This window comes from Rhinolophus ferrumequinum, chromosome 7 (assembly GCF_004115265.2).
Source record: "Rhinolophus ferrumequinum isolate MPI-CBG mRhiFer1 chromosome 7, mRhiFer1_v1.p, whole genome shotgun sequence".
Lineage (NCBI taxonomy): Eukaryota > Metazoa > Chordata > Mammalia > Chiroptera > Rhinolophidae > Rhinolophus > Rhinolophus ferrumequinum.
The window spans coordinates 16,073,392-16,361,749 of NC_046290.1; the positions used below are offsets into that span (position 1 = coordinate 16,073,392).

Here is a 288,358-nt window from a genome sequence, read left to right on the forward strand (position 1 = left end):
AAAAGGAAGGAAGGAAGGAAGGAAGGAAGGAAGGAAGGAAGGAAGGAAGGAAGGAAGAAAGAAAGAAAGAAAGAAAGAAAGAAAGAAAGAAAGAAAGAAAGAAAGAAAGAAAGAAAGAAAGAAAAAAGAAAGAGAAAAAAATGTAAAGAACAGTGTGTCCTTATCTGCAATATAAATCCGTGTGTCCCTGGGTATACCCTGGGATGGCCTCATTGTTGGATGGGAGAATGGGGGTTGTTCATATGACATTGCTGGCCTTTGCCTTCTAAGTTTCCACAATAATCCCCATTCATTTAATATGTGCCTTTTTAAAACATAATTTTATCTATTTACCCTTCATTTAGCCTTTTACCCTAGAAAGCTATTTCTTTCATTTCTGGGAATTTTTCTTCTTTTACTTGAACATTTTCATCAAAAATTTCCTCTTTATATATCACATTGTGTGTTCACCACCCATAGTCAGTTCTCTTTCCATTAGAGAATTGTACATCTGAAATCTATGTAATTTTACTAACAATCGTCACCCCAATAAACTTTAATTAAAAAAAAAAGATAAAAGAAAAAAATTCTTCTTTGCACCATTTTCAGTTTTATTTTTGAAATATCAATTTCCTGAATGTTAAAATTTTGGAGCAGGACTTCTAATTTCCTTAAAGATTATTTCCTATTTTCTATCTTCTTTTATTTCTGCTTTTCTTTCCTCAGTTTTATTTTTATTTCCCATGCTACTGTTTCATTAAAAAATTCCATTGAATGTTTGTTTTGGTAACTTTTCATTTTCAATTTTCTGAAACCTTTCTGTTCTCTAGATTATCAAAATCTATAACATATCAATTTTTGCTTTATTATTACAAACGCTTTTATAACAATATCATTGCTTTTAATTTTCTTCTTTCTGTATTAATTTTGTTTCATCTCAGAGTTCTCTAAATCTGTCTGCCTTCATCTCTAACTTTTAGGTTAGAGTCTTTCCTAAAATTTCAGCTCATCCTTGTTTTATTTTATTTAATTTAGAAACTTTCAGTCCATCTATATAGCTTGTTGACTTTGAGTTTCATTAAGAAAGAATCTTCATGAGTCTGTTTATTAGAACATGATTAAATTCATGATTTCATGTTTTCCCTCTTCTTTGTTAAAAATTTTAAAGCAGGTGGAAGACGACCACAGTTAGAATTAGCATTCAGGTTGCATAAGTACACTTAATTCCTCTGCTTCCAGTATTTTATTCCTTGTCTCTTTTCCCCCAACAGACAATGTGCCTTCAGTTATTTCCCAGAGTATGCAATAGGCAGTTGCCTCTTCCATGCATAAATGATTTTAAATAATCAAGGTAGCGCTAATAAACATCTTATAGTAATATGTGTTTTATGTGTTTTCTTATCACCATGTTACTTGAAAATAGTTAAAATATAATACTACTAATAAAACACTTTCTTAGAATCATGGCCAGATCATAATACAGAAAACAAAGCTTGTTCAAAGTACCTCAGAATTAAACAAGACTCATTATCTTTTTGATTTTGCATGACAAGGGTAACTTGTGATGGCAATCATTGGAGGATAAAATTAATACAATACACTTGCCTTAAAAGTGTGGGAGTAAGAAATACAAGGAATTACATGCAAATGTTTGCTTTTAAATAGTTGCATGCAAATATAGGCTTATTCAAAAGCTTAATAAAACACTAAGTTTTTATCTCTGTGAAATTCAAGTTTTAGTGCACAGTTTTGAAAATTATGACTGGTAGGCCAAACCTGAAGAGCTGTCAGTTTTAATAAATAAATATATGTTAGAATACAACTCTGCTTATCATTAATAGACGGTCTGTAGTTGCTTTTGTCTCTTCCACAATGGAAGAGTTAAGCTGTTACAGAGACCACATGTGGATCTCAAAGAATAAAATATTAACTGAAGCCTTAAAAAAAAACGTCCGGACCCCCTTTTTAGTAAAGTATCATTGAACGGCACATGCTATAGCTTTAGTTTAATATCACGTTTACCAAAATCTAAGGACTGAAAGGATATGTAGTTTGGCATGAATAAAATTATAGATAAGTTAATTATGATCATTGTGATTTAAAGCAAAAATAAATTCTGCAATTGATAGTCTAGAGTCTAATTATGGTATTCAAGAACTATGATTATAAATTGGATTCCAAAAAGCCAAGTGCCTTTCAGAAACATTCCAGCTAAGGGCCCCATATCAATAATTAAATTGATAATTAGTAGTAATTAGTGTCTTCCCAGAGGCATTTGTCACAGGAGTAGAAGATAGCAAGTCTCCTGTTCAGTAATTGCTGTGGAAGATACAGTGATAGAATTGCATGAGTGTTTCTGTGGCTGCATATGGATATGTGAGATGATGAAGGAGAACGAAGCCACAGACAGTTCTGCAAATGTTAGAACTCTAATTTTTCTTGAAAATCTTCTAGTTTACTCAACTGTCATAGATTGACCTACAACCTGACGTTAAAACATTTGAGCTTAGCTTTATTATCAGAAATTTCAAGACAAAGTAAGTATTTATGGGTATAGAAGTTAGCTATTACTTCCAGCTTCTCATTAAATTTCTCCTTGAACACATACAAACATCTAACTAGCATTAACAGTAGATATTCTTAATATTCAGGATACTCTATGGATAATTAAATTGAATGTTTATTAAAAATAATTAACGTATAATTAGTTTGTCAAAATGTAAACAATTTTTGTAATTATAGTGAAATTATTTCATGTAATCCTTATTAATATATAAGAAAAAATATATGTAACCTCACATTTTAAATTTCTCACTTTCTATGTTTTAATACTAAAACTCTATAAAGCTTCATTCCATTTTAGTCATTTCTACGAATAAAGAAAATATAATAAAAAAAAACAAAACTACAAAACCTAACGGGGACATTGAATTTCTTTTCCTGAGTTGTATCTTCTCTTCTGACGTTGATTGTTCTTTTATTTACAAATTTATTGATAATTGTTTAAAGTATATATTCCATTAAATAAATATGGATTAATAGCCCAGTAGCCAGAGAGCTTTTAAAATATGCCAGGTGTACCAACAGTAAATAAATTTAAGACTCTAAGAAAAGCATCTTTTGCTCAAATTAATTTTTTTATGAATTTTGAGGAACTGATTATTTCTTAGTTTAAAAAACAATGATGCCTCTTCCCCAACTCTCAATAAAGAAAATATTTACTGTTATATTTATATATATATATATATATATATATATATATATATATATATATATATATATTATGATTTTTTAAATCATTACATTTTTATGATTTTTTTAAATCATTACATTTTCACAAATACCTTCAATGGTCATTTATTTTTTTTAAATGCTAAAAAAGGCTATATTCATGAGAAATGTCTGTCTGTACACAAATAGATATTGCAAGGTTATTTACTTTAACTAGAGAGACAGTGATAGAAGCAGTTCTTTGATTAGTATGCCTTTCCTAAAATTAATTATCTAATAACATATTATTTTTCACCTCCTTGAAAGAATATCCAAAATTAATTATTTCCTTTGTGCTGTGGTAATGGTATTTCAATGGCTTCTTAGATACCAGGAAGAATGATTTGTTTAGGGATTACAGGAATCTCCGTTGATCCATCAGAAAAGCGCAGATCCTTCAATTCCACAAGACAAAGAATAAAATCCTCTCAGAGGCGCAACACTGCTTTCCCTGAAGTGGGTATCTTCACTCCTTACCCAGATGGTGTCACTTGGGGACCACAGGTGAGAGCCCGAGACTGTGAAAACTCTGTTGGCAGGTAAAAACCCGCAGAAACCTCCTCCCCATTCATATTTTATGCTTTATGTTCTGACAAGAGTTCTAACATGAAGTATATTCCTGTCACTCCTTCCCTTTCACAAGCTAGTTATTATGCAAGTCATGTTCCAGGGAGTTGAAAACCTCCGGAAAAACTAAAAGATGATATTGGCTGTGCAAAAGAGGACGTTAACATACTAGAGTCTAGGACTAACACTGGTCTTCCCTGAGGGGCAGAAGGTCAACAGGAATTGACTTTACCAAAATATTATCTGTAAATAGCTTACAGGATAAGAAGAAAAGAAGTGAGTTGCATAGAAGGAAGTTATTGATAAATCATGAGGCCCGGTTTTGTGCTTTGGGGCTCTGAAACAAGGTTTAGATGGGGAAACCTCTGAGAATGCAATTTTCTTTGGATTCTCCTTAGGGCTAGATTTGGCTGAAGCTTTCAATTTCTGGACACTTTTATGTATGTAGCTTCAGTCCAGCTAATTTTTAGGGCATGAATAAAATATTTCAAATTTCAACGTTTGTGGATTATCAAAATCAATCTTAGAACTGATTTGCCATTACTTAGGGGTAACATAAAGTTTAATTTTGTGCTATTTAATAAGTTTAATAACTCAGGAGAAGAAGGGAGACACTCAGTCAAGAAAAAGATATTAAAAATTTATAGCACAGAAGAAATTTATAGATTTCCACTAAAGAGTCATTTCATGCTTTAATATGGCCTAAGTACTTTCCTTGTATATTTCTCCTAATGAAGGAAAGTCCATATCTCAAGAAATTAAAATTATCCACATTATGGCTCTTCTTAATTTTTATTATAAAACTTTTCATCCATAAAAGAGAAAGTGTTAAATCCAAATGTAAGTTACATTAGAATTATTTATAACAAAATAAATATTCTGACCTAATAACATGAATTCCAATATAAAACTCTCCTGAAGCTCTTTCTTCTACTGCCTGGTGCCATTGTTCTTCTGTTTCTCACCTAATGTAGTCACTATTCTTATTTTTTATCCTGTCCTTGATTTGTATCATTTTATCACATATTTAGCTATTCCTGAGCAATAGATTATTATTGTTGTTGTTGTCATTGCTGATCTTGTTAAAATGTTGTTGAGATAGATCCATGTATTATGTCCCAAATAACCAGATGTTCACCCACGTTTACTAGTCCCCTTTGACAGTTCCTAGCAATGGTTGGAGGACGTGTCCTGTCAAGACCAGAGTCTAGGAAAGCAGGTAGTAAGCTATCTGTGTTTACTGTCTCTTTTGGTGACAATAACAAAGAGAACATTTTGAGTGGTAAATCCATAATTTGGAAACAGCTGGGATTTCTGAGTCTCTACATGGAGAAGGGATGCTCTACTGCTTTGCTCGACGCACATCGGTCTCTGTACAAAAAGAAACAAACCTCTGTTTTGTTAAGGGAGTTTTATTTCAGGGCAAATTTATTAATTTATTGTCATGACCTCTCCTCACATGTGCAATTATTATGCCAAAGGTATTTTCCCGTGATCTATATATTTTTCTCCTCAACATTAGTTTTTAATAGCCATCCACAGTGACGTGGTAGTTAGAGTCCATCGCCTCTCCCTGCTCAGTATTATCCTCTTGTTATTTGGAACAATGCTGCTGTCAACAGCCTTATGGTGTCTGCCGGTGCTCATGACCACCTGGGAATGGTACCTTGGGCCGTAGGGTAGGAAGATGTTCACCACCACAACATTAGCCTTATGGGTCCTGGCAATTCCTCTCCACACCAGCTGTGCACGTGTCCCTTTTTGTTCTAAATCCTCACCAGTTATGCGATTGCCTGAGGTTTTAATGCAGTGCGTGTAAAATAGTATCTCCTTATGATGTTAGTTTTCATTTTCTTCATCACAGTGAGGTTGAGCATGTTTTTGTATATTCAATTAGTCAAATGTTGAATTGGACCAATATGATATTTCGGTAAAATATTAATTTATATAATTTGCTCTTTTTTTCTATTGAGTTATTTTTTTTTTCTTATTGATGTGTAAGATGCTTCATATATTCTGAAAGCCAATCCTTTCCTGATTACATGTTCAGCAAGTGTCTTCTCCTGTTATGTGGCATGTGTTTGTATTCCATTTATTGTATTGTTTGGTTAAAAAAATTAACTTTAGAATGCTGACTCTATCAATATTTCCCTGTATATTTAGTGCTTACATATCCTAGCTTCTCAAAATAATTGCTTGAATTCATGATCATAAAAATATTCCTTTACATTTTCTTCTAAGTTTTTTTAATGTGTTGTTTTCATATTACATCTTTAATTTTTCTAGTATTAATTTTTGTCCATGACGTATAATAATGAATTTTAATTTGTGTATGTAGCTAATCAATTTTTTTTGTTTCTACTGTAGAATTCACCATTTGTCACTTAATCTAAATGCAACGTCTGCAATATACTCATTAACATTTTCATCAACATAGATATCTTTCTCAGGCCTTTACTCTGCACACTTGTTTTACTTATTTTTTTCCTTTATTATCACCCAAACTTCCTAATTACTATAACTTTATAGTAATTATAATAATTCTGACTCTTGGCAGGGCTAGTTCACTCACCTAGTTCTTCTTATTCAAAAATATTTGAGCAAGTCTTTACTCTTGCTCTTTATATAATTTTTAGAATACCACGTTCCATAAAAAATGCTATTGTATTTTTTTGTTTGTTTGTTTAGGCATTCCATGTAATTTACTACCCAGTTCATGGAGATTTTACTTGCTTTCTAGGTACTCTTTCTTATTGCTATTGTAAATTGTATCTAAAATTATATTTTCTAATTATTTTATGCTGTTTTATATAGATGCAATTTGTTTTCAATATTCATTTATATCTAGCGATTTTGAAAAGCTCTTATTAATTTTTTTGTGGTTTTAGTAATATATTCCTAAACACACAACTAATTTGTAAAATTATCTTTGGCAGAATTGCGATCCCTTAAATTTAAATAAGCATAACTGCATATTCAGATAAGGAATTTTAATTCTAAAAAGGCTAACTAACTGTATCATTGCATGTTTGTTATTAGTCTATCTGGGTCCTGATTCTCAGTCTTCAGATACCCAGATAAGTGTTCTTTCATCTGTAGAGAGGCAAGATGGAAAGCATCAGCCTATCACAAATTCCAGATTCTTGTCAGATGTTGGAGGTATCCTTACATTTCCTAATACTGACATTTTGACCAAACTAGAAATAAGATCATTTTAACCAAATTTTGATATTAGCATAGGAACAAAGAGCAAGTTGAAGAATGATAGATTTAAAAAAATGTATGTGGAATCATCAGTATTCAGTAAAGTGAAAGAGACTCTATTATTTCTAAAACTCTTATTTTGAAATAAATTTAGGTTCATGGAAGAGTTATAAAGAATTTTCAGAGTTCACATGTATCCTTCATCCTGTTTCCCCTACACTTAAAATTTTACTTTATGGCACTTTTGTCAAAACTAAAAAATTAATTTTGCTACAATAGGATTTCTAAACTGCAAACTTAATTCATATTTCACTAGTTTTTACACTAATATTCTTTTCTTCCGTTCCAGGATGTAGTCCAAGATATCATGGTGCATTGACTTGTATCATATCCCTAGAAATCTTGTATCTGTGACATTTCTCTATCTTTCCTTTTTTTTTTCTTTGTCATGCTCTTGAACCTTTTGAAAGTACTGATCAAGTATTTCCCAGAATGTCTTTGATTTTTAGTTTGTCTGTTATTTTCTCCTGATTAGACTAATGTTATGAATTTTAGAGATAATGCCATTTAGGTCAAGTGCCCTTCTCATTGCAGCCTATCAGGAAGTAAATGACATTCACATATTTATTATTGGTGATATTAACCTTGATTATTTGGTTACAATGGTGTCTGCCAGGTTTATCTACTATAAAATTAGATTTTTCTTTTTTTTTTTTTAATTTTGTCTACTCTGTTCATTAGAAGGGATTTACTAAATCCAATCTGCACTAAAAGGGAGGACAATTAAGCCTACCTCCTGGATGGAAGACTAGCAAAGAATTTGTGAACATATGTTAAAATCACCAAAGTTATTAAGAAATATTTTTGTGAGATATTTTAAGAGACTTTTTGTACCTTGTACTCTTCATCTTAAAAATATATTTGTGTGACTGAACCCCTGGTAACCCAAGTTTTCTAAAGGCAAGTGATGACTGTAATTGTTGCACTGACTTTTCTTACTTCAAGTTTCCAATGCTAATAAATAAACAAAAATAACAATAGTAACTAAAACAACAAGATTGAGTGCTCTGATTAGGACAAAAATTACTTCAAGAGTGTGTGAGAAAACACAGAATTTTGTGGATGTATGACAAATTTTTTTTTGTTTTTTAAGTTATATTTCAAAAGGAAATTACAATACAGAAATGGTGAAACTATGAAGTTTAAGGCTGTAGTCATTATGTTTTAGTTATTTCATCTAACATAGGGTCTGGCCCATAATAAGTTATCAAAATGTTGAATGAAAAATAGAATGCAAATAATAAAAATATCTCTGATACAGAAATAACAGATTCAACACATTAAGGTTAAGTAGAGAAAACAGATAATCAAAAATAAAATAAAATTCAGAAAGGATGAACATTAATGACAGACTATTAAAATTTTCCAAAAAAATCGATTTTCTTAATCTAGAAACTATGTATTTATCAAAATCAACTTTTACCAATAGATTAAAATACTCCTGAATAGTTGATACAGATGTGTGAGAGTGAGCGAGTGTGTGTTGGGGGAGAGTTGGTTAAGAATCCTTGAGAGTCAATGAAACAGTAGTTTTCAAATATTTATTCCCTCACCATTTATTTATTGAGCATTTATGATGCAAAATATTCTGTTAAGGAAATAATAGTGAATAAGAAAAGATTGAAACAGTGATTCTCAAAACAGACAGGGATAGAGACGGGATCTATATTCCTAAAATCCTATACTCCTGTGAGAATTTTTGCTATAGGAAGCCACCGGTGTGTGTTAAATACCGAATAAGAGACAAAATAGACAAGTGGGCAATAGCCAGACCGTATGTGATAATGCAACTCTGACCCACAACCTCTGCAGCAAAAAGGCCAGGAAGCCAATCCACCTCTGAAACAATCAACCCAGAATTCAAAACTTGTCTGTACATAGTTAGTGGTTGCCAGCTTCCCTACTCCTTTCTCATGTTTGCCCCACTCTAAACTCATGACCAATAAGATACATTCAAATCTGCCCCAAAACCTATCACAAAAATGCCCTCCTTCTACTCAGTCCTTCTCCAACTTCCCTGTGACCACACAGTTCATTCAGGACATAAGAACTCTTCCTTTTTTTCCCTGTAAAACTTCCCTATTCCACTCCCTGCCTTTGAATTTCTGTCCATCTCAGGTAATGATGGCTGACTGTGCTATAGCAAGCTTTCAGTCAATGGCCTCTGCTCTCATTTGTGTGCTCTTTATGTATTTCAACATTAAGGTGCAATGAGGTAGAAAAAAAAGACAAAAAACAACAACGACAGATTAAGAGAAATCTAACAAAATGCTGTAGTGATGATATTTAAAACTTGTGTTTTTTTAATTATTTTTTTGTTGGGGTGACAATTGTTAGTAAAATTACATAGACTTCAGGTGTACAATTCTGTATTACATCATCTATAAATCCCATTGTGTGTTCACCACCCAAAGTTAGTTCTCCTTCCATCACCACATATTTGATCCCCCTTATAAAACTTGTTTTAAAGTAGTCTGAAGTAAGTAGCTTGAAAAAATTCATCATGAACAATATTACTCAATTGACTCATTTGTTAGTTATTTGTATACACAACACTCAAGCATAGATCGAGGTGATACCTAGAAGAATCATAAATGCCTTTATCTATTTCTAGTAAGAAAAACAATATGCTACACGAGTGTTTCTGCACCTCAGCCTGCTGCATTGCCACCAGAAAAAAAAAATTAGATATTAAGAAGTTATGTTTTAGAGTGAATTCATGAAAAGAAAATATAAAAACATATTTTGTAATGTGAACGAGTCTTTAGAATACACTGCTTTGCGTGTATGTGTACGGAGGGGGTGATGTTACTGGTGGTGATATTAAAGTGTCCGACAGTGTCAAATGCCTGCACAATTGAGATAATAGGACTTCAGAAGCTGTGTGATGCTACCTGTGTCTTCATCTCCATAAAATAGCGATGGCCATTTGGGAAACACAGTAAACACTGGTGTTGCATATTGTTCTCCCTTCTCTGAAGTCCTTCCCTAGGGGCTACATAGATTTGCTAAACCACATGTTGTTTACCTAATTTTTGTGTCAAAGCATTAATGAGACTCCTATGGGTAATGATGCTTTGCCAAAATATTGGTTCTTCATTTCAATATCACCTTTATTCTTGGCAATACCTTTATTTGTTGAATCTGTGTAAAAAAACAAAAAAGAAAAACAGGATATAATTCAGTGTAAGACAAAATCTTTTCAGATGGTCCTGTTGAATTACATTACATAGAATTTAAGTAAAAATCCATTTCAGATACACTATACTAGGAAAAGAAAATAAACACAGTAATCTTTGACAAAGTACATTCAGTGGGAATGAGAAGAATAACCTTTTATCTAGATTCCAATTTTTTTTTAATGTATAAAGTAAAAGTTATAAAGGAATTTAAATTGCCTATATATTTGGATTACAGGGAATGTTTACATTTGAATGATCAAATATCACCTTTAATAATAAGAAAAGAGGGAGTTTAATCAATCTTAAATCTTAATAATACATTTCTCAACACTCCATTAGCAATTCCAAAAGCCTAAAAGCTTTGAAAACCAAAAGATTTTTATTGCTGTTGTTGTTATTGTTGTTGAAACTTGTGTGCAAGTTTATATGACAGCAAAACTATCCCTCCATGGACATGAGATTACTTATATTAATTATTTAGCCCACATGGTGTAACTATTCATGTGTCCTCAGCAACAGAGGAAATTTGATTACAGAGTGCAGCTCTGGATCTGCATGTGTTTGTGATGCATATGCTACTTATCAATGTTAAAATCCAAAAACAATCTGTAGTCTGAGTGGCCCCAAGAGTTTGTGGAGAGATTGTTACAGAATTTTTTAAATTGATTAATGATGTAATTGGAAAAAGAAATTAAACAAAAACAAACAGTCCAAAAATAATGATCTCCAAAGACTTCTTTAGATCTACAGGGAAGTTATTCTATAAGGTTACCTTTCTATGAAGAGATACCAACAAGAATAGCCCTGCCTAAAAATGTCATCTTGTTGACCGTCCTGTAACCTTCTTTAATAATTGCCAAACCCTCTTCATTTGGAAGCTAGCCGTACTGGAAATGACGTGGAAAATACTCTCTATATATCCCCAGGGATATTGGAAGAATATTATTACATCTATATAAAAAAGCAAAGCAGAAAATATTATCTAAATAACATCTCTCCAAATATTGCAAATGTTTCTGTTTTGACATAGAAAAGACATCACTTATGAAGACATTTAGTCGTTTAAAAAGCTGGGGATGGGTGGGGGAGGAGAGGACCTGAAACTCAGAGTAATAAATAAGATTTATCTAATCTTGAGTAATTAAGAGGGCTGTGTGGAGTACCACACTGACAATTCTGATGCCACATGCAGGCTCAACAGGAAGGAAAGGGAGCCTCTATCAGAGCAGGAGTGGAGAGTGACAGCACTTATATACGGAACCCACTGACATAATTTGCTATGATTACATTTTCTGTTTATTTTGTTTTCATTTACTGTATGTTCTTTTCCTCATTGATCCACTTACAAAGTAGGAAGTGAATGCAAAGGACGATCAAAAACATCACCATGAATTTAACTATTTCTATTTCTACAAATAGGCTACCGTGATCTCCTAGTGCATATTTCTAAAGACTACCCAATGTTGACTTACCTCACTGCCTCCATAAAGTAAGCTTTATTTCTTCAGAATTTGAGTTTAAGAATATCCAGAATAATTTCCTTTGTCTGCAAATTCCTCAGAAAGTTTTAAATAGCAAGCCTATTTGGCATCGTTGATATGCACACCCAGAAGGCCAAATATCAATTCTGTTTCTGGGTGATTGCTTACATTCTAAATAAAACTCATTATCTTTTGTTCTCTGTACACCACAAATATGAAAAATTGATATGTGTCCTTAAAAATAATTTTGTACTTTTGTTTCGTCCTAACAGAGAAAAAAAAAAGATTCAGATGAGGAAAAATTGTGGAAAGTTAAAATAATATTGTCTTTCTTTTGAATAGAGGAGCATATTATAGCAATATAGCATTGATTTATATGATACCGAGGGAAAATTAGCTCCAGAATTTTGTTGTTTCTAAATAAATGATTTCAAGTAAAAGTAAAATCTTACAAAATTCCAACTAATAACCTAAATATGTGATTTGGATCAGGTGCACAACAATAGTATGTGATTGACTCTTCAGTTAATTTTAAGATGCATGGCTTTCTAAGGACATTTATTCAAATGACATTTTTTTTAAAAAAATTATGCTGGTCACAAAACAACAAAGAACAACAAAAGGTAACCTTGTGCACTTCTGTATCAGTTTTTTACTGCCACAATCATACAGGATAGAAAACAATCTCATACCTCAGTGGCTTGTGTCTTAAACATTAATTTAACTCATGCATCTGGGGGATTTCATTGATTTCAATTGGGCTACTTCACGTATGTTGAGCCTGCTGATCTTGGTAGGGCTTACTCACATGTCTGTGGATTAGGTGGCTTTCAGATGACCTAAAATAGCTTTGCCCCAGCAGGCAAGTGTCGGCATATCTTTCTGTCTTTCTAAGGGAAACGAGAGAAAATGGAAACAACACACCAGACCTTTTTTCAATCTTCTGCATCCATCACATACCCATTCTATTGGCCTAAGTGAGCTACATGACTAAACTTGGAATGCAGGACAGGGGACAAGGACTCAGCCGCCTTATTGAGAGAAACTGCAAAGTCATGTGGGAAAAGACATGGAGATGAGAAAGAAGAGTGGAGAAAGTTGGTCATGACAGCAATCAATTTATATCTTGTATGCAGTCTCTAATAAATGAGCATCTATCGTGTCCTCTATCTAGTATAGACTATAATTTTTTTTACCTCGATCCTTTATACCTGCAATCAGTGTTCTGTAATTAAGCCCACTTGAAAGTCTGTTAATACCACATGAGCTGTTGCTGATCGAATTATAAAGATTGTGTAGCCATGAGTTACAATGGAATCTGAACTTTTTATTTATAAACCATAGTATATATATAATGGCTCTTATGTTCCTAATTTTTCTTTATCTTTGGCCTTGGTACATGTAGTTTTCATGATATATTTATCTTTAAAAATAATATGTTTTCATTTCAGGGCTGAGAGAAAATGGAAAACTAACCAAATTTCTTTATTTGTCATAGACAAATTAATGATCATGAGTTCCTATCTTGGTCGCTCATAAAAGCAAACAAGCTTAAATAAATAATTTATACTGGGAAGAAAAGGATTAGGAAGGTGGCTACATGCTCTCCACTGTTGAGAGTCTTGACCTGTTACTGTTACTAATAGTGATCAACCATTGCACACTTGACCTTCAACACATTGATACAGTGCTGAAAGTGTTTATACTGAACAACAGGTGAATGCAGGGGTCAATTTATTGAATGATATATTTTCTTATTATACAGACAATGCCAAAAAAATGTATACACATTTTTAAAAAGGAAAAAGAATGATTAAAATTATAATACTCAATATACACCAATAGCAAAAGATGAATACAAGTCACGTTTGACTTCTGCAATCACAAGAGTTGCGCAAAGTGGTTGCTATCAGCGTACAGACACTTCTGATCATGGCGAGCTACTGCTTCAGGAACATTGACCAAAGTGTCCACTTGTATACATATTTTTGGCACCCCCTGTATTTACATTATTGCAGAGCAATAATTGCAGAAAAAAAGAGTTCTATCTTTTTTATGAAAGCAATGTAGAAAAACAAATCACTAACTAGATAATACACTAGCATAACATCACCCAGTAGATATCACAAGTCAAGTTCCTGAGATCCTGAAGGATTTTTTTTTTTTTCCCAGCACACTCACTGGAGAGTCATCAACTATTCTCTTTCCAAACTATGTGACTAAAATTAAAGGCTTTTTCAAGGACCTGTCTGCTTACTTACCCTGACTGTATTTATACTTAAGACTGTTTGCTTTTGTGATGGCCACAAGTAACATTGAAATATTGAGTGAGGATGGTAAAGTTCTTCAAAAGAAAGGTATCTCTGTGGGATCCATTCAAATGCATTGTTTCACAGGGGATGTATTTTGAGAAAGGGCAGATGGTCACATTTCCCAGAACATCTGTTACCCATCATTCTTTCACAGAGCAACCCAGATGCTGTTGACAACTTGTATGTAAATCATGCTGACAATTTGTTCAGTGTCTTTCCTGCTGAGACTGAGGTTGTCCTGGTCATACCATTTATCAGATATAGGAGATAAGGCGATCCCACAAGAACAGCTCCAACTGTGTTTTGGCCAGGGAACAATAACGGCCATTAAATCAACCGAACAATTTATCTACCTTGCAGTTATCTGCATATTACAGCAAGGATTTCCTACATCACCCTTTCTAGTCTTATCTGAAAGTGTACATTAGACATTAAATGCTCAACAGAATAGGAAAATACCAAATTGCTTTCTGATACCTGTCCTTAACTTCTGCTATTATTTGTTAGGGGTAATCATTTCTTTGACTTTGCATTTTAAAATTGCCTTCATCTCAGGGAAATGACATATAAGAGGGAAATTATGCATGCATTTCTATATAAATGTCATATTTTTTTAGTTTGCAAATGCCTTCTATAAAATATTCACAGTACAGAAGTTGATTTACAATCCATTTCAGCCTGAAATCTTTCTTATTCTAATTTTGTACCTTGTATGAGAGTGCATTTTTTCACATTGTTCAAAAGAAAAAATAATAATAATAATAATAATAATAATAATCATTTCTGTAATTAACCAACCTGTGCAAAGGGTAAACTAAAACCACTGGTGTTTATTAAATGATTATAGCTTTTTAAAACAAACTTAATTAGTCTGTAATACAGGTTACAAAGAGGGAAAATACATAATTAAATTTTAAAATACCTAAGCTTATGAAGGCATTACACATAAGCCTTCCTGTTAAAATAATGAAGATAAAAAATTTAAAATGTGGTTAAGTAACTTTAAGAGAAATTTGCACATCAAAATACCCACTTAATTTGCAAAGTAAATAAATGTTACTTTTGAATGTTGATTAATCTGCATTTGATAGTAATTGATCTCATCTCAAGCATTTTTGTTAGACAACTATAAGTTAACTGAGACAACTGAGAAAATATGTTGGGCTATAAAATATTGTAAATGTATTCCATATTTACCTTCTAAAATAATAACATATTATATATAATATAATACATATATATAATTACAAAATAAAAACAGTAAGTGTTAAATTGACCCTCTCTACCTTATTAAAATAGGCTCTTTACAAGAACAGTAATTTTTGCACTATAAAAAGAGATAAAGATAGTTTCATGTGGGTTCTTTTGCAGTTAGCGGCCTATTAAATTATAATTGCTTTAGACTAAAAGCAATGCTAAAGCTTAATTGTACCTAAGATTGAGCCTCCTGGCCCCGTAATTCAGGGATACCTAATCTATGTAAAATGTCACAGAATTTTAGCCTAGTTCTTGGATGGGGCTTATTTTTTTTTTAATTTTTATTAAAGTTTTGGCAATGGGTAGTTGGAGGAAAATATATAATTTATCTATAATTTATGTTTAGTATGTACTAGAATTTGTGCATATGTATAACATCTGGAAAGAATATTCATCATATATTATTTGTCACTTGCTTAAATGTAAATGGTGTAATAGAATCAAGTTTCGCAAATCAGTATTTATTTTCATTTTTATATTGTTTAATAATATATTTGTAACAGAATTAATTTTTTAACAAAACATTCTAAATACTATGGCACCATAACAAAGTATTTATTAAGCAATTTTTATGTATGTTTGCCATATTAGGTCAATTAGTTAAATTAGTTGGATTATAGAATTTAAAAGAGCCAAGTCTGAGGTTTCATTTTCTTACTAGCCAAGTAGCTTCAAAACAAGAAAATCTCGGTGCAATGTTGTATATATACATACATACATACATATATGTCTATATGTATGTATATATATACTAATTAATATTCATGCATGTGAGCACACACACATATTTTTTAAAAAAACTATTGAATTGAACCAAATAGAACCAAGAAGAAACTAAATATAGCATTGGTCATGTATATTCTGAGTAGCAAATTTTGTTCAAGTCAGTCTATATCGAATAGCTCTTACAGTGTACTTGCAGAAGATCATATTGCAAAAAATAACTTTAATCTGAAGCTCTTGATCTGATACATATTTCTTCAAGACCTTATAGCTCTGTCTGTTGAAACACAAAACGTATCAGAGCCATTTTACCATTGGCAGAATTCATGAAGTCACAGATTAGATGAACACACATTTAGCTTTCCCAAGACATTTCCATTATGGTTGTTTTCCTGCACAATTAATAATGTTCCCATTCACTCCAAAATGTACAGGTTTGGGTGATAAGTTATATGGCCACCCTATTTACTAACCACTGAAGTGCATCACGGTGCTGGAAATCTCTGTATCAATTCATATCTGGGAATCTTTTGCAGCAGTTTTGTTTCTGAATTATGAATTACACATCCAGAATGTTTGGGTCAATTTCCCCAAACAGATTTCAGTGTCTCCTTGTTAGATATCTTTAAAAAGAACTACAGTAGAGTTAATATTAACTTTCACACTGTGATTCTAAAAGAAAACTGTAGTCGTGTCCTCACATACTGGCACGCAGGCTTACTACTTTCATGGCCATACAAATTGTTATATAAAGAGAAGTCTGTTTTTATCTGTTTTCATCAACTTGACTAGTCACAAACAGAGAGAAAGATACTATATGTGAAAAGTGTCTAAGTGCAAGGTGGTTCTGTGTCCCAGTTTGTCGGGAGTTTCCACTTATAAAAATTTGAGGTTTCATAACCCAAGGGAACAAGTTACTGTTCAAAGTCGAGCTACAAATGTATTCTGACATGAATAGCAAAATACCTTCTTTAAAGTTCATCAGTTTCACATTCTCTGCTTAGGTATCAATTAGGGCAACTGATCATATTTCATTAGATATAGAAATTATTTTGTCTTGGTTCAAAAATACAAAATATATTTGCTTTAAATTGGTCATAAAAGGTCAAGATCCTCTGAAAAGCATCCATGACAATAAGTAAGTCAAGTAGCTATAAAAAGAGTAAATTCTGCTTAACATCTATCAGTAACGTCTCTCTTTCTGACCAAAGATTAAATCCATGGACATGAAGAGGTATATGAAATTCAAGTATATCACTTTGTACTTCAAAACATACTCTGCTGATTCCACTTGGAGTATGTTTTGAAATACCAAGTGATGGAGCTAGAGACAAGACGCCTCTGAAATAATAGAGTCAGGAGTTTGTAGAGTAAAACTGATTTCAGTACCTGTTAATCCCAATCCAGGCAGTCAGTTTATGGCATTTATCAAATGTTTCCATTAAACTGTTTAGGGATTTTTAGTTTCAAGACGGTGAGCTGAGTACATGTCATCTCTTCTTTGTACATCAAACCCAATACATTCATGAAATTATATTAAGAAATTAAATATATACATATATGCATATATATGTGTGTATATATATACTCAAAAGCAAGACGGAGAACATTTGGTTGATCAAGAACTGTGAAAATTGCCTCAAAGCTTAAATATAAAGAGCAACAGAATAAAGATCAAAGTTATAAAATAGAGACACGCAAGAGTGTGTCATAAAGTATAACACAAAATGGTCTTCATGCCAGTCAATGAGAGCTTTCATCCCTTAGTCACAGCACTCCATGAATGGTGACAGGTTAATTTAACTGAAACGTTTAAAAAATAAAGATCTATATCTTTTCATTTTATTGGGTCCCCTAGACAAAAGGTGTTATGAAAATTAATTATTTCTTGGTAAATTGTTAAAAAGTTTCAATTATTGATACTCTGACTTGTTAACTTTTATTATGGGTAATAATTTATTTACTAAGGGAAAAGCTGAAATATGTATGTATCTATTTATCCTCTGCAACCCATTAGGTTCTTTTCTCATCTATCAGGTCTAAATACATTTTTGACTGAGGTAAAAAGGGAAAATCAGCTCAATATCCTTAAATGCAAAACGGACTCTCTCTGAGATTGTTCATAAAATAATGCAAGCTTATTTCTCAAAAAGTTGGATATATTTCCTAATGAAATAGAGATCAGTATGTTCTAACATTCACGGTTACCTCAAAACTTGCATGAAACAATTTCAGTTGCCTGACTTTAAGTTGGAAACCTTTCAATATCTGCAAAGCCTGTACACTCAACAACTGACACATCAGCAGAAGAACCCTAGATGCACCTGGCTTTTTCACAGTCCCATGCATATTTAATCTAAATTAACAGGATTATTCCACTAGGAGGCACTGCTTTAACATTTCCTGGGGAAGTTATTTTAGGATCAGACGCATGAGCCAAATTTAAAGGTAAATTTCCTTACATTTACAAACTAAGTATGATGCTATTATTGACTTAAAATTTGCTATTTCTTAACCTGAGAGCATTCTTGGCATGAAAATGCTAGAAGGATTCAATGATGAGCACTGTTTCTCTCTCCTAGCATATTTTTTTTATATATATAAATACAACTACATGATAAAATCAGAGGCTAAACAAAAGTACTAGGGTGAGTTCCCCTCTACATCCCAAGCAATATTCTATTACCCGAAAATCAGGTAATGCCTCCCTCTGAATCTTTTCCTTCTGTATTTTATGAGTAAACACATTGAACACAATTTCATTACTTCTTATCATTGTTTTTTGCCTGAATTCATATTTTAATTCAATCATGTATTAAACAAAATTTACTAAGGGACTAATAGGTAGTGGGAAATTTTATTAAAATTATCAACGAATAAACTACATTGAACTACTGAGGTCATTGACTGTTAACAGAAATACTTTACAGGTAGATCATTTCAGATATGATGAATCTATCTGCTCTTTATACCAGTCTAAGAATTAATGTAGGAGAAATGGCTTCTTGACAAAGCATATAACAATCTGAAACATTTTAAAGAGTGTTGTGTTTTGTTTTTGTAACTTCTATTAATGTAAGAACATGAATTTAGGCATTTTTAAATACGATATTAAGATACAGGCACCACAGAAAAAAGAAGACGTATCCTTTATTTTACTTATGTGCTGTTATTTTTATGAAACAGGAACCAATATGAAAAGTAATTTTTCTAGGGATCTCACTCACATAAAATATCACAGCTTAACATTGGTTTTAATTAAGTAGTCATTTTCTTAGCCAGGTATATTCATTTCCTAGGCCTGCCATAACAAAGCACTGCAAACTAAGGGACTTAAAACAATATAAATGCAGTGCCTCGCAGTTTTGGTAGTCGGAAGCCTGAAATTAAGGTGCTGACAGGACCATGCCCCTTTTGAAATCTCTAAAGTCTCTCATTGACGGGACCATACCCCGTTTTGATATCTGTAAAGCCTCTTCTAGCTTCTCGTGCTTTGCTAGAAATCATTGCTGTTGCTTGGCTGGAAGCTGCTTAAGTCCTGTCTCAGCATTTCTCATCACAGGGCATTCTCCTAGTGTTTCTCTGTCTTTACAAGGCCATCTTTTTATAAGACACTAAGTAGTCATATTGAATCAAGGGCCCACCCTACTCTAGTTCGACCTCCTCTTAACCAACTGCATCAGCAACAACCCTGCTTCAAAATAGGACCACATTCTGAGAAGCAGTTGGGGTTAGAACTTCAACATGTCTTATTGGGGAAATACGGTTCAACCCTTAACACCTGTTATTCTTTATTATTTAAAAAGCCAACATAAACAAACTCACTGTATCAAGGAAATTTGGATCTGTTTGCCTACAAACTGTTTCACGGGGGAATCGACCAAGCTTCCCTGCCACCAGAGACGTTACGGAATTGTTAGAAGGGTAAAGAGGATGAATGCTCTGAAAATTTTTCAAATTAAATTGTTTTGCCATGGGCGATGATTTGTAATTATGGCATCTCAATCAAATTGTTTGCCCAAGTTTTAAGATATGTGTAATCTACTTTTTGAAAAAAACCAAGGGTGAGCTCTATTAATGTTGAAGCTTTTCTCTGGGTAGAGGAGAGAACACTCTTCAACTGCCAGAAAGCACAGCTCCCCTGTTCTAAACTTCAAAATACAGTGGTTTGACTCGGGCGTTTTTATAGACACGAGATGCACAGTGGCTTCAATCGCATAAAATTTGGAATGCGTTTTGTGAACATGCTTATTTTGACTTTAGCGTCCATTCATTCCCCTTCTGAGATTAAAAAAAAAAAAAAAATGGTGCCCCTAATTGATCACAGAAAATAGCCTCTCACATTCCCAGTACCTGCTTCGTGCACTAGCAGGAAATAGGACTGAATTCAACACAAAACACAGATCAAAACATTAATCTCTACCACTTTATGGTAACAATAAACCAAATTCAGCAGAGGTATTGAACATATTTAACCACCATCCAAGAAGAGACACAGACCTATCAAATAGACACTTGACATACAGAAACAGTAGATTTTTACCAATGCAGACCCGATAAAGGTCTCTCCTAGACCATAACAACTGTATTTAGCTTGTTATTTCTGTGGTTTTATATGACTTTTTTCTGTATTAAGAGTTTCCTGGATAGATTAAGAGATTAATAAGAAAATCTGTCTAATCTACTAAAATGTTACCTTTGACAAACAATTAGTACTTATTTTTCAAAAAGACTGTGTTTATATTATTAGATACTTTTAATTTATTAGAAGTTTTATAATATCTTAAATAAAACAGAAACTGTAAGACATGTGTAACATTAATATCACGCGAATCTCTATTACCTTCTTAGCTTTTCCAAGATAATAATGCAAGGATGCTACTTCAAGTTAATCATATTCTCATACATACCCAATGAAATGTGTATTATTTTAAATTTGAATATTTAAAGGAATGATTATATATTTTATTTTACAAAGATCAGTTGCACTGTACTTTATCAAATTAGCTTTTTTTCTTTGATTGATCCTTACTGAGTTCATTAAACATCCTATATAAAAGGACTTTGCAATAAATTGTGAAGAATAGGCACTATTTCTTTCTAAATAATAAAGGGAAAAGTTCGTCCTCTTCCTTTGCCCCGTGTTTTTCTTAAATGAGTATTAGTCAAGAATTAAAAGACAATAATTTCATTGTTTTAAAATTAGCATAACGTACATCTAGATAAGAAATGGAGATTTTTGTTCATGTTCTTGTAAAAGTATTTATTTGATCCTTCTAATCCACTCACTTCTCTATGTCCAAATGCACCATGTTTAGTGATATAATATCCAAATAACTGTTAGGCACTTTCATCATGAAGTTATAAACACATTTTGTTATTATTGTTGTTGTTATTCTTAAAAAGTAATCTTACTCGTTGCTTGGAAAGGAGAGTCACAGTTTCAAATAAAAGCAGAAGACTCTAGATTCTTATTTCTAAATAAGAAAATTTCTAAATAAGACTTATTTCTAAATAAGTCTTCTATGTGGAAGACTCTAGATTCTTATTTCTAAAACACAAAAGCACCACCTATTCTCGAAGTCTGTATTTATACATTACTGCTGTGCTGAAGTATTTGGTACTATTCTAGTGGAATTTGGAGCATTACAAAGTTCCTAAACCATACCAGACAATGGTTTATTCTAAAAATTTTAAACATGGTTAGTACATGTAACTCTATTTAATCCACTGCAGCAAGTAAGAAAAAATGTGAGATTTATGTAAGTATTTATAGGATGAATATTTATTGAACAATCCCAACAGGGATTGTTTTGCAATATTTCTGGTCTGGTTGTTACTGGTGCTACTTTTGCTCCAGGAAGCTTTACACACAGTCTAGCACTTAAAAGGGGGCTGTGGCCAGTTCACAGAGGGGACTTTGGTCCTTCCATTCAGGGTTAGGAGGACATCTCAGCCTCTATCCTCCTCTGTTCATCGCTGACCATAGTCATGCCAACAAAGGTGGATTTAAAAGAGATCAGGAAATTTTTTTTGGTACAAATTTTTAAAAATATATTGATATACTATACTGATGTGTTTAAAAACTTCTTGGCTAATACAAATTGATTTCACCAAATAGTTTGTTTTATTTATTTGTTTTTGTTGTACTAGACATAATCATTTAAGTTGTTCCTTCCTAAATAAATTTGTAAAGGCCTTGAGGAATATTGTTTTGTTTACAAAAGACAACTGCATGTACATTTTGCATGCTTTTTCAAGATGGTGATTAACACAGTTGATTGTTTCTCTGAAGGCAATTATTAGGTCTTAAATGGTTTAAGAAGATCAGCACTGGCCCCACCCAGGATCTTGCCCTGAGAATCCCAATGTTATCAAAGTGCTAAGAATGACATTGTTTTATAAAAAAAATTCCCTCAGCCTCTCTGCCACCTGTCTTTGTGTCTTGTTATCCACTTTACCATTCTACCATCTGTCGCACCACTGAAATGACCTGTAATTAAGAACTTTGAAGAAAATCCACTCTAAATTATGATTGGACACAGTTTTTCATGGCCTTCAAAATATAATGTTGTTTCTGCTCTTGCTATTAGTCAAGAATTTCCTTGCATGGGGGCATGGAGAAGACTGAAATGTGCGTGGTCTTAATGACCACGAATTATGCATTTTGGTTCTCAAAAGGCAGAGTTACATGACAATGACACAGTTGCTTCTGCAAGAAAGAAGGAAACAGATTTTGTCTGGAAGAGATAATTTGTTTATCATATTTCCCTCCTGGACATATAATACATTCTTTGGTTGTCCCTAAATATTTTCCATATACCATGAAGTTAATTTTAATTTTCTTTATAAACACATAATATAGTAATTGTCTTTTCAGTATATATTTTTAATGTAATATAAAATGTTTTGGTCATATAAAATATGTGTTTTGGAGAGAAAACAAGAATGGCTAATTTGAAGAAAATCTGCTAAAAAAGATCAATTATACTTTGTGGATAGTATTGTAAAATTTCATGAACTTTATTTTCATATCTGTATTTCAAATGCCAGATGTTCCCTTAATGACTGTGAAAGGAGGAACTTTTCTCACTTTATTTTTAATGATTTTAAAATTTATTCAACTCACAGATTTGTTAAAAACACTGCAGATATCTTCCTGAATTGCCATATTTTCTAATTCTTAAGACAACATATTGCCATTTGGAGTAACTTTTATGGCAGATTAAACTATATCATTTGGAAGTATAATGTCAAGCATCTGAGAAGCAAAAGGGAGATGGACATAAAGTATTCAGGTTCTTAAAAAAATTGAGTGACCTCTCATTCTAATAAAGTCTTCTCATCTGTAGGAATAGCATGCTACCTATTTTTAATAGAAGCCATCTAAACATGTTCAGCTACTTAGGTGTTTCTTAAAGTCCCAGCAGAAAATGCAGCCCTGTCTTTGAATGCCTCTAGAGCCCACATCCCAAGTTCTCCAATCCATTTTTGGGTAGTTATCATTCTTAGAATGATCTTACCTAACAGCGACTCAAAAGCTCTTTCCCCGCTTCTACACTTTATGTTGAAATTTGAAACCCTTGGGAGATGCATCTCAAAGCAAGCCTTCCTTCACTCATACTGTGTTTCCCAGAAAATAAGACCTAGTTGGACCGTCAGCTCTAATGTGTCTTCTAGGGCAAAAATTAATATAAGGCTTATATAATATAATATAAAATAAGATCGGGTCTATATAATGTAATATAAAATTAATATAATATAAATATAATATAATATAATATAATATAATATAATATAATATAAAACACAATACAATACCCGGTCTTATTTTACTATAATATAAGAGTGGGTCTTATATTAATTTTTGCTCCAAATATGCATTAGAGCTTATGGTCCAAAAATAAAGGGAAACACTGTAGTACAACACTGTGAATCCAAGTTCCACTTGCCAACCTAAACATTTCTATCTCTTTTTACAACTCCTGAGATGGTAAGGTTTTTTTAATGCCTTTCACATCCTGGTGGTACTCTAAGACACATAGCTTTTATTTTAATATGTTGACTGTCGATATTATATGAAATAAATGGACCTTTACCCATTATAAGCCATGACTGCTGACCATCTGAGAATATGATGAAGAATCTTATAATGAAGAAGGCATTCAGGGTATGGAGAGATAACCTTAGTGGATGCATTAATTCCTCAATGCCAAAAAAACCCAAAAAACAACAACAACAACATTTAGATATTAACATTGACCGCCAGCACTCATAGTTACATATCAGCATTTGTTGATATAGTTAAGCTGTATAATCTTGGTATATATTCAAGAGGAGTAGTAAATTAAGCATTTAATACAATATCTCTACTTTTCAAATAAATTGTAGCTCCTTATGATGTATGTTTTTATGCATGTACACATGTATGCATATACATACTTATGTACAATCACGTAGTATATGATATAAGCAGCCTGTTGTAGGAGGAAATTTCTGAGATATGGCCCAAAATATTCACTATCATGTTTAAATTTACTGATCCCGGAATGACAAAAACAATTAAATTTGTTGAGTCCAATACAGTGAAAACAACACAGAGACACTTGCGTCCTCCTTTCCTCATTGTTTATTCTTCCTCAATCATTTGAAATAAATCAATGAGCAGAAATGAAATGAGCATGTGAGACTTTTAAAGGCCAGCTGCTGCTGTTGGCATGTATTTGAAGGTAATGGCTAATCTTCAAATGCAGTGCCAGTTTTGCTAAAGCTTGAACCCTCTTTCATCCAGACAGCCTATGCTTCTGAGCCAAAATCAGGGAACATACTTGCATTCCTGAATCTTTTATTTGAGAGCAGTATAGGATAAACAGATGCAGTGTAGGGGAGAAGAAAAAAAAAATGTTGTTTATCCTCATTCAGTTCTGAATGATACTTTACTTTGCATTATTATTTTTTTAAATGTAAAAACATGTCTTGTAAATTATCAAAAATATACTCTACTTTTCAATAATGTATGCATTTTTACTTTGAGTATTGTATACATGTACCAGAAATATTTAATATTAAATATGTTAGCATCACTCAAAGCATTTCCCCTATGTGTCTGTATGTAGTGTTTGTTTGTTGATATGATTTGGCATTCTTGTATTTTGCTTATTGATGTTTGTGTTATTTTTCAGTAATTCCCAAATGGTATAATTCAGAATCTGCAACACGGAAATGTATGTAAGGATAGTGAAAATGGTATTTTACCAGTTACAAAACTAAGATCTCTCATGTTTTCACAATAGCAATTAGACCTCGGTTTCCAATTTTTTCTGAATTTTAGAAATCATCCAACAACATTCAAATGAACAAATTGAAATAAACAAATTGGACAACTTAGTGACAATTTAGTGAAATAACTGCTAAGAATGATGGCTTTTTTAATTGACCAGAGATCGATTTGGTGAATTATCTTATTATGCTAGACGGTTACACAGTCGATCTGTCATTTTACTTGAGGATTGACATCAGTTGCCAAAACAGATTAAGAAATGTCAGTTTTGTATTAATGATATTATGTATGTATATATACATCACATCTATTTATATTTTACACATATATGCATAGGTATGTTTATGTGCACGTAAGTGTTTATATATGCACATGTAACCTTTATATCTATGTAATTGCTCCTCATATAAAAAGAGGTGATAATGTTGCAATGGAGGAGAAGGACATAATGCATAGGTCACACGCATAATGAGTGTCTATATAAAATACATATATAATTTTATGAGGAGCATATGTAAAAACTATTCTCATCCTTTAAATTAAGTCCTTAATCTAGCCTATGATAAATCTTCACTGAATATTTATTTCTCAGACACAATAACACATTATGAAATAATCTGTATAAATAAGTCTCTATAAAATGGTCTGATAAAAAATCATAAAAAGACATAATGAAATGTGATTGGAAATACTCAAATCTCATGAAACATTAGAGTAGAAGTATTTCTATTAAGAACCCCAAGTGAAAGATGGTGATAATGATGATGATAATGATTTTTTTCAGCATTATTATTCCAGAGAAATACAGAAAATGTTATGTCAATGAAAAGAAAGATGCAGAAATATGATATTGTTCACAAGATTTAATTTGATGTCTGCAAAACCTGTGAGAATGATCCAGTAAAATCAACAATGCTGAAGGAAATTGAACTAATGGAACTCTGAAAACAGATTTAATACAATCAAAACTATATTTTATAGAATTCTAGTAGATGGACTAAAGCAGAGAGAGTTTAAAGATAGGGAGACCATTTAAGTATATTTCTCTTTAAGTGTATCATTTTAACTTTACATTTAACAGACATTAAAACTCTCTAGTGAAATTACTTTGTAATCCATAACCATTCAAGCAATGCTACTCTTAGAATATGACTGTTTTCCTCAGCACATTTATTTTTTTTGTAGTCTGTAAACTTCTTTATACATCTTAAAACGGCAATCACCATTAGAAAAAGTCTCTTCATATCTTATTAATATTGCAATAACCATTAAGACTTTGCAACATATATTTCAGTAATATAGCAATAACCATCAGCTTATTTTAATGCTAATAAATATATAAACCTGTCACGGTAATACAAACAGCTAAATTCATATGCATTCGTTGGTTGGTGACTAGTACCATAATGGAAAATGAGATAGGTCCTAAAGTGGCCCCTGGAGTCACACAGTCCTGAGCTTCATTTCTGGATCAACAAGTTTCTAATTGAGAACCTGAGCCAGCTTGTTTTCTTCTCAGATTTAGTTTTGAATGTCTTTACAAACGTGGATGGTAATGCCAACCACTTGAGAATATTATTACATGACATATGTGAGATTCCTAGCTCAATTACTGGCATGTTATAAACCCAAATAAAGTGAGTCCCTTTCAAGTTTTCTTTAACACTTCATAATACAGTAAAAGGAAAAACAAACTATCATAAAAATGGCTCTGTTCCTCTGTGTGTGTATGTGTGTTTATGTGTGTGTGTGTGTGTGTGTGTGTGTGTGTGCGCGCGCGCGGGTGGCCTGGGTGGAGGTGGGGAACTTCTGCAGGCTGAATAATGAAAAATATTAAAATGAGAACTGAAAAATTAATTATTCATGCACCATATTTTCAAATAATTGAAAGCATGCCAATGATTGACTAAAAGTTTTAGCACTTATTATAAGTCATCATTAATATCATGGTGGGTTAAATGAAGTTCCTAAAAATAAAATCTGCAAAATGATACAAATATTGAGAGAAGTTATCATTTTTGAGAGAAATTATACTTTTCCATGCCTGTGTTACTCACATGATAATATATAGTCAAAGTATATACCTAGTTTTGTGTAACATCCGCTTTTTATGGTAAATATTACATTTATCATTAGAATAAACTTTATTTAATTCTCACACAAACATTAAGGGAATATATATTGTGACAGTTTCAAAAGAGTATGTTTGAGTCCATTTGTGCATTTGTGTGTGTGTGTGTGTGTGTATGTGTGTGTGTTTGTATTTCCATTGAGAAAATAAGTAAAATAAAATTGGAAGACAAGACCACTGCAATTGACACAATAAGATAGCAGTGTGGAATAGTGGCAATAGAGATAATAATAGCCAAAACTACTGACTTTTGTTCTACCCAACGGTTCCAGGATAAGGTGACCAGTGGGGACTGGAATCCAGTACCCTGTATTCACCAAGCCCGTGCCTTGAAACAGTAACCATCATTCTAGAGTCTAGAGCAAGTTTTTATTCAAACAAGGTAGTAATGTGCCAACAGGCTCTCTGATACTCTTACGTGGTACATGGCAGGCAGTATTTTAAGTGAGCTACATAGTTTATTCATGAGATAGATGTATGTAATACTGTGTCGTTTTACTTTGGGTCCACTGAGAAAAAGAAACTCCAAGAAGGGATGTCCATGCAAGAGATTTGCTGGTAGGGGGAATGGGGAAGCAAAAGACTGAGAGAAGCGTCCTGGGAGGTGATCAAGATGGCCTTGACATTCCCCTCGGCTGGACTAAACTTTCGACTGTTTGCTGCTGGCCGCTAGGTCCCTGATGTCCCTCTCTACCTGGCCCTTACAGAATCCAAATGACCTAACCACAAAAGACCGTCCCTTTCCTTGTCTTAGAGCTTCATTTTAGAAAACATGTCATTGTAATTTCTTTGCTCTTTTGAGATGGAAAAATTTTAAATAGTCGTTTGCCAGTTTTACAACGCAGCACTCTTTCTCAAGGACCCAGGAGCCATTCTTCTGAAATGTAACTATAAAAGAAGGTAGTGCCCCTATCTCTCAGTCTCTGAGGGAGGGCAGGACCTAACTTCCATGGGCACCTTGCCCCAAGTTGTAAAACGACCTCCTGTCATGAAGATAGCAGAAAGTTTACTTTTCTTTGGGTAAGACCAATGGGCCAACACAGATGGTCCATGATTCCCCACCAAGGTCAAGTTTGCCATTCAGAGGTGTCCCTGCTTCTCTTTGTAACGGGCTGGCCTTATTATCCTTGCCATTCATGGTCATGGCAGTCTATAGGAAGTATGACCATGGCCCAAACATAGTTATGGAAACAGAGGATCAGCAGACATTTAGGATCCCAAAGCAGGAGAGCTGAGCAGTGCATTTTTATGGCCTCTGTTGTCCGTACTGCCTACTTCTCCATGCTGTTTACTTCATGGTTCCTGTGGGCCCTTCTTCTGGAGGGGAATTTAGAAGAATGTGAGGGACTTTCTACTGATATAGGATGTTGCTTAGTGAATGCCAGGATTCGTAGTCTCGTGGAGCTGAAGAATGGATAAACGGACCAGGGAGAGGCAAAAGGTTGCACAGAAGCTAGTTTATAATAGTAAGCAAAGAGTTACAGCTCCCGAGCGGGAGGGGGTACCCGAAGCTGGGATTCCCACTAGCTAAGGCAAAAGCTTGTGTTTATATACCTTTATTTCTATCTGGGAGGGGGATGTTGGGATGCAGGTGCCTATGGATACAGTGTTTCCCAGACTTGCTCTACTGCTCAGCTTGGGGGGAGACCATTGAAACAAACCCATTTGTCCCCGAGTATGATTGATGACATTTTGTCCTGGTACAGTTTTCCTAGTATAGTTGTCCTGGTATGGTTGCCCCGTGTTCTGTTTTTGTTTTGTTTTTTCTCAGTTCACCAAGGAATCTCTAACTAACCTGTCTCACTACAGTTCTGTACCTGATACTTATGGTTACCTTCCTCCACCATTTATTCAACTCTCCCCACATCTGCTGCTAGCAGATCCCCTCTGACCTTAATAAGCCAAGTTTCCACTCCTGAGGAAGGCATATCTGGGCAGTCATACCCTTCTCAGGCCAGGGTTGCTGCATATACCCTTAAAACAGGACAAAAGAGCTACCTGGAGGCCCCAAGTGGATCACCTGGGTTCGAAACATATTGCTTCATGAATCTCCATTTCCTTTAGGGCTGTTGCAGGTACACTAATTGAAGGTTAAGAAGCAGAGGCTTAACAGCACAGGTGACTTAGAATAACGTCTCTGCATTATACTGATGAAAACACTGTGCAGCTGGAAGAAAGAGACAGAGGAGCAAGTTCACCGCGTATCAATGGAAGCTGCCACACCCAACTGTGTGGATGCAAGACAGGAGACGAAGTGCTCCCTTGGAAAGAGAGGTTTCTTGACCTTTGTTGGGAGCACAAGACAGAACTGCTCCTAAGCTTGCACAGCGGCAAAGCTGGGGGGTTCCCCACCTCCCCTCGTCCCACCTCCAGTGTTTCCTGGTCCTGCTACCTTGAGAGTACCCTGGTAAGAACTATTGTTATTTTAGCTAAGACATCAGTACCAAGATATGGCTTGATGACAGTCTGGTATTAGATCATGTTTGGGAATAGCTCAACATGTAACAACAGTAAATGCCATCTTACTTGGAACTGATTTACAGGAAGATTTAGTGGCATGTGTTTATACCTAATCCACTCATAAAAAAATACCTTTAAAGAAGGAAAATTATGAGAGAACTCTCCGAATTTGAAACTAATTAGCATTTGGTTTGTTGTAAGGGATAGTAAGCTAACCCGATTCTCACTAAAACAACAGATAATGATATTTTAAAAGCACAACAATATTTTGTATCGTCTTTTTAGACTACCAGGCAACCTTTTCATAGCAGAGTACTGGAATTTATTGAAAGAAACAGGCAAATATTTTTTTTTAAAATAACTCATTTTACTTATTTCTAGTTTGAATCAGAATCTCGTATAATTATTTCACAGACCACTGAGAGTGTTACATGACAGAATGTCTGTGTATAGGGAGGAATTTGACAAGTTTAAATTTGATATGATTATCTTAGTCCAAAATGCTGCCAGATTGCTGTGACGATATTCATCCATAAATTGTTAAGGTGAAAACTGTTTTTGACATTCATATTTACATTTCGCACATTGAAATTGATTTGTTATTCTAAAATAATTTTGGTCATTACTTATTTTGTTCATTCTCCCTGTCTTATATTTTCATAGAGAAAAATTAAATCTATAAATTATATTGGGTCAGTTGCCCTGAAGAACAGGAAAATGGCTAGTGGACAAGGAAAACCATTTTAATCAAGTCTGCTCAAACCTCATCATTTCTTCAAAAATGCATATGAGCTTTCAATGTGTTTAACAAATACTCAGTATTTCATTATTCTTTTCCCAAGTCTTCCAATTTTGACCCTGCACTGCAATTCCTTTACCCAATCTTGTGAAATAAAGGCAGCAGGGTTAGGTTAATGCAGCGATTCAAGACAAATGTCAAGCGCATGTCTTATGAGACTTACACTCTCCACAGAGAGAATCAGAGCAGCGTGGAGCACAGTGATATGTACAAGTGCGGCACCCAAGTTCTACAGATGGATGGAGATGTACCGAGTTAGGCACTTAAAACAATTACTTTCCGTCATGTCAATGATAAGCAGTCACTGAAAGCATGTGTGCTTTTGAGATGAAAGAACCTGTTGTAAATTTAAATCAAATCCAAATCTGACATTCACCTCATTTCATTTGGAAAGGCAAGGAATATATTTAAGGTAGAGAAACAAATTTAAATACTCAAGACGAGTTAAAGAGAGTTGGAAATTCTATAAGAGAATCTTCACTTAGATTCACTGTAGAAAAATGAGTTGATAAGTACTTCATATATTTGTATTTACATAAATAGAAGACTTCTTTGATTATGTATTGAAGATAAATGTGTGAAAACAAATTAGAGGGCAAATATTTGATTGTTTAATTGTGAAAAAATCAGGAAGGGGGACCATAATTATAAAAAAAATACACACCGTGTTCCAGGTTCCTTCAATATGAATCACATTGCACACAGAGTAGACAGAACACTGATGCATAAAAAAAATCAGTTAGTCCTGCTGAATACAATATAAGAGACATGAGCTGCTGCTTATCATAACGGACTGTGAAGTTAAACTTTGCAAAATAATTTATATTTTTTTAGCTATAAATGTAGCCCTTTCATTATAAAATGTTCCCAGTATCTTTTAATAGTTAAATCAGAAAAGAAAGCAAAGAGTCCAATGAGATAGAAAAAGTAGTCAGAAATACTGATGCAACATTTTAGTTGGCCATTGAGAATAATCTTGCGGATTTCCCCAACCCCCAAAATGTGCATTTTTTTTTTTTAATGTGTAACAGCTAAGAACAAAATTACAGGTGACGTCCAATTAAATGGTCACTAGCTTCTGCAGGGTAGGAGGTTTTCATGGTCTGAACATTCACCTCCATGATGAATGTGACTGGATACAGAGGAGATGGTAACGACCAACACTCAACTGTTATTTTGACCAACACTGGGAACTCTTCCCAGTTGATTGTTGAAAATGTGTAAATAAAAAAGTTTGTATGTTTTTGTTTAGTTTTGTTTTGTTTTGTTTTAAGATGGTATTTAAAATAGCTAGCTCTGCATAATGGTCACTGTTTAATCATAGTTTAGATTTCCTAATACCCTTAACCTTCTTACAAAACTTAATGTCTCTTCATCCTTGGCCATTGGTGAACATTGTTCCAGCAAAAGTAGATATTTTATATTAGATTGTGTATCCAAAATAAATACTTATTTCAAAACAAGGATTTTTTTTTCCTCAAAGAGGAAATTCTTGAAATATTTAAAATAAACATATTGTAATCACATCAAAATGCTATTACTTTTGTGCGGCTGGATGGCTCATCTGGTAAGAGCTAGAGCGCTGAACAACAGGGTTGCCGGTTTGATTCCCACATGGGCCAGTGAGCTGCATCCTCCACAACTAGATTGAAGACAACGAGCTGCCACTGAGTTTCAGGAGGGGCAGCCAGATGGCTCAGTTGGTTAGAGCGCAAGCTCTTAAGAACAAGGTTGCCAGTTCAATTCCCGCATGGGATGGTGGGCTGCGCCTCCTGCAACCTAAAGGTAAAACAGCAACTGAACTTGGAGCTGAGTTGTGCCCTTCACAACTAGATTGAAGGACAACGATGTAGAGCTGATAGGCCCTGGAAAAACACTGTCCCCCAATATTCCCCAATAAAATTTACTAAAAAAAAAAAAAGGCTATCACTTCTGCTTTTTATCATTGTGTTTGCAATTCATAAATATACTCTGTATGTGTTCTTGTGCCATGCTAAAAATAGATAATCACAAAAAAAATTGTGATTATAAATGTAAAGAACTGTAAAGTTAAGCTGCCACAGTTTCACAGATTCTGGCTGAGGACATGAGATTCCTGGGCTACAAATAAAGGGTTTTATTATTCTCTGAACAGTAGGCAGCTTGATTTTATATTTGCATTGGCTTGCACTTGACCCCCCCCCCCAAGCTCCACTGGGGTAATTCTGGAAGTGAGCCCAGTTGTACACGGCACATACAGTGGATCTGTGGAATAGGCAAGGGACTCCACGATCAATATAACCCCCATTTATGAGGGGGTTCACCAGCAAACCTGCCCGAACTTTGCCCCAGATGGAGATATTGTCTTTCTCAGACTCATCATCTGTATTCTGCCCTCAAAAGGGGACATTATTTTTATCCTTCAACGTTCTTTGCTATACAAACATCCTTGAAAATAGAATCAGGAACAAAAGCTATCACAGGACATGAAAAAATACCGTGGAGAATTGCCTTCAAGTGCAAACGTCAATCAGAATATTTGAGAATCAACTAATAAGAGAATTGACATCCCAAATAAAAATCCGACATCAAATAAAGTAGGGAAAATAATTCCTCTTTAGCATTACATGTGCTTATTAGCACATAATGATAATCAATATCTATGCCGTAGCAGGCTTCTTTTTATCACATGCCTTTTTTTTTTTAAGTGCTTTTGATTCTCCTCTATTGGCAGGATATATGAATATATGAGGGAGGTTTCTTCTGCTTTATTGACCTTTATTTAATTAATATTTTTCGACAGACATCATTAAAACCATTGAAACACTTTGCAACTACTTACATGCAAGCTAATGGTATAGATTGTATAAACCAAGGAAATACTAAGCTCAATCATTTTTCAAAGTGCCCTTATTTTACCTAAAAAAAGTAAAACACAGTTACAAGTTGTTAAACATAAACTGTAAGAATATACACAGAATGAAGCTGATTCAGATACAATAAATGTCACAGAAAATAATTTCTCATTAAGTCACAGATTTCATCACTTCTTGAAAAGCTTTTATCTTTTGCAATAATCCTAAACAGGCTTTTTTTTTTTCCCTCTCTTTTCAATTGGAGACATTCCCTGTTTTTATAGGCTTGAGCTTGCTATAGATTTGTAGCCTCAACTAAAATATATGGTCTGTTTAACCTTCATCAGCCTTATTGTAACTTTTTCCCCATGGTGCTCTAGAATAGATTTTCTGAAATTTATAGCCACTCTGCTCTTGGTGTATTGGGATTGGCACAGTGTACAATATCTCAAACAGTAATTCCCATTACCTAACAGTACAGACCTAAAGTGAAACAAATCCATTGTCCCAATCAAGCGAGTCTTTTCAGGCAGCTCACGACTAATTGAGTTCCTCTGGCTTCATGTTTCTCCCCACCATGGGCAACGTTTTGTAAATACCCTTTTTTTTTTCTTTTTTTTAACAGACTATACAATCAGAAAAACATTTGCTTTGTGTTGCTGATGGAGAAGTTATGGTACTTCATTTATCTTAACTTTTGGCACAAGTATTTTTTGTCCTTACATGGCAATCTATCACATTCAATAAATTCCACTTACCACTCTTGTTACTCTAAGTGTGCTTATATGGTGTGTGGTTTTTTTTCTTCTTCTTCTTTTTCTATCAGTAGTTTATTGATCCTACGTTGTCTTGCTCTCTGCTCTCTAGATTCTCATTAGGAGACTTAAATACAGAAGTATTTTGTGTTTCAACTTCTGAAAAGATTGATATAATTTTATAATTTTAGGTGGATTCTATATTTCTAAAATAACTAATTATATTACCTACATGATATACATTCACAAGATATCACATTTTTTACTTTCTGTTCTCTCAATTTGATTTTAAGAGACTGTATTAATAACCCCTGGAAATGTTTTTTACAGATATTTCAAATATCTACATCTACGCATGTATACATATAAATCTCTTATATATGTACACATACATAAACATATAATTTGCCTGTGTCCCTTTTCATCCACTTTACCAATAATACAAATTAATTGTTGTATAGTATTCCATTTGAAGAATATTTTTGTAAAATTAGTAAATAATTATGTTTTCATTATTGCTATTTCTAATTGTTCTCTTTAAAAATATTACCACAATGGATATGTTTTTCCATATCTCCTTCATTTCCTTATGGTATATTCTTCAAATTGCTAAATGAAATAAAGAAAAAAACTTAGACTGTATGATGTGGCCAAAGGTCCATTTTAAACACTTTACTTTTTTCCCCATTTTGCTATGTTTTGCTTTAGATAGCGCGTTATTTACACTCAAACAAAGAATCCTGTTCCTCATGAGTTAGAATTATAGTTGAATAAGCCAGTTAAGAACGATATCTCCATTTCTTATACAATACCCTTAAGAAAAAGAGACCAGTGATGAGATGATCTCCAGTTCTGAGATCTCTGGTTAGAGATCTGAATCCTACATCTGGTCTAAGACTACTTCAGCCCCGTGTCTCATTTTGGGGCTGGTATAACAAAATACTATAGATCAGGTGGCTTAAACAACAGACATTTATTTCTCATGGTTCTGGAGGCTAGATATCCAAGACCACATGTCAGCATGGTTGGGTTCTGGTGAGGGCCCTCTTTCTGCCTTGCAGACAGGCACATTCTGGCTGTGTTCTCACATGGCAGAGATTAAGAACAAGCTTTCTGGTTTCTTCTTACAAGAACAGTAATCCATCATGACGACCCCACCTTCATGACCTCATCTAAACTGAATTACCTCCCAAAGGACCCATCTCCAAATGTCCTCACATTGGGGGTTAGGGCCTCAACGTATGAATTGGGTTGGGTGGGTACACAATTCAGTCCATAGCATCCTGCTTCTTCAGATCACACAGTGGAAAATTTCATCTTCCTCCCCCAGATGCCTGTGGGGCGTAGCACAATGGCAGTGACACCAGAAAATAGGAGGAGCCACTGCTAACACATACCATGAACTGCATGTATGCCAAGGATGTTTGGACTGTGTTTAGAATCTGTTGTCTGATGAACAAGTGTGGGGAAATGGCCAGAAGGTTACCTGAAGGCATTACTTCTTTCATTATTTCCTCACCTTCAATAAATAGTCTCTGCTTTAAGAGTCTGAATGGAAAGATCAGACTGGTTAGAGCATGAGCGCTGAACAACAGGGTTGCTGGTTCGATTCCCTCATGGGCCAGTGAGCTGCATCCTCCACAACTACCTTGAAAGTTGTTTCTCTGGATTCATTCTTCAGTTTCCAGAATCATCTGTGACATCAAACTTAGTCCCATCTCTTGTCTCTGAAGTTGACAGGAAGACTCAGATTGAGACCCTGGCTTTCTCCATCACAAATGCCTTGTACTCTCTCTCTCTCTGAGTCTTGTTAGCTTATCAGGATTCGTTTAAAATATATTGATTCAGCCCCAACTTTATGCAGAGCCATTTAGTGATATTTGAATTAAACCAGTCAATCTAAGAAATTTATGACTTGTTCTCTAAAAAAAAAAAAAAAAAAAAAAAAAAAAAGTCTCTCCTCTAAGCATACATTCCCCAATACTGTTCTCAAAATCTAGCACAGAATACACTTTTAAACCTGCTAAAACAAACACACACACACACACAGACACACACAGACACACACACAAATTTCTGGGAACTTTCATTAAATGTTCTTTTCTCATGATTATTTTCATCCTTTATACTTCACTTTGTACTCTAAGATAATATCCCATTTTTAGCAAAAATCACAAAAATATCAATGCTAATAACATTAGCAATATAAATGTAATATTTTATTATTTACAAAGCTCTTTCATAGGGATTAATATATTTGACATTCGTGTCAGCTCTGTGAGATTTGAAAAGAATTATTTTCATCCTCATGTTACAGATCATAAAATTGAGATATATTAAGGACGTAGTGTGTCCTTAAGCCCAAACATACTAAAAGAGAGGGCAAGAAACTGAACGTGGGATTTTTAGTTAAAACTTCTCTTTTTTTAAAAAAGAATCGCATTCTTGATAATACACTATCGGGCTTTCTTTTATTATTAGTTGTTCCATAGACTTATATTTAAACTAATCAATTGGAGTTAAAAGGTAATTTAGCAGTTTGTCTGTAGATTTCCAAATCATTCTGCACATTCGTACTCAAAAAATCTTGTGTTTTTTCACAGGTAAGAGGGTTTTAATTTGTATCACATGAAGAAACAAACAAAATTGTCAGACTTTACAAGCTGATGTTTTGTTTGATTTTATATTTTCTGTATTTTATATTTTCTTTTATAATCTCTGTGGAGTCCATGCATTTGCACAAATCCATTTCCATTTTTTGGAATAATTAAGCATACATAAAGCAGTTCATTAGTATCAGAATTTTATGCTTATATAATATAAATGACTCATAGCAATTAGTGAGATGCTTAGTTTTGCCTGAAGTTAGAAAGTTTCATTTTTCTTCTTTTTGACTCTTGGGTCAGGGATATAAAACTATGTAGAAATTTGTATAATTATCCTGTGGATTTCAAAAGTTCTAAAATGTCTAATCAATTTAAGTTATGACATAGCATCTTTCTCTTTTTTCCAAAATCTATAAAATTAGGAAAAAATACAAAGCCCTTCAGATGTAATTCAATCAAGAAGAAACCATATTTTATCTCACTTTGCCTGACCTAGTTTTCATTATCAACATTCTTAGCCTATATGCTAAAAATTAATTAATTAATATTTTATTTTACTCACTACATTGCTAGCATTTTAAAAAGCAAGACTTTTTTTTGTTTGTTCTGTTTTAATTTTACACCATTTGTTCCCAAACTCAATGTATCCATGCATTCATTTATCAAATATTCATTCTACGTGTCAGAGTTTCAGCTAGGTAATTGAATAGAAAGAAAAATAGAGCATGTCCTTGTTTTGACTTTATATATTACAGATTCTAAATAAGAAGGCAAAATAGCCAAAGAAGAATATAGTAAATGCTGAAACAGAGGTGTGTGTGTGTGTGTGTGTGTGTGTGTGTGTGTGTGTGTGTGTGTTACTTCAGTAACAGAGAGGAGGATACACTCTGTCTTCAGGTGGACTGGTTGTCAGGGGAGGTTTCTCAGAGAAGGTCGATTTTAAAAAGAATTCTACAGTGTTTGAAACAGTTTACCAGATGTACTAGATAGGAAATAAGGAAGACACAAAAAAATTAAAATCAATTATCTTAAAGTGCATGGATTTTTCAGGCAGAGTGATCAAAATATTATTGAAGAAAAAGAAGGTAAAGGGTATGGACCAGGTAGCTTAGCTGGAGAAAAACATTTAAATGTTGAATTTGAAAGGGGCTTTGAAATGTGATTTGTGGGCAGTGGAGAAAGGAAGTACTTGGCTTGAATCCTGCTTCTACCTTGTAATAACTATTACAGCTTGGACAAATTACTTGTCAGCTATAAGGCTTGGTTTCCATATTTTATATATATATATATATATATATATATATACATATATATATATATACACATATATATGTATATATGTATATATATATATATATATGTATATATGTGTATATATATATATATATCCCTTTTATGGATTGGTCAGGTTTAAATAAAATAATAAAAGTTAGATGATGAACATAGTTTCTAATTCCAGTCAAATTTCAGTTATTGACACTGTTGTCATTCTTATTACTGTTATTGGGGTGTATCCATAGGAATATGATTTCAGTAGGTGTGTAAAGAAGTCAATGGGAGAGGAAGACAGTACAGGCCAGGGGATCTCTTCATAGAATATTATAACCATCCAGTCTACAGAACAAAAGCAACAGAATAATAACATTGATGATAAAAATAAACACATCATATGAATTTATTTATTGCCTCATACCAGAGAGACAAAACCAATAGAGACAAAATACACACACACACACACACACACACACACACACACACACACGATGGACGGAAAATTAAGTTTGTAAACTCATCCTAGAAAAAGTGCTACAAACCTCATTGCTGAATGTCACTATGGTCACTTTCGAAGTACTCCCTTTGGGAAGCTATGCACTGATGCCAGCGCCTCGTCCACCCTTCAAAGCAATTTTGGAACTCTTTTTCTGGAAGGGCCATGAGAGCTGTCGCCTGTATTACCCTTGATGTTCTGAATGTCATCAAAATGTCTTCCTTTCAATATTTCCTTTATCTTCGGGTAAAGAAAGAAGTTATCAGGGCCCAGATCAGGTGAGTAGGGAGGGTGTTCCAATAGTTATTTGTTTACTGGCTCAAAACTCCCTCACAGACAGTGCCGTGTGAGCTGGTGCATTGTCGTGATGCAAGAACCATGAATTGTTGGCGAAAAGTTCAGGTCGCCTTACTTTTTCACGCAGCCTTTTCAGCGCTTCCAAATAGTAAACTTGGTTAACTGTTTGTCCAGTTGGTACAAATTCATAATGAATATCCCTCTGATATCAAAAAAGGTTAGCAACATTGTTGCAGCAAGTTCTCAAACTTAATTGTCAGAACTCTTGTGTGTGTGTGTGTGTGTGTGTGTGTGTGTGTGGAGAGAGAGAGAGAGAAAGAGAAAGAGAGACATAAACAGAGGACAGAGACCGAGAAACAAAGAGGGAAGAAGAGAGAGGTTTATTTTAAGGAACTGGCTTCTGTGATTTTTGGGCCTAGAAAATCTGAAATCAGTAGGATAGGTGACAAGCTAGAAACACAAGCAGAATCTTGTGGCAGAATTCCTTCTCCTTCAAGAAACCTCAGTTTTGACTCTTAAGGTCTTGAACAGATTGGCCTTCAGGTTATGGGGGATAATCTGCTTTACTCAAAATCTACTGATTGTAAATGTTAATCAATCTGAAAAAAAAAAAGAAAAAACAACCAAACATAAAAACTTCAGAGGAACATCTAGACCAGTGTTTGACCAAACCACTGGTCACACTATGGCTTACTGAACTTGACATATAAGATTAACCATCACGATAGGGCCAATGAAGCCTAGAGTTAGTATGCATGAAAATATGTGAAATGTTCGAAAGTAATGGAAGGTGAAGTTGGCATTCTAGCACCTGGATATCAGACTCTATATTCAGATTGTGTCAGCCATATTGTGGGGACAGAGCCCCAAAAAGCAATTTCCAGGCTCTCGGCCTCACATAGAAAGGTGCTGGCTCAGGTAGTAAATGGCCATTGACTGTGATCAAATGGCCAGCAGCTGTGGCTAGTTGGACGTCAGCTGTAACCAGTGAGCCATTAGCCATGAATATAACTGCCGTGGCTAGGCTAGCAGAAGAAAAGGGGGGAGCTAGCAAGAAGATGTTGGCTGAGTCTGCAAGCGGCGTAGTGAGGGTTGCGAATTGTGTTGCTCCTGTTTCCTGTTTCTCCAACCCAGCCGCCAGCGAGAGTGTAGTGGTGTGACTCCCCTACCTATGGCTCCGTGGGTGTTCCTTTTTGGCCTAGCCATATCCTGCGTTCTTGTGTGGGGAGCGGGAGCGGAGACCCCGCCTGACACCCCGCGTGACACATATGCTGTACCACCTCCTAATAGAACTAAATATGGAGAAGAGAGGATCCATGTGAGAGCTATGTCTATTTGTGGGAAATGAGAAACAAGAGCACTAAATTGTTTTCTGTGGTCTATTTTGAATGATTAAGTGGCTGGTATTGGTAGAGAAATTGTGAAAATAGTGATGGTGGAGGATGAATACATCGTCTATTTTGAACCAGGTACATGTATTCCTGCAGAACATTAAGCAAAGATCAACATCTTACTTCCCTGCATAAAAAATATTGATTAAAAAAGTCATTATTTCTTGCCGTCTTCTTTTTCAAATGTTATCCCTGCTGCGTGAAGCCTTTCCACATTTATCCACTCACAACATCCAACTCCTCCTTCTGGTTTTAGATGGTCTAGTGTCTTCCTTGTGAAACCTTCTGTGGGTTTCCTTAGTCATCATTCCCTGTGCTTCTTTGCTGCCGCACTTCTAATACTGTCACACTCTACAGTGACCTCCTTGAGATGACAACTCACGTCTAACCCAGCTTTGTATACTCAGCAGCTAACAAAAAGACGGTTCCCAGCGCTGGGCAATAAGTTATTCCCGAATGAATCAAGAATAGTCTCTTCATTTTATTAATATAAATATGCATATGGTTGGTCAAGAGTGTAAAATAGTATGCCAGATTTATGGATCCTTGTAAATATCCAGCTTAAGCCTGAAATAATAAGTGGACTGTCCTGTAAAATACAATTGACTATGTAAAATGTTGTCTCTGGACTCACATCCTTTTGTGTTCAGTTTGTCTCAATGTTTACTCAGAATTATATATCATTCTTATGCCTAGAAATTCATGTGATTATTAGATGTGCTAGAAAAATTGCTATCGATACATGTCATTACTGATTATTATGTAACTTGAACTAAGTCTAAAAATAAACAGTTAAAATAAAAAAGTAACGAATCAGTATTACATTACTGAATAAATTCAGCTTTTAAAAAACGCTCTATTTTCTCTCATATTGAAATAAGAAAACAAATTAGCCCTTTGTATTTTCTTTATTTTGTCATCTAACCCATGTGTGTCTTCATTGTATTTCTCTAATTCAGGAAAATATGGCAACTCTCTAATATTATGATATAGTTATATAATATTGTGCTGTAACTTAACATTTTATAATCAAATAACTGATTCCAATTCAAATAACTAAAATTATTTGATGATGGCAACTTCTGAAGTACATACTCTGGTCAAACCATAATGTACATGAATTTATTTTGAAGGAAAATCAAGTCCTCGTGAAAGTTGATTGATGCATTCACTTCTGAGCACCTGAAATTCCATCTGCCTTTGCGGCATTGGGCCACATCACAAGTAGGTCAGGTTCTTTCAGAAGCACGTAGGTGTCCAGCAAAATTGTGTTTGGCAGCTTGTATACTCTGTAAACACATCAATGACTGAACACAAGATCTCTCCTCTCAGTTAGAGCCACTTTCTTGTTCGTGTTCGCATCTGTATATGGTTTCATGCCAAAAATGAATGGATGAGCTGTGACTTTGAGTAATAAAGACACAATGGGTATACACGTAGAATTATCTTTTCTAAAGGCCTTACATTTGAATAATGTTGGCATATAAAATCCAAGAAAGAGAAATAGAATACTCACTAGCTTTCATTTAAAAAAAAAAAATCCTTATAAATAGTAAAAATGCACACATACACATTTATTGATCTACTTACATTTGACCTAATCTGTTTTAGGTGAAATGTTTATTTTATTCTTTTGTTATCTGACTGATCCGTTGTGCAACATGAATATTTTTTATTGTAAGCCTCTAAATAAGCATAGAATTGCTAACTTAATAACAGTCTGTGAAATACAAAATAAATACAGTCTTTTCGCATCCAAACCTTACAGTTCTCGATTTTGTTAGACCATTAACTTATGTGGATAAATTACAAGTTATAATAAGGTTATTTTCCCCACTTAATCCTAACATATGTTTATTTTATTAATTTATCCTATTCTTAAAATGCATGTGCATATTTGCATTAGCGTGTCTTATTCTGAATCTCCTGTTAGATTTAAAAATTCAGGAGATTTGCATTAAAATCTAGGAGAAAGATCTGGAAAAGTGCTTCCAGAAGCTTCTAAGATCCAGGCCCTCCTTCCTAAATCAGCTATAGTTTTAAGTATTTTAAAATACTTTATATACTTGTCTGACATTGCCCTCATTTCTTTCTCTCTTGTGTTTTCATAACGTAATTCAGCAAACATTTAGTGAGTGCCCACTAGATGTCAGACAATCTCCTAACAATTTCAAAACAAAATCTTCCCTGGTATCTTCACGTATGTGGAAGACATGGGACAAGAAACAGCACAGCATGAGGAAGAAGTACTTTTCTGCTATTTTCTCTTAGAAAATGTTAAAGTAGCCTACTTACTGAATACTTCTTAATTGAAGGTGATTTCACAGTTAATTTTATTATAGCACTATTTCTTTAAAAATGGTTTTCAGTAACAAATTAGGACAATAAAATAATTTCTCTCTTAAAAACTCATTTATAGATGTTGTTTTGTTCACACAGAATAAAATATTTTAAAGAAGTTTGTAAATAATCTTTTTTATTCATTCATTCATGAAATATTGTTGGATGTCTATACAGTAGATCCATGCACAATTTCTGTGAAGTAAACAGAAATGGAAAATGGTGACTATCCTCAAGGAACTTACATGTAGCAAGAGAGAAATTAATATCAAAATCATATTGAAAAATGCAACTTGGAATTTGAACTCAATAAACAAAAACAGAACGTAGGTGCCAATATAAAATTTAATATTGCTTTCTTAAACCTTTGGAAAATTTTCACATTAAAAAAAATCAATAGAATGAACTAAACAATTTTGTGTGTTTTTTTAATAAGCATATGTAGTCTTTTTAAAATTACTTTTATTTTTTATTAGCTTCAGTCTACAAAACAAAATAGTGATTAGACATTAATATACGTCACAAAGTAATAACCCCAATAAGTTTATTACCCATTTGACACCGTACTTATTTATTAGAATATTATTGACTATATTCCCTATGCTATACTGTATATCCCTGTGACTATTTAAAAAAAAAATTATAGTTGACAAAAAATTGTAGTTGACATTCAACGTTATTTTATATTAGTTTCAGGTATACAACATAGTGGTTAGACATTTAAGTAATTTATGAAGTGATCCCACCTATAAGTCTGGTGCCTATCTGACATTATTTTACAATATGATTGACTGTATTCCCCATACTGTGGTTTACATCCCCATGCCTATTTTGTAACTACCAACTGGTACTTTCTAAATCCCCTCAACTTCCTCACCTAGTCCCCCAAACCCCCTCCCATCTGGTAACCATCAGTTTGTTCTCTGTATCCTTGGGTCTGTTACTGTTTTTTTCCGTTTATTTTGTTCTTTAGATTCCACATATAAGTGAGATTGTATGATATTAGTCTTTCTCAGTCTGACGTATTTCAGTTAGCATAATACCTTTTAAGTCCATCCATGTTGTTGCAAATTGTAAGATGTCATTCTTTTTTATGACTGAGTAATATTCTATTGTATATAAGTACCACCTCTTCTTTATCCAATTGTCTATTGCTGAGAACGTGGGTTGCTTTCATATCTTAGCTATTGTAAATGGAGCTGCAGTGAACATAGGGGTGCATACATCTTTTTAAATTAGTGTTTTGGATTTCTTTAGAAATATACCCAGGAATAGAATTGTTGTGTCATAAGATAGTTCTATTTTTAATTCTTTGAGGAACATCCATACTGTTTTCCATAGTGGATGCACCAAATTGCAATCCCATCAACATTGCACGAGGGTTCCCTTGAGCATCTTTTCAGAGGTCTATTAGCCATTTGTATGTCCTCTTTGGAGAAATGTGTACTCAGGTCCTCTTCCCATTTGTTAATTGGATTGTTTGGTTTTTGGTGTTGAGTTGTATGAGATTTTTATAGATTTTTGGCTCTTAACCCTTTATCAGATTTATCTTTGGCAATATCACATGCTGATCCACCCTTTTATGTGTATTTGATTCAGGTAAGATATTTTCTCTAGCTGAAGTAGCTTTAACACTTTAAAAAAAAATCATAGACTTTATCTTTTAGAGTAGTTGTAAATTCACAGCAAAACTGAGAAGAAAGTGCAGAGTTCCCATATACCTTTTTGAGCCATACAGGACAGCCTCCCCCACTATCAACATCCTCTGACCACAGTGAGACATTTATTAAAATCAATAGTGCTACATTGAAACATCATAGTCACCCAAAGTCCATAGTTTACTTTAGGGTTCACTACTGCTCTTATACCTTCTATTGGTTTTGACAAGTGTATAATGACCTGTGTCCACCATGATAGTATCATACAGAACAGTTTCACTGCCTTAAAAGTCCTCTGTGCTCACCTATTCATACTTCACTTCCTCATCCCAACCCCTGATCTTTCGGTTTTGCTGTTTGCAGAATTTCATGTAGTTGGAATCATATTGCATACAGCCTTTCCAGATTGGCTTCTTTCACTTAGTAGTATGCATTTGAAGCTCATCCATGTCTTTTTATGACTTGATGACTCCTTTTTAGTGCTAAATAATATTTTATTATTTGGCTGTACCACAGTTTATTTATCTATTCACCTACTGAAAAACATCTTGGTTGCTTCCAACTTTTGGCATTTATGTATAAAGCTTCTATAAACATCTATGTGCAGGTTATTTTATGGACACAAGTTATCAACTCACTTGGATAAATACTAAGGCTAGGATTGCTGGATCACGTGGTAAGAATATATTTAGTTTTGTAAGAAAATGGTGAAATATTTTTCAAAGTGGTGGTACTTTTTTGCATTCCCATCAGGCCTTATCATTTTTGATTGCTGGGAGGACTCTTATACGACAGGACTCTTCAGATGGAGTCCACTTATTTTCTTTAGAAAACCCTCACCATGTCCACATAAAACTATGCATTTTGTTCTCCATTCTACTGTACATCTTAATTTTTTTAAGCGTATGTTAAATTGATCCGAAATGAAGCCAAAGTTAAGAAAGGAGGACAGCCCGGCCCGGTGGCTCAGGCGGTTAGAGCTTTTTATAGATTTTTATAATCTATAAAAGGCTGCCGAAGGCTGCCGGTTCGATTCCCACATGGGCCAGTGGGCTCTCAACCACAAGGTTGCCAGTTCAATTCCTCAAGTCCCGCAAAGGATGGTGGGCTCCGCCCCCTGCAACTAAGATTGAACAAGGCACCTTGAACTGAGCTGCCGCTGAGCTCCCGGATGGCTCAGTTGGTTGGAGTGCTTCCTCTCAACCACAAGGTTGCCGGTTCGACTCCCGCAAGGGATGGTGGGCTGTGCCCCCTGCAACTAGCAACGGCAACTGGACCCGGAGCTGAGCTGCGCCCTCCACAACTAAGATTGAAAGGACAACAACTTGACTTAGAAAACAGGCCTGGAAGTACACACTGTTCCCCAATGAAGTCCTGTTCTCCTTCCCCAATAAAATCTTTAAAAAAAAAAGAAAAAGAAAAAAAAGAAAGGAAGACAATGTTCTTCCAAAAGTCAACTCACCTTAGAAAAGGCAATGGTATGGAATGGTGACATATATCAAACACTAGAGTTAAGTAATTGAGGAAGACATGCTTTAGGGCAGAAAACTGTGGGTATTAATGGTATCTTAATGGATTCTGCCACATTAGTCCATGGCTTCATATATATAAATTAAATTGCAGATTGCTTACAGCTTCTTTTGTGGGAATCTTGGTCTACTTTGGCATGATACCACCACACTGGGAAAAGAGACTTTCCTCCCTCAACAATGAAGTAGTATTTGCCAGATGGGGGCAGCAGAGTGCCCCAACACATGGTGCTTCCTGTTGGGGACAGAACCACAGAAATAGCAGAAATCATAAGATGTCAGGATTTTGACTGGAGGAAGAGACTGCCTGGTTTAAGTTTTATCCTGTCTTTAAAACTGTGACCTTTGAACAAAACAAAATTCTTAAGGAAATTGAGACCAGCACTTAGTGATGTCCAGAAATAAGTTGATATGTAAAACATCCTTAAGAGTTAAGGATTTACCAAAATTACACCTGGAAGGGAATCATTAGGGGAAAAAACACCTTAAAATTAGTGGAAAGCAGGTGCCACTGAAATATGGCTAATAAGATAAATAAGAAATAGGATCTACCAGTTATAAGAAATATTAGAAATCAAATGTAATGATTCATATTATTGTACTTTGATATAATATGCTATACAAGTTTTGTTTACTATAAAAATAAGACTCTTTAAACTGATATTTGAAAACAATTTAAATAATTGCATTTTAATTCAGTTAATATTTTTATTGTGTGAAATTGATATAGGAAATTGCCCCAAAATGATTCAATTTAATTTGAAAATACAAATGTGGTTATTCATTTCAATTTTATATTTTCTGTAATCTTGTGGTGTTTTTGACATTAACATTATCAAAGAAAAAATATGTTCACATAGTGCAATAGATAACTGGCCTGAAGAACTAAATGAAATTCCTCAAGAGGGCTGACCTGTTACAATTTTTAACTTTCCACACTGAAAAAATGATCATCACTAAGTTTCAAAAGTGTATTCACATGTTTAAATGCTTGCCAAACCAACAGAGAGTCTTTAAATATTATTGTTTTTCTTATCATTAAACCAAGTAAAATTGACAGGAATAAGATCTCTGCTAAGAAAAGACATTTGCTATTTTTTGCTTAAGAAGGTAAGAAAGCTAATAAATAATCTTTAGTCCCGAAATACTAGAACTTAGAAGAGATTTTAGATCAACTTTGGGCTTTGGTCTATTGTTGTATCATTTGAAAATTCCAAAATGTTTATATAACTTTGTAATATAGATTTTTATTATATATATTTTCCATGAGAGTAATAAATGATTGTATACATGTTACTGAGTAAAAATATTATTATTAAATATAGTATTGGTTAAAACCTTAGATTCAGGTGTTAAACTTACAGTGTCGAATCTTATTTTGACAAGATATTAGCTGAGTGACCTTGGGTTCCTCTCTCACTGAGATATTATGAGGATTAAATGAGTTGACATCTATGCATGACTTACATAAGGTGCTCAACATTCAACATCAATTAGTGTAATTTGCTGCATTAACAGAATAAAGAGCAAAATCAACATGATCATCTCAATGAATGTAGAAAAAGCATTTTCCAAAATTCAAAACCTAGTCATGATAATCACCTTCAGTGAACTAGGTCTAGAAGGTAACATCCTTAACTTGATAAATGATATCCATGAAAAACCTGTAGCTAACATAATACTTAGTGTATGACACAGGACTAGAGAAACATACAGCAGTGATGAAAACGTTCTGTAGGTTAATTGGGGTGGGGATTATACTTTGCATATATTTGGCAAAAGCTCAAAGTGAATGAAAGACGACAAGAAGCCACATATGTACGACAGCTAACAGGCTGGGGAAATTATCCGTTCCTTTGTTCCTTTGCAAATTGACCAAGAGTGATCATAGCCTGCCTGTTGGCTCACTCAGAACAAGAAAGCGCAGCCAATGACATATAAAAATAAGAATATGAGATCTCTGGAGCTCATATGGATAACTACTATGTCTGTGTGTTCTCTCTTGTTATCCCCCATCTACCTCCCAGCATGCAATATTTGCAGGTGGTGTGTCAATTATTACAGACAATTATAGGCTATGGGTTGTATAGTGCCTGGAACAAAGGTGATGAGAAATTATTTTCGGTAACAGGGAAATCTGTGGAAGAAAAATTGGAGAGATCAAGCCCTTCCTCACCAAAAGGGTGTTTTTCAGACTAATAGACATAATTTATTTGTAGATTACAAAACCATTTTAGTGGGCAACTGTGAGTGTGTTTAAATGAAATGAAAGTGTATTGAAACAACAAATGTATCACCTCTGACTGTATTTTTTTCATAAAATATTCATAAATTAAACTTTTCAAATGTGTGTCTTAACTTGTGTACAGTATTAACTCCCTGAGGACATAGATGATAGTCTGTTTCGCTCAATCTTGATACACAGAGAGTCAGATTAGATTACCACTCGTTATTTTATAGGCACTCAGTAAGCATCTTTTAGTACTAAGTACAAGTATGTGCTACTTTATTAACATATTTTATGAAAAATGTTTTCCAGGGTTCATTGAAATAAAGTTGCAAAATACTCATAGTGCTGTAATTTTAACTAAAAGAGCACAAAGTAGGGATTAGATTTTCACTCCTCCTCCAGCTATACTTCCATATTATTAGCAAGAGTAGAACAAAACTCCATGAGCATTAAAAATGAGTGCAGGACAGATGAGAAAGATAATCACAATGAAAGACGATGAGAAATGTAAGTCAGCAATAAAGAAAATCAGAAGTACTGTGTGTGTGTGTGTGTGAATTTGTGTGTCTAATATTGGAAACAAAATTCAAAAAGAGAATATTGAAAATATAAAACAAGAACAAAAGGTAATTTTCAAAATAAAAAGCAATTACAGATATTAGGCATAATACTACAGCTGTTGAAAGAGCGATCATCTAGTTCAAAGCCCTCTTATTCTAAGAGGAAATTGAGACTGGAAAGTGAGATAGGAAATAATTGTGTTATGTCGCTGCATGATCTTTTGATTAATATAGGAAAATATGAATTTGCATATGACATATTTTGTTTTGCCTTTTTGTTACTTCTGATATATTCTCATGATAGCAATTTTACTTAATTCTGAAGAAACGTGTTTTTGCTTTCCTAAATAAATTGATTTTAGTTTTATTTTAACCAGTCTCAAGTACTTAAAATTTAAAGAAATAAAAGGTGACTGTACAGTAAGGTTTGTCACTTAGAAAACGTTAAAAACTTCATTAAAATCCATGTTTACTAGCACTCAGCTCTGTTGAGCAATTGGAAAGTGTGTTAGCTCTTTAGTTGTAAAGAGTGATACGCAAGAAACTTTGGCTCTGAAAAAAAATAGCGTTTGCTTGAATCTGATTCTCTCCCTATATTCCCTCCCAAAAAAGCATAAAACCAATGAGTAGTGAGTCACACACACACACACTTTCCGTACTTTCAGCATTACTAAGAAACAAAATACTACAAATATGTTATTACTTGTGAGTCGAGATATAATTAGAGTTCATGAAGAAGAACACAAAACAAACAGAATGAATATATAAAGCTATAATGCAAAAAGTCTTTTAGAAATTATTTTTAAAACCTTAAATAAATCTATTGATTTTGCCGAGCATATACCCGGATGGATTGAGTCAAGCTTGCAATGGACCACAAGGGAATGCCCTTAAGCTGGAAATGGCTTACTGACCTTTTCTCCCAGGTGGGAATTCTATCTGGGAGGAGTCCACCACTTATTGGTATTCAGCTGAGATATTTTTCACTGCATTGTACTGACTCTGCCAAATCACCCCAAAGTGCACGTTTTGAAAAAAGCAACTAGAGTCCTCCTGAACCTTGGAACATTTCTTATTAGAGCTAGTTTAAGGTACCATGGATGTGTTTCCAACTATCTGTACCCCACAGGGGTAAAGTTCCCCAGGGAGTGTTAGGCTTCGGGTATGTTTCCCTATTATAAGCAACGACACAGCTGCTGACTCTTAAGAGAATTAGCTAAGATTTTTTTTCAGGGTCATGTTGGGTTAGTTAATAGCCTAGACACGACCCCCACCCAAGTGTGGGCTACTGTACACAAGTTTCAGACAGTACCCTCAGAAGGAGAGGGAGACTCCCCTTTCTGACAGCTGTCTTTTCAAGTAGTCCAGGACCCCTGAGTTCTAACCAGTACAACTAAGGCACCCTCAACCCAGAAGTCGTGACCCATGGACAAGGTAATCGCGGCTGGGAACCTAGAACCTTCTGGGGCTGAAAACTTTATTTCTGTTGCATTTCCTCTCTTGATATCATAGGTCTCAATCCTGGCACACATGGTACAAATCAAATGACCCAATACAAGCATCCAGAGCACCTAGTGCTGGACCCCTTAAATGCCCAAAGAGGTTAATAAGTTCCTCACTAAATAGAAAAATGCCCATAGAAGAGGACTGGGCACTGCTCGACACCATGACAAACCAGCCTGCCAAAGTGCTGGTTCTCTGTTCTCAGGGTCCAGAAGCAGCCCTGGTGATTTTGGTGCCATCCCTGTGAGGTCGATGGGGGCACCTGGAGAGAGGAGCAGCCCACTAGGGTCCAGCCACTGGGGTCATACACTGCAGATCTTTCCAGTGACAATTGATGAGGTCAAATCAATGGTGGATAAAGGAGAATTTGACTCAAAACTTTACCTGTCTTGAAATTCAAACTATATTTAAAAGACTTGACATAGCTGGATGGAAAAAATGGGGCTGACTGGCTATTGAGAGTGTTTAATACTGGTTCTGAGCTATTACTCACTGCCACGGAAATGAGGCAACGAACTGGTACTTTTTTAAGGACGCCAAATGCAAATCTTTTAACAGACCCCCAGAGAATGAGGGCCAAATTCTTGAGAGACAGGATAACGCCATCCCCACCCATGAGGGGCAGCCCAGGACTAAGTCAACCAGAAATAAAGCAAAGGCTTCTGCCATTCATGATCTCAACGCCATCACTGAAGATTTTAATGAGGAGGGACCATCCAATCCCAAAAGCAACAGCCTTAAAAGTTTAGAGTGAGAATCCCTTCCCCTGCTTAGGTGGACTTTTATGGCTTGTTGCCAAGCTCATCCTTCTACTGTGGTTATTACTGCAAAGGAATATTTACAGACTTACGTACAGTAAGCCCCTTTTCCCTAAATTACAGGTCTTGTACTCGTCTACTTTGTGGGAACTTCCCGTGACATCCAGGAGGCCATGGAGGCAATAGACATGATGGCCTACCATGAGGGAGATGCTTATCCAGACTCCCAGGTTTTATAGTATCAAGGCCCACAACCACAAGGCCAGCCAATGAATACCAGCCCCTCACCCCTTGAGTGCCAGCCCCACACCCCACCACAAAGAGCAACCTTCCCACCTCCTGGTCCTGGAGCCCTCATGCCAGTCCTGTCAGAAATTAACTCCTGGGACAATTCGAAGCAGCAGATCTCCTTATATTGTCATTTCCATCATTGGGGTCCCCAGTGGCTTATAGCGGGGCTGCCCTGAGGCAGGCTCCTATCTTTAAAACAACCAATCACCTGACTACACAGTCCATTCGTAATGGTCTAGAGGCTTCTAGAAGGTCCCAAGACTCCCTCTGCCCCAAACAACTTCCCCAGAGCATTCCCTAGAGATTAGGCTGCTCCTTGGAGCTTGTCCCACCTGCTGGAGATAATCGCCCATTTACAACTCTGGTGGTCCACTGGGACAAAAGCAGTAACCAGACATTCTTGGCTCTATTAGGCACAGAAACGCAAGTCACAGTAATTCCATGTAACCCTTCCAAATTTTCCAAGGGAATTTTCTACTGTCTATTAGACATAGCAGGTCAAACTACAAAGGGAGCACAAATTAAGCTGGATGTGTCTATTGGCACCACAGTTCTAAAACAGTTGTCAGCGTTGGTGGCCCCCCTGGCTCTCTCTTTTCCTATGATAGATATGGATGCCCTTGCCCCGCCATACACTTGGTGGAATAAATCAAACTTCTTGGACTTTTTTGTGGAAGCTGTGAAATGGGAACCTATCCAACTGCCTTCTCAAGTGAAAACAGTAAATACACCACAATATTGGCTAAAATAAGGTACCTTCGGCCTATTTTGGAGGTAATGCTTGACACTGGAGTCATTAGGCCCACTGACTAATCTTCTAATAGCTGTACCTGGCCAGTGTTAAAATTTTCTACCAACTAATGGAGATTAACAATTAACTATAGAAACAAATGCACAGATTCCTTCCATTGAGTTTCCCATTCCCAATAGAGATGATAAGTGAACGTGAAAGAAACTCAGGTCCCTACTTTGCTCTCCTAGATCTAGCCAGCATGTGTTACTCAGTCCCAATAACTCCAGACTCACGGCCTCACTTTGCTTTTAGTTTCAAAAGCATGCAGTACACTTTTACCTTGCTGCCTATGGGTTATCTAAATATTCCCATCATTGCATATAACCTATGCAGACAAGATCTAAATTCACTCACACTAATCCACCGTCACATTTGGCATTATATAGATGAAATTATACTATGGGGGCTCTCTGAGGATGCCATTCTGGAAGACTTATACCTAGTAACACAATATTTACAACAGAAGAAGGATCCCCCGTCACCCTGACAAAAGATACAAGGACTGGCCACTGAGGTCAGTTGACCTCAAGGAAAACATCTCCCAATCAAGTCTCGCACTACATTAAGGCAGACATAGCACATAGTAGGTCTCTTCACCTCTTTGAGGCAATACATTCTACTTAAGCTTATTTATGCCATTACATGCAAGTCAGCTTCTCTCTATTAGGGCGAAACGCAACAAATTGCCTTGTGGCTGGACCAGCAAGTCATGTAGCAGGCCCTGACTTTAATCCCTCCAGGCTGAAACTTTGAATTGCATCACTGGTAATACCTCATGGAGTCTCTACACTAAGCACAGCTTGACCTGGCTGCCCAAGGGGTTCTGGACCAAATGTCTGCCCCAGACAGTGCCATGAGACATGCCAGTCAAAGGCCAAACACTGGCAACCTACTGGGCCCTTTTAGGGACAAAGGCAATAGAAGGCTTACAGCTTGTACTGCTTCATACACAAGTCCCTATCCTGTCTTGAGTCAGGGATTCAACCCAGCAGAGTCTTGGCATGGCCACTGATGACTCACTGATAAAAGGAAATGGGAGATCCAAGATGGCAGAGTAGATAAACACTGGGCTTGCTTCCTTCCGTGAACGAAATAAAATTACAACTAAATTATAGAACAATCAACCTAGAGAACCGTCTAAAGTCTGGCTGAACATAAGTGTTATAAATAAGAATATAAAAAAGAAGCCACATTGAGACTGGTGGGGTGGAGGGGCGGAGATGTGAAATGGGCCAAAAACCTCCGAGGGGCAGTTGAGAACCAGGAGAGATATCCTGACCTTTGAGGTTTTACTGGAAGGGCAAGAGACCCCAGTTCCACAGTGGCCTACCCAGTCCAGAGTACTGGTGCCGGAAAGAGGAGCACCCATAACACCTGGCTGTGAAAAACAGGGGATTCTGACCACGTGAGTGGGCCAAAAGGCTACAGGAAACCCAGAGGTCCTCTTAAAGAACCTGCACACAGACTTTCTCACTCACAAGTACTCACCTTGGGCTCCAGTAGAGGGACAGTAACTCGGGGGGATTTTGGAGGCATATGGGGAGCAGACTGAAGTATATGGTTTCAAGGCAAGAGCTGGAGGACAGCTGCCATTTTTGCTGTGTGAGGTCCTGCTCCCGTGCAGCTGGCAAGTGGCCGCCACACTGTTTGTGTTAAGCCCTCCCCGTCATGGACAAATCTGAATCTGATTGGTTTGGTGAGATCTGCTGCTCTGCCCTGCTGACTTACTGGGATCCTACCCCAGCCAACTCGCCCAACACCAATGCCATTTTCTCCCAAAGCATCCAGGCCCACCTGCATTGCACTCTTTCTTAGAAAACTATCCGAATCTGACATACCCCGGGCAGGTGGTGACTGGTGTCAGCGTGCTCTGAGACATTTGCCAAGTAACTTCAGGCTCAGCACTAGTGCCAAACCAGAGTTTACATTAACCTAGTAACCACAACTCTTGTCACTCTAATGACTCCTTGAGACCTGGCCCCACCCAATTTGCATACCACATAAGGCTTTATCAGTAGCTGAACCCTAACAGGAGCTGGAAGGTGGCAGCAGGTCACAGGGTGTCTTGGCATTTTGCAAATGTACTGGTGGCAGATGTCCTCAATTTGCAGCATGGCCTCTCCGATGAGCCTCCAGGGTTAGCACAGGCAATGAATAACTGCAGATCACTTTGTAGCTCTTATGAGGTAGTCCTCTGCTGGTCACAGGCAGTGTGTGATCTGGGCCTGCAACAGAGCTGCTCATAAGAGACCCCAGAACCAAAGTACCTGGAGGTTGCTTCAGTTGACAGCAGAACACCACCCAATCAGCCCCACAGGCAGCACACCCAAAAGGAAGTCTCAACAGGCACCAGAGCCTGCTGGGGCAAATCCCCCTCAATGGGGTAAGCCCCATGCATAGCAACCTACAAATTGTGGATGTGACCAAACCACATAGCCAATCAACCTGAAGGTCTATCCCACCCATTGACATGCCAATAGCAACCAAGGCTCAACTATAACAGGAAGTCACACGCAACCCACACAAGGGACACTCCTGAAGCACCCAGTACAGTGGCAAGGGAGACTGTCCCACTGGGCCACACAGGACACCTTCTACATAAGGCCAATGGACCAAGACCAGGGGATATAGCATACCTACCTAATACATAGAAACAAACAGAGAGGCAGCCAAAATGAGGAAACAAAGAAATATATCCTGAAAGAACAAGAGAAGTCTCAGAAAAAGAACTAAACGAAATGGAGACAAGCAACCTACCAGAGACAGAGTTCAAAACTGTGGTTATACGGATGCTAGGAATTTAGTGAGAATTTCAACAAAGAGATAACAAGCATAAAAAAGGACATGGAAACCATAAAAAAGAACCAGTCAGAAGTGTAGAAAACAATAACTGAAATGAAGAATGTATTAGTACGAAGCATCCGCAGACTAGAAGAAGTAGAGGATCGAATCAATGATTTGGAAGACAAAGTAGCAGAAAACACCCAATCAGAACAGCAAAAAGAAACAAATAAAAACTTTAAAAAATGAGGATAGTTTAAGGGGACTCTGGGACAACATCAAGTGCAACAACATTCATATCATAGGGGTACCAGAAGGAGAAAAGTGAAAGCAAGGGATTGAGACCCTATTTGAAGAAATAATAACTGAAAACTTCCCTAACCTGGTGAAAGATATAGACATACAAGTCCAGGAAGTGCAGAGTCCCAAACAAGATGAACCCAAACAGGCCCATACCAAACCCATTATAATTAGAAATGGCAAAGGTTAAAGACAAAGAGAGAATCCTAAAAGCAGCAAGAGTAAGGCAACTAGCAACTTATAAGGGAGCTCCAATAAGATTGTCAGCCGATGTCTCAACAGAAACTTTGCAGGCCAGATGGTATTGGCACAAAATATTCAATGCAATAAAAAGCAAGGACCTACAACCAAGATTACTCTATACAGCAAAAACTATCATTTAGAATCAAAGGACAGATAAAGGGCTTCCCAAACAAGAAAAAACTAAAGGAGTCTGTCATCACCAAATCAGTATTACAGAAAATGTTAGAGGGACTCATTTAAGATGGGGGAAAAAAAAAAAAAAAAAATATATATATATATATATATATATACACACACACACACACATATATATATACACACATATATACATATATATGTATATATATATATATATTATGAATAATAAAATGGCAATAGCTACATATCTGTCAACAGTTACTTTCAATGTAAATGGATTAAATGCTCCACTCAAAAGACATAGGAGGGCTGAATAGATAAGAAAACAGGATCTTTACATATGCTTCCTACAAGAGACTCACTTCAGATTGAAACACACACTCACACACACACACACTGAAAATAAAATGATGGAAAAGATATTTAAAAACAAACAAACAAACAGAAAACTGGGGTAGCGATACTTATATCAGACATAATAGACTTTAAAACAAAGACTATAACAAGAGATGAAGAAGGACCCAGTAATCCCACTTCAGGGTACTTAGCTGAAGAAACCCAAATACTAGTTCGAGGGGACGTGTGCATCCATATGTTCATTGCAGCATTGTTTACAATGGACAAGATGTGGAGGCAACCTGGGTGTCTGTCAATGGGAGAATGAATAAAAAGGAGGTGGTACACATATACAATGGAATGTTGCTCATTCAGGGAAGGGCATGGATTCTTGTCATCTACAGTGGCATGGATGGACATGGAGGGAATTGTGCTGAGTGGAATGTCAGACAGAGAAAGACAGATGCAGTGAGATTTTGCTCATGTGTGGAATCTAAAGAAAAAAATAAACAAAACAGAAACAAACTCAGAGATACTGAGAACATTTTGATGATTGCCAGATGGGCGGGGGGTTGGGATGAGTGAAAAAGGGGAAGGGATTAAAAAATACAATTGATCGTTACACAGTGTACATTGGGACGTAAGGTATAGCATAAGGAACATGGTCCATAATATTGGAATAACTATGTATGGTGTCAGATGGGTACTATATTTGTTGGGATGATAAATGGGAGGAGTTTGGGGGTAGAGTGTAAAAGATGAAGGGAGTAAAAGTAAAAACTGATAATTATAAAATAGTGAAAAGAATGTAAAGTAAAGCATAGGGAATATAGTAAATAATATGTAATAAGTAATGACTATATATAGTGCCAGGTGAGTACTACACTAGTCAGGAGGATCATTTCTTAAATTACACAAATGTCTACCCACTAACATGTTTCCCCCAAAATAAGACCTAAATGAACAATCAGCTCTAATGCGTGTTTTGGAGCAAAAATTAATATAAGATACAGTATCATATTATAATATATCATATTACATTACCCCAGTCTTATAGCAAAATAAGACCGGGTCTTATACTAATTTTTGCTCCAAAAGACGCATTAGAGCTGATTGTCTGGCTAGGTCTTATTTCAGGGAAACACAGTAGGCTGTATATCTAAAATTAATATAAAATAATATTGAATATCAACTGCAATTGAAAAATTAGAAAAGGGGGGAAAGTTGAAGGGGAATAAGAGGTCCAAATATAACAGTATAAAACAAATAAGTCATGGGGATATAATGTACAGTATGGGGAATACATTCAATAATATTGTGACAGTGTGGTATGGTGTCAGATGCTTGCTGAACTTATGGTAATCACTTCATTGGGTATACAAATGTTGAATAACTAGGGTGTATAACTAAATAAAAATAATGTTATACATTACCTATATTTTAATAAATATATATATTTTTTTTAAAAAAAAAAGGAAATGGGGTATGTCACGCAGGGACTCTGGTCTCACTCCACGCATAAGAACGCAGGATATGGTGAGGCCAAAAAGGAACACCAAGGGATCCATAGATGGGGGAGTCATACCACTATATTCTTGCTGGCGGATGGGTTGGAAACACAAGGAGCAAACATCCACCAGTACCTCAACAATGGATCTTCCTGCACCCCAGTCTCGCTGGTGGCCAGACGAGATACATGAAATAGGAGCCACAGGATGCATAATCCGACCTCTGCTTCTCTGCCTGCCAACCAAACAACCAACCAACATAGACACTGCAGTTATATCAATGGCCAATTGACTAACTGGTTACAGCTGATGGCCAACAAGTCACAGCCGATGACAATCCAGTACCCGAGCCAGCACCTTTATCCGTGAGGCCAAGAGCCTGGAAACTGCTCTCTGGGACTGTTACAACACTCCACTCCTCCAGGGTCTCACCTCACAATCTACATGACAAGGGTCTTCCACGGTGGAAAGAAATAGCAGTCTTAGGAACAAACAATGGCAAATCCCTTCCTTCTGGAAAGATACATGCTAGCTTTTTGTCCTGGGAAAGGAAGGTCGATGCCACTGGCACCTTCCCCGGTTTATGGTACCAGACCTTTATGGCAGGGCTTGGGGTACCATGCATAGTGTCAAATTGTAACAGAACAGGGGACCCCATAATAGGCCATAGCAAGAGCACATAGGTTCCCACAAAATCTTCCCGGTATCGGGACCTCCGTATACCACAGTCACTTGTGGTGGCCACTCAGCCACCACCCCTGGGGTCACTTGCAAATCATGAGTCAAACCAGCCTCCATGGGGCTATCAGGCCCAACCACCGACAGTGGGGGCTTTTGACCCTCCAGGGCCTAGTCCATTGCTGCCGTTCCCCTGCTTTCAAGAATGTGGGTGCTGCCAGGAAAATGTTTCCATTTCTGCCATAGCCTGGCTTTAACAGAGTCTCACTTGTGGTTACCTGTAACTGAATGGGAGCAGCTGTTCCATGTAGCAGAGCTTCTACTGGTGCGGGCCCTCCCTTCCGTGGTCACTCATTCAGGACTCTCAGGATGTCCACAGCTGCGAGGCCCAGTCTCGCAGCATGGGAGGGTGTTTTGACACCTGAAGACCTCGCTTCAAAAGGCCGTCGTAACGTTTGATTATGCCAGCTGCTTGCAGATTGTACAGGGTATGAAACAACCATTGTACATCCATCCTAGCAACCCAGCGGTGCACTTCTTGCCTCGAAAAATGAGTACCCTTGTCACTTTCAATGACTTGGGGCACCCATAGAGGGCACACAGCCATGTAAGAGCGACCAATGTGTGCCACTGATCCGCAGCCGGACACGACCAAGCAAACATCAACCCCGTAGCAGTGTCCACTGCTGTAAACACGGATATCGCATTGCAGGCCTTAGGCAGGGGTCCAATGTAATACTCTTGCCAGCGAGTGAGGGATACCCTCCCAATGTAATCTGCTGTGTCTCCAAAGGGAGCCTCCGCCGTTGGGGGCTGTCCTGGGCACAGTCGGCACAGTCATAGCAGACATCTGCTATCTCCTGCCATTTCAAGGGCAGACCCAAGCGTCTGCTCACTTGCCACATGGTTCGGCTTCCAGCGTGCTGCAATTTCCTATGCAGCCAATGGGCCACATCAGTGGCAGGGGCTTGTTCTAACCATCGGACCCTTGCTAGGGCATCTGCTTCATGATTACCTAGGGACATTAAGGGAGAGTGACCTGTGACATGCATTAGGGTCACCTCCTTTTCCTGCCCTAGGTCCCAGAGATCCTGCCCCATGGCTTGACATCACAGTGGACGGTGTCCTATCAACCAGTTTTGGTTTTTCCACGTGGGAAGCCACAAAATTAGGCTCCAGAACACTGCCCAGCTGTCAGTACACATAACTAGGGTCCCAGGCTCATGGCTGATTATCATCCACACAGCCAGCAGCTCAGCCCTCTGGCTACTCTGGCCCGTCCCAATGTCAAAGCAAATGGTGTCTGTTTTGCACTGCACACCCATAGGCTTCCAAACAGCTGCAACTCCCCACCTAGAGCCATCAGTATACCAGGCGTCATCAGGTACTGGGTGTTGTCCTTCTCTGTAGGGCAAGGGCTCCAAGTCCCACCCTCTAGGCAGAGCGCTTGGCTCAGCCTGGCCTACAAGCTCCATAGGCCTCATGACCTGTTGTAGCTCAGTGATCAAAGGACTTGAACTAAGGGTGCTGCGTTGCTACAAGTAGGCACCCCACTTGGCGAGGGAGGTGGTCTGTGCCACCCCCGTTGGTTTTGGGTCGCTGGGTCCACGTACGGACCCACCCCTGGACGGGATAGGTTGTTCGAACCAACACCCATGCCGTTCCTGTGATGGCTTCTGTGGCCACTAGGGCTGCGTACACAGCAGCCAGCTGTTTCTCTGGTGGAGAGTAGAGGACCTCCACTCCTTTCCTCAATTGGGACCAAAATCCCACTGGTGACCAGAGACGCTCCTGCCGTTGCCATAGGCCCCAACCGTACCCCTCTTGGGTTACATGAACATCAAGTTCAAACGGGCGGTCAGGGTCTACTCCTTGCAGAGCCTGTGCCTGCTGCACTGCCCATTTTGTGGCAACAAAGACTTGCTCTGCAGCCTCTGTCCAATCCCACGAGGCCCCCTTTTTTATCATGTTATACAAGGGCCTGGCCATTTGTGCTAAATGCCGTACAAACACCCGCCAATACCCGAGCAGACATCTATAGTTGGGAAAATACCTCTATAGTTGGGAAACCTTGGTCGGCCAGGGAAAGCCTTGTATTTTGTCAGTAATCGCCTCAGGTATGACCTTTGTCTTACCCAACTACACAACACCCGGAAACTTGACAGATAAGCCAGGTCCTTGGACCTTTTCCTCGTTCACCGCCCAGCCACGTGACTTTAGGTGGTGGAGAAGAAAGGGAGCTACTTGCTCTAAATCTGAAAGAGAATCTGATGTTAGTAAAATATCATCAACATAGTCAAACAAGGCCACAGAGGACGGGTGATCCCACCGTGCCAAGTCCTCGGCTACAAGCCCGTGGCAGACAGTGGGGCTGTGCAAGTATCCTTGCAGAAGGACTTGAAAAGTCCACTGTCGCCCGTCCCAAGTAAAAGCAAACTACTCTTGACACTTGGGTGCAATGTCAATGGAGAAAAAAGCATTTGCCACGTCTACTACATAGTGATACGTTCCCAGGCGGACAGTCAGACGATCCACCAAATCGTGTACTGAAGGCACTGCAGTGTGCAAAGCTGGCGTCACCTTATTTAACTCCCTATAGTCCACAGTCATTCGCCAGGTCCCATCTGGCTTCTTGACAGGCCATACTGGGGAGTTAAAGGGACTGTGCATCGGCCTCACATATGTGCCTTCTCCAATTCCAATATTGTACGACCAATCTCCTCCCTTCCTCCTGGCAGGCGGTACTGTCTCACCGTAACCATGTGCAGGGGCTGTGACAACACTTGAGGAGAGTGGTGAGCATGCCCGTGTGTCACCGCTTTCACCACCCGGATCCGGAGACAGAACTCTCCCACCGACGTCTGTAAACTGAGGCCATGTAGGACGTCCACCCCTAGAATATATTCCAGGACGGGAGACACGCACCTTGTAGGTACAGGGTGGGAAGCCTTCCTATACCCAGTGGTAAGGAAACGGCTTTCACAGTCACAGTCTTTCCCCCGTAGCCATCAATGCAGATTGCTGGTCCAGGGAACAGTTCTGGGTTCCCATACACAAGACTGCAGTCTGCGCCAGTGTCAACTAGGGCCAAAACCCTCTGCACATTAGATAGGGACCAATGTATGGACAGTTCCATGTGGGGCCTCCCGTCCCCGCTTGTCCCCTCTGACCAGGTACCTTGGCCCCACCCCTAATCAAGCTGAAAGGAGTCGGCCTCAAGCGGCTACATGAAGTCCTGGAGGGACACAGGTCGCACTTTCCTGGACTTCCCCTTTGGGCTTCACTGGAATTGCTGTTCCAGACACAACTGTTTCCAATGTTCCAACAAGAGTGCATTGGGTTGTCGGTCTATTTTTTCCTGATAAACCCCTGCTGCCATGAGATCATGCCACATCTGTGTGCGTGTTACTCTTTGAGGCCCACGACCTCGCCCCGCTACTTTTGATTTGGGCTTCCAGGTCTCGACTTCTCAGACCTCCTGTCTTAACTTCCTTTGCCACCAGCTTTCAACATCCCCTATGGTGGCCATGGCAATGATAACTTCATGGATCTGCTTGCCCACATAGGGTGTAAGAATGGCAACCAAGGATCCAAAAGCACTTGCAGGGGCAGTATCCAAAGCCAGATCTCTCATGCTGGTTGTAAAATGTTCGTCATCCGGCCCCCACATATAAGGGTTGAACATAGCATGGCTCATACCCATTTCACGGATGACTTGAGTAAGTTCAGTGTACGATTGCCATTTACTTACTGTCTGGCAGCTCGCCAGCCTCTCCCCATACTGTACGTACTGCAGCAGTGAGCCACTTCATTAGATTGTGGTTGCTCAGGTCTTGGGCCAACCTATGGAAATTCTGCAACCTTTGTCACATTGACGGATGTACCTTCATGAAGGCTAGCTTTTCCATTTTGCCTGGGGAGCAGAAAATGATGACTGCCCCCTCATTCCATAAACGCAGTAGCCAAGCCAAGACTGGCTCTCCAGGGTGCTGTCGGCACCGCCTCCCCAGATCCTGCAACTCAGTGGGAGGGTAAGGGGTGTAGGTTGTGAACTCAGTTACTGCTGGGTTGCCGGCAACGATGGCCCCAGGGCCCATATGTTGCTCAGGCTTTACCTTGTGCTTCTTGATGGGCCGGGCATGGGAGTTGGGAGCTTCATTGTCTCCATTCACGTCGTCCGCCTCTGCCTCAGGGTCTCCATGTGGGGCTCCTTCTCTAACAGGTGACCTGAGCTTCCACCGCCTGCAACCAGGACATCTGGTCCCACACCTGGGCTATTCCAGTAAGCCCTTCCTCTGAGTCATGAGTCAAAGCGGTGAGGGTCTCCTCTAACTGGCAGTCCTGAGCGTCTAGCACCTCCCACCTAGACACCTGGTCATGTACCTGGGCTATCCCAGCAGCGCTTCCTCCATGTTGTGATGAAACGCAGTGAGGAACATCTAGCCCACACGGCCGCTGTACCCTTTGCCTCCTCCGGGAACCGCTCAGCTAGAACCTGCAGGGCCCTCTCCATACTGGCTGGTGAGCCATCCATGTCCTCCCAACCCTCCTTGGGAGTCCAGCTCCTGAGAACAGTGGCCACCAGGCACCACACACTGTGTGGGGGCCACCTGTCCTTCTGCCCAGAGTCAGACTCCATTCCTACCTGACCGGAATCCTGCTCACCATGCCAGGTATCCGATTGGGTGGAGGCCTCAGTGCAAGACGTCCGCAACCCTCGGCGCCTACGAAGCAGCAGATCACCAACAGGAAGGCGATGCCTTCTATGGCCAAGAGGGTGGTTTGCCATCTGGAGGCTCGAGTCTTCCAGGCCGCTCGCACCTCCCATTCCCAGCACAGCACTAACGGGCCTTCTGAAACTGAGCTCTCATAAGTGTAAACTGCTCCATCACCTTACAGAGAGTTTCCGCAGACACCAAACCATGCTCGCTGCGCCATATGTCATGCAGGGTGTCATGCGGGGTCTCAGCTCCCGCTCCCCACATAAGAACGCAGGATATGGTGAGGCGGAAATGGAACACCCACGGAGCCATAGGTAGGGGAGTCTGTGAAATGGGTATGAGCCATGCTATGTTCAACCCTAATATGTGGGGCCGGATGACGAACGTTTTACAACCAGCATGAGAGATCTGGCTTTGGATACCGCCCCTGCAAGTGCTTTTGGATCCTTGGTTGCCATTCTTACACCCTATGTGGGATGGCGGATCCATGAAGTTACCGCTGCCATGGCCACCCTGGGGGATGTTGAAAGCTGGAGGCTAGGGAAGTTAAGACAGGAGGTCTGAGAAGTCGAGACCTGGAAGCCCAAAACAAAAGTAAGAGGGTGAAGTCGCATGTCTCAGAGAGTAACACACATGCAGATGTGGCATGATGTCATGGCAGCAGGGGTTTATCAGGAAAAAATAGACCGACAACCCAATGCACTCTTGTTGTAACATTGGAAACAGTTGTGTCTGGAACAGCAATTCCAGTGAAGCCCAAAGGGGAAGTCCGGGAAAGTGCGACCTGTGTCCCTCCAGGACTTCATGTAGCCGCTTGAGGCCGACTCCTTTCAGCTTGATTAGGGGAGGGTCCAAGGAACCTGGTCAGAGGGGACAAGCGGGGACCGGAGGCCCCACATGGAACTGTCCATACATTGGTCCCCTTCTAATGTGCAGAGGGTTTTGGCCCTAGTTGACACTGGCGCAGACTGCAGTCTTGTTTATGGGAACCCAGAACTGTCCCTGGACCAGCAATCTGCATTGATGGCTACGGGGGAAAGACTGTGACTGTGAAAGCTGTTTCCTTACCACTGGGTATAGGAAGGCTTCCCACCCTGTACCTACAAGGTGCATGTCTCCCGTCCTGGAATATATTCTAGGGGTGGACGTCCTACATGGCCTCAGTTTACAGACGTCGGTGGGAGAGTTCTGTCTCCGGATCCGGGTGGTGAAAGCGGTGACACACGGGCATGCTCACCACCCTCCTCAAGTGTTGTCGCAGCCCCAGCACATGGTTACGGTGAGACAGTACCGCCTGCCAGGAGGAAGGGAGGAGATTGGTCGTACAATATTGGAGTTGGAGAAGGCACATATGTGAGGCCAACGCACAGTCCCTTTAACTCCCCAGTATGGCCTGTCAAGAAGCCAGATGGGACCTGGTGAATAACTGTGGACTATAGGGAGTTAAATAAGGTGACGCCAGCTTTGCACACTGCAGTGCCTTCAGTACACGATTTGGTGGATCGTCTGACTGTCAGCCTGGGAACGTATCACTATGTAGTGGACTTGGCAAATGCTTTTTTCTCCATTGACATTGCACCCGAGTATCAAGAGCAGTTTGCTTTTACTTGGGATGGGCGGCAGTGGACTTTTCAAGTCCTTCTGCAAGGATACTTGCACAGCCCCACTGTCTGCCACGGGCTTGTAGCCGAGGACTTGGCACGGTGGGATCACCCATCCTCTGTGGCCTTGTTTGACTATGTTGATGATATTTTACTAACATCAGATTCTCTTTCAGATTTAGAGCAAGCAGCTCCCTTTCTTCTCCACCACCTAAAGTCACGTGGCTGGGCGGTGAACGAGGAAAAGGTCCAAGGACCTGGCTTATCTGTCAAGTTTTCGGGTGTTGTGTAGTTGGGTAAGACAAAGGTCATACCTGAGGCAATTACTGACAAAATACAAGGCATTCCCCGGCCGACCAAGGTTTCCCAACTATAGACGCATTTTCCCAACTATAGATGTCTGCTCGGGTATTGGTGGGTGTTTGAATGCCATTTAGCACAAATGGCCAGGCCCTTGTATAACATGATAAAAAAGGGGGCCTCGTGGGATTGGACAGAGGCTGCAGAGCAAGTCTTTGTTGCCACAAAACGGGCAGTGCAGCAGGCACAGGCTCTGCAAGGAGTGGACCCTGACCGCCCGTTTGGACTTGATGTTCACGTAACCCAAGAGGGGTACAGTTGGGGCCTATGGCAACGGCAGGAGCGTCTCTGGTCACCAGTGGGATTTTGGTCCCAATTGTGGAAAGTAGTGGAAGTCCGCTACTCTCTACCAGAGAAACAGCTGGCTGCTGTGCGAAGCCCTAGTGGCCACAGAAGCCATCACAGGAACGGCATGGGTGTTGGTTCGAACAACCTATCCTGTCCAGGGGTGGGTCCGTACGTGGACCCAGCGACCCAAAACCAACGGGGGTGGCACAGACCACCACCCTCACCAAGTGGGGTGCCTACTTGTAGCAACGCAGCACCCTTAGTTCAACTCCTTTGATCACAGAGCTACAACAGGTCCTGGGGCCTGTGGAGTTTGTAGGCCAGGCTGAGCCAAGCGCTCTGCCTAGAGGGCGGGACTTGGAGCTGTTGCCCTACAGAGAAGGACAGCACCCAGTACCTGATGACGCCTGGTATACTGATGGCTCTAGGTGGGGAGTTGCAGCTGTTTGGAAGGCTATGGGTGTGCAGTGCAAAACAGACACCATTTGCTTTGACATTGGGACGGGCCAGAGTAGCCAGTGGGCTGAGCTGCTGGCTGTGTGGATGATAATCAGCCATGAGCCTGGGCCCCTAGTTATGTGTACTGACAGCTGGGCAGTGTTCTGGAGCCTAAAGTTGTGGCTTCCCACGTGGAAAACCCAAAACTGGTTGGTGGGACACCGTCCATTGTAGTGTCAAGCCATGTGGCAGGACCTCTGGGACCTAGGGCAGGAAAAAGAGGTGACCCTAATGCATGTCACAGGTCACTCTCCATTAATGTCCCCAGGTAATCATGAAGCAGATGCCCTAGCAAGGGTCCGATGGTTAGAACAAGCCCCTGCCACTGATGTGGCCCATTGGCTGCATAGGAAATTGCAGCACGCTGGAAGCCGAACCATGTGGCAAGTGAGCAGACGCTTGGGTCTGTCCTTGAAATGGCAGGAGATAGCAGATGTCTGCTATGACTGTGCCGACTGTGCCCAGGACAGCCCCCAACGGCAGAGGCTCCCCTGGGAGACACAGCAGATTACGCGAGGGAGGGTGCCCCTCATTCGCTGGCAAGAGGATTATATTAGACCTCTGCCTAAGGCCCGCAATGCGATATACGCGTTTACAGCAGTGGACACTGCTACAGGGTTGATGTTTGCTTGGTCGTGTCCGGCTGCGGATCAGCGGCATACAGTGGTCACTCTTACATGGCTGTGTGCCCTCTATGGGTGCCCCAAGTCATTGAAAGTGACAAGGGTACTCATTTTACGAGGCAAGAAGTGCACCGCTGGGTTGCTAGGATGGATGTACAATGGTCGTTTCATACCCTGTACAATCTGCAAGCAGCTGGCATGATCGAACGTTACAACGGCCTTTTGAAGCGAGGCTTTCAGGTGTCAAAACCCCCTCCCACGCTGCGCGACTGGGCCTCGCAGCTGTGGACATCCTGAGAGTCCTGAATGAGTGACCACGGAAGGGAGGGCCCGCACCAGTAGAAGCTCTGCTACATGGAACAGCTGCTCCCATTCAGTTACAGGTTACCACAAGTGAGACTCTGTTAAAGCCAGGCTATGGCAGAAATGGAAACATTTTGCTGCCAGCACCCACATGCTTGAAAGCAGGGGAACGGCAGCAATGGACTAGGCCCTGGAGGGTCAAAAGCCCCCACTGTCGGTGGTTGGGCCTGATAGCCCCATGGAGGCTGGTTTGACTCATGATTTGCAAGTGACCCCAGGGGTGGTGGCTGAGTGGCCACCACAAGTGACTCTGGTATACGGAGGTCCCGATGCCGGGATGATTTTGTGGGAACCTATGTGCTCTCGCTATGGCCTATTATGGGGTCCCCTGTTCTGTTACATGTTGAAGCTATGCAAGGGCCCCCAATCCCTGACATAAAATTCTGGTACCACAAACCGGGAAAGGTGCCTGTAGTAATGACCCTCCTTTCCCAGGACAAAAAGTTAGCATGTATCCCCCCAGATGGAAAGGATTTGCCATTGTTGGTTCCTAAGACTGCTATTTCTTTCTGCCGGTGGGTGCCTATAGGCTAAAATGGCACAGGGCCCCTCGCAGAAGACGCTTGTCATGTAGATTGTGAGGCAAGACTCTGGAGGAGTGGAGTGCGGCGACAGAGTCCCAGAGAGCAGTTTCCAGGCTCTCTGCCTCTCATGGGGGGTGCTAGCTCAGGTGGTTGTTGGCCAATGGCGATAGCTGATATAACTAGTGGTCTGACTCCCCTATCTGTGGCTCCGTGGGTGTTCCTTTTTGGCCTCACCTTATCCTGCGTTCTTATGTGGGGAGCAGGAGCTGAGACCCCGCCTGACACCCTGCATGACAGGGCCAGACCCTGTTCAGGAAGGCAAATTGATTTTGTCCAACCGCTGCTGTCCTCTGCTGGAGCTAGTAGGTATGCAACCACTATCTGATGCAATGAACTCCTGCTGGCTGCTCCCTCCAGAAATGTTGCATCCCACCATGTCATCTCAGTCTTAACTACCGGTGTCCTCAGCCCCTTTGACTCATCAGACATTTTAGATTTAAATCAAGGTACCCATTTCACCTCCCAAGCTACCAGTCCTGGGCTCCAGAACATGGAATCTTGTGGAATTTCCTCCTTGTTTGCCAGCCTCAAGTGGCAAGATTTAAAGAAAGGCACAATGGTCTACTTGAAGATATGCTCCTCCAGCTTTTAGAGAATAAGTGATCACCCCAAATGGACAGATATTTTACCCCAAGCTCTACCACTGCTTAATTCCTTTTCCTTGGGTCTACCAACCACCCACACCAACTACCAGTCTCATCCAAGGACTCTCTTGTTAGTACTTACAGGGACCCCTCAATCCTTTCACATTAGCAAGAACAGCATTCACATCCTCTCAAAAGATAAATGTTTCTTTCACCGTTTTGATATTTTTATCGTTTCACCATCTTCCACACCAGCAACCAGATCTAGGGTGGATTGTGCAATATGACCCATTTATGTTAGAGACCTCAAGAAGACAAACCCCTGCCAAACTGCTTAGAGATAACGATTATACAGATTTCATTGGCCCAGATGATGGCCCAGTGCCAGCCATGAAGCTAAGGATAAATGTGTGTCGTTCAAATACTACTTGTGGGGACAGAGTCCCAGAGAGAAATTTCCAGGCTCTCCGCGTCATGTGGAAAGGTGCTGGCTTGGGTAGTAGATGGCCATCAGCTGTGACTGGTTGGCCATCAGCTGTAACCAGTTAGCCAGTTAGCCTCTGATATAACTGCCGTGGCTAAGCTAGGAAGCGCGGAGTGCAGTTAGCAAGTGAGGTTGAGAGGCAGAGAAGCAGAGGACAGACTGCAGATCGTGTGGATCCTACATCCTGTGTCTCCAACCCAGCCGCCAGCGAGAATATAGTGGTATGAACTGCTATCCATGGCTCCGTTGGTGTTCCTTTTTGGCCTCACTATATCCTGCGTTCTTATGTGAGGAGCGGGAGCTGAGACCCCCATGACACCTCGCATGACACGTGGCATAGCAAGTAGGATGTGATGTTGGCTGAAATTCTCCAAAAGATAATGGAGCAGTTTATATGTATGAAAGCTCAGTTACCGGAAGCCCATGAGGAGCAGCGCCTGGAACAGGAGGAGCAATCTGCTTTGGGGAAATGTTACCCATCAGGGTCTTTCAAGCCTACAGATGGCACACCACCCTGTTGGCTGTGCTGGGCGTCACCTTCCTTTTGTTGGTCCACTGCTACCGTGAGCTCCTAGAGTTGTGGGCATATGACGCTGAGGTCACCACCCACTCGGACACCTGGCATGGCGAGCAGGATTCCGGCCAGGTAGGAATGGTGTCTGACTCTGGGCAGGAGGATATGTGGCCCCCACACAGTGTATGGTACCTGGTAGCCACTGTTCTCCCCTCCAGGAGCTGGACCCCTGAGGAGGGGTGGGAGGACATGGATGGCTCACCAGCCAGTGTGGAGAGGGCCCTGCAGGTTCTAGCTGAGTGGTTGCCAGAGGAGGCAAAGGGTACAGCCGGTCATGTGGGCAGGATGTTTCTCACCGCTTTGTATTGTAAGATGGAGGGCATGCTTAATGAAATAGCTCAGGTGCAGGACCAGCATCCCCGGGGGCAGGCGCTGGAAGCTCAGGACTGCCAGTTAGTATCATGACTCAGAGGAAGGGCTTCCTGGAATAGCCCAGGTGTGGGAGCAGGTGTCCCGGTGGAAAGCACTGGAAGCTTGGGTCTGCCTGTTAGAGGAGGAGCCCCACAGTGGAGTCTCTGAGGCAGAGGCTGACGACCGCCACGCCCTGCCCAGTATGAAGCAAAAGATAAAATGTGAGCAACTTTTGGGCCCCAGGGGCATTGTTGCGGGCAACCCAGCTGTGACTAAGTTCACAACCTACACCCTTTACACTCCCACTGAGTTGCAGGAGTTGGGGAGGCGGTACAGATAGTGCCCTGGAGAGCCAGTCTCAGCTTGGCTCTTACGTTTATGGAATGAGGGGGAAGACAGCATTCTCTGCTCCCCAGGCAAAATGGAAAAACTAGCTTTCGTGAAGGTGCATCTGTCCTTGCAACAAAGGTTATAGACTTGCCATAGGTTGGCCCACGACCAGGGCAACCACACTCTAATGGAGTAGCTCACTGCTGCGGGATTCACAGTGTGAGGAGAGGCTGGCATGTTGTCAGACACTCTGAGTAAATGGCAATCGTATACGGAACTTAACTCAAATCATCCGTGAAATGGGTATGAGACATGCTATATTCAAACCTAATATGCGGGGACCAGATGACGAACGTTTTAAAACCAGCATGAGAGATCTGGCGTTGGATACCGCCCCTGCAAGTGCTTTTGGATCCTTGGTTGCCATTCTTACGCCCTATGAGGGGCAGGGGATCCATGAAGTTATCATTGCCATGGCCACCATAGGGGATGTTGAAAGCTGGCAGCAAAGCAAGTTAAGACAGGAGGTCTGAGAAGTCGAGACCTGGAAGCCCAAATCAAAAGTAAGGGGGTGAAGTCACGGGTTTCAGAGAGTAACACACATGCAGATGTGGCGTGATCTCATGGCAGCAGGGGTTGATGGGGCAAAAATAGACTGACAACCCAAAGCACTCTTGTTGAAACTTTGAAGACAGTTGCGTCGGGAACAGCAATTCCGGCGAAGCCTAAAGGTGAAGTCCAGGAAATTGTGACCTTTATCCCTCCAGGACTTCATGTGGCCACTTGAGTCCAATTCCTTTCAGCTTGATTAGGGGTGGGGCCAAGGTATCTGGTCAGAGGGACCGGAGGCTCCACGTGGAACTGTCCATACATTGGTCTCCTTCTAATGTGCAGAGGGTTTTGGCCCTAGTTGACACTGGCGCAAACTGCATTCTTATTTATGAGAAACCTGGCTGTGCCTAGGAAGTCTGGCTGTGCCCAGAAAGTAGGTGACATCGAGGGACACCCCCCGGGACATTACTTAAACTGGACTAAAACTTTCTGTTGTGAGCTCGGTTCTTGACACAGGGCCCCTCGAGGAAGACGATTATCGCGTAGATTGTGAGGTGAGACCCTACAGGTGTGGAGTGTGGGGACAGAGTCCCAGAGAGCAGTTTCCAGGCTCTTGGCGTCACATGGAAAGGTGCTGGCTCGGGTAGTAGGTAGCCATCAGCTGTGACTGGTTGGCCATCAGCTGTAACCAGTTAGCCAATTAGCCCCTGATATAACTGCCTTGGCTAAGCCAGGAAGCAAGGATTGCAGTTAGCAAGTGAGGTTGAAAGGCAGAGAAGCAGAGGGCAGACTGCAGATCGTGTGGATCCTACATCCTGTGTCTCCAACCCAGCCGCCAGCGAGAATATAGTGGTATGAACCCGCTATCCATGGCTCCGTTAGTGTTCCTTTTTGGCCTCACCATATCCTATATTCTTATGTGGGGAGCAGTAGCTGAGACCCTGCATGACACCCTGTGTGACACTACTATATATATATCTTTTTTAGTTAAAAAGTTAATTCTCCATCACAACACTGCTGAAATCTTGTCACTATCATTACTACCTGAAGATACTGAGCTTTGTTATTTTACCCTCACCAATAGTAGTAGGCTTGGGTTTAAGAGCACTAGCCTTAGAGCTGTGTCACTTGTGTTTCCCAAATCAATTGTGTAAAAAGAATAAACACATGGGCAATTTTATTTAATCCTCAGTTGTATTTCCCTCATATGTAAAATGGAGATAACAGTACTTATCTCACAGAGTCATTGTGACCTATTAAATGTGTTACTATATGTTAGATACTGAACAACCCTGGCATATAATGAGCACATAAATTTGAGTTACTATCATCATCATCGTCATCTCTATCATATTAATCATTATTATTATAATAAATTAGGCACAGCCTTATAATCCCATGTATAAGTTTTCTAACAACACACATTAAAGACACTGTTAATCAGACATTTCATGTCCTTCAGTTTACTACTTCAAAAATGCATCATTATATTTTAAGTGATTTGGAGAATAACCTTTGTGTTTGTCTTTAATTTTCTTTCTTTTCAACAAAATTGAAAAATATTGATATGAATGTATCAATATTTGGTATCAGTAATACACTAAGATTTTTAGCTTCACAGGTAGGGAAACTGAGACATAATATGGTTATCCTCAAAGAAATTAAATTATTCACTTTGACTATAAATAAACCAGAAATTGAATTTCACATTTTCTATTTCTGGCTCAAAAATGAAGTTGATAAAAGAGTGCATCACGTTTGAATTTCCTTCCACCCAGTCACCTAAATGCTGTCTGCTCAGGCTATCATTTTTGGAAAGACGATGTAAGAAAGGTTCAGTATACAGCTGGCATAATTGTGCATAGTTGCTGTCAAGAATTCCTAGGCAGAGACTGTCAACTTAAAAGGTTACTGTGACATTTCTAGAATATGCTTTTTCAAATATGAATGAAACATGTTGCCTTTTTGGTTGAGGGTAGGGAAGGCATGGATTCTGACATTTTCCACAGTGCCAAAATTAGAAAACAAAGTGTTAGAATGCCAAGATTAATCAATCACTCAACAAGTATTTATGTAATACCTACATAGGTGTCCAATGTGTTGCTTAGATCTAGCATTCTATCAGGTTTAAGTGTTTAACCAAACGTAACCTAAAAATCAGAGTTGCTTTAATCTAAATTACATAGATCTGCCAAGAGAATGTTCCATAAGTTGCAACTAGTTAAGTACCTGTGCCCTTCTGAATGAATATTTTCTATGCTCAGTTATTACAAATGTAGAGTCATGTTCTGCCTACAATAAAATTTAACTCTTTAAAGAGACAGAAATTTGAAACTTATGTAGTTAAGATGTACACATATTGAAATCCTTATATTGTACGCTTTAAACTTATACAATGTTCTATGTCAATTATATATCAATAAAACTGGCAAAAAGATGAATAGTATATTATCAAACCAATAACTTTATAATGCTAACATCCTGCTCTTCTAAAATAAAAGTAGAATAGGTATGCTAGAAGTAGAATCAATCACTAAATTTGACTGTTTTTTACAAAGATACATTGACATTTACAGAATCCTTTAGGAGAGATTTATCTTAAGCTGTATTAGTAGCAGAGAGAATGGAAATAAATGTAAACTGTAACACAATGGCATGGATTTTACACGTAGAGAAGAAATTCATTTAAAATCCTCTTACGTATAAAAGCGGAGAGGTACAGATCATGGCAGAGTCTTAGGAGTGCTTCTAAATATTTCACATTGTGTAGGGAGTTCGTCAGATAAATTTGGGAACAAAGTCGTGCTATCCTTCCTGTGGAGTTGTAAATGGCGTGTTCTAAATTCAGGATAATTCCACAGCTGGAAAAGAGTTTTCACATACTGTCTACTAGTTTCTGAATGTGCTCTTAGCAATCATTAATCCTTCCCTATATACATCTTCTAATTTAATATAGAATGTCCATTGTATGCATGTACTAAAATAATCTCACTTATGGTAATAGTAGAAAGTAAGTTTGTACCAAGTATCTTTATTTGCTTTTTTTGTTTGTTTTTCCTGTGACTAAATATAATTAGTAATTTCCCCACTCTTATTTTGCTTACTTGGTTTCTATATCTATAAATGAAATAGCACATTCAGCATGGAGGTAAATACTGTCCTTGTAGCCTTAAAGAAATAATGTGATTATGAGGGAAATTCAATGAAAATTGTAATATATGCAATAAATGTTTGACTGGACTAAAATAAATAATACACACACACACATATAATATATATACATTTGATATATATGTGGTTTTGCTCACTTTTTTGTAGGCTGATTTTATAGATAGATAGATGATAGATTGATATATAGAGAGATATATATATAGAGAGAGAGATATAAATATAGATATATAGATAGATATAAATTCTTTTAACCATCAATGTACCATTGGCTCCAAGCATCTTTGGTCATTCACAGTAATTCTCTCAACTCCTTTTCTTGGTTTTGTTGTGGGTTCTTGATTCAAGGTTGTCTCTAGAGCTCATGCTTAGGTAGGTTTGAAGGCTGTCCTCTTTGCATATCAATAACTTGGTATGTTTTGACAATTTCAACAAGTGAGATTTCTTTAAGGTAATTAAGAAAATACAAATCTGATTCTTTGTACACAGTAAAACAAAAGAAAAGAATACAAGAAGCAAATAATTTGAAAATTGAACTCCAATACCTATCAGCAAGGGAGAAGGAGAGTTTTCCTTGGGGCTCTGGTCTTCTGTTCCACTTCAGCATTCCCTTTCTTCATAATCTTTCTGAAAACCTTCCCTAATCAGCACTCCCTTTATTTGGCCTTTGCACAGCACTGTTAAGGTCCCCCAAATCATGACCCAGACCTCAAAACTGAACCTGAAAATGTAGTAATTCTCTGCCTATAGCATTTATTTTATTTTATGTCCATTTCCACTGTCATAATATCTGGCACTTTGCAAAGATCCCAAGTACATTTATAATATAACTTTATTTAAAACAATGTTTTGATTTTCTCAGATTTATATGTCCTTTAAGATTTATCTGTACTTTCTTAAAGCATTTAGCCAAATTCATTATTAGTGGATTATCATTTATCCTGTACCAGTCTGAAAGAAAAAGGTTTCCCAGAAAATGAACAAAGAAATCACTAAGACACTTCCTATTACTTTGAGTAGTTCACCATCTAAAGGAAGAGACAGGAATATCATATGCATATAATATACATATGTAGGAATATTTAAAATTAAATAGGTGTGATAAATCCAATAGTACCATATTTATTAATTCTTTCAACAAATGTCTACTGAGCACCTGAGAGACATAATTCTGTTTATTCAGCATCACAATGAACAAAACTGACAAAATTCATGCTCTCGTGAAATGTACATTTTATTTGAGAGACAAAAAAATAATAGTAAACAAGTAAGTCATAACATGTTAAAAAGGTAATAATGTTAGGGAGAAAAATTCAGTGCAAAAGCAATGAATGGAAAGTCTAGGGAAATGCTATAACTCTAAGTAGGGTGGGCACGGTAGACCTCAATTAAAAAAAATTGCATTTTATAAAGAACTTGGAGGATGTAAGGGCACAACCGGAGGGAGAGGGAATGGTTAGTATAAATACATGAGAGCAGAAAGGAACAGCAAAGAGCCAGAGACTAGAGTAGAGTAAAGCAGTGGGAGAAGAGAACAAAGGGATACAGAGCTGCTTAAGCACCTTGTAAGGATTTTGCCATCTAACCTGAGTAAAATGAGCAAGGAGGTTAGCGCCAGGGGACAACCAAATGGGAAATACATTTTGAAAATATTTCTTTGATTTCAATAATGAGAGTGTAAGTGGTGACAAGAGAGAGTCCAGTGAGGAAATTAATTATTCCTAAATCCAGAAAAAGGGGTATTGGTGTCTTGGGTCAGGGAATGGGAATGGTGAGAAGTGGGGGCATTCTGTGTATATTTTCAAAAATGCAATGAATCCGACTTCTTGGATGTGGGATTTACAAGAAAACTCAGGGTCCAGAATGACTATAAAGTCATGAGCTTGAGCATAACATTGGGAAAAAAAGGGATTAAATATGTCTAGTGTGCTCTGAGCAAAATAAACAAATAGCTAGACGCTTCTATCCTAGACTATTTATAATACAACCTGCAGAGTGACCTGTGACTAAGTGGGAACCCTGAACCCTCTCTGTGGGCCAATACTGCACTCTTTCAAAGCAATGGGAGCGGTCCAGCTGCTGGGCCAGGATAAAAGGAGACCAAGGGTCTACTGTATTTCAAGTTCAAGGGGTAGACTGCTCTTCTAACAGATCGGGGAGGGGCAGCATGTGAGTCAGGGAGGTTCTTCTGTTTATGGCCACCAATAGCTGCAACTTGCCCAGCCAGTCCTGCAGCCCCGCACAAGGGTGCCTGCTCAACGGAGATGTGGCATATGGTAAACCAATGCCAGGAAACAGATGGGCAGCAGGGACGCGGTGTAACTGATGAAGGCATGGTGAAGGCATTATATATAGACACTTAGGTGTCTTGTTATATGAACCCAGGTGTGTAGGTATCCCTAATCCTCAATTCTACATCTTAGGTTTCTTTATTTTAGACTATCCTAGACACCTACTTTTAGTTCATGTTTATCAAGACACTGAAGTTCTTGCAGTTGTGTGACAGTATCTACTTTACATTTGGAAACTTCAGCTTAAGATCATGAATTTATCACTCTATAAACTTTGATATTTTATTGAAAATAGAACCAATGAAAATTAATCACCATTTCTAATAAACAATGGTTTACAGTTTATTTCACTTATCTGAACATCCATCTGACAAGGATGACAGAATAATTTGTTTAAAAATAATAATAAAAGCTAGATGCTTTGTTGTGAATTCTGTTTTGATATTTTACCATTTTTTTTCATTTTCACTAATAGAGGAATTACATACGTACATAAAATTATGATTTATTATATCTCTAAGATCTAAAACACCTTTTGATTTTTATAATGCTCAAAATATTTGAAGGAATAATCGTATGAATAAATCAAAAGGTCCACAGTTGTCTCATGAAATCAATAACGTAATCTTGAGAGGTGTTTTCCCCACTACCCATACATTAAAAAAAAAAAAAGTTATACATAGAAAATCTATATATTGGGTTATTTCTTTGGGAGAGCATCATGCGAGGGAGACTATTCAGAGTTTGTGCGTGTCATCATACGTACACATTTTAATTTCAGGGTCTTCGATGAATTAATTATATAACATGTCATTATCAACCTTCATTATCAAAAATTATGTAACCTTCATTATCAAAAATGTTAGGTTATCTGTTACCAAAGACTGTTTCTGTACTCTGAAAAATAATTTCTCTACAGTATAGTTCTTATAATACCAAAGAAGCCTGCTAACCAATATCCTTAGAGAAATTTTGGGTTGGATGATGCCAGAGATCACTGCTGCAATTCTTTAAATTTATAAAAATGGATTACAAATAAATGACAGAACAAGCTAAAATCATTTTAAAATTATCTGAATGAATTTTAAATATTTAAATAATTTTAATTATTGACATCAAATGTAGTATGTATAAAAACAATGCTAGAAATTTTAAAAATTTCAATCAAATGAATATTATATTTTGAATCATAAGTAATGTGAAATACTCATAATATATGACTTCTTTTATCTTTTCCATTTCTTGTTGACTTTATTTGAATGAGTAATATGAGGATATTGAGGGGTTTTTCTTCAGTTCAGCATATATGATCACATCTTTTTTCTCCTTAAACTTTGAACTTTTGACAGTCAGCCTTCTGGATACATAAAGAGTTCTTGGGATATACGAAGTAGACCAAGTTAGGTTTTACTATGGTTTGATGTGTCACTTAGCTTTGTAATGTGACTGTAATTTTAATGAGACCACATGGGTTGCTTTGCTTTCATAATTAGATTACTTTGCAAACAAAAATGTCTGTGGTCAAAGGGATCTGTGCCTTTTTTAGCCTGGAAGTTGGGGGCAAGAAAATTATTCAAGATTGAAATAATTAATTCTCATTAAGTCTATGTCAATATTGTTCTCTGACTCACTCTAAAAACATAGCATCTTCACTAGAGAGTACACAAATCTTTGATATTCCTCATGATATACTCAGCAGGGAATGCAACTTCTTAATGTAGCGCCAACAAAGTGCTCCATTTATAAATAAATTATGTTTGGAACTTGTGAAAGGAGAGGCCAGTTAGTGGCAGTTGGCCTCCATGAATGTTAGGAATTCCGAATAATTCACTGCCAGTTCGGGTTTTTTTTGTTGATTGTTTTGTTTGCTTTCTATTGTATCACTCATTGACAGAAAAAATAGACTTTATTACAAGTAAATAAATATGCAATACATTTTCCAAAATGAAATAATTACAATGCTGTATCTTAATGGAATATTCAGCATTATTACCCTCATTACTAGGCATTTTCACTGTCACCATGGGAGGTAAGTATATTTTCCATTAAAGGATGATTTCAGTCTGAAGTCTGAACTCTCATTGCCTAGAAGCCTCAGTAGCAAAAATGTCATACAAAAATCAGAAAATGTTTTATTCTATCAGATATTACTTTAGTAAATATGAAGAAAACAAAATTATGGCATTGCTGGTGTTCTGGCATATTTAGCATAAGAATGGCCATGTTTTAAATTTGCTTAAATGGTCAATTTATATATAGTCTATAAATGACTATTACTTTTAATGTGATAAGTTGTTCACATATCACAGCATAACAGAACTCAATGGAAAAATAATTTTTACCTAAATCGTACTAATTTGGTGAAAGCTGTCAACAGTGATTATAATGACTTTGTGTTCTTACCTGAATTCAATGTAGTTTTGTACCATGCTACTTAGTCCCTGGTAAACCTTTTCTTCCTAAGGAAAAAAGAAGCTGGAGACAAAGTAGTTGTAAAAACTGGTTTATTTTTTTAAAAAATAAATACAAAAATATAAATATAAAACATTAGCATATAGAATTTGATGAAATGAAATTGCACAAATGTTTTGTATACCAGGTTGCATATCACACCTACTAACACCACATGTACATTTTTTAAAAATTTTTTATTTAATGTACAGAACAGGATATACCTTAAAATTTTTCTTCACCTTTTTTAAAAGATTTATTTGCAAGGGCAGGTCATGTATCTAACAGAAGTGGCTTGTTTGTGAGGTTGCTTAAGGGAGAACTATCCTGTTCATGTTTCTGAAATTATCTTTTATTTCCTAAAATGGACAACACTGAATTTCCATAGCTTTGGCTCTTGGAAGTGTTTAAATAAAACGTTGTATATATTCCATGAGACATTCTACAGGAAAGAATTAATGTAAGTCATGAGCAAATTTAAAAGTAAATGGGGGAAAAAATAATTGTGCTGAGTGGCAGGAAAATTCTCCTGAATGTCAAATCTTGTGGAGAGGGTGTTGATAAAGTTACTTCCTCTTGTTTCAACAGCGTATATACCCTAGGTTAAGAGTCTTTGTCACTTTCCCCGCCACCATACATTTCCGCCAGCTTGTTAAACCGAGGGCCCCATTCCCGGAGGTAATCATAGTTTTGGTCTCCGTCAGTAGTACCTGAGTCTAATGAACTCAGGGACTCCGCAACGGAATCGTTTCCTTCGTAGGCATAGGTTGCCAGTGAGTCGTAGGGCGGGGCGGTGGGGTCCAGATCATGCTCTTTTAGCCTCTCATTAATGAAATCCCGGACGTCCGTGTTATCTGGGGCTGTAGGAGTTCTCCGGGGTATAAAGAGAGTTTCCGGAATAATATCTCGCCGCAGCTTTTTTTCCTCAATAGCTGCAGGATTCCTCAAGGTGCCGATGTCAAAGGCCTGGGTGTCCTCCTCTCCACCACCTTCGTCGTTATAGCTCACAATGTTGTCTCTGATGTCTTCTTTTGACAAGATCAGAGGTTCCTTTTTTCGCTGTCTTTTCAGAGCTGCAAACAGTACTACTATAACTTAAAAAAAAAATAAGAAAGAAAGAAAAAGATACATTAAAGGTCCATCTAAAATACCATATATAACGAGTGGAAGTGCTACAGTAGAGGTTTAAGCAGTAGGTTTTTCAGGACAGGTTAGCATTGAAGTTTAATTTTGCACTTCCATCATTTTTTTTTTTTTTTTTGGGGGGTGGGGTGGGGAGTGTTGAAGGATTTAGCCAGGATGGGTAGATTTAGCTAGAATGGCTAGAGTTTAAGAGCATGGTGTTACTTTATTTTTAAAGCAATGTGGGATATTTCTCAAATCCAGTGACTTATTTTATCTATTTTTCTAAGAACTGTTTAAAGATAGTTCCTGACTGTACAGACATTACAGACATAAATTGTGTCTATAGGAAAAAAGATGCAAATTTAATTCGTCTTCAAATAAAACAACCAAGAATGGCAAAAATATGCCCATATTTTTCACATCCTTATCCAATATTTAAAAGGCAGCAAAAACTAATAAAGATGGATTATTAGTTTGTTAAATAGCTTTACTGATGGATTTATATAGTTTTTGTTTTTGTTTTTGTTTCCTTACATTGTTAAGAAAAGTCCTTAATTCCTGGAGAAAATAAGAAGACCACATTGTTTAGATATCATTGGTTTAGAAATTTATAAAATTTTCCATGGAAATACGTATCATGTATGAAATCGAAAATAGCTGTTGGATCACATGATCATAAAGGGTGGATTCAAATTACTCCATTAAATTAACTACAAAAATGATGTATGAACCTGGGCTAGATACATCTTAAATAAGTGGAGATCCACAAATAGAAATGCGTATCATTCAGAAAAGACATTTCCCTACTTCCATGACAAGGTATCAATAATAATAGTAATTTTAATCGTAAATAATGGTAATAGCATAAAGAGAGGAGAAAGTATCAAATTCCCTCTGGTTGCACTAGTCTCCCATCCTCATTCACTATCCTCAAACTTTTTGGTCATGATCCTTTAAAATGATGATTTGGAGAAACAGATTAGATGAGGAAAGGGAGGTAAACGATCTTATCAGGTATATGCATGATGAAATACCTATATTGATTTATCCTCTTTAGAAGAAACATTTAAATAATATGGGACTTATTATTGTTATGAATTGAATGTGTCCCTTCAAAATCATATGTTAAAGTCTAAATCCCTGATGTGACAGGATTTGTAGGTAGGGTCTTTGGAAGGTAACTAGGTCATGGAGGGAGGTGTGGAGGGGGTGGGGGGTGGAGCGCTCAAGAATGGGATGAATGCGCTTATCAAAAGAGACACAACAGAGATGACTGCTTTCCACCAGTGAGGACACAACAGAAGATAGCCATCTGCAACCTAGGGAGTTTGTCCTCAACCAAACACAGAATCTGCCAGGGCTTTGATCTTGGGCTTCCCAGCCTGCAGAACTGTGAGAAAAAAACTTTCTGTGGTATAAGCTACTGGCCTGTGGTATTATGTTATAGCAGCCTGAATTGACAAAGACAATGACATTTTTATGTGAAGTAGTTTTAAGTTATGTTTTCTCTTTGATTAACACAGAAGGGTCAAACCACTTGCCTTCAAGCTTATGTAAGATGGAAAACAGACTTTTTTTAATGCAACAAAAAAGAAAGTTTTAATCCACGGATAAGTGTTCTTGACCTTCAAAGTGATTAAAAAATAAATAGGACACTTCCTAGAGAGAAAAAAAAAATGTTTATTCTTCAAATTTTGGAGAAAATTTGACATTTTATTTTGCCTAAATTTATGTATTCACACACACACACACACACACACACACAAACACACAAACTTTTGATGTGAAGATTTTAGGCCTCAGATTGTTTATCAACCAAACGATCTTGCTCAGCAAAAAAAAAAAAGTTCTAATAATGAAGATAATGAAACTTACTCAGGTTGGCTCCAAAATCCAAATTCATTTCACAGCTTCTTAAAATGTCAAATAAGGTGTTTTTTTTTATTAGGGTCACAGGAATACTCACAATAGTTTTAAGATAAACTGAGAGTAAATTTAACCTGATTCTTAATTCAAAAGCAGTTAAAGAGCTATTTACTCTAGGCTATAAAATCAAGTGCCATTGGTTTAGGGACAAGTGAACCAGGTAAAGCGTTGTTTCAACATTATTTCAGTGATGAGATAAGATAGTGAGACCTCCATCCAGCCATAAAAAATGTGGAAATAAACTTCAGATTTACTGAAAAACTATATATATATATATATATATATATATATATATATACACACACAGTGACTACCTGCAAGGTGCCGTGTGGTGCTTCAGCAACCCAGAAATTGTGTAACCTTGGACACTGTTTTGAGTATCTCTACCTTTCAGCTTCATTATTTACAAAAGGAAGGGAATAATTATCTGATCCAATAAAATACTTTCATATAAACAGCATTCCATAGTTGATTTATGTCTATCTTAAAGGTTGGGATTCGTTTGGGAGGAGGCATTTCAAGAGCAACATTTCTTATTTACAGACGCACTCCACTAAGCAATCTAGGAAATGAGCCCACTTCTAAGGATTCTTACCCAACAGAATAACGATGCACAGGAGGATGGCGACCAGCGCGCCAGTGCTGAGGCCAGCGGGGAGCAGCAGGGCTTCGGCGCTGCAGGACTGCATGTTGCCTTGGTTGTCGCAAGCGCACACTCGGATGGTCAGCGTGCCCGTGCTGCTCTGAATCGGGTAATCATTGTCTGATATCACCACAGGCAAGAGATAAGTACTTATTTCATGTCTACTGAATCCATTTTTTCTGGTTAAAATTCTGGCAGTATTATCTAAAATAGATTTTAAAATATTACAAAGGGCTTGGAACGGTACATTTGTCTCATCCCGAACACCATGGTTTTGACATATAAATACAACGATGTTTTTGCAAAATATGAAATGAATACCAACTTTCGTATCAAATGTGTACAATGCAATTACAATGTAGATAAGACCCATTAGATAGTTTGAGGAATCTAATACTGTGATTGCTTATATATGAGATTTTCAAAACGGTGAATTTTTGTTAAGTGAATCAATAATCAAAAAGACTACACAGATGATAGCATATTGTTTTTCAGAGTTTTCAGAAAACAAATATGCATACCAAGAAAAAAAATCATAGCAAATGATTTTTTTAATTCACTAATGTGCATGTGTGTTTACATACATGTAACATATTAATCCAATATTCATGAAGAAAAATACGATTGGGTGAACGTTAACTATAGTTGTACTTTTAAATTCAATGCAGTCAAAAACTTCATGAGTCCCAGTATATAAACAACATTGAGGAAGTTACTTAGTATTTCTGAACTTTGATTTTCACCCATGAACATGAATACAATGTCCTGTAGCTCAAAGTACTGGTGGAAGACAACTGATACAGAGTGTGTAACAGACACACAGAAAGAAGTAGGGATTTAATAAAAGGCAGCATTCTACTACCTACTATATTGCTTCTGAGATTTCTTTTATCTAACTCACCCAATATCCATGAATGGGGGTTGTGGGGCTAATAAAAAAATTTCTTCTAGCCCTATATAACCAAACATATTAAAAAAATAAAATCAATATATACTTGGATGATAATTTCCTACTCTGTTTGTTTAATGCATTTAGTCTAGTTTAGCCAATCCCATCGGGCTGAAAGAAAGTGAATTAGCCAACTGCTAAATTAAACAAACAGGACTTAAAAAAAATAGTGACAATTTCATGCAGGTATAGTGGCTGAACATAAAATAATCATTTCCTAAATTACTAGTGAAAAGTTAAATTCTACACCATCAATTAACTACATAAGCTATGAAAACAGATTAGCAAAACAGAAGGTGTACATAAGCAGATTTTAAAAATGCAGTCCTGATAATTTTAACCATTTTGACTTATCTTCCAAGAAGTATTATAATACAATTATTCCATTCTTACACTAAAATAAACACTATATGCATGTGGGTAGTTTTAGAGTCTTCTTGTCTTATACTTTAACTTTTGAAAAGTTTGTAAATCTTAATTTTGCCTACAATAACTTTGATATATTGAAGAACCAAATGAAGATTTTTCCTAATCATTCTATTCAAATAGTTTTGTTAAATATTCAGAAAAAAAATCATCACATAATGTTTTTGACCTATAGTTAGTGGAAAGGAAAGGAATCTTAAGAATGAAAAGTTCCAAGTGAGGTATCACAGAAGCCAGATATTAATTTTTTTAATAAAAGAATGACATCAAAGAAAGACTTTTAACTTGAACATATCAACACACGGGTTTTTTCTCAAGAAGAATGATGTGAATGTCTATGTCACTCGAATTCCTTTCAAAACCCACCCAATAACAGAAAATAGTGAATTTATGCAGAATTAGATCAAATATTTCATCAGAATTGAGTGGTATTCTATGTAATGATATGTTCAGGTTTATATTCATATGGTTTCAACCCGTTTTGAGTAAATTTTTTTGGATCAGGAACTCTTCCTAATATAGGGAACTGGTACTATTTGTCAAAAATTAAGATTAGTCTTGAGTTCTTTTTCCCAATAACTGTGCAATGCTGTGTAAGACATACTATTTCAGCCTCTATTGCTTTTTAAAACTGAGAGGTATCTTGGTTGAAATCCAGGGCTCAGATTAACAGAAACATAAAACAAATTAAAATACACTTAGAAAGAGGTATGATATTGTCAATTCAGTACTAAGGATGTCCAGACTAAGTTCTGTGTTTAGGTTGTCAGATTCAGCAAATTAAAATGATGAGTGTTGTTTTTCTGATATTCAGATATAACTGGGCTTTTTGTGTTTTCTCTACCAACTGTATGTTAATTTTTCCAATTACAATTATTTTAGGTGTCCAGAGGGATAGAAAACATAGACATTTCAGAAACTCAGATTTAGGAAACAGGTATTACCAACAGATGCCCTCCCTTTCACTTATTTGTACAAAATTTCTACTATGACTCATTTGTACAAAATTTCTGCTACATCAAACATCTCAAGTAACAGTTGGCTCAATGTAAGACTATCTATTACCTTAAACTACTTTCTGATATTCTGAAAGCCACCCAAAGGTGACACAGCAACTTGGCTCTGCCAGCATACATACAGTTATGAAGGTATTGTAAATATGCCCATGCAGTTAGGTTAATTTTAAGAATAGCTATATCTATAGTTGTTCCAAAACAAGTATGTTTTTTGAACAAAAACTACCTGATGTAATTGTTTAACATAAATTTGTGAAGGAGAGAAATTATATACTTGTATTTAGACTAGAATAATTACCATACTGATTTCCCAAAGAAAAAGCTGTTCAACTTTTTAAAAATAGTAACCATTTTCATATATTGTTCCTCTCAAATATGCAAAATTACATTTTTTGAGTTCAAAAAATTACAGTATTTTTGATCACAGAGACATGCAATTTATATGTTACACAGGAGAATAGTGTATCTTGCCCTTGCAACTACAATTTTGCACCTAATCCTTTCGCAGGTTAATATGCTACTTCTCTTTCTTCTCACTCCTCGTCTTCTATCCTACCCTTTTTGTCCAGAGCTGATCTATTTCCAGACTTTCTAATATTTACAAGATTCGATCTTTTAACTAGGACCCATATAGAGACTTCTTTCACATATTTTAACATTCAAGAGAGTAAATACAATTAAGCAAAATTACCACAACATCTCACTAAATATCTGATGAAAATAAATATTTTAACACAGACCAATAAATTAATACATCAAGTATATGGTAATTGTTACTTTGGGGAAAATGTCTTATTTATGTCACCTTAAATCATAGTGAACACATTCTAAAATTTACCTTCATTATCCTGTACTGTGAAGTTTGGATTGACAGCAGCTAAACTGAAGAAAAATTTCTGTCCACCTAAAGGGTCATCTTTGTCTACTGCACTTATAGTCTGTATTAGCTGCAGAAAAGAAAAAAAAAATTATCAAACTTTCATGGGTATAATCTTTACAATATGTAATTTTTGACATCCAATTTTGTCTAAAAATTTCTAAAGATAAGTGATTTTCTTTCTTGTGCATTTATCTTTGAATCAGTTATTCCATCCTTTTTATTATTACTTTGATTTTAACCAAGTCCTTATCTCTCTTTTTTCTCTTTCTCCCCTTCTCCGTTACTATGTCCGTTCCTCTCTTTCCCTCTCTCTCTCAATTTCTCTTAAATATTATCCATTGCTTCAAAATAATAAATGATAATATATTCTTTGCAGTTTTACTAGATATAGCATTTGGAGTTAGTATCTTATTTCATACATATTTAAACATTGATCTGGAAGAGTTTCTCTAATGTAAGAAAACTTTAGAAAATTGTTTTGATTATGGCTTTCCTCATCAAAAGTAAAGTGAAAATTATTCAAAAAATGTGGAGATTTTATAGACAATATTATACATGACCTTTTAAAGGAAAGACAGACATTATTGTCTACTTTAACGGTAATAGTTCATTTCCACTGTCAATAAAATTACATATTTTTAAATTCAACATATGCAGATTATGGGAAATAGTTATTTATAAGGCTCAACTTTTTATTTATTTTCAGGTAAGAGACAATATAAGAAGCTATCTGGTAACAAAGTGGAAAATTTAACACCTTATAGTATAATCAGATCGTTACTTTAAAAATGTTATATGATTAATAGTATACAAACATATATGTAATGTAGCTATGTACTTTTTGGCATACATATCCAATTTGTTTTAACTTTCATGTATAACATTTTATATATTTTTTATATATTTTAATTTTGCAAGAAGCTTCTGAAATGGTTAAATATGTGTGCTGACACCTATTAAAAATGGTCAAATTTATGCTTTACTAAAAAATATACTTTTTACCACATTCGCTAAATTTAACATTGTATGGCTCTTTAATGGAAATATTTATAACTGATGTGTTGTTGATTCAAAAAGGGAATTTCAAGTTTAAAACAACATAAAATAAGTAGAAACATTAAGAAATTATTTTAACTATTCTGTATTAAATTATTTTTCCTTTAAAGTATCTTATAAAAATAACAATGTGGTAAATTTGACAAACTCCCTATTTACAGCTCTAACTGTTTCATAAAGATACAAGAAATATAATTGGATCAAATAAAGATAAATGTATAGTCTAGAAATAAGCAGCTAAATATTTTTACATTTTGAATAATTTAAAAAAATATATTTTAAAATGTAACAACTACTTTGTGAAATGTTAATGGTAATTCAAGATTAAGTACAAGCAAGAATTTATGGCTAATGGCTTATTCTTTCAGTAAAAAAAAACAAAAGAAAGTATATAGGTACCCCACCTATATAGCACGGCACTTCTATAACATGGTTTCACTCTAACATGGTTCGAGAATTGGGGGAAACCCTCGTACAACACAGCATCCTAGAACACGGTTTCACTCTAACGTGATTTGAGAATTGGAGAAATCCCCAAACAACACGGAATGTAATAAAAGCTTAGTAGTGATGACGAAGAAAACATTATTTAATACATATTAATATGTTATACTTTTTGTAAAATTGCTTTAGTAAAGATATTTATCTTAATTATAAAAATATAGTATTTTTTTTTTTAATTTTTGAAACCTAAGCCCCTTTTTTGTACTAGTTCTTTCTTTCATATAATATGGATTCTCATAATACAGTATTTTTTTAGTAGCCTAACAACGGTGTTATATGGGGGTTACCTGTATATGAAGGAATTAAAGACAAAAATGTTAAAATAATGTTAACTAATACTCTTTAAGTGGTATCAATTCAATTACAAAAACATTTCTTAACTGACTTAGTAGTCTAAAGGATTTTATTCTTAAATAGTGACTTATAAGAATAAATTGAAGAGGAGAAAAACTGCATAAATGAAATAAGTTATCAAGAAAGATAGTAGACTGATGGAAATTCTTATGTTTACATATGCATCATAAGATTAAAATGTTAACATCTATAGATACATTCATGATAGAAATGTGAAAGGAGAGCTAATGATCTTTTAAAATAAAAATTACAATGTTCATAATAAATATATATTTGGCAACTGTGATTACAAACTATAATTCCAGTTCATTTTTATGGACCAAAATAATACATTTCAGAGAAAAAATAGCCACATCTTTATATATGTCTATAAAAAGTATAAAGGTTTATATAAAATTTTCCAAATATATTATTTTAATTAAAAATGATAGCATTATAGCTTTCAAAGTCAGTGGTTCATAGATATATTTTCATTAAATTTTATAAAGCAAATAAGCCAAGCTCATACTAACAATACAAACAAAACAGAATCACATGTCAGAAATCTATATCATATTACACTGTATTTTTATAATTCCAAGACTTCTCTATTGTGGAAGGAGGCACTTACTTCCTTTTCAAAATATTTTTTTTTTCTTTGAGACATAACTTAAGTTCACTTCTTCATATCTAGCATTTACTTTTCAATGTAGTCTTTCTTTCCTTTTCTCATCATACATTTTTTAAAAATCACAGAATTTTGTTTTGGTATACTACCATAAGAAGTAGCCATAGAAATCAGTAGTTGGCAATAAGAAGGAGATAAAACCATTCACTTCCTCTGTCTCTTTATATAAGCACTCACTTTTTTATTTCTACTGGAAACAAATTCATTTTGTCCCATTTCCGAAAAGAAAAGAGGTTGCCATAATTAGGAAAAAAACAAAACAAAACAATAATGTCCAGTATTTATTTTGAGCTCATGAAAACTAGACACAGATAAGTTACTTATGCTTTATCTTAGCAGGTCTATATAATTTATTGATATTTTCACTGCGCTATTCCAGAATAATCTTAAATCAACCTAAGGGATGTTTCAGTGATCATATTATAATGGAGTGTGGGATGATGAATGGATTTGAAGATGTTTAAAGTTAGAAAACTAGTCACAAAGTTTTAATGTTTTAGCTTTTGTAATGGGAAGAATAGTTTCTGTTGATGAAAAAAATCCCCTTTGCTCGGGTTAAAAAAAGTATCCTTTTTCAGTTGTTAGGGATGTAAATAAACATCGTTCTAAGGAAAATATGTAAGGGGATATTCTGGGTTTGAAAGAGCCTGGAGTTTAGATAACAATGGGTGGGTGAATGTAAGCAGCACTGCTCCCTGGGGAGAGTCCGTGAGACATGTCCTGTGAGACTGAAATGCTATCTCCTCATAGAGATTGAAAAGTATTAAACTATGTCTTATTGACTGAAGGAGTGGGGCATGTGTGAGGGAAAATGGAAGAAAAGAAAAACAGCTAGCCCTCTCTTCTCCCCTTCCCCAAGGTCCTCTGACTCTCTCTGAGATCTAGAACAATGGAGAGCAAGTGGCCTCGTTCGGGAACCAGAGGAGACTATGAATACTACATCAGTTGTATGTTGCATCTTTTGCAAGGTGGAAAGTCTTCTACCCTTACAGCAGGAAATAGGCAAGAAAGGAGTTTGGGGTGGCAATTAGCTTTATTTCTGTCTTCTCATTTTGTCCACACACCCAATGAATGGGATTGTTGTTCCTCACATTGTTGTTCTAAATGCTCCTCTTCAAGAACACTGAATTCAGAGGACTATTGGATGGGCTGAAATAGTCTGTAAATAACTGAAGCACACCCAAAAGTCCTAACAAAGCTCTGGCTTCCTTAGGTGGAGGAAAGACAGAGTTAACAAATGAATTTCAGGAAGGGCTCAGTGAAGAAGGGCTTTACCAAATCACCACTCTGACTTTTCCTGCTAAGACGTCATAACCTAGAAGTCCATCACTGAGTACATAACAGTTTAGTTTAAGCAACCAGGTTTCAGCCTGTGAGCCCAAAATGACACCTAACAAACGGGACTTATTAAAAATAAGTGCTATGAGAAACTATTGCACATGCAACCAATTAGACAAAATTTATTAATCATGTGTCTCCCATTGAATTTGTCAAAATAGGCTAACTTTTCATTAAAATCATCTTTGATTTGATTGTATTTTCCTTCACTATGTCAACTGAGTTTTAAAAGTCAAAAATATATGCAGTTTCTGAGCCAGATAAAGTTTTTAAAAAAAGAAGAAAAAAGGCATAAGGAAAACAAACACAATCCCTTACTTTGTATATTTGGAATACATTTGGAAATCAGTATTTATAATGATTCAAATGCTCTGTAAGGATATCTCTTGAAAATCAAATAGAATAACTATTAAGGGAGCAATGTATGCAGCAGTTGCAAAGTGGGTAATTTATCTTTTAGAGAAAAAGCTTCAACTTATATCATGCTGAGCCTGGCAAGCAGAGGACTATTCAGAATGGTATTTTTAGGGCAGACACTGTTTCATTAAGAAGTAGGTCGGAAGTAGCTAAGTCACTTAAATATTCCAAATTAAACATTTCCATAACATTTTCAAATGAAAAAAAAAGAATCCAATTGCAACAATTTTACCATTTCAAACAGACAGGCTATTGAATTCCTGTTACAATCTTCAGAAGGAAGAGTCTAAGTTATTCCACAATGTAATTTGCATAAAAATGTAACAATGACATTGATGTTTATAAAGAGCATCAAATTATGTCAAAACACCATACAGTTTTATGGTGGCTCCTCTTTCTTTAATAAAACAAATTTGATTCCCAATTATTATTTATAACATGCAGCTTCCTTCTGTGAAGATAGCACTCAAACCAATTAAGAACATTTCTTTCAGCTATATACGCTGGAGCTTTTCAAACAACAAAATGAGTCCACTGAGGGAAAGACTTAGAGAGTTATAAATAAAGCTGATGTAGGAATAATATTTTAAAGGATGAAAACTAAATCATTAAGCATTTTATATGTTGCTGTAATGATGAAATGCACGGTATAAATGTAAGGAGCGGATTCTGCAGCCCTGCTTCAAAATCATGTTTGCATATACTTGAAATATTGATGGAATGTTTGCTGATCCCGTGTATTTGTCTGTTTTACCCAACTTTTATTTCTCATCTCTCTAGCAGTTATGAATATTTATCTAATGGCACAGCAGGGTTTTTCCTCTTTTTTGTTTTGGAAAGTTTAAAAGTGTAATGTTATTTATTCTTAACTTTTGTGGCAACAATAAAATCTTATATTTACATTTGAGTTTTACAAAAGAAATAAGAAACTTATACTGTTATTTAAAACATTGGTAAAGTTAAAAAAATCAGCATCTGTTTGGCTTTGTTATTACTGGGACTTTATGAGTATTTCTATCTCCATTTGCTCATTCCTCTCAAGATTGGGAAAAGAAAATATTTAACCATGCCATTTCAATCTTACTATGCTTTTAAAAGCTAAGAGTGCTCACCTGTCCTGGCCTGGCATTTTCACAAACAAAAGTGTCATAGAACACAGCAAATTGTGGGGCATTGTCATTAACATCCAAAATTCTCACAAAAACAGCCACACGAGTCATCTGTTTGGGATTATCTAGAAAAGGGGAAAAAAAATTGTTTAGGAAGATAGTTTCCATGAGATTTACTTTATATAAGCATCTTGTGGATATTAAGTGCTCACAGACAAATAAGCATCACATTTACCCTACTAACATAATGAGCAAACGCAATAAAGAAAATTACTAAAAGCCTAATTAAGTAGTCATGAATTCAGTTAATATTGGGCTCAAGAGTACTATTATTATTTTGGAAAATCTTTTTGAAAGCACAATCCAGTGTAATTGAGTTCATATTATATTTGTGTCCTTACTGTCCAAATGTATAAAATAAGAACAACTAGTTATTAAACCTTTATAATACATAAATTATATTACTTAATGTGTACTGATATTTTTTTGAAGAAGAAGAAGAAGAAGTAATTTTAAATAAATTAGTAACTTGCCCAAGGTCATTAGCTCCTAAGTGATGGTTGTTATATTACAACCTATCCTTCTGACTGCTTTTATCACTAAAATATATTCCAAAAGCTACTCCCAACTTTCCTTCTGGAAATTTTAATATATAGCTATGAATTTTACAAATTGGATAGAAATATACAATGAAATATATTTTATTAATATAACTGTCACTGGCACCATGTCAACAATCCAGGCTCAATTTTGTATAACAAAATTAGCTCAATAGTAACATATAGTGTAATAATTATGATTCTTTTTGTTTGTTTGTGTTTGCTACAAATGTTAAAGTCAAGAGCATCAAAGTTTTCCCCAAAAAAAACATGATTTAAAAATTGTTTTGATTGGTAAATGGAATTTACCAATGTCTATTCAGCTTTGCCTCAGGTAACAGCATACTATTATATTAATCACAATTTCATTATCTCCACTATGGATTTTTCTAGGTACTTGTACTGATATCTGAGAGTGTTTTTACATCTTAAATTCAGGTTTTATTCATCAGACTTCGTGATATCAAAATCTCAGTCTTTGGACATAGTTCAAATTGTGTATGAACTTTGGCAAAGTCAAGCTGAAGATCAATATAAAAGGAGCAAGGAGATAATTAGCAAAAAACAAAGCAAAAGAAACAAAGAGCAGATGAGCTGAGGGACAGCAGCAATATTATTAAATAGGCTCTCCCAACATGGCGATGAGTCATACCATTTATTCTTGAGAAATCTATGTGACTCTATTTTATCTAAAAAATGTTTCAATACAGGGGTAAAAAATATTGTCATGTGTAAATAAGGAGTATGCCACAACTCTGAAGAATTTATTTCTTCTCTTCTCTCCATGTAATTACAATGTTACTAAAATAATGAGATTGGCACTTTTTATAAATAATTTGTGAGAACTGATTACTCAGCAGGGACATGTAGAAGGCTGAAGCAGTGTGAAGGCAGGCAGACAGAATTCTACATTCATTTTGAAGTGTATTTACCTTTCCTTCCTCTTTTCAAGAGAAACTTTCAAATGCCTTCCCGTTTTATCATTTCCATCTTACTTCAGTCTTCCTAACCCACATGAATTCAGTTCTCGGGTTCTGTTTTCATGTTTGCTAATGTACGTATTAGTGGATATTGTTTTCTTCTTAAGTGTGTCAGGTGATTAGAGTTCAGATACTGGAGTCAAACAGGGCTTCTTTGGTGTCCAGATCCACCATTTACTCACTTTGCTCAATTTATTCCATCTCTCTAATGCCTCAGTTTGCTTAACATGAATCAAATTAGAACTTCTAATCTTATAGAGTTTTTTGAAGAATTCAATGAGTTAATGCATGAAAACTTCTTATCAAAGTATCAGTTTGTTGGTAAGTAGCCAATGTGTGTTGACTATTATTGTTAAGATCATCTTTGTTATCACTGCCCTGTCTTCTTCTTTTCCTTACATTACTGAAGAGCTTATGCTCTTTGTCCACACAAAGCAGTCACACAATAAAAGCTAGCTATCCTCTAATTCATGTGCGTCTGAAGAGGAGTACATTTGGGGAAAACTGAAGAGAGGAGAAAAACACTATTCCACTATCTTCCTACCTCTCCTACTTGTAGACCCTTTGCTAATACCCAGACACACAGTTCACCTACAGATGAACCCTCAACTGTCTAAAGTTACTTGTTAACTTGTTGCTATGGAGAAGAGTGGGAAGGTATGATTCCTCCACATTTTGTAGAGCGTGCTCTTTAACCTGCTTATACAGTTAGTGGACACAAGCAACATATTTTCTTTCAATATAAAGTCTTGACATAAAAAATAACTCTTTTGTGGGTAGCAATTCACTCTCTAACTATGCCACAAAGTCAAGAGAGACAGAAAAATGTTACATCTCAAAAACTGCACTGTCGGTTCCTTCCCTAACAATACACAGAGATTCCCCAGCCTCTTTACAAATAACTCAAGGCTGTTCAAATCAAAAGCTAAATCCACAGGGATAAATGTGCTTTGTAAAGCAGAGGCCTGGAGTCACCTATTCAAAAAACAGTGCTTGCACTGATCTTTTTTACTGGCAGCTGCTGCAGCTTATGTGTAAATAAAAATATAAAGCATTCCAAGAAAGCATCATACTGAATAGTTGCTGGCATGTATTTACCATGCCAGCTCTCTCAGAGGCATCAAGGCAATCTCTGCTGTAGCAAGAATGTATCACCGGTAAAGAGTCTTAAAATGTATGTGGGAAGATGAATCCGTGCCTTTGTATCCACAGGCTTTTCCATACCTCCCAGAAGAGGAAATGAAATTGTTATCTAGAAATTTCAGGCTTTAGAAAGACGCATATTTTCTATCTTAGGGCAAGAATTTCCACTAATAAGGAACTAGGTATAGATAATGGAGTCCTTCAGTCATAAACTTTGCTCGAGTGTCCTCAGCATGTATTGCAATGATTACAGGTAAATTTTCAGAGGTGCTTAGAGGAACTCATTGGTTTTTCCAGTGGTGCATCCTACAATCCCTGACTGTGACCTTAATTTTAGAATTTTTATTCCTCTCATGGCATTTAAAAATATTTTCAAATAAGAACAAGAGAAGTTGTTCATGGTAGGATGCACTAAATAATTACCTGAAGCTGTACTTGCCATATGATGTGATATACTGCTGTAGAATGTAAAATTAAATGGTTAGAGGCAGAGCCTGGAAACACATTGGGTAAGAAGTACACATATGTCACTGTGCCCTGCATAGGGCTTGGTGTATGACACACTTTCCATAAACCCAGTGTTTAAAAAAATCTAGTAAAAACAATTTCCTGTATGCTGTTTCCCTTTAACCCTCATTGCATGTAATACCTGGAACAGCATAATGGGCCCCTGACTGCTTGTGGTTTGGCAGCTAGACATCCACAGCAGTTATTCCATAGATTGATTCATTTAAGGGTAAGAAAATAAGTTTAGTTTTTTAAAAGAAGAACATAATTGGCTTAGCTTTTTACAGAATAGTAATTACTTCAACTAGCTTAGAAGTTAAATTTCTCAAAGTATCTGAAATGGAAAATGCAATTACTAGCTCACTGGACTTGAATCAAAAAAGAGTACAAACACTCATGATTCTAGAATGACCAGATTTGATCCTGTTGGGCACTTCTGACCACGGTGGTATGGCAACAGATATAGAAATACAAGCTTTCTTTAAAAACAAAAAACAAAAACCAAAAAACAAAAAAACTCAAAAGGTCTCTGTGAGCCTTAAAAGGCACAGACATTTATATCTCACTATGGAAACCTGGATCATTTGAATTATCATGTAATCTGTATTTCAGAGACAGATTTAAAGAAGAAAGCTGAATCTATTATCTTGAAGCTTTGAATTCATTGCTGATGATCTGTCTAGCCTAGTTCCATCCTTCTGAGACCCTTGGTATTCAGCCCCAATGTTCTGCCTTACAAATCCTGGAATAGATACTTCCAGGAACTTAACTTTGCTATGTGTTTGTGGATTCAGCTTAGCATTTGAGATCTGGAATTTTTAGGCTTAGTTTTCCCCAATGATTCAGCCCCTAACTAATGCTTCTTTTGAAAACCGTTAAAGAGTTGTTCTACTCCAATAGTACAGAAAGCAGATACCACAAACAAGTTTGCATGTTTGGATAGGGGTGGTTTCATGAACATGCACAGTGGTACAGGACCACATGCTTAGAAGGACCACAAACTAGTTTTCATGCTCTGCTGTTGCCCTGTTATATTTCTTAATCATTTTTAACAAAAAGCCTGACATTTTCCATTTAAAACGGGCTCCACAAAGTATGTAGCCAATCCTATGTACAGACAAGAACTTGTACTGTTAAAAAACAATATGGTTTTGAATCCTGGCTCTGCCCAGTAATAGTTGTATAAAATTTTCCAAATTAGGTAAACAATTAAGTATTCTTTATAGAAACAGAATAACTGGTTCCAAATTCCAGTTTTACTAATTGTGGCATTGTAATTTTGAACAACTTACTAAAATCTTTGGAACCTTGGTGTGTTTCCTTCTCTGTCAAATAAAGTCAAAAATATTAGTTGGAAAAAATTAATTTAAAATTTTAGACTACTGGCACAGTGTTTAATATTAGCTATTATTACACTTACTTTGGTTTCCTTATTTGTAAAAAGCTATAGTATGTACATACATATTTGTTGTCAAAATTAAATGATATACACCAAGTATTTAGCACAGATTCTAATTTATAGCATACACGAAACAAATTTAATACATCTATTTTTACCCAAATGAGAATACCTTTAGAACCCAATTCTAGATTTTTTATTAGTAAATATAAAATGTACATTTATCTAGACCTATAGCTATCACTCAGTATATAGAAAAACAATTGAAAAAAATTATAGGTGTTGAGAGGTTTTTTTGAAAAACTTAGATTAAAATTATAAATCATGTGCGCAATGAGAAGGAATTATTTTTAAGATAAGATCAAACCTAAAAATATACGTTAACGATTATACACATAAAATTCATCTTACTGATTTCAGCAGCTATAACGGTAAGATTGTGCCATTGAGACAGTTCCCGGTCAAGGGGCTTTGATGTATAAAGGGATCCATTTCCAGAATGTATGTTAAAGATCCTGTCAAGGTCAGTATGGCGATCCAAGGAAAATCTGCACATAGAGGGCAAAGAAAAATACATGGCAGTGTCATGGATGGTTTGTAGGATAAAATGGTAAAGTGCAAAGACAAACATGTAAGGATACATAATAATTTCAAGAGTGTACATAGTACTGATCTACAATGCAAACTATTTTATCAATTTATCTCACACACACACACACACACACACACACACACACCCTCCTCCCTCTACACACATACACCTCTTACCAAGGCATGAGTTGGCAACTTGTTCTGCATTCAAATTCAAGTATTCTGAATGTCTGTTATAAAATCATGATCTATTTTCATATTCAACTGACCTTGATGTATTTTTTTCCACAAAATAGTTGGCATTACATGTGGTAACATTCTGAACTGACTTTACCTAGTAATTGAGAATTCTGTTGAGGAATTACTGCTAGGATCTAATGCAACAGATGATTCCCAGTCTTTTTCTTAGTGAGAAAATTGGAGACAACATTAGTTTCCTCTGAGTAGCAGGTAATCAATTTATGACAGCATGAACTAGCTTCATGGCATGATACCTATGTATTAATAGATTCATTTTATTAACCAAGTGTATCATTATAAAATATACACATTTTAATCAGAGATGTTTTGAAAATAGAAACGTTTGGGATAAGAGTTTTTATACATTTGTATCAAATAAAGTCTTATTACATGTATAAAAAGAACAAACACAAACAACTAAGATGTAAATTGACTAAAGGTATTGTGCTGGATGTCATTTTAGAGCCTAACACCTGGTTTGTCAAGCAGGTTGATGTATTTGGGATAAATCCCATTATTTTGAGGTTTGTCAGCCAAGGTTTAAAATAGCTATTCCCCTCATGGGTTCCTGCTATTTCATAAAAGTAGTGGCTTAAAATGTTTCGTAGTTCTTGAGTTAGCAAGTATAATCCCAAGTTATATTTAATGTTCTATATTAAAAAAACAAAAACAAACAAAAAAGGCCCCCCGAAAACAAAACAAAACAAAAATTACAAGCCCAGGAGTAATATTCAGTATGGTATATCTTTCCTTAAGTGACTTTCATTTATTTTAAAGAAAAAAATACATGAAATATTATTTTTAAATTGTGAGTAATACAAAATATTTTTTAAAAGATACTATAAAACTCTCTTCTCTTCTAGTGTTCCAAACTTGTGTAATATTTACAAGAATCAATTGAAATTTATAATCCTTGTGCCTGCTTTTGAATAAATTTCATTAGAAGAACCATTTAACACATTAATGAAGCTAATATGGTTTTACTTTTGAGGACTGCCTATTTTAGATTTTTATTTTAAATCAGTTCTAAAAACAACACACTAGTAATTTATAAATCTCCTTAATAAACTCTAGCTCTTTCTAGTAATACAATATGAATTCATTTTTGTATTCAAACTACACGTCTACACATCTTACGACTCACAAGTAAAGCAAAACATTGTATCTCCTCTCTGCCATTTACCACGTTGCATTAGGAATTCATTTTATCTCACATCTCAAACAGGAAATCAAACACGAAAACACCAAGCCTCTTACTTAGAGTCTAGTAGGCACGCAGTGAATAAATATTATTTCTCATATTGAATCTTCTTTAACAGACTGAGAACTCCTTGAGAAACATGTTAATATCTGATATGGTGATCCACAAATATTTGTTAAGTAAAAGAAAGAATGATTGAATTATTTGGCATTTTGGCAAATGATATGTTTTCTTATTCTATAGAAACAGACGTGAAGTTGCAATATGTAAATCAATATAAAGTATCACTCTCTTTGCTAAATTCATTTTGTGTTTTATTTTCATTGGTTTTTTGCAGTTTAGTTTGAAGAAATAATGACGAAATTTAGAAGATTTTGTGAAATTATCTTGAAGATACAGAGACCCTGGTTCTTATCCAACTTGATATAATTATATTTTTCAATTATCTATTGGCAAATTATCCATGTGAATTTTAATTTTTCTTTTTAAAATCATTTCTGGAATACATATTTTAAGTAAGCCCCTTTGATTATTGCATCAAGACCCACAAAATAACATAAAGAATTTATTACATGCCCAGTATTATCCATGTCATTAATACATTGTACTAATAAAGCTACTTTCTTGGAGAAAAAAAAAATATTTTTTAACCTCCATAGTCTACCAAGAATAATAGCCAAGAATATTCATTTGCATTTTCTACAGGGAAGCATAAATTTAAGTATACAACTTTCATAGCATATACTCTGTCATTAATGATCAATGAGGTTATTAATTCTATTGCATATGTTATACATAAATGGATTATTTCCTTCTGATCCATAGACTTGCACCCTGATTAAATACTTTATATTTTCGTTTCAAAAATCCACAGCCACATTTTGAGACAAAATAACTATCAGTCTGTTAGAAGATGCAAAATTTACTTCACTGTGTGGAGAAATATCATTATGTTGCCACATAACAATGCCACAAGACTTAAATTGAACTGTTTAAAAATATTATGTTTCATTTTAAAAAGGGGTATTTTAAAATCAGGGACACAGCGCAGAGCCTGTTAGAGTCAGTAGGAGCAAGCCCAGTAAAATGTTGGGTGTTTAATGAGGAAAATTAAATGTGCATATTAGTTATTTAAAAGCTTCAAAAGGAAAAAGAGATTCAAAGAACGTAGCAATTCCAATAAAGTAAATGGATTGGGGAAGAGGCATTTATGGGGAAGTGATGCTGGCAGATGGATGCTGTGTGTGGTTACCATGTACACAGGTCTCGGCTGCCAGTACGTAACCTGTGACACTGTGTGTGATCATAAGAAAATATTTAGGTAAAAGTATACAAACCAAATAGTAAATTTAGTAGATATAAAATATGACTTCACTGAAGATACGGCAGAACCTACAGAATATTTAACTAGAGACACATGGCACATACAATTAGATGTTCCCTAGAGGCTACCTCCGCATACTTAGAGAACCATGCATGTGACAACTGCACAGCTATTTTAACTCCTACTAGACTGGTCCACATAGAACAAGGGGCAAGCAAAATCAGCCTGCTAAGAATTAGGGAAAAAAGTGAAATCCAAAATACATGTATGACTAACAGTTTAAAATGAGCAGTCATGAGTGACATCACAGAAATGGAGGCGTGCTTCTTGAAATCTCCCTTGAACAGCTGTAATTCAACAAAGTATTCACTGCTTATCATGCAGGAACAGCTAAGAGACCCCACACATCAAATTACCTGAAGGTGGGCAAATTGGGTGAGCAAGAGAGGAGGGAAGGGTGAAGTGTGGAGACGTGGCCAATGGGCCCAAAAGATCACAGCAGCCCCAGGAAAAGGAAGAAGCAAGGCTGCGGGCTCTCTCCCTGTGGCCCACAGTCCTGCCTGAGGGATTAGCATATAAAATGGCTGTGAGAATTCAGGATAGAGACCTCTGGTGAGGGCTGGGGTTTAAACCCTTACACCTAGGCAAAACGCAGAAAACAAAGACACGGAGCCTGGATGCCTCCCCTGACCCTTCCAGAGTTCACCCACCCTTGCCCTCCGAGTTAGAAGCAGGCTCCAGAAGCAGCAGCAGCAGTGTCAGATTAAAGAACAGAATAGCTATAGCCCTTGAGAACTAGAAAGACGTGTTCCACAGCCACTGATCCACACTCCAACAACAGGGAAAGAGTAGTGGGGGTGTGACAACGCTGGGCTGGCCAGAGCCACAAATGAACAAGCCTGCCTCTCACAGCCAACCCAGCCCCCACTTTTCTGGGCAAATCCCAACAGGCAACTAGAGCCACTAAGACACACACAGCTTCAAGCATCAGGTTGCAGGGGCAGCATTGGATTTTCGAACCTCAGAACTCTATCGCCTCCACATGCCCCCACAGAAGAAGTGCTCTATGACACAGGTGACCTACTCACAGAGAAGCCCACCTTCCAGGGGCATAGCCTGGTGTTCTCAGCATGTTTGTGCAGGCCAGAGCAGAAACTGCACTGACTTTGTAGAAACCACCAACCACACCCTATAGCCCAGCCCACCTAGAGATGCATTGCCAGGGCCACTCTGGGAGCATGATGGCCAGCCCCATGTCCACAAGGCGCAGAGGAGAGGTTTTACAGCACTGGACAACCCACAATGCCCTGAGGATATAGTTAGAGGGTGTCAAGCCAAGCCCTGCACTGAATCACATGGCTGGACTTAGCGTTTTTTGGTTTTTTTCCTTCTTCTTCTTTTTTTGCTTTTTCTTTTTTCTTTTCTTTCTCTTTCTCCTCTTTTCTTTTTCTACTTTTTTCTATTTTCTTTTCTTTCTGTATTTTTGTTTGTTTTAAGTGTTTCTTGTTTTTATGTGTGTGTATTTGTTTTCTTTGTTGGTGTTGTTAGTTTGTTTTGCATTGTTTTGTTTTGTGGGGTGGCCATGGGCCCAGCACAGGTCCAGAAGCTGAGACTACACTGAATTTGTAAAATCCACTGACCACACCCTTCAGCGTCCTATAATCCTACCCTGCCCATCTACAGCTGCATTGCCAGGGGGACTCAGGGAGCCTGGGTAATAGGTCCCACCTCCACAAACTGCAGAGGAGATTTGTTACAGCAGCAGACAAATATGCAATGGCCTGGGGAGATTTTGGTGGTGAATAGTGACCGAAAAACTGCACTGGAAACCCTCGGGAGCAGCTCTGGGGAATTCGCAAACCTGAGGAGGAGGCTGGCTGCAGTGTCCTCGGGGTATAACACAAGGTGGTCACAGGCCAGGTACAGGTGTATGATCTGAATCTGCATTAAAATTGTAAAAACCACCAGTCACATCTCCTGATTCACTTGAACTCCACCCTACCCAGTTAGTGCTGCTGCTGAGGATACTCTCAACAGCATGTTAACCAGCTAGATATATGTGTGTAAGAAGGTTCTTTCAACAGCTGGGTCTTCTGGGCAGCTGAGAGGTAGCAACAGGCCTAGGGGGCCCTGGGCCTTTGCACATCTGCCTCAGGCCCAACACTGGTGGCAGTGAGCCTCAGTTCACAGTGAGGCCACCCCACATGCCTACAGGTCCAGCACAGGCAGTGGCCAACCACATACAGCTTTGAGGCTCTTCTCAGGTAGCCACGGGCCAGTAACAGGCAGGGCTGAAATTGCCCTGCATGGGAGCCGGCCCAAGAGACACCAGAAACAACATGCTCAGAGGCCAGCTTCAGACCACACAAGAGCACTGCATGGTTTGATCTACAAGCAGCACACCAAACAGGAGTGCTCAGCAGGCACAAGAGCACGCAGGGGCAAAGCCTCTGCTGAGAGGTCAGTTCTCACACAGAAGCTCATACAGTGTGGGCACTACCAACCCTCATAGCAAGTCAGCCTGGGAGTCAATCCCACCCAGTGACACGCCAAAAGCAGTCAAAGCTCAACTACAGCACTCACAACACGAGGGACACCTCTCGAATACATGCACAGGAGATTAGGGAGATTGAACAATTCGACTACACAGGACACATACTACATAAGGTCACCCAGCAAAGACTAAGAGACACAGGTGATCTACCTAATACACAGAAGCAAACACAGAATGACAGAATAAACTTCCAGAAATGGAACTAAGTGAAATGAAGGCAGGTACAGGGTATAAAATATTGATGAAAAGAATGAGGAATGAACTAGTGAGAATTTTAACAAAGAGAAAACAAGCATAAAGAGAAATATAGAAATCATGATAAATAACCAGTCAGAAATACAAATCACAATAACTGAAGTGAAGAATACACTAGAAGGAATCACCAGCAGATTAGATGAAGCAGAGGATTGCATTAGTGACTTAAAAGACAAGGTAGTAGAATTCACCCAATTGGAACAAAAGGAAAAAAAATAAAAAAGCAATGAAAATAGTTTAAGAAACCTGTGGGACAACATCAAGTGCAACATTTGCATGATAGGAATACAAGAAGGCAAAGAGAGGGAGCAAGGGATCAAATACATACTTGTAGAAATAATGACTGAAAGCTTCCCTAACCTGGTGAAGGAAATCGACATACAGGCCCAGGAAGCACAGAGAGTTCCAAACAAGATGAACCCAAACAGGCCCATACCAAGACACATCACAGTTAAAATGGCAACAGTTAAAGACAGAATCCTAAAAGCAGCAAGAGAAAGATAGCTAGTTACTTACAAGGGTGCTGAAATATGACTATCAGCTGACTTTACTACAGAAACTTTGCAGGCAAGATGGGAGTGGCAAGAAATATTCAAAGTGATGAAAAGCAAAGGCCTACCGAGATTGTTCTAACCAGCAAGGCTATCATTTAAAATTAAAGGAGAGATAAAGAGCTTTCCAGAAAAGAATAAGCTGAAGGAATTCATTATCACCAAGTCAATAGTGCAGTAAATGTTAAAAGGGATTCTTTAAGCAGAAGAATGGTGAAAACAAAGTAACACATATCAGAAATATGAATAATAAAATGGCATAACTATGTACCTATCAATAATCACTTTAAATATAAATGGATTAAATGCTCCATTGAAAAGACATAAGGATAGCTGAGTGGATAAGAAAACAAGACCCAAGCATATGCTGTTTACAAGAGACCCACCTCAAGTCAAAAGACGCACAGACTGAAAGTAAACGGATGGAATAAGATATTTCATGCAAATGGAAACAAGAAAAAAGCAAAAGTTGTATCAGACAAAATAGACTTTAAAATAAAGACTATAATAAAAGACAAAGAAGGACACTTAGATAATAATAAAAGGATTAATCCAACAAGAAAACATAACCCTAGTAAATATCTATGCACCCAACATAGGAGCTCCTAAATGTATAAAACAGATATTGACTGACATAAAGACAGAAATCAACAGTGGCACTATCATAGTAGGGGACTTCAACACCTTACTGATACCAATGGACAGATCCTTCAGATAGAAAATCAATACCAAAACAGTGGCCTTAAATAACACAATAGACTAGTTGGATTTAATTGATAATTTTAGAGCATTTCACCCCAACATACAAGAATACACATTCTTCTCAAGTGCACATGGAAGGTTTCCCAAGATAGACAACATGCTAGGCCACAAAACAAGTCTCAATGAATTTAACAAGACTGAAATCATAGCAAGCATCTTCTCTGACCACAGTGTTAGAAAACTAGAAATTAATTACAAGAAGAAAACCAGAAAATACACAAACACATGGAGGCTGAACAACATGTTACTAAATAATGAATGGGTCGACAATGAAATTAAGGCATCAAAAAAAAAAGGATACCTTGAGACAAACAAAAATAAAACACATGACCCCAAATCTATGGGATGCAGCAAAAGCATTCCTAAGAGGGAAATTCATAGCAATGCAGGCCTACCTAAAGAAACAACGAATATCTCAAATCAACAGTTTATCTTTACACATAACGGAACTGGAAAAAGAACAACAGAATGAGTCCAAAGGGAGTACAAGGAAAAAAATCATAAAGATCAGAGCAGAAATAAACAAAATAGAGACCAAAAAAGAATACTAAAGATCAATGGCACCAAGAGCTGGTTTTTGAAAGGATAAACAATATTGACAAATCTTTAGCCAGACTCATCAAGAAAAAGAGAGAGAGGACCAAATAAATAAAATTAGAAATGAAAGAGAAGAGGTGACAACACACATCACAGAAACACACACAAAAAAATAAGAAAATACTACAAGCAATATACGCCAACAAATTAGACAATCTGGAAGAAATTGATAAATTTCTAGAAGCATACAATCTCCCAAGGCTGAATCAAGAAGAAACATAAAAATTGAACATACTGATTACTATCAACAAAATTGAATCAGTAATCAACAAGCTCCCAACAAACAATAGTCCTGGACCAGACGGCTTCACAGGTGAATTTTATCAAATATACAAAAATGAATTATCACCTATTCTCCTCAAAATTTAACATCCATTTATGATAAAAACTCTTAGCAAAGAGGGAATAGAAGGATTATATCTCAACATAATAAAGGCCATCTATGATAACATCATACACAATGAGGAAAACCTAAAAGCATTCCCCTAAGATCAGGAACAAGACAAGGTTGCCAACTTTCACCACTTTTATTCAACATAGTACTGGAAGTTCTAGACACAGCAATCAGACAAGAAAAATAATTAAAAGGCATCCAGATTGGAAAGGAGGAAGTAAAATTTTCATTATATGCAGATGACATGATATTATATATAGTGAACCCCAAAGACTCCACCAAAAAACTATTAGAATTGATAAATGAATTTAGTAAAGAAGCCGGATACAAAATTAATATTCAGAAATCAGGTGCATTTATATACACCAATAGCAAACTACCAGAAGGAGAAATTAAGAAAACAATCCTTTTTACAATTGCTTCAAAAACAATAAAATACTCAGGAATAAATTTAAACAAGGAAGGAAATACCTGTACTCAGGAAATTATAAGACATTGAAGAGAGAAATTAAAGAACATATAAATAAATGGAAACATATACAATGCTCATGGATAGGATGAATTACTATAGTAAAATGTCCATACTACCTAAAGTTATATATATATATATATATAGATTCGGTGCAATTCATACCAAATTACCAATGACATTTTTCACAGAACTATAAGAAATAATCCTATAACGTATATGGAACCATAAATGACCCCAGATAGCCACAGCAATCTTGAGGAATAAGAGCAAAGTGGGAGGTATCATGATATCAGACATCAAATCATACTACAAGGCTATAGTAATCAAAACAGACTGGTATTGCATAAAAACAGACACGTAGATCAATGGAACAGAATAGAGAGCCCAGAAATAAATCCATGCCTATATGGTCATTTAATCTATGACAGTGAAAGCAAGAATTTACACTAGGGTAAAGATAGTCTATTTAATAAATGGTGCTGGGAAAACTGGATAGATATATGCAAAAAAAAAAAAAAAGAAGAAAGGAAAAAAGGAAGGAAGCAAGGGAGAGAAAGGAAAGAAAAGAAAAAAAAGAAAGAGAGAGAGAGAGAGAGAGAGAGAGAGAGAGAGAGAGAGAGAGAGAGAGAGAGAGAGAGAGAGAGAGAAAGAAAGAAAGAAAGAAAGAAAGAAACTGGACCACAATTTTATGCCATATAAAGAATAAATTCAAAAAGGATTAAAGACTTAAATGTAAGACTGGAAACCATAAAACTCCTAGGAGAAAATATAAGAAGTAAATTTGCAGACATTACCCTTAATAATATTTTTATTGATATATCCCCTTGGGATAGGGAAGCAAAAGAATAAATAAATATGTGGGACTACATCAAACTAAAAAGTTTGTTCACAGCAAAGGAAACCATCAACAAAACAAAAAGGTATCCTACTGAATGGGAGAAGACTTTTGTTAATGATACATCTGATAAGGGGTTAATATCTAAAATTTATAAACTCATACAACTCAACATGAAAAAAAAAACCCAAACAATTAAAAAATGGGCAGAGGACATGAGGAGACATTTCTCTAAAGGGGACATAGAGATGGCCAACAGACATGAAAACATGCTCAACATCACTAATCATTAGAGAAATGCAAATAAAAACCTCAATGAGATACCACCTCACTCCCATCAGAATGGCTATCATTAGTAAATCAATAACAAGTGTTGGTGACGATGTGGGGAAAAGGGAACCCTCGTGCACTGTTGGTGGGATAACAAATTGGTGCAGCCACTTTGGAAATCAGTATGGAGGTACCTCAAAAATTTGAAAATGGAACTACCTTATGGCCCAGGAATTCCACTCCTGGGTATTTATCAAAAAACACTAATTCGAAAAAAAAATATATGCACTCCTGTATTTACTGCAGCACTATTCACAATAGCCAAGATAGGGAAACAACTGAAATGCCCTTTGATAGATGATTGGATGAAGAAACTGTGGTACATTTATACAATGAAGTATTACTCAGCCATAAAAAAGAATGAAATCTTACCATTTGCAACAATATGGATGGACCTAGAGAATATTACGTTAAGTGAAATAAGTCAGACTGAGAAAGACAAATATTATACCATATGATTTCACTTATATGTGGAATCTAAAGAACAGAATAAATGAACAAACAAAACAGAAATAGACTCAGAAATATAGGAAACAAAACATAAAAAAACTGATGATTGCTAGATAGGAGGCTGGGGATGGGAGAAAAGGTGAAGGGATTGGAAAATACACATTGGTAGTCACAATATAATCATGAGGATATGAAATACAATTTGGGGAATATAATCAATAATGTTGTAAAGATTATGTGGAGTGCCAGATGGGCATTGGACTTCTCAGGGAGATCGCTTCATGGATTGTGTAGGTGCCTGACCACTGTGCTATACACCTGAAGCTGAAGTTGAAGAATATTGAATGTCAACTATAATTATATATTCACAGGATGTAGAGTATGACATAGGGAATGGAGTCAGTGGAATTGTAATAGCTATATATGATGTCAGAAGGGTAGTAGATTGGGGAGGGGGGTTATCACTTAGTCAGGCGTGTAAATGTCTAACTATTACATTGCTTTGTACACCTGAAACTTAAAAAAAAAAAGTGCTATGTACATATGTATATTAAAAATAAATAAATTGAATAAAGTGAGCAGTCATTTTGATGCTGAATATTGTACATAGATATCTGTGTTTCTTTAAAATGATACAACAAATAATGAAAATTTTGAATCTTTCACATTTGTATGTGTTTATCACAGCTCATGTTTTCAGGCTGCTGTTAGAAAGAAAAGGAAAAAAAAATTGAAACTAATCTTTCTGGAATGTTCTAAAAAATTTTGAGAAAACCAAAACAACAACCCAAAACCCGTTTTCCCTCTTTGACAGAAGGCATGTAGGGGAGTTTCTAAAACTATACTATACCTGCATTGAACACTGCTATAATTATATTATTTTTAATTCTTAAGACTCATCTCAATCTGACATATTATTACTTAAGAATCTGAAAAGTACAAATAAAGTGATTTGGTTACATTTTAAATGTAGAGCTGAAACCGTGAAATAGTGTTCTGTACCAGGGTCAGACCAAATACCTGAAGAAGACAAGCAGATGGTACGATCCATGTTTCAGGGTTAAGAGCTGAAGCCAACCATGAAGCTTATGCATGCCTTGCCCCAAAACAGAGACAAATTTAATCACTTGTGCTTACCACATTTATGGACAACTTATTGAGAGACCTTCTTATCTTTCAGTGTGTTAAAAACTTGAAATAGAATTTCATGAGCTCTGCATTTACCTGCAGAACTCTTTCCTTCAGTCTTAAACATAGGCATAATTACCTAATGGGGCTAGCAGTGGAATCTGGGTCCCTCGCCATTACAGTGCCAATGATTGTGCCCACTTCAATATCTTCATGGACCTCGAACAGATAGGAGGATCTGCTAAAAACGGGAGGTTCGTCCACATCTTCTATGGAGATTTTCACAATTGTCGTATCTTTGAAGGGCCCTAGGTAATAAAAACGTGGGTCCACATGTGTATTTTCTGCTTCAACCTTTAGAGTGTAAAGTCTTCGGCTCTCGTAGTCAAGTGGCTGCATAAAAGAAAACATCATGAAATTAGAGTGAGGGAAATTGGATTATATGTTCCTTCCAAGTTATATTATGATTTTAAAAGCCTGGTTGAGTGCTTTAACTCAAGTTCATTAATTGTAAATAAACGAAAGTAATAAAAATAACAATGTAATATTCACATATCAATAGGAATCAATTTTTACTTTTTATATATTCAATGTGTGAGACTTCAGAACATATGAAAATGAGATTTGAAATCTTGGAAAAAATGGCAAAGATTGAAACCTCAGATAGTGCTTCATTACAACAAATGGGCTCACAGATGATGTGCTTGTATGTCCGTGTGTGTGCTGAGGTATTGGTTAATTTTTTTTAAGAAAAACGTTCAGTTATCTTTTTAAATGTATGTTGTGATATTTCCAATCAGTTTAATGGGCTCATGGTACAACATAAACTTTATGAAATTTTGAAGACTAATATAAAATTTTCAACAATTATGTGAGACTGAAGATAAAACTTTTGGTAAGGAAAAAATAAAATATGTGGCAGCAAATTGGGAATTAGGTTATATTATGAAACAAAAAGGATCTTAAATATTGATATAGTTTAACCATTACAAGTATACTATCAAGACCCTCACCTCTCATCCTCTCTAAAAAGTACGTTTTGTTAACCAAAAAAAAATACAAACAAACAAAAAATTGCAGCTTCAGATTACCCCAATCTTCTTCGATGGTCACTGTCCATTTAAAATCAGTTGGTTGTGTACCTTGGGCCATGCAATAGAATCTCAGGATAGTTTCACGATTAACCAGGGCTTTAGTGGTTACTTTATGCATAGAGAGGGTCCAGGATATTTCAGTGGGACCTAAATTTCATTGTGCCTTATTTTTTTTTTTAATAATAATGGTACTGACTCTATAATTAAAAAAAACAGAACAAAAAACTGTACCTTTAAACTATCAATGAGCATATGTTAGCAGAAAAGTTTAATTTATGTAGCAGAAGGGAAAATGTGAACAATTAAATTATCTTCCAATCCATGCTGTCTCTTTTTATTTGTAACTCTAATTATTGCTTCATACATCTGGATAGATGGTGTGCTGCTTTTTATGCCTCCAACTGTGATGACATATTGTCATTATTAGCTATTAACTGTGTGTGTGTGTGGTTGTTTTTTTGTTGTTTTTTTAAGAAAACGATGTTATAATGGAAGGCTTTTATTAATGTGGCTCAGAAATATAATCACACATATATTAACTTGGCCTTGTAAATTGTGTAAAATCTCATGTTTTATGTTTCAGTCAACGAAACGTTTGGTCAAAATGTCCAAGGAAATCTTTGGCTTTATGTCCCTCAGACTTATGCACAATATAAATTACATTTGAACGTGATGGTGACATTTCTTAATGGATAATGCAAGAGTGGATGGTACATATTGGAATCTCTACTTTCTAAACAGTCGGATGCTTATTTATACTGAGGCAGTGCACCTTTTTCACAGTTATGATGCCTTCCTGTGTGTCCTTCTCAGTTATGATGTCAAACATATCAGTGCCATCACCGTCAATAATTCGGTATTCAACTTCAGCATTTTTCCCAGTGTCAGCATCAGTTGCCTTCACACTTCCAATGGCTGTGCCAACAGGGGAGGATTCAAGTACTCGAAGATGGATGGTGTCTGTAAAGAACAGAGAGAGAGAGAGAGAGAGAGAGAGAGAGAGAGAGAGAGAGAGAGAGAGAGAGGGAGGGGGAGAGATTTCTCAATAGAATATCGAAAGATAATGTGACACGAGAGAATATTATAGTCTTAAACTCTACATTCGATGTTGACTAATAATTTGAATACACAATACAAATAATATTAAAATCTAGGTTCAGAAAATGTGGAACTGTGGAACTTGGGAGTATTTGGTCATGTATATTATGAATAGTGAGTACCAACCGCTAACTGTATTAGGAATTCTGATTTTAAAAATGAGCATATTGTTTTTGAATTTGCACAAATAACTAGAGATCAGCTTTGAGTGCATGTATGTACCTGTGTGTGCTTATGCAATCCTAGCAAATTATAAAATAAGCAGTGAATATTTATATTTAATTATTTTTCCTTTTGTATTTAGTTTTGTACTACTCAGCTTATTTCTACTGGCAGGCAGAACATTACAAAATTCCATGAAATCAGCCATAATCAGGATAAATTCTATTTCTACTTGCGACAAGAGAAACAAGGGATAGTCTGTGGCAGAAATACAAAGATGCCCTTCAGTGTCAATATAAAGACACTACATAGTGACAAATTTCTCTCCATTCCAGAGCAAAATAAGAATTTACCCAAACCCCGGTGTGCATAGATTTGCTTCCAGCACGAACAATCTCTACCGCTAATGAGATTTGTGTTTTGCACTTGATCACTATATACTCTAACACACAGATCAATCAACCTGAAGCACCCTTCTGATTATAGCACCTTCTTGCTCATAAACCTTAAGCAATTCTTCTTAATATACATAATAAAGTGCAGACCTCTTAGGCATTCATGCTCTTACTGAGTATATCTTCCCTATTGTATTTTGCCTTTAGTCACTTCCATGAAATACTTGTCTTTTTTTTTTGATTAATACTTAATTTCCTACATCTCTCTTTATATTTTTTGTATGCTATTTCCCTCATATGAAATTCTCTCATGTCCCACCCCTCATATAATAACAATGCAATTAACCAAATCTGAGAAAATGGCATTGTTATGCGCTGAGTATTTGGGTGTCAACATTCATATCTTAAACCCCTACCCTACACTCAGTCCCTCAGAATGTGACTGTATTAGAATGCAGGGCCTTTAAAGAGGTAGTTAAGGTTGAATGAGAATATGAGGTGGGCCTTAATCTAATATTATAGTGTCCTTATAAGAAGAGGAGATTTAGACATAGACAAGCACAGAGAGAAGACCATGTGAAGGACAGGGAGGAGATGACCGTCTGCAAGCCAAGGAGAGGCCTCAGAAGAAACCAACTCCACTGACCCCTTGATCCTGCACTTCCAGCTTCCAGAACTGTGAGACACTAAGATTTTGTTGTTTCAGACACCCAGGAGCTGGCACCTTGTTATGTCAGCACTACCAAACTAACACAGGCCCCTAGCACCTACATCTGCTCTAGGGAAGTCATTTCTTAGGAGACATAATTAAGAATCAGTTTCTACCACACTAAAGTTAGCCTGCTAGCCTGTATTCTTTGTTTTTTATTGTATTTTTAAAAACTTTTCTCTCTGTCTTTGGTAACACATTGTTCATAGCAACTCTCAACTCATTTCCTGGCTATTACCTTATTGGCTCTCTTTGCCTTTGCTGGCTCTTCTAAAAAAGAAATGTCTGTCCCTGGATATTCATATGGCTCCCTCGCTTATTTCCTTTAGGCGACTATTTAACTGTGACTCCCTCAGGTGCTGTCACCCATAACCTTACTGAAATAACCTTACTGAGAATACCACTCAATCATTCTTCATATCACTTGCCACTGCCAGGCATTATTTTTCTTATTTATTTGTATGTACCATGAGGATGTGCTACAAAACAGGGACTTGTTATTTTTTTTTCACCATTATATTCCCACTGTATTTTTTGAGTGTAATAACCACTATCTATGAACTTAAATATTGGAAAATGAGTAATTTCCTAACTATTCTACCTAATTATTCTATTTTATTCTTCCTGTTATTTGGCCAAATCCAATTAAATCTCTGATATTTTCTACATGCTGCAGGTACACCCCTGCAAAACAGTAATCTCATCAATTACTCAGCTTCATTGCTTACATTAATTACTCAGAGCTTTAAAACTCTTTGCTTCCATCCTGCTTCAAATAAACCATACAGAGGCTGGTCCTCCATAAATGGGCTCCGTTTTCCTGTCATTCTTTCCCTTAATTTTCTCCATAAAACTAGTCTACTTAAGGTTTTTCCAATGTGATTTTCTTACTTTAATTTAATATACTTTATTTCCTATGAATGATAGTCCACACAATTCTTTGCCTGACAACCTCTGACTTTTCCTCTTGAATATATATATATATATATATATATATATATACATACATATATATATATATATGCAGTAGAAGCATATATATATACAGTAGAAGCATATATATATATGCAGTAGAAGCATATATATATATATATATGTATATATGCTTCTACTGCAGATCATCATATATAGCCTACTTACTGCAAGAACTGTCTTTAAAAAATAAATCTTATAGAAGCAGCACCTCAATATATTGATTTATTACATGATAGCAGAAGTTGCCTTTCTACACTACAAACAATGCTATCACTGCTCTATTGAAAGTACTTACTACTGATGCTAGGATAAATTCTTAATTTCTTTATTTGGCTTATAATGTCTTATAAAATCTGGTTTCTGTTAAAATCTTCAGTACCATGATTATCTTTTCTAAAGTCTAGAGTATACATGAAATACAGCCACACTAATGTTTTTTGAATAGTGAATATATTCAAAAATTTTAATAAAGGGAATAACTCTTGTTTCATAATGTACAAATATGTCAAAGTGCCAAAAAGCAAGGTAACTATTTGCATTTGAAATAAAAAATCTAATTATGTCTTTGACATAAAAATTTAAATAACACTAAGTTATTCTCTTTTAATATATTAGGTGATCTTTGTTTCAGAAATAAAATATCTGTATCCTTCAAAAGGAATTTAGTATGCTGTGATATTTATAACATTAGCATTAAAGACTTTTCAGCATAAGAGAAAATGCTGTACTGTAAGAGAACAAAAGTATTTAATCGGAACACTGGGACTAGAAATGATTATACAGATTTTTATTTATAAATCCAGACTTGTAAAGTAGCTGCACTTATTGATTTAATTGTTGTCACTGAAAAAGGTCTAGAATTTCATCCCACTAGTGTGAAACACAACCTTAATGCCCAAACACTGGTCACGACTGAAAGTGTTTTCCTATAATATAAACGGAATCTTCCTGGAGATTTATTGTTTCTAAGTTTGAGGAATGAAAGGGAGAGTAAGATTAGGATTTCTTGAGACAGAAATTAAGTGCCACACCAAAGATTAATGAGATCATAGAAAAGTACAAAGAAACCAATCAACTTGCTTCTACTAGCCAGCATTTTGAAAATTTGATCATCTAAAAGATAATTTAGTTGATTAAAGTACACTAAATCAGATTTGGTGTCAGGCAATGCAAGACAGCTAATTCAGTTCAACTTCTTAGCTGAAAAACAATACTTATAGATCACAGGTAGAGACAGAGACACACATTTGAAGGTATTAAAAAAGTGCAAGCCCCAAATCAAAGGGAAAAAGAGAACCTAGAGAAATAAGTAGAAAACTGAAGCCTGTTTTTGGTTTTTGCCATTTTTATAAAAATGGTATTTGCCATTTTTATAAAATTGTTCTTTATTTTTATTGTGTCTTAAAACAAGGAGGACATGTGTCAAACTCCACTTAATCCACAGAGTGGTTACTCAACAGCAAATTGTCTCCATAATAAACTAGGACTGGTAAATGTTTTGCATTCAGTGGAAAGGTGATCACAAGCCACCCTAAAAAAACATTTTGCATTCATAGTATGGGTTCAGGTGACCCTGGAGGGCTATAATTATACAGACATAGGCAGCTTTAAGTGCTAAGGGAGAAAGATGTCACTGTGGCACCACAACCGAAGGGGCCAAGGACCCATCATCATAAGGTAGTCTAACACCATTTCAGGGAGAATCTGTACATGGATAAGAAAACCACTGACATTACGCCACCTGGGAGGACCCTTCTAGCCTGTCTCTTCTCATACCTTTCTCCCTCCACTGTACAAAAGTGAGGGACATTAAGGCCCTGGAAAGATGTATTGTAGCTCAGTGAAAATATAGTTGTAAATACTTAACTCAGAATACAAAGAGAGGCAAATGATGGAATCAGGTGCCCTAAGATATAGACCATAATATCAGATACCTCTTGGGGTACACATACCCCCTCCACATGCATTTATAAACACATATACATACATGTGCATAAAGACATATGCATACATATGTATATGTATATATACACCAATACATACATATACACATATGCAAATACATATTTATCTGGTGTGTATATGTAGTCTTAGCAAAGTAATACATATTTAGTATTTTAATGGAATATCTTATCAGCACTCTTTACAAATAAGGTTTTGAAATTTCCCAGCGAAGATAAGTTCAGCATTGCCAAGTACTGCAGGTTTCTGCCTCAATTAGCACAAGATGTCCCCTCCCAATGAACATCATAAGTTTCTTCTCTTTTTCCTCAGTGTTTCAAAATGCTTGAACTACAAAATATTAAGTGATATCTGTATATTAATCAAATTACTTTACTACCAAAGACAACTTTAGCCTACATGGGAGAGGGATTATCCTGAGATTTGGTAATTTCCAGTTTTATCCTGAAAGGACCCCTTCTTATTTCCTTCAGACATGCAAACTTTAGATAAAAACTCCGAGAATGTATCTTTTTGGCTATCTACAACATTCGTAAACTTACAAAAAAAAATTCTAAAACTTTAATGTACAAGTAAATGTAGGTCAATATTTTAATGATTTTCAGTAAGGAAAGGATGTCTAAAACATGACAAATGATCATGAAAGCATAAAATAAAAGGTTGTTAAATGAATCTATACTCAAATTAACAACATCTAAATAAAAAATAAGAAAGTGAAATATGTTACAAATAAAGAAAAGAGGATAATTTCAGCACCCATATTGACTTAGTATGTCTGAAAGTCCATAAGAAAGATAAGAAAAATTAATCAAGAACACAAATGGAAAACAATTTACAATAGAGGAAACAAGAAAGACAAATAAACAAGGAGAAATAGACTGGATCTTAATTAAGTAAGTGCAAATTTCATACCATTTTACACCTACTAAATTAACAAAAATTAAGTCTGACAAAATCAAGTGTTAGTTATGTGCTATAATAGGAACTATTATGCACAGCTGATGGGTGTTAAGTTTGGCACAATTGCTTTGGGACATGTATTATTTTCCCAAATATATTATGTATATGGTTTCCTAAAACGGCTATTAAAAAGCACCAAAAACGAGGTGGCTTAAAACAATAGAAACGTATTGTTTTGTAGTTCTAGAGGCTAGAAGTCTGAAATCTAGGTATGTGACAAGGCCATGCTTTTCTTGATGGTTCTAGGAGGAGAATCCTTCTTTGCCTCATCAAGCTTTTGGTGTTTGCCATCAATTCTTGGCATTTCTTCGCTTGTTGATGCACACTCCAATTCCATGGCCTGCATCCCTGTATATTTACATCATCTTCCCTCTGTGCATGTTTTTCTCTGTGTTCAAATTCCCCTTTTTTTACAAAGACACCAATCATCCTGGATTAGAGCCCTAACCCTAGTGACCTCCTTTTAACTTGATCACCTCTGTAAAGACCTTATTTCCAAAGAAGGTCATACTTTGGGTCCTGGGAGTTAGGACTTCATAATATAATTTTAGGGGACATGATTTAACTCATAATTAAAAAGAATAAGGGATTATACTATGTGAAGTAAAATGTTAGCATAAAGAAAACCACGCAATAAAATATGTATGAGAATAGTTGCATAAATGCCATACAGAATTATCGTTTAAAAAAAAAAAACAAAAAGAAACAAACAAACAAACAAAAAACAAAAAGAAAACCCAAATGTCAAACCATGAGAATAGGTAAATATACTGTTATTATATAATCACATGTCATGACAAAATACAAACATGAACACTGTGAGCTACATTTATGTGGGCAAAATACAGATAAATTTTAGATGCAAAATTCAAAGTTGAAAAACTCAAGTTTCAGAAAATTATGTATAGTGTGATACTAGTTTATAAACCATAAACAACAAGAATTCAATAACATTTTGTTTGGGGAACATAAATATTATATATATGTAAATATATATAATATTATATATATGTATGTATAATGTCTCTCTATATAATAACAATGAAAAGAAATGAGTGTCAGCCCAAAAACAAAAACACTAAAAAGCAACAATAATAAAGAAAATCAAAAAGCAAAAAATAAAGCAAATAAAACCCTCGAGCTGAATCAGATCAACAAAGCAATTAATGTGGAGTCATCACATGCAAAATATATGAAATATATGTAGATTCATATACTTTAAGTAAAGGTATTCATAAAAAAACTCTCACTAGAGAGTAAAAAGTGGCTAAGTATATTCATATAGAGCCAAAACCAATACATAGGTATTAACAATATAATAGTTGAAGTTAAAAACAAAAAAATAGAAATGGCTTAAACAAAAGATGAATCATCCAAGGAGAGAATTAGTGAGCCAAAAGATCAATGGAAGGGAGTATGCACAATTAAAAACTAATATATTGTGAGTTTGATTTAAAAAAGAAAAGACATGGATCTAAATGTCAATAGACCTTTCAAGGTAACCCCAGATACTACAAAATTATTAAGCAATGTCATTTAAATTTAATGATAAAATTATTTTGAACCTGAATCCTCACTCTAGCCACCATATTAATCAAATGTGATAACGTGGTAGTTTTAGACTCAGCAAATTTCCCTCCCTTTGGACCTTTTAAAAAACCTAATGAAGAATGTGTTCCAGGAAAATAAGAGAATAAATTAAGATAGAGGAATACATGAGATCCAGAAAGCTTTGTATCCAGCTAGGAAAGTAAAAAAGAAGTGTCTGGGATGGCAGGTTTTCCTGAGCTATGGAGATTAGATACTCCATGTTGGAATGGAAATACTGAGGGCTCCAGGTTTGGAACTCTGAATGTTGCCCAAATGAAACCAAATATTTTAGGCTATCCTCTAATAAATTCTGAGCAGCTGCACATGTAGCATATTAAAACCAGAAATTGTAATACTTGGGGAAATACAATTTTGCTAAAGAGGATCACTAATAATTAATAGCTGAAATTATTGTATGGAACATAAAATGCTTGGCTTTTGCTCTTAGACTTCTGAGAGGCAGAGTATGTTCTATTATACAGTTTGGCACAAAAGACCTAAATTTTACAAAGTTAATAGTGTACTATTTTTATAAGTGCATTTTGAAAATTACAAGTTATTTTTAGACAATAAAAAAATCTTAGATGAATATGGTGCTTTAGTGAGAATGCTGTTGGGATAGAAAGACAGAGAAGAATGGTGGATATAAAAGATTTTTCATAACGTATTTATATTTGCTAAGATAAACAAGAGAAACTGAAAAAAAGTGATAAAATTATGTTTGGTTGAGAATAGACTGAGATGTTACTAAGCTTCACTTTCATCAATACTGAAAGGAAGTCAAAGGTTTAATACATAAAAATCTTTCAACATCTAAACGGTAAGAAAATATTAGTTAGAGATTGTAGTTAAACACTGATGAACTAAAAAATGTAACAGTTTAAGATTGTTTTCTGTCAGGATTAGAGATCAGGGTGAGAAAGAATGGAAGGGGTGGTTAATTTTTCTTTTTGAAAAATCATCTGTGAATTTAATATTTTGATGCAAATTATTTTAAAAGAAATTAAACAGAAAAACTTTCTGATAATATTAGAGATTATCAGGTTATGGTAAAAGTTTCCACATCATGGATATACATGTGAGAGAGAGAGAGAACAAAAGAAACCTTTTTTGTGTTATTAATTTTTTTGTCACATAGATTTCACTGTGAGTATTGTCTCTGGGAATTTGTTCTCCTACTTTTTATTTTTAGCTTGGACTTTTTAAAGATTGCTTGTATTTTTAGATACATGCTTAGATTCTGAAAATCTGTCTGCTTATTGTAGTTCTTGTTAAGGATCCAAAATTATTTATCACTTCATTTTATTTCCTGGTTGGTACAGAGATTATTTTCATTATACCATTTACTTCACTTTGATTAGAGTAAGCTTTATCCATGCTAATTTTCATTACCTTCTGAGACTTAAACAGCGACGAGATCATGCTGCATTGGTTCTTATTATAATAAGTCTAAATTATATATCCATTCTCTTCTACAGTAATTTATTGGAAGGGACACACACACACACACACACACATACACACACACACAGTAGGTGAGTTGTGTGTGTGTGCATCTACGCGCATACATATATTTATTTTTCCTTGAAACATTAATTAAAGTGTTTCAAGGCATTCCATGATATCCAGAGAAGCCATGGTTAAGATTGAGTCCATTCATCAAAATAGCATAGATTTATTTCTGTTAAATAATTCAAGGAACTATATTATAAAGATACATATGTTGTGTATACACATACAATACACACATCTATGATTGCTTTGATTACATGGCAACTTTAGTAATTAATTCATTTAATAAAATATCATTCAGTGCAGAAGATACATAATTCAATAATGCTTTCTCTGGAATTATTATGTTTATGCTTATAAACCAATTTGAGGACAAGATTTATTAAGCCTATTTCAAAGTTAAAAAGTATATTTCTGTATTTTAAATGTATGAGAGATATTCTTTCATACTTTTTACTCATTTCCAAGACTAGTCTGTTGACCTTAAATATCCTAGTTTGTCAAGCAAACTGGCATTACTTTAATTAAGATCCCGCAAGGATGTTTATCATGTAGGGATAACAGCAGGAGGGGAACCAGAAAGGAGACAGAGATTGTCATGTATACACTGGCCAAAGGAAAGTTGAGCCTGTCAGCCCTCTAAAGTTTCACCTTTCCTTAAGACATTTATTTGCATGCTCCTTATTTTTATCTTACAGTTGATGGAGCTTTAATTATGTGGCACGCTCTCCATTTTCCTATCAATTCCAACTTACAGTTGTTTCAAATTCACTCCCAGCTGTCAGACTGAATCACCTGTTTTCTCTGTTAATGTTTAGAGCAGAGAAATATTTCTTAGTTTGGTTATCGATTTAAGTACAAAGACATGAATTTGAGGAGGAGAGAGGTAATTGCCATTCTGTATCACATGTGGAAAGTTATATTTAGAAGTAAAAATCTAAAAAGTAATATTGCAAAGGCTTCTTAGGGACTGAGCAAAACATACGGCTCCATAAATAAGCGTACTTTGAGACTTACTGACGACCTCACACAACACTGGAATTTTCATTATTAAAGATTTCAAATTAATCTGATGTCGTTTTGCCTTTTTTAGGAATCAAGATTAAATATTCCAGGTCACTTGTTCAAAAAACAAAATTTTCTCATTAGGACCTTTGAACTTGAATAGTTTTCTAAAAAGCTGCATATTTGTGTATTAGAAATTCACAGCTCAATGTAAGAGGCTTTGGAGGAAAGACAAAGTAAGAGATGTGACAGGGTGACTTCCTCAGGAACAACAAAAGAGATGCCAGAAAATAACTGAGAGGGGAGAAAAGGACAAAGTCAGGTCTGGAGCTTGGCAACAAATAGTTACTGTTTCGTTTTAATAAAAACCAATGAGGTTCAAAGAGATATAATTTGTCTTTTTCCTTTGTTCCCTGCCCTTGTTTCTATTCATTTACAAAAGAACTCCACGTTTTCAGAGTTGAGATTAAAGAAAAAAAAAAGAAAAGAAACACATATATGAATCAATAAAATAATTTAACATTAGTTTAATTCTTTTATTTGCTGTGTGGGTAATCTTATTGTAACTTCTCTATGCTGCATAATAATCTCGAATAATACTTGCTGTAAGAAAAATGACACAATTATGCACGTTTATAAACATTCCATTGTATAATGTTTAAAAGATGTTTCTTAATGAGCTTAACAGGAAGAAATTAAAAACAAGATAAAGCTCCTCGGAGGAAATTGCAGAGTAGTTAAGGAAATTATGCAATGCTAAGTGGGCATTTAGGAGAGAGGAGAGGAGAGCTGAAAGTCACACCAGAGATTGACAAAGGATTGAGGCTTTGGAACTGAAGACTCTCACCAGAGAAAAGACAGAAACCTAAATTTGCGAGCCCTGGAGACATGATCACCAAGTTAGCTTTGGGCGTTTAATTTAAATTAGAGCAAAAAGAGATGCTGAACAATGTCTTAGTTTCCTGTTTGTGCCATTGAGAAAAGGACAAGACAAAGCTTTCAGAGAAGTTGCCATTGATCCCCAGACTAGGGAAACCATCCTGGTATAGTTCTTTGAAATTGTCTCTAAGTTGATTGGCATCAATGGATACACACAATTGCAATGTGTAGAGACATAAAAAGCATATAGGCTTTAGGGAGGTTAACATAACTTTAGTCATTCATGAACATATTACAATCTATCAAGTACTCAGTCTCTTTGCAATGTGTCTCCAAGTAGGCATAGCAAAAACTCTGCAAAAGCAGTCTGAGTCTAAATATACTTGCACAGCTAGTTTTATATCTATTTATCTATACCTATACCTACCCAGAGGTATTTTCTAAGTTTGTTCTAGAGGAAACCATAATACAGAGGGAATCCCGTTATGCAAAATACCAAGTAGTTTAGTTTAGTTTAAGGCACTTTCCACTGGAGAGTCCCTCATGGGTTTTTTTGTATAATTTCCACACAACACTCTTTCTCTTAGGGAATTACATATTTCATCACACTTGCGGAATTGTATATTTCTCTAGTTATGTCACTTTAAACATTGAGCCAAGTTGAGATCATACATGTCTGTTTTCACTTATATATGATGTTTGCACCTCATTTCGTGAACTACTAGATATTTTAACTCCACTATCCTTCAATATAGAATGTTCAAATCAAATTGAAATCCCTGTGTCTTTCTTCACAAGCTTTTCTGGTAGAAAGCTAGAAAGTATTTTTTGCTCTCCCCTCACCCTCAAACTCTTTATCGACCTAATTACTACGTACTGGGTATCACCCCCTTAAATATTTCTCAAATCCCTACTCTCCTCAGCATTAATTCAGACTCTCGTCAACACTTGCTCTTCTGATCCAAGCAGTGTGGTTTATTGCTGCCAAAATAATTAGTCAAAATGCAGAACTGTGCCTGGTGATCTCCTAAACAATGCTCCCTTAGATAAGATATGTGGCATTTTATTTTTGTACCCAACCCTTTTCATAATGCTAACACTGCCTATCCTTTCATTCTTATGGTTCACAAACCCTGCTTCAAAGCCCGGGGTCCAGCCATAGCAAATCAGACACATTTCCTTGAATGTCACCTTTGTTCCACCCTAACAAAAATGCTCTCCCCTCAATGCCCCTTGTTTTCCTGCCTAGAAAACTCTTAAATAATATTCTCTTTCTTTCCTGATCTCCTTACATCTGAAGAGTTAATAATCATTTTATGATTTGTGTTGTAATGTGCAAGTATCGTATAAATGTTATTGCATCATTCTCCATTATATGTGTGTACACATATTAGGTTTGTGCAAAAGTAACTGTGGTTTAAAAGGTTAAAAATAATCTCAAAAACAGCAATTACTTTTGCACCAGCCTAATATATATACACATGTATGTGTATATATGTATATATACATGTGTGTATATATACTTACATTTATGCATATATCTATGTGTGTGTGTGTATATATATATATATATATACACACACACAAAACCAACATCTACATACAGAAACAAAGAGTGAGAGACAATATATGAGAGAAACTGCAAACTACACTATAACAAATTAAAGGTGTATGTATGGGTGTTTGAGAGATAGAGAGAGGGAAGGAGGGCGGGAGGGAGGGAGGGAGAGAGAGAGAGAGAGAGAGAGAGAGAGAGAGAGAGAGAGAGAGAGAGAGAGAGAGAGAGAGAGAGAGATTGCGTCTGCATAACCTTTCAAAATGTAAATCATTTGTAGATTTGTCCTGTATTTTATCTCTCACTTTAACATTATTAGTTTATTATTATTTCCTAGTATAGTTCCTACCACATTGTAGGGCTTCAGTCAGTGTTTAATAAATCAAGGAATGCTTTAATCACATTATTTCTTTGTAATTCTTACTAATTATAGGCACTGGAACCATGGTGAAAATCCCACAAATATTTGAGAGTATTTTGGTGGTCACAGAAAAATCATAGCTATATCTAACAGTGCTTTTGAAAATAAGGATATTCTTTTCTATGAATAATAAAAGAAGGGGAAAAGAGACATTTTTAATTCCCTTCTTTCTCATACTAAAGCATCTTCCTTGGGAAATACCTGACTCTCTCTCTAGTTGAAATGTACTTGATAATTTTGAATTATGCAGATCAGCCTGGGGCCTACATTATCTTGGAATCCCCAGCAGATGAGAGGTTGACTCTATTTACAGAGTGAAAATCAGCATTTATTAAATTAAATCTCTCTTGTACCAGGAAAGGATTAAAGTAGTCTCACAGCTCACTGAATGTACACGTCTTAAATCCCTGTGTATATCATATAGACATTTCATTGAAAGGCCATGTATCATGCAAAGTGTTTATTTATCTGTCCAAATTTGTTTACTTAACTGATCCCAGCAAAGGAGCCAGTCGAGTTGGGTCCTTACGTATTGAAAAAGTACCAACCAGCAAAGATTTGATTTTTCTGTGTTTGTATTAAAATGGACAGACATTTTAAGAATTCAGTATGCCCTACCTGAAGTTGTTCCTATAATCTATATAGTAGTGAATCAAGAAATTAACTAAATGTGGGATACACTGGGAAAGACAAAAAGAGCCTTTGCTATACAGATTTCTTTCTTGGTGTAGAAGTTAAAAGCACAGACTTTTGAGCCAAAGAACCTGGGTCCCCAACCTCTAATTTATTTCCTGGCAGACTTAAGTTTGTTTCAGGTTTTTATTTTTAATCAACAAAAAATTATCTACCTTATACAGATTTTGTGAAGATTAAATAAGTTAATATTTATACAGAGGGTGCCAAAAATGTATACACGTTTTAAGAAAGGGAAAAAAAAAACAAAAAACTTAACATTGTAATACTCAATATATATGAATAACAAAAGATGAATACAAGTCATGTGTGTATATTTTTGGGCACCCTCAGTATTTTATTCTATAGTGTTTAATGTACACTGTAAAACTGTGCCTATCACTATTATTTTTATCCTGCTGCTTTTTTTTTTAATTTAGGCAAAAGAGAAAATCCATATTTATGTATTTCAATGGGTTAATTAAGTCAGTAGCCAATCAAGGTAATTCAGATAAAAGAAACAAACATAGATATGAAATATCTTTTAGGCTCTGATTGATTCTAGAATTGTTTACTATTGATTATGAATTGGCTGCAGGTGTGCATAATCTTTAGTGATAATTTGGTGCAAAATATAAAAAGATGATATCAAAATACTCAGAAAATTAGGGTCCAATTAAATTTATTTGCACAACCAAAATGTCCCATCACCTATTATTTTTCTTAATATTAACTTTCCTACAAGTAACTAATTCTGTATTAATTTTCAGAACTAACAACGGAATGGTGAAGAACTGATTTTTTTCTACTATTTTCATCAATTAAAAAAAAAATGTAGTAGATAGCAATACATTCACTCTTTTGAGTGTGCTTGGGATAGATCTGGAAGCTTATATATCAAATTCTCATAAATTTGATATTGATTACCTATATACAATGTATCCTGAAACATATCTTAAGGAGATCAAACATGAACACAAACATGATCATCACTTAATCATATGATATCGGCCTGCAAGGAGCCTGAGCAATCATATATTTTGCGTGCAGTTAATACACTTTTGCCCCTCACCAAGCCTCAGCTCAACTGACATTACATATATGTACTTGTTACTGGTCCCTGTCTTCTACTTGTCCACCTAAGCTGTGTGCAAATACGTCTGTGACAAAGCTAACAGACCAAGGCCATGGTTTTAGGAAAGTTGGGTTTCTCAGGAGCCCATACTGTTAAACTGAAGGAAAAAATAATCTACTCTCTCTGTCTGTTGTCTCTGTGACAGGATGTGTGGGAAAGCAGCTAAATGTGAATTAAGGTCTGTGATCTCCTTGAACTATGCTCTAGAATTGGCTCATTTGTGCATTGGAACTTTCTCACCGAGTCTACTCTGCTTACTTTTCCTCCTTCTTCTTGAGTCCTAGTGAAATGTTGCCCCAACCAAGAACTGGGAGCAAGTCCTAGGCACCACCTGGTTGGCTGAGACCTTGACCATCTGCATAACTGCTTTTGTAAACTCTTTTTCTCTAGACCTGCACTTCCTTTGTGCTCTCTTTTTTTTTCTTTTCTTTTCTTTTTTTTAATGGATTTGAGAGTCATATCGCACAGCATTCTCTGAGGTATTAAGGCAAAGATGCCTGGAACAGCCTGGCTTCCGCAGATGAGCTATCCCTTAATCGCCGACTCTGACCTGGATAAAAGTCAGTATCATACTATTTTCTCAGAGATGCTTTAAAAAAAGGGGAGGCAGGCGTTTGGGCACAAATGCTCCTGTTATCCAGTTGGTTTTGCCAAGTCCTACAATGATCAGGTTCCAGTAATTTACTGTTTGTATAGACTTTTCCCATGGAGTCTATTTTGTTTCTCTGATTTTAGGGAAAGAAAGAAGTAAATGAGGGGAATGAGACTAAAATATTCAAATGGGAATATCAGGAGGTTAAACATGAGGAAATATAGTATTTTTCTACGTTAGCACAATGAAACATGTCAAAATTCAAGGACCATTGAATGTTTGACTGGTTGGAGAACAGGAAAATTTGCACTAGTGTCTTCATTTATAGAAGCATTTATTTCTCTGTATGTGGTAAGTGCATTCATTTTGTTGTGGTTGCCAGGATTATAGGTCTCTCCAGACTTAAGGTATTTGGTTGGACATAAAAGAATTACAATGTAGCATCAGAACAAGGAAACAATAAGATTAGAAACATTAGACCCACACCTTCAAAAGGAAAAGAGAAGGGGAGGAAATCTATGTATGGAACCTATTAAACGTTACAATTACTATTGAAGACATTTTATATACGCAACCTGATTTCTTAATTGTAACACTGTGAGTATTGGATATGCAACAACTGAGGCCTAGAGAAGCTGAATTGCCTAATTTTACTCAATTTCAGTCTTTGAAATTATTGAGGCTTCCTTAGAGACGGCTCCCCTGTGCATCCTTCTTAAAATAGCATCCCTATCCTTCTCTAGTCCTTTATCCTTCTTTAGGTTCTTCACATCACTTCCCACACTACCTGACATTAAACTGTACATTCATGTGGTTGTCACTTTTTTGTCTACACCTTTAACCAGTCGCTCAGGCTCCTTGCTGGCCAATGTAGCCTGATTCCTGCTTAGAGCCTGGGATGTAGGAGACTCTCATAAATTCTTTACTGGCCCACTCTTCACCCAGAATATCTTCTAACTACTATCAGATATTCCTTTTCTATGTTATTTTCTTATACATCTCAGCTTCTTACTGCGCAGGCTTTATTTCTTGAATCTTCTTCCTGCCTGTTTTTTATTGCTCAACTTGTTATCCTCAAGCTTCTTCCAAAACAATAATGATTTCTACTTAAACGACCTGGGAAAGATCATCCACAATTAACCTCTGTTATGTCAATCCCAACAGCTGCTATCCAGTGCTAATTACTGGACTTCTTCAAAGCAATTATCACTTTTTTCCCCTTTCCATCCCTTGTTATTCTGTTTTTCTTAGAATTATCAAATTGCAAAAATATATAAAAAAAATAGAAAATACAGGTACGCAAACATTAGAGTCATTTATTATTTCATCACCACAAATAACCCTGTCACTTTGAAGCATGTTCTTCTTTTCCTGTGCAGAATATGCCCTTTCATAAATTGGCAACTTTGCTAATTTCCAACTTCATGACCTCTCTTTTCCTGTTCTTATGGCTTACGGCAGTTGTAATAGTTTTAAGAAAGGATTTAGGTTAAGCGACAGGTTCTCCCAAAATAGCTTCCCCTGTAAAGGATGAATCAGTCCCTTTTTCCTCCCCATTTTGGACGAGTGCTGCTTCTCTGTACACCCATTGCACTCTGCATAGTTTCGTTACCACACTTATCATTTCATATTGAAATATCTTGCTAGACAATAAGCCATTGATAATCAGAAATCAAGACTTATTAATCATCATGTGCTTAACTGGAAATACAGTGCTAGAAGGTAAGCAACAGATTTTGTCCTTCAGTTACTGCTTTTAAAATTAAATTAAAGCACTTTAAATAATCCAGGATTCTGAAATAATTTCAACAGAGATATCTTTTTGAGTGAAAAAGACAATTTCCATCTAGAGCAAAAAAGCAGAAAATACTTTTGGGACTAAGTTTTTCAGGTGTACCCCAACCTTCTAATCTATTGCCTTTCTGTTAGATTCATTCTTCTGCACGTTATATGAATAGTCACATATTTATATACCTCTAAAACCACAAGATCATAATGATCACTTACATCCGGCACTTGGTTATGTGTTGGTTAATACCACTGACAATGTACTGTTGTCAACGTTACTGTGAGTGTAGGGCTCTCTGATCTCATGTCCCACCACCTCTGTGTTGTTTGGTCTGATTCAGCCACACTGGTCTTTAGATCTTGACATACATCATTCAGTTTCTAACCTCAGGATTTCTCACATGTTATTCCCTCTACTTAGAAGATTTCCCCCATCTCTGTGTATGGCTGGGTCTAATTCATCTTGAAGTGTTCTTACAAAAATATCACCTCCTGAATGAGACCTTTCCTTATCCTACCCCTGTCACACACATGTTCCTCTTTTTTATCCAGGACCTGGTACGTATACAGTGCGTTTCCTTAGGTATGATCTGCTTCCCCTGCTTTAATGATAGGTCATAGGAACCAAAAAGCAGTGTTTTTTGTTTTTTTTTTGTTTATTTGGGGGTGAGTTTGGGGGGCAAAATTCATATATCTAATTTCTAAACTAGTGTTTGGTACAATAGTATTCTCAATAAATATTTTTAGATAAATGAATATATGATTTCACTTGAACAGTTCCTCATGTAACACATCAAAATTTCTCAGCCTCGGCACTGTTGACAATTTGAGCCCAGTAATTCTTTGTCATGTGAATTGCCAGGATATTTAGCAGCATCCCTGGCTTACACTCACCAGGTGCCAGTAGCACCCACCAACGGAGACAAACAAAATGTCTCATGAACTTGTGAAATGTTCTCTGGGGCCAAAACTCCCTGGTGGAGAAAGACTGCTACAGATCCACACAATAAACTAAGCTAAACAATCAAAGAAGACATCTGCATTTTCATGTGTCCCTATGCCTTCCACATGACTGAGAATTTTATCCTCCACAGATGTAGCATATTGAGAAATGTTGAATTTGAAACAGCCAATCTATGTGGACGTTCTGACCCTACTTTTATAATATTTAATTAGTAATAATAATAATAGTGATACAGCAGCACTTGCACAAATCGACATTATTGAGCACATAAATACACAAGTGGCAGCCACTGAGTCATACTTCACAGGCATTGAATTATTTAATTTGATACTACTCCCTGGAGTATGAATTGCTATCTAGTTTTACTGAATGGCACTGAAAAATAGAGATGTCAGTTGAATTGACCAAGGTGAACACACTACTAAGAAGACAGCACTAGGACTCATGCAGGATGACTCCTAATCTGTCCCATTTGACAGCCACTAGTCAATCCACCAACCCCCACATAGCTACTGATGGGAAATGAGACTTGATGTAACTGGAAAACACGTGATGTAACGTGGGTATTCCAAAGAATTAATTAAAAAAAAAAAAAGATGTAAACTATCTGGATAAGTTTTATATTGATTATATGTTTAAAGGATAACATTGGGTTAAATAAAACATGTGATTAAATAGTGTCCCTATTTCTATTAATTTTTTACATATGGCTGATAGAAACTTTAAAATTACATATGTGGCACATATTTTTGGTTGCATTATATTTCTATACAGCAGAACTACTTTCTGTTTATCGTTTCTACTCTGAACCTTCTTTACTTCTTCTGTACATTGGGTATAATAATAATAGAAATGGGTCTACACAGGCTTGTTGTGAGATTTCAGTGATATTCCATATGAAAGGCTTCCTAAACTGTGGAACTCTCTCCATAGCTTGACTATTTAATGCAATGATATTAAAAATTTTAAAGTAGTTTTCCAGCTGTTACATGACTTAGATTATCAAGCAGCATTCTAATTGCCATGACGGAGTGTTCCCAATAGTAAAATATGGTTGCAAAATTCATAGAAGAAAAGATAATTCAGAAAATAAACATCTATAAATTGTTTCCACCTGTAATTAAAAACTAATGAGACAAGATACAGGAAGGTCAAAAATTTCTCTAAATGTCTTGTGTTGTCCATCTGGAGTTGGGCATGGATGTGACCCCGTCTCTGCCATTGTTTGCAATGTGGCCTCTGTTTTCTCATTTGTAGAATGGAGGTTATAACACCAACCTCAATAAGTTGCTATGATTAAATAAAGTACGTCAATAAATAACTTGGCACCGAGCCCAACAAAAATGTCATTTAGAAAATATAAGCTATGTATTATTATTGTTATTAATTATTATTATTGTCACCATCATCATTTCAAGCCTTGTATGATGTGCCTACCAAATGTCAATCACAAATTCTGACTTAACAAAAGGAAATAATTATTGAATAAAGGTGTTAGAGGAAAAAAATAATAAAACAAATTTTCATCAGGCATTATTATCTTTCAAATGTCTATTTTTCCATTAATTAGAACTTATGATATGCATATTGAATGCACCGTTTTTAAATGTACTGACTTTTAGTTATATATGTTCATTTATATATGTTCCTGAGCAGTTAAAATACAGTACTCCTTTTACTGATCAGTTATTGATGACATGATTTTTCAGAAATATTTTTGCTCACTGTAGATTATGAAATTGGTTATGGTTTTTTTTTCTCCTAAATTTGCGTATTCATTCTTATGGTAACAATTTCACGCTAAAAAAAAATTTAAAAAGTCAGAAATACATATAAAATGTGAGATTTAAGTTTTAATGTAACTAGGCATGTCTTTAGAACAGCTCTGAAAGAATTATAAAGGATTATTACTGGTTTTCTTTTCCCTGCCAATGTTAAATGTAACCTGGAGTTGCAACCTGATTACTTGAAATAACATAAGCAAAACACACAGAGTTGGGCCAAACAGCACAATAGCAGACATGAGGGTCACGTCCCATAAATCGCTAACAAAAGAATCATCACAAATACATAAGCATATGATTAGTCTGCTCAAGAAAATTCTATTTGAATTTCATGATATTTCCACACAGATGATTTTAACAAGTCAATTCAAATCATGCACTATCAATAATCAAAGTTAGATAAAAAATAGCACAAAAAGAGGTAAAATGCACTTAAAAAGTCAAAATAATACAGTGAATTCTCAGACCATAATTCTTTCTGTGCAATGGTCTTTAGTATAAAGATATAAACATCTCAAAAAGCTGTATTTAAATACTTTATGACAAAAGTACTTTATGGTTAAAAAAAAACACCTAAAATAGGGAGATAACTCAGAAGTTAATACACAGCAAACCCTAAAAATTAAGTACATAGATTATATGAGAGTCGACATTTTATGCCAAATTCATGAAGTTTCACATCATGAAATTCCAACTTGAATGATAGGATCCTTTAGATCAACAGTAAATGGTTGAATCTTGGGAATATCCATTGAGACCTGATAGCATCCTGTCCAGTTGCATGTCTATCAAATTTGTATAAGAAAATAAATACATGGATTATGTGTCCAGAAGCTAATGGCTCTTAACCTATTCTTGACCTATTTTGAGAATTTGAAGGTAAATTCTGTAAAACAACATAGATCTATACATAGATCAGGAATACAAAATGTTGTAGTATGATTGTCATTCCAAACAGAGATATTAAATACAAATCTAACACAGGTCTGATTAGTTTTTGAAGTTCTCCCTACGTAACCCTTTCTAACATGTCAAATTAGAGTTTTTTATTGAAAAACTTTACCCTCAAGGTAGGATCCTCCTTATTAAATTCTAAGTGGAAATAAATACATTCATTATAGAATTATGACTTACTTTGTTTTCCAATAAAACATTTCCTTTTGCTAACTGAAAAACATACTTTTAGGTTATAATCATAGATGCCGAATATACGCAGGGATTTTGTGATCATAGATCTTCCTGTCTCTGAATGAAATATGTCTGAAATATTTAATTTTTAATATTTCAATTAACAGTGAATTCATCAGCATTTCCCGCTTTTTTTTCTTTTCCATTTTTGTAGCACATTTTTCAGTGTGTTTTATATTCAGTGATTGACAACTTTATTTTTTTTCCTGTTATTTTTTTCCTCTAAAGATTTTGCCCTGCAGAAAGAACACTAAAGGCAGCTTACTCTGGGGGAAGCGAGGTGGATTGTCATTGACATCTGTCAGCGTGATGTTCACCGTCGTGGTCCCCGACAAGCCTCCCATCTGGCCACCCATGTCTTTAGCCTGGATCACCACTTGATATTGCTCCCTGTTCTCTCTGTTCATGTTTGGTAACGCAGTCCTGATGATACCTTGGAGAAAATACAAAAAAGCATTTGTTATCTTCATTAAAATCTCAATTAATAGTTGATTAAGCCCACAACTTGCATATCTACACTAGGGGCTTCTGAAAGGCAAAAGACGTTTTTGCTATTAATTTTTACTGTCTAGAAGTTGTAAAAGTGATGCAATGTAAACATTTTACAATCTGTGGTGTTATTCTATTTCCTAAAGAATGCCATGTGTGTTGTACAGTGACATAAACCTGTATGTAAAAACATAGGAACAGGTACATTTCCATGCGCTGACTCAATCATGAAACTTTGAGATCTGAAATAAATCCTAAGTGTGGCATCCTCGCTCTTCTGGGAGTATTATGGCTAAGGCTGTGTTCTTATTTTACCACCTTTCTTCAACTTACAAAGATCTTAAAAACTGTTAAATTAACAAAGCGATTTATGGTTCCTGACCTGTTTCTGGCTCCACAGAGAAATACGGCTGTCCTTGAAGGATGCTGTAAATGACTCTGGCGCTGTTCCCGTAGGAAGGATCATCGGCATCTGTAGCTGTGACTTGCACCACAGAAGTACCTGAAGTATCCAAATTCAGCTTAGTTCTGCACAGCACCAGAAGGAGGAGCAAAAGCACTGGTTTTCATGGAAGACTTGAATGATTTTGGGCTTTAATAATGACCTCTTAAAGAAACATTTATATATAATTTAGGTGAAAATCATATATATATATACACACACACACACACACACACACACACACACACACACACACATATAGTGTTATTGCAGGTTAATGCTGAATTCAACTACATATTTATTTAGCAAACAGGTGTATTTTTATGCATACAATAGATAGTTACCGTGTATCAGATTATAATAAATGTAGTCAATTTACAAATGCTCAGGTTTTACATTTAAATTTATTTTCACATAATTGATTTGTTTCATACAAAGGTCATATCTAATCACAAAGGAGTAAGTACGCTTCTCTTTCCCCTATCCACTAATTAACTATAAAAATAATTAACATCTGTTCTAGAATACAATTTTATGAATAGATTAAAATTTAAATTTAGAAACATTCCAAGATGAACCCATGTTCCATGAACTATTAAAAGCTATTTAATAAAGTTCAAGATATTTAAAAGGGCTTTATAAAAAGGCAATTGTGAAAAGTCCTTGGGATTTAGTGAAGTAAATATTAAATAATTCCAGAACAATGCTATTGAGAAATGCAGAGTTGAAAATTTACTATAACAACTGTTACAAGGGGGGAAAAAAGTATCACAATTGTTTCATTGGTTTATACAACTTCTCTCACGTTTGAGAAATTAATCTATTCTACTAAATCCAAATATCTATCTCTAAAAATGTTATCATTGTTTTCGATGTTTAGTTCTGTAATCCTCTATTTAATAATAAAAAAGTCTTAAATTTCTTTACCTACAAATATAATTTCTACTTACTTATGAAGAAGAGGGAAATTTCATTTTCTTGAATTTTATACTTCTAGTATGTTCATGTCTTTGGTCTTAGAGGTTTACACTTAAACTTAGTGTAATTTTATATCTGCACGTGAATTTTCAACTGGTATATTTGAATAAGAGATCTATATCAGCAGCCTTTCATTTATAATGGTTATAATGAAAGTTTTTAAAAAATAGTTAATATGAAATAATTGCAAAATCTCATTAATGCTGTCTTTCATATTATCACGATAATCCATAAAAATTCTAGGCAAATGACTAGAGTATATTTGCAAAGACTAAATGTACGGTGTTCTAAATGTACTTATAATGCCTCTGAGTTCAGAATTTCACACAGTCGTTATCCAAATCCATGTGACAAAAATATATATATTTTCATAGTTTTCTATTGAAGTTCAATGGTATTTTCTTGGATTTTTGAGGAAAGTGTCTACTTATTTGTATTGTAAAATTTGTAAATCCATAGGAAGTAAAAAATGCATTCTTTTATTTTGAACTCATATCCTAAATGAGGAAATTAAATATGTATTCTGAGTAGGGTATCAAAGGTGATTTTAATCAATTGATCATAATATTTTAAGAATTTCTTGATTTTTTAAAAAACACTTTTTGAACATCATAATAAATGCTGTAATAAACTTACCTACAACAGACATTTCAGGAACACTAGCTGTATAAATTTCCTCTGGGAATGTTGGCTCATTGTCATTGATATCATGGATTTTGATCACAAACTCAGACTCTGGTTCTACTGGCCTCAAAGTTCTTCTGTTAATAGCTTGTGCACGTAGAGTATAAAAGGCCTTTTCTTCCCTATCAATTCTTCTTGTGGCATGAATATCACCTGTTTTTTCGTCAATAATAAAAAGAGTACCAGCTCCATCTCCAGATAAAATATATTTGAGTGATCCATCTCCTTTATCTTGGTCTGAATGGAGCTAAGAGGAATAAAAAAAGAGAACATCCAAGATAATGTCTGAAGGTACCGAAGGCTGAAAGAATTCAAAGAAGATCTCTCATGTCCCATCACTGAATAAATGGGGTCAGTTAGCTTAGTTCTTGAAATGAGAGTTGAATAAATATGATCATACTCATATAGTATATACTTTAAACAATAGGGCTTGCCTTTCATATACCAGGGTGATTTTTATTCTAAATGGAAAAAAAAGTAATAAAAATAAATCACACACATTTCCCCTCTTTGCTTTGCTTGGTAAATAACCACTTTCATAGGCAAATAACTCCTGACCAAGACAGAAGTCATCAGTCTTCATATGCTGATGTAAACATTGCTTCTCTCGTCTCTTTCTGTGAGTGGAAACTTCTTTTACTCTCGTATTATGCAGGACATTCATCTTCTATAAATGTATTATTAATTATTGCATTTCCATTTGGGGGATTAGTGATATCTTAAGAACTGTAAGACAGGCAAAGTTGTATGAAACACAGCTCCTATGTTAGAAACACCTTGTATAATTTGAGGTTCATACCAGACACTGACTGCCCTGCATTAAATACTTGTGGGTCTCAGAGCAAAAGTACACATAGATATCTATATAACACTTTTCTATGTATTTTGAAATTATAAATCAAGTTAATGAACTATAAGATAAAGTGTTCTATTTTGCTGGAACTATGTTCTTAAGGACCTCAGGCAACAAGTTGGGTGCAGACACAGGCAGTGCGTGGTAAGCCTTTTTCGGCCCCCTTGCTTATGGCCACACACTAACCTTCCAGAATCAACTCATCATGTCAAAGAGCTTTGCTTGCATTCACGTGGACATCTCGGCCCAGTGCACACTCTATTTCAACACAAACGATAGACAAGGAGCCCATGTGTTATGGACAAATTCCATCTGTGTTGTCTTTTAGAGATGTGTACCAGGCCAACCCTCAGAGTTAGGGGTGCATATAACAGAGTGGTGAGTCTGGTCTTTGCGTGACAGACTTGGAAAAGAGAACTTTCTAGGACCTAGAAGCAGGTTCAGGGATGTTTGAGCAGGGGATAATGGGTTCCAAGTACCTCGAGTATGATTTGGAAATGGATGTGTGGGTTTCAGATAAGACTATCCCCTGCTGCCCACGGAATTCTTTCCCTGAAGGGAGGGTCTTAGCCATAGGAGGGACAGAACATGGCGTTGTAAAGCATAAGGTTATAAGTTTCTCTTTAATTGTACCACCCAACGAATAAACATTGCCTATGCTTAGATCACAGTTTGATTATTTGCAATAAGAGATTATGCTTTTTAAATGTGTTTTGTTTTTTAGCAATAAGAAATAAAAAAAATGTGTAGATTTTCTAAATTTCTATAAAGCATTATAACTTAGAAATCATCACATAAATGTTCTTTTAAATATTTATATATACAATGCAGTCGTAAGTCAGAAAAGGCAGACTGACCTGTAGCCTTGAGATTTAAAAATTGGAGAAAATAGTTTTCAATTATGCAAAAAAATTAGAGAGATATTTATCTAAATAGGGTTTTTTTTTTTGCTCTTTAGATCACTTACATTGATACATATTTCCATCCAATTACATGTAAAATATTAAAGGTATTACTTTTTACGTAAAGTATTGTTTCTTTATTTGAAAGTGTTCTTTATGGGAGCTTATGTCAATGAACCTAACTGTGAAAACATTTACATATGGACATCAAAACTTTTTAAATTAAAGACAATATTTTAAAACACACACATATGCCTAATATATTGTATTACTGGTATTATTGGATCTACAAAAGCAGGCTACTTTTTGTTTAATGGTTTGCAGTAATTAGCATTTAGACATCAAATTTGGATCAAACTCCATTTTTTTGAGTTCTGGGCAAATAACTCATTATTACAAACATAATGGATAAAGAAAACCCAAAATGGCTATGTACTTTGGAGGAAAAAATAAAGAAGCCAGATAACAAATAGTTTTTTACTGCATTTTTAGCCATTCATAGACAACAAAGTAAGGTTGAAAAACTCAAGAAACATCTGCTTTTAACTAAAAAGCTCTCAGAAGTAACTTATGACTGTGTTGTCCAGGGAACCACTCTCCAAAAGTCACAAGATTGATGCTTTTTAGTAATTGAAAGTGCACATAGTTGCTGGGAAACTTTCCAATTATATAAATGCGCAACACAGTGGCAATTTTCCAAATGGCAGACATCAATTTCATGTTCTGTCTAGGAATCAAAATAATTCAAGAAAAGATTATTGATATTATCAGGTATTTGATCAGATAACTTTGTGGTTTGTAGTAGACAGGCATGGTGTTTATTGTCTACTCATTCAACAATTTTAATTGAGAAATATTTGTTTACTCTCATAGGAATCAGGTACTTCTAAAAGTAAATTAACTATTCCATTTTAGTGTTATGGAATATTTCAGATACTATGGAAATTCACAGGGCAGCCCCTAAATTAGCCCACAGAAATGAGTGAGGTTTTCCTGAAGCATATCACACCTAACCTACTCAATAGAGAATGAGAAGTGGTTTAAACCTGGGGAATTTTTTGCATTTTACAATTTTCACATATCATGAAGAACACTGGGCAGGTATAGAATATAGATTTGCAGAAGAGAAAGGTACAAGATAAGATGTGCCTCATTAATACCAGTTCTACTACCCTAATCAGTTAGACATGCAAAAAAGTTGCTAGTACAGTGAGATTATAATTTTTATAATACTCAATTTTGGAATACGAATCACAGCAGGATTTTTACCTTCATTTATAGGACAGAGAATGGAAATTAAATCTTGTAATTGGGCCATATTCTATGGTAGTTCCTATTGGATCAGAAAATTGAACATGGTGGTAAGGAATCAAAGAGATGAGGGCTGGAAGTTGGACTGTGGTTTTGAGAATCCGAAATGAAGATTTCTACCTTCTCATAATTAAGAGAAACAAATTAGATCTATGAATTTATAATTTTTCATTTTAAGAAGCCCAACTTATAATAAATTTTTCTTGTACCATGAGAACTTACATAAAAGAAAAGAACCTTTTTTTTTTCTTACAGAGGAAAACAACTGCTCACTAAAACTAGAAAAAAGGGCCAAGATGAACCAAGTTTGCGGGCTTGACATTAGCCTATATTTAGCAAAATACTATTTAAATAAAGATATTTGAGACAAGTAAAGAAAGTAAAGAACAAATAAAGAAACTACAACAGATATTTACTGTAAGGCAGAGGGATGAATTTCTAGACCACCTGAGATTTGGGGATTGCTCCCTCACTTAGATGAATGTGATGCGAGACGAGAGCTAACTAATATTGGTTGACGATTTCCTCACAGATACAGAAAGAGAGCAGCGGGGCAAGTTCTTTCATTATAGTCTCCTGTCTACGCCCTTCTCCTTCTCTTCAAGTTTTTAAAATGTATTTTAGTTACCTCTTCTTTTGCATACTTTCCCCACCCTTACCCTGGTATTGTCTCTCTCCCTCTTTTCTTGTGTGTGAGATAGAATTTTATTTCACATTTCAACTCATTTACCAAGTAATTATCAGACAAGTGTTAGTCCTAACAATTGTAGCTTTCTTGTTGCTCCTCCCTTTTATATTTGGGTATTAGGTACCAATACTTGGATTTATTAAACATTTAATTGAACAAAATCAGTTGTTTATGTTACTGAGAAGTAAGATTATGGATTACTTGTGAAATAAATTTACAGCACCGACTTTGAAATAACTTTTATATTGATTTGACTTAGTGATATTTTATTATGTGAGACATTATGTTTTCGTTAAACACAGAAAAAATGTCAGATTATTGTGGCTTTAGTTCCTCAGTAACACCTGTTCTTTAGTGTGAAACATTTGTGCCACAAATCTTTAAGAAGAATTTTATGTTAATACTGACCTTTCCTTTCCTTGAGGAAAACCTATTAAAAATTCACAACATGCTGTGTTCCTTGTAAATTCAGAAGCAGATAAAGGACATGGCAAGACACATGACAATTAATAAAAACAGAACAACTGGTACTGTGCTGCACATTTAAAAGTCATTTTCCTATTATTTAACTTCCTAATTTAGATTTGGTTAATTATAACTCACTTGCTTATACTGAGTAATTTAATAAGCAAAACTAAACAATACACTGAATTTAAAGAAATATATTAACTGTGGATTAATTAATGAAAGTCTGGTAATTTGAAATGTGGCAGGTTTCTGACAATTTTATAACGTTTTATGTAAAACATTCATCTTAAGATATTTGTCTAAAGCAAAGTTTATAAGCTAAAAGGGATCTTGTGGATTATCTAGTTTACGGTCCCCCTTTTGTTTTTAAGACCAAGAAACTGAGATTTAATCAATTTTTTATCACACAGAAGTTAAAGTAATATTATACTTCAGGATAGGTACTGAAGTATAACCATGTGGTGGTAATTTTACCTCTTAATATCAGCTCATTTTTATTTTTCAGTTCCTCACTTTATGTGAGGAATTAATACAATCTATGAGGTACAAGGAAGGAATTTATGTAATTTGTTACTAAAAGGATAACCAATAAAAGAGTTCACCTTACATTTTCACCCTTGGCTAGAAGAAAAATGAAGAACAAGTTTTAAAGAAATGAAAAACTGCATCTGCCAATAAAAGTCTCATTACTAGTTCAGAGGAATTTATAGTGCTGTGTGAGTTCTTAGTCAGAATACTGATGCCTTTGGATATTGATAATTGTTGGTATGTGTTTGTATTTCAAAAACTGGGAAAGGGCTGTGGAGAAAATTAGAATTATGTTTTTAGGAATTATATTAGAATTATATTTATAATGGTTAGACTAGTTGAAGGATGAATTTTGATGAATGACTCACGAGGACTATAAAACACTCACTCTCTCAGTTTAACAATTTCTCATTTTTGTGGGTGTATGTTCATTAACTTTAAAACATCAGAAATTGTTGAATAGATTTTCTAATGCACAGTGATAATTTTATACCTGCTGTTCTTCCAAACAGCCAATATATTCTATATTTGTTTTAAAAAAATCCAGATTGTAGCAAATATGCTATGCTGTTCTGGTAACATCATCATTAGCATTTTACTCTAATTGCTCTAGTGAGTAACATAATATCAAATGGAAAAGAAGGCATTGAGTCAAATAACTTTAAATTTGCATCCAATAAAAATAGAAAAAAGAACGAAAGAAAAAGAAAAGTACTAGCAAAAATGGCCCAGCATCAGAAAGCAGCTAAGGCATGTTAAAGCAAGTAAACACAATCTGGTCAGAAATAAACAAGTAGTTACTCATTTTGTTGAGACTGGGAAAAAAGGGAAGAGGGGTGACAAATCTTGAATTGGAATGTATGAAGCTTACAGAGAAGAATGGGCATTATTTTAACAATAATGTAGAAAAATATACATCACATGTTATGAATCTGAAAGAAATCATTTTTACTTCAAAAATAGAAATAGGGAGGAAAATTAAGCTTAACAATGAAATGGATTATAAAACAATTATGATAATTTTAAAATCCCCCATATATGGTTTGGATTGAGCATCGAGGATTAATCAATAGATGGACAATAATGTCTGTATAGCTAAGAGCCAGGCAAAAATCAATCAATCAATCAATCAATCAATGATTTATTTCCCACATTTGAGAGGTTCTCTAGAGATCTCCTCAAGGAGGAAATAGTCCAGTGGGGTCTGGATTCAACAACTGGGAATTCCTCTTTCTAGGTGGTCTTATAAGAGTGCAGCCAGTTGAAAATTGGTGTAGTGCTTATGGGCCACCCTAACTGATGAGTTCTATCTGGGATCATCCTGAAGTTTTGGGGGTGCCCTTTGAAGCCATCAGGAATTGCTCAAGAACCTACAACAGGTCATATTGCTTTACAGAGAGTGCTCTAAAATTCAAGAAGTCATCTCCATCAATGGGTTTTGATGTGTTGACTCACATCTTAAAGTGTCTCAATTAGGGTACATTTCTTTACTAGGACTGTGAAGATACCAAGATTATATTTATTTAAATTTTTCATAGACATACTTTCACAGGGCATTATCTCCTTCAAGACCTTAAATTGTATGTATAATACAGAGTAGACACATTATTTCTAATGATTACTTTATCCTTTCTAAAGATAGTTATTGGAGAAATAATTTAGAGAAGGTTCATATTTTTCTAGAAGCCTGACATTTTCTTTCATACAGTTTTGAAAAATCACTAAATTATACAAAGTATCTCCTTGTGGTGTGAAAATGACATTTTATACTTGATTTTTCCCCACCATTTGAAGTCGCCTTCTTAATCATCTTGGATTTAAAATAAAGGAATATATGTAAACACATGTGTAAAATGTTGTTAGGTAAATACAAAATATTTAAAACCAAGAAATTCACTTTTGATTAATAAGGTGAAAAGAAATTAGTAAGGAAAAAATAAATAAACGCACGATCATCTCTCTTCTAAGGGCTACAGAGGTAGTTGAGAATCTTTTCTCCTGCCTTTTCACCAAGAAAAGTATGACAGGAAATGTGAAAAGGAAGAGAGAGCTAGGGACAGGTATTCATTGAAGGAGTATATTTAAATAAGTATTTCTTGAACTGGATTGAAGTAAACTAAATTGAAGAAAGTGATGAGAATTCTATGTGTGGTATTTCAGGTCTTAGCCGTGGTATTTCAGGTCTTAGCCGTTTCACAGATTTTGCTAGAGAGGCAGTATTTGAAGCTGTTGGGTTTCTAAGCCTTGTAAAGATGCTTTTATCTTGAAAGCTGTAGTGACAAGTACATAATTGAATGCCCAAAGGAGAAGGACCAGGCAGTCAGCTGCCTGCTGTCTCTAGGGTTATGGTCAAGGAGGGAAAAAAATTAAAATTGATTTGGATCTTTACATTTATTGCATGTTTTGAGGCACTGACTGAAATAAGAATCTAAAAAAGGGCTATGAACAATATCATAGAAAAAAATTGTGTGTGTGTGTCTGTGTGTGTGTAAAATACACAAACAATGTTATATGTAGTATCAAGGAGTACAAATATCCTCTGAAATATAACCATAGACCATTAAAAAAAAAATTCTATGGCGACTCTGTTCTTCCATGGGGGAAAAAAAAAGAAAATTGAGAAATCAAGAAAATATCTTCCTTAGGAAAGGGAATTTCTCATTTGGCTGACATTCATATCTTCATCAAATTAGGAAACATAAGTCCCCAAACTTATCAGATAATGTCATGCTCCTATAACTTGTCTCTTTCCCTGCTATCTTGATTTATCCACCCTGCAAATTTTTACTCATCTATAAAGATCCTATATATGATTTATATCCCAGATTAAGCACTTTTTCAATTCCTTTGCAAGACAGAATTGACCTTTGTGTTCTTTGTCCTCCAATTCTTATTTGTGTGCATGTGTGTGTGTATTTGAATGAATATACATATATATATATATAATTTTATAATGCTTATACGAATTTTGAACTATTATTTTTATAAGTCTTTATGGAACTACAATTTATTGATTATGAAGATAAGAACCAAGTTTTCTATTGTTTTGGTCTCTTAACATTTCACAGTACGTAACAGAATATGTACTGTAAAAAGAAATGACCATCAGAATCCAATGCCACAGATAGGAGAAATAAAGAATTTAATTTGTGCGACTTCTTTGGAAAGGCTGAACATTCTGAATGGGAAGAAATGGAATTAGAGGTCCATAATGAAAAGGGGCGAGCAGTGAGTGATTCCATTGTAAGTATAAATGTACATAAAGAAAATCATTCCTCATAGTGAAAAAGATTGGGGCTGGAAGTTAGATAGAAATTCCAGTAACTATGAGATTGGATACAGTTGAATAGAATATATACATGAATTACCAAGGGACAAATTTAAATTTTTCAATGAATAGCCAAGGGTAGAAATTTAAATCCAAATTGGTCTCTAAAACGGTATGATATGTCATTATAGACATCTGTAATTTATCTCAGAGTAGGATAAGATAGTTAGGTAATAACAGCAGAATAACATTCCAACTGAAAACATATAGAACAGCCAGATAGATTACAAAAAAATCACATTGCCAAGGCCACATGGCTGTGTAAACAATAATTGACTGGACTACAACCTGGGAGGAGAGACTTGTACAAAGGTGAACTGGGATTTGCAGCTGTTTTTTCTCCAGGGGAATTTGCCATTTCTGGGCCTTGGCTTGGAGGTAAGGATCTGTGATTGTCCCAAAAGGGTACTTCTGGCGTAAAATAGAAAAAAGATTTTGGAGTTCACGTGGTACTGGAGTGAAAATATTGGCGAAGGGAAGGTCCTCAAATGCACTGCCAGTCTTTCCATAAAACATTTGTTGAATTATGAGTCTGTCGATGGTTAAATTCTTAGCTTTCTATGCTTTTATTTATTTATTTAAAAATAAATTCTATCACAAACTCTTGCACAACTGCCTAAATTTCCTCTTGAGCTGTTGAGGCTAAATGGGTTTCATCTTTCTGAAGACAATCTCCCAGAGCCTTCTGACATGTCCCAAAAGAGACTGCGATTCAAAGTTTGTTTACAGCTGCTGGCCTCTGATAGTCACCAGAATCCTTTGCCTTTCCAATTTCCAGTAAGTTTTCCTTTTGTGTTTGTTACTATTTGATTTTGATATGCTAACCAAATACTGGATGTATAAGTATTCTCTTCTTGGGCAAAGAAGCCAAGACTGGATATTGTTTTTCTTGAGGATATGGAACACACTCCATCATCTTCTTATAAATATTGCTGTTAAGAAATCTGTCGTTTTTTCGAATGTCTGATCTTTGTATATGGATTTATTTTTCTCTGGAAGCCTGTAGAATCTTTTGTTTGCCTAGATTTTTTAAGGTGTATTATATTGTTCCTTGGTGTCTATATACTTCTAACATAATTGCAGGGTACTCACCAGTCCCTTTATTCTGCCATCTTGTGCCATTGTGTTCTGAGACATTCTAATGAATTTTTCATTGATATCCCCTGCCCTCCATTTTTTCTTGTTTTGGAACTTCTATTATTCAGATACTGTTCCTTACTGTTTATTCCTTTAATTTCATTGTCCCTTATCTCAGATTTTCCATCTCTTTGTCTCTTGCTTTAATTTCTAGGTTAACGTTTCTAATGTTATTCTCCATGTCATCTATTGAGATTTTTCTATTCTGCATATCTTTGAATTCCAAAGACATTCTTTCTCTGTGGACTCATTTTATAAAAGTTATATATATATCTAGCCGATAGAATTTTCCACAGGTGGCTGCAACAATATTCCCACCCTGTATCCCCTTATGATAACTTCTCACCTCTTAATCCAGAGGAAGAGCTCAATATCCCTTCCATTGAATCCCCATCAGGAGGTGGAGTTCAATTCCCTTTCCCTTGAATCTCTTGTAATGGCAGAATGTAGCAAAAGTGATACTGCATGATTTTCAAGGACGGATCAGAAAAAGTGAGGACACTTCTGCTTGGGAGGCTGAAGTACTTGGACTACAGCCCTCAGCTACTACATAAGGAGTCCAGCTGTTCTGAAGCTATCAGGAATTCATCTCATCTAGGCATGGACAAACCATATGGAGAAGGAGGGAGGGACTGGGGGCGGTGGAAGATAGATAGATAGATAGAGGGGGAGAGAGAGAGAGAGAGAGAGAGAGAGAGAGAGAGAGAGAGACAGAGAGAGAGACAGAGAGACAGAGAGACAGAGAGACAGAGAGAGAGAAACCAGGCAAATAGTAAAATTACTGTTTTGTGGTAACTCGTGAAATTTTTTATGTTTGGCAGCAATAGCTAACCAGAAGAGCTATCTATTTTATTTTTTTGAATGTAACACATGCAAATTAATATTGCATTATATATCAACATATATTTATCTTGCATACTTGTAGAAGTTGATTTTTTAATTATTTTCTCTACGTATTCTCTAATTCCTTCAAATTGCTTTTTCTTTTGTTTTTTTAACTCTGACTTATAATAACAGATTTCTTCAAATGTCTTGATGGATGATTTAATGAGAGATATACTGTTATGTTCCAAATAACATTTTCCTCAGAAAAAAATTAAAAATTATTCCATTTTCTTCTAATACCCAATTTTATTGTGGAAAATTTTTAGTCAGACTCTGATTTTCATTTGATTACAGTTAAAAAAGAAGGATATTTTGGGTACATTTAGACTGAAGATCTTGTTTTTGTGGTTTTAAAATTTGTGAAAATAATCTTGATGTCTTTTCTCAGCTTTGGAAAAAACATATGTTGTTTAATATTTGATTATCTCTGCATTTTCTGTTCTGATTTTTATTCTCTCTGTGTCTCTCTTCTTCCCTTTACTGTTCTTTTCTTTCTTTTTTTCGGTTTTCTATTAGAAGCTAATTAGACCTTCTGGATTTCTCTTTGACTGTTTTATCCATATCACCCCCTTTTAAAATTTCCTTTGATTATTTATCATTTGAAACAATTTTTTTTCCAAATGATTCTTTTTATAAAAATGTCCTACATTTTCCCATTCCCTTAGAAGATAGGATTTAATTATTCTGAAGTTCTTTACTCTTCTGTGACTTATTTCTTGTTCCCCCAGAGACTGACGCTCTATTTATTAAATGAGGTTCTTCTTTTTGTGTGCCGCGGGATTTTCTAAAGTATTAGCGACACTTTGTTATTCTTTTACATTGGTATAAAAAGGTTCATTAGAGGCTTCATGACTTTGCTTTTCCCTTGCAAGCCCGACCATTAAGTGAGCATTTGGACTATACACAGCCCAAACAGGATCATGAAGCACCAAACAGTCCCTAAGCAGTGCATAGTGGCAGCTGCTGGTTGACTTGTCACACTTCCATAGATTTGGCCACTAAAGACACAATGGATCAAAATAGATTTAGCCAGTTCATTACTATAGGCAGAGCAGGCAACCTAAGCTTCATGTTTGCATCCGATTCCCTTGGTCCCCAAGTCTCAAGGGGTGATGCAGCAGCTCAGACCCGCTGTGGATGTGGTCAGTGTGGTATCCCAGCTAAGAGACATTGAGCCCAAGAAACACAAAAGGGAATTTCTAGCATTAACTTTATTTCTCTGGAAGGTAAGCAAATCTTCATGAGGTTCCTACTATCCCGGAATATTGCTGAGTAGTGAGCTGTTTTCTATTTGTTTCATTTGGAATGTAAATTAATCTAAGCAAATTGAACTGTTAATACATAGAAGTGAAGAAATATGAGAGCTTTATGAGAAACTGTCTTCCAACAACGATAGATCATATCTATAGGGTTCAAGAACTTCAAAATAAACTGTGCAAATGGGAAACATGAAGGTAATGAGGTCCCATCTTCATTATAACACACAGATATTGGTATCAGTATTAGCCAATTTGAGAGCCATACTCACTTCTAGGAATATTTGATTGAATGCCTTGCTATTAAGTAGAGGAGGGGGTGGGGAGTTAAGTAGGAAAAGACAATCAATACAACTGATTGCTGAGAAGGAAGTAAACTAAGTAACCAATGAGTCCAAACTAAAGCTGAAAATAATACTCCCCCCATTTCAGCTTTCTCCTACACTACTCTCAGGAAGTCTACCTCTGTTCCTGTGGCTGGTGGGGCTGTCACAGTGACCCACTCCACTTTCAGTTGCCCATAAACTCTTCATTAATTTGTTGTTCATCTGAAGCCTCATCACTTTGTTCCCTGTGCTTCTAATCTATACATCTCATTTCATTTTCTTCTTTTTTAGGTGGGAAAAGAAATAACCAAGAGTTATTAGGCTACCATGTCGAAGGAAACTGACTTTAAAAAAAAAAAAAAAGATGCAATTGTACTAAGCCAAACTGAAATTGTAGCTGTAATTGTTCTACAAATAATTGTTTAATTTACATTATTAAAGGAAGTATAACTGAAGATTAGGTTAATTTTTATTTTTCGTTTAGAACCTCCAAATTTCAAAGATATTTAAAATCTATAGAATGTAATTATTTTCTATGATTAACTCAACAGTCCTTGTTTATAAAGTTTATTCGAAAATCACTAAGTCTAAGATCCATCCTGAAAAAAATCTGGTAAAGATCCCTTTACCATTAACGATTAAACAAAAATTTTAAACTAACTATTAAATAGTAATTGCTTGGTTGATTTTTTTTAATGACTATAAAATTGAAAAAAAAAATAGATTTAAAATATTTAAAAATTCTTAATACATCTTCATTAAAATATTTTAGAAATACATCTTTATTAAGAGAGAATAATGTATAACAGTATGTGTATGGCAGCCTACAATGGAGGAAATTAATTGTGCATAACTGCTTTTTGGTAATACACATTGATAATTATGACACATTTGTTTTCTAGAGTTATTCACAAAAATATATTTATATGTACTCATATACTTGAAATTATTTAAAACCAAGTGGATAAATTTTAATCTCAAGATTTTTTTGTTGTCTTTCTTTAAATATCATAACGATAAACTAAATTTGAAGATATTCTTTTTTTCAAGTTTGCTTAGACAACCTCACTCCCTTTGCTTAAATTCTATAAAACCTGTGGATGTGCATATGTGGTGGCGATGTGGGACGGTGGGTAGATGGCTTTCTGATATTCATAGTACTGGTATATTCTACAATTTGAAAACAAAAGCATTCCTTTTTTCTTCTGTATTTACTTTTTACACTTCAATTTATATGCTTTCTACTTACCATTGATGCCTTCTTGACAATTTTTTAGGCTGAAATTTTCTGGGTGTTTTTGCATTACTTGTAATTTGACTTTGTTGCTGTCTATGAAAATTGACATTTTTTTCCTCCTACTTTAATATTCTTAAATAATAATTCTTATTTCCCTTTGTCATTTTCAATTTATATCCTTTCTGTATTTAGTAAAATAGAATAAATTGCTGGTTAAAAAAGGTTCAAAATATTTCCATATAATTTCATTTATTCTCCTCTTCACGTAAAAATAAAGACAACACACCACTGAAATTCAATACTTAATTTCATTTTTCAGTTATGTTATTTGCTTGCATTCTTTATTCATTAATCAAGGGAAAAGAAAATGAGTGAGATGAATTTCCATTCAGTTGGAAAAAAAGCCTGAATTTACTAATAAATATCTCTGTCTATGAGAACAAATAAGTACTTCAGTTTCTACAGCCTCTGATGATATTCCAACTAAGCTCTCCCTGGTGAATTTAATAATTAGTTAAAATTTGATATAGTCTCTAAATAAAATAAGATGAAGGGAATGGACTGAAGATACAGATGATGCATATCAGTTTTCTCAACCAAAAATTGAATTTGTTTTTAATTCCTTTTAGAAATCAATACAGAACTTTTATATTTCGCTTAAAATTTGCAATCACACCCAAAATTCAAGTTTTTTGAAAAAAGACACGAAGTAGAATAATCAAATACTTTTGAGCCTATTATAATTTTATGTGCTATTTAGCAAAATAAGCATAGGAAAAAGAAAAAGACAAAGTATATTTTTAAACACAGAGTAATAAAATTAATATATTATAAACCAAAGATCATATAAATGTTGAAAATCATTAAGACTTTCAGTAAGTAATGTCGAGGAACATTTATGTTTTTTGGTCAAAGTTCTGTAACTACAGCTGGTTAAACAACAAAAAAAAGGAATCAAGACATGGAGATGTCCGAATGAAAAATTGAAAAAAGTAACAGGGACAGAGAATAAAAAATCAAAGACTACTGACAGAAAAGATATCCATATTATTAAAATCTATATCAGTTTGATTCAACACTTGTAAACATGTACGCTATGTTAGAATCAGCACATTCAATGATGGGACAGTTTGTTTTTACCCTGCTGTGACCTGCCAATAGAAATTTAATATATTAGTTATTGAAATATTTTACAATTATGTGTTTTCAAATCCAGTATATACTTTCATGAGCCTAGTCCTATCTCAGCAGTCTTATTTTGCTTTTTTTTCTAGTGACTTTTTTTATCCTATTGTTTTAAAAGCAAACATTTTGCCTAGGGTGGCATGGTTGGGGGTGGGAGTTGGGGGGAGTCTGCCTAGCATGAATTATTTGTTTTAACTGGTCTGTTTACTAGGACAATTCTTCTCATAAAAACATACATTTGTTCTCTATTTTGTTTTATTAGTGCACACAAATAAGCATGTTGTTAGGAAGTAGGTTTCAAAATTATTTTCCCTTGTTTAGTAGGAATAAATAGGCAAAGAAAATAGTCTGTGATCATTTATTCTTTAGGCAAATCATCCTCCAAACCTGCTTTAGCTAAGTTGTATATCACAGCCAATTTTAGTAATGAATAGTCATCTGCTGAAATTTATTAGTTGTCTATAACGTTTTTTGGCAATTAATTTTTGTTCACAAATGTATGTCTGGGCACATATAATTTAAACATTCTTAATAAATTGTTTTGTTTTTTTTTACTCAAAAGAATGCATAACTACAATATGCATAAAGTGACTCTAGATCAATATCCAAACAACACTTCCTTCAGACATTTCACTATTGGACTGATTTCACCCTGCAATACTTTATCCTAAACAACATGTTTATTGGCAGGAAAAACTTAGTTTTTGGCTGACTGAAAACATATCCTGGGCAGGAAGGAGAAAACAGTATGTTTTGATAGAAGGATATGTGTGGTTAAAATCATTTTACAGTACATTCATGTGTCAAATCATTACACCTTAAACTTACACCATCTTATAGGTCAATTATATGACAAAAGCTGGAAAAAATGTTTTTTAAATGGATGTCATCTGACAATAAAACAGGCTAAAACAGTAATTGATGGATGAGATTTGAAGAAGTAAAAGCGGACTGCAAAGGGATACTTTGAGAACAAAGTCCAAATTTCATCAGAAAGTAACATAACAAATAGTACAGTCTAGTTTAAAATTACCGTCCAAAAAATGGAGAATAAAATTTTTCATTTGGAAGTCTTTAACTGATTAAAACGGAAAAAACAATCAGTTTCTTCATTTTATAGGCCAGATTTCAGTTGCTTTTGGCCGGAGAACAAATTAAATCTATAGATACATACTTTCCATGTTTTAAAGCATGGCTTTTAAAATTTTTGTTACTTTTGTATGATTGCTCTTAAATGATTTACTAGTTTTCATTATTTTATCTCCAAATTTGTGAACATCTGACTAATTTATTTTGCCTTTATCTTAACAATTTTTGGACCAGTTTATTTAGATAATCCATGATCCTAGCTGCTCAATTAAAAGCCAGATTTTCTTCCTTTCTGCTGATTACATCAAAATAAGGTAATTATATTTCACTGGAAATATTTCCAATTCTCTCTCTGTGTGTGTGTGTGTGTGTGTGTGTGTGTGTGTGTGTGTGTGTATCCTACACATTTCCTTTGGCTTGTCATGTTTCTAGCGTAATAAACAGGACAGTAGGAAGATGTGTTGAGAAAGCCATCCAACCACCAACACAGCATATGGCCTGTAATTATTACTTACGCTGCCACTTCCCTTTCTGATATTTGCTTTAGATTCCTCTCTACATTTATATAATTAAAACTGCATTTAATTCCAGATACTTTTTGTTAGAAGCTATTGTGTTTCTTCATTGACATGTACCCTAAATGGTAATAATGCTGTGCATTTAGAGAGGGCCTGATAGACTTGATAGAGTTTGTATATTCATCACCTAATTTTGATTTCCAGAATTGCAACGTGCATGAATAGATGCTATTATTTCCTTCAAAATTATGGAAACTGAGACTCTGAGAAATTAGGTCATGGTTTCAAAGAATTTGGCTGCTAACGTGTGCTGAAGTTGAGACTCCAGAGTTCTTTCCTCTGTAAATGTATTGCTGATAGATTTATGCATTCAATAAGAACATTATCCACAAAACTAAAATGAAATAAAGAAAAGCTGAGTTTTATCTGTGATGTTTTCCATCTATTTACTAATATGCTAGTACATTATAGTGAAATAAACCTCATTTCCTGGTAAGACAGTACTAGATTTGCAGCCTAGCTGAATAAAAATTTATTAGCTAAGTAACTAGATATACTAGCTAGCTTCTCTAATCTTCAGGTTCCTCTTGGTAAAGTAGAAATAGCAAGCTTTTTATTGCAATAGTGCTGTATAATTTACGGCACCTACAGTGCCTAGCAATAACTGGCCGATATCATGCCCTCAATAAACGGTAACTAATATTATACTTATATTATTTAATGTTTAAAAGTGTTATGTATATTTCATTTTAAAATATTGTGCTAATATTGTGCTTGTATATATAGTAAAAATATGAATGAAACAGAATAGTTATAGAATATGAAAATAGAAAACTCGGTAATTAACATAAAATTCATACTCTATATTAGTTACTTCAGAAATACGGGTTTGGTAGAGATTTACATTTGATCAAAAGGATCACAGACAGAAATGTAAAATGCAAAACTAAAAATTCTTGGAAGAAAGCATAGGAGGAAACGTAGAGCAAACCTTGGGTGTGCAAATGACATTATAGATACAATGTCGGAGGGCATGATCCATGAAAGAAAAAAACTGATAAGCTGGACTTCATTAAAATCAAAACCTACTGCTTTGCAAAAGACACTATAAAGAGAATGGAAAGATAGGGCACACAATAGAAGAAAATATTTGCGAAGACCCTGATAAAGGACTGTTATCCTAAACGTGCAAAGAATTCTTATAAATCAATGATAATAAGCAACCCAGTTTTAAAAAATAAGCTAAAGACCTGAAGAGATAACTAGCCAGAGGAAATATACAGATGGTAAATAAGCACATGACAAGACCCTCTACATCATATGTCATCAGGGAAATAAAAATTAAGATAACAATGTATTACCAGAACACACCTGTTGAAGTGCCCCAAATTTGGAACACTGACAACACGCTTGCTGGCAAAGATGTGGAGCATTAAGAACTCTGATCCATTGCTGGTGGGAACGCAAAATGGTACAGCCACTCGGAAGACCTTTTAGAGGTTTCTTACAAAACTAATCATACTTTTATCAGACGATCCAGCAATTGTGCTCCTTGGTAATTTACCTGAAAGAGCTGAAAGAATTTATGTCCACACAATAACCTACACATGGATGTGTATAGGAGCTTTATTTATCATTGCCAAAACTTGGAAGCAACTAAGACGTCCTTCAGTAGGTGAATGGATAAATAAACTGGGGCATCCAGGCAATAAAATATTTAGTACTAAGAAAGAAATGAACTAGGAAGTGATGAAAAGTAGTGGAATAATCTTAAAGGTATATTGATAAGGGAAAGAAGTCAATCTGAAAAGGGCTACATAATATTAGATTCTAACTATGTAACACTCTGAAAAAGACAAAAGTATTGGGAAAAGTAAAAAGATCAAGGTAGGCAGGGATTGCAGGATGTGTGTGTGTGTGTGTGGTGGGGGAAGCGAAGCACAGAGATAAGTGGGAGACCACAGAGGATTTTAGGGCAATGAAAATACTCTGTAAAATAACATAATGGTGGATACACATCATTATACCTTTGTTTGAACCCACAGAATACATAGTACCAATGACAACCATAATGTAATCATGGGCCCTGGGCGATTCCGATGTGTCAACATAGCATCATCAATTCTAACAGTTGTACTGCTTTGTTGAGAGATGGTGATAATGGGGAGGCTATGCATGTGTCAAAGTAGGGGGGATGTGGAAAATATCTGTATATTCCCCTCAATTTTACTGTGAATCTAAAAGTGCTATAAAAAATAAGGTCTTTAAAAAAATAAACAAACAAGTAATAAATATTTCTGTGAGAAAAATTATGAAGATAAACTTCGGTGGGAAGAGGAAAATAAAATACTATATAGATTTCTAGCAGTGTTACAGAAAGTTTACCCTGAACTTAATTTAAAGGTTAATTGATCATAAGTTTCAAGCAATCCATCAGTAGTAACCCTATTGCCTTCTTTTTTTTCCCTTACTCTGTGTGATTTATATTATAAAGAAGCCATGAACAATGATCATAGTAATTCATTAAAAACAAGGATTCAGAACTATAGGGGAGGTCAGGGTCATGTTTCCGTTGCCACTATGAACCATGCACAGGGATTAAAAAAAATAAAAACAAAACAAGTGAACAAAAAACTCTGGCTCTTATATTGACCAACTAAATCAAAATCTTTCTGAAAAGAGCTAATGAATGGCTGTTCATTTATTTTTGTTTTTTATTTGGTGGATATACCAAATAATGAAACATATTCATTTCATTGCGATATAATAAAATGCTATTCAACAGTTAAATTCAACACTATAGATGTAGAAATAATATTTTAAATCTTTAAAATACATATGGCATTAATAAGGAAAAATGAGAAAATGAATTATTTTAGCAAAATACCATTCATGTAAATATAAAAATATACACACATAACGATATTCACAATTTTTATAGGGAAACATGCTCTATGTGAAATATACCTTAATAATTTAAAAACCTTATCTTGAAAAGATTTAGAGAAAGGTTAAATAAGTTAAGGGTTATTGCCTTCCTTTCTTATACCTATGATTGTATTTTTTGTTTCTTTTCTTTTTATTTTATTAGCCACGTCAAATAGAATTACAGAATGTAAAGAGCATGTGTCTCAAACTAATCTCATCAACGACTCATTTTTAGTTGTGTTGAAACCAGAAATCCAAGGGATTAAATGATTTGCCCGTAATCATACTAATAATCAGGGTAGAGCATGGGATTCAACGTATCTCGTAATATACTCTTCAGAAAAATATCACAAGATTGTTAGCATTTACTGTGTTTTTATTTTTATCATTATAAACAACTTCAAAACCTTATTTCCATTTGTTCTACAAAATTTCTATGGTTAATATCATATGTGATGTAGAAAGGCAGAAAATGATTTCCTGGGAAGATCAAAACAAGAAAAGATTTTTCTATTCTCATCATTTCTGTTTAACATAATACTGAAGATCTTAATCATCGTAATTAGTAAATAAAAACACAATCACAAGTGTATTAATTTAAAAGGAGAAATAAGCTCTTTTTAAATTTTAAAACACTTACATATAGAAAGTTGAAAGTACAGTGTAAAGAACTTTTTCTCTTAACCATTTGAGAGTAAGTTTTCACCCTGATGCACTCTCTCTCCTGAGTTCTTCAGCTGACATTTCCTACCAACAAGTGAATTCTTTTATGTATCTCAAATCATCTATCAAAATCGCTAATGTAACACTAATATTATAATATAGTTCTCAAGCTCCATTTAAATTTCACCAATTTTTCCAGCAATAGACTTTGTAGTAAAAGTATCCATCTCAAATATTGTGCTGCATTTAGGCATTAGTTCTGTTTTCGTTTTTGTTTTTGTTTTTTAGTGTCTTTGTGGCTGGAACAGTTAATCTTTTCCTAACTTGATGATTTGAACAATTTCAATAATTACCGAGGAGATGTTTTATAGTATATTTGCCTTACCTATGTATTTTCAGTTTTAGTTTTTAGTATAAACAACTTCAAAATACTTTTTTAAAGTTAGGCTTGTAAAACTAAGGGAAAAAAGAAAAAATATATATATATATATATGAAATCAAAGAGAAAAACATTAATGTAATAAACGTATTATAACCTCTATATAAAGGAATACTGGGCATGGAGATTATATTTTTAATTCACATTAAAATTCATGCAAAATGAAATAATTTTAAACAAATACCCCAATTTAAAAGTGGGCAGAGGACTATAATAGACATTTCTCCAAAAAAGACATGCAAATAGCTAATGAGCCCATGAAGAGTTGTTCCACACCATTAGTCATTAAGGGAACACAAATCAAAACCACAGTGAGTTCCTTAAGATGCCTATTATCAACAACACAGAAAAAAACAAACAAACAAAAAAACACAAGAGTTGGCAAGGATGTGTTGAAATCGCAACCCTTTTGAACTGTTAATGGGAATGTTAAATGGTGCAGCCATTCTAGAAAACAGTATGTCGGTTCCCCCCAAAATTAAATATAGAATTATTATAACAGAAATTGCATATCTGGGCATATACACAGTTGAAAGCAGGGACTCAAACATGTATTTGTGTAACAATGTTCACAGCACCATTATTCACAATAGCCAAATAAAGCAATAACAACCAAAATGTCTATTGGCAGGGGAATGGATAAATAAAAAATAGTATATGCATACAATAGAGCATTATATGGCCTTAAAAGGGAATGGATTCCAGATACCACTATAACATGAATGAACCTTGAAAATGTAATGTTATGGTAGATAAGCCAGGCAAAAACAGGACAAATATTGTGTGATGCCACTTATATGACGTACCTAGAACAGTCAAATCCATAGAGGCAGAAAACAGAATAGTAGTTACTAGGGGCTTGGGAGAGGAGTAAAGGGAAGTTAATGTTCAACAGGCACAGAGTTTCAGAAAATGCTCTGGAGATAAACGGTGGTTATGGTTGCACAATAATGTGGATATACTTAATGCCACTGAATTGTGCATTTAAAAATGGCTAAAATGGCAAATTTTATATATTCTGTGTTTGCTCCAAAATATGACCTAAACAGACCATCAGCTCTAATAAGTCTTCTGGAGCAAAAATTAATATAAGACCCGGTCTTATATTAATATAATTATATTAATATAATTATATTAAAATAAGACCGGGCCTTATAATATAATATAATATAATATAATATAATATAATATAATATAATATAATATAATATAATATAGTACTGGGTCTTATATAAGACCGAGTCTTATAGAAGTCTTATATATAATATTATATATTATATAAGTCTTATATTATATAAGACTGGGTCTCATATTAATTTTTGCTCCAAAAGACATTACAGCTGATGGTCCAGCTAGGACGTATTTCTGGGGAAGCGCGGTATATGTATACATATATATCCACAATAATGAAAGAAATAATTTTAGGAACTTCATTAGCATACTAATTTTAACATACATGATGTGTAATGCCTTTTATACATATGCTAAAATAAATGCCTCTAAAGACTCACTGAGATATTTTGAACATGATTTCTATTGTTAAACAGATTTCCCTCAGAAACATTATTGCAATTTCTAAATTAATTTGTGCAAATTTATGTTATTTTAAATGAGTCCATACTTTTATGTAATGTAAATAATTTATTTTTTTACAAAATTTTAGTAGACTTGGTAAACTTTATTTCAAATATATATGTATGTTTTTCAAATTGTTATACTTTTATGGGGAGATACCATTGTCTGTGTATGTGTTTGTGGGAGTAAGTGTGTTTTCCTTGAGAATTATTTTTGTCTGAAAATGTTCCAATTTTCTGTTACATTGGGAATCCATTATTTTCTCAGAGATATTAATTTGTAGGAACTTTTTCATATGATTTTAAAAATGATAAAATATTTCTATTCAATTTTGTTTGAACTGAAAACAATAAGGCTAAAATATTTATCTGTGGTGTATCCATAAATTTGCCAGCCCATTTGGCCTGGAAGGGCAGAATGTTTCTTCAGCTGTGAGAAATCTCCTTCATGAATTGCCTCACCAGGTCACCATTTCTGAGAGAAATCCACATCTAGAATCTGATGGAGGTGTAAGAGTCTAGCCATTTCAATTCAATGAAAGAAGAGATTGATGGAATAGTGAAGCTGCACAGAACCCATGAGGTGGACTTGGGCTGTTGGGCTGCATCATTGACCAACTTTCTCTTTGTCCAATACTAATTCTTACATCTCCCTTCCACAACTGTTTATGCCGAGGAACTCCCTAATACATATTCTGAAGGGCTGCATCATACAACATACAAAATATATGCTATTTGCTTGTTATCTGACTACTGCAAAGAATTTCTACTAGTAAAATGCTCTCTACATCTCTATCTAATCAGATCTCAAGATTTGAAAACTGTCTCTAGAATAACTAGAAAATATCCATTTACTTTTTGGCTTCATACTTTTTGGCTTCATATTTTTAATATAATGTGCTTTGGCACCATTTAAATTTTGCCAATTAGGAACAGACTACTTTTGTGAATGCTTTGAGATCATTTTGGTTTTTCCAAAGGAAGTTATGACCTGGTTAGACTCACCATATTGTGAGATGATGAATGTATTAGCAGTCACAGGTTTGAAGTCTTGCGGGTTTATTACCTATTTTAATAAGATTTGTTACCGATAGCCCTTTTCAAAATTTGATCTAAAGAAAGAAACCGAAGAGTGTTCATTAACTCATTCCTTCTCTGAGAAGATGCATATTCAAAATGGAATTGTATAAAGATCCAATTTAAGAGATTTTAGGGAGAATCGATCCTCTTTCACTTATTGTGGCATCTACCATAATCAGCAGTCAGATATATATATATATATATATAGTATTATATATATATATATGGTATTCATAATTGATATGCTTCAGTTCACTTTAATAGTGAGATTCATGATGAACTTTGAATACTTTAAAAATATTTTTTAAAATTATAGGAACAACTTCAATTGAATTAAGAAGTATTGATTAATGTTAAAAGCCACATGGTTCAACAGTAAGAAAACGCCTCAGAGAAAGGAATACGTGAAGATTGCTTACAGGAAAATAAATATACTTAATCAGAGGCTGGGAAGCATTATTATTCAATTTTGAGTCAAGGTCAGTATAAGAACAATGAAATTATTAAGAAATTTCATGAGAACTGAAGGTAAGACACTGGTTGGAGTACAGTAGTAACACAAGAAAAGGGAGAGATTACAAATTTTACTTGAGTATTTACAATATGCCAGAAAACATGTACGTATTCTTATAAATTATTATATTCAATTCTAGCAATATCTTCATTAAAAAAATGCTGATATACAATGGTGAGTTGTGAAATCATTAACAACCAACTCTCCAGGTGCAGAATCCTGATTTGTAGAGTCTGCCAGTTCCTGTGGTGTAACTATCACACAATACTCAATTTAAAACTACCACCAGGGTATCAACTGACAAGTAAACATCCTGAAAAATTTACAAGGGGCTCTTGCAAGCTGGCATAAGCAGGCAACAGCACACCAACACTGCTATGTCTAGTTTAAAAATGACACTAATAAAAATCATAAATCCAGTAAAGGGTAGATTCAATATTACATGCAGTTTTTCTAGTTCAAAAATCCATGATATATTTACTAAACCAGTATTTGGAAAACAAAACAAAACAAAACAAAACAAAATTTGTTGCCTGGATGGCTATGGAAAATACTATCCTAGAGCTCTGGCTGGCCCAGAAATCCAAACGGCAGAGTTAGAGGAATGGAGTCGAACATCCTTTGGACATCCAGAATAGAGCTTTTGAAACTTGCCTTACAACTTCCAGTTAAAACTATACATGTGTGTGTGTGTGTGTGTGTGTGTGTGTGTGTGTGTGTGTATACACACATATATACATATATATGCATATATATATTTTAAATTAAAGTTTATTGAGGTGACAATTGCTAGTAAAGTTACAAAGGTTTCAAGTGTATAATTCTGTAATACATCATCTATATAGCATGTTGTGTGTTCACCACCCAGTGTCACCTGAAATAAAAGAAATAATAATAACAACAACATATACAGAAGGTTTCCCTCTTCTTCTTTAAAACATTTAAAGCAATTTAGGGGATCAAGCAGGAAAAACACCAGCCTAGTCTTTAAAGAAACCATGTGATACCCTGAGGCTACCTATATGCAGTGAATTTTAAAATAGCTAGAGGAAAAAACACTAAAAGAGGATAACTGGGGCTGAGGATCCAAGAAAACTTGGCAGAGTTCCATTTGACGAAATATTTGGTATTACATGGCAAGAAAAAATTAACACCCTGTCATTTAGAGAAAAGGGAATAGTTCTGTGGGCAGGTGGCAAGAGTAAAGAGCATCAGCTTTGGCATGTGCATGGCAGGGTAAAATCAGTCAAACAGAAGTGATATTTGCAGGAAGCTATGTTAGTATGCGACTGAAAGAGAAGAGAAATTTAGATTTTTAATTGTCCTAGAGCCACCAATTTAAGTTGGCTGCAAAGAGGTAAAATCAAATGAATTATCTTGCCTCTATTCACATGATATTCACATATAGCTCACATCATATTCACACATATAGTGAATCCTGGTCCTGCACAATTGTATCTGCTTCACATATTGCCTGGACAGGACAAAACAGGACTAAGACAAAATCTGCATTCAATGAATGAATAAATAAACCATGGTACATCTAGACAATGGAATATAATTCAGCACGAAAAAGAAATGATCTCCAAAGCCATGAAAAGACAAGGAAGAACCTAAATGCCTATTACTAAGCAAAAGAAGCCAATCTGAAAAGGCTATATGCTGCGTGACTCCAACAACATGACATTCTGGAAAAAACAAACTATGGAAATAGTAAAAAGATCGCTGGTTGCCAAGATTAGGGGATACGGAGGGATGAATAGGTAAGAGGGCTTTTAGGGCAGTAAAATAGTCTGTATGATTCCATAATAATGGATGTATGTCATTATACATTATCCAAACCCATAGAAATTACATCAATAGTCAACTAAGGTAAACTATGGACTTTTGGTGGCTATAATGTGCCAGTGTAGGTTCATCAATTATAACAAATGTACCACTGTAGGATATTGATAACGGGGAAGCAGTGCATGTGTGGGTAGGGAGAATAAGAGAGCTATCTGTGCCTTACTCTCAACTTTGCTGTAAACCTAAATAACTGCTCTAACAAAAGTCTTAAAAAAATAAATAAATAAATGGCAATAAAAAGTAAATAAGCAACAAGAGCAACTTTACAGTGGAAATGCCATTTTAATCCAATAACCATAGTTATCAAGAGTAACAGACACAGTGAAATCCTGTGCTACCTGATAGGATGCAACTAGAAGAACAGCATCGCTTGTGTGGCTGGCTGCTACAGATGCATAACCTAAATCTAACTGTGAGAAAACATGACACAAACCCAAACTGAAGGACATTCTACCAAATATGTGGCCTCTAATCTTCAAAACTGTCACAGGCATGAACTCACAAAGACATTGAGAACTTTACCAGAAGAAAGAAACTAGAGGCGAGGCAATGAAATGTAATGTTATGATTATGAACCGCATGCTTTTGCTGAAAAAGATGTTACTGGGACAACTGGAAAAATCTGAATGGAGTCTGAGATAGATGATTGTAATGTATCAATGCTAATGTGCTGAGTTTTGGTAGTTGTGTTGTGGTTATATAAGAGAATGCCTTTGTCAAAAAAAAATAAAATAAACACTACATTAGTTGGGTGTAGAACACAGACATCCAGAGAGAAAACAAAAGTATGAGGGGAATTGTTTCCAAGAAGAGAAACTGAACACTAGGGAAGAAAATCTTAGAAGCCAAAGGCAAATAAATAATTTAACTCCATGAAAAATAATCAAATGATCTGTTACAAATACATAGTCAAATGGTTAAATACAATATACACTGGTCGAAATAGATTTGCAACTCATAATAAAATGCTTAGAGACTTCCATTTTCAGACACTGTAGAGGTTATTTGAAAAAAATTTACGTTAAAAACTATTTAAATTGCTGAAGAGAATGTAAACAACAGTTCTATAGAAGTAATAAAGGCAAGACAAGATGCCAGAACAAAATTTACGGAAAGTAGAAACTTAGATCAGTAAGTAGAACAACAGATCACAAAGCTGCTTTTTCTAAGATAATATATTTATAGGAGAAAAGTTGCTTTTCAGGTTTGATGTCCTCTTGGGAAAACAGTACTCGATTTAAGGCCTAAGACGTAGACTCAACATACACACATTAAATAGTTAATATCAAATACTCATGCTATGGAACTGAAGAGGAAATTACCTTACCATAGGCAAAGCTAGAGGAATAAAGGAAAGAAAATGTGTAAGTAAACTGAAGGTAAAGAGAAAAAAAACTGACCACGAAAAGAAGCTATAACTATAGGCTGGAGCTCACCAATATTTTGAGCCAGATTAAAGATATGTAAGTCAACCAGAGCACCTGAAAGTAAAAATCTGAAAAAAGTCAGACAAAAGCAAGTCAATCATCTTCAAAAAAAAGAGGCAGACTGTCAGCTGATTTCTCCATAGCAACAATCTATTAATGATCCAGAAGACAGAATTTTTATCTGAAGTGGCTGCCATTCTTCAATTCTATACCCACAAAAATTAACGTTGTAACACAAAGCCAAACATATCTTCAGATAAACAAAGGTGAAGATGTCATTGCCAGCATACATACTAATAAATATGCTTATTTCATGACTAAGGCAAGTGATCTTTCATTACATGTCTGAGATGTAAGAAGAAATAAAGAGTGAAGAGAATGCTCAACTATGACAGATGAGAAGCCCAGCTGGTTCATGATTCACGACTCCATCCCTCTGCTCTGCTGGACTCAGGAAAAGCAAATACATACAACTAAATTTGGTCCTACATGTGAATGCTGGCTTGTAAATAGTGACAGAATGGGTGTCAAGGAAAATTGAAAAACTCAGTAGTCTTGGAGCTTTTTCTGGGAATTTGGAAGAGACACCAATTAACTGAGAACTTCAGTGATGCAATGTTAAGCTAAGCAACAGCCAAAATAGGAAATGTTCCTTTTGAAAATTTTCTATAACAGTGCACATTCTTGCAACTCAATTTCCTACATGGTAACATCATTTTAATGCTGGGCTGAGATTTAACATCTTAATTTAAAATTCTAAACTGAAGAGCTTTATGTAATCTATAAATGCATATAGTTTAAAACGTGAAGTTTGTAAAATAACTTTTCCCTATATCACTGCTGGTTAAAATGCCATTGTTTTGAAAGATATAAACATAGTATGCATTTTGAGAATTAAAATCCAAAAGGTCGTCTGCTTAGAAAACATCTGGGTTCTGCCGGGCTTGCCTCTATTTTAAAATGCTGTTATTATTCCTTGGTCAAGGATTAGCATAAAAAGTCCCTGTAAATGTTCATTCAGGTTCACCTTATTTTGTGGTCTTTACCTACCAGGAAATGATGTCTCTATTCATTCAAATGTTCAGATGTCGCCTCATCAGGAAGGTCTTTATGATCATTTAATCTAAAGAAGTCCTGGCCAGTATCAATAACATCATCTTGATTCCTTTCTTCAACGAACTTTTCTAACTAAAATTACCTACTGTATTTGTTTCACATTGCCTTCTTTGTATGGCTGCACTTAATAAGGTTCAAATGGAAAATAATTGTATACCTACACCCTTTCCACCCCAGCCCACTACCAAAATCAGGTCTCTATATATTGAGCAATTGAATGTTTTTTATTTTTTATTTTTTGTGATTTTTTTTTGTTTGTTTTTCTTTTGGTCATGGTTGTAATAAAATAAGTAAATAAATAACACCTGAACATTTGTAGTCTCAAGAACTTCACTTTTTAAAATGTCCAGAGAGTCTTTCCATCTGTCTAAACTCTCATATAACATGACTTTTCTCCACATGCTCGCTGGAGATCCAGTTCACCCTAGGAAGACTGCAGTGGGGAGGTCAGGACAGCTTCTTCTCTCCATCCTCGTTCCAACTACCCCTTACCCTGCTGTAGCCAGGTTTGACTTGGTTGTATTCATTAAGAGCAAAAGGGACACAGTCTAATACGGTGGACACAGCTGGTATTTCTAGGGTTTGTGAATATTTAAATTTGGTTTATTCTCTCATAAATCACATTTTTTTTAGTTTCTGAGAGATCGCTCTTCTAGAAATGTCCAATGACACCTCTTTATGAAGGACTGCACATCAAAAACCCCTTCCAAAGAAACAAACAGATCAATAAAAAATAAAAGCAGATTTCCAATCTCAGTGTTTAATAACATTAATTCATGGAGTTTAAACCCCAAAACTACTTTATTTCTACTTTATTTACAAGTACGGCAGAGCTAGAACATGGGAGGTTTGACATTTACTGTTTTGTTCTTGGCTTTTGGAGCCTGTGCTGTATCTGAGACAAAAAGAGTATTATAACTTCCTGTTACCCTTATTTATTATTTTCTTCTTCTCTTAAAGGCAGACGCTTTGTGAGCAGAGAAATTATACTTGCAGAACTGTGTACTTAACATCAGAGTAGGACCTAGAACGTCCTCTAGAAGTTCACTGAGAGAATGAATAAATACTTCCGCTTCACAGTGGGCATGTGGAACCCACAAGCCTGCAGTAAAGGATGATCAAGAGGCCAAATATTGGACTTAAGGATCAAACAGAACATGAAGAAGAGCAGGCCTTGAGAGAAATCCAAGCTCTAAAACAAATATGAAAGGAAACTAGGAAGGGGAGAAACATGATCATAATAGATAGCAGATTTAGAAGCAAGAGCCCAGAAAGATGTAAAGCAGAAATCATGCTCTTCAGGAAAATGGAGAGGCTCTGGTAAATGAAAAGCTCTAGGGCAGGTTTCCTCATTCTTGGCACTGCTGACATTTAAAACTGGATAATTCTATAGGGATCTGGCTTATGCACTGGAAGAGTTTTAACAGCATTCCTGGCCTCTGCCAACCAGATGCTGGTATAGACCCTCTCCCCAAGTTGTGATAACCAAAAATGTCTCCAAATGGAGATAAACGTCCCCTTGGTGGCAAATTCGCTCCCCAGTTAGAACCACTGATCTAAGGTATTTTTAGTTTCTTATGCTCAGTCAGGTGATATGTGGGCAAATAAGACAGTGCTAAAGGTATAGAGTTGAGATACACCAGCAAAATATATGACCCATTTCATCATTTTCAATAATGGTATGGTTTAGAGTCAAAAAGGGTGAAATGAAGTATTTAAAACTCAGGTGACGAGCAAGATGCTTCTGGAAACAAAAGCAGTTGGTTTTGAAGACAAAAAGCTTTTTAGGAACAGGGAGAAAATTTCATTGGCTACTCAAGAAGGAGCATGAAGTTTAATCCTGGGTTATAAATTATGGAAGGACAAAGCCATGATAAACTATTCGGAACCATGTAACTCTGGATAGAAGGGGAGATCAGGTAATCATGTGAGGAAAAGAGAATTATAAATACCTACAGTATTCTTAATCTGCTAAAATAAAAAAGCAACCATTATTGCTCTAGCTATCGAAAGTCATTGATTCTTCCTGGAAAGAGATATGAAATTAAGAAATAATTGAACACGGTCTCTATTTTTCAAGAATGCTAAATAATGGAGAACTTGACAAGACTTATGTAGTCAAGCAACAATGTAAGAATTCACGTGCTTATGTATTCTGTATTTAGAGAAGGGTGATATCAACAACGTAGTTTTAGGTCAGAATGGCTTAGAGCCCCAAAAACATCTTTCATGTCTCCGAATGGTGTACGCATATGTGTTCATTACATCAAGAAAATACAGACAGTTAACTTGGCTATTTAAAAAAATAAATTATTATGTTTTTACTCCCTGAAGAAAAGTAATTTACTATGCTAACTCAGAATCAAGTTTATTGTTGCCCTATTATGCTATTAATTCTGGTGTGTTTGGGAATTTTTTTTCAATCTCTGGTTTTGATTGATTAAAAATCCAATTTTAACATGATTTTCTCCACTTGAGAATAATTACTATATAAAATGCAGACAAAATTTGTGTAGTAAATAAAATTAGTAATTCACTTAGAACTTTATATTTGTTATAGCTAAAAGTCAATTCAAGACTATCTAGGTTAATATTATTATGTATTCTACTTGGATATTTGTAAGCCTAGAAATTTGAAATGATCTGTCCAGGACAACCGAATCAGGCAATGGAAACCCATGATTAAAAGCTACATGTGAAAGTACTTTAAACTAATAAATAATAGTTTATAATCACAATGTTTCTCTAATCTTAAATTGGAAAATTTGAATATGTTTATAGAAGGTTTGCAATGTAAAAGCAACATAGTGCAAAAGTAGATTACTTGAAGTTCAACTTTTAAACGGCTTGGTTTGGAAGGTGAAAAAAGGGGAGGAGGTATTATCCTTTATATAGGAAAATTGTTAAAGGTCAATATTGTGATTATCTTGCTAAAAAGAAAAAGAGAACTTAAACCTAACATATTTTGGCTTAGTATGTATTTTGTAGAATTTTTTAGATAAAAATGCCTTTTGGTCATTGAGAGCTGAACAAAGTAATGCTTTGTGTTCATTATTGGTTCACTTGGTATCTTAGTAACAGTCATGGCAGTGACAATTAAGCTCCTAAGCTGTGTCTCTCTCTCTCTCTTTCTCTCTCTCTCTCTCTCTCTCTCTCTCTCTCTCTCTCTCTCATTTTATTCTAAATGAGCTTTTAAATACTCATAGGCCATACATTTATGATGTAATCATATTAAAAATACATACAAACATATATAACATGAAATATATATATATATATATATATGTATGTATGTATCCACTAATATAATCATAACTTTTATTTCATACATGAAAAAATGAAGTCCCAAGAGAAATTAGTTGAGTTAACCAGTGAGAGAAAATTAGTGGGAAAAACAAGGTTAGGTCCTAGGTCTTCTGATTGGCAATTACATGCTTTTCCTACACTTGATCTTTACCAAAAGGCTGAGAAGCAAAATATGTTTTTCCTAAAGTTTCCTCAACTTTAACCGAATGAGAAGTAAGGTGTTTTTCCCTTTGCTTTAACCACTTAAGCAGAAACGGATTTTTATCTGAGAAACTACATGCCATCCATTCTTTATACTGTGTTTCTCCGAAAATAAGACCAGGTCTTATACCATATTAATTTTTGTTCCAAAAGATGTATTAGGGCGTATTTTCAGGGGCTGTCTTATGTTGTCATGTACAACAACCTACATTTATTCAAATACAGCCCTGTCATCTTCTTCTGGAACTTCGTCATAACATACTAAATGTGTCCGTCTGGCTGACGATCTTAACTGGGGTTTATTTTCGGGGTAGGTCTTATTTTCGGGGAAACATGGGAGGATTTGGTTAGCTAATTCTTGCTTTTCAATTTTTCTCCCTCTTCATGCAATTGCTTTTCAGTCTTGTCCTCTCTCCACCAGTATAATTCTCTCCATTGCTCACATTCTGACCTCCCAATAAATTTCTCATTACAAAGGGGTGTCTATCTCTATATCCCTACCGTTATTATTTCCCCAAAAATAAGACCTAGCCGGACAATCAGCTTTAATGCGTCTTTTGGAGCAAAAATTAATATAAGATCGAGTCTTATATTATGGTAAAATGAAACCCGGTCTTATATTAATTTTTGCTCCAAAAGACGCATTAGAGCTGATTGTCCTGTTAGGTTTTATTTTCAGGGAAACAGGGTATGTGTCTAGTATTACTCCTAAGTCTAAACTGAACTGAGACATTCAATTGATGTCACGTGCCTACATTAAAGGAAGTAAAAACTGGAAGTAAAATTTCTAAAAGAAGGAAGAATATGCAATAAATTCTTTATAAGTAATGTTGGAAAGAGTATCTGGGGGATTTTAATTTTTTTATACTTCATGAAGAAAATATATCTTAGCTTCAACTTATGTTCACTACAATGTATCTTTAGTGAAATAGTCTATATTGCATGTTGCCTTTTAGGCATATACAAATTTATATATTTATATGTAAAGTAAGGTTTTTCCTTGTGTAAGTTATGAATGCAATGTAAATACTTAAAAATAAGTAATTAATACAAATATATACTATAGACAAGGGACATTTTAAAATACATATTTCACGGGTCATGACATGAATAAATGATAGAAATACAAAATGGAGTTGAAATATAAGCTAAAAATAGACACTGTGTACATAAGTAGTAAACTCAGAGCTACAGCATCTAATATAGTTCTGTTAATCTAATAATTCAGTACATACTGGTGGACACATTTCATGAATTCCTTATGCCTGTCCTCATTAAAGAATTTTTTGATTTGCTTTTATAGAGCAGAACAAGGAAAAATAAAATTTGAGTTGTATATCAACCTGTACGTAGCTGAAGTATTTACCAGCTTTAATGGCCCATAGTGATTTAAAATTCTAGACTAGTTTTCCCTGCCAGAGAGCCAAGTGGTATCAGATGACTCTGGGAATTCAATTCGATACAAATCAGGTCAATTCAATCAACTAAATATTAAGCTCTTTTCTAAGAGCTAGAAACAAAGAGTGATATAAAGTTCTTGATTTCAAAATGTTTATATTCTTTGGGGAAAGAACAAATGAAAGTACATAAGAAGTAGCTTGACTATTATGAGAAAGTACATAATGTAAGAATAATTCAATTTACAAGGATTTATTGAATTCTCATTAAGGACTAGATGAAGGAAAACAGATGCAAAGAAGCCACTAACCGCTATGTCCAGGAAGAACCAAAACAAACTATTGATAGTTTTTATGGTTCAGGTTTCTATTATTATATTTTCATGTGGTTGGTTTCAAAAACTAAAAGTTGCCTATTCCAACAACCATGAAATTTACCTTAACCCTCTGATCTTAGACATTCAATCGGATGAGGCTTGTCATAATTCCACTTCTGTGTGATTTCTGCTAATATTTTTTAGGTTGCTGTTTCTTTGCCTTCTCCTTCTACTCAATATGACGTTTAATTTTTAATCACCTTTCCCAATTTGCAAGACACTTAAAAATGACTGAAGTAATTGGAACAAGAAAAAAATGTACCAAAGTATTTTAAAAATCAATGAACATGTATTCTCTCAAAAACAGTTTTTCTAACAATAACTTTTAGCACACTTTGATTTATTTGAATGAAGCTATTAAGTTTAGGTTAATGCAAAAGTCACCAACACAGTAATGTATCTATCATAATTCTATAGAGTTAAGATGTGATGTGTTAACATGTGATTATATCTGTTTTCCTTTTTTTAGCCTGCTTAACCTCTTTTTTCTTGACACATTTTCATAGACTGTTCATAAAAAAAAAAAAACAAGAACAAAAAAAAGAACTATACAATGAATTTTATTAAGACATTATCTAACCTTGATTCGATTCAGAAAGGGCCAAGAAAGATAATTGGAAATTAATACAATCCAATGCATAAAAGCATTTACTATAATAGTACTTGTATGTCACCCTTCTCATTCCATTTCCAACCACAACTAATTTTCCTCGCTAACTTTTATAACTGAAAGAATTATAACTAATTTTTGTCCGCATAATATTACAATAAATAAACCGCTTTTGCCTGCTTGTCTTCCTATTTATTTTTCTTTTATATAAATGTATCCACAGTGGGACTTAAGAAAAATAAATGACACTCACATCTGGAATAAGTTTTTTTTTAATAAATAAGCAATTATTTTTGTGCTTAGGTGATATGTTAATGACATTTGCTTTCTCATTCTGTAGAATATTAAAAAAATTTGAAACCTCTTTTTTCTTTCTTCCTGAAGTCAACAGCAATGTGAACTATATATATATAATGCATGTAATTCATTCTCATTATATTGACATATTGTTTTCTCACTATCATTGATTTATAATTATAAATTCTAAAATTGCGATTTTTAATACTTCTTTAATCCATGAGTTAGTGGACAGAATTAATTCTAGTAAACTAATTCCCACTTTCATCATACTATATTTACTTAATCCAGTTTTTCAAATTATACTTTGTATTCCATCAACAAAAATTGCTTTAGGAATATTTAGAGAATCAAATTTATAAGAATGATGGTCTTGATGACCTTCAAATAAATTGTTCTTTCTGAGACACATAAGAAAAGAATGTAAATATTTACCATTTCCATACAGACTTACCTTGCCTACGTATTGATAATCAGATCCAGTATATTCCTCCAGTAAGAAGAATTGATTCCACATCCAACCACGTTTTTGACGATGCAGAATTTTGCCATCACTCCTAGGTACACGTGAGCCCAAAATTCTTTGCTGAGGCACAGGAGTCCTTTTGAACATTATCTCCGGAGAACAGAAATGTGGCAGACATACCCAGAATAGAAACAGTAGCAAAAAATGATATATTGTCATAGTTCACTTCTTGAAAATTCCCAATGTGGATGAAGAGAAAGCAGTCCTTTCTATTGGGTTGAATTTTACTGTGTTTCAGCTGGTTTCCAACATTTCATCAATGTTATGGTCATGTTTCCAAAAGCTTTAAACAAAGAAACAAATAAAAAAAAGTCAATGGACGACATTATGAATGTGACCTGTCACTGAATTTAATGTGATGACGATTAATTAATAACAGCAACCAAAATATCTACTATCCCTTTTTTACATAATGATCAGTTTGGGGAAACATTACTTGTCTAGTAACATGTCTACAACCGAAGGGAAGATAATGGTAATTTCTTTCAACATTCTAAAGAAGGGACACATAAAGCTTCTATTTCTTTTTTTCTTTTGGCACTTCAACAGGTTTTAGGAAGTATAATTTCTATAGAGAGTGGAGATGTAGTTAATTTTGCATGTTAATTTTTCCAGAGTAATTTAACATAAATTAAAACACGAAAAACAAAATGGCGATTTAAATAAGTTAAAGAAAACATGCATCTGGTGTGCAATGCAATGATATTTAAATGATTCTTACACAGCTGCACAGTTTCTTCAAATTCTTAATCCTGCTCAAAGATAACATTAAAGCCAAAAACAAAACCAAAAAATAGGAGTGCTGTTGGCTGAAGGCGTCTCCTCTCTTGCCCTCAGATTGGTCTATGGTACACCTAAAGTTTCCTGAAATAGAAAAAATTCACTACTACAGCAAATCGATCTTTAATATAATTAATACCATTGTCTAGAAGGATTGAATTATGTTTTCAGCTGTACCTTTGATGTGTTTGGGAAATTTGTCCACTTTTAACCACACCCACTGCCACCCTGCAGGTCTAGAACTCTCCAGACTGCTCTTCACCTCTCTTCCTAAACTTATTTTCTCAACAAAATATCCCCTGTAATCTTGTTAAAATGTAGGTTAGATCCTGTCACTTCACTGCAAAAAAATTTCAAACACTTTTTATGTCACTTTGATTAAAACCCGAATTCTGACAAGGACCTACAATTCTGCACTTGGTCTCCTGATTGCTGGTCACTTCTTCTGACCTCATGTTTTACTTCAGTCCCCCACCCCAAAATTGATTCCCTTCCAGCTAAAGTGTTGTTTTTACTTCACCTTGTGACACAAGTCATAAGCACCTCTTCTGAACCAGGACCTTTCTACGGTTCCATCTCTCTGGAATGCTTTCCTCTGTAAATGTCAATTTCAGTAGATCCCCTCCTTCCTTTAGGTATTTCTTGAAACCACCTCTACATGTCATATATATCAGTATACTACATGAGGTTTATTTATTTATTGTGTGTATATTCTGTCTACCTGCTATAAACCTATAATGGAAATTTTGCTCTTTTCTTTGCTATTATTTTCACAATGTCTAGAACAGAATCTTGCACCTAGATGCTCAATAAACACATTGATTGAATGAATTAATGAATGAATTATAAGTTGATTCAAATACCTGAGTACTTTAATTCCTCTTGGAAACTATGCTAAGATTTATGTATGGATATACACGTTTTAAAATTGTAATTATTTAGTTTTATTCTTCATTTATATTATTGTTAGCATATGTTTTATTTTAAATATTTGATTTTGTTTTTTTGTTGTTGTTGTTGCTTTCCATTAGGCATGCATTTTATGTCAGGATATGATAAAACATTTGTTATAAAAGGTGGTTTGAGGACCGAAAGGATTGAGATCCACTTCTCTAATATGGCAATGCATTCTAAGTAGTCCAGCACTGACATTTATGCTTTCATCCACAATGATTTGTAAGCAATCTCTTTACTTTTGTTGTTTTATTATTAAGAAGATCTAAAGGTTAATGCAAACATGCTTTAGAAATAAGATTAATGTTGAAGCAGTATTTCTCTTGAGTGTATTAAATGACAGGGAAGCTCTCCAAAGCCTGTGAAGCATACAACAGGACAGATGTAAACTGTATTAAAATACATCATGTAATGCTATAGTTGGAGTATAGAAATTATCTGATGCATAAAATGGTTTTAAATCACAAAACACTGACTTTACAGAAACACGAATTGATTAAATTATAAGTGATAGGAACATTTACCAAAATTGTTTGTCTTTTAAAATGCCTTTTCAAGACATTTTAGATGTTTTTGTTTGTTTGTTTGTTTGTTTTTTCAGAAACACTGTTAAGAGTTGGGGGAGAATTTCTGTAATTCAGGGTTTCTGCTCAATACTATAAGCACTTTAAAACTTATTGAAGCAACAGTCACTCTTATTTCAGCTCTCTTTTTTCATTTTAAAAATATTTGTCAGTAACTATATGGTATAAATGTGATAATTTTCAGTACAATTCTACCATTACCTATTATTTTAGAAGCTTAAGCACCAATATTTTGGGGAACGAGTAGGTGGATATTGTATCTGTAAAAGTTGTTAGTAAATAATTAGACTTGCACATATGCATGAGATTTTTTTTCATTATTGTTCTTGTTTTTATTATATTTAATGATACATTTACTAGAGCAAAATGCATTATTTCACACTGGTTGAAGATCATTAAAATACAGTCAAAACATTTTTACATAAATATTATTTGATAAAACCATTTCAAACAGTGACAAGATTAAATAAAAATAAGAAAAGCAAAAGTTTTCAATTTTGATTAATTTTTTTTTCATTAATAGATTGGGCCCAACATAAAGTCAAAAACATTTTCTCTTATGTTTTCTTTTAGAATTTCTGTAGTCTTAGTTCTTACATTTAGGTCTATGGTCCATTTTGAATCAACCTGGGTATATGGAGCAAGAGATGAAGGCAAGTTCTTTGTTTTGCTTATGAATATCCAATTGCTCCAGCATCAGTATCCTTTCTCTACTAAAGTGCTTTTGCACCTTTGTCAAAAATCAGATGTCTATGTGGGCCTATTTTTAGAATCTCAGGTTTTTTTTATATCAATCTATTTCTCTATATTTATACCAGCATTGTGTGTTTATTACTGCAATTTACAAGTCTTGAAATTGGATAATGTTAGTCCTCCAAATTTGCTCTTCTTTAAAAAAAAGAAATTGTTATTTTAGGTCTTTTGCATTTTCCGTTTAATTTTTATAATTACCTTGTAATTTATATATAAAAGCCTGTGGGGATTTTGATTGGGATTCCATGAATCTTTAGATGAATTTGGGGGAAACGGACATCACAGCAACCTTGACCCATGAACCTTGTATATCTCTACATTAATAAGTTCTTCTCAGTAATATTTTATAGATTTCAGTATACAGGTTTTGCTGAACTCTTTTTGGATTCATAAGAGATGGGAAGACTCAGGGCAAACTACTGCTTCCAAGATTTGAGAGACAGACAGGAGGATAGAGAGAAGCATGGCTTATGATGAGTAGAAACTCATGAGCAGAAACCACCCCGGAATCAGTAATGGGGTGGGAAACCTGAACTGGAATTGACAAACTGCTGGAGTCTCAGTGCACACAACTCTGAAAATTAATAACTCCGGGGGACCCAGTCAGATTGCAATTCAATATTGTGAGATTTATCTGCAGGAGCTCGACCTGGTTTCCACAGTAAATATCTGAGAAAAATTCCCTTATGCTTCTGACAAGGGGAGGAGAAAGGAAGCATTTTGAAATACCTCTGTTCTTAACAAGAGAAATACCTCTGATCACTCTGTTCTTAACAAGGCCTGCCCTCAAAAGAAACTAGTTACCAGAGCCCAACTGACCTGGGGAAAGGGAAACATCTACTCCAGCCAGCCCTCTTTACCATCCCATCCCAAGTAAGGAGGGAGAAAAATTGAGAAATCCCTGTGAGGTTCACAGTGCAGAGGCGTGAGCTCACTGAGAAACACTGGTACTGATCGTGGGCTATAGGCCACTGCCTCCGTCGCCACACCTAACCCTCACATTACTGAAGGACTGTTACGGCAGCACGATTTCCCAGTACGTCATGTCTGGCTATCAAGGGGGAACAAAAAATACAAGGCTTACCAAAAGGTGAAAAGCACAGATTGAGGAGACAGAGTAAGCATGAGAACCAGACATGGCAGAGACATTGGAATTATCAGACTGGGAATTTAAAACAACTATGACTAAAGTGGTAAGGGTTCTAATGAATAAAGTAGGACAACATGCAAGAATAGATGGGCAACGTAAGCAGAGAATTGGATGTCCTAAGAAAGAACTAAAAATAAAGCTAGAAGTAAAAAAACAACATACCGGAAATAAAGAATGCCTCTGATAGGCTCATTAGTAGACTGGGCGTGGCTATGTAAAGAGTCTCTGAGTGACAGCATATATTGATAGAATCCTCAAAAACCTATACATTCAATCTTATATAGTATTAGTCTAAACCCATAGACTGTGCAACAGCAAGAGTGAACCCTAAGATAAACTATGTATTTAGGTGATTATGACATGTCAATGCAGGTTCATCCATGATAAAAACAAACAAATAAACAAATTAATTAATTAACTAACTAATTAATTAAAAAGTACTCCTGTGTTTCCCCCAGAATAAGACCTAGCCGGACAATCAGTTCTAATGCGTCTTTTGGTGCAAAACTTAATATAGGACCCGCTCTTAGTTTACTATAAGACCGGGTCTGTAATATAATATAATATAATATAATATAATATAATATAATATAATATAATATAATATAATATAATATAATATAATATAATATAATATAATACCGAGTCTTATATAAGAGAAGACCGGGTCTTATATTAACTTTTATTCCAAAAGATGCATTAGAGCTGACGGTCTGGCTAGGTCTTACTTTCGGAGAAAGACGGTACTGTGATGAGTGATGTTGATAATAGGAGAAACTACGCATGTGTAGGGGCAGTGGGTATATGGGGAAACTCTGTACCTTCTCAATTTCTTGGAAACTTAAAACTGCTCCAGAAAAGTGAACAACTGATAAACACAAAAAATAAAATAAAATAAAATAAAAATAGGAAATTGCGTGAAACACACTAATAATTTGCCCAACGTTTATTCTTCCTAGGTATAGTCTATGAAGCTACAAGCCTATTAATTAGCCTTTTTGAAACACTACACCTTCATTATAAATATCACAAATAATCATTCTTCCAGTGTCTTGACTCAAAATACTGAATAGCTTTGATACTTTCATTTAGCCAGTACATCTCTTATACTGTCAGTTAACATATTCCCTTGCTTTTGTTTTTTCCTACATGAATTTCAGCTCTTTTTCTTTTCCTATTCTTCATTTCATGCAAAAGAGTATAAAATGTCTACTAACACGTTTTCTTAACCTTAATCTTTCTTATTTAAAATATAACCTACAGGGTGTTAGATAAATTAATTTTCCAAAGCCCACTTCATCAAGACCCAAATCAATTAAAATTTTTAGACATGTCTACTCCTGGGAAGATAATATCTGAACTTTTATTTTATCGCAATATCTGAAACCAGATGATTTTTTTTTATTCTACATTATTTCCAATTCTTTATTTAATTTCAAGCCTGACATGTATCTTCTTATGTGTATAAACTACACTCCCATTAATATATAATTCCAAATAATGTCTAGGTGATTATACTTTATTAAATTTTCCTCACTAGTGAATAGTACATTGCTATATACATATAGGTCTATCAGTAAACATTTATTGAATTAAGGAATTAGTATATTTAGAAAAGAATCTTTCTAAATAGGTTTGACTATTAATGGTGAACAATAAAAGCTAAATTTTAGAGTGTGAAAATATTATGTAAGGGAGATGTACTTGTTTAAAATTGCAAACAGAGTTAAAGTTAGAAGGACTCGAGTGGGTTGGGACCACAGTAGAGACCACTGTCTCTTGGAATGAAAATGCAAAAAAATTAATGAAATTCTGTCATTTCCAGTTAATAAATTTCATTTTCAAGAAATCCTTTCAAAAGCACATTTCCTTATTTTAAGTCTCAAAAATAATTCAGTATGATTGTACAAAGTTTAAGAATTATTAAAGCATCCCTTAGCATTCTGCTTTCCATAATTCCTTTAGACGAGTGTTTCTCAAACTCTGATATACATTCACATCTCCAAGGGCTCTTGTTAAATATCTATTGTGTGTGTTCAAAAACTATGATGGATATTTAAATAAAAACAAAAATATTACAGGAAAAGACACATTGCTATTAACCCCCCGCAAAATACTTCTCCTCACTTCAAGTACACTTATCCCATCATTCTTGCCACTTTCTGAAGTAGTTCTGGAAGTCCTCTTTCGTGAGTGTCTTTACTTCATCCTCCATCATGACAACGCTCTGTGTCATGTATCACACATCACTTCTGGTATGGCAATTTCTGTCAAATAAAATCATTACAGTGTGTCCTCATCCACCTTATTCACCAGATCTGGCACTGTGTGACTTCTGGCTCTTCTCCAAAATCAAATGACCATGATAGGAAAACGTTTTGAATTGATTCAGGACATCGAGGCAGCCATGACAGTATAACTAACTAAAGAAACTCACAAAAGAGGACTTCCAGAACTGCTACAGAAAGTGGCAAGAAAGATGGGATAACTGTGTTCAAAGTGAGAGGGAGTATTTTGGGGGGAATTATTGGCAATGTGTCTTTTACTGCAATATTTCTCTTATTTATTTAAACATTCACCATATTTTGTAATCACACCTATGTTCTAATTCAGCAAGTCTGGCGTGAGGTACAAGATTCTGCATTTCTAACAAACTCCCTGTAATGCCAATGAGGCTTGACCAGAAACTCTGAAGAGCAAAGCTGTAGATCTCTAAACCTAAAATAATCTTCAGAATGTTTTTACGACTTTTTCTGTTTAGTACCTCACAGCTCAAGTATGTAGCCTATTATACTGATGGGAAAATAAAATATAAGGTGACTACTGTGGGAAGATGAGAACATTATTTCTAAATACTCAGTCTTTTTCCAGAATTTTCTTTTTTTAATCAGAAGAATCCATCTGATTCGAGTCAGTCCACACTACAGCAATTATTCTCCTGATTATACTACAAACTGCATTTTCCTTTACATGTACATTTTAATGCATTTGTCTCACTGAACCTTATTTTATTTTTATAATCACAGAGATTTCATTGTTCTGAAATACTTATTGCAACCATTTTTTCCCATAATGTACTAATTTTATTATATAGGATGCCAACACCGATCATAGAATATAATATAATAGGCATTTTGGCACATCTGAGCTATTAATTAAGTCTCCACACATCACAGGTGATCAATTAAGCTGCAATCCACCCTTGGTTAATAAAAGGAATTAGTCATTCTTCAGTCAGTTGATTATGTTGATTAAGATCTTAATGTACCAAAGCTTTTTTCTTTAATTTTACCATTTATTATAGTAATAAAAAATGCTAACGATTATTGAGACCAAACTTAAGCCTCTATGGATGAACAATTTTAATCCTTTTAGAGTTTCACAGTACCAATACAGTCTAATGAAATTTCAACAGTAAGAAATAAAGGTACATTTTTCAGGTGTGTTTATACAATTAAAATGAACCAGTGAATACTAAATACTTTCTTTTATGTGTTGATACCATTTTATACATCCTGTGTAAAGCACTATGTGAGATAATTGAATCAAAGCATTACACTAAGGACTCAAATAATATGAGTCCATATGCTTGATCATATTTTCCAAGAGTTCATTACACATTACCTGCTGTGCTCTAATGTGACAGAAAATATATAATTCTACATTTAATATTTATCACTCCATTTTAAGTATGCATTTGCATATGAATCTGTTTAGACTTTAAAGCAGGGTCTTATGTCATACATTCAAAGTTACTAATATTGGGATTTGCATAAAATATTCAATAAATATTTTTAATTTGGTTGAATATTGTAATTCATTCTGAAATACTTCAATGAGTAGGAAATTTGTTTCCTTCCCCTAAGAAAACACAACATCATGTCAAGGATCATTTACACCACTTTTTGCTTATACCCTATTTATATACAACATCACAGAACTCACACAAGATGTCAGTCAAATAGGCAATCAATACATCATAGCTGAATGAAACAGCAACACAAAAGTTTGCTAGTGTCAAATAAGTAATCAAGTATTGCTAAGGATGTTTACCAATGTAGAGAGACTTCCAAGAACCTCTGATCCTTGCTCTTCTTCTCAGATTAAAATTCCCCTTCAAACAAAACCATTTGATATGAATTTTATTTTCCAGGAATGTGACCTGTACACAAACCAGTAATATATTTTTCAGTTATACTATGTGGTAACATCATAACATGATAATTTGCAAAATCAAATATAACCCATATAAATTTGGGATGGTGGGTGGATAAAATCATATGGCAAGGATAAAGAGAAGCATTAGTAAGTGAGACATATACCTTGGTGTGGCCACTTTTTCTAAAATTCCTGCTAACAGGCTAAAAAATGGCACCCAAGTGTTCTTGCTACTTTCTCAGCAGCCTTTTTAAACTTCAGTGGTAAATGTGACAGTCCCAGATGTAACTTGATCCACGATCAAGTTGGCCGTGCTAATACAGCTGTGACATTACACCTGCGGTTCCTGGAAGTCTCATTCTACTGTGGCTAGGATTTATTTCATTATGTGGAAATTGGTAGCAAAGATACTCTCAGTAAGAACTCTCTCCTAACTCAAAGATGTTGAGATAAAAGCCATCTGGTACCCAATTTTCTTTGATCCAGGACTTGAACTACTTCTGAAAATCAATGAAGAGATGGGGAGAGAGAGCTTGGAAGTTTTATTAGCATGAGGTTGGTGCAAAAGTAATTGTGGTTTTTGGAATCATTTGTAACCTTTTAAACTGCCATTATTTTTGCACCAACCTAATAATTCCTACCCAAGATGGGGTGTCATTCCACATTTAATGCATTATTAGTAGAACGGTAAGAAAAAAATCCCAGAGCTGAAAGAAAGAACCCGTTAAAGATAATTTCCAAAGTTACTCCTATGAATACCTTCTGTGCATATACTAATAAATGGTATGTAAACAATCACTATATACTTTAGAGTGGTCTGCTATGTGAATGTGTAGAACACGCACTAAATTACGATTAATTGTATTGCAAAATGTGTTTTTGCTGTTATACCTGTAAGGCTAATATACGTGACACTCATTTGTGGAAAAAATAGTCAAGGTATAAACATGTAGATATATCACTGGCCATTAAAAATCTACTTAAAATTATGAATACAGTTATTACATGAGAATAAACATAGTGATCATAAGACAGTTCTTTGTGTCATGCATTTATGAGATGGTCAAGCTGAAATAAAAGCAGACAATTTTATCAGCACCATTTTTTAATTCTAATTATGCTTCAATATTTGTACAATGCTAAAAAGCCCATTTGTGGATAGCCTATCTTATCTCTATGTGGAGGCCTATTACCTAAAAAAGGATTAACTCCTAAAGTATGTTTCTGCAGCTGAAATGTAAAATTGGAATATCATTGTGTTAGTTAACTTTCACTTTTTGAGAGCATAAAGGGACTAGATTGTAATTTACTTTCTACTTTTCATAATGCTTTGGCTCAGTGCTAAATAGTACTTTCATCCAAGTTTTCAACTGAACTAAAAAGATAAATCAAGGCTTATTTCTTTGTTCTTTAATATTTGCTTATTTAACTTTGAAAGGTATCAGTACCTAAGTATAGACTCTAGACTAAAACATACTATTAGTTTTATAAATACTTGGAGAATTAGGGTATATTATAATGAGGCACCCCAATGAACTAGTTGTGCATCGTTGTATGTGTGTGATTTTTCTTTCACACATCTCAGTGGAGTGGGTTTAGCATTTTCATTTTATAAATGGGATCACTGAGGCTCAGAATTGTTCTTTCAACAATATTTATGGAATACCGTATTTTGCTATATGGAAGTGAACAATACTGAAGTGATTCTCAACACCTAAGAATTGACAGTGTGAACTGCAAAAAGAGCATCTAATGCAAACATAGGTGGCCTAAGACATCTTTTGGGAGGAAATCATGTCCCAGATAACGCACAAGTAAGAGGACCCATTGTGTGTGTATGCGTGTTGTATGCAAATAAGTGAAGGAGTTAAACTGAGGTCTGGCAACACAACAGGATGGAGTTGTGTGCCTTGAGTTGGAATAATGGATCATGAGTATGTAATGAGCAGGGAAAAGAATGTGCAAAGCTGAAGTGGGTTGGGGGAAGAGCATATGCATTGGCAACAGGAAATAATTTCATTTTTATTGTATAACACAACCTAAGATGACAAAGCTCAAACCTAAATTTAGGTCCAGATCTGTTAAAAGATGGAGCGCAAATTGTTTGATCCTTGAGCCACAATTTTCTGTCTTAGCCAGGGCTGTGTTGTAACTTTCATGGGCCTAGGGCAGTTTGCCTTCGTGGGCTTATATTTTGCAATTCCATTCACATAAAAACACACATATTATTGTTATATATTAAAGTGTTATCTTTGACCTGTAAGATCATTTTTCCCCTCTGATTTTTAAAGACATTAACACACTTTCCCTAAAAGTATTGAAGGCCTAAGCTCTGTGCCTACTCTGCCTAATGGAGGGATTGGCCTTGCCCTTAGCAGCAAGAATATTATCAAGTACTTTTGAACTTAGCTTCAGAAATAAACTTTTTGTCCTGCTAATTCATCTGACAGATAAGAAAACAGTCAAACAGTCTCAAGAGTAATATTATATGATGTGCTCAGTCTCAAAAAGTGTCATAACTATCATGTTCCCCCGAAAATGAGAACTAGCTGGACCATCATCTCTAATGAGTCTTTTGGAGCAAAAATTAATATAAGACCCAGTCTTAAGATCGGTAATATATTATATTATATTATATTATATTATATTATATTATATTATACGATACTATATTATATTATACCCACTCTTATATTAAAATAAGACCTGCTCTTATATTAATTTTTGCTCCAAAAGACACATTAGAGCTGATGGTGTGACTAGGTCTTATTTTCGGGGAAACATGGTAGAAATATAACTCAGGTCATCAGATTCCCCTTGTACTATTCTGAAATATCCTGCATAACTTAATAATGAATCAATATTATTATGATTAAAACATGCACTCCAATGCTCTTATCTAGAAGACATCCTTGTGAGCTTCCAGTTTGCAGAGCACAAATAAGATGGACCCACTGGGAGCGGGTCCCCCATTTCTGACATGTGGGAATGACCTAGAGTTCCTGGAAGTATTTGGACACCTATAGTAAGGTTATGTATACAAAAAAAATATTTATTAAAAATGCTAATGAAAATGTGTTTGGGCATGTAAATGCCACAGATTGCTTTTGACTTAAAACATATCATTGACATATTGAATTGTAAGTATAAATTTACCATTCAAGTCCCCTTGAGAACCAAGATTCATTAGCTTTTTTTCCTTCTTCTAAGAATCGCCTTGAAGGGAAATATGAAATTCGTTAAGGTTGTAAATTAGTTAATAAAGAAAGGATTTTAAAATTTTCCTTAATAAGTGTGACCACATTTAGTGGGTTGTGCCCCGGACGTTCCCTTCGCTCACTAACACACACCCAGCTGGGCCCCACCACTATGAACCCCCTGCTAAGCCGCTTGGAATTCCATCTGAAATACAGCTTTGGATCTTTCATATTACGTCCCCCTCCCCAATTTTTTCTGTTTTGCCTTTTAATTGTTTTTAGTATTTAAGAAAGCTTCATTTTTTTTAAAATTTCTCTTTCTGACTCGGTGCTTGCAACTTCCAACACTTCCACAATGATTTTCCTTCCGCTGCTCGATAAGGCATGCACGCTTGATCCCGTCACGGCCACATTTAGCACACATGGCTCCACCACAGGCCCTGCTGACCTGTTTTTCCGTTTCAGACAACCTCCTTAGAACTTTAGGTCTCACAGCAGGAACTCCACGATGTCGGCCTGGGCACACGCCACAGGTGGATTTTGGTGCTTTCCCAACCTTTTTGGTGTAAAGGTAAATGATTCTATTGCCAGGGGTTTGGGACAGCCTGGCTTTGTTCGCTGTGCTGCAGGACTGCTTCTGATGGTATGTCAAATGCTGGACCATACTGAATGCCCCAGGCCAGCTCAAAGACTGCAGGTGAGAGATCCCGGTTCCCGTATCCCTGGATGGTGGCCAATTGTAACGGGACAAGAAATTTTGATTTTCATGTATGTGTATCAACTTTTTTTTTTTTCTACTTCAAACACCAGTGGGGAAATCATTACTTTCATCTTTAACCTTTACAGAGTAGTAGCGTCTATAAATAAGTGTGCTTCACTAAATCACTTGGTGCCTAAATCTAGTATACTACAAAAACAAAACAAACAAACAAACAAAAAAAAAACAACGGAATTTTACATTTCTTGGAGGTGGTAAAATTTGTAAGCTTTCAGACATTAAAAGAGATTATGCATTGGTTCTTGAGACAATTATATACTTGACCCATATTCAATTCACAGTCACTATGGGAACTGGAAAAATGGATCCTTTCAGTAAGAATTTGGTGGGTTAAGATCAGTGCAAGAAACAAATTCTGGAATATTAAGACACAATCTATAAAATGCAACTCACTGAGTTAACTGCAAACTGCTATTTCAAGTAGAGCACTGCTCACATATGCTAGCTCCCATGGATAGATGCTTTACCTTCTTTATATACCTCCCACATGTATACATAATGCCTTCCAAATTTCTGCATGGGGATACTTATCACATGATTTTACATCCTGATTTTTTGACTATTCCTCCAAACATGTATTCTGCATCTTGAGGAAAGGCATCTTTTTATCACTGTGTGTGCGTGAGTGTGTGTGTGTGTGTGTGTGTGTGTGTGTGTGTTAAGTAGAGGAAGGATTATCATGTAGCATGAATTTCCATTTCCATTTGAGGGCATTTTAACTTATTTTCCTGCCTCCTACCACCTACTAGGAAGATGGAATCCTAGAGACCTGTGGGTGGGGAGGTGGGCTAAGGGTGTACAGAAAATAAATTAAGATTTTATTTAGATTGAGTTTTCTCACTTTCTTTCTCCCACAGGTCAGTTATGGAATGAAAATAAAGAGTCACAAAAGAAGGGCTATATCTCAAGTCTGAATTTTCTAGAACGGAAGCCGCCTGTATTCATTCAAGATTTTCCTAATTTATTTGTGTGTAATTATGTATACTGATCACTTCCATAACTTATTTTGGATTACAGTAAAACTCTAAATCCTACCTGAGGGTTTGTTTTGTTTTGTTTTTTAAAAGGAGTTAGGACAAGTACCAGGGAAGAAATAGGACATCTGTGGGATATCCACAGTGTGACGATAAGAAGTATAGGACTTCAGATAACTAGAGGTATCAGATTCTGCCCTTCTCAGCTTTAAGTGTAAAAACCATTCAGTTCAGCCTGTACCTTTTGTCATTGGATTCTAATGTAAATCAAGCAGAACATATTTATAGATCTATACAAACACACAAACACACACACACAGTAGGCCCATACCTCTAATACTGAATTTAACTTAAAGCATCGCAGAACAAAAGTACATAGCAGTGGGAAAAGGATGATAAAACTGTATGAGGACACACACACACACACACACACACACACACACACACAATATCACTTAAGATCATGAAGATTATAGTGGTTTTCCGCAAATATTTAATATGTGTGTTGTGTAGTACAAACATACATTTTAAGTGTGTAATTATAAAGTGTGATTACAAAATCACAGTTAAAAGAAAATGTATAATTCAAAGAAACTAACAAACATTGGTAACTAACCAAAACCAGTTTTACTACACTTGCCAAAGTCTGTGCAGATAAAGTCTATGAATATAAAGAACAAGATTCTAATTTTTATTTTTAATTTGATTAGCTGGATTTATTATCAGGAAAAATGGATAATTAGAATATGATAAACTATAATAAGCTTACAAAAAATGGATAATAAGGATATGATAAACTATAATAAGCTTACAATAAGTTGCATTATATTTTTAGAGTTAATTATTACAATAAGTAATTTTCTTCCAAATACTAGGAAGCTTTGTATCCTCGCTTGTAGGCTACCAGAATGGATAACAAAGTACAAACTAACGACAGACCTTCTTAAGAAAAAAAATAATTTTGAATAGAAAGATAGATATGGGTTGAAAGTAAAAGGAAGTAAAATATTTAACATGCAAACTCTATAAAAATCTGGACTAGCTAAATTAATGTCAGATAAAGTAGACTTCAGAACAAGAAATATTACCAGAGATAAAGATATTATACAATAGGGCCAATTCACATAGAAAATGCAACAATCAATGTGTCAAAGAGCTTCAACATACATTAAGCAAAAATTGATAAAACAGAAAGAAGAAATTTAAAAATCAATAATCACACAATTAACAATAGGCATCTTCAACAATTCTCTCAACAATATCAGAATATGCATTCTTTTCAAGTAGACATATGAGCTGCAATAAGAAGACACTATTCTAAGCCACAGAACAAGTGAGTATATTTAAGAAGATTGAAATCATACATTTCTCTGACTATAACAGATTTAAATTAGTAACTAATAAGAGATCTGAAAACTCAATAAATATTTGAAAATTAAACAACTTTTAGATGACCCATGGGTCAAAGAAAAGGCACAAAAGAAATTAGAATATATTTCAAATTGAAAAAAAATATGCTTCAAAATTTGTGGGATGTAGCTAAAGAAGTTCTTATAGGGAAATTTATAACATTAAATATCAATTTCAGTAAAAAGAAACATGTCAAATCAATTATCCAAGCTTTTCCTTTAAAAGACAGTTATGAGAAATTAATTCCAAATCAAAGATTCAAAGGTATATATATATAGCCATAAAATAAATGCATATATATATATACACATATATATATATATATCTCATTACATATACGAATTTCATAAGAAATATCATTAATGAAATGAAAAGACAAGCCATGAACTTGGAGAAAATAACTGCAAACACATACTCATAAAGAATGTATTCATATTACATTGAAATATGCAACTCAATCATTAAAAACACACAACCCCATTAAAATAGGCAAAATACTTTAAAGACATATAACAACAGCAAATATATATATATATATATTTATATATACTCATATATATGTGTATATATATATACACACACATATATATATATATATATATATATATATATATATGGCAAAAAAAGCACATAAAACTGTGACCAACACCATTCATCAGTGGCATGAAAATCTGAAAATTAAAACCACAATGTATACCAACCACTACATTATATTAAAACTAAAAATAAAAGTTTGAAAAGACATTACCAAGTGCTGGTGAGGATGCAGAGCAAATGAAATTTCCAGTCTTGCTGGCAGGAAGGCAACATATTATAGCTACTTTAGAAAACAAATTGCAGTTACTTAAAATGTAACATATAAACCTAACATTTGACACATAACATTGCTATCCTAGGGATTTGTCCAGGAAAAATAAAAACATTTGTTCACATAGAGCCATATTTACATGGTTATACCCACATTATTCATTATTCATTATCATCAAAAACTGGAAGCAATCCACATGTCCTCAGATGAGCAAATGGACAAACCAGCATGGGTGCACTCACACAACGGCATGCGCTTTATCAATAAAAACGTAGGAACTATTTATACATGCAATACGGATCAATCTCAAATGCATTATGTTAAGTGGAAGAAACCACTCTAAATCATATACAGTGTAATGTATCCATTTGCATCATATTCTTGAAAAAGTAAAAGTATAAGGAAACAAAACACAACAGATGACTGGTTGCCAGAACCTAATCACCACAAAGTGACATGAGGGAATTTTTGCGCGGAGATGGAAACATTCTCTATCTTATCTGCGATGGTGGTTATAAGACTGTATACATTTGTCAAAATTTATAGAATTTTACACTAGAGAAGATTAATTACTGTGTATAAATTATACCTTGTTACAAATGGCCAACAGGCATATGAACAGATACTCAACATCACTAATCCTCAGGGGAATGCAAATCAAAACCCCTATGGGATCTCACCTCACACCTGTAAGGATCGCTATTATATACAAGGATAAATGTCATTTTTAAAAAAGCATATTTACCTTCATTCTACTTTCCTTTATCAAATATTAAATATTTTAATAATTAAAAGCACTTTAAAATGTGTACTTTTATGAGTTACTGAGGAAACAGGTACTAAAAATGTGTACTTCTATAAATTATTGAGGAAACAAAAACTACCACATACTATTTATAAATCCAAATATGCAGTATCCAGGAAAGGGTTATCATTTTGCAGTTGTATTCAGACCCATAGATCCTTTACTCGACTCGGAGACCTTGAAAAACATGTCCTAAGATATATGCCCAACTTTGTTATCTGTTATTCTACAATCCTAGCTAGTTATCAGTTGTCAAAAACAACAGACTAAACCTAACAACTAACCATGTGCCAAATATCTTTAAAAAAAAAAAACAAACAAAAAAACTACAAAATCTCATCAGGACTTGATATCTTCAGTTTGACCTGGACACTCAAAGTTTCAGAAAACAGGGAGTCAGTGCAGTCGTGCATAAAATACTAGGGCTCAGAAAGCCTGTGCCTGCTTAGAGGAGCGTGTGATTTAATCAAGTGTTCATAGATGTCAGCATGCTGGCTCATCGCACTTGTGTTGGTGTGGAAGCCTGCAGCCCAGGCTCCTATTGCTAATTAGATGACTGAAGTAAGATGACACTTTCCCTTGGAGACAGACACAAAGGTGGGAAAGTTATTGTCAGAGGGATTTAGCCATACAGTATCTGATGGAACAGAACAAAAATAGGCAAGGACACACATTAGGAAAAGCCAACTAGGAAAACAAACTCGACAGAGTTGCATTATTTACAAGAAAAGTTATGAAAGACATCAACAAGCTTCTCTTGTTCCCATTTTTTTCATACACAGATTTCCAATATAAATTATAAATAGGGAATAATGTTTCTGTGACTTATATGCTAGGCTTTGTAACAATCCCTTGTAAATCCCAGAGAAATTCAAGAGCTATGAGTTAGAATTCCAAATACTGTATTTTACACATTATTGTCTAGGGATGCCCGTTACTTATACCTATTAAAATTATATCTGAAAAAGTAAAATTAATGATTTCTCAAAAGAAGTTGAACTATGTATTATTCACAGAGTTACCAAGGATTTTTCATGAGATCATACAAATGAAAGTTCTGCTCATATTGAAGCAAAAGCAAATATTCACTTTTATGATTTTCATAAAAGTGTTTTATTACAACTTTAAATATTTTACCTCTTAGTCTGACCTAAATATTAAAGATTACCTGAAGATTAAAAAAAAATTATTAACTCAGTTTTGTTGTAAAAGAATTTTATATTTTAAAGCAGTCTCTGGATTTTTTTTTTTTTTTGGTCGTTTTTTTCTTTTTTTTTTTGAAAACATCAACCTGGACATTTTAGCTCCCTGACAATGTTTTAAATCCTCAATTTGCTATGAAAATATTCTGGACAAGAAATGTTAATATTAGGAGAAAGGGCACTACACAGTGCATGTGAGATGATATTTTGTATATTTTAAACATAACATAGACATACTCTTACAAAATTAAATAAACCGCAAACAGAATTATCACACTTTAAACCAGTGGTAATGAAAACAGATAAGGAGCAGTAATGGATTCCATTGGAAACTGAGCCATCTCTCCTAACTTTTCTGACTCTATTTGTCAACACAGTGTGTGTTCTCTTTAATGGCTTGATGTATAGTCATATGGTGCATAATGACATTTCGGTCAATGACAAACCCTATCTATAATAGGGTCTATCAGATTGTAATGGAGCCGAAAAATCCCCATTGCTTGGTGATATCATTGCCATTATAATGTCATTGAGCTAAGCATGACAACCATGTTGGGGGTGACACTGGTGTAAGCAAACCTACCGAGCTGCCAGTCAGATAAAAGTATAACACATACAATTACACAATTCAGAATACTTGAGAATGATAATAAACGACGATGTTACTGATTTATGCATGTACTCTACTATACTTTTATTGTTATTTTAGAGTGTACTCTTTCTAAGTATAACAAAAGTTTTTTTTATAGTACAACTGCGTGCCTTATTACGTAAGCAGCAGCTTCATACATCCAGGGTTTCCTGCGTTTCTTGAATGCATGGTTTTCTCTTGTACCGATTTAATCTTGTGTTGTTCTGTACAGTAACATGCTGCACAGTCTTGTGGCCTAGGAGCCATAGGTTATACGGTGGAGCCTAGGTGTGCAGTAGGCTGTACCATCCAGGTTTGCGTAAGTGCACTATATGATGTTTGTACGACAAAATCGCCTGAGGACGCATTTCTCAGAATGTATCCCAGTTGCTAAATGGCACATGATTGTACTTATGCTCTGAATATTTTACCACAAGATTTCAGAATATAACATAATAGTGCAAATTACATTGTCCCACTATTTCAGTGAAAATAAACCATTAAAATTTTATCATCCCATCACTTAATTAATGCAGTCAAGGAACAACTATTTAATAGTTAGTATAAACCAGATACTGTGATATATAATCAGGATCTAAAGGTACAGCAACGACCTTAAATAAGCTCATAATTCAACTGAGAGAAATAGAGATGATATTAACAATATAAACAGAATCAGTAGCCTTTTAAAAGTGATTCAAATTTGTGCATTTAAAATTTTTCCCTTGACACATTTTGCTCATTGCTACATCCCAACTGATTTAACAGTATTCTTTGGGCTGGAGATTTTGGGTGTTAGGCTGCAAGAGCGAGGATAGAAAAAAAAGTTGTGATCACTTAGCACTGAGTTTCAAACTGTATTTTCTTCAGTATATTTGTGGAATAAATGCCTTGAAAGTCAGTAACTCTTGAATTTGTAAGGCTTTACCAAGAACCTCAGTATAAAAAGAATTAAGGACAAAATGTAGACTCCCTACCCCACTGGAAAGGGCAAAACCACTATGAGTTCTGAAGAAGGGCTCTCAGGAAAAGAAATTGAGTGACAAGTGGTCAAAGAAGGTCAGTCTCCATCCCGGCTTCTGACACTCTCTTTCTCTTTCATGGCTTTAGTTGACATCCCTAAGGCTTGGCTGAGGGGTGGGGAGGAAAAGTCAGTGGCACAGGCCCAGTGGCAGATAGAAATGCTGATGAATGTGTCTGACTGGCTATGCTTGAGGGCTGCCTCAGAGAGCACCATACAATTGAGCAGGTTCTGAGGAAGCCACTTGTGAACCAGAGCAAACATCAGAAGACAAGAAAGACGGACCACAGGCTTCAGCAGCAGATGACCACAGGACACAACTACAAATTATTAAGTCACATACACCACATCAGAGGCCCACACAGCTTTGGGGGTATCTCCTAAAATGATCACCGCTCAAATGATTATGCTGTAGGTTTTCAGGTATTAGCCACATTGCAACAGAGACCAACAGGAATGCAAAAGACCAGGAGCCACCACTGTGAGGCCAGGTGAGCTTCCCTGCAAGGTGCTGGCTTCTGCTCTTCCGCACTCAATCTCTCTCTGCAGGCACATCCCCCCAACCTGGCATGAGGCTTCCTCATCACTGCTGATGGTCTCCTAATTCCTGGGTCAGCTGGCTTTGCCTCCATGGTCAGGAGCCCATCAGGATTACTTACGATGCTGCTCCCTTCTTCTTCCCGTACCAGTCCCAGAATTCAGGTGATAACATCCGATAACCATGATTATGAAAGACAGAGGTGCAGAGCAGAGGAGTGGGGAGGGGAACACTGTAAGTGTTATCAACATGGGGGTGCTGGAACCAGGAATATTCCAGATTAATACACAGACACGGGACATGTTTGACTAGTTCATCCTTGTTTGCAGAGCCTAATTTAATCTTGAGAGAGTTCTGAAAAATTAACTTCTATATATAACCAATTATTATGTGCCAACCACTAAGCAAGGGACTTTTACAGATGCTAGGTTAATTCTTAAAATACTGTGAATTAAATTTCTAATTATATAAGTGGGGGGAAATAAGTCAAAACATTCTTAAGATGTATGTGTTGGGGTATAGAAAATAGCATCATATTAAATAGCTTCTTAAATATAAGTTGAATTATTTAATCTTGATTTCAATAAAGAGTAGTTTTATAGTCCATTTAAAACTTGTATTGACTAGGGTCATCTGTATTTTTACTTCCATTATGCTAATTGTATTTGATTAAATTTAGAGACAGATATTTAAATATTCATGTGTTTTTCATATTATAAATATGAATGTTTCGCCTCTATTTCAAAAAATACCTATGAATAAAACATTTCCTCTGAATGGCAATGTTAAGTAGCTCTACCAAATGGAATTATGAACTCTGAACACAGAGATTATATATCGATTTAATTTATTTCTGGTGAAATCTTTATACTAACACTAATAAGTATTTCCTGGCAATAGTCTCATCCTCAGTATTTTATTTTCCTCAGTTCAAATCTTCATAAAGATTTTAAGTGCTTTGTACTTAATGTACTTAGATGGTAGGGAAGAAAGTGGGAAATAATAAAGAGGTAAAGAAATGCAAACTAACATGTGAGAGAGTGTTGGAGAAAGAAGAGATGTTTAAATGATCTCCTAAGAGTATTAACAATTGCTCCTTTGTTGTCACCTATATCTAGTAAAACAAAATAGGAAAAAAGGGGGCCTCTGCAGGACCAACATTAGCTGAGTGACTATTATAAGCCAGGCATACTTCTATATTGTTTCCCATTTTAGATTATTTACTGATCTGGGAAAGGACTATTTACTTAGTTTTTTATCCCTAGGATATAGCATGGATCCTTGTATATATAGTCATTCAACAAATTCTTGGAAAGTAACGTATTTTTCTCTCACAGGATACCCACAACTAGATCATATTAGGTATCAATCCCATTTAATTGATAAATAATGTAAGACTGAGGAATTAATCTGTCTAATGCAACATAGCTAGTAAGTAACTAAACTAGGATTTTAAAAGTCTTTCCTTTCTCTTTATGATGCTATCTTCTAACAATAGCGTTTTCGCAACTTGACAAACAGCAAAAAAAAAAAAAAAAAAAAAAGACAAAAGAACAAAAAACATAGGCTATAGGGGAGAAAATAAGAAAAAGATCACTAGACAAGTTGTTTAAAAATTTATGTCTCCTATTTTTCACAGTCAATTTTAATTCATAATTGTGGTAGGTATATATCTAAATGGTTCCAATGATCTCTCCCCTCTTGGTATTTACACCCACGTGTACCCCCTTCCTTTTGAATGTGGGCTGGTCTAGTTACTTTCTCCTAAGACAATACAGAAAAGGTGAAGGTATATTAATGAATTCCAAAGACTGTGAATTACACCTTACTAGCGGACTCTCTCTATTGCCTTCTCTGCATAATTGCATAAACCAGCTGCCATGTTGGAAAGAATCATGGGACAAGGCGCTGACCCTCGCCCATGGCCAACATCCATCAAGGAACTGAAGCATTCATTCCCCCAAGGAGCCATTTATTCAGTCCCTCTCATGACACCTGGATTGTAACCTGTGAAAGAGTCTAAAGCAGCAATCCAGCTAATTCATGTCTGGATTCATAACCCACAGCCAATGTAAGATAATAAATGTTTGTGGTTTTTAAGCAGCTAAATTTTGTGATTTTTTTTTGCACACTAATATACAATAATACAACAATATCCAAAAAATAATTTTATAAAACATTATATGTCTAGATAAAACTATCTGTTTTTTATGATCATACAAATATATGTAGGAAAGGAACAAAGTGTCTTCGAGGCACGCGGGAAATACGTAGAGTTGCTTAAATTACAATAAATGCCATAATCCGTGTGGTTTCAATTTATTAAGGATTTAAGAATTGTATTAAGGAATTGTATTAAGGAAAATTTTAAAAATCTGTAAAAACTTTTTCGGCGCAAACCCCATTTCTTATTGAGACAGGAAAAACCATAAGAAGTCAAGGACATGGGTGCAGGGGATTAAGGCGGAGACCATAACTAAGCCAGAGGAAATTAATAGCTAGCAAATAGATTCAAGCCACAGAGACCACCAAAACTATCAGCTAGGTGTACTGCAGGCACGGGGAGCCAATCATCGTACAGAGTCCGCCAAGATTGACTGCCCAGATACAGGGGAGCCAATCAGCTTGCAGGGTCCTCCAAGATTAGCTGCGCAGGTACAGAAGAGCAATTAACTTTGACTTGCAGTTATAGTTCCCAACACAGCCCAGCCAGAGGGGCATTCCATTTCGGACCCCACTCTCTTAGAAGAGCGTTTCTCTTGTGCCTGTGCTCTTATGCTTTTGCAATAAAAACTGCTCCTGCTTAAATCTTGCTTTGACTCTCCCGTCCGTGTCCTCATTCTTCGGGTACACGAGTCCACGAACTCTGGACACCAGACAACAGAATCCTATATCATTATGACCTTAACTCATCAATTCAAAGATGCATTTTTCCACATTTTACCATCTTTGAACGTAGAAAACATCTTTTAATTGATGACATGTTCAATGAAAAGTTTATTCTCTTACTGACACAAAATAACAATGCTTATACAACTGATGAACCACAACAATTAATTGTTAATGGTATAAATTTTCAATATTCTTTTTTGTTCTTTAATACGGGAGTCAAAAACAAGGTTTATGAACACAATGGTCCTTAGAAATTCAGAAGTCAACTAAGGAAATATACAGCCCTCAAATGTATGCACATATTTGTTATAGCAATTTTAAGGTATTTTTTTTTCATTTGTCCAAATTTATTGGTGTGGTCCCATTTCATCAATATAGTGAAATTGATATGACACACACCGAACTTTGGAAATGTAGGGTAGATTTTTAATCCATCATGTAATGTATGTGGCAATGACAAACTCTGATGAAATATTACTAATTATATTTTTGAGTCTTTTTAAAAGGACGGATGGATTGTTTTATCAGGACTGTGCAGTACTCTATTTGCAAAGCATGAGAACACAACCCTCCAAGAGATGTAACTCACATCTTCTGTTTCTGAGACAAACTGCAAGTAACTGATTGTGGGTATCACAGTAATCATCTAAAATAATCCTAGAGTACTTCCATAACAGAAAAAAATGTTAAAGAATGCAACATAATGGTTTTCATTCTACCCTTACTGGAAGTATGTTTCTTAAAACTGAATGGTAATTGAGCTGCAAATCAGCAATAGAGGATGTGTGGAGACTAGAGAGTGGTATCAGAATTGAGCTGTTACAATTTCCTGTTTTGTTTGACTATAATAGCTGGGGGTAGCAAAAGTCCCTTAAGAAAACAAACGCAGGAAAAACAATGTGTTTATACTTTCTGCTGTTAATATATCTATAAGCAAGTATAAATAACTGGGTGGTTAGATAACACTCATTTTCACAGCAGTATGGTTCTCTTTTACAGCCTTCCTAGTGAAAAAGGAGACTAAATCATCTTTATTTTCAATGTGGTCTCTTTCTTTCCTGTTTAGTAGTTTCCAAAATTTTGTTCATCATTTACACTGTATTCTTTGTTCTATTGTTTAGCTTGCAAACATCATCTTTACTGAAATAAAAGGAAATGACAGCTTTCGTTTACCATAAAAGTGAAAGAAGATCTTTGAAGTATTTAGTGCAGCTGCTGAAGACATTCTAAGTAAGTACAAGTTGCAACAATGTTGCTACCTAGGATATCATGGGGATTGTCTCAAACTTTATATAAACTAATTTGGGGGCATATAATTTATTGGTCATTCAAGAACTAGTCTCTTATGAAAATACAGTACTTAGTACAGATGAAATGTTTTCACTGTTTGAGTAGAAAGACTTCTAGCGGAAAACTTTTTTGAACTGAGTTTCTCTTGCTCTCCCACCTCTACTGAAAACACCTTGACGAACTATTCAATAAATGGATGTTTGTTGAATGAAGCATTTGTTTAAGACCAGAGAAACAACAAATGCTGCTGAATCTGAGGAATTATCTTTTTGAAGAGACACCTAATAGCAAAACTAACAGACTGTTTCATGGGTAAAAATATGCATTGTAGAAGAATATGACTAACGTCAGCATCAGACAGCTAAGAAACAGTCTTAGAATAATTTTGAAAAGGGTGTTTCTGGTTCTATTGCATGGTCAGTGTTACTATATAGCAATGATACATGGGTGGATCTCAAAGACTTATACAATTAATTATTTGCTGTTAACAGGACAAACGGTGAGATACAAGGATAGACCATATTATTGCAATGAACATGCAAAATGGAGCAGAAAAATGCAAACAAATACTATAAATGAAAGGCATGTCGGACCCTTTCAATGGTAGCCTACTCCCTTCCCGATCATATGGGACAGGGTTTAGACAATATTAATTTGGGATGGAAACAGCAGCGATCATGAACTGCGTGAGCTGATCTGACTATAGCTGAGGATGTGCACATCAAAGTTTTCAATTCTAAATAATAGAGGGTTGATCAGTACCGGGCAAAAAAGCCAGCACAATGTTCCAGATGACAATTAAATGGGTCAGGGGTCGACCTCACCATGTTTTCTTTGTTGAAAACTTCCACAGCCTTCTCATCATTGGAACCACCATCCGATGAAGCTAGCATTTAGCTCTGTTTTCCAGACAGGGTAAACAGAGAACCAGGCACAACTATGAGGCTGGTGGTGTCTGCAGTAATCCTCTCTGCCAAGTAGACTGAAAGGTGCTATTTGGGGATGAATTCTGAGCACCTGTTTAAAAATGTGGCATAATATCAGACCCAGGCTTTCAGTCTTCATTTTCCCACCTGCTTGTTCTAAGAAAATCCAAGAGAACAGGGCTCATTTTTCACTTCGTTCCCCCTGCTTTCCGACTGGCTAGAGCAGTAGCTGATGAAGATGGCAGGCTTTGGCTTCAGCCATCATGCCATTTTCAACTGCAGGCATCAACACCTGGAGGCATTCGCAGGTTCTGATGTCACTGGTGAGTGTGGCCACCTCTCCAACACATTATCATACACTTTTAATTATGCTTTCTTTCTTGTTTAATTAACTTCCTTAAGGTATTTAATGTACACATTTCAATGAGTTTGGACATTTGCTTATACCTCGCCACAAACAAGGTAATAAACGTGCTCAAGGTGTCTGAAAGATACCTTGCATCCCCTTGCCTTTTTTGTTGTTGTTGTTGGTAAGAACATTTAACATGAGATCTACCCTCATAACAAGTTTTTAAATACATAACACATTATCATTAACTACAGGTTCTATGTTGTACAGCAGATCTTTAAAATGTATTCATCTTTCAAACTGGAACATTATACCCGTTGAAGAAGAACTCCCCATTTCCTCCTCCCCTCATTTTCTTATGCTGCCCATATTACTCAAAATGCATTATAATGCTGTCCCTGCCTGTTTTTCTAAACTCATCTCTCATCTATTGCTCTTGATTGATTTTCTTCCGGTACACTGGCATCTATTCATTTTCACCAATACAGCAAGCTCATTTCTGCATCAGGATCTTTAACACTTCTGTTCCTCCTGTGTGGAAAATGCCTTGCTCACATTTCACATTTATCAAGTCTCAACTCAAATATCACCTTCTCAGAAATGTCTGACTATTCTGCTTACACGAGCCCTTAAACACATTCTCCTCCTTCCATTTGCCACATTCATTTCTTTCCTAGGTTTTATCACACAGTGATATGATTGTTATTTTTATCTATTGTTTAACCTTCTGGTATCTAGTCTTAAAATACATAGTCTTAAAATACATTCTGTGGAGTACAGGAAACTAATATTTATTGTTCTTTGTTGCAGCCACAATAACAGAGCAGTACTTAGCACGCTGTAGAACAATGTTCCGTTAGCAACAAATATAACGAAACAAAAAATGAATGCATAACTTAACTCCTTTCTAAGACTAGGGAGCTTCCTTAAAACCGTTTATTTATACTGATCATGGATGGTACTCCTTCTAGTGAATATAATGTTCCAAATAATACAAAAATACTTCTCTATCTTTCACTTGATTTCAAAAAATACTTTGGACTCTCACTTTCAAGCCTACCCATTAGATTGACCCTTTTTATGCTGATGATGTTATAAATTAATTCATTTATGTAATTCAACAAAGTGATCAAGGGTGAACAAGCTATAACTTTTGGAAATTATGCCTTCAGGCATGAAGTGGTTCTTACTGTGATCAGCCATAGCAGATGTTCACTACCCAAATCTCTTGGAAATTAGAGGTCATGATTTTCACTATAGAATTTTTCATTTATCCTTTCAGGTTGCCAAGGTACTAGCATGACTTCTATTTTAATTACTCAATTATATCAATTTGAACCATTCTTTTTATGCATCGTTACCCATAATTATTTTATCCATTATGCTTTTTCAAAAACAAGTGTGTATTCCATTACATCACATGAATTTAGTTGTTTTCAGCAAGTTCAAAAAAAGAGGGGGAGTCTATCTGTAGTAATTTTTAAGAGGTATCCACGTTTAGTAAAAAAGTGCCTTTCATTTATCTGCTGCAAAGACCAAGTAATAGTTAAATCTTCACTACGTAAGTTATTAAAAGTCTAATTTTTTTTGTGTGTGTGTTTCCCAAGGCTAATGAGAATGACAAATTTGTTTTTTAAGCAATAAATTTGGATTATGATTAGCATTATGGTTTTCAAGATTTTTTTTGCATTTTTAGGGAAGAACACTGAATATGGGTTTTATACTTGGAGACTTAAAGCTGAAAGAAAAAATAAGGAAAGAAAGTATAAAATAAATAGATATAAAAGCAAATGGTAGCTTTGATAAATGTGAATAAAGTTGGTACAAAATAGGGGGTATTACTAGATTGCAATTATTTTGGAAAATCTGGACATAACTAATACTTTCCATATATATATGTATATATATATATATGTATACATATATGTGTATATATATGTATACATATATGTGTATATATATGTATACATATATATGTATTGTAAATCGATTGTTCCTGTTCTGTGGGGACTGAGATGTAAAACAAAATAAAATTTAACCTCCAGAATGTTTTGGTAAGCATTTAGATGCTTTCATTGATTCCCAATGAACAGGAGTATCAAATTCATGTATCTATCTAATAGACTACTGGACTGAAGCCAATGTCTGTGTTTCTCAATTTGGATGTCAGTTAAGTTCACTCTTGTCTATTATTATAGACAATACTGGTCCTCAAAGTGTATGCACTATCATTCCTCTATCAGGTAGCTTATGAATATATCTTATTTTTTTTCAAGAACATCTAAGAGTTATTTTAGAAAACACAAATCTCTCATTATTATGATTCAATTGAATTTAATATCTTATCCTTTTAGTCAAAAATCATTGTATGATTTTTACTGTAAAGAAATGGCAAATCCAGCCCCTTGCAAATGCATCAAGTTGTATTCATAGTACATTTACATCAAAGGGGTTGTTTCTTTTTGTTGTTTGTTTGTTTGTTTTTTAGAACAGCACTAGTGATATTTTGGACTGGATAATTCTTTATTGTGGGGGGCCATCTGTGCTAGGTAGAATGTTTGACAGCATCCCTGGCCTCTGTCCACCTAATGCCAGTAACAATGCCCCCATGCTCAGTTGTGACAGACAAAAATGTCTCCAGATATTACCAACTGTTTCCTGGGGGAGGAGGAGAAAAATTGCCCCCATCAAGAACAAAATTGTAACATCACCTAGAATATTTATATTTCAATCAATATATTAAGCATAGAAAGCAAACCTTAAACAAAAATTGTGTACGTTTAAAGAAAAAAGAAAAAATTTTGTTGAAATTAGGACCTGGCTACAGTCCTGATTAAAAGTAGACATTAAGCATATGTTTGCTAATTAATTCATATGCATGCTTACAATGTAAGCCAAGATGTTTTACAGGATATCATTCTGTTTTCCCATTTCTAATCTATTTTCATAAAAGCTTAAAGTTCAAAATGACCTCAGAGTTAATCTAACCCAAATCAGTAATTGTATAAATGCAAAAACATGAGACTTTATAGGGGTAAATTATTTCCCCAAAGTTTAATACTAGCATAGCTGATACAAAAACCCAAAACTCCAGACTCCAGTCTCACACCAAATTCCCTAAACCATTTCATGTACTTGCAAAGACATTCCCTTTACTCTCTAAACTATTCTGTATGCTATCAAGCATGCTTAGTCTCAGTCTTGCAACACACTGAACCGAAACTCAGGAAAGTACTGAAAAGCTTGTTTATACTAAAGTGTGTGATTGATAAGCCTTAGTAAGTTCTATTCTGAAGTAATTGGCATAGTGACTAACTGGAAAAATTGGCACTTGAGGTATATAGGAGAAGGTAGAGGCAACAGTGTTTTGGTTGACAGGAGCTCAAAGCCACTTTTTGTGAGCAACAGTTTATGTGGTATATAGTTGTTAGAATTTTTATCCTAAGAATCTGCCTAACCATCGATCTTTATTTTCACCTTGGTTTTCATTGGAATGCACTAACTTAACATACTTTTTTGAAAGAATGTCATCTTAGTGTGAATGCAATAAGGACAATACGATATCATTTGTGGTATTTTTGACCACTTAGTGATCTTGGCTTATTTGATTGTTTTCGATACTTTCAATACTTGCCCAAATTAAAAAAAGAACAGTTGAAATTAATTTAAAACATGAAAAAATACATATACCCAGACAAATTTGCTCATCAAATCAGTTAATTATCTGATATAAAATTATATCATCATAGCCTAGGGAAGTCAACATAAATGCCAAATGACTTAAAATGTAAAAGTGAAATTATTGCTTAATATTTTCAGATCTTAAAAGAAAAACAGAAAAAAAAAAGAAAAATAGCTAACCACATAGTAATGAAAGAGATTACAATCAAATAAATCATTCACCATTTCTAAGTCTTTATTTGCAACTTTTGTTCGGATTACACGTCTATACCCCGTACCGTGTACCTCTTAGAAGGTCCTCCTTGCTGAGTGAATCACCCACATTCCCACTCCTGTAACTTTCATCTTGGCCATGTAACTTGGTTAGGTCACTGACCGGCAGACTCAGGAGCAAAACAACTACTAAGATTTTGTTTTGTTTCAACTTGTTGACACAAAAAAATCAAAGAAATAGCTACAAACATAAGGTTTGACTGTATTTCCAAATATACATTAATTTCACATCAGTCAGACAAGGATGACTTGAGTTCTTTTAGAGTGACATTTGGCAGGGGAAACGAAAAAAAAAACACAGCAACTTAGGATTCTAATTAAATATAAATCAAAATTAATCAGAAGGTAATATGCATATTTGGAAAAAAATACATACAACATATATGATAAAGGATTAAGTATCTCTAAGGAACAAAGTACTCTGACAAATTAATAAAATAAAAAACAATGAGCACAACAATGAAAAAAAAAAGTAAAAAGACAAATAGGCAATGCCCAAAGGAAAGGAAAGAATCACTGTATTTTTTTCTGACAAGTGAATTTTAAATCTCCTTCCAATGTATTGATTGAATGACCTGCTTTATAATTCCTGAATTGCAAGGAATAATTCCAAAGAATAGATTTCTTCGCTGCCTTTGCAGTTAGGAAACTCACATGTGAATATGGCCTCGCAAACTTGATGCATCAAAATCCAAAATGATATAAATTGGTATAAGCGGTTCCAGGCGAACACTGGAAACCTCAGGGCAATAGAGGAAATATTGACTTTATTATCAGACCTGGTATAGCTGACTGCTTAAAAAAAAATCCAGCTAAAATTAAAACTGAAATTTTATCATCCCATGGCTTGCAGTAGCAAAACAGCTAATTATATTATGACCTATGGTAACTTAGAGCAAAATGCCCCCTCAGTACCAGCCTTTGAGGGACCAGGTGGCTGTTCTGAGCGAGAGAACAATTAAAGAGCAAAAGGAATGTGTGAACTCTGAAGGTAAGTTGGTTGTATCAAACTGTACTGACAGCTTGAAGAAAACGAATAATAAGCTCAAAGCCCTAAATTCTGGCTCAAGGCCCCAAGAGGAAACCACAGGGATTTTATGACTGATGAAATAATCCTGTATCATATACAACCGTAGTCCTAAAATATTAAACTCAAAAAGTTTGATACTGTCAATTATAAAAAGTATAAGTTGATTCCATGCAGCCTCATTACTATCACTGTATGAAAGCTACTGAATCGATTGAGAACAAGTGAGACTGTGAATATGAGAATAAGATAGAATCCAGATTCCTCAGGGTCCCCCGGATCCCCAAGTATCTCTGTCTGCACTGTTAGCTGAAGCAGCCCTTCCTTCCAAGTCGAAGACCCTTTTTGCTTTAGTTTAAAACCCAACAGCAAATTCATCTGAGAGTTACCTTACAAAGGAAAATCATTTTTATTATGCCCATCCTCCAGCATTTCTAATTATCTCCTGATCTAAATTAGAAACAGAACCCAATATGCCCCAGGGACCCAATTACAAACACAAATTCTGAAAGGGAAGATGAAGCATGAAAACACTACAAGAATTTTTGGATTTGTATCATAAAAATCTAGAAAATATGCATAAGGATAAATTTTGAAAGTACTAAAACCAAGGATTGCAGAACATAATGTTATAATGTAGCATTTATTCATATGATTGCCCTTCCCATGAAGTTTAAAATTATTGTACTAACCTCTGCACATGATAATGGAGTTTGCTTTGTTGCTTGGTTAGCTAATTAAAATATGGACTTAATGAAGATTTTCAGATGCCCAAAATGCTTTCATTATTTTGTGTATAAAAGGTATTCACTTAACAAGGAAATGAGAATTGGTAGAGTGGTTGTATCTTGTGTAATTCACTCAACCTACTCCATCCATCTCTTAAGAGAGGATGAAAATGGCTTTCTACCTCAGGTGTTGAGAAATACATGAATGATGGCACATCGGTATCTTTCAAAAGTGTTGGACCGGGCCCCAGCTCTGCACACCTACTCCTCACCTATTTACCCTTGGTACTTAACACTGCTCTTCACCTTCACACAGTTTGGAGGGAGGCCTTTAAAAAAAAAAAGTAGAGGTTCTCTGTTAGCTAGGAATTTTGCTAAGAGATTTTGCAGTTGAAATAGACGTCCTTATTTCCATGCATATGATGAGATCCTTGGGTGTTGAGACCAAATAATATTAATGAACTATCAGTTGCAAGATACAATTTCTGTAATTAATAGTGGCTGCAAGAGAGCATTTTTTAGTCCCTAATTGATCAGAGTCCCTAGGACTGAAATAGATGCACAGAACTCTAAGGGCTACAATAATTATGTAACTGAAAAATCTTTTGGTTGGCCAGGCAGAAAAATGATGCTCCAACTACAAGGATATCTGGCTCTTCAGCCAAAGTTACTTGAGTTACTTCAGACCTAAGTTACTCCAAAACTCAGAGCCCAGTGAATAATTAAATACGTGAGTACACCTGAGTAATAACCAGACATGACAACAACACAAATACCTTCTCCCTGGCATTTCCAAACAAGATTGGGTGTTTTCTGGGCTAACTGTGAACTAGGAGAAAAGAAATAACTAGATATTTTGAGAACTTTGATAAATTTCAAGCTAATGAAAATATTAATACCTCAGGGGACCCAAATAATTTCCTGATCCATACACCAGAATGGGGATAAATTAATGTTAAAATGGATGACTGATATGATTTCACCTCACGATCAGCTCAGCGGGCTTCAAATCCATCCAATAGCAATATATACTCAGTTTCTAGGCGTACTACTGGAATAAACAAGCTCAGAAACTGGAAAACCCCCAACAGCTAGCCAGCATTTATCCCTTTTTTCCTCTGTCTTCAATAATCTCATATTTAGATTTTTATATTCCACTCCCACCTTGTCAATTTATGTTCCTCAAGAGAAGACTTAACCACACCCAAATTTGCAAACTTCAGGAATCCCATGCCCTTTGTTCCTGATTGATTTAAGGATAAAAGAGAATCTCTTCAGTTATTCTCAATGACATCTCTGTGTCACTTTCTCTTTCTCCCTCTTTCACACTGACTGGTCATAAACAAGAAAGTATATAATCCAGATTACCACTGGTTACTTTTTCCAATCATGAATGGCTCTTATCACTGGAGGAATTAAAAACGGAATTGAAGAGAGCAGGAAGGAACCTGGGTCCTTGAGCAGCACACAATCCCTGTATCAGGCAACTTAACCCATCTCTGGCTTTCTAGTTAACCAAACCAATATGTTTTCTTAGAAATTTAACAAGATTCGCTAACTGGAGTTTCACTAAAATTTGCAAACAAAATCATCCTAACTTCCTGCTACAAGCTGTGGATCTATAACTGGACATAAAATGGTATTTGTTGGTTTAGCTTCTTATATAATATATTATTTTATTTATGGAATATGTTCCTAGCACAGATGTTTAATTTTTTTGAAGATGAAAAAATAATTTATTAAGTTAAATCATGATACTGTTACTCACTTGACAAGTGTGAGATATTTCTAAATAAATTTCTAGCTATGAAGATATTTAATGGTTACTTCAGTGGGATTTATACTTCCTAGGAATTTGTCACTTGAATCCTTAACGGTGTATTGTGTTACAAGTCATATATTGCTCTTTGAAACTCCTAGGAAATTTTATGAGGGTTTTTACATTTATCAGCGGACTTATTTATTAGTATTATGTCATAGTTTTTAACATGTTATTTGAAGATTTTAAAAATATTTTTTAAATAGGCTTAAGAGAAGATTTGAATCTTTGAATTTTGAATCTTAAATATAAATCACAAATTTTATCCAGTGAATAGTTTAAAAATCTAGAACTCCATTAATACAATTCATGTTTTTAGTACACAGTGCCAGGTATTTTAGGTTAAATAATTTATACCTACATTTTCTTCCTAAAATTAAGATATTCACACATAATTTATGTTCTTTCATAGAAGATGGTCTATTTCACATCTTGTTAAAATATGAAAGTATTACCCTTTCGGTGTTCTTGTCTTCAATTTAAGGATACAAATTAACATTTGTATAAATATTTAAGGATTAGTATCACTATGGTATATAATCTTACCAGCACAAAAATAACATTGATGTTGGAAACCAGTGAATTGGGGTTGTAATCTACCTTTTTAGCAGTTGCAGGAGATACAGGTAAACTCACAAAACGTTTTTGACAATGGTTTATAAAACGGGGGATGGAGACAGACGGATTGCTAACATCCTGTCTTAGCCCTTTTGGGCTGCTATAACAAAAATATCATATATTGGGTGGCTTAAACCACAAATATGTATTTGTCATACATAGTTCTGGTTGCTGGTACGTCCAAGATTAAGATGCCAACAGATTTGGTGTCTGGTGATAGCCTGCTTCCTGGATTACAGAGTTATTTTTAAGTTTGAGTGTTTTAGTATATTACTGAGCAATCCTATAGAATACACTAAAACAACAAATAACAGTTATAAAAATTTGGCTGAGGCCGTTGACATTTGCAAATAATTCAAAATTAAATAATCAAGTAATTATTATTTTCAAAAACATATTGAGGATAATTAAGATACGAAAGTTATTACTGACACTATACAATGCCTCGAGATGATTCTAAATTAATTTCTGTCAACTAATTTCAGTATAAAATAACCTCTACAAAGGAAAGAGAAGTCCAATTGAAGAAAAGGAAGTATTCCTGTAGATATTGAGTTTCAAGATAATATGACCATGTACAAAAATTTGATTAAACTGTTATAATGTTCGCGCATTACTTGATAACTATGCAATATAACTTTTTTCTCCTCTCTTTGTGGCCAGTACTAGTTAATGGATGACTTATTTAATAAGTTAGATGGTTATCAGTTAGATGGAACCAGTACTTCTGTGATATCACTATGTCAAAATAAAATCGAGGCCAAAGTTTAAAAGATAGTAAATACAAATTTAGAACTTAAACAAAAATACCAAGTTCAACAAAGAAAAATGTTTCATGTTTGTTCAATTATTAATTGTGCATAAAATTAGTATAGTCACATTAGTTTCAATAGTGATACTTAAATTATTAAATAAATGTGATGTTAGTTGAAAGGATTTAAAAAACAAGTGGTAATGCACCATCTAGCAATCAGCTTTACAGAGTTTGTTAGTTGAACCACAGTTGTCTCCTAAATTGATTTGAGCTTTTGCTTCATAACTAATCAGCCTTCAATGATATTCATAAGAGTGCAGTTTCCAGATACCCAGGAATTAGTGCCATCGTGTCCGGGTTAAATTACTTTAACCCAATATTACCCAAAATTATGCTTATAGCAATAGTTAATTTGTCTGAGATGTGCTCTGGAATGAACAGTTGATGAGTCACCTTCATGATTTATATATAATAGGGGGAAAAGACCAAATTCCTACCAAACATTGATATTGGAAACCGATGAATTGGGGTTGCAATCTACCTTTTTAGCAGTTGCAGGAGATACAGGTAAACTCACAAAACATTTTTGACAATGGTATATAAAATGGGGGATGGAGACAGACCGATTGCTAACATCCTGTCTTAGCCCTTTTGGGCTGCTATAACAAAAATACCATATAGTGGGTGGCTTAAACCACAAATATGTGTTTGTCATAGTTGTGGATGCTGGCACGTTCAAGATTAAGATGCCAACAGATTTGGTGTCTGGTGAGTGAGAGCCTGCTTCCTGGATTACAGATGGCCATTTTCTCACTATGTCCTCTCATGGCAAAGGGGTAAGAGGGCTCTCTGACGTCTCTCTTATAAGGGCACAAATCCCATTCATGAGAGCTCTACCCTTATAACCTATAAAGGCACATACCTTAATATTGGGGATTAGGTTTCAACATGAATATTGGGGGATTAAATCATTCAGTCTATGGCAGATCCCTTATAATTCTAAAACTGTACGGTTTTATGACCAACCCCTTTGTAAGGTGAACAACTAGGTTTATAGGTACATTGACGTTGATGAAAAAACCTAATGAATCTACTTAAAAAGTCCTAGATCTGCCTGTGGTCTGAGTTATACATTTGGTACTCAATCATATATAGCTGTAGAGATAATTTTATCTACATATGCTTTTTAAACTTTCTATACAAACTATACATTAATTGTAATTTTTTGTTTACCTTTTTCTCCACTCACACCCCCATATCTAAGACAGAATGTAAGCCCAGAAAAATGATTAGTATTGATTGATTGACTCAACTCACTAAATACTAGAAACTACCTCCTAAAATAAAAGAAACAAAAAAATTGTAGCATATAACAACATGGGACAGTTTTCACATATCCAGTTACTTTGATATTTTTACTTCTTCTCACATCCAAAGAGAATAAGACCAAGCATGCTAAATTCAAATAAATTTCATTAAATACAAAGTATGTAATCTTTCATTGTCAATGACTTTAACTCCCCCACCCCCCAAAAAAAAGTATTCACTAAAAGGATTAGTATTTTGATCATCAGTAATTCTTCCAAGATCAAAACTGTCCACAACTCTAAAAATTATAAATATTCCTCCCTTTATGTCTTTAAAAATAAAATAAAATATGTGTTGATATTAGCATGTAAATCAGAATGTAGATGTTATAATATTGTCAGTATTATATGTTAAAATATGGAATGACATTGGTATATAAAATTATTACGTTATATACTTGTATAGATAGTCATTAAGTACTTTGAAAAATGATAAAGCTAACATTTTATTTCTTCTCAATAGTATGCATGGAAAGTTAAACACAAGCTGAAATAGCTGAAAATGTTTAAAATTTTTTGAATAGGTTCTATAAATGCAATTTAATATTGTCCATGCATTTAAGTATGTCTATGGTAATGCCTGTATTTTAAAATATAGCAAATACTACAACAGAAACTCAAATAACCAAATATCAGACTTTAGACATTCAAGTAAAGCATCATATTTGCTTCAGAAGTTTCTTTAAAAAAAAAAAAATCTCAGTAAGCCTCATTTCAACTTTTCTTTTCCTTCTCCCTGTATAAATACAACACTGTCATAAAATTGCTGAGTGTGTTTATCTGCATTTTTTTCTACTTTCTATCAGAAGATATGCATCTAAAAAACAACACATAATTTTATTTTGTATTGCTTCTACTTAAATGGCACCACACAGGACTTATCTTTTTTTGTTTTTTAAATCTTCATTTTCATGAAGTTTGTGCATAAAAAGGTATCCTTTCAGTAGTAAAATGAATGAGGTACACTTACATATATCAGCACAGACCCCTCTCCAAAAATACTAAGTTCTTTCCTTTTCAAGCTTACCTTACTGACCTCAGACATATAGCTTTTATCTCTCACAGATATTAATATATTCAATTTTTTTTATCATGGCAGTAGTTTTTCTAATATTCCTGAACTGGGATGTTTTTCCTGTTGTCCTTTTGTCAGACAGCTCAAATGCAACAGTTAATTCTTTATGCCTATTACATTTTGTCAAAATTATATACATTAAAAGATTCCATATTGTTTTGAGATGCAAATCATTTTCTTCAATAATCTGGCCTCCAAATACAATGAGAAAGAATAGGATTAAAATGCAAAGCTTTCACTTTGTCTAAAATGAATAAGCCTCAATTATGAATCAATTAAGATATGAATAAGACATATCTTGCATAAGACATATAAAATGTGATCGTGAGCTTTTTCTTCTCCAAAATCTGACCTTTGAATAAAAGAGTGGTTCTAAAAATGATGAAGCGCATTAACATTGCATTTGATTCAAAATCATATACATCCAACTGTTATTCTAAGAGGGTGGTAAGGACAGGACATGTACTTGCTAAAGTTGTATTTTTCTGACCTTCATATATGGTTTAGAACTATTCTAGGCAATCAACTCTGAATATGCTAATTGTATTTTACAAGTTATGAAGCAGCGCAGATTTTTTTTTCTCCTTTCATTGCCACAGTTTTGTAAGTGGTGCCTTTACTCGTCAGTATTCATGTTAGATATAAAGAATGTTGACAGAAGAGGCACATAAAAAATATACAAATCCTATAAAGCAGCAATCAATTTAAGTGACGGACTAGCTCTGGACAGTTTGTTTCAACTTTTGAAGGTTTATGGAAAACTCTTCTTAGTTTCATCTTATCATCAAGGTCTAGCTGCCAGCATAATATACAAGACATTTGGACTTATCAAGATCTGACTTAATATTTTCAGGCTGAAACCGGGATATATCTGCCAGCATGCAGCAAACATCGGTAATTCTGATGCAGTTTAATACAGGAAGGAGCCTCCTTCATCAGCTGTCTACTCAAGGACAGTCAGACCTGCCAATTCAAGGGAGCTGCTCCTTAGAGTATCTGCTATATAAGTGCTCTTTCCTTTCATCCCTTGCCCACATTAAAAGGGGTGTCACAGCAGCAGTGGGGAGAAAAAAACCAAAGTGATCTAGTCTCCTTGAAATCTCCAGGAGTGAGATCGTCATCTAGAAATCTAACAGAATCCCTATATCCTTTCATTTATTTAAGCATTTTATATATATACATATATATATATATATATATATATGTATATATATAAAATGGAGAGAAAGTTAAACACAAACTGGAATAGCTGAAAATGGTATATATATATATATATATATATATATATATATATATATATATATATATATATGAATTGAGGAAAAAAAAACGGAGCTAAACAAACGGTATTCTTGCCAGCACAGAGCTTACATTGGAAGGATTCAAACATAAATACAATAAAAAAGTAACACAGCAGAAACAAAACAAGCAAATTCACTGTCCTCAAGAAGCTTGATTTTCTTGGGAGGATGCCAACAATAAATAAATGGAATAAGCAAAATGTATAGTATGTTGGGTGTGAGAAGTGTTTAGTAAACACCAAAACTGGAAATGACCTAGGTAATGTTAAAGGATTTCTATTTTAAAGAGAGATGTCAGGGAAAGCCTTCCTGAAAGGGTCATGTTTGAGCAAAGACCCAAAGGAAAGGAGGATGACCCTGGCCCAATATATATAATATGTAAATTATATATGTATATGTGTATAAGAAAAAAATCTTTCCATGTAGTGGGACATTAAAATGCAAAGGCCCCACCTAAAACAGGGACATAATAGAATGTTATATGATCAGCCAGAAACCAGGATGGCTGAAATGGTGTGCCTTGGGAGAGCAGAAGAAGAGTTTGGAGAGGGAATGCAGAATAGACAGGTCTTGCCAGCTTTTACAAGTCTTTGGCTTTTACACCAAGTGAGACATTTGCACAGAACAGTGACATAATCTCAATTACTTGGGTTGAGAATTAGTTGAGGCAGGGCAGCCACAGAAACAAGGAGACCCATTTGAAACTTCAGCAGGATGGAAACTAGAAAATGTCAGCAAAACTCACTCATGAGCCACAACAGACCTTTGACAAACCATATTCGCTAAGGTGGTGAATGATTGGTAGCCAATTTTTTTGGCTTCTGAATGTTGGCAGTAACAGTACACAGAATGGATCATGAATACATTCATCATAAGTGGGCTATGAGAGTTTTCAAGGAGGGAGAAGATAGAAGTATGCAGAAAGAAGGGAGATTCTTAGTCAGCCATATTGGATTCTTCAGCCCTGTTGACACGAAAGGGTATGTTCTCCTAGGCTGCAGAATTTGGAATACATCAGGATGGATGAGAATTGTGCAGAATCAGGTAAGTGCTTTAACCAAATCACCCTAGCTTCTGATTAGAGAATGGATGACCATTCTAAAACCCTATCAATACTGACAGTAATACTAATTCACTTTAAATCTGCTAATATAAACATTTAGATATAAGTTATATATTACTGCTCTTCAGATCCCAGCCCCTGAAAACTCTAGAACACAGGAGACATTTAGTGGTGGTGGTAGTATGGTGGCTGTCAATATTAATAAGACAGCAAACATTGTTTCATGTATTTTAATTACAAAGAAATAAAATAAAGTTAGCTGGGGGGGAATGCTAATGTGAGATTTGTATTTTACCCACATATTTGTAAAATAAAACCTTTATTTAGAATCATTGCATTCTCTAAAACTCGGGGGGGGGGGGGGGGAAATGATAGAAATTCTCCAGTTCAAGTCTTCATTTCAAAAAGAAGATTCTGAGACCACATAAAGTTATGTGACTTGCATATTTGACCGTAGTCCTGGCACTTTCTAGGACACATAAAAATGTGAAGTAGCTTCAAAGAGTGCTGTACTTATAATGCTAAATGTATGGAACATTTGAAGTGATCCTGAATGGTTTGCCTCTGCCAGAAATGAGTATTACTTCACCTTTCCTTTGTGTCACACAGGAAGAAGATACAGGACTGGGAAATAGAGCCACTGGATCAGGGCAGCATCACAGTGTTCATTTGCAGCCAATTATAAGCCAGTGGTTCCTACAGCTGCAGGAAGCCAGTCAGGTATATGCCCGATGGGGGTACTAGTTTTATTTAACAGTCTGGAACAGCTGGAGAGCACACAGCTAACGACCACTTGAGCATGAAAGTATCTGATGATTGCATATAAAATATGACTTGCAATGAGGAAAAAAGGTAATAATAATACACAACAGCACCCATGTGCAGTGACAATCTAAGACGTGTAAGTTCCATAACAAATTTTAAAAGAGAACTGCCATTGCAATGTGCATTGTTATAGTAGAGTTTAATTCAAATCAGAAATAATTTAAACAATAAGAGAAATTATCTCTTTTCAATCACTTCAAAGTTCCGTGAATGAAAAATGATGCAAAGTTAGCAAGAAAGAATAAAAAAAAACCTCAAACACAGATCTTCAGGTCAGGCAAGAGTTTTTCAATAGAGTTAAACCATCATCTGAACAAAAATATTTATGAAATGAAACAATCCTCTGGTCAGTATCTCTTACATCGCAGGAAAGAAAAGCTATCAGAAACAAAGCAAGCAAAAAACAGTGCTGAATTCCAATGCAATTGCAGCATGAGTTGTACTTTTAAATAACCACATATGTGTTTTTAGAGATTTGTCTCACAGCACGTGTCTTTTTTCCCCATATAACTGTCAACTATATCAGTGAAGAAAATGAAAACTGTATCACTCAACCAGTTTTTGCATTTTGTGAATTGTACCTTATCTAGTGAGAAATGAAAGTTCTCTCTCTTTCTTCCACAAGAAATACATTTCTGTAACCTTTCTCCACTATCAGAGTATAACAGCACGTTGAAGGAAAAACACAGGACACAGCCAAATATCACATAGCAACCACTTTTTGGAGAGCTCACTAGGTGCTCAAAGGAATAGCAGGAGACAAAAACTGCAGCCATCGAGAAGTAGCCTTCTGTTGTGAGGAAAGAACCGATTTTAGACCAATAGCACGCTCTTCTCTGCATTTTTACATCCATAGCACTTATTACAATCAGGGCAAACATATTAAATATTTTGGTTTAGGTTTTTATCATTTGATCCCCACTCTAGAATGAAAGATCCATGAGGTCATAGTTTTTCGTCGATTTTATATATGGATTTGTTTTCCCACTGCCTCAATCAATATTTAAATGAATCAATAAAATGCTACCAAATTTTGCTAAACATTGTTTAATCAAATCGTGAGTAAGCAACATAAACAAAGAGGGAGGAACACATAATTATCTCTGAAACATTTACGGAAATCTATAATGAGGTGACACAAGTGGGGGCTTGGTCATCTCGGAAGTATGAGAATGTTTCTATATTAGTATATGAAACCGTGTGGCTATTTCCATGTTGATCACCACACAAAGATTTACTCTAAATTATTTCATTACTTTTCTTGTTTCATTGAATACATCCAAAAGTATTGTTTTCTTTTGTAAAAATAATAATTTTGTCATTTCATTTCTGAAATTCTAGATTCAGAAAGGAACTTAAAAATCAACTTTTCCAAATGCCCAATTTTTGATGGAACCAAAATAAACTCAAGAGGTACTAGGCAAGGTGTTCAAGATTCCTTGGTTGGTGAACAGGGCTGGACTGGCCCCATATTCTGAAATGCACACTTTTTCTTTTATGAATTTCTATAAACCACGAGTCACAATGTTCTCACACAATGTAGACTGAATTACCTCCAAAAATATATGTAATAAAGCTAGAAACTGCTCACAGAAAGACAGCTAAACAATCGTGAAAGAAATGGAGCAGCTGTGTATTAGAAGAACTTAAAGATTAGAATCTTCAATCTAGAAACTCTGACATCTATTAAATCATGAAGAAGGTGAATAGTGTGAAAGCCAAGCAAGCTATCCACAAACTTCAATTATACAAGGTCTAAGGGCGCCCTGTGAAGTTTAAAAGAGATAAATTTAGGATAAATAATGGAAAGTGCCATACTACTTTATTTATTAGGTAGAGTGCTCATGGAAGTAACACAGGCTGGAAATATAATAGGTTCATAAAAGGTTTAGATAAAAAACATGCAATAAATCAATTCTAGACTATTAAAAGGAAGTGGCCCAATATATCATTAATACTGCTTTTATCTTTGTCAAAGTACAGGGCTCTCCTTGCTGTTCAGTTATACATGAAGTGATCAAGCTTAAACATTTCACACTGAAATTTAAGAACCAGGTGTCTTAGTAAAATGGGCTCAATAGCCAGAGCTGATGCGGTGCAGTATCCAAACACAAGTACTCAGTGTGAATGAATCAATTTCCTGTAGCCAAGATAGTTTCCAAATGACTGTTATGAAAATGTGATTAGATATACTAAACTCTCTCTGAGAGTGCATTCTCTCCAAATGTTTGCATAACATGTCTACATTAACTGCAATTCTGTCGGATTCTGGAAGATATATATAACAAATTCACAAACAAAACATACCAAAAGCTATTTTTCTATAAATCTAGACTCTAGATTTTGGTACACAAAAAGATTTATTTTGAAGCACCTTAGTCCCTTGGTATTAGGAATCTATAAAGTTTTCTCACATCATGAGGTCCATCACATTTTAAAACGTTAACCTTAGCTGCAAAATAGCATCATTATATATTATTCCCACCCAGTACTTATGATTTTCAATATTTTTACTAAATATTGAGAGAGATCATTTTAGATTTATCATGGGCTTTTATGTTGACTTGTGTTCTCATGACATTTGCTGCTACATTGATGTGAATTCCTTGTAGGATAATGTGACTGAAACATGTATAAAATAAGCATAAGCGCTTGTATACATTTTTTTTATAAAATGATAAACGTTTGTGTTTACAATACAACACAAAAATAATCATTGCAAAAAAACTCACAAAATTAATAGCATTCAAATTAATACTAATTTTATATAACAGATTATTTTGGTTCATAGAACTAAGTTGTTGAATGTGAACATGACATTGAGAATTAAAATTAATGTACATTAGAAATAAATTCATATACAGCAAAGTAAACTCTTGGTTCACTTTTCTTTATGTCTCAACATTTTCAAATAATTCATATATTTCATCATAACATCTTTTGAAGGTCACTTAGCAAAAACCTATCAAATATATTTACACCTCTGATCTTTTTTCAGAAACCTAGTGGAAGCATGAAAGTGACAATGATCACAATGGAAAAATGGGTTCTGAAATAACATGGGAGTTACAGGGTAGTTATTCACCTTACATATATGATTATATTAAATATATTCATATTATCATATGAAAGCTCACAGTTTTCAAAATTCATATAACCTGAATCAGGTTTGAGAAACCCTGGTTTATGTCATAACCTCAACAAGGTTTTCTAATAGTGAATTTTTAGAAAAATATAACATCATCTTATAGGTAGAGCCATATGGGGAAGAAATGTTATTGAGTGTTTTCCTGGTAATAACTATTTAGTTTACTAAAATTCAGTGAGTAGTGTGTCAACTCACTTGACATGTGAATCAGTCAACTTATGTTATAAAAGGAGTTTATTTAAGAGTTTGGCATTTTTCATTTGTATATGCTCAATAGGTTTCATAATGATTAACAAGCTATTTTTAATTAAAAAGGTTTTTAAAAATTAATCCATATTCATAACACTTTCTAACAAAATTATCTATGTACAATGAAAATGGTTCTCTAACTGTAGACACATGAACCCCTTACCTCTATAACCAGAGGCAACCACTATGTACACTTCAAAAGCATTCCATGTACTTTCAAAAATAGCATTACATGCCTTATTTCTGCAACTGGGAGCATTTAAAAACAAAACAAAACAAAAACTACTGTAATGGTATGAGAATGACTTAAAGCCCATGGAGCAATTTATGGCAACTTTTTAAGTTAGTTGTTTTAGTGACATTTCCTACCTAAAATGCAAATCTCATCATTCGTAAATTTTGACAACTTAATTGTACATATTAATAAAACGGTGCTTAACATATCACACTGTTTTACATGCTAAATCCTACTTATTTTTGGCCAATTTTCTCTCATTGAAAAAGAAACAATAACAAGTCAATAATAAACAAATTTTATAAAGAGGAAAAATGGGAGTAGAAAAAACTAGATCATATATGTCCTCCTCTCAGGAATACATACATAACATAATTTTACCTTGACTACACGAAATTCATTCATTCCACAGTTACTGAGTACTTGTTATGAGATAGAGAGCAGGTACCATAGTATCAGAGTTTGCATTTTGGCTCTCTCACCTTCTAGTTTTGGGATTTGTGAAAATCATCTAAACTCTCTATACCTCAGTTCTCTCATTTGTAAAATGAAGACAATCATATTACCTGTCTCCTTTAAGATGATGATTAAAAGAAATACTAAATTATAGAATTGTACACTTGAAACCTATGTACTAACCATTCTCACCCCAATAAATTTAATAATAAAAGAAAAGAAATACTAAATGTAAATCACTCTATACAGTGTCTGGCACTTAAAAAGTTCTCAATAAATAAGTTATCTTTATCATGGATATTATCAATATGTAGTCATTTGCTTTAAAACTTTTTAGTAACAAAAACATCCAAAAATAATCACTATTAGTGAAAGCACAATGACAGCTTCAGCTATTATACTAAGAGTATGTACTGTACACCATACACTACTACAAGATTACATATATTATCTCAGTTAACTATAAAAAAATAAATTAACTCACGAAGTTGATATTGTTTGAGTCTTCACAGTGAGTAAAACTGATTACTCTTACAGCATGGTAGTGGTAACACAGGGATATGGGTTGTAAGACATAGCTCTACTTTGCATTTTGCCAATAACTGGCCATGAGACTAAGAACAAGTTGTTTTCTCAGGAAAAAAATAAAACAGGAGTTTGAAATAAACAACCCCTGGTCACACAATGAACCTAAACTGAAGTAGAATTTAAAAAAAAAAAAAACACAAATAAACCTATGTGACACATCGAACTATCAGTAGTCTTAATAGTGTTGGAACACCAGACCCATTCGCAAACATAGACTAGAGATAATTCCACTTCCACCAGTGGGACAAGATGCTAGACAGCAATCAAACCATGAGGCACTGTAAACGGAGTGCTGGGAAATCACAGCCATCAAATGGAAATTTAGAACATATACGGATGTGTTTGAGAGCATATATGAGAAAATTGCTAGGAATGGAGCATGGGCAAAATAGGACACATTTATTAGCATAATTCCATTGGCATTCCCAGGTTGGCTTACCTTGGGGAAACAATATAGCTTTTGGTTTACTTTGAAGCATTTGGGCTTATATCGGCACCATCATATGATGTATATAAAAAGTGTCAAGAATAATGGTTGATTCTTTTTTTAACCTTATTTGGCTCCGTGTGTTTAGGGTAAAGTAGTACCTTTTGAAACAAACTTTCAGAATACCGTCTCTTTTAGAAAATTTTTTAATCATGTCTGAACCCCTTAAACCAGTATTGAAGTTTCTTCATAGATACAGTTTTCTCAGCATAAATCTAGTATGGTTCCTTAGTGACCAACCAAAACTCAATGTTCATTCCTGTCTTTGCTCACAGTGATACAATTTTGGAATATCTTTTCTTACATACATTCTATACATTCTCCAAGCCAAGGTCAAGTAACAATTTCATTTGCCCCATTGCTTCATCTTTCTGACTTATATTGATGATTGATGATTCCTAGTATTTACTGGTTTCGTCATTTTAGTGCTTAATTATATACCACCAGGTCCTGTCTGTCCTATTTTGCTTCTCAGTGTCATACTAAGTCTCTAACTTTTTCTGTTATGTTCATCTCCATGTATAACACAAAGCTTTGCACATAATGTAGGCTTAAAACATTAAATGGTTATAAAGAGTCAAACAAAAAGGAATCAAATAAGAATTTGTGTATTTCAAAATGAGTAATGTCCCCTTCAATGTTCTTACTTTCAAGAATAAATACTGTTATTTTTAATGTATTTCTTTCCATTTTAAAATTGGTTTTAGAATCAGTTCATGGGCGCAGATATAAAAAAATATTACAGTATTTTCGAGTTACAATTATTTTTCTGGTGGACACATTCAAGTCACCCAGCAATATGTATATATGTACACACACACACACACACACACACAGCTATACCACAACTCCAAAAATTCTGATACAATAGGTCTAGGGAAGGGCCTGTTGTGCATATTAAATGAATAATGTGATCAATCAATCGCTCAACCAATAAATCAGGTTGGGGGGAAAAAACTGCTTTAGAGTTTGTATTTCTAAAAAAGAAAATTGCTTTAGAATAAAGGTGAGATAGAGAACATTATCCAGTGAAAAGGAAAACATCTTTTAATTAGCTATCTAATCATTCAATTTTACTATATGTACTATATTTATTTATAAACGGTAAACCATAATATATGTTCTACTTATCTGATGTATGAATTTCCTCATTACACATTTGCTACTATGTGGGAGTTACTAAATTAAGTGTTGTGGTCGTAGATAAAAATCAAAATTATTCTGGTTTCAAGAATATATGTCTATATCTGTATCTATATCTATACCTATTATCTATATATCTATATATCAAGGCAGATGATAACCCATGGTAAAGAGAGGGATAAATAAAAAGTTGTGAGTGTTCCAAAGCTAGAGAGCCATTTTAGCAGAAGAACTCAAAGAACATCTTAAGAAAAAAGTAACCTGTGAAGCCTATCTGAATGGATTGAGTTTTAGTAGGTGGAGCCTGGAGGCAGAGTGAGCCATATAAACAAAGCTAGAACCATTTAAAAGAATAATAAAATGATAATTTTCCTGAGACCAGGTCAATTTGTTTATATTATGAAGCAAATGGGGTAGGGGGAGTAACAGAGGAAACTATGATAATTTCAAAGAAAAGGAAGAATTAGATCAGATGAGATTAAAGAATTTGGATTTTATCCAGTAAGCAGTAATAATGCTGATAATATTTACTAGGAATTCATTAATTATAAAAACAAACAAACAAAAACTGTTTTCCACATAGAGCTTCATTTAATAATCCTTTCAGAAGATTTAAGAAGTTGCTACAGTTTCCAGACAAGGAAACTGAGGTTTAGCTAGATTAAATAACTTGCTCAAGATTTCCAAGCTCCTTGGCTGCAGAAGTAAAAGATCTGTCCAACTCTAGAGTGACAACAATTTACCATTATGTAATTAGTAAGTGGTACCCCTCAAAATGGAGTTTTGCAGGGAAATTTCTGTGCTAGTGAGTGAAACAGAGTCACAGTTTTAAGGGTATAGCTTTAATTTCATCTATGAAGAAGCCTGTTTTATTTAGACTTTAACATTGGCACATGCTCTTCTCTTTAACTTCATAGTACCCTGTTTGGACTCTTCTTTGTAATCATCAGACTGTCATTTCTGTTTTCATTTTCTCCTGGACAATGTCACAAGGCATTAAACATTAGGAAGCTTGAATGTGACTTATTTTCTTTCACATCCTTGTACCTAACATATTGCTTCCTCCATAATGGGAAATCAATAAATATTATTGAATGAATATGAATACAAAAAATGAATTAAGAAAAACATTTTTAAGAAAGGTTAGAGGGGGAAGAGTGAAGATGAGCAGGGAAGTCTTTGGATTTCATTGTTCATTAGTTTTACCTTTTAATAACCAGTTGGAATATACTTACTTTTCAAGTCCCCTTTCACCCCACTATGATTCAATTTCCATATTCCTTATCTACATTTACCTAAAAATTAATTCATTCTATAAGCAAAGCACTAAATAATTTAAAATATAATAGCTACTGTATTTTCATCTCATTTTGGAAGGGACCATAACTGGTTTCCAAGTTCCTAGCAAGTTCCACAATATATATTAGGAATTCTAAAATATGGTTGAACTGCCAAGGGAAGATGTAAGTTGAACGTCTTCTGTAGTACTGAATTGGAATCAAGGAAAGAATCAATTTTATAATTTTTATAGAGTTAGAATTAAAAGGACTTGTCAAATAGTCATATTTGCGGGGGGGGGAAGTTTAGATTTATAGACAACGTATTTTCAACACTAGATCTTTTAAAAAATAGTAAGATGTTTACAAATGGTCTCCGGATGATGGTTAACAATGGAAAATGCCCTTATCACTTGAAGCTAAATTATCTTTGGTAAACAGGTATACTATATTTTAGGCTAAAACTGAGAAGAGACTAGAAATTTCTATCTAAGTGTCTTGGGTTGTTTCTTGGTTTTTACTCACCAGAGGAAAAGGTTTCATGTTTCTTTCTACATGATTATGATTTATGATTATCCACTTACTATTCATTAGCAAAAAAAAAAAATTGTGCCCTAAGCAATAGCGTTAAATGTGAATATTACATCATAAGGTTTCATCCATATTTTAAATGTTTCTAAACTCTTAAATATGCCAATTCATTCCTATTTCTATGTCCCTTTTGGAGTTGAAATAGATACTTCATATATTTATTTGAAATAATGAACAGTGTGCAGCATTGTATAGAAAAAAAGCTAGTAGTCTTTTGAGAATAAAAGCAAATCAATAGTAATATCTCTTAGAACAGAAGCACTTTTGTTGACAGAGGGAGCATGGTTTAATGGGAAGCAAAGTAATCTTTGTTTTCAGTCAGACTATTGGGATGTGCATGAGAAATGACATGCTCTGACCACTTGTTCTATATGAAGAGATAGCCTGGAATGTTCAAAACAAAGAAGGAAGGAGGAAGAGGGAGAGGGAGAGGCAGAGGGAGAGGGAGAGGGAGAGAGAGGAAATTATTTGTGTTATCAAGATGGCCAATTTATGGCTTTAACATGTAACATCGTCATGAGATTTTTTTGTAATTTTATAAATTTGTCTTCAATTCCCATTGAGAATGACTTTTTCAATTAAAGTTAATCATCCCAGCGCCCCAAAGAGGGGCAATTCGGCTGTTTACACTGTGGCCTGTGAATGTGACTAAGTTATCATTTCATGTCCAATCTTGGAATTGAAGTCTTACTAAGGTTTTGATGATGGTAAAGATGATGACGATGATGATGATGATGGATGGTAATATTTCAAGATAGTAACGTCAATGTATCCAGATAGATAAATAGATAAAGATAGTTATAGCTGTAGATATAGAAATAAATTAGAGGAATTTTTTTGCTCATCTTTTGCTATGGGCAATGTACAAATTAAATACATCCTGATCAAATTTCTTTATCATCACCTTCAGATGATAAGCAATAAGGCGGAAGTCCATGTAAGCAATCAATGATTGTTCCAGATTTTAAAATCTAGAAGTGCTTACTCCTAGGAAATAATTGTTTTATTTTTAATTGCAGGTACTTCCTTGTAAAATTACAAGAGAAACAGTAAGTATGGGTCCCGCTTTCGTGCAAGAGTGTTATTAGGTTACAAAAAACTTAGTAAAAGAGACTTGATGTTTGGTGACTACATACATTACACTAAGTGAATTATAAATTATTCTAGTATTTATGGAAAAATGAAAGCAAACAAATTTGTCTTTCTGAGCTTTCAGTGAGTGCACTGACAAACACATTCAATTACCAGGGGTTGCTGGTCTTGGTTCTTTGTTTTTTACGTAGGCTGCATGTTTACATTTAAGTTTTCCAAAATGCAAAAATAAAAACTATACAGCCCCTGGTTTCCTTGTCCCGCACACCAGAGGGTGTTGGAAAGCATTTGCCTTGAGAAAGTTAAACATTTAAGGAGTGATTAGAGTTGACTTGCAGCTCTACAGTAAAAGCATTTTTTTTAGTTTAAAAATTCTATCTTGTCTCAAAAGTTTAAAATATTTTGCTTAAGGTTTTCGAAAAACAATATTTTTATAATTCATAGTAATGTAATGATTAAATTGAATTAATCTAAACATAATCCACTTTTAATCCCATTTTATAGCCCTTCATGTAAGTTCACATTTGTTTGAATGCTTCCAAGTGCAATCAATGTTCAGTTGGAAAAGAATCTGAAGCCAGAGAGCATTCCCCAATATACTATAATATGGCCACAAGGTGGCCCCAAACACCTAAGTATGGTATTTTACCTCTTGAAAAGTTAATAGAATTTTACCAGAAATATTAACAGTAATTTATCCGATAAATGGGTTAATACTTCAGAAATATAAAATCACTTCAACTTTCAGATGAAGTTTTGAAGTATAATTTACATTATTTTAAAAAGCAGGCATTCAAAACAACACATTAAATTGGTGAGAACTTAAAGGAATTTGAAAAGAAATGATTAGTCTGCATAATTAATTATTCAAATGTATTGTGTTTAGGTTTTTAAAATGAATTTATCCTCTATTTTGCACAATTTTTTTCACTTAATTTCCAACTAAACGATAAGAAAATATTTACAAGTTAATGAACTTTATCTTTAGCATAATTAAAGAATTTTAAAACTAAACAGAGTATGTCTAATTTTTAGCCCTTGGAAAGCCTAATTCTAAAAGTATATATTTTTGGAAAATCAAGTAAACTAAAGTATATAATATTCATAGACTATTTGAAAATAACTATCCCAATCAAGCAGCTATAAAGTTAAATCATTTAACCAAATATTATAGTGAAGCTATGAAAATAAAATGAATGTTATTAAATGATTACAATGTTTAATAAAGATGATATGAAGACTGTCACTTTGATTAAATAAATAATAAATAAATAATAGATGTAAATATATAGCCTTGATAAAAATGAGAGTTATTGTTACTATGTTCACAAAATTATACCTGTTGGCAAGTTTTCTGGTCTTTATATGACTCACCTCACCTTTACATGTGGGTGGATAAGATAAAGTGCACAAAGCATATTCTTTAACTAGAACTTCTAAAGTAAATATATTAATTAGTCCTGAATTATAAATAAAAATGAAAACTGTGGTATAAGTCTGAATTTTTAAAATATTTTTTAATAAAAATGAAAGGTGTTTATGGACTCATAGAAATGTATATTTTATGATCAATGTATGTAATTTTTGTAATTTTATGGATTATATAAACAAACATAAAAATTTTATGTAATTTTATGGATTGCATAAACACACATAAAATATTTTATGTAATTTTATGGATTACATAAACAAACATAATCAATGTTTTGATTTGTTTGTTTATGTAATCCATAAAATTAATTCCACATAATTTTTAATTACTATATAAATAGAGCAACAAAAGAAAGAAAAGAAACAGAAACCGTTATTTTAAACTGATCTTCCTATCACCTTGAATGAAAAGAATGAATTATCTAAATAAAACCTGCTAAAATTTTCACATATTGCAGCAGATTATATGTCTTCATCAGACGATTTCTGGGACTTAGTCTAAGAAAGTGGTAGCTCAGTGACCTTTCATCTTGTAATATAGAGTGCAGAATTATTCCTGAGATTTATAGGTAGCCAAACTTTAATGGGATTATTTCTGTAATGCACTGCCTACGGTCATCAGTCTTGTTCTAATTCTCATTACTCTGGCCTCAAGAAGGCGAATCTGTGAAAGGAACCATTACTGCAGTATATTCAGAATGGTTCATGTTTCACCTGACTGAGTTTATGTGGCTTATGGAATTCAAAACAGTTAGTCTTCGTCTTTCTAATCCTTTCTCCCTCCTCTGTCTCCTTTTTAGGTCCTTCAACGTCATTTTCAAAATTCATATCTATTAATTCCCTAGCTCATGCAATTACTACATGTGAGTCTGAGAATGTAATTTAAGTTTTCAGGTAACATTATCTCTTTATGCAACTGACATTTTCACAATCATTCGCAGATGAATGTATTTAGAACAGTTACATACTGAGCCCTTCCTAGTTACAATAATAGAGAGTATTTCTAATGATAACAATAACAGATAAACTACTGTGTCCTTGGAAATTAATACAGTTCAAACTTCCATTTTCAAAAGCTAAAAAAAAAATTCTTTTTAAACGGAATGAAAAATTTATGTTAGAATTTGTGACAGAATCAGACTTAAAACAACAAGAATTTCTCATTTCAACTCAAGCACAAAATTATTATCACATGATACAAGTTAATTTTTTCAAAAATTTTAAAGTGGTAGCCCAAGTCATATTGCATGCTATTGTTAAAGAAAACACACACTCAATATTAATGAAAAAGCATTGGTCACATGAATTCACATATAATGACAATAATACCAATAAATTAATAGGTACAATAATAATAGGTAACACTAGAACACCTATTGTATGACAAGTGTTAATAACCCTTTACAGTAATTGTTTCTTTTAATCATGCCCATTGCACTATTATGTAAGTACAGTTATTAACCCATTTAACAGATGAAAAAACTACCAGGTATATTAAATATTAAATATATGGTTAAGTAACACAGGCTTTAAACCCAAACATCTTGGTACCATGGTCCATGCTTTTGTCCATCAAAGAAATTCTAAGAAAGGCCATCTTGCTCATCTTGTCATTGTAAGAAAGGCAATCTCAGAGCTTCTGACATGCAGCCTTCTCACTATGCCGTTTTCCTATTAAACATGACCTTCATCAAGTGTCCTCACAAAAATACAATGCTACATGGGAGAACGATTTTCAGAATGACCAAGTTTGAAATGCAATGGCTTCTATAGAGTACATATCGTAATTGCCGATGGGGGTGTGGAAGCTCTGGTTCATAAGAATTTTTAGCAATAGAATTTTGGGGTCCACTTGGTATGCAGACATACATTTTTTATGTAGCCTTCTTGTCTGGAATGGAATATTTGTATCACATTTGAATCCTTGCTGCAAAACGACAATTGGCTATTGTAAATGTGAAGTACAAAACAGATCACCAACCAAGATGCTGCTCCCATCTGAAGCAGAATTCCCTCTCAGTAGTCCACTGAATGAATCTGAGGCTACACAAAAACATATCCTGAACTAATCTGGTAACTTCTTCTGATATTTTCTTGAAAGACATCATGTGAATTTGAATGCAATGCAACTTGAAAAAGTGATGAAATTCATGACTTGTATTATTCATTCCCAAAGTACCTACTATTCATCCTTCTTACATTTATCAAAACAGGAATATAATAACAAGTCATATGGTTATTCATCTATACCTCACTGTAGCAGAGGCTCTGTTTTGTTTTTCTCTCTCTCCCTATGTGTATCTCTGGATGCTTCCATAGTGTCTGGCGTATGGTAGGTCTTAAAGGATACATGGTGAATGCAGGAATGAATGAATGAAACACGATACCGAAAGGTTTCTTCAAGAGTCTTTATAAGAGAAAATCAAAACTGAAGACTGTGGTATGTGGAGACATTAGATGACTGCCCAATGATATTCTGCTATCTAATTTACTACTATTCCACAAATTAAAACTTTTAGAACTGCTAAAATTTTTGTTATAAATCATACGATATTTAATTGTGATTATCTCACATTAGAACCACCTCTACTCAAGTACCAAATCTGTAGGATTCTTTCTTATGTCTCTGGGTGTGGCACTAGGGGTGGGTGGCTCATATAAACTTCCCCCAAAATGAATGAAATAAATTAGAAGCTGAGGGAAATAAAATGAGCAAGTTATTATTTAGATTTCAGGAGATCATTTAAATTCATTAAAAAAAATGCAAAAGAAAAATATGACACATGCAAAAGAATAAATAGCTACATATGGTAGCCTAAAATCAAAAGACAGTTAAATTAAACAGTATGAATGTTCCATTGTCATTGTAGTTAGTCTGTTAGCACTATTAAATATCGAAATTTTCCATAAGGATTATTTGGGCTATATGCAATATCTTAGTTTGCTTCTAGAAAGAACAAAGCTCTTCTCATCCACACCTTCTTCTTCTTAGACCTACCTAGAACTAGGTTTGACCCAGCCTCTACCAATAAAGTGAAGTGAACTGATGTCTTTGCCCTGAAGTCAAGATTATGGTTGCCATTTCTTTAACTTCACATCTCTATTGGGCTGCATGCCCAGTAAAGGTTGTACACCTAACACTGACATGTCTTTGTGCTAGAAAAAACAAACGAACATGTTTTTTTCCTCACTTCAGATTTTGTACTCTATGACGGAGGATAATCCAACACCAACAAAAAAGGTTGAGTAAAGAAATTGTTTCTCTTAACTTAGATTTTAGGGATATTTAATTTCCCAGTATTTTCTTTTTCTTTCTTTTTTTTTTTTTACTGTTAAAAATAAATACTGTGTCTATTACTAAGATAGTAGAGTTTTATGAATTAATAAAAATTAAAAAAAAGATTATGCAGAATTACCTACTTATTAAATGTTGAAAAATGGGGTATACATTTTTAAAGGCATAATAGCTAGAAGAGATTCTTAGAAAAATGTAGAGTTCTCGTTTTTTTTATTGCATCGATCCAAAAAGCTTTGTCAGTAGGAAAAAAAAAATCACTTATTTAGTATAGAAATTCTATAGAAAATCTCCACTCTTCCTTCCAGCAGGGGAAAAGAAAAATAGAAAGGAAAGAGAAAAAGGGAAGAGTGCTTCTAAGTACAGGACTGTACTGAGCATTCATTTTTGAACAAATCTCCAAAACAGTGGCAGAAGCCTTGGTGAAGGGTGTAGATAAAAACAGACAGACTTTCTGTAGGTTCTTATTCATGGGGAAAGGGTTTTATTCAAATTTGGGAAGCTAGATGCAGACATATAAATATTCATGTTGGTGTTTTTCACTCTCCTGAGACTACATATTGAAAAGTCACTCTGGTGACAAAATTTGGTTCAAGACTGCAGAGCAGGAATAACCACCAACTTACAGTCCTTTATGAAGAAGGAGAAGGAGAAGGAGAAGGGAGGGGTGGGAGGAGAAAGGAAGGGAGGGTGAGGGGAGAGGAGTAGAAGAATGCGAGAAGGGGAGAAGAAGAGAGAAGAAGAAGAAGAAGAAAGAAGAAGAAAGAAGAAGGAGGAGGAGAAGAAGGGGGAGAGAAAGTTTTATATTTGACTAGGCTAATTGTTTGATATTGGTTACTCAGTTTCTGCTTATTTGATTAAATAAGTTAACACACACTATTTTATTTTAATGGTTTCTTTTATGTCATTGCTAAAGCAAACAAATGTTGGTGTTAAAATAACACACAATCAGGGTTCTGTCAAACTGTTTCAATACCCTTTGTTAAATTAACAAATATTCCCAATCAATAACTGATGTTCTGAGTGTAATAACTTATGTCTATGCATTTTACATCCTGATACTCTGGAGAAGTCATTTCATTATAAATGCAGAATTTCCCATTATTGCTTGCTAGTGCAATAAACTACATTGGTGTCAATTTCAAATCTTTAAAAGCCTAGGTGTTATAATATCTATAAAATTTACTCTCATTTTAAAGGATACACTCTAGCCAACTGATCTGTCATATACTTTATGCTATAATGTAAAGGATAACGTAATGAATCGAATGTACAATGTGGCAGATGAAAGAATACTGGCCATAAAATTCACAAGACCTACAGAAATATTATTTCATATAGGGTAACAAAAAAAGCACATGGGAAACTCAAGGATTTTTGTAATAGCCATACATGAAGAAGGGGAAGAGGAAGGGAGGGAGGGAGAGAAAGGAAAAGAGGGAGAAGGAGGTAGGGAAAGGAAGAGAGGGAGAAGGAGGGAGGGAAAGGTGTGTGTGTGGGGGAGAGAGAGAGAGAGAGAGAGAGAGAAGCAGGGCTCTGAAAGTGTTTAGACATGTTATTCAATGATAAATTTCCTGTTGTGAAGCCATGTTGTATTATACCTTGAAGCCCTTTGCTTAATTTTGTGCTGAATCTTGAAATACTGTTTTTTTATATTTCTACATCATACAGAGTATTTAGAATCAAGGCTGTTTTCTAAAAAGGGTGAGGGGAGGATTTTAAATTGAGATGACATGGTTTGGTAAAGTGATTTATAATGTTACTGACAAACTCTCTAAGGACATGTATCTCTACTAAAGGGGATGGTTTATATGAAGGCATTCAATCTCCCACAGGCAGTCATTATTTTCAAGGAATGCTACATTTATTTTCTAAAATGTGGTAAAATGCAATTTTATTTATTCTTACTCAATTTTCAGCTTCCCCTTTCTTTCAAACCCACCACTAATACGGCAATGTTTATAGAGAGAGCCTCATGTACACTGCAAGAGAGAAATAAAAATGCAGAGACATTAGTGAATCAGATTTTTTCTTTAAAAAAAATCAAGTTACTTTTTTTTATTAGTTGCATTGATAAAGAGTTAAGTAAAAGTTATACCGAAACATTTGTTTTAAAACTGATTATTTTAACGGATCAATGTTAACATTACATTAAGGATAATGCATTCCCAGAAATCTACAACTTCAACGTGATAGATGTGATTTTTTACAATGTGTGCCTCTTGAGTGAGCTGGATTGAGTAGTGACAAAGGAGCTATGGCAAAGGCAAAAACGGCCTCATATGCTTTAGATACCCTTACAAAAGACAACACAAATGGATTTTAAAAGGGCTCGAGGTCTCACTAAAATGTCAGATGAGGTGAGGATGCTGTATGTAGGGCAAGAAAGGAAGAAAAGAACAGATGTGACTCTGAGCTGATATTGTTATCTTAGAAAACAGGCATTCCTTGTTGACCCTCTGAAATTTTCTCGTGCTCATGCATGAAAAAAAATCTGTAGTTTTGAATGTTGAATTTACTGGACGTAAAAGCAGGGGATGTTACATTAGGGCTCTGTGGATTTAGTCTAAGTGCTTTAACTAGAAAAAAGAAGGCAGATTTTAGAATGTTTAAATTCAGAACTTTTTTTCTACCTGCATGTTATCAGGTTATTGTAACGATGGCAAAATAAAATTTTCTTTATGAACTCATTGGTCTGAATCAAGTGTCAAGAAAAGGAAAACAGATTTTCCTATGTTAACCTTCATTGCTCAAATATGTATTCATAATGCTATTCCTTTGACTCTGTTCTTTTTCAAAATATTCGTAATAGGGACCGTATACACTTAGTACAAATGCTTCAATGTCACCATGGCTCAGTATAAGCCGACAAGAATGAGGGAACCTTTTTTGCTATTTGATTTTTAACTACAGTCTATTTCAGACATGACTGCTAAATATAGTATGGTTAATAAAGTGATTTTTCTGAAACCCTATTCAGACAGTATTTTAGGTTAATCAAAAGCAGTTTTCAAAAAGAGACCTGAAATTTAGAGATCAAATCCCTGTGTAAAATTACTTATGATTGGTATAAATAATTTCTCTGCTTATACTTTATTACTTTGTATCAGTGTTTTGCAAGCACTTCTAATGTAGCAACAGCATTAGAATGTAATTTGCATAGTAAAAATAAGAATATATTATATTAATGTTTTTGAAACCCAAGGGCTAAACTAGAGGTACTTGGGTTTCTATCCATAATTTTTATTAATTGCTAACTATGCAACGCTATTACTGATAATAACACTTAACAAAAATATGGTTCACTTTGCTGCTGAATCAGCACCCTCAGAACTAACGCTGTTCGTGTGCTGCAGCCTAGCGGAATGATTTGGTATAAAAATGACATATTCCAGGACAGAGTGTTAGCACTTGCTGCAAAGTAGGTTAAGAAACAGGAAATAACTTATATCTCCAGAAACCGCACAGATAATATACATTCTACCCCCAGTTACTTGTTTATATTGGAAATTAAGTGAAGATCAAGAAATGCATCCTAGAGTCTGAACAGGGCTCACGTATTTTGTAATTAACCTTTACAGTTTCAAATATTCTCTTTTACAACAACAAAAATCCTGCCTCTTTCAGATTACACTAACTTTCTTCATAATGTGTCAGTAATGTATATCTCTGTAATTATAAAATCAATTTGTATCCCTCTTTAAAAAAAAAAGAAAATGTGAATGTAAGTAAAAATTTTACAGTGTAATATTAAAATGAATACCTGTATATAACTGTTCTGATCATTAAACAGCTATTTTGTATAAACATCTAGGAATATCATTGGAAGCACTGACCAGGTACCAGACAATTTAACCATCTCATACCTATACAAATGTATGTGGATGTTACACAGATTATATGGTGCTTTCCTATTTTAACCTTAGTTTTTTTTGTTTGTTTGTTTTTGCTTTTGTCCTATTCCAAGACATCTAAGTATATGGAATTCTATTCTTTGATTAGAGTCGGGAAGGCATATGCAATCACCAGGGAAGTCAATTTATTAGCACAAAGTATTTGAAACCAAGGAAGTACCTGATTTAATGAAAGCAGACATCAATTCATACTTTGAAAACACAGCCCCCCCCCCAAAAAAAAAGTAAAAGCAAATGAAAGAAGCATTTCTTTATGTTTTTATCATCAGAATGGATTTATATTTGATGTGTCCCTAAGCCACAGACACAGTCTGCTTATATCTGTGCACTCTCCAACCCCTTCACCCTCCCCAACCCAATAAACCATGATTTCCTTATACACTATACATTGAATACATATGTGCCACATTACTACATTGCAGGGAAGGGGGACAAGGCACATTATCCGCGCAACTTATTTACCTGTTTCTCTATGACACCTTTTCCTTTTTATTTCATCACTTTAACTATAAATGAAACTAGAGCTCTTGTCAATGACATAATGTTTTCATGAAAGTTCTGCTAATTAAAAATCCTCACCATACCAGACCTAAAAAATAAGCACACTCTTGCCAAGTGTTATTCACCACAGAGACACTGTTGTAGCTACGTTTTAAGGAAGGATAGAGAGGGGGATGGTGTGGTGGGAGAAAGTCTAACATATGCATTGATGTATAACAGTTGTCAGCCTCAGAAGGACAGATTATTTTTAACATAGATCCTTCAAGAAAAAAGAAAGAAAGAAAGGAAGAAAGAAAGAAAGAAAACATAATGCATCTCCAAACAGCTGAGAGTAATGGATGTGTAGTTTTGGATAACAGAAGATTTTTACTGGAATGAAGAACCATAATTACAGAAAATAGTATTTTTTTTATTTATTTATTTTTTTAGCAAAAGATGATAGGGCAGTGCTTAAATGATGTCTATCTTTGATTGCACCTGTAGACCCCATTTTTCAGCTATAAGGAGATGGTAGGTTTTGATTGCAGGGGCATAAAAACACTTTCAGACTACTGCTTTTGCCCCTACTTACTGTGCCATCAATAGTTACTTGTTGGGAACATGCATTTAGACTTGCAATGTGCTGCATTAATTTAACACCACATAAAATATGGATTTTATTGCAGCAGAGACAATGCTGCAACTGCTGACTACATGCATTTAACCTCCCCTCTTCCTCTTCCACCCATACTTCTGACTCAGACATAAATATGTGAATATGGGAATGATACCTATTCTATTTCTGATAAATGACAATCTAGTTTATTTATGTAGATGCTTAGTGACCATTGACTGTTTCAAGGAATCTGTCTTCTGCCTGTCATTTCTCTTTATGTTCAATGTACAATGAAGTGATTATGAATAAGCACAGAGTGAATCCATTCATATGGAATGCAAAGTAATGTCAGATGGTTCTAAGAGTTCACAGCAACAATGTTATCTCTTAAGCTGATTTTTAAATAAAGACGAACAAGTATAAGGATGACAAATTTCTCTCCGTAATACATTTTCAGCATCTCTTTGGAGTGAATGAATTCACAAACTCTAATATCATGACCCCACTGTTGAGCATAATATATAATGTATCCAGTTTTACATTACCCTACATTCAAAGCAGTTCTTTCTGGACTCCAATATATAGTTTTATGCTTTTAATGTATTAATGTATTAAAGATAATTATTTGGAAATGATTGCCAAATATAACTTAAAAACATCCTTCCCCCTCCCTCCAAGGAAAGAAAATACAAGACCTTAAGGGAGTTTTTTTTTTTTTTTTAAAGAGAGAGAGATTAAGACTTCCTACCTTTTTTATCGGCTTCTGGATAACGGAAGTTGGTTCCAGCCCAAATAACCCTGGAGAAATTTTCACTATGTCCCCTTCTTGTTTGTTTTCGGCTGTTATTTTTCTATCACTGATTCTACTTCAATCTAACTCAAGCTTTCTCTCAGCATCACTTTTAACTCTGGACGGCAGGGAACCGAAGAAAACGGACTGGGGCGGGAGGGGGGCGAGCTCTCTCTGATTGGCTTTCATTCAGTGCTCCTGATTGAGGAGGAGAAAAAAAATGGGAAAGGAGAGGGGGAGAAGCCCTTCCTCACTCGGAGAGAAAGGTTCTGCTGATAGAGCTGCAGCACTCGCCCTGGGAAGGTTGGAGACTGGGGAAGTGCTGGCTTTTGCTAGCACACAGCGATTTGCAAGTGAATGCGAGGGGAGGGCGCATCCGAGAGGAGGGCTGTGGATGAAAGGCGTCCCCTCCCCCCAGGGCAAAAAGACTCTCTGTTTGAAGGCGAAGGTAATCAGCCCAATCTAATCCGGCTGTGTCGTAATACAATCTCAGGAACAGGACTGCTTCGTGCGATTCTCTTTTAATAGATACTTTTTCTTCTTCTGACATATATATTCCTGCATCATCCTTACGCCAGGCTATCGAAATACAAGTATTAACGGAGTGCCAAGTCAAATTGCAACCAGAACTGAAATGTTACTAGCGTGATTTTTGCTGCGGTTTAAATTTTCAATTTTGCTTTCAGTGAACTTTTTTCTCCCTGATTCTCCAAATACGTTATTTTTGTTGTTTATTGTCACACGAGAACATCCCTTGCTCATCGTTTTGAAATGTCTGTGAGCCAGTCTTGTCTGCTTAACTTGATGTGCTTTGCATTTTTCTATTTTATAGGTAAAAAATATTTTATTCATAATTTAAATATGTAATTAATGCATTAAAACATTTAGACTTTGGACTTGACACAACCTTCCTTTATTTCTTCTTTTTTTTTTTTTCTTTTTTTTTCTTCCCAGAATTTCAGTTTCATTCCCAAATGTGTTTGGAGCAGATGGAAATACATCTGAGTGGTTCTATTTATGTATCAATCATCTAAGTCCATCTCTCCATTCACCTATCTCTTCATTAGGTTGGAATCAACCAAAATCTTACCAAAGGATGTCAGTATAACTCCACGGAATAATGAACATCTTTATATTTTTCTGGCTACATGTGGATATCACTTTAAAGTAAATAAACTATATAAAATACGATAAAATAGTAATATACTACACAATAATTTTAAAGCTGGGGGGAATTATGAAGATAATCTTGTCCAGCTGTAACATTTTTTTTAAATAGATAATACTGCTCAGAAATGTTAAATGACTTGCTTAAGCAAGGAATCCAGTGGCAGAGTTAAAACTATAATGGCAGTTCATATTTTATAGTTATATAAATAGTTTATATATATATATATGTTTATATATACTTCCAATTTCAATTCTGTACTGTTTCTGAGATGGCGTGCTATGTCCTGGGTATATATTTGATTATTCCAACATCAGTAGGTCCATTACATTGTCAGCATAGTGGGAAAGGAAAGAATCTCAACCTGAGAGAAAAAAGGGGGGGAGGGAAATTCTAACTTAGATTCAAAAAAGTTTTACTATACCCCAAGGTTATTATATGACCAATGCTACCAACTAGTTTTATATTTTGAAATATCAAATATCTCCACTGCACAATCTTATATTTAGAGACAAAGGGACTTTTGAAATGCTAATTTTACACATGAGAGCGTTAAGATCTGGACAACTGTAATGACCCTGTTCAAGCTGTGTGACAACAGAGGTAGAATTCTTACATTTATTTCTATCACTCATCCATAGTTTTTTGTGAACAGAGTGTTCTAACTTTAGAGTCAGGTCAAAATAAGCATTCCATTTTGTTCTGTGATGTATCTATGTTAATATGATGTATGTGTCTGTTCCATATAATATTGCTTTGACATATTACTGTTGGTTGTCAGGAGAAATTTTGGAATCTCGTTCTTTATATAAATTACATAGTGTTTAAATGCAGAAGATCAGGTGCACACACGTGTGAGGGCCTCTTATAAGATTAACTATTTTTGCCTGTTTGTTGTTAGTTTCAGAATAAATGGCTGCCTAATGTGAGGAGTTGTTTGAATTGCACTTAAATAGGTCTAGTTGAGAAAATAGCGAAGGGCTGAGATCCGATGGGAAATGACATTTCATTTAATGAAAAAAACATGTTGCAATGAGGTATTTTCAAAATAAGTTTCTTAAAGAGAGAAGTATACTCTTCTTCTGTCACCTGAATTTCTGAGTTGGTATGATTGCTGTGCTGTGGGTAGCCATCAGAAACTCAGGTTGTATCTGTCTGGATGCTTTGCCATTCTTAAGGAACTGGACTCATGTATATGATCCAAGAGAAATCACCCCACATATGCTTTGGAGAAAGAGGAGTAAAATGAAAAAGGAAAGCACGCTCCCTTCCGTTGGAATCAGCTATGATTTCTTTGGCTGGAAACAAGACACTTGGCCAATTGTTGCAAGATAGGCTTGGAAATACAGTTTTTACTCTGGAAAGTCATTTATACTGGTAGAGAAGGATGTAACAGAATTGGATACAAAGAGCAGCAGTGCTGTCATAGCTATATATCATGTGGTATATTTTAGGGCTTTTTTAGAGGAAAAAAATCTTGTTTTTGTCTAAAATTAAAATTGTCATTATGTTAGTGAATGGTATCCATGCAGATAATTTTAAACCACTCAAGTATGAAACAATGGTATTACCAGTTATTGCATTTTCTGTTTTATAATCAGGTAATGCATTTAACAAGACATCCATGTATCCCAAAGTTCAGGAGATGTAGCTATAGCTATGAGAGAGCATTTGAACAATAAATGTATTAAAACTTATCCCGTTTGCCTTCATGCCCTCCTTATAAAAGAGAAACTCATATGCTATCTTATTGAATATAAGCTTTAGTAATAAAAACTGAAATAAAGAACAAACAGAACATTGGTTAAAGATTCAAACCTCTGATGATGAATTTTGTTTAATTAAGCAATATCATTTTCCAATTCCTTCTTTATTTTACTTTATAAATGGGTTAGCTTGAGATTCTGCAAATTCCTTTATTTCTTTTGGGTTTCCTTTGGGAATTTTATGTAAAGTAGTCCTGTGAATTAGATAGAGCTTCCCTGTAGTCACCAGTGTTAGAAAATGGTAGCCTATGAAAAGTCAGAGGGCGGCCGGATGGCTCAGTTGGTTAGAAGTGATCTCTGAACAATAGGGTTGCCGGTTCGATTCCCACATGGGCCAGTGAGCTGCACCCTCCAGAACTAGATTGAAGGACAACGACTTGGAGCTGATGGGCTCTGGAGAAACACACTGTTTACCAATACTCCCCCAATACAATTAAAAAAAAAGAAAAGTTAGAAAAACAGACAGTAAGCTCTGTATGAATAGGACGAATGGATCACTGTCTCACAAGAGTGTCCTCCAGTATGATGAGAAGCCACGTGTATATTATAAGCAAGTACATCATAAGCTGATGAAAACTTTAAAATGTGTATTTCTATACTTTTCAAACTAAATGGAAAATTACACAGAAAAACATCTCACTATAATCATAAAACATTCAATACAATGAAGAACATTTTATCATTATAATCATGGGACCCTCTGAATGCTGATCTCCTTCCTTGCAAATGTAAAAGACCTAATTTGTTTAAAATCGATGGAATAAAACAACCTTCTATTTCATGTGGCATTATCTGCCTAAAATTTGTCATGCTGTTACTAAACAGTAAGCATCGATCCTTCAGGTGTCACTTGCTAAACTTGCTTTAAAACAACAACTTCCCAGCTCCCCTTTCCTGGGTTCCTTTGAATGATATTGGAGATAATATCGATTTCCACTATAACAAGAAATTAATCACACCTAGTTCTCTCTCTATGGCTATAAGAGGAGAGGCGAGAATGTCTACACTGCTTTACTCTCCACAGATACATTGGCAGAAAAATTGTTTGGCACAACTTTCTTGACACACATTGTTTTCAAATCTCCTTCAGGTCTGCCTTACTGGATCGCAGAGATTGGAACATTAAAAATTACACTCCCCTGGCAGTGAGTGTTTGGGGTAGGGAAAGGGAGTGATTCATATTCCATTTTTTTTCAGATATTCTCATCATCCTTGAATTAGAAATAGAGTTAAATTAGGAGAAAGGTGAGGTGGCAGGCATAGAAATGCTACCATAGCTGAGGAAGCATGGTTTAGCACTCAGTCACCCCTACCTGAGGCTCTGTTGGCAGCTGTTTAGTCCACAGTCCTGGATGTGTGATTCTGGCGGTTGGAAGTACTTTTGATATTCATTCACCTAGTCCTTCTTCATCTCCCACTCAAAGTAAAATTATTATTATTATTATTTATTGCCTCAAGTAGCTAGAGTGGTTTCTGTTATCTGGGACTGAAATCTAACTGTAACCTCAGTTACTGTTACTATTTAACCATTCTTAATATTTCTTAGCTCATGTAACTTGGGAGTGGGACCAGGGAGGATAGAGCCAGGGAAAGGGTAAAATATTAAACAGCCAATTATGTTTAAAAAAAATGTAATTATTTTGAAAAACAATCAAGAGTTAACGAAAGAACATGTGCTCTTAAGTGTATTTTGATCTTCCTGTCCCCTTCTCTTTCTAAGCCACATGTTCTGTGTACTTTAGGTATAAAGGTCAGGGCTAGAGTTCTTAATTTTTTTAGATTAAACCTGAATCACACTGCTCATTTTTTTCTCTACCTACAATTTTTAATGTAAAAAAAAAAAAAATTGGTTACCTATGAAAAGATTTACAAGTAAATTGAATACTATATTCTTAGCAAGGCAGAAAAAAGATAGATTAAATAATTCTCATATTGATTGAAAAGTAAATTCTTACTTAATCCTACTGTTTCCATCCATACCCAAATAAGGTTAGTAGCCTATTGTTAATTTTGAAACATTGGCGAAGTATCAGGAATGAATTTCCCATTGTCTGGTTGTGATTTAACTTTGTGCTTGAGAATGTGAATGAAAGAAAAAAATCTTTCAAATAAAAAAAAAAAAATAGTGGAAAACAATAAGTCCTGTCTAATGTGTTTGCAACTGCATTTAATGAACAAAAATATCATCTTTTATTTTTATATTTTATTCTGTTATATCGTTAATGCAGAAATTAGGTCTGAGTGGTGAAAACAGCATTTTAATTAATATCACTGAAAAGCCATTCTAAAAATTCTGAGGATCTTTTTAAGAAAAGGCAATTTTTTAAATAAATTAAATATCTGTTATAAACAACTAAACCAGGGGGGTCCAAACTTTTTTCAACGTTTTTCACCAAGGACCCTATGCGGTAAAATACACAAACAGCCGGGCCACTCACTCGAGGTGAAGTTCGTATTGCCTCACCTGGTTTATTTAAGTAAACTAAATATATTTTTGGAATTTGCTGCAGGACAATTAACAATGGATTGTGGGCCGCAGTTGGCCCAGCGGGCCGCAGTTTGGACACCCCTGAGCTAGACAATCACAACTATGATTTTATTTTTTTTCTCTCTTAAAATATCATTTCCTTCCTGCTCCTCCTTTCCTTCCCTTATTATTTGTCAATTAACTGTTTATTGTATAGTACTGTATCCTATTGTAAACTATTAAATTAATTTCACAGCTTCTTGGATGCTAGCAGAAGACTTGAGATGAAGGCACAGGAAGCAAGGACCATCATATTTGTGCCGGTTTTCTTTGTCCCCCACACCTCATTTGGGCGACGCCTGAGATGGGGTCAGATGGATCTTACGCCTCGGTAGGTTTGCATCATGCCCGAGAGACACCAAACTTAGGGATCCCTGAACTGTGAACAAAACTGCCTGAACTTGACTCCAAAGGGAGACATTGTCTTTGTTTTATTGTATAGTATGAAAATCCTTCTGGTCAGGTAGGAGCAAGAGCCATCATCCAAGGACATTCCGGTACAGATGTTCTTGAAAAGTAGTTTAAAGAAAAGGTTAGTGCAGAAATGTGAGACTATGGAAAATTGTCTCTCAAGATTATGATACAATGAGAAATGTCAGCTTAAAAAACTCACCCACATCTAGTCATCCTGAGGAAAACTGTGCCAATGACTGGCTATTCTATATATGGAAGCAATTATGTGGCTTGTGACAAAGACTCTCTCATCGACCAAACTTGACTCAAGCCTCTCCGAGCTCTTTTTCAACTAGGCCTGACCTATGGACTTGCATGTTTGCCTCTGCATTGTCCAATTTTAGCAAGACTCCTGCTATATCAGTTTAACCGTATCCCCACCCTCAATATCTGATCAATGTTCCATCAGGTTTCTCATGCTCTGCCATCTCCCAGGTGATGTCTGATCACCCTGTCCTCCCTGCAGCAAGCATCCTGTCAGATTCGTTTAGCCAGAAACCTCCCTTACTCCTGACGTTTCTTCTTAGCAATTTCCCATCTACTGCTCCCCACCCCTGCTTCTTGGCTATAAATCCCCATTTGCCCATGTTGTATTAAAGATTGCACCCAGTCTCTTCCCCACTGCAAAACCCCATTGCAGTGAGTCCTCTACCTATCACGATGGACTTTTGGTATCAAGTCTTCTTTACTGTGCTTTAGCAAGTGGCGTTGAATACGTTTTGTCTTTAAATTCTGAAACAGTGGTTCTCAAAATGCGGCCTATGGACCAACAACATCAGGACCTTGTTATAACTGCAGATTCTCAGGGCCTGTCTCAGACCTAGTAAATCGGGAACTATGAGTGGTGAGCATTCTGTGTTTTCTTAAGTTTGAAGGTGACTCTGAGAGCTACAATTTCAGAACCAGTGGCTTACTGTTGCTTTAAAGCAATCTGGAAAAGAAAGAAACCCTGACTTAAAACTCATGGTTTACAAACGAGATTATTTGTTTATGCAAGCACTTATTATTTTTAACACACATATATATTATATGCAGAATCACTGCAAAACTTTATGCTATTTATGAGATTGTGGGGGAGAGCTATAACTGACATCCAGGCTAAACAAGGATTTAACCATCTAATGGGAGAGACAGTAATGAAGACAAGTGATACACAAAAGTAAATGAAGGGGGAGAAAGAAGGGAATTTTGCCAAGTCGGTGATGAATGTAGAAGTAGTTACTCTCGAGGTTTTGAAAGAGAGAATTACAGCTCTGATGAATGTCAGCTTTGGTTTTTCATTTCAGCAGTCAACATGCGAGGGGGTGGATGGCAGCAAAAATACCTGGCCCTGAAGCTCCATCTTAGCAGCATGTTGATTAAACGAAGTCCCACCAGAATTGCCGAGAGAACAGACCAGAAGGAGGAGGAGTTCAGAACTCCTTTCTTAAAGTCTCCATTGAGGGTGGTGGTTTGCTTTACCTGCAGACTCTGTCCTGATCCCAGTATCTCTTGTGATCACACTCACCCCTGTGTCATCCTTCGTGGGACATTATGGATGAGAAAGAAGAAGAGGAAATGAAAACAATGAGAGCAAACAGGAGGAAGAGGAGCAGTTTTATAAAATCAGATTCCAAAACGAAAGGAAACCACAAATGTCTTCTTTCCTCATTACCAGGGATGGCTCTGTGGGTGTGTGTCCTGTGTAGTCACACAGGACCCATGCTTAGAAGGGTCCCACTCTTGGTTTAATGCCCTGCTGGTGCATTTTTGAATTTTTAAATATTTTTTGAACAAGGGGCTCCATATCTTCATTTTGTGTCGGGCCCCATGATGTTTTGTTTTGAATCTGTTTAGTGACAGGCTCATAATGCTGATGTAGTATGATGTCACCCACAGACTAGAAAGTTCCCATCATAGGAAGATGTTTGGATGGTAATTGATGTTGACATTTAACAGACAAACACATCGATAAATCTATTTGTCATTACTAAACAAGGACAATAAAGTGTACTTGACTCACGATAAGCTGAGCTTGACTCTTAACATTTGATCTGTAGTGTCAAGACATTGGCATAAGTCCTCAAAGAAATCGGTAGGTAACATTTCATTCATTCATGTATTCCGTTGTTTATTCTCGTTACTTGTTGAGCTGCTAATGTGTTATACATGTAGCTTAGCACTGGGGATGTGATGGTAATTAATAGCTCACTCAGTTCTTAAGCACGCAGAGCTCAGACTCCAGTAGGAGAAAAGAATAATTATTTAATGTCACAGATGATTATATTATTGCTTACCATGTTAAGTGCTCTGAAGGAAGACATTTGATTGTATTGTAGTTTATAGGGTCTTGACCTAACTGTGGTGGAGGCGCAAGTTAGGAGAGGGGCTGGGAAGAAGGGTCAGAGAAATTTGCTAGATGAGGGGAGGCTCGAGGTAAAATTAGAAACATGATGGGATGGCCTTTACTCCAGTGACTTTTAGGAGAAATCATTTTGTGAGTTGCCTGGTAACACTTAGATCATCCCCTCCTAGCACCTAGCGGTTCCATTATTGCAGATCTCTGTAACCACCACCACAGTGATTCCTAATTTATCAGACATTGTATGCACAGATGCATATAGGTATTTTGTTGCCCTGAGAGCATCTTGCTCGTGCTATAGGTCATTGAAATAAAGCAAAACATACTACACAATGTGTGAAAAGTTACATTTGTCTAGCCCCTGTGAATGTACTTTAACCTTTGCCAGGTTTTCAGCCACTTTTCAGCACTAACAACAACAATAAAAAAGCAAAACAACTATTGAACCATTTGTTAATTCTTTGATATCAGACCATATTTTAGGGAAACCATAGGGGGAAAAAAACTGTGTTACTGTGTTGAAATTATACATAAGTATAGTGAACTATGCCACTGTTTAATTTTTATTTATTTATATTTAATTAATAAATTAATTAATTAATTAATTAATTTTTACCATGGTCCTTGTATCAAATAACCTTTGGCTGAAAAGTCACCAAGATTTATCAAGTATTTAGAGGTTTTTTTAAACACAATCTGATTCAGCCCATAGTAAACCAAGAGCCAAAATAAATTCATTCTAATTAGAAGACTTTTATTTTTAGGTAAAGATTTATATTTCATAAATTTCATCATTTAATTGATACAGTGACTATTCAACTAGAAACAAGATCTCAAGCTAAGTATAGTTGCTTAACATTTTGCTTTTCTTATTTAACTCAATTAATGCAAATGAATTAAAAATGTTTGCAAAAAATACACAATCAAAATTAAATTTTAGGTGATTTGTTAAAATAATTGGCAGTTCAATTACTGCCTACTTTGAAATATTAAATTTAAATTTAAGAAACAAAATAAATCAAGTCATAAGAATGAGGATTTGTTAAATTCCTGAGTTGGTTTCTATGAAAACTATTCCAGAAGTGGAAATTTTTAAAGTGTGTTCTTCATCAACTTTACTTTTGTTATTTGTCATCATTCTAGTATAGTAAAATGGTCTTTCTCCAAAGAGAGAAAATGATCAATATTTAAGGAAAACAAGAAAACAACATCATTTAACTAAAAAAAGTAGTGTTAAACATAAAATTTCAAACAGTGGAAAAGTTTTAGGATGCAAAACTATCAGCGACTTTCAATGTTATCTCATATCAAATAACATAACTCTAACACTTTTAAACATTTGATAGACATGATATTTAGAGTATCATAATCATCAAAATATGTTATTATTTACATTAAAAAAAAATTCCATTCTCTATCTTAATCCTGAACTGCGTTCTCTCTCACTCACACATCGCTTTGTAAGTCCTCCAGTCTTATTTGACATTTTTTAATAAGCTCATTCTCACTCCAATATTAATCAATCTAGATGTTTTCAGCTCCTTATATCTTGCACTGGGGGTGAGGAGAGAACAGTTTCAAGGAGAGAAGGCCTGAATTGAGAAGGATATGCAGGGGCCTAGAAGAAACAGGGAAAAAAAACCTGATTTTGGATCAGAGCCCCAGATGAGCTAGGCCTTCAAACCAGACCTCATCAGTGGGAGCTTCTGGGCCTGGCTTGGGACACAACAGTGGACTGTTTCCCATCCATAAAACCAAGATGGAAGATACAGTGGGCTATTTTAAAATATAGTTTATGATTTAGTATCCTATATTTTTTTCATAAATTCTACATTCACTCTTTTGTCTCTGTCTCTCTGTATAATATGTCAATTTTCATAGTCTTTTTCTTAATGAAGACAATTTTCATAGTCTTTTTCTTAATGAAGACATGAATAGAAGCCATTGAAAAATTTATGAAGTTGATAACCACATATAGACCAGAAAAGGTAAATTTTATTGTATTATTATTATTAATAGAGCTATGTGAACCATATGTTATGAATGTATTTACATGGAGCACAGTGTACAGTCACAGATGTAATGGCTATGGATATCATAAAGGGAAGTACATTGTGGATATTAATTACTAGAGCTTTGAAAATCTTTATCGTGGTATTATTCTTTTTAATTCTTTGTGTTCTCCTTATGAGCTTACAGTCTACAGTGCAGGCACACTTGTCTGTGCCATTACTGAAGCCGATAGAAATAAATATGTAGATGTTTATATGTAAATTTTGTTTATATGTAATCCTGCAAAAATTTTTATATGCAATGTCTCAAAAATAAAATATAATCAAAAATTAAATGAAAACACTCAGAATAGATTTATGACCCATGGAAGAGGCAATGCATTCAGGTGATAAGTTTTTTTAATGAGTGTTAACACTTCTCAATTAGAAGACATTGATGTACACTACTCTTAGTATGAAATGTTTGGACTTCATTTGTTTTTTCCAGTGACCCGCCACCACTCACCCACCCACTCGCGTACACTTTGGAATCTTCGGGGGGGTAATCTAGCTTAACAGCTAATACACTTGTGTATGTTTCGTTTTGCTTAAAAATAAATAAATAAAGGTTTCTTCTGGTTACAAGCATTTAATACAGGATTTGTTAATTTTTCTTTACTGAACCTACCATTCCTTGGTTGGACATGGGAGATGTGCTGGTTTACAGACAGATTGCCGTAATGAAAACATATGACATATATTATTTCACTACGCTTGTAAATTCTATTTTTGTATTCAAATGAAATCACAAATTTCTTGAGCAATATTTCTTAATTTCAATATTGAATCTACTATACCTAGCCATAAATATATATTTTAGGTATTAAAGGCACCTGACATTTATTCATTGAACAAATATTTCTTTCATACTGTCTATGTACCAGGGACTGTTGTAGGCCTCGGCGATATAGCAGTAAAGAAAATATACAAAATCTTTGTTCTCAAGAAAACGTGCATTCAACTAAGGGGAAAAATACAGAAGCAAATAAAAAAGCATATAATACTGCAGATGATGATGTGTGCTAGGGGTAAAAATAAAGCAGTGAATGGAGGTGTGGTAAGCAGAAGAAGGACAACCAAAGATGTCCACACCCCTATCCTTGAATCTATTATCTTACACAGCAAGAAAGACTTCGCAGATGTGGTTAAGTTAAGGATCTGGAGATGAAGAGTTTATCCAGCCCGATTCTGGCATACTCAATATAATCACATGAGTCTTTAAAAGCAGAAAAAATTTCAGCTCAAAAAGAGACCTGAACAAAGAGGAACAGAACCAATGAGATAGAAGCATGAGAAGGACCCAACCCACCATTACTGACTTTGAAGATGGATGAGCCAAGGGATGTGGTCAGTCTCTAAAATGTGAAAAACACAGGGAAGCAGATTGTCCCTTGAAGAGAAAGGAATGCCCTTTGCCAACACATTTATTTTAGCCTAGTGAGACCTGTATCAGAATGCTGACATGTAGAGACTGTAAGATATAAATTAGTGGTGTTTAAGCCATCAAACTTGAGGTAATTTGTTACAGCAATGATGAAAAACCAATACAGGAGATCAAGAGACCCTGGTAAGTATGTGCCCTTTTGTATAACACTGTTAGAGAATAACTTTTGGATGATGTGATACTTGGGCACAGTTAAATGAAGTGACAAAGCTAGCCATCTGCATGCAAGTGGGAAGAACTCTCCAGGCAGTGGTAAAAGCAAGTGCAAATGCCCTGAGGCAGTAACACGCTCAGTTAAAGCGAGCGAGGAAACCATCAGGAATGAAAAACAGCAAATCAAGGACGGATGATTCCATAACGAGGTGATTGCTGGCACCAAGGAGACAAATGCTCTGGGACCAGTTACATCGTGAAATTTTATTCTGACTGAAACAGGGAGCTCTTGTAGGTTAGAGGCAGAGGGAAAAATTTTATCTGATTTAGATTTAAAATGAGTTATTTTGACCACCTTATGAAGAACAGACTGTAGGAAGGGTAAGACTAGGAGTGGTCAAGCCGGGAGACCAACAAAGAGAGATGTTCAAATAAGAGATAATGACATAATGGAGGAGTTGGTGAGAAATAGTAATATTTTGGATATATTTTGAAGATAAATATAATAAGATTTGCTGGCATATTAGATATTAATGTTAGGGGAAAATAAGGGGATAACTCCAACTGCAAGATGGAGTTGCCATACTGAGATGAAAACTGAAGAAAAAATAGGTTTGTGGCCAATGAAAATATTTGCAAATGTCTTTTATATGACTTTAAGACATTTTTTACTTTCCTCATGTGGGGACAGAGCCAGGAGTGCAGTTTCCAGGCTCTCGGCCTCACGTGGAAAGGTGCTGGCTCAGGTAGTAAATGGCCATCAACTGTGATTGGATGGCTATCAGCTGTGACTAGTTGGTCATCAGCTGTAACCAGTGAGCCATTGGCCACTAATATAACTGCCATGGCTACACTAGCAGAAAATGGGGGGCTAGCAAGAAGATGGTGGCTGAGCTAGCAAGTGCAGATTGCTGTTAGCACGGCAGATTGCAGCTAGCAAGTGGGATTGGTTGGTTGACCAAGCAGACAGCGTGTTGCAGGTTGTGTGGATCCTGTTTCCTATGTCTCCAACCCAGCCGCCAGCGAGAATATAGTGGTACGACTCTCCTATCTATGGCTCCATGGGTGTTCCTTTTTGGCCTCACCATGTCCTGTGTTCTTATGTGAAGAGCGGGACCAGAGACCCCGCATGACACCCTGCATGACACCTGCATGACATCTGATGTCACATAAGTTGAATTTATCTGGTCTCTTACCTTACCTTCAACAACATACATGACTATTATTGTTTTCATTAATTTAAAAATTTGAGAATAATGCTTTAGAAAAGACCGTCAGGATTTTCATGCTTGATGGATCACTTTTGCGCTGCTCCCAGGAAGTTCTTATCTTCAGCATTTTCTGCTTATTTGTCTTCCTAACTACTCTGCAAACTGTACATTTTTCAATGCTTTTTAGATAACACCTAATTTGAAAATCTAAATAAGAATGCTATTCTGAAGATATATGCAAATTAATTGAAATGGGATTTCAGCATTATAAAATTCTGTTGTTAGATTTTTCTTAGCAATGACAATTGGTTCCCAGGTGAGGTTATGTGGGAATGAGCACTTTTGGCCTATTAAATGATAGATTTCAAACATTAAACATAATGACTATGGTTTACATTAATTAAAAAAAATTCAGAATTATATATATATGAAAAACACTGTACTAAGAATGAGGATGCCTAAATTTACACATGTATTAAATTAAAAAGTGAATCAATCAGAATAAAGCAATAGATAATTAGTATTTATTAAAACATTTTTTTTAAAAATTGCTATCTTGTTTGAAAGTACATCTGAATAATCAGTTCTCTCCAAACCCATATGAAGTATCTAAACATATAGATATAAATTTATAAATTATACATAAAATAATATTGTAACTGTGCAAAAACTTCATTTCTTTTTTTTTAAGGAGGACACAGCTCACAGTGGTCCAAGCGGGTACCGAACCAACAACCTTGGTATCATTAGCAACATGTTTTAACAAACTGAACTAACTGGCCACCCCATCTTAATTTCTTTCAAATGAACCTTCCTCTTCTCTGACTCCTTGATTAAAACTGGCCTTATCTAGTCTGATAACACCAGGCTTCTCTGGTTTCTTTCCTCATCGTTCCACCACTTTTAAGCCTTTAGGACATCAGATTCTGATCAGCAACAAACCGTCTTAGGAACAAAGCCTCAGGCCTGTGGACCACACAAACAGAGTTTCAGTCAAACCAAAAACAACATCTTGACCTGAGTTGTGTTTCAGCTCCAGACCCCTGAAGGCTGAACGGCCCTATCAGTCACATTCCCTCGAAACCAAACAGACCGACACCACCACCAGATGCAATGATCAACTGCCTCCCATCCTAACCCCGACGAAGGAGTAGAGCTCAGGACACCAATTCCCTTAGCTACCATGACTGATGGTCTTTCCCCTATATAACCTATCCTAGAGGCTGTCACAGAGCCAGGTCTTAAGAGAACTTGCTCACCTGTGTCTCTGGACTTGGTGCATTTCCTTAAATAAACCTCCACTTTCTTTGCCGCCATCTCCTGTTGGTGTTTCACTGGGCTTTGATGCGTGCAAGCAAACAAACCCCTTCAGTTCAGTAACGATATTTAGTTTAATGTAACTTAAATGTATATAAAAAAAAGTGGTACTTTTAAACATTTACTGATCAACATAAACTCCCATTATATCATCTATGGAGAAAATAATTTTAATGGTATTAAAGAAAGAAAACACAGGCCCGAAATGGTGTCACTCATACTGCAAGCCCATGATACCAAACCTGATCTAACTGCAGTGTCAACCTCCCCCGGAAACATTTTCTGGTCAAACACCCATAAGGTAATCTGGTGACATGGGCCCTCTCCATCACCCAAAGAAAGAAGAGGCAATTGGCATGATGAAAACCCTTTCTATTCTCTTCCCCCAAAGAAAAGATGTCTGGGCACAAGAATCTTTGTTTTCTGTGACTCCCCTACCCCACCCTTCTTCCTAGAAAAACCATAATCTTCCATTTTGTACAAACCCTCAGAGAGCCCTTCTATTTGCTATATTGGATGTTACCCAATTCATAAAGTGCTTAATCAAACCAATTAGATCTTCAAATGTCCTCAGTTGACTTTTGTTTTCTAATAACGGCAAGTAATACAATTATTTTGTTATATATTTGTGAATATATATTTGTGAATGATTCTCAAATAACTCAAGTATTGCTAAGAGTTTAGCAATTCTTAACGGAAAAAATATTGTTATCTGCCTGGGCATGAGAGCATTTTCTGGTTAATTTATGTTCCTGTAACATGCATAGTGTTCATAGTGATCTTTGTGTGACATTGTCATGGAGGCATGTTCATCTGGGCGAAATCTTATAAGTATTAATACATAGTGTGAAGAGCACCACATGGATGAAAAACAGCACATTCTAATACATAGTAAAGAGTGAATAATAAATATTAGTAGCAGCTAAGCCAGGACCTAGTTACTGAATTAATAATATAATAAAATATGCTCACTGATTTACGTATAAATATAAACATATCATGTACGCTAAAAATAATACCTCATTCGGTTTCACAGTAAAATGTGGATAATCTATTAAATTCTGAATTTTAAAAATAATAGTACCAAATTACTATTTTGCTAATTTATTGAAATCATCTAAAAATTTACTGAAGAACAATAGCTTCTGTTAATTTCATTGTTTTTTAAAAAAATTAATGTGAAATGTGATCAATAGCCATGTAATGGAGATCACAATTTTATTGACGTTAAAAGTCATCATTAATCAGTGGGTTTTTTTTTCTTTTTCTTTTTCTGCACATAAAATTTAGTGATGTCCAAATAAAACTGTTCAGTTTTGCTTTCAGAATATTTTATTAATGATAGTTCTATAGATCTTACTTTTCCTCACCAAATTAAATCACAATATTATTAATTTAAATTTATTCCATACTTTTGTTATATTTAGTTCTAAGTTAAATCACCACTTACTATATCTTAGTATTTTTAACTCAAGAAAATTTTTCTGATGTCTCACAGCAAATATTTGAGAAAGGACTAATTGTGATATTTAACAGTGTTCTCTGATTTCTGCACGATTCACTTTTCTTCTAACTTGAAGTCTGTGACTACATTATGTGACATACTTTGGAACGTGTTGACAGTTAGTTAGCTAACTCACTAAATCATAAAAGTCTGGTTCGAACCTTGTGAGTAAGCCTCTCTAAAATTATTGTTTGTCAGTTGAGTAAGCTGAGTCAGAAAACTATTAATCCTTGCTTAATATTAAAATGCTGATTTTTAGCAAATCTGGGACCTGTCAAACAACTGGATCCCTAAGCACTGGTTTGTTTTTGTGCATGCTGTCACAGTGTTAGCCACACACTGAATCACATGTCCTCTGCGGGGCTAAGGCACTTACCAACTCTGAGTTGTATGTTTGAAGTAGAGGATTCAATCTTCAAGAACACCTGTGTGTGCAAATAATGCTCACTTAAGTAGAATCTTCTGTGTGATACTCTTCATCATCCCATTTTGTAAACTTTGCAGTTTTATCATTTTTTTTTAATGAAACTCTGGTGGTTTATTTGCACATTTCCATTTACACTGTCTGACCCCATTCCCAAATTTTAAGAAAATAAATATTCACGTTTTCAAGGCCACTATCCAAGTCCGGGTACAAACCTATGGCTGATGGATGGAATTAATGGAACAGTGTGAAACAAAGCAATGACTTCGGTTGTTTTGTTTTGATTTACTGTGTTATCATCAATCGAAAAACCAGTTTTTATGCACTATGCAGACTCACTGCTGCTTTGTAGGCTATAACTTACTTGACAAAAGTTAAGGCACATAGGTCAATGTAGAGTGGAAAGAAGCTTTCATCATGATAAGTTTTCCCTGAAATAGAGTTTTGAAGTAGTATTTTTGGCCCACACGGTATGTTCTAATAGCCAATATATTGTTATCTCTTGTCTACAAAAAGTACCGAATAGCACAGGATAAGTCCATAAAGAAACAAAAATAATGTAGAGTTAAGCTTAAGATAATAAATTCTTTTTTCAAAAAACGACTCCAGTTCCTTTGCTTTCATGGCATCCCCAAGAAAACTCACCCAAATCTAGGTTCTGAAAATTTCTTATGTGTGCTACTGAAAGAAAGTAGGAGCTATAATGAAGATCTGTGGGAGATGATTAGCTCAAGCTTTACAGGCTTGGAGATGTTTGTTTTCCCTATGTTTCAGATTTTAAAATCCACAGAGTTAAGAATTAAGCCATGAAACTAAAATTCAGCACCGTAGTCTTATAGCGGAACCATTTTCAATCATAGAGATATTTCTAGATGCCTGTGTATTCAATATTATCATCATCATAAAATTACTACTCATTGTCGGAAGGGTTAATATTAGTAAAACTGTTAAATGGTTTGTTTTCAATAAAATTTTAACGAAGAAGGCAATTTGAAAAATGTTCCATATGCATGCCTTCAGGAAAAATTTCTGCTAAGATAATTTCTTCCAAATATTGTTTCAATTATAGAACATTACATGAAAAACTTGTAGTATAAATTTCTCACCATCTGACATCTTATATTTTTTCTTTCATTTACATTTTCATTACTGGTCAATTATAAATGTAAAATAGCCAATCACTTACTCACTCAACGACACTTTTAGGGGACTGAAGAGAATATGTAAAATAATACACGGGGGCGGCCAGTTAGCTCAGTTGGTTAGAGCGTGGTGCTCTTAACAACAAGGTTGCTGGTTCGATCCCCACATGGACCAACTGTGAGCTGCGCCCTCCACAACTAGATTGAAATAACTACTTGACTTGGAGCTGTGGGGTCCTGGAAAGGCACACTTAAATAAATAAAAGTTAAAAAAAAAATTAAATACAATAAATAAACAAAATAATACAGTATATAAAATGTTTCATAATATAAAACTATGTTTTGCTGCTGCTTTAAAACATCAGCTTTTATATGTGTGGCTGTATCAACAAAAAAAATACAATTACTTGAAATTTTGAAAAATGCAGTCAAATTGTTTTCAAAATGTTAAATATTTTTGACAGCTTTTGGAAAAACCCCACTGATTTTCAGTCCAGAGTCAAGCAAAGTTTGATTTAATGAAAACATTGACTAGGTCCTTCTAGAGGAATAGGCATGGTTTCATTTAGAAAGGTCTATTCTAAATGAAACACTTACATGTGTCTTTAGTGCTTCATTGATAATGTCAAAACTGTGATATATTTGTTTGGGAGGTGAGATATTAATCTCAGTATATTTGTGTGGCTAAGAATGCTATGTAGAGCCCTATATTATTATTTTTTCATGTCTCTTTTTTCTCTCACCTTGGGGTCAGTGATAGTAATATAATGGTGGTAATTAGAAGTTATCTTGATGAAGAAACAGTTAAAATATTTAATCATATTACTTTATATTAGAGAATGTGTGTTTGGTATTATGGCTCTGTTGCTCAGTGGCTGTATGACATTTTGCAAGTGACTTAAACTCTCTCTGCCCATTTCTTCATCTATAAAATGGAGAGAAAAATATGTGTTATCCCTTTCTGTATTACTTTTAGTAATGTTACTACTTTAAGCATACAACAGCTGCTATGGAAAACAGTATGGTGGTTCCTCAAACAATTAAAAGTAGAACTACCATATGATCTAACAATTCTACTTCAGGATACATACCCAAAGAAATTAAAATCAGGATATCGTAAAGACATCAGCATTCCCATATTCATTATAGCACTATTCACAGTAGCCAAGATGTGGAAACAAGTCAAATGGCCATCACAAATGAATGAATTTAAAAAATATTGTATATTTTTTGGAATATTGTTCCACCTTTAAAAATCAGGAAAGTCTGCAATTGTGGCAACATAGATGATCCTGGAGGATATTTTAATGAGTGAAATAAGCCAGTTGGAGAAAGACAAGTCCTTTTCTGCGGTACCCAGTCAAGTTCATAGACTCACAAGTGAAATGGTGGTTGCCAGGGGAGGGGCAATCAACAGGCATAAAATTTCAGTTGTGCCAGATGGATAAGCCCTAGAGATCTGCTGTACAACATTGTACATATAGTAAACAATAATGTAGTACACTTAAAAATGTGTTAAGAGAGTAGATCTCATGTGAACATGTTCTGATCATAATAAGACACAACTTAAAAGATTACAACAGCCTGAAAACATATTTGAAATCATTAAAAGTTTCAGAGGCATGAGCCAGGTAATATTCTTTATTAATGCAGAACAGTGCTGCTTTCTTAATGTGCTTGCTGATGTGGTCCAGTCTTTCTGAAAATCAACTGCTTCAACAGAATGTAGTAAAATATTTCTCATATTTTGGCTTACTTTAAAATATCTTCATGCTCATTTCAAACAGCCTTGAAAATAAAAGCTTGTATATTATCTTTATAAACACATAGACAGATATTTTTATTTCTGATTTAAAAAATGACTACATGAATATTACATATCAGTAAATCAAATATAACTTTAGTCATCAAAAATGAGTTATTAGTACTTAACAAGGATTTTAGATTTGCTTCATTTTATGAAAGATATGTAGAGCTATTTGAAATGTCAAGTATTTATTTAATTTAAATAAAACTGAATATTTAATTAAGGATGTATAACCATAAAACTTTGTTTCTTAGAGTTCTCAGGGAGAAAGCCATTCAATATTTATAATTAATTTATTTTGATTAAAAATACTATAATATATATTTCATTGAAAAATAACATATATATATGTGTGTGTGTATATATATATATATAAATATATATATATATATATCCTTATGTATGTATCCAATTTAAGTTTGTATGTCAATATGGCCAGATGCAATATATTTTACAGTTAGTAATGAACTTCATTCTGTGGAAGGAGCTAATTTTGTTGGATGACTAGTATTGTAAACTAGTTCAGAGAGGCTTCTGATCTAGTGGTTCAGTTGAGACCTAGGACTGAGGAAGAAAAATTTCTCTCCATGGAAAAAATATAGGCAAAGACTTCCATTTAAATCTCTTTGAGGGAAATCTCCATAGACAGAGATATTAACTGGATATCCAATGGGATTTTAGATGGCAAACACTCTCTTGTGTGGTAAGAGAACTCCATTCCCAGTACACCCAACAGCACATTGACTCAATCCAACATTTTCCAGTTATGCCACATAACTGTGTTTCATTTAGGAAATGGCTAAGATGTATGCTCCAGTGTTGGCTTAATGCACAGAGGTTTCTCAAGGGAGGATGGTCACCTGGCTCTCTACATGTGTGTGCACGTGTCCATGTGGATGTGATCCTCATGCAGTTCAAAATCAGATTGCATTCATAAGATCCAAAATAATTTATCAACAAACTCTATTCTTTTACAAATATGTATCAAAACTAGAATAAACACACAGTCCACAGAAATATTTCTAAATTACTTTGTTCTCTCTTCCATGAACTGCCTTATACCCCCTCGATCCACCTCTACCAAAAAATTATTTTTCTTATCCTTTAGCAGCGTATACATGTATTCTTAATGCATTTTTTTCCTTTCTTTTTTTTTTCTTCATTATGTAAACCATTTATATCTTTTCACCTTAACCTGGGCCATCCTGGGTTAAAAAAATGCATATATATATATATGAAACCTATGTATCTATCTCTCTTAGTTGATACGATTTTAGAAATATATACAGACATATGCAGAAAAGAAAGTGAAATAACAGTTTCATTTTTCATTGATACTTTAGCAGCTTAGAAGTCTCTTAGAGCCAAATGGAATAGAGAAATACAAATTTTCACATACCATGGCCATACCACACACCATGGCCATTTCAGTATTCAGCTTCCTATCTGTTGATGCTCAGCAACCTGTTCGTTTTGGAGCTCTTTTCTATGAGAGGCTCATTAACTCTTAGGAAACATAGTGAAATGGTTAAAAATGTGGATCCTGTAACCAAAATTCCAGAGTCCAAATATTTGCTTTGTATCTACTAGCTGAGAGATGCTAGGAAAGTCTTTTATCCTTTCTGCAACTCATTTTCCTCATTTATAAAATGCAGGAACATAACAGTCCCAATTTCATAGCTTTATTTTGAAAATTAAGAGTTAACTTATACTCAAAATAAGGTAATAGAAATAAAAGGGGAGTATATAAATCCATTTTCACCATAAACAAAATATGAAATTACCTGTATTAATAGAACCAAAGATTAAAATACAACATATGTAATAAATTTAAATAACATCTCTTGTTTTTTTCTATTATTAACACTGTCAACATTTTAAATTTCCATTTTTTTTCTAAATGTAACTCTACAATATATTGCCCACAGATCTATGGCAGAATGAAAAATGGCTCTTTATTTACATTAAGTTCTTTACATATACCATAGTATAATATAGCACTCTTCAAATAACCTGATAAAAATATGTTTATCATCATCATCATCATCCTTAAAAAAAAAAAAAATCCACTAAGCTGTTTCTCAGCTTAGAGGAAAGAAAAAGAAAAAAAAAATGGAACAAAAAGTGAGGAGACATTAAAAAAACAAAACAAAACAAAACACAAAATCCAGTCAATTTTTCATATACACTAACAAAATATACCGTTTTTTCTTTAAAAAGAAAGTAAAGACAACATTTCTATAATTAACAACTTCAAATTAAAACTTGTTCTATCTCTATCAATTATCCCTTACATATTTTCCAGCAATTAAAAATACATTGATCAAAACCTAATGTGTCTCCTTGAAGGTTTCACTTAGTTATATTCTAAATCCTTGCAAATCTCTGTGTTTGATTAGAGTTTCATAGAATTGAAAACAAACTAATTCAAAACATATAATTTTATTATCTCACTACAATACATACAAACATGATTATGAAAAATCTGTTTTATAGTTCTACAATTGTCAAGATGTAGCCAACAAAATTTTCCAGATTTATTTTCACATAAAAAAAAAATCATTAACATGGCTGCAGTGAACAGAGAGTTATGGCAAAACATGGGAGGATATTACGACAACATAACTAAGTCAATTGAATATTTTAAACTTCTCTAGGCCAAACGTAATATGGAGTTTGGGCAAATTAATTCATACTTTTCAGATGCTGGGTAAGTCAGTGTCTATGAATAAAACATATCATATATAAGCCTATTTATTATGGTGAACTAAATAAAACACAATCCCATTTTTCTCTGATTTTAACTTATTATAATGAGAGATATCACAATTTCGCATGATATTTTTTAGAGAGGAAAAAAGAAAAAGAGGCCTGGTTTTCTTGCCCCCTCCCCCACCCCAGAGAAGAGTTCTAAATTTTCCAATGCTAAATCTGTTTGCTAAAAGATAGACATTTCATCCAGAAAGTTGAGGCAAAGTAAAAAAAAATAAAAAATAAAAAAATAAACTGATAAAGCCTGGTATCATTGCAAATCAAATTTAAAGTTTTAGAAATTCTGTTTCTCACCATCCTACTCATTTCACATTGAAATATTTCAGCCATGGTGGTATATCTAATTTGGTATCTTGTGCGTGTATTAAAATAGCTATGGAATCTTTCTTGTTGATATCAGGGATATATCATTTAGGAATATTATTCAAAAAGTGTTACATTTTGTTCATTGAAAACACTGCAACAAATAGAAGCATACAGATCTAATTAGTTTTGGTTTAGAACTCATTAGTTTAGAACTCATAACATGTTCAGAAAAATAAGAGAATAAAATCATCACTCAATCAGCAAAGACTATTAAAAACAAAGTATGTTTCTAACATTAATATATGATCCTAGAACAATAATAGCATAGATAGGGTGACATGCAATTTATAGAAAACTGTCAAGTACATTTTTCAGAGGGAAAACTGAGGCCAGAAAATGTAGGAAATGTGTCAGTCACTCAGGCAAGTGTTAGGTCAGAACTGCAAATTATATCTTTTTTAGTATAGATCTTAAGCTCTTTCAATTCCACCATGAACCATTTAAAAATAGCCTTTAACTTTGTACTTATCTTGAAAATTTTTTCTCTCAAGTTGAGATGGCATGAGTAATGTATATGACTAAAAGAGTGAGAAAGCCAAGTCAGTATAAAAAGTAGTGCTAAATCATGTTTTAAATATCAGTGAGGGTTAACAGCCTTTGAAGAATTCTTTATTTGGTAGATAGAAATTGAATTAGATCTTAAAGGAATAAGTAATTTGAATAGTTTAAGATTCATGATTAGGTAAGGACCAAGTGTACTCACTTATTTTGAATAGTACAAATTAAATAGCATATAGTGATTTCCAGTACTTCCTTCAAGTGCAGTTGTATAAAATTCCATTTTCATTAAAGGTGAGTATGTATATATGAATACATATGCAAGTATGTGTGCATAGATTACATACAAAATTACATAAATTTCCAAATTTAGGGACAAACCACAGTAAGTTACTATTTTTTACTATTACCATCATCATCTAAATATATGTTAAGATTTTAAATAAGATGTAAATGGGAAGATTTAATTTAGTAATAGCAACACGCCTTAATATCAGCTGGTATCAGACAAATCCTCTCACAGAAAGGATTTATAATCTGTGGACAAAATATAAAATTAAGTTAATGAATAAACAAATAAAATTTAATTATTTGAAGAAAGGAAATCGAGAATATCACTAAAAGATGAACACTAGAAGGAAAATAAAATCAGATAGAAATTTGAGTCAGTACAACCCTACGGAACAAAAGAGAAATATATTAATTGAAATTCTTATAGTGCTTTAATCTGAGTGAAGTTCTCAGTCCATGGGGCATACATTGACTAAAACTCACGTAAAAAGATGAAGTTTTATTAACTTAGGGTGTTAGAAGATAGAGTTCTGGGCTGCCAGATTGGCTGGAAATTGGGATAGGAAATCCTGTAAGGAAGAAGTCACTCAAAGGGCAATTCCACAATTTGCATACAAGGCCCTTTAAATCCTTCAATGAAACTTGACCTTGACAAGTAAAAGGACAACTTCAAGAAACCCATCAGAAAGAACCATAGAAAAGCTAAAATCACTAAGCTGTAGCAAAGTATGGAGCATGAGCCCCAAAACATTAGATGGGATATGATAAACATCTTAGATTTATCTTTTAAGACTTAGAATTGTCACTCCTTAAAATGAAAACTACATTGCAGGACTTAAGGAGTTTCCTATTAAAAAAAAAAAAAAAAAAGAAGCATGACACCAAACTTCCACAAGTTCAAAGTGACAGCCAGTAATTTAATTTTATAACAGAACAAAATTAGACATATTTTCTAAGAAGATAACAGAATTCAGTCTCAACACACCATCATACACACTATCCAGTTTATAGTGAAAAGTGAGCAGACATGAAATAAATGTGATCAAAGATGAAGAGAAAAAGCAGTCAATGTAAGTAGAAATTGAGATAACATGGTTGTTAAAATGAACAGAAAAGACCTTTAAAACATGTGGTTGAAGAATCCTAAAATGGTCTGCCAAAATTTTCTGTCTTAATTCCAGGGTATGTAATATTTTGAGGTATCATAATAATGATCATGCCATGTAACATGGCAAAATAAATGAAACAGATAAAATTAAGGCTACTACTTGTCATGATTAATTTTATGTGTCAACTTGGAAGATGGATGAGATTAACATTTCAATCAGTAAACTTTGAGGAAAGCAACACATTGCCCTCCATAATGTGAGTGGGCCACTTCCAATTAGTTGAAGGCCTGAATAGAATGAAAAGACAGGCCTCCAGAGCAGGGGAGAATTCTCCAGCAGGCTCCTTCAGACTTCCTCTGTACCATTGCCTCCCCTAGGTCCCTAAGGTGCTAGCCTTCAGGCTGAAACAGCATTAGCTCTACTTCTAGCTCACACTACAGCATTGAACCAAAATCATGTAAGCCAATTCCTTCTAATAAATTTACATATATATATATATATATATATATATATATATATATATATATATATTTGATTAAACCTATTCTAAGAAAATTTGTCTTTTAAGGTAAATAGTCTTCTATCTGCTTGATTTGGAGTTCACGAAGTATTTGCCACAGAGTTTGCTTTTAAGATGGTGAGGTCACATGCAAGGACTGGAGTGGCATCCATGATGTGAGAAGGGTCTTTGAAATCTGAAAGTAGCCCTAGACCAGGAGCTAGAAAGGCAATGGGTATCTCAGTCTTACATCCACAAATAAATTTATTCTGCCCCAAACAAGAATACACTTGGAAGTGGATTCATTCCTAAAGCCACTAGATAAGAGCCCCATCCTGCTGACACCTGGATTTTTGCCTTGTGAGACTCTGTGCATCTCGTAGAAACTAATGGAATGCACCCATATTGATGATCTACAAAACTGTGAGATCGTGAATTGGTGTTATGTTAAGCAGATGACTTTGTGGTAATTTCTTATGGAGAGACAGAGAAAAATAACGCAAAGCAAGTATTATAAATTTTGCAGTCCATGGACTTAAGTGACAATATGGTCATCATAAACAGACCATCTCAGAAAAGAAGTAGAAATTACGCCAAAGAATCAAATTAAATTCTAGAAATAAAAAAAAAAAACTATAATGTCTGCATTTTTTAAAAATACATATGGATTCAACAACAGATTGAAGATAGCAAAATCAAGAAATATGAACTTGAATAAAGATCCAATATGAAATATGAAAATAAAATGAAACAAACTAACAAAAAAGCATCAGAACCTCCATAGTTGTGAGAACTATAAAGTGGACTAGCATATCTAATTGGAGTAACACGAGTAGAGAACAAGAACGAAAGAAGAAAGAAGAAAAACTTATTTGAAAACAATAATTACAGAAAGTTTGAATATTTGGTGAAAACATTATATTAGAAATCTATGAAGCTCAGCAAAACTAATATAGGATGAAGAAAAGTCCATAGGAGTGAAGGAAACCAAAGTTTTGCCACCCTGAAGCTGACTTTTTGGGGTATTGACTTTTAAGCTGGTTATTAAAGGGGGAAAAAAAAAAAGATTCAGAAATAATCTTTGATGCTCCCTTCTTTTATGCCCAAGAGATTCAGACAGAAAAATGTGATTCAGGAAGAAAATCTTTGGATGTTTGCCTTAGCCCATATAGCATAATTTGAATTAAGTATGGTAAATAAGAAGGCTTCAAACAGGGGCCTGTCAGCTAGACACCCTCTGTGTCCCACTATTTCTTAGTTGCCCAGCAAGAATTTGCCTGACAGGGATTTTCTGCTCTTCCTCAACATTTTCACTTGCCCATTTTCACTTCTGAAATCTAATACCCAAGCCCCCTCCCTGTTCTCCTTTGTCTAAAAATGTCATATATATATATATATATATATATATATATATATATATATATATATATATATATATATATATATATAAAATGTAGTATATACATCCAATGTTGCCTCACTGTCTTTGGAATGGTCAAGCATATGTGAATTCCCCAGGTACATACCTTAAAAATTTGATTTTCTCCTATTAATCTGTCTCTGTTAATTTGATTATCAGCCCAGCTAGAACTAGAAGAACTTTGAAGGTGGGAAGAAAGGTATTATTGTTTTTAGCCCCCGCAGGAGCAAACCTCTGAAAACCAAAGCTAGAAAATTCTTGAAATTTGCTTTTAAAAACATCATGTTATATTTAGGAACAAAATGATAGGAAAAACAGTAGTTTTATTTTTGTTGTTGTTTTTTAATCAGAAACACACCAGTACACAATACAAGAAAACAAAAAGGTAACTGCTATTTCAGGATTCAATAGCCAATGAAGACATCCTTCAAAAATGAATACAATTTAGGAAAAAATAAGAACAATTTAGTGTAGGGGATTCCTACACTACAAACAATGCTTAAAAAAATTCTTCAGAATAAAGGGGAAATTGCCCAAGATAGAAACTCGGATCTATTGGATGAAATGAAGAGCACCCATAAAAGTAAATATATTGTGGAGTAGAAACATATATTTTTTGCTCCTTTCAAATTACTTTAAAAAATAAATGACTGTTTAATGCAAACATTTTAAAGATTCAATAATAAGATACTGTAATACTGACTTAAGGTTTGTAAATTTGATCGATGAAGCAGAAGACAGACTAGAAATAGCCCACATTTATATAGACAATTGATTTTCAACAAAAGTGCAAGAAGTTCAAAATGAAAGATGTCTTTTCAACAAATGATGCTGCATCAGCTAGATAAATGTTGAACAATGATGATCCTAAATTCTTACCTAATTTCACATACAACAACTAATTTGACATACACGGCAAGCCTAAACACAAATGTTAAGCTATGCAACTCCTAGGGGAAAAAAAAAAGGAAATCTTAATGACCCTGAGGTAGACAAAGATATCTTAGAATGAAAAGAAAAAAAGTCAATTTGTATCTATCAAAATTAAGATCTTCAGACTTCAGATTTTAGTCTTCATATGTAAAGAGCTTGGAGTTTATCCTATCTGTATTTACATCGAACAGTAAATTATCAAATCAGAAATAAATCATTTTTTTTTTTTGGACCAATCAGAGAACGGAGGTTGTAGAGCAAATCTGGAAAGACAGATGAATTCAGAACGTTATGTTACCGGAAATGACGTTGAACTTTGGCTCTTTGTCTTCTTGAAGGAAAGAATTCAATCAAGAGACAGAATTTTGTGCAAAATGAAAGAGCCAGAAATTTGTTAGTGAAAGAGAGTACACTCTGAGACATGGAGCAGATTGACCCAAGAGAGGGAAGAAGCCTGGCCTTACTTTGCGTGAAGGCTTTTATTTGGGTAGAATTGCCTCCCCCTCTCCCTTCTCTTATCTCTCTTTCTCCCCCTGAGGTGCCTCATCCTCTGACATTTATCAGTGCATTTCTTTGATATGGGTAAGAACATGTGTAAACGTATCTCTTTGATTTAGGGCATGTGTAAACACATCCCTTTGGGGTATGTGAAAACCTGGAATCCTATTGGGCCAGTGAAGCATTGATGGTCTTGAGAAACAGGATGTGTTCTCTGATAAGCAGGATGTCTTCCTCTCTTCTAATGCATTTCTTTGATGGAGGGGCATGTGTAAACACACCCCTTAGGGGTATGTGTAAGCCTGGAATCCTGATGGACAGCTGCAAGGGGTCTTGACCCAAGTAGGAGCTGCAGCAAGGGACTTTCTAACTGGGGCAAAATTTCTCCTTCTCTAGTTCATTTCTATCTATCTACTTACCCTATCAATTAGAGCTGAGATCTGCTTACCTGGAGTATAGTTTCTGGAGCCATAAACTTGAGGGTGAGGGGGATCAAATGTATGGTGATGGAAGGGGAGCTGACTCTGGGTGGTGAACACACAGTGTGATTTATGGATGATGTGATACAGAATTGCACACCTGAAATCTATGTAATTTTACTAACAATTGTCACCCCAATAAATTAAAAATAAATTAATAAAAAAAAAATAAAAGTAACTTTGATAAATTTTTGGAGTCGAATGTAGAGTAGGTAGAGAATGAGCAACTCTTGGGATTATGGTCTTGGAGGACCCTTCAAATTTGAGTATTTTATCTGTAGAAAACTCACCAGGTTCTCATATATGCCCTTCTGGCTCTGGCAGTGGGAAAAGACTGATCATTGTGAAATGCCTAGAACATTCTCCATTCCCAAGGCCTACTCTCCAGGGTAAAAATATTTTACGAGTGAGAGAAGAGTTTTCCCTCAATTCCATCTCCCACAGACTTCCTGTCTCAGATAAGGGGAAGAAACAGTTATAGTGCTTAAAAAAAAAGACACAGAACAAGTAATAGAAACAGGCATGGATATGAAGCATATGTTGGAATTATCAGACTGGAAATTTGAAGTAATTGTGATTAATATGTTAAGGACTCTAATGAAAATAGTGAAAAATGTGCAATTGATGGATGATAGAAGCAGACAGATGGAAACTAAGAAAGCATTGAAAGGACATTCTAGAAATTACAAGCACTATAATAGATTAAAGAATGCTCTGGATGGACCCATTAGTAGACCAAACATAACAAAGAAAGAATCAGTGAGCTTGAAGATAGAACAATAGAAATTTCCCAAACTGAAATGAAAGATAATAACAAGAGAAAGAAGAACAGAAGAGAATATCCCAGGTATGTGAGACAATTTTAAAAGGTGTAACGTGTAATTGAAGTTCTAAAAGGAGAAAAGAGAGTGGAGCAAAAGACGTAAGTGTATTTGAAGTAATAATGGTCAAGAACATTTTAAAATTAAGACAGATGGTAAAATCAGCTTTAGAAAATCCAGAGATCATTTAGCAAAATAAATTTTTTAAAAAATCACCTAGGTATGTTATCTTTAAACAGCAGAAAAACAATAATAAAGAAAAAATACTGAAAGCCAGAGGAAAACAAAACCTTACCAAAAGAGGAACAAGGGTAAGAATTACAATGGATCACTTATCGGAAACTATGCAACTATGTAAGCAGGAATAGAATGAACTAACATATTTAAGCCATTGGAATAACAAAACAAAACCAAAAAAACTCCAACCTAGAATTCTATGTCAAGAAGAACATCCCTTCAAAAGTGAAGGAGATACAGACTTTCTCAGACAAATTAAAACTAAGAGAATTCAAGGAGAGCTGACCTGTCTGTCGTGCAAGAAATGTTAAAAGCAGTTCTTCGGGAGGAGGAAAATAATGTAAGTCAGAAACTCAAATTTTTATAAAGGAAAGAAAGATGTCAGGGAATGGACAAATAAAAATAAAATAAATTATTTTTCTTATTCTTAATTTAGCTAAAATATAAATATTTCTTTAAAGGAATAATAGTAACAAAGTACTGAGTATTTACAGCATATATACAAGTGAAATGAATGGCAGTAGTGCCATAACATATAGGAGGAAGGAATTAAAAATACTGTTATTATAAGGCACCTGTACTTTATATGCAGTGTAATAGCGCTTGTTGAAAACACACTTACTACTTAAAAACATATATTGGAAGTGTTAGGGCAATCATTAAAACTCTTTTTACAGAAATATAATGCAAAAAGTGGAGATAAATGGAACCCTATAGAAGGTTCAATTAAAACCTGAGAAGGCATACAATGAAGGGAAAAAACAACAACAATAAAACCCCAAAACTAATGAATAGAAGACAGTTACAATATTGTGGATAACCAATATAACTATATCAATACTTATTTTAAATATGACTTGTCTAAATATACCAATTAAAAGACAGATTTTCAAAGAACAACAACAACAACAAAAATAATTAGACCCAATCATTTGTTGTCTATATGTAACTCTTTTTAAATTTAAATTCATAAACAAGTTAAACTAAGGAGGCAGAGAAATTTAATCCATGTTAACTCTAACAACAACAACAACAAAAAGCTGGAGTGGTTATATTAATTTTAGACAAAGCAGATTTCAGAAGGAAATTAAGAAAAGTATGAGACATTATACAATGATGAAGAGGTTATTTTCCACAATGGTGTAACACCCTTAAACATCTATGCCTCTAACAATAGAACATCAACATGAAGCCAAAGATGACAGAACTGAAGGAGAAATAAAAAAGCCTACTATTATAATGAGAGACTTCAATAGCCTGCAGACAGTCATTGTTAGATAAAGTAGACAGAACACCAGTAAAGATAGAGTTGACCTAAACAGCACCATTAATCAACTGGATTTAATTGGAATTTATAGAATATTCCATCTAACAACAGAAGAGACATTCTTCTAACAAACAGTCATTCATTCATACAATAGGCTATTACTTAGCAATAAAGGAAAATTAGCTATCCAGTCACAAAAAGACTTGGGTGAATCTTAAATGCCTTTCGATAAGTGAAAGAAGTCAGTCTGCAAGGACTACCTTGTAGCCTATATGATTCCAATTGTATGACATTTTGAAAAAGGCAAAATTATAGTGACAGCAAAAAGAACAGAGATTTCTAGCAGTTTTAAGTGGAAGTAACGTTGAATAAGTGAAGCACAGGGGATTTTTTTTAGAGTAATAAAGGTATTTTTTATGATGAAATGGTGGGTACACGGCACAATATATTTGTCAAAACCCACTGAACTTCATAGCACAAAGAGTAAAATGTTTATGTATGCAAATTTTAAAATATCATTTAGGAGGGGGTCTAGGCTTTTGAGAATGGAATATAGAATATAAACAAAACAATCTATTTGTATTAAAAATATACGAAACAACCTCACTGAGGGTGTCAGGAGAAAAACATACTTTCTTAAGTAATTTTTGAAATGAGTGGATTCTGTAAGACCAAAGTCAAAAACAATTGTACCTGAGCATTGTACTCTTGCAGATAAAGTTGTTTCACATGCAGGTAATGGTTAATAATTCTGATACCCCATGCAGTGTACTGCAATTGAACAAGTAAGTATATTGTTGACAAATTGTTGGAGCCAACTGAACTTTCTTCTCAATTATTCTGTAACCCCTAATATTGTGCTAAAAACCCCTCTTATTTATTTTAAATAAACCATAAACACACTCACGCAAATTATGGAGTATATCAACTGGTTACAGAGGCCATCTAAAACCGTTCCCATTAGCTATAGCTAAAATATTTTGAGCAACAAAATACATAAAGTATTTATTATATTATAACCCAAAGTATTAAATGTAGGTTCATGGGTCCATACAGATAAAAATAAATTATTGAATATATAAGTAATGGAGGAAAAGACACAAATTTCCAGTGACAAAGAATTCCAAATAATTTTTGTAGATACTCTTCCCTCCAGGTGGTGCATGACTTCTCACCCCTTAAGTTTAGGCTGTGTATAGTCATTCTCATCCAAAAAATACAGTAAGGAAAGAGCAGGGGGAGGTCTGTGAGTAACTTTACAGTGGAGAAACCTGACAAGTATTACCTCAGCCAGGTCATGAAAATCAACTCCACAATAAGAAGAAGTTAGGTGGATTCTATGCATGTTATGATGTAATGAAAATAGCACTTTATCTTCCTGTTCTTGCTCTCAAATATTCATAACTCCAGTCCAAATCAAGAGAAAAATGTCAAATGATTCCACATGAGGGACGTTATACAAAATCCTTGACTAGGACTTCTCAAAACAGTAACAGACATCAAAAATACTCGAGAAACTTCCATAACCAAGAGGAGCCTAAGGAGACATAGCTACAAATAATGTGGTACCCTGAATGAGATCCTGAAACAGAAAAAAATGATAGTAGGAGGAAAAAGACAAAGAAATATATATATATAAAAAAAGTATAAACTCTAGCTAAGAATAGTACATTGATATTTCTTCATTAATTGTAACAAATGGTCATACTAACATAAGATCTAAGTTAGTAATAGAGGAAAATGGATGTGGAGTGTATGGGAAATATTGTACTATCTTTGCAACTTTTCTGTATGTCTAAAATTGTTCTAAAACAAAAAGCTTATTTAAAAATATTTTTAATTCTTTTCAAAACTCAAGTAAATGAATAAGCAAGCTAAGAATATGTATGCAAGATATTTCTTTTCAGGACATATAAGGACTTCCTATAAGCTAATGGTAAAAAAAAAAAGTCAAAAAACAAAGAAAATTATATGAAAGGCCAAAAGGATATATGAAAGACCAATAACAATTGAATAAGTACTCAACATCAATAGTCATCAGAGAAATGTATTTGAAACAATCTCACACCTAATAAAAAGGGAAAAATTAAAAACACTGCGAGCACCAATTTTTTACAAGGATTAGAGCCACTGAATCTCACAAACGTTGATCATGGGAATGTAAAATGCTGCAATACTTTGGAAAAGTGTTTGGCAGTATATTATAAAGTTAAACGTACACCTATCCATGCAGCAAACACGCACTAAGTATTCAATTTAGTGAAATGAACATGGTCCACCAAAAATCTTTATCAATAATCGACAAAAACAGACAGCTCAAAATTCCATCAGCTGGGGAATGGATTAACTAATAGGAGTACATTATTAACACAATGCAACAATCCTCTGTGGTGAAAGGAATAGGCTTTTAGAACACACGAAACATGGAAAACCTCAAAAAATCGCAGTGAATAAAACAGTCAGAAACAAAATAATACGTACCGTATGATTTAATTGATATGAAGTTCAGAAACAAGCAAAAGTAACTCTGTAGAGAAAGATAAGAGTGGGGTTTATGTATGAGTGGATGGAGGTGGATTAGAAGTAGGCATAAGAAAACTTTCTGGAGGGATGGAAACATGTTCTATTTTAACTGTGTTCATCTTAATATAGGTGTTTGCATTTATAGAAACTCATCAAATTAAGTTCTCTGTCGTTTAATGTATGTAAAATGTTCTATCTTAATATAACATTTGTCATATTGGATAAAGAGCTATTAAACTGTGTGTTGTTTGTAGATGTCTATGGTAAATATTGGGGAACAAATTATTTTTGCCATTGTTTTATATTTTTCTTTTTTTAAGTAAATCAATGACAGAATTTTTTTTTTTTAAGTTTGCAAGCTATAGCATGCTCACTTATAAATCATGCATTCACCAGGGATAGCCTTTACAATATCTATAAATGTTTGTGTTTTAGATTTCACCTTATTTCCCTCTAGTTATGTAACAGCAGTACTTGAAATGTGCAGTTTTTTCCTCAAAAAAACCCGAAAACTTGCAATTCACGCTGAGAAACTGAAGGCACAAGAATATAATGTGTGCAACGTTCTAAGTCTCCCTTTTATAAGACTAGTAGTTGTTGTATTACAGGGGACGAGATGTCAAAGTACGTGCAATACAAAAATAAGGATTAAACATGTACCATATAACTGAGGGCAGGAAAACGACAGGAGGTCTAGAATGACAACCATGATTTGTAGGTTGCAGGACAATTTACACATTAGTTAGAGCGGACTTGGGTGATACGGTTATGTCCCTCAGGCGAAGAGCTCCTTATGGAGGGCAGATGGCATGCTATTTCTCTGGTTTCAGAATCTAGGAATGTCTGTTTTACTCAGTTTATTTTAAATAAACATTTCTCCTTCTACTGAAATATTGCACTCTATCCAGCCGAAAGCAGAAAGGATGATGATGCAGCATAGAAATTTGAAACGGCAAGAAGGCTGTGCAGCAGGTGCCTTTGGAGAAAGAATGGAAGAGGCACAGTGTGGCACAGACAGCAGGAGATCAGAAGAAGCACGCAGGCATGTTATAGGGAGGAAGAGTCGAGAACAAATAGGTTTGAAAAGAGAGCACAACGATATGAACCCGGATTAGGTGCTGAGAACAGAAGTAGTATTTATTTACGGTAGAAAATTAAGTGCACATCTCTAAAATAAAAGCAAAGCAAAATATGAAAGAGTTAGAGTCTCATTATTATCATGCAATTACACACAGAATCATAACTGCTAATATATTAATGCAAAGGTGGGCAAACTACAGCCCACAGGCGAAATCTGCCAGTGACCTGTTCAGTATGGAATATTTTACATTTTTAAACAACTGTACAACAGCAAACAGAGAAACAAACAAATAAGCAAAATCCAAAGAAAAATATGCAATAGAAACTGTATGTGGCTGCAAAGCCTAAGATATTTACTATCTATATCTTTACTGAAAAAATTGTTCTCCCACTGGACTAGTCAGTTATTCAATATTTAATTAATCCAATCATTTCTTTGACACATTGATAAATATGTTTAGTGCCTACCATGTGCCAGACAGATAATGTGTCACATGCTGGAGCAACTACGGAAGATGATAGTGTAGCATGCTCTCTTCCCGAAGGTAAAGGGATCAGAAGCCAACAAATATTTTGAAAAGAAGTGACTACAATAATGACAAATTCTGAAAAGAAGCATATACATTTTCCAACCGGGAGGGTGTGTCATGAGACTTTGCCTAAACTAGAAAACCATCGATGGCTTCCATGAGAAAACAATCACTAACTTGAGGGTTACCAGATAAATATGAGCTCGTCAGCATGACGAGAATAGAAGAAAAGAGAATATTCCATAGAGAGCGACATGTGTGAAAGTTTTCAGGGATGAATGCACTTTAATGAATTTAGGAAAAAAAGAAGGTCAATCTATTTAGAATATGGAGAAAGGAACTAGAGAGTGATGGGAGATGTGACCACAGAAGAAAGCAGGAATGAGATTTTGCAAAGCCCTATAGGCTGGGGGTGGTTGACAGAGTTTTTGTGTCCACCTAGCTCATGGGTAGAGCTAATCTTACCCTTACTTTCTGCCTCCAGACCAAACATCCGCAGGAGACCTAGACTTAGCAGTCCAATGGTTGGCTCAGGGAGGTATATGTAAACAATGGAGACCATCTTATTTTTCCTTGGACATTTACCAGAGTGATGTATCAGCAAACATCCTTTGTCTGTCTCTGGAAACTCAAACTGTAATGTCATGTGAGTCTGAAGATGCCACTGACATCTTGAATCCATATGCAGAAGTCTGTCTGAGAATAAAGTCAGTGAAAAGAAAAACATTACTGAGAAGTGGAAAAAAAAAAATGAATCAGATCCCTGAGGACATAATAGGAGCATCTATTCAGCCATGTCTGAAGAATATATCATTGGGTTTTTGTCAGTTTTGTGAAACAATAATTTAGTTGCTTATTAAATCTTTTGAGTTGGATTTTTGTTACTGACAGCTGAAAGAGTTCTTAAGCATTCTGGATTTTTATAAACCCATAGTGGTGGCAATTTTACCCGATGTTTCCTAAAGTGTTCTTAATTTTCTCATTTTGAAGCAAATGGGAGAAATGAAAGAAAGTGGAAATCTGTGCAAAATAATGTTCTTCAGAATACTGTTTGTTTCTCATGGAAGGAGAAGGGGAAAAAAGGTACTTAGATGTATTTGTTCACTCAACATATACTGATTAAGAACCTATTATGTGTCTGACATTTTTCTATGTGTTAAGAATGTAAAAGAAAACAGAACACACACACAGAGACACACATACACACATACAGCCCTTACAGAGCCCCTGTTTTAGTGAACTTACATTGAATTATTGAGGGTACCATAATTTAATATGTATAACACAGTATGATTCTACGTATGTGAACAGAAAAACATGATTTGCTTTCTTCAGCAATTCAATTCAATTCCAATTTCTATAATTGGGACTCAGAAGGAAATGAACCAAAACACATAGTCTCTGTCTTCTGATATAAACGCCTTTTCAAGACATAAGTACTAAGAACTGATTGTTCTATTCTGAGTTTCACAAACTTGAGCTCCTACAATATAATATTGCAAGACCTAAATGAATTGTTCTGATTCTCTTTGGACCAAAATTGGGGACTTGTATGGCTGAGTCTGTGGTTTCAGGAGCCAGTAGCCAATGTACCATAAGTGACCTCCTTCCTCAGGAACAATTCCTTCCTGGGTTGGATAATGCAGGAGTGGATAGTTGGTGTCACTTCTTTCCTTCTGTATAGAATTGTTCATAGTGGAGAGGCGGAGGTGAATGTGGAGGCACAGTCCCTGCTAGTGCACTAGTGCTCCAAGTCAGGGTCCTTGAAATACTGTGAAGATTCTGGAGAAAAAGAAACCTAGTTTAAAGAGAGAGTTAGAAGTTTCACTCGACTATAGTTTGTAATTCGATCATATGGGGAAAGCAAGGGAGAAAAGGTCATTTCAAGCTTTCTGACCCATTTAATAGGGTCGCTCTTAAAGTAGCATTTCTGTGTGTGCTCATATCAAAAAGCGATTTTGAACTGGGTGAAATACAGATTGAGATATGAATTGAGTTAGGGACACTGAAACTGTCACACTATTAAAAATTCCTGTGGATTTGTTTGACCCTGCCTTTATTCTCTACTATCACTACCACCCTCAATCAATTACAAACCCCTAGAAGGAGACTAGGATTTGTTCACTAGATGCTACCTAGTGTTTAGAACCACACTTAACTCCTTGTAGGTAATACATGCATTTTTTTTAATTTAAATGAATGAATGAACAAACAAGGCCAGTGACTGAATCAGATTTGACGGAACCAACAACTTTGTTTATAAGATACGTTCAACTATATTTCTGGAGGCTTTGTACTAGACATATTTTGTGCATAATTGCAATGTTTCAGTTGGCAAATAATTAAAACCAGTAATTTTTTGTAGGAGTAGAGAATGCTCCATGAATCTAGTATATGATCTGGTCTGGAAGAGGAAGAAGTGATAGGAGTATTACAAGAACTTACATCCGAAAACGCCTTCCACTACAAATAGTTGAATCAATATCTCTGCCATTAAAATATGTCAGTGTGTTAAACAGCAAAGTCAGAGGCCTTAGAAGATTCCTCTTAAAATGCACATCTATTATCTGTAGAAAATGAGCGTAACAAAGACCAGTGTTTTTCCACTAACACATCAATGGTCCCTGACATATCACTACAGATTCATTTATTGGAAAACTTCATTGCTGTCTTAAAAATGAATGGAGTTTGGGCAGGAAAATATGGAAAGATATAGAATAATGATGGAAACAAAAATGAACAAACATAATCCAAATTCAAGAAGTATGACAAAACATCAGGTTCAACCAGAAGCCCAATCCTGAACCTAAGGAGCTGAAGTGCATTCACTAATCATTTGTCACTCAATTGATGTTCAAAAGCTAGTAATGCCTTTAACCCCCCAATAAAGCACATTTTGAGTACATTAGTTGGGGTTGTCCTAAATTGCCAATGGAGCTCATGTGCATTTATGCAAAGTAGTAACAATGGCAACAGTCCCAGTAGAGACTTGTCCTAGATCTTCCTCTGCTGACCCAGTAAATAATCCACAGCAGCAAGAAGGAGCGCAAGTACCAGAGGGACAGATGGACTGGGAGAGTCAGTTCTGTCATGGAGGCCTGTGTGTCCAGGCATCCATCGGGAGCTACTGCCTGTGGTTTAGTCATCTTTCCATTTCCTTCACTGAAGAGGGTTTCGCATAGGAATGGAGTATATGTGAAAAGTGTAGATCCCACTAGATGATAACGGTCCTGTATCAGGATAAGCTAGGGCATGTATGTCCACTAGTTTAAAATAATTCTAATTTGTTGCATGGCTTTGCAAAGCAGTATAAATATCATACTCAGCAGATGCTGAATATTATGTACAAAATGTAAAACGCGATTTGGGTATGAGACTCTTTATGTCAAGTACAAGCACTTCATGCTCTTGACATGTGTATCAAAACACCACTTGCTGGCAGAGCACTGATCGGTGAGTGCCTTTTCTGCAGAATCTACACTCTGTCCCCACAGCGGGAATCATCGCAGGAACATTCCTACTCTGTTTTCTCAGCTCTCATTTTGCCTCCTGATCCTCATTGTCTCTTTTCATTTGTGGATTTGATCCACTTACAGAAAAGAACAGAATCAGTGTTGACCACTGGTGAACTAAAACACTTGAAAGTTATGGATTTAAAACAGCACAATTATTATGTAAATGCTTACATCAATTGAAACTATCCCTCTATGACAGAGAATAAGTTAGAACAACCTAAGTGTAAGGTGATTTTCGTCTACTACAAATACCACGTCAGGGGAAATGCCACCTTTTTTACATTCTATTTCGCTGCTTATGAAGACAGAGCTGTGAACGACAGAGACCAGCAAATACCGTGTTATAATCTAGGCTGAATGACATCCTGTGTACAGGTTCTTTGTTGTACTAGCTTGGCTGAACTTTGTTTTCCCCTGACATCCCGTTGGTTTCAGCATATGTGTGTGCAATCACTAGTGTGTGATCTTCTCCTGTTTACCACTTAAATATCTGTTCCCTTGACTTTTGCCAGCTGTACAAAGTGATGTTCCCAGGTATAGTTTTGGTCCTGTCAGCAATTTAAAATCAGAAAGAACATAGCTGTGGATTTCTCAGAAAGGGTCCTTTTTGCTCATTGACTGAACCACCCCGCACTTGAATATAACTGATTAGAGGTCTAATGTATGATCTGACAACTGTTTACATTTTAAAATTTTTCTTCAATTTACTTTTAGTATCCAAACCATGTATTTTCAAAGGGAATAGATAGATCCATGCAAAGAAACGGGGAGAGAGAAGACGCACATTAAATGTTTGGGACAAATTGGGTTTAGATAGTCGCTTGGTAATTTCTGTTGTGTTTTCTGCTTATTTCTCTCCTTGTCCAAAACCACATAATCTGAACTAGCTGTAATAAAAGGTAAATGGTAGCATTAATGGGATTTTTTTTTTTTTTGACCTTCATCAAGATAGAAAGAAAAGTCAGAAGCTCTTAAATTTAAGTACTGTCTTCCGCGAAGTTAATTTCCTTTGGAAGTTATATTAATGTGTTCAGGCCACAAGGGCATTATTTACTCTTGAGTTTCTTAAGGCTCTCTTTATAAATATCTCCCCAGTGGTCCTAAATAGTGCTCGAAGTCTTAAAATATGAAATGTGCCTAAATTGTTAAAAGTATTAAAAAGAGTAATTTAGATACATGAAGTATGTGACTTGAAAAATTACACTGAGCATTTCTTTTCTTTCTGATTGACCTTTTTTTTTCTTTTTCTTTTCTTTTTTTCAATTACATTTTCCTCTTCCTTGAACAGGATAAATCTCAACTGGCAGGGCCACTAATAGCTTCACTTTCACTATCTAATGATAACTGCATTCAGATGCAATGGTCTTTGACAAATTGAATTCTAATGTTTAATATATTCAGAACCTCTTTGTTCTGAATGTAGGGAAATGGAATTCTCTGTGCTAAGCAAACAGAATAGGTTACAACGTAGTACTGATTGTGAGTTTTAAAGACTTTTTTTAATGATATCTGATCTACTTCTATACTACAGATGAGAATTTAAAGCTTGGGACACTTGTCTGGGTCTCATCTTACTCTTTTGATAGCTCTAAACTTTTCCCATTGAATCAGTCTAGGACTCATAGCATATGTATTAGAGTGAGTTAGTATTCCTTCAGTTTCTTAATTCTAAAATGTTGTAGTCATTTCTGCTAAAATACTGCTACTACTACTATTCAGACTTCAATTCTTGTTACATTTATCTTAAGAGTCCTCAGTTTTCTTTTAAACACACACACACACACACACACACACACACACACACACTAACATCTCCACAAGTTCTGTATTCCTTTTATATACATATATACATTATATGCATATATCTTTATTTCTGTTTCTGTTATTATAATATGATTTTTGTTGATATTATGTTCTCTTAACATTATTCAACCATTTCTCTTTGAAGATTAAAATTATGCTTTAACAAAAACAAATTGTATGTGGTTACTTAATTTAACTTGTTAAATTATATCAACTAGATTTTCCTTCATGGCATTATATTCATTCATGTGTTTTTGTGGTTGTGACTCATTCTGGGTATAATTTTCCCTTTTGCATCTCTATTTCCCTGTGTTTTACTTTCTCTGTCTAGTAGTTTTGGTAATAACTTCACCCAACTTCAGTTCCTACCAATCGAAAAGCAGCTTGGGGACCATGTCACTTGATGATAGTGGATATTGTAAAGTCAATTACCAAGTAATCATGGCAGTTTGTCTCAATATCCACCTCTCCCAAAACCCTCAGATAATTCATAGCCTCAGGGAGTGATAAGCAGCAGCTTTTCCACTCACTTTTCACTAAGTGTTTCTCATCCCCGATACCTGTGTTAGAGTGGGGAGTCTTGTTTTACTAATGTGCTTTAAATGGAATTATTTACTTTCTTAAGAAAAGGAACCTTTCTTCTGCTGTCTATTGTGACTGTTGAAGGTTGGGAGTTCTGAAAATGCAGCAGCATGGTCTGATTTATGGTAAAATTCTGATTATAGAAATATTTATGTTATAGTTGAACTCAGTAAGTTCTTTTTTAAATCTTAGATTATTAATTGGAACTATCATGCTGTGTGTGTGTGTGTGTGTGTGTGTGTGTGTGTGTGTGTGTGTGAGAGAGAGAGAGAGAGAGAGAGGGAGAGAGAGAGAGAGTTTTGGAGTTTTCTTGAATATGTGGTCTTAGAGCATAATCTTCTTTGAAAGTCATGTATACTGCCATGATCTAATGAAAATCGTCGTATATATTCATTATGATATTGCCGCTGTATGTGTAAATAAAACTACTTTTGAAGTAAAAAAAAAAAAAAACTAGAAATTCAGAGACCTATGGTTTTGGCTGTTATTGCAAAATCCTGTAATATTAAGACTCATAGAGAATAATTATTGTGTTTGGCAAAATTTTACACACAGAATTAAATATTGTCTCTAAAATATCAGATTACTAACCCAGATAAGAAAATGAAAATAAAAAGGTGGCTTTGGAGTATATTCATGTATGTTCATCTGACATCTTTAATTTTAATTTCTAGCTGAATGACCATTGATTTGCTGAAATAAAAATTATGCACAGGGTTAAATAGGTTTAAGTTTTTTAAAACCATGAAAAGATGAAATTAAAATGTAAAATTTTCATTTTGCAAATAGAATGATATAATTTATTTCTGGAAGGAAACTTACCTCACTTCTAATTTAACATCTTTCATTTATAGAGACTAGCATGATTGCTCTTTTTAATTGTTAATTCTAGATATATCTAGTACATATATTTTGAAATAACATAAATAAGGCAGTTGAATATTTCCACTACTGTTATTGTATTTGAAGATGCATTCATTAATATTAAAATAATATTAGTGTTTCATGAGTGTTGAGTGAACATACTCTTCTCATTAAATATTATCATATAGTAAACAAGTGACATGGGGATAACTGTTTTATATATTTTCTCAGCAAGAAATTAACACTAATTGAAGCAAAAGTCTTATCTGTTGATTATATTTTTTAAAACATTATAGATGAGATGATCCAAGAATGACCTTAAAATTATTTATGTCTGATATAGTGCTCTCATATATATTTCTTCTAGGTAAAGTATCCAGATAAATAATAATGATTGAGAGATTTTTGAGATCACTAAAATACTTGTCTTTAATGATATCAGGAGAGCTCAGAGAAAAATATTTTTTTGACAAAACTTCTGTGCTCCTTTTCATTCAGGATTAAATGAAGGTGATGTTTTCTTCCTACCTTTATTATTTCTGCTAAGCCTAATTAAATGAGTTATTAATCTTCCTAGTTGGATTAAAAGTATTTAGGACGTTAACCTTTTGTCCTACAAAGAGAATCCAATAGGATCTTTACAATACTGCTTAAAAGTACAAATTACTATGCTTGTTCCCTGAGCTTTCAATTTCTATAATAAATTATAAATATATCCTCAAATTGAGAAGTATGAAAATAAGATAACAGTAATCCAGTAATTTTTGACATACTATAAATATTTTTAAAGATTTTCTGGAAATTCAATAAATATTTCAGTTTAAATGCCTTCTCCAAAATCACTAAAATTAAAACAAATGTCATTGCATCAAAAGAAACAAATAGATATTGACATTGCAATTAGAACAGTTACTATGTTTTTATGAATATATACATATATACTTCTAAAGTCTTATAAAAATAAGTGTAATAGTTAAAATGTTTCAGAATAGAAGAGCAAATTGTGAGATTTGTCCTCTCTAATATAAAAATATAGAAGCCATAAAATCAAAATAATGTGGCACTGTTAAACATAGTTATGAGGAGTCCATGGAATGAAATAGATAGGCTAATATAATTTAGGAATCATCATAAATAAATGAGGAAATGATAACTATTTGAACGTGGTTCTTGTTAAATTGACACTTTGTAATATACATTTTATATTAAGCCTTCACAAGTGTCTTCGTTCAGGTTGCCATAACAAATACCATACATTAGATGGATTAGACAGAAAATGTTTATTTGTGACAATTCTGGAGTTTGGGCGTCCAAATTGCCAGCCAATTTGGTTTCTACTGAGAGCCCTCTTCCTGGTTTGCAGGTGGACATTTTCTTGGTTCCTCACATGATGGAGAGAGATATATATATATATTTTTTCCCGTCTTTTCTTACAAGAACACTAAGCCTATCATGAGGGCTTCACCCTCGTGAATAAATTATTTCCCCAAAGCCCCACCTCCAAATGGGGATTAGGGATTTGATATATGAATTTTTGGAGGACACATTCTTTCCAAAGCCTCCAGCATTAAATAAATAAATAAATAAATAAATAAATAAATAAATAAATAAATACTAGTTTAAAGAATTAAATGTAGCCAATGAAATTACAAAATATAATGTTCTGACCTCTAATGAAAATAGGTAAACTTTCTAAACTGAACGTTGCCAAACTCCAGTTGCTGCAAAAAAGAAAAGCAAAACTAAGAGGTAATTTTTGGATTTGACCATCTAAGAAGAAAACAAAAATAAAATCAACAAAGTTAACATATAAAACTAGGAAAAATTTACAAGAAAATATGAAAGACAAGGTTAGAACCCACACCATATAAACCTTTTCAATTATCACCTAGACAAAAATACATAGCATTAGGCAATTCTAAGAGTCAAAGATATTCAACACATCAGTAACCAAACTAAGATAAAAAGCAACTACCCTTTTCATAAGCAGGGCACTTGCTAATAATTTATTTCATATTTTAAATATAAGATATAGCCTTAAGTGAGTAAAAGATGAACATGACAATATTAAAAATAATGCAATAGCTTATGTTTATTGAGTATACATTATGTACAGGATACTTTTCTAGGACTTCAGTTATATAGTATTATCAATTAATCCTTCCCACATCCTTATGAAATAGGCACTATCATGTTTTTCTTCTCTCTTTTTTCAGATTTTTTTTATCATTAAATCTATTGGGGTAACATTGGTTAATAACATTATACAAATTTCAGGTGTACAACTGAGTAGAAGACCTGAAATAATAAGATACATAGAAGAAAACATAGGCACTAAACTCATGGACATTGGTCTCAGAGGAGTCTTTGTGAATTTCATCCCAAAGGCAAGGGAAATAAAAGCAAAAATAAATGAATGGGACTACATCATCTGAAAAAAACAACAACAACAAATAAACAAAGAAACAAAACAAACCAAAAAGGCAACCAACCAAATGGAAGAAGATATTTACAAATAATACCTCCTATAAGGGGCTAATATCCAAAATACGTAAAGGACGCATATATTTTAACAAGAAGAAAACAATCTGATTAAATAAATGGCAGAGGACCTGAATAGACACTTTCTCAAGGAAGAAATACAGATGGATAGCAAATGTATTAAAAAAATGTTCAACATCACTAGCTGTAAGGGAAATGCAAATCAAAACTACAATGAAATACCACCTCATAGTTATTAGAATGGCTATTATCAATAAAAGAAGAAATAACAAGTGGAGAGGATATGGGAAAAAGGGAACCCTCATGCACTGCTGGTGGGAATGTAAATTGGAGCAGACAATATGGAACACAATATGAAGTTTCTTCAAAAAATTAAGAAAAGAGCTACTTTATGACCCAGCAATACCTCTTCTGGGTATCTATCCAAACGTATGAAAACACTTATTTGTAACTATAAAATATATACGAATTCTGACAATTAAGTGTGCGAACTTGTTGCAAGCATGCTGCTACCCTTTTTTTGACATCAGAGGGATCATTCATTATGAATTTGTACCAACCGGACAAACAGTTAACCAAGTTTACTATTTGGAAGTGCTGAAAAGGCTGTGTGAAAATGTTAGACCACCTGAACTTTTCTCCAACAGTTCATGGCTCTTACATCACATGGCACTGTCTGTGAGGGAGTTTTTAGCCAGGAAACAAATAACTGTATTGTAACCGCCTTCCTACTCATTCTATATGGCCCCTAATGACTTCCTTTTTTACCCAAAGATAAAGGAAATATTGAAAAGAAGACATTTTGATGGCATTCAGGACATCGAGGGTAATACGATGACAGCTCTGATGGCCATTCCAGAAAAAGAGTTCCCAAATTGTTTTGAAGGGTGGACTAGGCACTGGCATCAGTGCATAGCTTCTCAAGGGGCGTACTTCAAAGGTGACTGCAGTGATATTCAGCAATGAGGTATGTCGCACTTTTTCTAGAATGAGTTCATGAACTTAATTGTCCAACCTCAGGTATATATGTTCACTGCAGCATTTAATAGCCAACACATGAAAACAACTCAAGTGTACTTTGACAGATGATTGGATATTATTATCAAGTAGAGTCACAGAGAGGTTCAAAATTTGTTTAAATTGATATTAAACGGCATGGGGAAGGTGGGGTAACCACTGGGAGAGAATACACAGCATATGCTGGCTGCAGCTCTCTGGACCCATTGCCATACAGGAATGGTCTTGCTAACAGAAAAACAATGCTCCAAGTTCCTCACAGGAGGCCCATCTCCTCCAAAGAGGACTACATGTGCATGTCTTCATCTGCATTTCCATCACTGAGTAACCACAATTGTATGGAAAGGTCTTTTCTTTGTCATAATATTCTGCACCATTTTTCTCATTGCGAATTAAAATATGTTCGTTGTAACAAATGAATACATAAGAGATTAAAAAAAAAAAGAAACTTGTTTAAGTTTTCATAATCAGTGGAGTGGAAGAGCCAGTATTCATTTTCAAGCTGTCTGGATATAGAATACAAGTTCTCAATGCAATGCTTGTAAGTTTCATTAATAATATCTACCAATTACGAACACCACATTTTGCCAGACGTTATAGTAATAACTTATACATCCCTAGTCAAGTAATCCCTAGAGTAGAGTTTGTATTCTTCTTTGACTACACAAGGAAATCCAAATCCAAATAGTTTAAGTAAATTCCCAAAGTTAACAGGGCTGCTAATCAGTGTAACTGGGTGTGAAATTCCAAATTCTTGGAGTTCTGTGTCCTTTTTACTTTGGCATATTGTCTTTCAGTCTCTGAAGCAAAGTTAGAACATATATAAATCTCTACTAAGGAAATAAGAAATGGAGACCATATTTTTTATGCATGAATGTACTTGGTAACCACGGCTGCAAAAAGATAGAAGCAATTCAAAGCGAACTATAGACAATTATTAAATCTAAATGCTGGTTAGAATGTAGCTGTTAAAAATCAGGCATTCAAACTATATATAATGACATATACATGTGTTCATTTTCTCTCTATATGTATACACAGAGAAATAATGATGGAGGGAAGTTCACAAAAACCAGTAGTAGTGATTAATGCAATATCTTGTATCCTAAATTAAATTTTTCTTTCTAATTTTTCTATGTATTAAAGTTTACCATTTTCTGATATTTATGTTGGTTATGTGACCTAGGAAACAAGAGGAAAGGCAAACATAATATCAGTAAGCCAAAAATAAAGCTTAAATAAATAAATAAATAAAAACCGAAAAAAGTGGTTTATTTCTTCTCAAATAATGAGTATCTCAAGGCAATTGGGAAGCCCATTGAGTCTCTAAATGAGAGCAGATTTGGATGTTTCTGACAGTGTTCAGATTTTGTTTTCATCCTCTGAGATACCGAGATTCACTAGGGAAACCTACCATTCCAAATGTGTTAGAAAATACATAACGTGTCAACACATTGTGACATGGGAGTGATACTAGTAAAAGCTGTTTAGGTCTATTAATAACACAAAAACAGTTCATTCTAATATCAGGAAAAATATGAGCACATTCCAGGTTTTATTCTTTCTTTTTGTGCTTAAATGCATCTGTAGCATTATTCTATAAATTAGGAGAAATGGTATAGCTCTCTAACATACAATGATTTGTATGAAAAATTCTCCTTTATTTGGAACTGGTTATTAGCAAATTATATCTAGAACCATTTTATCCACCCATTGTTTTTTCCCATTTATATTACCTCCTTTTCCTTTGTTTATTGCCTCATCCCCAATGCTACCATGCAAATGACAAATGAAAGATATGTTGCAAAATTCATGATTTGGTTCATGAAATTCGTTAACTGATTTGCTGTTTCTGGCTTCACCTTTTCACATAGTGATAGAGAAAGGAGAAAAAGGTGCAATAGATATGTGAATTTGACCTTACCCAAATGTGCCCAAAGTAGGAAATGTCCAGATATAAATATTCAATAGGTTTCATTTTTGGTTCATGGATGGAATAATTGACCCGCTTCTTCCAACTTTACCTCCATTACCAAGAGGACAAATTACACAGAGAATGGGCTTATATTTATTAGCTCCATTATATTGACTAATATTAGTCACTTTTATTGCTATTTCTTAAATTCAAATTTGTTTAGAAGCATCATGTATGTTTTTCTTTCTTTCTTTCTTTCTTTTTTTTTAACTATTGACTGAACTCTGAAAGGTTCTAATCTTGGCTGATACATTGACTTGCTTCCATTTTGTCAATAAACATTTTGAAGAGATGACAGTAAAACCTGTCTGTATGTATACTGATTATTGCAGTTTGTACAGAAATGTGTGTAACTAATGTGATATATGACAAGGTGACCCAGGGATAGTGACGGCAGTGATAACAAGTGGACTAGAAATTCCAGCACAGTTGTCACCTCAATTTAGTGAGGCAAAGGAAAGCTCTGCAAGATTTTTTCCCTTGGGTAGCTTGTTTATCATTTAGGTTGCTCTTTCATTATTATTGTAAATTGAAATTAACTTACTTTCTCAATCTTATCTTTAAAATGCTAAGATATGTCAAATGTGTCCAGTTGCCTTGAACAATTTGAACACATTCTATTTTAATCTTATTGATGATATTGATCTCATTCTACTCCTCAAACAACACAGCCAAAAATACGCCATCCATTTCTGCAAATGAAACCTCTAGGTGAAGGTTAATTACAAGGCTTGCAAATGAAACAACTGAAAAGAGACAATGATCAATTGAAAATAGACCCTAATAGAGTGTGAGCATTTTCTCTTACAATGTAAGGGTTGGAATTATAAGCCACAGATGCCAGTTCCCAGTTCCCCATGCCAGCTGGGGGTACATTTGATCCCATTCTTTCCCACTGGATTTGAAAACTGCTTAATTACCCTTGTATTCTAATGAATGTGTTTGCAGCAGGGCACTGAGATCTAAATCTTTTCTCTGATGCAGAGATGGGTTCAGCATGTCTGTCTAAAGAGAGATTTTCTTCTCATGCAGATACATGCTAGACTTTGATATAGTAAGAAAAGGACACATTTATATCCTTCTACTTAAAAAAATGCAGTGAAAGTAAGTCTGCTCTGTGTTTGCCTGTGTGTGTGTGTGTGTGTGTGTGTGTGTGTGTGTAGAGGAGGTTGGGGAGAGTGAAGCAAACTGGCACTTTTTCAGCGAGTCTAGCTATTGCTATTCCACAGTTGCTCCAGGAGTCTGCGGTGGCAGCTGGTATTGCTTCTCCGATGGCCATGCTTCCAGGAAACGGCAGAGATCTAAGACTTAACCTAAAACAATAAACTCAATCCTATTAACAAATTACTATTCCCCGCTTCCCCCTTCATACCAATCCCTTTCCAGAAAACATCTGCCTTCCTTGTCTTCTATTTGCATGCATAAAGTCACTTCTAAAGTTCACAGCTTCCTGAGCATTTTTCTATTCTCTGTTTAAAAATGTGTGTTTCCCACCATCATCTGACAACCTTTCAGCAACAGTAGTTGTGCATACTATTTAGTTTTATTGTCTCTGTTAAGAATACTCTGCTCATATACTAAGCAATGAAGAACATGCATAACTAATGAGGAGCAAAAATCATTGGGGGAAATACTATGGAAGAAGATAACACACTGTAGAGAAATTTATCTTTAACAATCTCATCCACCTTCCTCCGATATCCTATTTTGTGCCAGGATAGTTTTAGTTCATTTTTTGTTCTAGGGTATTTGCTAGTTTTTCTTTTCTGTATTGTTTTTTTTTTTCCATTACAACTCATGTTGTACACTGATCCATATACAGTTAACTAAATGTATTTCAAGACTCGTTGGTCACCACCACTGCTTCTCCCTTTTTACTTTCCCTGTTGAAATCTCTTTTTCTTTCAAATATATTTTCACTAAGAATATTTCTTTGAGAATTACCTTCAGATAGATACCTACAAGGTACTTTCTTTTCATTTTTGTTGCTCAAAATGCCTTTCTTTTGCTTGACATGTTTGATGTTTTCGTGTGGGGCATCACAGGTGAATCATAGTTTGCACTTCTCAACAGTCTATTATAGTTCATCTTTGTCTTTCACCTTCTACTATTGCATATGAGAAGTCATTTATATATATATATAAAATTCTTGCTCATTTGTAATCAGTTGTTATTGCCTGGAAAAAATGTTTTTTTCTTAATTCATGAACATAGGATTTTACCAAGATATTGCTTCTTTTACTGCCTGTTCATTTTCCAGTAAAAAATTTTGATACAGAGTAGACACATGATGAATGTTTAGGATATATGAATGAATATTTGTTTGGTGCCTGCTAATGCTAGCTACTGTGCTAGAGAAAATAGGCATCCTTGCTCCTCTACTCATTAAGTTTAGAGTATGATAAGGAAGGTAGGCAGTGAAAGATTATTAAATCTTTAATAATTGTTTAAAGATTCAATAAAGTTTTCTCCGTGCAAGTAGATGAAATATCAGTTCTAATGGATCGTGTAAAAGTTGACTGGGCTTTTCAAACACATTTTTTTTCTTTTTAACCTTTGTTTACTTGAACTGTCATAACCCCCAAATGTCTGAAGGTTTTTGCTTATTAGTAAGAGAGAGACCATTGTGTTCTAGTCTCCTATTTTGTAACCTTGTTTCCTTCATCATTTGGTCATCTGGTTGTTTAGTGATTGCTAAAACACACAGAAAGCCATTTTGCTGAACGTGAGCTAACACTTATGTCAATCTCCAATTTGGAACAGATTTCAGTGTTTCATCCAGCTCATGTGAGGATCTACAGAGATCACGTTTAGGAGTGGGAATGAGTCAGAACTACTCCTAGACAGAATAAAGAGTATATATGAAAGGCTAGAAGCAAGAAAGAGAAGAAAAACAGGTAAGATCATAAAGTCTATGGAGGCACAGTAAAATTATGAACTTGAATGCGACGAGGAGGCACTGAATGGAAACACATTCATGATGTGGACTGACCTGAAAAATCACTATTGGGGATTCTACAGACAGGAGTGATGCTGGGTTGAAATGGTAGTTACATGGTAAACAGGCATGGAAAACGTATAATTCTTATTTTCATGAAACACTTTCCATTTAATCCAAAACAATAGCAATACGGAAAAATGTCAAAAAACAAACAAACAAACAAAAAACAACAAAAAAACAAAAAACAGTCTAGTAGCTATAATAGAGCCACTAATTTTTTTGGAACAAAGGGAAATGCTCTTGTCTATTTTTTTACTTGATTCGTATCTTGGCTGGCATAAAACATATTAGTCTTTGTTTAAGGTCTAGTTGCTTTTCCACTTTTGTAAGAATCTCTTTTAAACCCACTCATATGGTGTGGGAGGTTTTCTGAGATTTGCAGGGCATATGCGTAAGTCCTAACTGAGATATCCTTAAAAATAAAATAAACTGTGAGAACGTAGGTCTGCCAAAATTGGACAAAAATTCCTGTCACAATAAAAAATCATATCTATTTATCAATATACTTTAGCACAGTTGGCTAGGAAGAAGGGCATAATCAAAATGCATTTCATTTGAAGATCTGTGTGACTTGAAGAGCTAATCATTTCAGATTATTTAGAATTTATCAGTTAGTGTAGTAGTTTAAATGATTATATTTAAATATTTTAAATGTAAATTAATATTAAGATGTATCATTTAAAAATATAAAGCTATTGCACAGAAAGTGTTTGGCTTTCTCTTTGCAGCATTGAGGAGATCACAATTATAAACTATTGTAACACTATTGATTCTGTTTGAGGCAATATACTTTTGGAAGTCATAAAGTATATTCAACTTACATGTAATTTGTGAGGAGATATGCATATGTGTGTTTGCATGTGCCCTGGGTTATGTTGAAAGCTCCTTCAATAAATAATTCATCAAGACATAATTTTTGTATGCTCTTTTACTTCTAACATGAAACCTTGAAAATGAAAGATGCCTGCTACTTTAATGATTGATTGGTTAGCTGATAGGCATACCTTCTAGTTCTAGTACCTTCTAACGTTTTTTTCAGTTTTACTGGAATTCTGTTTCACTGCATTTTTCTTAATTTTCAAATAATATATGCACTTTTTAATCAAAATAAGGCAACTATCCTAGTATGACAAAAAAAAACTTCAAAGTACTTTCTCTACAAACAAACAAAGTACTTTCTTTGTTATTAATTCTTATAGATATTATTTAGGTTACTGTTAAATTATTAATTTCAGACATTACTTGCTATTTGAAACTTTCTTTCATCCAATATATAATTAAATAGAATATTATTCCCAGTTCTTTCCTAACAATATAAGGTGCTATTTTTTAAATATTTTGTCATGCGAGTATTGTGATAGTTTCTTTTGACTTTAGACTATGTAAGGTGAGGATATTTGTTGCCTAGACTTCTCATTACCTTTTCTTTTCCCCTTTTGACCACCAAATTTGAGTCAGCTGCATCTTCAGTTTTATCATTTTTCTAAACCTGTTTGGAATTCTGATCAGTTAGGCATTCTTCGTCCCGGAGAACACTATCCTCAAAATGTGTGTGTGTATCTGTGTGTGCGTGCGTGCGTGCGTGTGTGTGTGTGTGTGTGTATGTAGGGAGGTCACTCTTAACTTTTATTTAATTGTTTTTATCTAAATTATTCCAGTTCTGTAATTCAATTATTTTCTTGCCATAGCCACCCACATTTGTTTATGTAATGCATGTTTTACCAAAATTTACCTGAATTATTTTGCTTTACTGTTGTTCATTTGGTTTTGATATCAGTGTAATGTCCTTCTAAATAAGTTTAGAAGTATTTATTCTTCCTCCATTTTCTCAAAGTATTTTCCTAGGACTACTAGCATTACTTTTCTAGATGTTTGAAAGAATTCACCTGCAAAGCCCTCTGTCGAAAACTACACATATTTTTCCTGTCGTAGGAAAGTGTTTTGTTATGAAATTGATTTTTAAATAAATACAAGGACTATTCTAATTTTCTTTTTCTTGTGGAGTCAATTTTGATAACTTGTGTTGTTAAGGAATACATCCATTTTTTCTAAGTTTCTAATTATTGCCATTAAGATCTTCATAATATCCCCATGTCATATATACATATATATATGTATATATATATATATATATATATATATATATATATATATATACATATATGTATATATATGATGTCTCCTCTTTCACACCTGATATTTTAATTTGTGTTTTTTCTTTATTCCCTTGATCAGTGTACCTACAGATTTATTAATTTTATTAATTATTTCGAAAAATAAGTTTACAGTTTCATTGATTTTTCTTGTTTCCTGTCCCTTCCCCCCATCTTTTTTATTTCCTTTCTCCTACTTATTTGGGTTTAATTTGATTTTTTATTTTGCATTTCTTCTTATGTATAACAATAGGCAAGAATTTCTCTGATCTTCCACTTAGCTGAAATATAATCAATTTTAAAGTGAAATTTTGTGTGACATACATTTCTAGATAAACTTTTTTTTTGCTTTTTCCACTTCAAAAGTATTATTCTATTTTATTTTGACCTGTTTGTGATATATCATTAAAATTATTAAAATTGTTTGTCTTCTGTATTAAATATGGCTTTATTCATCAGGTTGCCTTTTCTTTCTTTTTTGTTTTTTTGAAGTTAGCTTCCAACATGTTAACTATTACAAACCTAAGTATCATTTTTTAAATTTATCTTTAACATTAGTCTAACATTTTCATAACATAGGTTTATGCTTTTTCCAAAAAACGTGTAAAATTTTTTTGAAATGTTTTCTGCAGTTTTATTTCCAGTATTCTAATTGCAATTATAATACAAAGGTTGATATTGTCCAAAATGAGACACCGTTTATTGTTTCCAAACATTTTATTTTTCTGATTATGTTTCAGTTTTCTAATTTCTATTAACCCATTTGTATTTATTTATCTTTTCTTCTGTAGTCATCAATTTGCTGTTATGCTCATCCAGTAAATTTTTCATCTTCTACATTGTAATCTTCAATTCTGACATTTGCAATTGGTTTATTCATATTGATTCAATTGCTCTGTTGAGATTTCTGTTCTCTACAATCATGTCAATCACTTTGTGCATATAATTGAACATATTTAAAATAGCTTTTTAAAGTGCTTGTCTTCTAAACATCCAGCATCTGGATGTTTTGTTTTGTTTTGTTTTTGTTTTTGTTTTTTATTGATATATTTTTTTTTACTGGTAGTTCATATGAAAAATTATTTTTCAACTTTATATGAGATAGTTTTGATGACGTGTTGGAAGGTATCTTGATTATGTGCTACCCCTTTAAAGAGTGTTAAGTTTTGTTCTGGGAAAGAGTTAAGCAATTGAAAAATTATTTTGTTCTGCCAGGCTTGATTTTATTGTTTGAAAATGCTATCTCTGTTATTCATAGGATCTGGCCTTTACCTAGTGCATAATCTTGATTTCTAAAGCATGGATTTATTCTAGTACAAATTAATTTATCCTTCGCCTGGATTCCAAATTCTCCCAACACTGTATGACCTTGGGAGGTTTACTGCAGCTTGCAGCTCCAGTAGCAGTTGCTCTCTTCTAGCTTCAAAAGGTTTTACCCCATGAAACCATAAACCAGGCTTAGGCAAAGACTCAGAAGCCTCCATCTAGACATCTGGTGTTCACTCCTTTGTATCTCCCTCCTCTCATTGCTCTTCAGTGTTCTGTCCTAAAAATTTCTACCATTTCCATCACCTTAAGTTCTGAGCTCCGCCTCTTCATGTTGCCAAAACACCATGGTCTGCTTTGCCTCTTCTTCACTGAGTCCTATTCTGGGACGTGTTCCCACGTAGAGATATGAGGGACACATGGCCTCCAACTTGAATTGTCTCTTTTCTCAAGGATCGCAGGCCTCTATTCCAATATCTAAAAATACTTTTCTCACTTGTGTTGAGCAAGGTTAATACCAGTTAACACCACATCACTGCTGGAATGGGAATTTGAGCTTTCATTAGATATTTTAGCTAATATCAAAGTTTAAGCATTTGATGTCATTCTAATAAGGAAACTATAATCATAACTGGAACTGATCCTTCTGATTAGTTCTTTTCTTAATTTTCACTTTTATATTCTGCCAATGTTATAAGATATCCAAAGACATTTCCTGGTCTTTTGTTTTATTGCTAGACTTCTCCTAATTGAAAGTATAAACAATTGGTATATTTTATGAAGAGCAGAAATTAAACATATTGTTAATTACTTATTGAATTTTTATATCCCTTATATTTGTCTATATCTCTCCATCTCATTAAAACCACCATACTTCACACATTTTTAAAGCATGATTTCTCTTGATTGCAATTTTATTTTCACTGCAGTTGATTTTTATCATCCAGGCTACGGTGGAACCTCGGTTTTCTAACGTAATCTGTTCCGGAAGACCGTTTGAGTTCTGAAGCGTTCAAAAACAGCCGACACTAGGCATCAGGATCTTGCACTCAGCGGAATACACGTGACATGTTCGATTTTCGAGGCATGTTCAAAAACAAGCATTTACTTCCAGGTTTACGGCGTTGATATACCGAAATGTTCGTAAACAGATACGCTCAAAAGCCGAGGTATTACTGTAGTTGGCTATAATTTATTCTTTTCATGAGAGTTGCAGTGAGTCTTTTAAATTAGCATAAAATTATGCTATGTCCCCACTAGAAAACATTCACTAATTATCTACTGTTTCCAAGATAACATTCTTAGGCCTACCATAGCATAAGAAACTATTATGGAATAATGTCTATTTCTCTTTTTAAAAAAAATACTCCAACTCACCTGTCTTCATTACTCTATTTCCTACCAACCCACAATTTATGAAATAGGCATACTTGAATATTGACAGTGCTTCTTAAAACTCCATTTTTCCATACTGAACTGTTATTGTTCCTGTATTATTTTAACTTAGCTATATTTCACTGCTTTAAATGCATTATTTTAAATTAGATGTATTTCACTGTTTTAAATGCATGTTTCCTCACATTTCTTCACTCATTGTATTCTAACCATTTGAGGACAAGAACAGTACAACACTTGATGCTGTTAGTCAATAATTTTGATCAATGTATAAGATCTGTTGAATCATCAAACAATGTTATTTAAGTCTTGTTGAATTCATTCAGAATGTAAATGGTGTAAATAAAAAGTACATGTTTTAAAGTATTTACATTTTCTTTACATCATTAATACATAACTCACAAATACCTTTAAATATATAAGTGATACAAAAGGAAGTCATTAATACTTAATAACTGAATAAGATAGTTTAGTAAAATAATTAAAAATAAAACTAATGCTGACATCCTGGTGAATTGCTATGTAAGAAATAAACACCTGCTTCCATAGTGAACTATCTTGTATTTCTTAGTGAACATTATTTTTTAGCTATAGAAACATGAAGACAAAACAGAGAATCCATGCACATTACTGCTTAACTACAAAGAAAAGGAAGACTTGTGGATTACTGATACTTACTTCTAGATGAACATCATATTTTTTTATAAAAGAAAATAATTACAATAAGATTTTAGTTCATTAGATATAGGTAACTTTAAGCATTGAAGTATTTTTGTTGAATGAATCAGATATTAAACCAGTGCAATGTTATAAATGTACTTATAACAATCCTTCTTCAAAATGCATTTCTTGACAAGTGAAACATGAAATGCAGATAATTTCAAGTGGCAATTTATAAGTGCTGTTTTCACAAGGGACCCAGAAAACTGTTGTTCAATTTGAGATCTGGGAAGTTTAGATTCTGATGAAAACAATAGGTGACCTTCAAACTACACTATATTTGTTTTCCAGTCTGATATTGTCAAAAATGTTTTTGAGCAATAAAGGCAGAATGATCTCATGGATAGATAAGAAATAGTAAGTTCTTAAAATAAATAACCATATGCTCCAGTTTTTGAGAAAGGAAGTATAGTTTCCAGATGAAATTAAGAAGATCTTTAAGAAAGTAGGCCAGGGCAGAAAGAAATAAAGATGTATGAGGATTTGACAGCAAGCTTATAGGAAGTATGATAAAAATAAAATAGTGGCATAATGAAAAAAGAGAAAAAAATATGCATTATTGTACAACATAATGAATTTTTTTATCCTCTTCTCATACTCTATGAAGATCAGTAACAAGTCTTAGTCAGTTCAGGCTGCCATAATAAAATACCACAGTCTGGGTGGCTTGAACAACCGAAATTTATTTCCTCAGAGTTCTGAAGGCTAGAAGTCCAAGTTCAAGGTGTCACCGTGATCGGATTCTGGTGAGATTCCTTTTCTTGGCTTGCATACAGTAGACTTTTTGCTTTGTGCTCACATGGCAGAAGAAAGATAGAAAGCAAACCTTCTGGTGTACCTCCTTATAGGGACACTAACAAACAATGGATCTTTTGTCCCTTTGGAGTAAAAAACAAAGATCTGGAGTCAGGGTCCTAGAGAAATAAGAGAAGCAGGTAGCAGTGACAACAGAATTCTTGAATCTGAAGTTGTATTGTCAGTTATTGGTAACTGCAAGGTGTCCGGTATGATCACACATACTGTGATGACACAAAAGTTTATGTAACAATTCACTTAAGTAGAGAATGTCAAGTCCAGAATATTAGAACGTCCATCTATGGAGATATTAAAATCATCACAGTTCAGAAATATTGGAAAGAATGTCAACAAACTAAGAGCCAACATATTCAAGAAACAAGGGGAAACATAAATGACTTCAGGTAGATCAGCTAGTGAGTGGAATTAATCTGATAGCATTAGCTTCAAATATGGTTTTCATATTAGTTTAATCAGTTCGATATATTATGCTGGGCGTTATCAAACAGCAACTGTCCAGAGACGTGCACTGAATAACATAAAGTACCTAGAGACGCTTGGTTTCACTTATTTCCCATGTCCTCAGGGAGAAGTACTAGTTATGATGGATAGAAGTTATAAGGCAAATGTCAGCCCTAAGAATTCGGCATTTTAAACAATGGTGTATTTTAGAGAGAATAAGCCACAGTCACTGAATATATAAGCAATGTCTGTATGACCATCTGTCAAGAATTCTGTAGAGAAGATTACTTATTTTTGTGGGAAGCCTTTTTACCACTCTAGCATAGTACCTTTGTATGGAAATAGGAACATATCACATATTGATCAAATCTCTTTCTCTCTCTACCTCTCTCTCCTTCTTTCCTTCCTTCTTTCTTTCCTTCTTGTCATTAAGTGACTGGCAATGTGAATAAAGACTTAAAAATACATTCAGTAATTTTAGGTACTTAATTCTAGTACATGAATTTAGGTACTATAATTCTAGGGACAGGAAATTAAAACAACAAAAAACAAAACATGGGCATGCATATTTTCAAATAGATTTGTGTAAATGGTACATGAAAGTATAGTCAAGAAAGCTTTATAAATGAGAAAATGCTAGAGTTTGCTCTATAGGATAAAGGGGATTTTGACGTTCTGAGAAAAGGAAGAGCACATTTTAGGAACGAAAAAGCATTTGCATAGATGTGAAGGCACAGAAGAGCAGACACTAGACAAATGCCAGGTTAACCTTGGTGAGGGTTATTTGAGGTTGGAAGAGTGGAGCTGCTGGGACTGAATGAAAGCAGATGAGGCAGGAGCTTGGTCATAAAGATCTTTGCATTTATTTATTTTATTTATTTTTTTTTTTAAGGAAGGAGCAGCTCACAGTGGCCCATGTGGGGATCGAACTGACAACCTTGGTGCTACCAGCACTACACTCTAACCAACTGAGCTAACTGGCCACCTCGATCCTTGCATTTACACTTTGTAACAGAGAGTTTATGTGTTGTGAGTTGGTTGGTTGCTTGCTTATTTTTCTCACAACGCAAATGTGCTCATATGACCTCTTCCGTGTGGCAGCGGGTCGACCAAGGTCATGTCAGGGTAAACTCCTCAATTCCATCTGGTCCTACTCTCCCACATCCTTTACAGTGAAAGTAAAATCCTTGTGCCCCCTTTCCTCTCCTCAGGTTCTTCAAAAGCTGGATGTTCTCTTTTCCATTAGAGCCTGGTTGAAGCTCTCCCTCTATTTGAGACAACTCTCTCACCCTACACCCTCCATGAACTGATGCCCCCATTCTCCTCATTTCCAACTGTGAGGTTCATCTGTGACTTACAAGTTACTGTGGGCGACAAAGCCTTTATGCTGATTCTGGGGCATTGCTAGGTTTATGGGCTTAAAACAGAGATGTTTATGGGCTCCCATTTCTATGGTACACATTTCCTTCTCATGCCATTGTTACCTAAATTTAAGACTTCCATCTTTGACTATAAGCTCCTGGAGATCATGGAGCTCCACGGGGACTCAGGCGAATTAGTGGATGTATGCAGGGATGTATGGATGTATGAAGGGATGGGAGGGCTGCATGAAAATGCCCATCGATACTGTGGGAGCATGGACTCTCTTTTCTGCAGGTGATTGAAATTCAGTGGATGAAGCAGGGAAGTGACTTGATTCAATGTTTGTTTAAAAAACGTAAAATCTCTTTGGTGAAGGTGGGGAGGACACTTGGAAAGAGGTAACATTACAGAACATCTATCAGGATATGAGTTAAGAAGATGTTTAGTGTTTTAGGAAAGAGGAGCTTATGGAGAAATATCAGAGAACATAATATGAAATAACTTGGTTGCAGAGATATTTAGATGGTATACAAGAACTATTCGGATGCATAGCTTAAAAGAAGGGTGGTGGAGGTGGTGAATATGAGCATGACATGTTTCTGGCTAATTAACTAAGGAGAAGGTGGTGTCCTTCATCAGAAGAAGTGTTGAAATGAGAATAACAGGTCTTGCTTTGAGGCAATAGGTTTAGTTTTTATCAGGCTTAAGCTAGTTATATAGAGCGAAAACTGGCTTTATGCTATATCTATTGCTCTCTACATAGTATTGGACAGGAAGTCTAAATTACGAAAACAGTATATAGAAGGTCATTTTTAAATAATGAAAATTAATAAGCTTTCAGCAGGCAAAAATGTAAAATGAGAAGGCACTAGGGTTAGACATTATCTTGGAAAGCCTCAATCTAAAAGGATTGGCCCTCACCCCCTCCAAAAGAAGCTAAGATAGCAAAGTTATAGGACAAGGAGAGACATTTTACATGGAAGCCAAGGGAAAATTAAATTTCTTGGAGCAAGTGATCAAAAATACCAGATGTGGCAGGGAGGTCAAATAAAATTGAGACTGGTAAGTGTTCATTAGATTTCATCACACGGAGTTTATTGCTACGTGTGGTCAGAGACGTTTCAGTCAAGTGGTAGGTCCAGTGACCTGATCACAGAGGCAGAGGAGTAATTGAAAGATATGTATGTTAATAAGGGGTTGGCCTCTCCATAGAGAAATGTATCTATATTACGAAAGCAAAGGAAAGCACCACAAGGCATTCAGGCTAGTGAGAGGGTATTCACTAAAACGGTATTAGCCTCAATGCAGTGATATTTCAGAGTAATAATGCTGGTTTTGCATAATGAAATATCATCACCCAAATTTTATTACCTATACAAAGCAAAGTATCAATGCTTGGTCGGCTGTAATTTGTAGCATACCTGTTTTTGTTTCCGTATGAGTGTACAAGAATTTGGACCCTACCATTTCAGTCTGAAGGTTAAGGTGATAGAAAATGGTTGGATAACTACTTCAAAGTATTTTGTGACACTGAAACGATGTTGAAATCTAACATACCTCTATTACTTTTTCAGCAACAACTAGTTTGGGGTGCTGAATAGATAGCACATGTCTGTGGGAGCTTACTTTTAAACGTCTACATACCATTAGGAGACAGGATTTCTGCCCTGGTACCTCAGTAGGCAATTTATCATTGACAGTCACTTCCGTTAAGACTGTGGTCTAATTTTTAAACATTCCTTTCGTCACCTTCAGCTAGTTACAATGTCACTTTGTGTATTGTCATAAATATTTCATGTTGGAAATTTGTCAAGAAGAGAAAAAAAAAAAAGGCAATATGCACATGGTTATTCCCTGAGGTGTATTCTCTAATGTCCTATAATAAAGAAATTATGTAAATTATAAATACATTCCGTGACTTTAGGTACTATAATTTTAGTACAGGAACTTAGGTTGATACACTATAGTGCCTTAATTGCTAGTGTATTATTTTGTTTTTAAAATAATCATGAAAAAATTTGTAACATATAAACATGTTTACATACTGTTTCTTTAAAAAAGTAGAGTATACAATGATTTGGTCATTACTATTTCAATCAGAAAATATTCATTCCCCTATTGATAACATTTGGAAGATAATAGGCAAACATGAAAATAATTGAGATATGTTTTTGATTTGTAAGACATTTTGCTTTCTTCAGAATTCACTTTGCTTTTTAATAAGAAGAGGATATGCCACAGGCTCTAGTTTTGCTGTTCTCGCAATTTATCCAGCTGCATATAAGAAAACTAGTAAAAAATTGTCAGCAATTAAAATTACAACGCTGTAATAAAGAGGTTTCTTAGCTTTCTGTAAATGATATTAAGATAACATTGTAATATTAATATCTTTATAATGTATTCATCAGTGAGTAACCTTTATTTTCATGTAAATGGACCATACAGACATCTCTCTCCAGAATTCCACAAATAATCTCCCTCATTCTCTTTATCTACCCCAGAAAACCCAAAGATATTTTGCTTTTCCTGAAGATTGCATTCTGCTCCTGGGTGAAACAATTGGGCACACACTTCCAACTTCACAGATGATTATTAGATTTGAGCTGCCCTGAGACAGAATCCGTATGTTGCTCTGTGTTATTCTATAGTATCTGTAACTAATTGTATTTTCACCCTAAGGATTGAAAAACATGCAATTAAAAACAAAGCACGATTGCTTCCATTGGTCTAAATAGAAATAAAGTCATGGATTTTTTGGTTGTTATTTGCTTTTAGAAATTTATTGTTTAGTTAATGGGCCTTTGATTGGGCCGCAAACTAACCCATGTAGTAAAGTGAATTTAGGGAGGAAGGAACAAAAGTGGCCTGAGTCCTAGGTGAACTCCTGGAGGCTAGCGTGGATCAGCGTCAGCTCCAGGGTGCCTTGGGCTGCTGAAGGGAGAAGGTGGAGTCGTGATGTGCAGGTGTTGGAGGCTACAGGACTTACAGTGGAACAGGGCCAGCAGGATACCACTCACACTTCAGCTGGTTGGCCAGCAAAGCTTCATAGCTTGCTTATAACAGGACTTTTCTCACATGTCCCCCTCTCTTAGCCTTTTCATTGCCTTTCTCTACATTCTTTCAAGGCGATCCTGGAACATACACATCATTAAAAACTGGGCCTCTTTTTATTCCAGGATTCCCAAAGCCAATCCAGAAGCATAGGCCTAGGTGTGATGTCAAGTAAGAAACCTTTGAAGGGTAGATTACTTTGCCTCAGTGTTGCAGGGAAACTCTGTGAAGACAGTGGAGGTTGTAACACAGGAAACGGGAACACCAGTCATTCATTGATTAAAAGCCACTGTGAATTTACCACGGGCTGTCAATTCCAAGATACTTCCTGATACTTCCAAGATACTACATACTCTCTGTGCATGCAGGCAAAACAGATTTTAGCAGCCTAGTCAAAAGGATAGCCTTTTGACAAAGAGATGCAAGTGATGACTGCTGGGCGAGCAAATACATTATCACAAATGTGTCAAAATAGTAAATGCATCTGAGGAGATATGGGTGGAGCTGTGATAGTGTCTGCATACCACTGTTTATACACACACACATAGATGTATTAGGTTGGTGCAAAAGTAATTGCATTTTTTGCAATTGTTTTTACCTTTAAGCTGCAAATACTTTTGCACCAATGTACTATATATGAGTATACATACATATATACATATATGTATGTATATGTTATTTTTTTCAATTGTCTCTTCAATAAATATATTTCCCTATTAAAAAGTGGTCCTTAGTGACTTTACTTGGAAGAGCTATATACCATGAGGATGCTGATATGGACTTCCTACATTACTACTTTTCTCCACAGTTCTTAATCTCACTTCCATAATATCGAGAAACGTATCTCAGGGGGCCTGATGAATGTTTTTCAAAGACAACTACCCTAACCCCAGTCACAGAGATTGTACTAATGTTTGGGTGGATGGATGATTTAACTTTTTTTTCACTAAAATATTCAAAAGAAAGGGCAGTATCAATGAGAGAGTCTGGTCATATTTAAGGGAAACCCAGTGGCTTATCAATATCACTTTTCTTCTTAGCATATCTCATTAAGGTGTGATATGAGTTACTTAAGGATTAATATGATGTCAAGTTTATGATTCTCTTCTAGAATATACATTTATTTGAAGTTACAAAATATATGTATTTGAAGTTAGAAGAAACTATGATGTCACTTAGCTCAATTCTTTCATTTTACAAAGAAGCCACAGTTGTTGAGATAAATTATCTTTCATGAAAGTGTAGATTTAACAATATGAAGCATAATACTTTTCACTCTCAGCTCAGTTATTTTCCTGACTCTTGTTCCTTACATGCTGTTCAATTTTAATAATGTCCCTCTATTGACACTCTGTAATATGAATGTTTTTTACACAATAGGCACTTATGGCTATATTTAAAAGAAAGTCCAAAATCATATATTACAAATGTATGTGCTCTAAGTTGTAGTTTCAATAGCATATTTTAAATTTTTTTTCATATTCCATAATTAGCTCATATGGTAGCAGATTGATGGTTTGATTTTCAAAATGTGTATAAAATTTTAAACACATACAGTGGTTCTAAGGAGATGTAGTACCCTTTTCTTCCCTTTCAAAATTGTTAAATTATTCTTCATAGCGATAGGGAGGCAAAAATCTCAATTTTCTAAGCAGTGTATATGCACAAGAGGTCGCAGTTAAGGTTACCTTGGGAGTTCTAATTTTGAATTTCCTGAATTTTGTGGGTTTAAATCATAACTTTAATGTTCCATTAATGCAGTGTTTTTTGCACTGAATTGTTTTATGTCTTTTATTCCACGCTAATGGACATTGTGTTGATTTCTGTGAATATCAAGGAGAGCTCAATATTCTAGTAAAATTCTTTTTAGTTTATGTTTTATTTTCTCTATATTTCTGAGTTTGACTAAAATAATTTAAAAGCTCTTTTATCAATACCATGTTTTATATTTTGTAGAAAGAGACCAAGCAATACTGTTTTCTGTTTTTAAAATTAAAATGTGCCTTTTAAAAACTTTGAAAAACTTATGGTTTGTTTTACTGTTTTAATAGCTTTAAAATACCATTAAATCATTAGGCAATATCTTTGTCATTCACATTTAAAAACATAAGACTCTCCATTATAAAAAAAAAAAAAACAATAAATGA

The 288,358-nt window shown here is 34.9% G+C and overlaps 2 protein-coding genes across 3 annotated transcripts; both read right to left on the minus strand.

The window, feature by feature from the left end:
* Positions 1-77,861: 77,861 nt before the first annotated feature.
* On the minus strand, positions 77,862-225,472 carry LOC117024421 (cadherin-10). 2 transcript variants are annotated; one of them, XM_033109750.1, is made up of 12 exons: positions 225,076-225,472; positions 165,523-165,877; positions 131,533-131,827; positions 129,859-129,978; positions 129,253-129,420; positions 108,414-108,601; positions 106,687-106,940; positions 95,275-95,411; positions 90,239-90,360; positions 84,749-84,857; positions 81,472-81,723; positions 77,862-78,913 (listed from the first exon to the last, which is right to left on the minus strand). In XM_033109750.1, the coding sequence occupies exons 2-12, from the start codon at positions 165,751-165,753 to the stop codon at positions 78,429-78,431; spliced, it is 2,361 nt and encodes a 786-aa protein (XP_032965641.1). In that variant the 5' UTR covers positions 165,754-165,877; positions 225,076-225,472; the 3' UTR covers positions 77,862-78,428. The 2 variants fall into 2 exon arrangements, with proteins under 2 accessions (XP_032965641.1, XP_032965640.1); XM_033109749.1 differs by having other exon boundaries at positions 77,862-78,919.
* On the minus strand, positions 169,681-177,834 carry LOC117025116 (60S ribosomal protein L34-like). Its single transcript, XM_033110892.1, has 2 exons — positions 177,496-177,834; positions 169,681-169,716 (listed from the first exon to the last, which is right to left on the minus strand). The coding sequence occupies exons 1-2, from the start codon at positions 177,832-177,834 to the stop codon at positions 169,681-169,683; spliced, it is 375 nt and encodes a 124-aa protein (XP_032966783.1).
* Positions 225,473-288,358: the final 62,886 nt, after the last annotated feature.

Bases quoted from the DNA above. Each gene is read 5' to 3' on its own strand.
- LOC117025116 (XM_033110892.1), bottom strand. From the start codon at position 177,834: ATGGTCCAGCATTTGACATACCATCAGAAGCAGTCCTGCAGCACAGCG. The intron at 169,717-177,495 runs GTCAGAAAGAGA...CCCCCTTGATAG, and splicing joins TTGGAAGTTGCAAGCACCGA to CCAGACATGACGTACTGGGA.
- LOC117024421 (XM_033109749.1), bottom strand. From the start codon at position 165,753: ATGACAATATATCATTTTTTGCTACTGTTTCTATTCTGGGTATGTCTG. The intron at 108,602-129,252 runs GTAAGCTGCCTT...TGTTCTTTACAG, and splicing joins TCCACCTCGCTTCCCCCAGA to ACACCATCCATCTTCGAGTA. The intron at 78,920-81,471 runs GTAAGAATCCTT...TTTTTTTTTAAG, and splicing joins GTGCATCGTTATTCTGTTGG to TTATAGTAGTACTGTTTGCA.